This window comes from Polypterus senegalus, chromosome 5 (genome assembly GCF_016835505.1).
Source record: "Polypterus senegalus isolate Bchr_013 chromosome 5, ASM1683550v1, whole genome shotgun sequence".
NCBI lineage: Eukaryota > Metazoa > Chordata > Cladistia > Polypteriformes > Polypteridae > Polypterus > Polypterus senegalus.
In genome coordinates, this window is record NC_053158.1 from 106374221 (window position 1) to 106654146 (window position 279926).

General features: G+C 37.7%; 4 protein-coding genes and 3 non-coding genes across 9 annotated transcripts; 6 read left to right on the top strand and 1 right to left on the bottom strand.

Moving 5' to 3' along the window:
• The first annotated feature begins 628 nt into the window (after positions 1 to 628).
• Positions 629 to 23346, top strand: uba5 (ubiquitin-like modifier activating enzyme 5). 2 transcript variants are annotated; one of them, XM_039753193.1, is made up of 12 exons: positions 629 to 888; positions 2199 to 2244; positions 2349 to 2438; positions 3002 to 3111; positions 4497 to 4583; positions 5949 to 6033; positions 9892 to 9996; positions 11080 to 11207; positions 11321 to 11456; positions 12530 to 12611; positions 14612 to 14718; positions 22929 to 23346. In XM_039753193.1, exons 1-12 carry the CDS (start codon positions 731 to 733, stop codon positions 23010 to 23012), a joined length of 1218 nt encoding a protein of 405 aa, XP_039609127.1. In that variant the 5' UTR covers positions 629 to 730; the 3' UTR covers positions 23013 to 23346. The 2 variants fall into 2 exon arrangements, with proteins under 2 accessions (XP_039609127.1, XP_039609129.1); XM_039753195.1 differs by lacking the exons at positions 629 to 888; positions 2199 to 2244 and having other exon boundaries at positions 2349 to 2433.
• An 8624-nt stretch (positions 23347 to 31970) lies between these two features.
• On the bottom strand, positions 31971 to 125652 carry nphp3 (nephronophthisis 3). Of its 2 annotated transcripts, none has more exons than XM_039753191.1 (28): positions 125441 to 125652; positions 117720 to 118104; positions 100901 to 101026; positions 93060 to 93210; positions 86936 to 87088; positions 83616 to 83749; positions 83326 to 83486; positions 79227 to 79383; positions 69446 to 69520; positions 62428 to 62598; positions 59547 to 59650; positions 59289 to 59403; positions 59025 to 59168; positions 58816 to 58913; positions 57703 to 57805; positions 57277 to 57359; positions 57038 to 57176; positions 56337 to 56501; positions 55481 to 55578; positions 54746 to 54868; positions 54120 to 54309; positions 51566 to 51807; positions 50933 to 51008; positions 48331 to 48458; positions 44347 to 44587; positions 42521 to 42646; positions 42203 to 42318; positions 31971 to 32750 (listed from the first exon to the last, which is right to left on the bottom strand). In XM_039753191.1, exons 2-28 carry the CDS (start codon positions 118041 to 118043, stop codon positions 32570 to 32572), a joined length of 3924 nt encoding a protein of 1307 aa, XP_039609125.1. In that variant the 5' UTR covers positions 118044 to 118104; positions 125441 to 125652; the 3' UTR covers positions 31971 to 32569. The 2 variants fall into 2 exon arrangements, with proteins under 2 accessions (XP_039609125.1, XP_039609126.1); XM_039753192.1 differs by lacking the exon at positions 125441 to 125652 and adding an exon at positions 118282 to 118430.
• Positions 125653 to 125837: 185 nt separating this feature from the next.
• trnaf-gaa lies at positions 125838 to 125910 on the top strand. Its single transcript has one exon. It is a non-coding gene; the product is annotated as a tRNA-Phe (tRNA).
• Positions 125911 to 128148: 2238 nt separating this feature from the next.
• trnaf-gaa lies at positions 128149 to 128221 on the top strand. The gene has a single exon. It is a non-coding gene; the product is annotated as a tRNA-Phe (tRNA).
• Positions 128222 to 131748: 3527 nt separating this feature from the next.
• Positions 131749 to 131821, top strand: trnaf-gaa. Its single transcript has one exon. It is a non-coding gene; the product is annotated as a tRNA-Phe (tRNA).
• Positions 131822 to 137598: 5777 nt separating this feature from the next.
• On the top strand, positions 137599 to 168825 carry vps4b (vacuolar protein sorting 4 homolog B). The gene is made up of 11 exons (XM_039753197.1): positions 137599 to 137821; positions 151357 to 151468; positions 151663 to 151819; positions 155026 to 155084; positions 155310 to 155429; positions 155982 to 156138; positions 156581 to 156729; positions 161636 to 161717; positions 162101 to 162320; positions 162437 to 162577; positions 167544 to 168825. The coding sequence occupies exons 1-11, from the start codon at positions 137798 to 137800 to the stop codon at positions 167643 to 167645; spliced, it is 1323 nt and encodes a 440-aa protein (XP_039609131.1). The 5' UTR covers positions 137599 to 137797; the 3' UTR covers positions 167646 to 168825.
• Positions 168826 to 180715: 11890 nt separating this feature from the next.
• On the top strand, positions 180716 to 243031 carry kdsr (3-ketodihydrosphingosine reductase). The gene is made up of 10 exons (XM_039753198.1): positions 180716 to 181071; positions 200318 to 200407; positions 206267 to 206323; positions 210031 to 210096; positions 219990 to 220085; positions 220249 to 220440; positions 226116 to 226199; positions 226695 to 226778; positions 235656 to 235757; positions 241711 to 243031. Exons 1-10 carry the CDS (start codon positions 180847 to 180849, stop codon positions 241828 to 241830), a joined length of 1116 nt encoding a protein of 371 aa, XP_039609132.1. The 5' UTR covers positions 180716 to 180846; the 3' UTR covers positions 241831 to 243031.
• The last annotated feature ends 36895 nt before the right edge of the window (positions 243032 to 279926 follow it).

Here is a 279926-nt window from a genome sequence, read left to right on the forward strand (position 1 = left end):
GCCGCAACAGACTGAGAGATGAAAATTTTAACAACCCCAAACTTTTATGTAGTATTAAAGCTACATTATCAAAGAAGAGTACTGATCTTGTCACTCGATATTCCTGGAAATTACTATTTATTTTTAGTATTAAATAAGAATTCGAAGACTTCAGTCTGAGAAGACGGCTTCTGGATCTAGCAGCACTGGATTATATCATTGTTGTTGTGACAGTCGTTTTAGTGAACTGGCATTAATGACTGAACAGAATTTTTTAGCATTGATTTATAAACTTAGTTACCACCCCAAATTCTGGAATATTCTCCCTGCAATTTTGATAAAGAATTCGGATCAAGCCTATTTTGGCCTTTTCTGCACTCATTGGATCTTCTGCTGCTTGGGCACTTCATGTTGCTTTTTAATATTAGAGGCAATCTATAAGATTTGTCAAGTATGTTTGTAGTTATATTAAGTTTTATTTTTAAATGGAATGTAACTTTTAAGTACATTAGGCCCAAATATTATGTATCAAATGTCACAAGAATGTCATCCCTCACGCTAACTTCTGTCAATCCATTCGTTTTCCATTTCTGCGCCCGGAAGGATTTTTCAATCTAGGAACTGTAGTGCGTTTGTTTATGATTTCCGGGGGAATTATATTGCTGCTGGTAGAGCTACGCCTAGCCGGTAACACGACCGAAGACGACGTGTCTTTAGGTTTGGTTGTTTAATTGCCGTGTATCGGAACAGCATGTCTACCATCGAGGAGCTGAAAGACAGAATCAAAGAGCTGGAAAATGAGCTCTTGCGGTGTAAAGAGAGCCATCACACCTGTGGCGGTGGGGAGTTACTTCACAGACCACGAATTGAAAAGATGAGTGCAGAGGTGGTGGATTCAAATCCTTATAGGTAAGCAAATGACAGCTGCTTTTTTCCCTCCTTTTGATTTACTTATGTTGTAATGTTACCTTTTCCGATGTTTAAGTTATGATTATATAGTGTTTTATAATTGAGAAACCGACTTTAGTTCAACGAATTATATCACTTTATTAAACTAGTTTGTTTGGAAGTTCCTGTTCCAAACATTAGTTCTATTTTTGTAGGCATCTGTAATATTAATATGATACAGTGTAATCCAAATTGTATTTTTATGTAGCTTGTCATTGGTTAGACTCTTTCTCCAGAATCGAATACATGTTCCCAGTTCTATTCCGACTATTAAATTACATAATTTCATCCAAACAAGAAAAAAAAAAAGAGTGAAAGTTGAAACGTATGATTCAAACTGTGTTCCCAGTGGCTCACTGTGTAGAGCTGGTGTTTCAAGAATCCAGCATCCTGAGTTCGATAACTCGTACTTGAGCATTATCCGTTTGGAGTTTGCATTGCCTCATTGAGTGTGAATTAGCTTTTCTCCCGAGAGTTCTGTTTTTCTTATGCATTCTCAAAAACGTGCTGGTAGGTTTAATTGTCGATTCCAAGCTGGTATAGTGGGCTAGTGTGCCTTACGATCGACTAGTACCTGGCGCTCCATATTGTGGGCTTTTGTCACTCAATCCATGCATCTGTTTATCCAACTAGTCTATCCAAAGTAGTGTCCAAACTGGAGCCTATCATAGGAGTCATAGTGCGCAAGGCAGGAACAACTCCCGGACAGGGCGCCAAGCTCTCGGTGACCTTTAATTGTATTAAGCAGGCCTGAGAATGTTATACAAGTTGTACTTTCCTTTAATTGTATTAAGCAGGCCTGAGAATGTTATACAAGTTATACTTTATTCAGATATAAAATTGTCGGAGGATTACTGAAGGCGCAGATTCACTGATTCGTAAATTACGTCAAGGAATATAATTAAATCACAAGTCCGTGCCAATAACTACGTATAATAGCTAATATGTTGATGGTGAAGTCATGTTAAATTATGACTTCTTCAGTTGATACTACTGTACGTATGATTAAATTATTGTGCTTATAGTCGTAATTTGTTTAGAAGCAAGACTATTTCTTCCATTAATCAGACCAGTCTGTCAGACAGCTGGAGTAAGCAGTTCATACCCCTTTAAATCACTGTGATAATATAATTATTTTGTTTACTGATTGTTTTCTTTGAAGAGGAATTTTTACAGAGATTTTTTTTATTCTCACCAGATCTTGTGTAGAAAGCCTTATAAAACCTTTTTTTATCATTTTTTACAATAATAAATGAAACTTTTTTTTTCAGTCGTCTAATGGCTTTGAAAAGAATGGGAATTGTTGAAGATTATGAGGTAAATTCAAGACTGTTCTGCATGCGTTTGAAGCATTTTTAGTTAATTTGTATCTTCCATAATAATGTATTTTAAATTACCTGTGAATTATGGTGTTTTAACAGAAAATACGCACATTTTCTGTGGCTGTCGTTGGTGTTGGAGGAGTTGGTAGTGTCACCGCAGAAATGTTGACAAGGTGTGGCATTGGTAAGGTAATATCCTATTTTCATATTAATACTTTTACACTGATTTAAATTTTTACATATGCCATGCATGATAAAAACTATTGGTTATAGTAGACTTTTAAGCAAATACTGTAGCTGAAGACGGATTAAATTTTTAAGTTAGAATTTTGTTCAAATGTGTTGCATGTCACCATTTCCCTTGTTACCCCTCTGCCTTTGTAATAAGATGTTCTCTGCAAATCGTAATTTTTATAATACATTATAGTTGAATTAAGTCTTTGATTTTCTTTTTCTACTAAATGAATATTAACCATTGCAAAAAATTACATTTAAGAACCCCTGTAACCTGAGGTTAGAATAAGTTCACTGGTGTACTGTATTGTGAAAAGGCGCCTAAAAAAGGTTGGGCATCTAGCTGTTAAACGTTTACTTCCAATGTCCACAAAATTTTGGTGGGGTGGGGAAACTGGCCAACTTAGTTGGGCTGACCAAATGGCTGTTAAAGTAGCCAACAGAGAAAAGAAAATTGAATTTAAAATTGAGCAGTGATATGATTAGTTATAGACTATTTATCAATTTATTTGTTTCAGTTATTACTTTTTGACTATGATAAGGTTGAGCTGGCAAATATGAACCGGTTATTTTTCCAGCCACACCAAGCTGGACTGAGTAAAGTTGAAGCTGCAGAACATACTCTCAGGTAAACCTTCAGGTTTTTTTTTTTTTTTAAATATTGCACATAATCTTGCTTTGCTTTGAATTTTTTTTAATTGACATATGAGTGAAAGGCCTTGTGTAAAATAACATTAATTCATTTACTTAAGTTACATATTATAATGGAGTGAGTCTACTGCTACTGGTTTTTATGTTAAGTTAATTTTACCTGGTTAACTAAACCATATTTTACAAAATTTGTTGCCATATTTAAATGTTACATTAAATTATAAAACTCAGTCCATAATCATTCTAATGGGATATTTTCATACACCTTCTTTTATCGATATCTGTCCAGCATGAACAACTTTTTTTCGTGATGTTCACTGACTCTTATTCCAAAAACCAGTAGTAATCCATATGTTTTCTAGATTCCGACCATAATAATATTTCAGATGCTGTTGTGTGAAGTGTTAAAAAGGAAAGCAATCAGTGATTGTGTCTAGTCTGTAATCAAGAAGATTATTTCCACTTTAATGAACTCATGTTTTGTAAAAAATCAGAGGACCTTTTAACAGAGTCTTACAGAAAAAAGAATCCTTAGTATGGTAATGTTTGTAATACATTTTGTTCACAGGCTGTTGAGATTTAGAAAATTTGTAAATGGAGGAAGTAAAGAGGCATATGTCAAATGACTGAAGTATATTTAACTGAAGTTATATATATATATATAACAGCCCAGGGCTCTAAAGTGTGCATTGTCTAGTTGTATAAATTACATAATATTTCAAGCAGAAAGTCAAATTATTTTTACAATGTATAGTAAAAAAAAATCTTTAGGCTGTCCAGAGTTCTTTGGCCTTACAAAAGTATGCTAAATTTAAATACTAATTTAAATGGTAATTCCAACGTACTTTGTTTAAAATTGTCAGTTAGATCATTCTAGAGTTAATGCTCTGTCTTAAAATGTACTTTGTATTTTGAATTTGATTCAAACCTAGTATCTCATGTGCTGTACAAAAATGTTCAAACTTCCATATTGGGCTTTGTCAGTTTTTTGTAATAATGTTTGAACTTTATTTTTACCATAAGTTCATGAAATTAAAGAGCTTAGAAGGTTTCAATATTAGACAGTGACATGTCAGTGAAGTACATGGAAAAAGCAAAGGGAAATATGGATAAAAGTCCTAAATCTAAGAAATTACCGAAGTGGGAATATCAATCCTTTTTTAATATAGGTTTTAAGTATTTAACTATAAAGAGGAACTGTCCAGGTAGAGCCAAAATTCCAAAACTTCCTGAAAACACCAAGGCATCTAGATGACTTTACATGTTGCAAATTACTGTGTTTGATGTGTAAGGATGCAGGAAAAGGCCTAAAAATATCTACAAGAAGTTTAATTTATACTAATCTGTATTTTCTTTCAACAGGAATATTAATCCTGATGTTCAGTTTGAGACACACAATTATAACATCACAACAGTGGATAATTTTTCACATTTCATGGATCGGATAAGGTGAAATCAATTTCCTTTTTCTAGCACCTTTATTACAAAAAATTTACAGTGCTGCTTGAAAACATGGGGATATTTCATTTTTAACATTTTTAAATAGATACATTAATTTTATCTAAAATTCTATTTTTTATTGAAAATGAAGCACATATACAAATCTAAATTGATTGATTAGTTATTAAATGAATTTAACCACCTGTATCAGCTGACTGTCCTTATTTATCCCAGCATTCCTCCATCTTATGCAACAAACGCTGAATAAATTGTGCAGGTGTGTTAAAATATGTTGCTTCGGTGCTGTAACAGTAGTCGTCTTATTTGAGATAAGGTATTTAACAGGAGAGTGGTTGTTTAGCTTATGCATGTAAGAATTTCATTGTACTCTGTACACATGACAGTAACAAGACATGTTTTTTGCTAAAATATTAAAATGAAAATCGGAGTATAATGCACAAAAGTGAAACATATTCAAACAATATTGATTTTTTATTTTTTTATTTTTACAAGATTCTTCACAAATGAATGAGAAGAGAGACAGGGTTTTCAATGCAAAATCTCAATCCAGTTTGAAAGCCTTTCACCTTTTATGATTCTCTGATTGAACTGGAATCATGTACCTTTCAACCATCCCTTTAATAAAAGAAAAAGAAAACATAAATATTTTACAGCTTTCTGCAGTGGTACATTACTTACATTTTATAACTCCAAAAACTAGATTTTATTACATACTTGGTGTGATTTTAATTAAAAAAAACCTAATGATCTTCAAAGCTTGTTTCAATAATACCTTGAGAGTGTGACTCCCATGAACTGTTAGACATTTAACTTACACACTCTCGGAGAGAAGTAATATTAAATAACTAAATTTGCAGCCACATAATCCAGTTATTACATTAATAATAGCAGTGTGGTGCAATGTTGTAGCATTGCCTCCAAATAGGTTTAGGAATGCTATTTTCATGTTCTTGGGTGTTTCCTTCCTGAGCTTTGGCCTGACGTCAGTATGAGTTGAGTGTTTAGCTGTGTCCTGTTTATATGTTTATGTTGCTTTCCGGTCTTATTCATTTTAGCAGCTTGACACTCTGTGTAACCAGGTAATGAAAAATACTAGAGATAAATTAAAGTTCAACTGAAGAGAGCTTTAAATGTTCTTGGCAGTATACCAGAAACCTGGCAGGTCTTTTGTGGTGGCATATAAATTAAGTTTTGAAGAAAAACATTTTGTGAAAATGTTTTTTTTTTTTTTTTTTAAAAAAGTTTGAACAAAAATATGTAAGGCAAATTCATGTTCTGTATTTAATATAAAATAATTTAAAGGAATCTCTTCAGATGATCCTAAAATTAATATTGCACATTTTATTTCCTCAGTAATGGGGCACTGGAAGAGGGGAAGCCAGTTGATCTTGTTTTGAGCTGTGTTGACAACTTTGAAGCTCGTATGGCAATCAACACTGTAAGCATTACATTGTAAATCCAGTCTAATACTTTCTTGTTTAGATAACTTTATGTATTTAGAACTTAAAAGGCAGCACATAAATTACACATTATTACTTAATATGGTTATTAAAGTTATGAAACTGAATTTTATAATCACTGGTGATTGCAGTTTAGAAAGCTGAGAAAAAGATGAATTTTGAAATGGTACCTTTAGTATACGTATTTTAATGCTTAGAACTATGCTTTAACATACAATAGAGTTTAAAATAAAATGTTTTCAAACAATTCTAACATACCAGACAATTGCATGCAATTGAATGCTATGTTGAGTTTTAAAATTTGTCTGACTCTTAGATCCAATATAAGAGTACATAGAATATTAAAGTTAGATTATTTTCATGCATATTTTCACGAAAATACAAACAGAAAATGACAAAACAGAATAGATTAGTTTTTTTTAATACTATACTATACATACATACTACAGCTGGTTAGAATTTTACATACACTTAAGGTGAATTCTTTAAAACTCACTTTATACCCCTTCCACATATTTTATACGTACAAACTATTCATTAGCATATCGTTTAAGACCTCTACTTTGTGCCGGGCAAAAGTAATTTTTTCAACAATGTTCACAGACTGATTATTTCACTTTTAATTGACTTTATCACAGTTTCAGTGGGTCACAAGTTTAACATACCCACAAATTTTGGGAAGCCTTCCACTGCCTTACAATAAATTGCTAGCGTTATGTATAATTCCTCCAGACAGAACTGGTGTAACTGGGACCGGTTCATAGGCCTCCTTGCTCACACACCCTTTTTCAGTTCTGCCCACATATTTTTAATCGGATCGAGGTCAGGGCTTTGCGATGGCCACTCTTATACTTTGACCTTGTTCTGCCACAAATTTGGAGGTATGCTTGGGGTGATTGTCCATTTGGAAGACCCATTTGCGACTGAGTTTGAACTTACTTGCTGCGCTCTTGAGATGTTGCTGCATTATTTTCCTTCCTCATGATGCTATCCATTTTGTGAAGTGTGCCTGTGACCCACCCCCATGCTTGATGGTTAGGATGGTGTTCTTTGACTTGCAAGCCTCACTCTTTTTCCTCCAAACAGAATGATGATCATTATGGCCAAACAGTTTGATCTTGGATTCATCAGACCAGATGAGATTTCTTCAGAATGCAAGATCTTTGTTCCCATGTACCATTGCAAACTGCAGTCTGGCTTTTTTATGGTAGCTTTGGAACAGTGGCTTCCTCCTTGCTGAGTAGCCCTTCAGGTTATGTCGATTATAAGACTTGTTTTACTGTGGATATAGGTACTTGTCTACCTGTTTCCCCCAGCATCTTCACAAGGTACTTTGGTGGTGTTCTGGGATTAATTTGCACTTTGCATGCAAAAATTTGTCCTTTCTTTAAGAGACAGAATGAGTCTCTTTCCTGAGTGGTATGACTGCTGTGTGGTCCCATGGTATTTATACTTGTGCATTATTGTTTGTACAGATGAACATGGAACCTTCAGACATTTAGACATTGTTCCCAAGGATGAACCAGATTTGTGGAGGGTCCACAATTATTTTGTGAGATTTTGGCTAATTTCTTTTGAATTTCTCATTATCTCAAGCAAAGAAACAGTGAGTTTGATGATAGGCCTTAACATACATTCACATGTTGACTTCAGTTAGGCTAATTGGCAATCAGAAGCTAATTGTCTAAAGACTTGACATTTTCTGGAATTTTCCAAGCTGTTTAAAGACGCAGTTAACACAATGTTTGTAAACTTGTGACCCAGGGGAATTGCAATATAGTCAATAAAAAGTGAACATTGTGGGGAAAAAGTTACTTTTGTCCTGAACAAAGCAGATGTTTCAAACAATGTGCTAAATTTATAATATGTTTAGTATAAAATCTGTGGAGGGGTTATAAAGTGAGTTTAAAGTATTCACACTAAGGCTTTGTTCACACGGGCATTAAAATCGAGCGGTTTTTTTGCGTTCGTAGCGTCCGGTGAGCGCGGATCAAGCGCCGAGTGTTTTCTACACGTAGGAGTCAATGAGAGTGTTCACACGGGCTTTGGCGACGTGCGTTTGTCCGGCAGCGCGTTTATACAGCATCAAAAAAACGTTGCATGCAGCTTTTTCTTGGCGTTTAAAACCCAACAAACGCAAGGAAACCGCTTCTAGTTCGTTTTCTGCGCGTTTATTTTACGCTTCGGAGGACCGGATATATCCCATGATATTAATATTTTTATGTTTTCATATACAACATATATATTTTCATATCGCTTATTTTTTTATTGTCTCATGTAATTTGTAAACCATGAACCTATTAATTTATGTTCTAATATAATATTTGATAACGATTATGTAGGGGGTCAATCCATGGCGGGGGGGCATTTCAGTGCATAACACCGGTGTAAGCGCACACTCGACTACTGTTTCCTTACCTCAAAGTGACAAGTAGTCTCTCTTCGGGCTAACACCAAGTCGCATATTGGTTGATCGGCGTGCAATGTGGCATTGCACCAGCTGCAGCAGACAATCAAAAGTGGAAACTGACATCCGACAGTAATTAAAAAACTTGCGCGGAAATTTTCGCATTTCTTCATAAAGCACAAAAAACTTCCTTTAACCCAGTGTTTCTCAAATAGTGGGCGCCCCGTGGCTCCGTCAAGGAGGTCGCGTTTGACCTCGGGAACATGCTTTTTATTTTTCTTTTAAATTTTTTTTGAATTTAGAATGCACTTTAAATCTTTTCTGTTACATTTAATAAAGCTATTCTTTGTTGTAAATTGGTCCATATTTCTTTCTTTTTTATTCTCTTATACGTTAATAAGGATACAGTGTTATGCAGAGGTGTACTTATAACAATTTTATAGACAAATGATACTATTTATAGTCGCGGGGGGCGCAAGATGTTTTCTTCTTCCTAGGGGGGGCATGACAGAAAATAATTGAGAAGCACTGCTTTAACCCGACGTTGTGCAGTCAGAGGATGAACCCAGTAGCGGCGGCGATGTTTTCTCTCCCTACGTCGCCGTATTACGAGTATTTTTAAAACAAGAAGATTAATATCTAACATAGCAAAATGGTCCATATTGAAAGGAGGCACCTCAAATAAAACGACAAGGGCTTTCATATCCAGTTCCCGACACTGCCTCCACAGGTTAACACACAAACTACAATTTGGGCTGCAGGCTGGCGTTAGACAGAGACAAACGAACGCCGGTGTAGAAGTCAATCGATCGCCACCACAAAATGCAACATAAACGTCTAGGACGTTCAGAGTAAGTTCGTTTATCCAAAAACTTAACGCCCGTGTGAACAAGGCCTAAGTGTATGTAAATGTCTGACTTCAAATGTACACTACAAGTCAAAAGTCTGCACTCACCATGACATTTGCACGTTTTGATAGAAACTGTTACCTTTTTTTTTTTTATTTTATTTTATTTTAATAATGATACCATTATATTGATTTAAAAATAAAGCCAAGCCAAAGATTACAATATGCAAGCTTTCGAGACAACTCGGGCCCCTTCTTCAGGCAAGATGTAATTGGGTCAATCCATGTGACACATTGCCAAGAAACTGAAGATTTCATACAACGATATCTATTACTGTCTTCAGAGAACAGGGCAAACTAAATAATAAATTAAAAATTATTTCAAGTAGTAACAGTCATTAGCAACAGTAATGTCTTGGTTATATTTTTAAATCAATTTAATGATACCTTGATTTAAAAAAAAAAAAAAAACAGTGTCAGTTTCTAGCAAAATATGAATGTCCTGGTGTGTTCAGACTTTTGACTTGTAGTGTACATGAATTTATGCAGCAATTTTTATTTATTTATTTATTTTAAATAAAGGCATGCAATGAACTTGGACAAATATGGATAGAGTCTGGCGTCAGTGAAAATGCTGTTTCTGGACATATTCAGCTCATCATTCCCGGAGAAACAGCTTGCTTTGCTGTAAGTGTTAATCTTGTATTTTTTGCTTTAAATATTAATTGGCAATTTTGTAATGAGTCTCATAAGTGGCTTAATATTTGCCTTGTGTGTGAGAACATTTTTCCCGTATTTTGCTGTAGTTTGTGTTCTGTGTTGGTAATGTAATTTCTTTCATGTACAATTCTTTGTGAAAGTGTTGAAACTCTTGGTACATTTTTCATATTACAGTATCTAAAATACAATTCACAATGCATTAAGTTAGAAATTTGGGCCACTATTATATGCTCTATACACATTTCTTTAACAATCTCAATGTTAAAAAAATCGTTCAGCCAGGTACACAATGATTGGATGTTATAAATGTGGTTCCATTTTTTTTGGCAAAGTATTTGTTGTTTAAAGCTGTCTGGAACTTAATTTTGGACTGCAGCTTTCAAACAAACTTTCTTTCAAATTTAAGTCTGCACTGCTCAGGGTCTTTCACATTCATTTGCTTAGCCACTTCATTCTTGCAGTTTATCTTAGGCTTACATAATATCTTGCAGGTAAATGTATTTTATTCACCCAGATTTATGGGGTATGGGGAAAAAATTCTTGCATTTGATGGGGCTTGACACCATATTAGCACAAAAGCTTCACGAAATAAAATGGTTCCAACAATAGACTTCATTGTAGAGATGTTTTTTAGCCGGATCATATACTTAGTTGATTTACAATACACATACCTCTTTGTTTTGGCACCAGTAATTTGCTGTTTGGTTCAATCTAACAGCATAACTTCACACATCCATGCTTTGTTGTTGTCCGTATATTTCTGTAAATTTTAACTAAACAGTGTTTTACATCAGAGAGCTATTAAGCAAGAAAATAGGATTGTATTCATATTTCTCTTATTTTCAGAAACACTTTCAAAATCAAAGGAGCAAACTCATTTGAATGCATTTGAACTGTGTTTTCAGGTAGCAGAATATTAAAAATTTACATACAAAGACTGCATTGTATTACGGTATATTAACTGACTGCAATTTATTATTTTGACATTTTATTACTAATTTTAGTGTTTTAGAACTTTGAAAATTAATTATGATGATATGGTTCCCACAGTGCGCACCCCCCCTCGTAGTAGCTGCCAACATAGATGAAAAGACACTCAAGCGAGAAGGGGTGTGTGCAGCAAGCTTGCCCACAACAATGGGGGTCGTTGCAGGACTTTTAGTGCAGAATGTGCTCAAGTAAGTAATACTGAATTAAACCTTTGTTTTTTCCCCCAACATAATTACATTTGTATGTGAAAGAATATAAATCTCTTTTTATAATTAATTAAAATTTTTTTTTTTTTTTAAAGATATCTGTTGGGATTTGGGTCAGTCAGTTATTATTTGGGGTACAATGCAATGCAAGATTTCTTTCCCACAATGACTATGAAACCAAACACACAGTGTAATGATGTGCACTGCAGAAAGCAACAAGAAGAGTACAAAGTAAGTAATATTCCTATTCCTAGTCCTATTAGTTACTTTCCTCAAATGTCCTACTGAGAATACCCGTTTAAATTCATGACTATTTTAAAACCTATAAATCTTTGTAGATAAAACTCTAGGTACTGGACTAGATACATATTGGAAACACTCTTGTATTTGCCATGGAGATTGATGAGATTTTTTGATAAGTTACTTGAATCAATTTATTTAAACAATGTAGCCCAAAATAAAAGGTTTGTACTTTAGTCTTGATTCAGCCCTTTCTGTTGAATCCTATACTTGGTTCTTCTTCTCAGTGTTTAAGTCCCTCTGACCAGAATCAAATACAAACATTTTTGGTACTGTAATACAATTGTTGTATTAGAAATGACAAATTCTTCATTCAGTTAGTTTAACTTGCACTTCAGTGCTCTTTCACAGCATATTCAGACACCAATAAAGATACTGATACTTGTTCTTCAAATTCTCACCCATCATCATGTAGACATTTGGGATCATTAGTATAGAGACAATTGGTGATAAGTTGCCTGCTTAGTACATCCTGGCCTTGAATTTCCCATGCAGTCCTGACTTGTGTGCCATTGCTAACCAAGCCTCCATCTCATAGGTGGTTGCCAGAATGGCTTTAGCATGACTCAATATGAATTGAAACCTTGGTAATGTTCTTGATTAGCTTCTTGACAATGAGAAGCATTGGATGACTGTCCATGGTAAAGCTGAGTTGTCAACTGTGCTGTGCTTTGGGCTAGTATTGGCAATCGGAAGGTTGCCGGTTCAAATCCCGTAAATGCCAATAGGGACTCTGCTCTGTTGGGCCCTTGAGCAAGGCCCTTAACCTGCAATTGCTGAGCGCTTTGAGTAGTGAGAAAAGAGCTATATAAATGCAAAGAATTATTATTATGTACTGCATGAATGTAGGAGTAAGTAAGATCATATTCAGTGTATTTTAAGGTGACTGTTGGTGTTAACTACAGCAATTCTCAAATGCATAAAGAACACATCCTAAAACAAATATATTTTTGTATATATGTGTGTATATGTATGTGAAACTATTTACTGTTCCTTGCATGAAGAAAAAAGAGGCTGCTAAACCAAAACAGGAACAATTGACAGAAGAAGAAGAAGAAAAAGTGATTCATGAGGATAATGAATGGGGTAAGAACTCAAGACAGATTTGTATGTACTAAGAGACATTAATAAATATTGTGGGCTTTTATTGCCAGTGTGACCACTTGTGTTCTATATGTGTCATGAACACAAACAGCCACTAGTGAATTTACTAATATTTGTGCAATTTTAAAAGCTAGTACCTAAATTATTTAAGTGTTCCATCTTGTGTACTTGTTAAAGTGCTATGAAACAGGAATGCATTAAACAATAATGTCATAAAAACATTTTTAAACCAGTAAACCTCCTAGAAAGTACAGTACATTGGGGTTGGGCTGGGGGACACTAATGAAATCAATATTTTCTGTGACCACTTTTTGCCTTCTCTTAGATCCCTTTGGATGTGTAATAAGTTGTTCTAAGCCCCTTGCAGAACTTGCTACATTTCCACTACAGACTTTGGCAGTCTTACTTGCTTCGGCCTCTGCAAGTAATTCCAGAGTAGCTCAATGATGTTGAGATGGTATGCCCCCCTTAGTGATGCCTCACTACCACCTTGCTCCCTTTTGTCATGGTGTAAAATTTATAGGTTAAACTCAAATCTACTGCAGTGTCACCTTTTATTTTGGCTGTACCTTGCACAGTTTCATTCCCACCACAGTGCTGTTAACTTTTCAACTAATCACTTTGGTTTCTTTCGTCACATTATACCATTGATTATTTGCACCTGTTTGTTATATATTGTTATAAAGACCACATGATTTTAACTGGAAAGTGGTCTATTACTATATTCGCTTCTACAGCAAAAGACAACTGAAAAGGAGGCACCAGTGCAACACATATTGTAAGCAGTGCAACATGGCAATGAATGCGTTTGGCTGCTTTGAGCGATATCATACTTTGCAGGACTTTGCTGTGTAATTTGTATGTGAAATCATATAGTATGCAGGCTCCTACAACATGCAAGACAGTAACATTTGTCAAAAATAAATATTTTTGTTGATTTGATATGTTAAACCATTGCTTTGTGTTCTTTTTTTTAAAAAAAGTTAGTTTTTGGAAAAATATTCAGCCCTGGGAGAAAAGAAACAAATAAAATTAGTCCTAAAAGAGACATTCAGATATCTTACTGTGCTGCAAAAAGAATGTTTAGAGCTCTACCCTCTTTTCTATTGACATATTCATTCAGTGTCTTAAGATTTTTGCACAATACTTTTATATATAAAATTCTTAATTACAAATTGAAAAATGATTAATTTGTTTATACAGTCTTCCAAAAAATGTTCTCATTTTTGTAGATACTAGCTACAATATTTTGTTGGCAGTACTGCTCCCCTGCTACAACATCTGGATCTTATAACAGACGACAGCGTTATGTTCAGTGTTAGTGATTAAGCAAAGGTTGGGCTGATTCCAAGAAACAGTGGAACCTTTGTGCAATACAACCATTATTTTTACAGATTTTAATTAAGGGTTGGAGGGTCATACACAAGGCAGTATTAAGGAGTGTTTACAGTCTGTACTATTCACATTTCACTATGCTTAACACCTTTCACTGACTCGGGGCTATGTCTGGTATCTAACATGGAGATTGTGTTTACACAGATTAAACTTATATTTCAGTTAATTTTATGTTCATTAACACAGGCTAAATATATTCAGGTTCCTGTAGCAATGGTATCTAGGTTGCCAGTTTATTATCTGGTGAGAGTATGTCTCTCCCTTCTGAATACAGATTTTTTTTCTGTGATTTTTCCAGTTACATTATCTTTACATACTACACAAATTAAGTATTAAAAATTCAAACGCCTGGTTCTCTGTGTATACTTTTTCCAAATGGAGATGCTTACATCTACATGCCATTCTTCTTGATACTTTACATTTGCACTAAACAGACAAAAAGTCTATGACTGGATTGATGACTATATACATAGACATCTTGAGACACAAAGTGCAAAACAAAAGGTCTGCAGTTTCACTTTTCTTCTAAAACAATCTTGGAAGATGGATGGACTTTACAATTTTACATGTGTTTATTTATTCATTAGGCATAGAACTTGTTTCAGAAATTACTGAAGAAGAACTGAAGGCAGCTTCCGGCCCTGTTCCCAACTTACCTGAAGGAATCACTGTGGCTTATACTATACCAAACAAGGTTTGTTACATGCTATACTGCTTTAAATTAGTATTTTTTTCATTGCCTTATTGGCTTTATAGTGTGCATCAACATGCATAAAAATAGTTTATACGCTTTTATACCAGAACACACTGTAAATATTTCTTAACATATACATTTTATTGAGAACCAGTTCCAACATGCTTTATTCAGCCTTCTCTGCTTCTCCCAGACTAGAAAGTATTATTTTTCGTGCTCACCAGCCTTTTATGGCTTGTGTGTAATGCTGCTCTGATAGATTCTGCTTACTTATAATTCTCTTAATTTTTTTTTTTTTTTTTATTTTTTTTTATAAAGATTTTCCAGAAGGATAATTATACAGCACTGTATATTCTTAACACACAATGGATACCAACTACATTGCAGTTTCTCATAACACTGCACAACCGAGTTTTTTCTTGTTAAACACTATTGGGTGTTTCTTATAGATTTTTGGGTGCTGATCACGAATATCACAATCTTCAGTTTTGTCGTAATTTTTTCTTATACAGTATTTGTATCCAAACATTTTCGCTCCCGTAAGTGACTTAACAACAGTTTGTACAGCCTGGGCATGTCCAGGCATGGAATCGGGCCAGGTTGGAAGCTGTTCTGTGGGAGTTGACATCCTGGGCATGGCTGGGCAGGTCTAAATGAGCTTGACGCTGTCTCGGCATGCTGTACAGGTGGCTTGCATGCGCCGATCCTGCTCGTTTGGTGTATATAGATAGTCAGTGTGTATACTGTATATAGTCTCAGTATGGTATCTGTAGCAATAGAACAGTAAGTAAGCTTGATGCTATAGACGTTTTGGTGTTGGGCGATATGTCTCGTCAATGTTATAACAGCCATTATACATTCTGCTATATTTATGGCGAATATCCACTTGCGCCACAGAGACGTTAGGTGACTGATCTTGTGAAGAAAGCTTATCACCTGTATTTCGGCTGCAAAATTGGTGATCAAGACAAGGAATTGGCGCCTCACATTTGCTGTGCGACATGTGCTGTCAGTCTGAGAGTCTGGCTCAGAGGCACTCGAAAGACGATGCCGTTTGTTGTTCCAATGATATGGCAAGAACAGAAAGACCATGTGACGGACTGTTACTTCTGTTTGACTAATGTGTCTGGTTTCTCTGCCAAAAACAAGAACTCAATTGAATATCCTAATCTGGCTTCAGCAATGAGACCCGTGCCACAGTCTTCCAGTTCCGAAACCACCAGAGGATTGGACCTTAAATGAACTAGATGAAAATACTGCAATGTGGGGTACTAACAGTGACATTGACCCGGATTTTGAACCGCGCTCATCAGGTGATCCACATCTCATAACACAGTCTGTACTGAATGATTTGGTAAGATCTGTCAAAAGCAAAAACCTTGGCTTGTGATCACAACCCGGAAGAGTGGCGCTTCTTCATTGATTCGTCAATATTAAGCCTGAAAGCTGTTCTGCTACACAATGGCAACGTTTATCCTTCAGTACCTGTTGGCTGTGTAGCACACATGAAAGAAACATATGAGAATGTGGAACTGTTGCTGAAGTTCGTCTAATATAGCAGGTACAACTGGAATATCTGTGAAGATCTTAAAGTCGTTGTTCTGTTACTAGGACTGCAGCTCGGCTATACAAAGTACTGTTGTTTCATCTGTGAATGGGACAGCAATGCCAAAGAGTCGCACTATTCTCGACAGAACTAGCCACTCCGTAAAAAGTTAGTTCCAGGACAGAATATGACACATGAATCGCTTGTCGACCCGGCAAAGATATTTTTGCCTCCTCTTCACATAAAACTGAAACTCATGAAGAATTTCTTGAAAGCACTGAACAAGGAAGGCAAAGGTTTTTCTTTCTTTAAGACAGATGTTCCCAAGAATAACTGACACCAAGATCAAAGAGGGCATTGTTGGCAATTACAGAGCCCCAAACTACATTCAGCTGGCAGACAAACTTCTCAAAGCATACAAGACAATGAAGCGCAACATGTCACTCAAGATTCATTTCCTCCACTCACACTTGGACATCTTCCCCACAAATCTCGGTGCTGTAAGTGATGAAACAATACCAGGGCAACTGGAATCCATCAATGCTTGCTGACTACTGTTGGACACTGCAACGTGATGCACCAGACATTGAATACAAAAGAGAATCGGGAGTAAAACACTTTTAATTTTGTTGAATTTAATAGCTTATGCGAAACATAAACATGACTAAATACGTTATTGTCAGTAAACATATAAATGTCCATTTCTCAGAGTTCCTACGTGATGCACACATGACGACTAATGTCTACTATTCATATTTAAGTAATTTTTAACTTGGGGATTTCTAGCACAATCCATTTGTTAAAGCATGCTCTGTATACAGTATGCTTTCCAGTGATACATGCAATTGACATTTAATTTTGTTCCACTACATTCATCCAAGTTGAACTCCCAATTGTCCTTTTTCTATTAAAAGAGGTTTGTAGTACATTACAAAAGAAAATAAGACAAGACAGGTTATGCAATCCTGGCAACAGCAGATTTTTTTTGCTAGATATACAGTGGATTTAGGTTAGTGCAACTTTCATTGTTTCCTATTTAACTTGAGTTTTCGGTTGACCATTGTGCATAGCTCAATAAACTTTACTTCTCTATAGAATTTCTATATTTTCTTTTACTACTGTCAAAGTGAGGTACTCCTCTTTGTCAGAATGTGGGGAATTAATGAGGCTATGCAGAAAAAAAGGTGTGGAGGATCACATTATTTGGTTTTTGCCAGGGATGGGAGCCGGTAGGGGACACAATGTGCCACACAAGCCTACATTGGCAGTTCTCTCTTTAACAACTGTGAAAGTATAGAGGGAAGTTTTATTTGGGTTCCCGTTGTGCACTAATGACCGCATATTAACTCTGGCATAACGGTTACAAGCCCAGGAATTATGCAGCTGGAACACAGTGTTGGAGATGGCTGGGGTGGTGACCCGGCCGGGACACCCAGTAGGACCGGAGGAGGGCTTGCACCTTCCCCAGACCATGTGGGGGCGACTGCCCAGGTACCTTTGGGGGCCACGGGTACAGAGCTTTGAAGCTCAACTCTGTGGGGGCCCGTGGTCATCGCCGGGGGCACCCCTATGCCTTTGGAGCCCTGGACCTCGGCACTTCCGCCATAACCGGAAGTGCTGGAGGGAAGACGAGCAGGGACACCCGGAGTGCTTCCGGGGATGCAGCCGGCACTTCTGCCACACTAGGGGTGTCGGTGGGAGATTGGCGGGACACACCTGGAACACATCCGGGTGCTTATAAAAGGGGCCGCCTCCCTTCGTGTGATGGCTAGAGTCGGGAGGGGAGAGAGCTTGGTGGAGAGGAGTGAAGGCGGCCTGAAGAAGTGAGGCATCTTGTTGTGACCAGAACTTTGGGGGCATGTGCACTTTATTATTGACGGTAAATATGTATAATAAACATGTGTTGGGTGACATGAACGTGTCCGCCTGTCTGTGTCCAGGCTGGCTACCTCAACAGGTATGTAGTAAACAATAAGCCAGCCTGCAGTCTGCAATTTTAAGGTAGTCAATCATTGTATTGGCTGATGGGACATCAACTTTAGGCTTAAAATAAACAGTTGCTTAAATTATTGAATGATGTGATGTTTTTTTTTTTTTTTTGGAGCTCTGTTCACAATCTACTAATGGGTTTTTGACATGTGTGATTACCATATAAATCCGTTAAATTGCCATGTTGCTGTTAATATGGATTATCAAAAAATCTTGTAATGTTCTGTCATTGAGAACAGAAAGGAGCATTTACAATAAAAAAAAATCTAATTTATTAGTATCTATACTACTGTGTATTTACCTGACAACAGATGATGTCCTTTCACATAGGAGTGTATGTTATGTATTGTCTACAATAATATCTTAATTGTTGTTTTAATGATGTGTGGGCTGAAATTATAGAGTATGTTACTCACTTTGCAAAAAACAATCCAAAACTCACCTCTCTGAGTTATGTTACATCATCAGTATGAGCCTCTCCCAATGTTCATTGTGTTAACAAGGAGTTGAGGACTCTGTTTTCTGTTTTAAAATTTCAGTGTGTTAATAATAAGCACTAACATATGAAGGAGTTCGAGGTGGTTTCATTACCCCTTCGTGGCAGTTCGCATAAGCAACACATCTTGAGTCACAACACTAGAAGCTTCAGAGGTTAACCTGATTCAAAGCCAGAGTGCAGCAGTACAAATAAATTGAGATTGAGATGAATGAGTCATGGAATATGGAGTTGGTGTGGTGAAAATTTGTCATTTCTCTATAAAATGCAATTTAAGTGAAATTGGTCCAGTACGGATCCCTGTAAGTGTCAGGCAAAAAAAAAAAAAAAATCTATGAATTATTAATCTGTTCAAACTGATCATTTTTATTTCTGTAAGAAGCATATGCCTAACGGGTGCGTTTTACTTCTCAAGCCATATTGGGTGGGGGGTCCTAAGATTCCAAAGCGCATTTCTGTCATTATTTAAAACACTCACACAGATGTCCGCCTCCTTACCTCGCTCCATCCCACGCCTATGGCTGCAGAAATTGGAGCAGGCTCTCTCTGTCACGGGTGGGGATCGATTTGTCCTTAACTCGATTTTTCTTTTTGTAAAAACTTGATTTGTATGGATTGCAATAAAATGAATAAAAAAAAGGAATTGGAGCAGGTGATGACACCAGGGAGGGAGCAAAAAAAGGCAGCATGTATTTAAAAAGAACACAGGAATTCAGAGAAGGTGAATCTCTGCATGGCACGGTGGCACAGTGGGTAGCACTGCTGTCTCGCAGTTAGGAGATCCGGGTTTGCTTCCTGGGCCCTCCCTAAGTGGAGTTTGCATGTTCTCACCATGTCTGTGTGGGTTTGTGTGTGTGTGTGCGCCCTGCATGGGGTTTGTTTCCTGCCTTGTGCCCTGTGTTGGCTGGGATTGGCTCCAACACACCCCCGTGGCCCTGTAGTTAGGATATAGCAGGTTGGATAATGGATGGATGGATGAATGTCTGCACACTGCCATTTAGAGGTGGACAGTGATGTAAATCCACTGAAGTGATTTTTTTCCTATGCAGTTTTTGGCAGAATTTTGGATTTTTACACAATAGTACAATACAGTATATGTTAAATTTTTGTCCTTGCTTGTATGCTGCAAAATTCACCTTACAGCAGAGCAGTTTAAGTTCATGCTTTACAGTTCAATTATAATTAGTATTTTATTCCTTTTTGAGTTGTATCTTGCATATTAAGGGTTAAGTGTCATGTAACAATGCTGTCATTGTAATAGTTTTGTTGGTCTTTTGTGTAAATCCTGTAGGCTTTACTCATATTTGCACTGTTTGATCTCAGCAAAACTTTAAATGGTGATTTTAACGTTTTTGTGTTATTTTACTTCAGTATTAAGTAAATAAGACCTGTTTTCCTTAAGTGTTGCTTCCTTTAATCTCCTTAGTAGGTTACAGTTAATACCCTATTGACAAGACCAAGCTAGATCAATTAGACTTTTACAGAAATGTTACTAAACGATACACAATATTATAAATATATGTATATATAATAATTTTTTTTTTTTTTTTTTTGCCAATATCGCACACCCCTACTTTCACATATGTTCTATAGATAACTTTGTTGTAATTGATTGTGAAATACCCAGTTAGTGATTTTATTTTATTTTTTTTAAATCATTGAAATTTATTTTCAGGCACAGTCATTGCTGATAGCAAAATTTCACACGTAACAGATTTTAATGAAAATAAAAGTATTTTAAAATGTGAGCTTTCTAAAGTCGCAGTTCTAAAGAGAATACTTGCTTCAAGCGCCTACGTTGTTTTCTAGTGCTGTCTTATTATACTCTAACTTGGGTGCCCGGTGATCCCCTTTGTATGTTTTCCGTGTTGTAGACCACTGGTAATGGTTACTGAAGATTTAAATATTTTATATTGAAGAAAATCGCATCTGAAAAGGACCACAAAGGAGATTTTATTTTATTTTGGATTTTTTTTTGCCTTCCATATTCTTGGCCAATTAAAAACATTTAATAACTAATATACAAATTTCAAAGTCTTGGGGGTTTTTTGTCTGTATTTTTTCCCCAGGAGCTATCAAACACATTTTTACATTGGTTTACAAAAGTATTCAAACCCTTTGAAAGTAATCATAACTTTCTGCATAACAAAATATTTCTATACATTCTGTATTTTTAATGTGAACTCTTATGCTGTAATGATATGTTTCCAACGTCAAAATAAACTGTTTTCAGTAGATATTTAACTGAAGAAGAACAACTCAAAAGTTAGTGTTTGCTTAAGTATTGAAGCCCTACACATTAATATTTTATCAAGGACCCTTATATTGCAATAACAGCCTTAATTCTTTTCGGGTAAGTATGTACAAGTTTTTCACATTGTTCAGGAGTGATTCCTCTCTGTTCTTCTTGGCAGAATTTATAGAGATCCTCTAGGTTGGTGAGATGGCACCTCTGTACAGCAGTTTTCAAATTGTGCCACACATTCACGTTGGGGTTAAGATCAGGGCTTTAACATGGCCATTCCAAAACATTCACCTTTCTGTTTTTGAGCCCTTTCAATGTCTCTCTGGCCTTTTGCTTAGGGTAATTGTCATGTTGAAAAATGAATCTTCTCCTGAGCTGTAGGTTCATAGCAGACTGAAACAATTTCTCCTGCAATATTGTGCAGTATTCATATGCATCCATTTACCCTTCCACTCTGACCAGTCCCAGCGCATGAAAAGCATCCCAAGAGTATGACGCTGCCACTACCATATTTCACTGTAGGTGTGGTGTTTCTTGAGGCACTGGCAGTGTTAGTTTTATGCCGCACTTACCTCTTTGACATCTGGACAGAATGTTTTATTTTGGTCACATCTGACCATAAAACTTTCTCCCATATCTTAACTAGGTTTTTCTCCTACTTTGTAGCAAAGGCCATACATGCTTTTTTTTGTGGACCTTCTTTGGAAATAGCGTCTTTCTTACTACCTTCCTGTAGTGGACTGTTTTATGCAGAGCTCTTGACATTGTGGACATCTGAGAGTGACGGTTGGATTTTTATTAGCCTCTCTCACCAGTCAACATCTTGCTGTGATGGCCTGTTCTAGTAAGAGTCTGGGTGCTGTGATGAACCTTCCACCACTTTCTGGTGATGGATCCAATGCTGCTTAACAGGGCATTCAAACTCTTCAATATTTTTTGTAGCCATTTCCTGCCTTGGGCATTTCAATGACTTTGGTTCTCGCAGCAGAATGTTCCTTTGTCTTTATTTTTGCAGTCCAACAAAGACTATCACCCTTACAAAGGATGCTCTTTTTATATCCAGAGAGATGTAAAGGACTCACAAGTAGTACCTAAGTATGTTTAATTATGGCCAGATGACTGTCACCTTTATGTTGTTTGTGATTAATTTGTAATTTGTCTAAACTTGGAGGTTCCAGAACACAGAGGTTTAAATACTTGAGCAGACACTTAACTTTTGAGTTTTTCTTCTTCTGTTAAATATCTACAAAAAATGGTTGATTTTTGTCTTTGGAAATATATTGTTGCAGCACAAGAGTTCACATTAAAAATACTGATTAGATAATTTTCTGTATGACAAAAGATTTGTACACATATTTATGATGACTTTCAAGGGGATTGAATACTTTTTCATGCCACTGTATGAACTGTGAAATATAACCTTAAGAAAGGGAAACATTGATTTTGATGATTCCTACTAAATAAAATTATTTTTCTGAATAAAATGAAGTGCAAACTAAATATTCTGTCAGTTACATGTACGTTCCTGCTGAGATACTTGAAACACTACTAATTAGACAGCCTCTAATGTGTGGTTCACAATGAGCCATTGATGTTAAGCGAGCAACAAACTCGATGTCGCAGGTGGGCAAATCTTGCATCCTACAAAAAGACATTGTCAAAAACATGTATAGTGATGATATAATAAAATTAATTACCACGGTAATGCTGGACAAAGTCAGTAGAACATGATGGTTTTTGTAAAAGAACTTTTTTGTTTTGTCTCAAGCTGATTTAACTATTAGTTTGCCAAACATTTTTTTCTATTAAATTCTATTTTTATTTTTGACATGCTAACTTCTGAATGGACTTAAAGGTACTTTGTGTGTGTGTGTGTGCATTCATATGGCATGTAATCATAAACATACACATTTGTTTTTGTTCTTTCCTTCCAGGAGGATGCATCAGCCAATGGAGAATCTGTTCAAGAATCTGACGAAAGTCTAGAAGAACTTATGGCACAGATGAGGAGAATGTAGAGTTATTGTTTCCTTTTATTAATCATGTTGCTAGTTGTCACTGAAAATATTGCTTGTGCTCTGCTTTTTGTTAATGTATTTACAAAAGAAAATATTTAATTTATTAGTTTGAAATGCAGCATCTGAGAACCAGTGACCACCACTGCATTAAAAAGAAACAAACTGCCCAGTTTAGTGACCTGTTCTACTGACTGACTAAAACATTTCATGTTAATGGCTTAAAAATGAATGCTTAGGAGGACTTCAGGCTCATTAGGTTACTAATATTGCTTCCAATGTAAGATAATCGTGAGGCATTGATTTAAATAAAAATTCAGCTATGCATTTCATTTTCTTTCTTTGCTCTCAGTATACTGTGTAATTTGCTTAAATGCAAGGTTTGTTTTTTTTCCATGCTTAAAGGTAACGGCATTGATCTTGCAGTATGCATTCATGAAAGTTCTGTGCATGGCACATACAGATTTGTCACACTGGCCTTTCAAAGCTTCATGGGGCACTTTTAAAAACAATGTTCGCTTAAGACAGCCACAAGGCGAATTTCTAGGAAAATTATTCAATGAACAAGGTTAATGGCGAATACAGATTTGCTTTGAAAAACACTTTATCGAATTTCACCAATTAACACTACTCCAAGAAGGCAAAGTAATACACGAGAAAAATATGAATAAGAATTACACATAAAATGGCTAATGGTGGCAGTGATGTAGCACTGTAGCTCCACATTGTTTAGAAAAACCGAGGTCTTGTCTGGGCATACTTTTATCTCCAAGACAGGAATTTCAGCACGTTAAAGTAGAAATCGTGCTTATTAATTTAAAAAAAAAAAGACAAAACACATACAGGCTATTGTTACTACCACTTTTTCCCCATTTTAGAATAGCTTCATGCTGCTTTATGTGCATAATGATGTGACTAATCAGATGTGAGTTTTATCGTACAGCTAGCACTTTGTAAAAGGAGAAAAAATGATGTGATGAATCGCCATTTAAAGCCGTGTCCTAAAAGAATAGGGGCTTTATATTCATTCTATGATCCACAGGTGTGCTTTTATGCACCCATCCATTTTCTAACTGGTTTTGTACAGTTTGCGGTCACAAGGAAAACTTTGCTTCTACCAACAGCTGCAGCAAGTAATAGTCGTGGCAAGTTTAAAAAGAAGTGGCTGTTTGGTTTGGCTAGGCTACACTGATGATGAAATGACCTGTTCCGATTGTTAATACAACATTAAAAATATTTACTGCTTCGAAGCCCAAAGCATTGCCAATTATGCCAGTTAGTAGGATGGGCAAAACAACATATTTCATTGCTAAAATACTGATATTCATATACTAAATTCGGCATTCGTTTGGTTTTTGAAGCCAATAAACCAAGTGTTCATTCATATAATCTGTAAAATGTGATAAACGTACTCGGAGCACATTTATCACAGTGTAAGGGCTTGTTGATACTTTACACTCAGAATGCGCACGTGCACGCATCATAGCTGTCAGGCGTTCCCAGCATTCATTTGACATGTTCTTTGTGCAGGTCCTCAGAAATCAACGCATTGCGTGCGCAAGTTGCAGTACCAGCAAAACGTCGGGGCACTGTGATCAAATTGGAATGTGACGTCAGAGTCTCTGTTTACTATCTACACGTGACAGAAAGCCGCAGTGCGGACCATTCAGGATCGAGGTGCCGGCTTCAATGTTTGATAAATGGTTCGATGTGGTGAAACAAAATGCCAACATACAAATGCATTTGTATTTATTCCCGATCGTAATGACACAATATATTTTAAAATTCTCACATACCATCTTTTGTGCTGTTTTTTTTTTTTTTTTGCACCTTCACAATAGCAACATAATGTACAGCGCTGTATTTTGAGCGGAGTGGTAGTGCTGCTGGTTCACTTCCCGGGTCCTCCCTGCGTGGAGTTTGCGTAGATTTCTTCCGGGTACTCCGGTTTCCTTCCACAGTCCAAACACATCCAGGTTAGGTGCGACAGTATGTCCTGCGGTGGGTTGGCGCACTGCCCGGGATTTCTTCCTGCCTTGCGCCCTGTGTTGGCTGGGATTGGCTCCAGCGGACCCCCGTGACCCTGTGTTAGGATACAGCAGGTTGGAAAATGACTGACTGTATTTGAGCCACAGAGAAAAAAATTACGGACACAGCGAAAAGATTAATTTTGCAGTTACCGTGGAAATTTCTTCTTCAATCTCGAGTTGTCCACTTTAACTCCATAGTTTACTTTATCATTAAAGTAAACCGTTGTAAACATTATCTTAAAACCGACCCAGTTGTTAATCGCTACATTTTTCTGGGGCTTCCTCTTGACCTGACAGTAGCGGTAAGCAGCAATAGATCACCACACAGAACACATTAAATGTATGATATTCCAACTCTCTACACGTTTAGAATCCTAAGATTTATACTTGATATCACTTTCATAATGAAATGCAATAAAGTATGTATGTTACATTTTACAGATAAATCGTTAATTTCGTTTAAATAATGAATACTGTTAATAATTACACACATGGGGGTGACACGGTGGCAGAGTGGTAGCACTGCTGTCTCTCAGGGAGTCACGTCGCTGATATTCCCTTCCTGGAGTTTACATATTTTCCTGCTGAGTTTCCTTCCAAAGATATGCCGATTTGGTGACACTAAAATGACGCTAGTGTATGCGAGTGCTTGTATTCATTCACCTTGCGATGAGCTGATGCCCTGTCTTGGGATTGTTTCTGACTCGTGCCCAATGCAAGCTGGAATGGACACATCCCTGGATTGATGGATCTTTTTCAAAGATATTGTGGTAAGGTGTTATCGGAATTTAATTGGTGTTCCAGGCAATTCACAGCGAAGCCGAATCTGTTCTCACCTTGATAATATCTCGCACTGCCACCTGACGGATTCTTCCAGATTAACGTAAAGTACACGCGTAAGTATAAACAGTAAAATGCTTGCGTAGCAGGAGCGCCCGCTGCAGCATGTGTCGCGTCGCGTGAAGTATAAACCTGGCCTAACGGTGAATGGGCTGCCCCACCCCATGCGTTCACAGCAGGAGCAGAAAAGAAGCATTTGAACTGCAGACTGACGGAGACACGCAGGACAAAATAAGCAGCAGAAGCAGTGGAGGAGGAGCCCGGGGGAACAAGAAGAACGAGTAGCTGAGGAACACGCTTGGGCGATTAAGGATAGCGGAGACAGAATAGTGAGACGAGTGAAAAACTGTGCTAGCTCGCTAGAGCAGTGAGTGCCGCCAGTGATTTTCTTGTTTTGGTGGTGTGCCTGGGACCTTAAAATCAGGCTGATGAGAGGGAAACCGCCGTCAGGACTACATAGTATAATTAAAGCAAAGTGCTCAAGCATCCACGAAAGCTTACCTGGTGTCCTGTGTGGTTCCGTCAAAGGGTCGCTACGATATTCTTGAAATGTACGTTGGCAAGTGTAATGCAGTCTTCCCACTTGAAATTTTACTTCTGGAAAAGTATACCGGCTAACCAATAACAACATCTGATCAGTCATATAAGATTCTTTGAAAACAGCACAACCAAGGGTGTTTTACAGGAGTTCCGAATTATGTAAGGCTTGCAAAGCTTGGACAAATGTAAAAAAAATGTAAATTGTTTAAATTAAAATATCCTAAATATATTGGATTTCACAAATTCAGTGGGACAGATATAATAATGTTTAGTAAGTGGTATTTTGCAGTTAATGGATAGAAAATGTCAGATTAAATTTGTGATGTGCACATGCTAAGATAAATTGGGTACTTCCTGTTTATAAAACCCTAATCCCCTCAAGATTAGCTGTTACACAGAGGGGATGCCCATTTCCACCACACATTAAAATTCAAGCCTTGCATTGCATTTTGATATTTATGAATACCAACACTGGTTTACTTCAATGACAGCTGGCTAACGTCTTGATGAGTATTGCCAGTTTTTTTTAACTGCTGCTACTGTAGCAGTGTGGCATACTTTTTGGCAGGCAGGGTGGTGTGATGGTTAAGGCTTTAGATATCAATCCCTGAAGTTGTGGGTTCAAGTCCTGTCACTGACACTGTGACCACAAGCAGGTCATTTCACCCGTCTGTCCTCCAATTTGAATAAGAAATGGAAGCTGTTGTCAGTCACCTTGGATAAAGGTGTCGGCAAAATAAGTATTTCTATTTATGTATTTTATATTCTATTACAGAAAAATGTACAATATTGTTCACTTCAATAGTGAAGGTATTTTTAATGAAAAGCGGTTGAATGGGATTTCTGATTATGCTACGATATTGAAATTTCACTGGTATTTCTATTGAGTTCTGAAACTCTGATATCATGACTTTCGTATTTGGAGCTAAGTGGCTTCCAGTCAGTGATGTTTCTTTCCATACCTTAATACATTTATTTTCACTAACTAGGTTGCTGGGAGGCGAGATAGATAGATAGATAGATAGATACTTTATTATTCCCCAAGGGGAAATTCACATACTCCAGCAGCAGCATACTGATAAAACCAATATGAATTAAAGAGTGATAAAAGCACAGTGCAAGTTAAAAAATGCAAGGTGGAGCGTGTGAGGCAGGTGTAACAGTCTATATAATCTTATGGCTACACCCTCATGATCCTATCCTGATAACTCACCCCCTTTCTTTTGACTATTTTTCAGAGGGCTGGAGACAGTTATGTTATTGGTGTGGAAGAGCGTTGGTGTAGACTTTGTGTTTTATCTTCTTTAGACAGTCATGCTCACAAGTTTACATACCCTGGCAAAATTTGTCAAATACTGGCCAGTGTTTGGAAAATAGCAACCATCATGCAGTAAGGTTTCACCTTTGGGTGATTTCAGTGTTGGTGTTACTGGTATTCCCAGAAGGAGGTGTTTCATCTCACAGAGCACCCTGAATATCATTGAGAGGTGTTGTAGCTCACGGCTTGATGGCAACTCCAGTCTGTACTGGGAAATGAGAAAGACAGCTGCGAGGACTCTGAGGGCAGATAAGGAGGTGTTTGTAAGATGGAATCTGTGAGCAAGTGAAACACCATCTATGGTCTAGCGACCCACATCCTGCTGACAGAGGAATCGGTGCATTATGCACATCCAAATCTTTTCTTCGGAGAGTCGCAGTCAGGGCAGCTGATGGAACGGTCTTTACAGATGACACTGCAGCTGTGAACCGCTAGACTGACTACTTTGAGCAGCTGTTCAAAGCTGATCCTCCGGCTAGGACGTTGGATATCTCTGGGTCTATGGTTCTTGAGGCTGATCCTCCGATTAGCTGTGAACCTCCCTGTCTCACTGAGATTGCACAGATTGTGAACCAGCTGAGGGTAGGGAAGGCTTCAGGGATCTGTGGTATCTGGGGTGAACTTCTCCAGGCTGGTGGTAAGTCTGTCCTCCTGGCATTGCAAGGAATCTTTGCTTCTATTTCGGAGATGAGCATCTTCAAAACTAACTAGAAAAGGGGACTTGCCATTCCTATCTGGAAAGGGAAGGGTGATTGCCTGGATTGCAGCAACTACAGGGAGATAACACTGCTCTTTGTGTGGGGTAAAGTCTTTCCTAGGGTCATCCTCAATAGGATCCATGATCAGTTGCTCACCTACTAGCAACCGTAATAGTCTGGCTTTACGCCCAAGTAGTCTACTATCCACTACATCGTGGCACTGACGATTCTCAAGGAGGGCAAATGAGAATATCAGTAGAGATTCTTTGCAGCCTTTCTCGATTTTCTTAATGCGTTCGACTCAGTTGATTGAGCTGTCCTGTGGAACATCCAGGACATCCTCTGCAGGATCCCTTCAAGGTTACTGGATATCATGGCCAGCCTGTACAATGGTAATGTGAGTGTTGTGATCTTGAGTCAATGGAGCCTCTGATTGGGGCACTCGTGAGACTGAGCGAGGAGTCCGAGTGTCTGGGCTTGCGAGTGTCCTGGATAAAAACCAAGATCCAGGCCTTCAATGACCTCTTGGGCACAGCCATCAGCAGTGTGTCTGTTTGCAGAGAGAGTGTTGACCTTGTTGAGAGGTTTACTTACCTTGGCAGTGACATTCATGTCTCTGGTGACACTTCCTATGAAGTCAGTAGACGGATTGGGAGAGCATGGGGGGTCATGGGGTCGCTGGAAAGGGGTGTGTGGCGCTCCCGATATCTATGCAAAAGGACGAAGGTCCAAGTTTTTACAGTCCTGGTGCTTCCTGTCTTGCTATATAGTTGTGAGACATGGACGCTATCCAGTGACCTGAGACGAAGACTGGACTCCTTTGGTACTGTGTCTCTCTGGAAAATCCTTGGGTACCGTTGGTTTGACTTTATATCGAATGAGCGGTTGTTCATGGAGGCACATTACCTGCATTGTGAGGGAGCGTCAGTTACGTCACTACGGCCATGTGGTGCGTTTCCCTGAGCGTGATCCAGCTCATAAGATCCTCATTTTTGGGAACCCAAGTGGCTGGACTGGGCCAAGGGGCCCAGGTAACACCTGGCTGCGGCAGATAGAGGGTCATTTCCGGAGGGTGGGACTGGGCCACGTGTCTGCCTGGGGGGTTGCAAACCGGGATCCCGAGTTATTTCGTCATGTAGTGGGTGCGGCAACACTCTTTACCAGTGCACGCTCCCCAATCTGACCTGATTTCCATTATCATTATGATTTAAAAAGGGCGCACCAAATTATGTGATAATTGCTTCACCTGAGCACACTCCCTAATTAAAAGGAAAGCTTTCTGCACGATTACTTATTTTCCAAAAAATGGCCAATATTTCACAAATTCTGACAGGGTATGCAAATATATGAGCAGAACTGTATTTACCAATAATAATATTCAATTGTGAGTTGTTTGTGGTGGTGCTACGCAGTACAGTGGGGACTGAGAGAGACTCTGAGAGAGAGCTCCGCTAGTGTCACCTGACAGCTCTCCACGGTCGTATGGCTTACAACCCATCCCGGTGTGAACTTTTAATGGCATTCTTCATCAGCTAAGGTTTTAGAAAGCTGCTTTTATAGACCCCTGTAATGAAGACATTGCAGGTTCGTAGCTGATAACCAGCAATTACCGCAGATCACCCTGGAGTAAATTGTGCTGCGATTCCACAACAATACAAAATTTCATTTAGTGTATTTTTTTTAATTAAATATAAACATGATGTCAAAAAGCTATTCCCACTCTTTCTTTTAGTCTATAAAGCCTAATATCACACTGATTTTTTCCAAATTACTTTACATTTTGATTTCTGAAGCATTTTGTTTTTCCTTTTATGTTTTGTATCATTCTTTGTGCAAAGAATGGCCATATACTACTGTAAGATAAGTGATGTTATGTACTGTATCTGTTTCAGTTAATATAATATTTATTCTCAGACAACATTTACAACAGCTCCAAGGGATGCCTCCTTGGACATGAATAGAGAAAATCAAATATGCAGTTATAATGTAAAAAAAAGAAATAAAATCATTAAGTTACATCATACTGTACAACTTTGAGTACAGCTACGAAGAGCTGCAAAAATGGCAGCGTGTCTATCTGAATACTCTCATCAGAATTAAACAAACTACAAAGAATGTCAAGTTAGTGGACTTTATTTCACAGATTTTCAAGTGTAACAGAACAGCACAATCTTACATTTGAGCAGTAAAAAGAGAACTGCTAACCTCCATATCACTAAAAGTCTGTTTACAATACATATTCAGTTTGTACAGGGTACATCTGATGGAGTGGCTAACAACTAAAGCATTACTTGGCACACACAATAAAGCAGAATACATCTAAAACTACAAGTTAAAGAACAATTAACATAATTTAAAAAGTATGCATTTTCATTTCATGGAAATTTTTAATAAATCTTGCATTAGAACGCCTGCATTAGCCTCTTCTCACCAACTGCTGTCTGCTATAAACAGCCTGTCAACGTAGTTTGTTGGTTGTGAAAAGGCATCGAGCACCACAATTCCTGTATCTGTGGCACACATACATCATCATCATCATCCATCCATTTCTCTTTATTCCACTTGTTGGATGCAGGGGCCTGTCCTAGTTGGTAGTGGGCCAAGATAGGTTCCACCACACAATAGAATTTCCAGTTTGTCATGTAGCTCTGCTAAACCCCCACCAGCTCTAAGGTACTGGGCTCAAATCCTGGTGCAGGTACTTTGTAAGAGTTTACGTGTTTTTCCCTTCTCTGCATATTTTTTCCCCCCTCAATGAATGCCTTTTTTCCTCCTACATACCAAAGAGGTGCATGCTGGACTATTTCTAAATCTCTAAACTGGACTGGTGTATGTGAACATAGGCTTGTACTTAAGTGGGTGTTGCAAAGGACTGGCAGCCTGGGCAGGGCTGGTTTTGGTTTTGATTCTGCCCACACACTGGCTTTGACGCCTATGCTCCTAAAATAGCTTTAACACGTTTGATAATGGATGGATATTTTCCAGTTTGTTGCATTCCCAAAAAAGTAGAAGGGAAGATGATCAGAAAATTCATTACATCAAAAATATTTCTGAAACTGTGCCATATATGTTCAAAAATACTTTGGTAAAATGAGATTTTGAAATTGCCTACTAAGGAGCTTAACTCAACTATTCCAACTATTCAGTTGCGAGTCAAAATTATGTTAACACTAATGGATTATTTTCATCTCGACCACACCTTTCCAGGTCGATGTATAGGTCGTGGTGGACCATTGCCATGGTCTCCAACAGTCCGCTGATTTGACACCCTGTGATTTCTGGTTATGGGGTATGGTGAAGGAGCACGTGTATAGCTGGAAAATTCATGATAGCAATGACCTGAAGGACAGAATACGGACTGTGGTATCTATTCCCCACAAAATGTGTGTGCAGGCTTTAAATCATACTGTTGCTCGTTGGTTTTTGTATGTTGAGACATTCCTGTAACTCATCTTGCACATATGAAGTATGTTTTATGAATAAATTGTTCCTGCTATTCGAATGTTAACATAATTTTGACTCACCCTGTAATATACACTCAGTGGCCACTTTATTAGGTACACTGGGTTGGACCCCCTTTTGCCTTCAGAACTACCATAATTCTTTGTGGCACAGAGCAAGGTGCAGGAAACATCCCTTAGAGATTTTGGTCCATACTGACATGATAGCATCACAAAGTTGCTGCAGATTTGTTGGCTGCACATACATGATGCCAATCTCCCATTTCACCAAATCCATGTGATTGGCCGATTATGTATTTGCATTAATGAGCAGTTGAACAGGTGTACCTAATGAAGTGGATGGTGAATGTAAACCTCAAGTAAATAAATCAATAAACACTTGATTATACTTTATCAAACTAAAATAACGCTCTCAGTTCAGTTACCTGAACCATCTTCATATTTGAGCTGAATATTTATTCAATAAATGTAACAAGTCAACTAAATTCAAGTAAAAGCAGAATGTTTGCGTCCTCCTTCTGTGATCATCCAGACTTAAAGCTTATTTAAATTTTTGCCTTAGACATTATTTGTTTACATTAAAAACGTAGATATTAACACTGGACATACTTCTTTTACACTGAGCAGCCATGTCTTCATATTGAGATGTTTGAGATCTTTAGTTGTTGTGTTGTCACCTCTGTCCAAGTTCCGGGCAGGCACTGGGGTGCAGAGCATTTCTTAAGCTGAATGTGTCACCACTTGAAGAATTTCTCGAAGGTGCTTTTCCACATAAGAGCGAGGGTTCGGCTTCTTTAATTTCCATTGCCCTCTTGTACAGCGCTGCAGCTCTTTCAAAATCACCCTTTTCATAACTACAGAGTCCAGCAAAAATAATTCAGTTAATTCACTTAGTATTTCTTAACAGTATTGAAATAACAGAGAGAGGTTTTTTATATCTTAAAGGTAAAAAGGCAAGTGTTACCACAGTGAATACACTTCTCAAAATGTGCAAAAAATAAAGGAGATTCACGCATAAAATTAATTCTGTTATCAACTTGTAAACTTTTGACACTTTTATGTAAATAAAATTAATGGGCCATAAACAAATATTGTATTCTGTAATGACCGTAAAAAGTTACCATATCACATCATTATATAAAATGTTTACATATATAATTTTATCAGGAACAAATAAGTTTTACTCTTTTGACAGAAAATGGCTAACTACTGTCATGTGAAAAAAAGGACACTTCATGAAATTTTTTTTTTCTTTTTTTAATGCATGCGAACATATCAAGATTTGGTATTCATTTAAATGGCATTTTAGAAGATGTCACTGAAAAAACAAGGAACATTTGTCTTTGCAATATTTAATTCAATGAAAAAGGAATAGATGTATTATTTCCAACAGTGGTTAAAAAATAAGTCCACCCTTGGCTCTAATAGCTGGCATCATCCCATTTGTCACAAACAACCACAAGTGGGCATTTCTTGTAACTGTCTACGAGTTTCTGACATTGACCAGAAGAACGTTTTTCCCCACTCCTCCATGCAGAATTCTTTCAGGAGTGTTCTGCATACTCAGCCCATTTCAAATTTCCCTACAACATCTTGATGAGATTCAGATCCAGGCCTTGACTTGGCCATTCCAGAACCAACCATTTCTTTCCATTCAACCATTCCTTGGTAGAATTCCTGGTAGGTTTAGGGTCACTGCATGGTCCGCTTTCAGTTGAGCTTCAATCTTCAGATAAGACAGTCTTGCATTATCTTTAAGCATCCTCTAGGACAGTGCTCTCCAATCTCAGTCCTGGGGACCCACTGTGGCTGCTGGTTTTTGTTCCAATCAGTTTCAGTTTTTAATTGGAATCCTGGGCTAATTAAAGGAACTGTTATTTCAGTTCAGTTATTAAGTTCTGTGTTTTGGGAACAATATAGAAATTAGAACACCACTTCTTCTTCTTTCTGCTGATCCCGTTAGGGGTTGCCAGAGTGGATCATCTTATTCCATATCTTTCTGTCCTCTGCATCTTGTTCTGTTATACCCATCATCTGCATGTCCTCTCTCACCACATCCATAAACCTTCTCTTAGGCCTTCCTCTTTTCCTCTTCCCTGGCAGCTCTATCCTTAACATCCTTCTCCCAATATACCCAGCATCTCTCCTCTGCACATGTCTAAACCAATGCAATCTCACCTCTCTGACTTTGTCTCCTAACCGTCCAACTTGAGCTGACCCTCTAATGTACTCATTTCTAATCCTGTCCATCCTTGTCACACCCAGTGCAAATCTTAACATTTTTAACGCATATAACTTAAAAAGCTAAGTTTGGTAAAAATAAATAAATAAATGTACCAAGCAGTTACATGGGAATAATGTATTTTTTCTTTTTAACAATATTTTCCAGGTGTTCTAATTGTTTGAGTAATCTATTATTTACTAACTAGAGGGTCTGATGCTAGAGTAATTGCAGCCTTAGTGTCGTTTGCCTGGGTTTCTGCTCTGCTCAATTTTGTGATTAATAAGATGCAACGCAGGGGGAAAACTGCACTGAGAAAGGATAAAATATAATGAAATCAACAAGAGAGAGTAAAGAATTTAAATCTATAGCAAAAGCAGAAATATTTCTAAATGTCTTATAAATGTAAAAACCATGCTGCTGTGCTTTTATGAATGTGGAATAAGAGAGAAAAATACCAGCTTCTTAAATGAGATCAATTGGTATCAGGTGTTGCAGCCACAGTGGGTCCCCCCAGGACCGAGTTTGAGAAGCCCTGCTCTAGTACAATGAAAAATTCAAAGTGGATTCTGCTATGACAAGGTGCCCTGTTCTTCTGGTCAAGTGCTGTCTTTGGTTTTAGCCCAGCATGTCTTCTAGTACTATGGCCAAATAACACTATATCTGTATCTTTTCTGCAAAGCACATTGTGCCACGTGGAAGAATAATTTTAAGGTAACATAGCATTCATCTGAAAGAAATAGCATAAAGGGTTAATAAATGTGGGAAACCAAATACAGGTCAAGTGAAAAACAAAATCCATCCATCCATTATCCAACCTGCTATATCCTAACTACAGTGTCACGGGAGTCTGATGGAGCCAATCCCAGCCAACACAGGGCGCAAGGCAGGAAACAAACCCTGGGCAGTGCGCCAGCCCACCGCAGGGCACACACACCCCCACACACTAGGGACAATTTAGGATCGCCAATGCACCTAACCTGCATGTCTTTGGACTGTGGGAGTAAACCGGAGCACACGGAGAAAAACCACGCAGACACGGAGAGAACACGCAAACTCCACGCAGGGGAGAACCCGGGTCTCCTTACTGCGAGGCAGCAGCGCAACCCACTGTGCCACCGAACAACAAAATGTACACTGAAATATAAGAATTGGTTTAGGAAAAATACTGAGATGGTCAAGTAAATAAAGAATGTAGCAGAAGAAAGGTTGATGTAATATACAAAATGTACTGAAGGATGACTAAAAGATGACTAAGAAATCAGCAGATGTCCTATAAACAAAAATGGACAATTGTTATATGCACAAAAATCTTAAGAGTGGTGTCTCATCTCAAAAGGTATAAGAACCAGAATATAATATAATAGACTTTTATTTTATATAAATCATTTAGGTGTAAACCAATGAACCAACCAGAGTAAAATGTATGTATTGATTGACACTGTATATAGACGTGCTGGTCATAAAATTAGAATATCATGACAAAGTTGATTTATTTCAGTAATTCCATTCAAAAAGTGAAACTTGTATATTAGATTCATTCATTACACACAGACTGATGTATTTCAAATGTTTATTTCTTTTAATTGTGATGATTATAACTGACAACTAATGAAAGTCCCAAATTCAGTATCTCAGAAAATGAGAATATCAATTAAGACCAATGCTAAAAAGATTTTTAGAAATGTTGGGCAACTGAAAGGTATGAACATGAAAAGTATGAGCATGTACAGCACTCAATATTTAGTTGGGGCTCCTTTGGCCTGGATTACTGCAGCAATGCGGCGTGGCATGGAGTCGATCAGTCTGTGGCACTGCTCAGGTGTTATGAGAGCCCATGTTGCTCTGATAGTGGCCTTCAGCTCTTCTGAATTGTTGGGTCTGGTGTATTGCATCTTCCTCTTCACAATACCCCATAGATTTTCTATGAGGTTAAGGTCAGGCGAGTTTGCTGGCCAATCAAGAACAGGGATACCATGGTCCTTAAACCAGGTACTGGTAGCTTTGGCACTGTGTGCAGGTGCCAGGTCCTGTTGGAAAATTAAATCTGCATCTCCATAAAGTTCGTCAGCAGCAGGAAGCATGAAGTGCTCTAAAACTTCCTGGTAGACGGCTGCGTTGACCTTGGACCTCAGAAAACACAATGGACAAACACCAGCAGATGACATGGCACCCCAAACCATCACTGACTGTGGAAACTTTACACTGGACCTCAAGCAACGTGGATTCTGTGCCTCTCTTCTCTTTCTCCAGACTCTGGGACCTTGATTTCCAAAGGAAATGCAAAATTTACTTTCATCAGAGAACATAACTCAGCAGCAGTCCAGTCCTTTTTGTCTTTAGCCCAGGCGAGACACTTCTTGACACTGTCTCTTGTTCAAGAGTGGCTTGATACAAGGAATGTGACAGCTGAAACCCATGTCTTGCATACGTCTGTGCGTGGTGGTTCTTGAAGCACTGACTCCAGCTGCAGTCCACTCTTTGTGAATCTCCCCCACAGTTTTGAATGGGTTTTGTTTCACAATCCTCTCCAGGGTGCGGTTATCCCTATTGCTTGTACACTTTTTTCTACCACATCTTGTCCTTCCCTTCACCTCTCTATTAATGTGGACACAGAGCTCTGTAAACAGCCAGCCTCTTTAGCAATGACCTTTTGCGTCTTGCCCTCCTTGTGCAAGGTGTCAATGGTCGTCTTTTGGACAACTGTCAAGTCAGCAGTCTTCCAATATATATCATGATTGTGTAGCCTACAGAACTAGACTGAGAGACCATTTAAAGGCTTTTGCAGGTGTTTTGAGTTAATTAGCTGATTAGAGTGTGACACCAGGTGTCTTCAATATTGAACCTTTTCACAATATTCTAATTTTCCGAGATACTGAATTTGGGACTTTCATTAGTAGTCAGTTATAATCATCAAAATTAAAAGAAATAAACATTTAAAATACATCAGTCTGTGTGTAATGAATGAATCTAATATACACGATTCACGTTTTGAATGGAATTACTGAAATAAATCAACTTTGTCATGATATTCTAATTGTATGACCAGCACCTGTACATTTAGTAGTTTATAAAATTAACTTCTATTCTTTGTTTTCTCTGACCATTCTGACCGTGCTGTAACAGACTGCTTTTGAAGAATGCTCCCTCTAAGGCATAATTAAGAGATACAATGAACAGCTTTTCTCCAGCCTGATTACTGAATTGTCCTGTTAGAGGATGTTTCTTTCTTTAATAAGATGTTAAATTTTGACCACAGTTTTGGCACCCAACATTATGGCAGTTCATCTCCCCCTGTAAGGAAACTCAGCAGACTGGGAATCTCCAAAGAAGTGAGGCCAATGAGAATAGCTACAATTGGCAGGACCGCACCCGGCAAGCTTTAGGACCAACCCGTTGTTATCTGCAAGGGACCCAAAACTCATGAGGACACAACTGTTTAAATGAACCCATAAAAGTAGGAGAAAAAATGTTCTTAGGGATAAATTAAGGGTTCAAGTCCCATTGCTACGAATAAGCACGGTTCTTCTCCTGCCTGGTATCTATAGTAAGAGGTTATAATTTAAGATAAGATTCTATTAATATATATCTAAATGTAATTTCTTCCACAGCCAGTAGTCCTCATCTTTGCCTAAATATTAATGGGCAAACTTTAATCTTGTCTTGATGTTCTTTCTGGAAGGCAAAGGCTAACTACCGGTTTATACCTCCCATGCAGATCTGATCTGGGCAGCCTCTTTTCTAATGGTGCAGGCTCATGCACTTTGACAGTGGCAGGAGGTCCTGTAGTGAAATTTGGAGGTTCTTGGAGACTTCTTTCAGCATCTGGAGTTCTGCTCTTGGGCTGGACTTGCTGGACTGGCCTGGACAGATTCATAGTTGTTTGAATTCTTCTCCAATTGTGATTGTTTTTCTGGACTGTGTAATAGCTGGTTTCCAATAAGATCTTTTTAAATTACTTCCCAGATTCATAGGTATCAACTATCTAACCCTTTTTCTGAAGACATGATGATAACACACACTTCAACAACAAACTGCAAACCAAACTAAGTGCTAGAGGTTTAAATAAGACAGATTCAGAAAAGATCCACTCTCATGGTGTTCTAACCATTCACAGCTGATCTGGTGTACCCGATTTTAATTTTAAGTATTTCATGTAGTGACAATGCAGGGGTGAAATTTGCATTCACTTTTATTTAAATTATTCTGTGGACTACAAAATACAAAAGTCACCTTTATCTGTAGATACTGTTTAATTGAAGATGAAATCTTCCTAGGTCCACATATGTACAAAAAGAAAAAATATTTAATGGGGTGTACTCGCTTTTTCCCATGGCCATATAATGGTCACTATACTTCCCATACTGTTTTTTCCCACCACAGTTTATTATACTACAACAATTTGTCTTATGTGCTTTTTTAGTTAATAAAGACAACATACTGTGTAAAACCACAGTGAAAACAAATCCTTGTTTAATTAGGTATTAGAGATTAATAATTACGTACAAGTGAAGAGAACTCAATTCACCTTCCTTAGAGTGAATACTTTACTGAGGCACATTTTCATCAAATATTAGGATATGCTTCTAGCATGCAGGCCCACAAGTTTACTCTTAGAGGGCTGATATTTTTTTTATTTCAACCCAGCCAACTATTTCTGCTGACACAATTATTGTTCAAGAAGCATGTTTGTGGTTCATTTTAGTTAACTCACTTGTTAAGATTTAGAATTAGGGCCGGGCAATATGAAAGACAAAACTCTGATTTTTTATTAGTTTTGGACAACAAGAAATAAGAAAACAACTTTCTATGCACTTTTCTGTACATTCTTTGTAGTTTGTTTTTATATTTGCTGTCCGGAAATTCTTCCCTGTTGCCTCCACATTCCTTTCACACCACTCACAGTGACCTTTCCTTAAACTCTGCAGGGTTTTTTTTTGGTGTTTTTTTGCAGCCCTCCCTGCTCTTCCCTATACCTAAGAAGCAACTTCTGCTATACCACAGGTTAACTTTTTGTTTTCTCTTTAAATAAACAGTTTAACTCGCAGAGCTCACCAGTCAGCTTCTTCCCTCTATTATAACTACAGGTCTGCGGAGAGTTGTCTGTAGAGGAGCCCCTTTCCTTCACGCACACTCTGACAGCCCATCGACAGCTCGCTCATTATTCTGCCCCACCTTGGCCTAGCCGACTTAGAAGGGTAAAAAGCCATAATGGATAGCTCCAGTATATTCTTCCCCTGGCCCCAAACAAGGCACATTCTTCACATTAAGGGGCTTGTTTAACTGTAAAGCGCTGTCATTTGGTTAAAAAAAAAAACAACTAATTTTCATGTTTAAATATCTCTTCAAAAACATTAGTTCAGACTGTAAACCATTTCTTGCTTTCTTAACAGTGGCGTAGCTATGGGCAGGTGGAGGGGGCGGTCTGCCCCGGGTGGTACTATTGGCAAAAACGCTCAGTACAATTCGTGTGTAAGCAGCAGGGTTCGGAAAAATATCACTCTAGAATGAAAAAAGTAAAATTCTGATTTTTATCCACAAATGCTTCAAAAATAATTTTCAGACTGTCCTGTGACGGCATCAGACAGAGCAGTTGAAATGTATGAGGCAATAACAACAATAAACATAAACATTACACCGATAATAATTTCTAGGAAGATAAACAACTCATTTACAATTCAAAATTTGGTTTCATTATCAATCTGAATGCGTTCTTGCTCTGCGCAGAAAACATCTCCACCTATCACTTGTACACTACATTGGTTCTGGTTTTCGCATTGCAATTATATTACTATACTATATTCTTGTCTAGTTGATGCTTATAAATAATTATATGTGAAAAATTATTGCTGTTTCTCTATATATGAATAAATCTATGCAAAATGTATCTTAATTTTTCTCTATACGTCATTTTAATTTTCTATTTAAATAGGTTAACATATTTAGGTATTTTGGGAGGGTGGCAGATTGAAGCACCACACCACCCCGCCCAGAGCGGTACGAACTCTAGCTACGCCACTGTTTCCTAACCAGCTGCCAACTAACTAGGGGTCAGCACTTCACTGTCTAACTTGGTCCTACTGATACTTTCGTGTGTTTCTCATGAATTTTTGTTTCAATTAAGAATTTTTTTAAAAATTGAAAGACTGAGGATCATTAACTTACTCTGGGTCACAAATCATTTGGATGAGATCCTTGTAAAGGAAAAAAATCATGGATTTTGGATAGATAGATAAGTGGCTTCCAGTCAGTGATGTTTCTTTCCATACCTTAATACATTTATTTTCTATTACTCTCCATTTTTACTGACTAGGTTGCTGTGGGGCTATATAGAGAGATACTTTATTAATCCCAAGGGGAAATTCACATACTCCAGCAGCAGCATACTGATAAAAAACAATATTAAAGAGTGATAAAAATGAAGGTTTAACAGACAGACAATAACACTGTATAATGTTAACGTTTACCCAACACTACCCCCGGGTACAATTGAAGAGTTGCATAGTGTGGGGGAGGGGTGTAAGAATGACCTGTCAGAACACCAAAAAGCGATAAAAATGAAATAAATTGTGTCATCAGAAATCCAGTGTGGCCCAGGACTGACCTTGCTAGACATATATGGAAACAAATTTTTGTCATTTTTTCACTGAAAAAAAATTCTCAGGTTATTTTAAGATGAATGCAGACAACTAGTGGTTTTCAGTTCTTGCCACCCTTCTTCCTTTGACCAATGTTCAGGCTTTGATTGTGTCACTTTAAAAAATCCAATCCAACAGAGCTCTGGCAGCATGTTTTGGGTCATTCCTATGCCAGGAAATGACATGTGGTGTTACATTTGTGGAGGACCTGAAGCCTAATACTGAGATCAAATGGTCAATGTTGATATCTTCAAACTAAAGAATTGTATTTCACTGTATCTCCCATTTCTCTCCTGACAAACTGAACTCCATGTCTGATGAGAGCTCTTCTGAGCACTGACTTTCATTCTGTGGCATGATGTACAGTTTTGTGAAGTCTCTCACAGCTGTTGTATGTACAGATTATCCTATTTCAACAGTGACATTTTCTTTAGAGTTGCAATAAGCCTCTTGGTAATCTCCATAACTGGTGTCCTCCTTGCCCAGATATTCATTTTTGTTTACCACTTTGTTTAACAGACTTTCTTAGATTGTTAAAGGATATTTAGGAATTGTCTTCATACAGATGTTTTTAAGACTACTGTCACATACTTTTCTAGTAAACATCTGATCACAAAAAAGTATTTTGTGAAAAGGTGTGAAACCTGAAAGTACCACTTTATGAGAAGGACCTAGGAGTCGGAGTGGACTGTTCATCATCTACATCTAAACAGTATTCAGAGCTCATTAAGACATTTGACATACTATTAGGTTATATAGCACAATGTATAGAGTACAAGTTAAAGGAGGTTATGCTTAAGTTATATAATACATTACTAAGGCCTCACCTGGAGTTACTGCATACAAGCTAAAAAAAAAGGCATAGCAGCTCTGGACAAAGTCCAGAGAAGACTGACTAAGTTGATTTCAGGATGGTCAGGTATTAATTATGAGGAAAGTCTGAAGGAGCTGAACCCTTTTGGTTTAGGAGGTATGCAAAATTATGAACAAACTCAGTACAGTGGATCCAGGCCGTTACTTTAAAATGAGTTATTTGAAAAGAACACAGATAGGACACAGATGGAAACTTAAGGGTAAATTTTGCACAAATATTAGGAAGTTTTCCATCACACAGAGAGCCATAGACACATGGAATACATTGCCAAGTACTGTAGCAGACAGCAGGACTTTTGGCACCCTCAAAACTGGAATGACTGTTATTTTGGAGGAATTGTGTTGGTGAGATTTGCAGGCACAGTTAGGGTGAATGGGCTGTTCTTGTCAAAATCCTTATAATATTCTAATGTTCTAACAGTACCAGGTACAAGACAAGAACTCACGCTGGACTGAAAAATGAGGGTGATCAGTCTAATTCAGTCTACTATTGTATTTCTACAATACACTCTCACTGTTAATTTATCAGTGCCAAAATAACAATATATATTTAAAAAAAAAACAATTTCCATACCTCAAAACAGCAAAGTTCTTGAGTGTCTCTCCTACACGTGGATGGCTGTGACCCAAACTGTCCTCGTAGATCTTTAGTGCCCGCTCATACAATGGGAGCGCTTCGCCGTACTTCTTCTGCGTACAGAAAATGAGAGGTTTTTGTTTTTATTATTAGTGGTCATTTTCTAGTAGATCTTAAATTGAACAACATTTTTAAACACATTTTACCACAGTAAAACTAATAAGATAAGAAATTTCCTTAAGTCACAAAACATTGAACATGGGTATGATTTCATTTTTTATTATCTTTAAAGTTATATAAAAACCATCATCTTACCAAGTGACAATACAAAACGGCAAGGTTCACTAAAGCCGTTGCTACACTCGGGTGTTTAGGTCCAAATGATTTCTGACGAATTTCAACTGCAAGTTCATAGAGTGGAACAGCTTTATCAAGCTTCCCCTGTAGGATTACAATTTAAAGTTAATAGATAAAAAAATATGCACATACAAATAACTTATTAAAAATAACACTTTTAATGCTGAAACTGAGCTGCTGAAACAGTAAATCGTTTTTAAGTAGAAGTGTCACTAAAACAAAACAAACAAAAAAGTCTGTAGCTTTCTTTGACAAACACAACCCTGTGTAATCCAATGAAGGGTTGCAGGAGTCATGTGGTCAATTTGGAATCACCAATTAATAAAATGTTGTGTTACACGTACGAATGGGAGACAGCTTGGAGACAGTAAAAACGCACCAAAACAGGGATTACTGCTATAATCTAATGTTCTCTTCCCTTTGCAGAATGGAAGACTGATGGCCACTCCATCACTGATGTTAGTGTCCATCCACCTGGACCCACCCCTTCCTGCTGTGCAGCAGTGGCTGGACGGAGGCTAGAGGGGGGGCGATTTTGCCAATTTTTCACCGGAGCCACAGCTATCGCTCGTGTGCAGGACGGAAGCTTGATGGAGCGGTTCACTGCCTGCCCACTACATCACTGCAGCTACTGCTCCTGACTGGACGCAGGCTGGATGGAGCAGAGGGGGACGTTTCACTGCCCACCCAACACAGGCTGCCCCATTCATTCTCGGTGGGCAGCTGGTAATGCTGGTGACCCGGCTGTGGGTGAACGGAGGCCATTGAGGGTGAACGGGGCAGCAGGGGGGTAGCTTTGTAGTGTGCCTCGGGTGGCTGCCTGTTGAATGGGGTCGGTGGTGGGCGATTCATTATCCACCTTTGGCCGCACCGTGTTCATTCTCGGTGGGCGGACGCTGCAGGCAGCATACTGTAGTGGAGGTGACTGTGTTGGTGGGCAGGTGGTGAACCACTCCTCGCTGCCCCCATTCATTCTCAATAGCAAGTCTGCTTGTACTGTTACGCACATAGCAGGAAGTTGTCTCTTGTCAGTATATCAGACATGCTGACAACAGGTGCCTTCCTGCTGTGATAGGGTGGATAGTGCTGTGCAGAAGAGCTCATCTTAACCTTTTGTCTTCCCCCTTCAAGAATGTCTCTGAAACATAAATTTGATGCAAGTGGTGATACAGTAAAGAAGAGAAAAACCATCATCATTGAAAATAAAGCAGAAATAATAAAAAGGTCAGAGAGAGGTGAAACTCCATCATTCATTGGCAGAGCACTTGGTTACAGTCGGTCAACAATAGTATTTATTAAAATAACATACCTGTTCCAACTTACATACAAATTCAATTTAAGTACAAACCTACAGTCCTTATCTCGTACATAACCTGGGGACTGCCCGTACTGAGTTTCACAAGTGTGAAAAATGAATATAGAAATCAAATGCAAGAACAACGTATAACCCATGACTCTACAGATTTGAAGTAGTACCGTACCACCATGCTACCCTCAAAATGGTGATGGTTAGAAATTAACTGTTTACTTCACTTCACAAAAACATATTCTGGTCAGACTGATCCTTTTATTTTAATGAACTGGTTTCTTATTATTATATGAGACACAATTTAAAAATTCTTCAGCATATACCTAATACTTTCCTAAAGCAAGTGAAACTATACTAAAGGCCTCAGAGATCAGTACTTTTTCCTTGTTTCCAAAGGAAAAGAAATTAAAATAAATGAATTAGAAACTGTAGTTTCTGAGCTAGCCTGGTCAGGAAAAAAATGCAACAGACTCACCTGCTTCTTGTACAGAACTGCCAGGTGTTTGACAGTATACGCCAGAGAAGGGTGGTCAGGTGACAGGGCTTTCCTCCTAATGTCCAGAGCACTCTCATACAGCTCTTCAGCTTTCTCATATTCCTTTTTCTCATTGTAAATGGCAGCCAAGTTATTAAGAGACTGAGCACAATCTGGGTGATCAGTGCCAAGCACACGCTGCCTCATTTCAAGAGAACGGGTCAGAAAAATTTTGGCAGTCCTATAGGAATTAATTAAATGTTTAATTATATATTATATATTATTTTATCATAACAGCACCAACATTAATGTGCATTTCAAGAATTGTTTCTTCAGTAGTGAGGCATAATATGTAAGTGTATTGTTAATTACTTTGTCTGGTGCCATGCAGAGACCCTGTTCAAAACTAAGTTTTGGCTTTCAACCACAGTACAATCATCATGTAATCAGACACTTACAACATACTTCATCTCAGACTGCTACTTGCAGATATGCCATTTTACAAGAAAGCAGTGGGGTTAACTCTATTACTATGGCATTAGAAATAGATAGATAGATAGATAGATAGATAGATAGATAGATAGATAGATAGATAGATAGATAGATAGATAGATAGATAGATAGATAGATAGACAGACAGACAGATAGATAGATAGATAGATAGATAGATAGATAGATAGATAGATAGATAGATAGATAGATAGATAGATAGATAGATAGATAGATAGATAGATAGATAGATAGATAGATAGATACTTTATTAATCCCAAGGGGAAATTCATTACTTTGACTTCAGCATGGACACTTTGGGGCACTATCAAGCTGTCCTTAAATCCAAAATAGGCCAAGAAGATCAGAATGAACAAAACGGATGAGCTTTACTTTACAAAAAATAAAAATAATGGAAGGGTGTATGGAAATTTGAGAACAAAAAACACAAACACAGAATAAACAAACCCCCAGAGACTTTGGGCCAAAATATATAGTGTGTTGGCATCTGTCTTTCTGGATCGGGTGGTTGGTCTATTTTAGTACCTCAGTATGTTATGTTAGGTCCCCACCTACTGTGAATTTCCAGGTCTTCTCATAAATGTAACCTCTCCTTCATTTACTGTGCTTTTTTTTTTTTTAACTTGGCTGCTGACTTTGATCTCAACTACTGATTTCCTAGAAGGAGCTTTTATGCTGCTAAAGCAGTAACGGTCAGGAATGGTTTTGAGGAGTCCTGGTAACGGCTCTTGGCGCTCCTGCCATCCTGGGCTCCAGTGCTGTAATAGGGGCCAGACACTCTGCAGGTCACCTACCCATTACAATGGGGGGCAGAGAACCATGCTTGACATAAAGGGTCACTTATTGCCAACTACTAAATTGTTAGACACTATTAACTTTGATCCCCCCATTGTGCTTGTATTATTTTGCCATTCCAAGACTGTCTACTTACAGCAGTGTCTACATATCTAAAAGGCATAGTTCTCTCAATGAATGGCACAAACATTGCCAATACTGGTGTATTATGTGCCTAACGGTCCAGCTCCTACCCTAACTAGAGTGCAATGACTTGGTTCTATTCCAAAACATACATAAATGTTTTCCAGATGTACTGTAATTATACAATACATATATTTTAAAAATATACATGGAACTGACAATCTTTTTGTCTCCTACAGATATTCATTTAGGTCATCACTCAAATTTTCTAACAGAAAAAAAAAATCACACTTCAGCAGTGAACATAAAAATAAGACTATACTAGACTTTACATTATAAACTGAACATTCAGACAAAACTGATAAAGACACTACCGTTGAAACACCATGCTTCTAAATTTTTATTTTGGTATTAAATCGTACCTTTTAATTTTTTGCAGAGTCATAATTACTCAATTAATATTTTTCTTAAATTTTCTCATCATATTAATTGTAAATGAAACCAATTACAATTGAGCTTTCTCTTATGTGAGGGACACGCTGCAAAACATTGCATGTAGTGTAAATTCACATATAGTGAAATGTCTTTATATTAACCTAAAATAACAGCAAACCTGGCTAGCCAAGTACTCATCCATACGTACAGTATCTACTGTATATACACTAGTAATCAATAGCATTAAATACAATCCACCCCTGTATAGTGATGTTATTTTGCAGGCAGGCACAGTGCATTATTTTACTTCAATACAGCCTGAGTTAGAGCACAGCATGGTTTTCACAAAAATTACACTTTTCATTTTGCATCAATGTTAAGAAGATAAACGAATATGAAAAGGACTGTCTTCCTTTATCTTGTCCCACTGTGGATTAGGCTGAATGAGCACTAAGCATGCATGCCTTTAGCTCTTCTCTCATCTTCAGTAAGTGAAGTAGTGAGTGAGAGTGACGGAAGCAGAAGAGGGGCAGGCATCTAGTCGTTCTTGTGCTACTGCATGCTAAAGTGAGCTGAACATAGTAAGAGTATATTGTAGTCTTCTTGCACTGGTGCAGAATAGAAGAAATTAGAAACTTGACTTTGCATAATCTGGGGCTACACTGTTTTCTGTATACAGTATAAAAGAACCATATACAACTAACTAGAATCTGCTGCTTCTATGAACACTGTTACTGAACTTCTCCTGTTGCATCTATCAACCTATTCATTTTTTTAACTCACTTATGCCTTGTAAGTGGTTTCTCACGAGATATCCGGTAAGGCCCTATAATTGGATCATTTTTGTTCAGTGACAATAAATAAAATGGGTAACAAAGGACAACCCTTTCTGGTTCCACGATGAAATACTCATAATTTATATTAAGGCAAACAGGCCTCTGAATTGGTATAAAATAGTTTAAGCCATGCCACAAGCATTGGGGCCAAATTCAAGTTTATGTAATGTGGTAAATAGGAGGCATTCCTAATCAATATCTGTGTTTCAAAAGAATACACCACAAATAATAACTGTTGAAAAAATACTATTCAAAATATTTTCAGACAATAAGTGAATGTCATCTCTTGCTAAAATAAATTCTTGGTTAAACTGTGTTAAATAATGTTTGATCTAATGTTATCTCATCTCATTCTCAAACTTTCTTAATCCAACTCAGGGTTGTGGTGGCCCAAAACCAATCCCAGCAGCCCTAAACAAAGTGTCAATTCATTGCAGAGCCGCTCACACCCACACTCAAATGGACTGGAATACCCACAGTAAAGCCAACAAAATCATTAGGTAAACATGCATACTCCACATGGGCATTGTTCAGGCATGACATTCAAACCCAGAATACAGGATCAATGGTGTCACCCACCACATCAGTGCAGCCCAAATATGGTTGAATCCAACACAATGTTGTACATCATAGACATCTGCATCGATTATCCAAAACTTATTAACCTTCATTTCTTATAATCAAAATATACTGGGACACATTTCTAAGTGATGTCATCAGGAATGTGCTTCACTGGGTCACATGCTAACTGCTCAGACCTCACAGGAATAAAATCTTTGTTTTTTTAATCAGACTTGGCCTTGGAAGCACAATAATCCCTAATTCACTGACAACACTGCTCAATGAATGATCTATTAGGATAGCTTACACCTCTACTACAGGTGTCCTAACCCACCTACCAGAACACAATGGGAAAAAGATGTCTGTTTTCTTAAAATGTGTAAGGCTTTTAAGAAACATGCTGAGCAAATTTTATCTTCTGTTTTAATTTTGTTTATCTTTCTTTTAATATACCAATAAATATTTACTAAGTTATTATAAGATTTAAGTTATCTATGTTCTGCAAAGTACTGATGACCAGCTGAGTGCCCACTGCTGATGACAGACAGACTTTTTTATTTAAAAATAAAAGATTAATGGATGACGTTGTTCTATATTTCACACACTTATTCATTGCTTCATGTATAGTCTAAGTAACACTTAAATGATTTAATTTACTAAAATAATTAACATCTTTCTTCAGCATTAAAATACTTCATTTTAACTCTTCTGCTCCAATACTTACTCAAGATTGTTCTGTAGGTAGTACAGAACTCCAAGCTCATTCAGTGTCTTTGCATTATCTGCTGTATCACTGCCCAGGGTAAGCTCTTCCAGCTGTAATGCACGGCGCCGTAGAACAGAAAAACCATGCTGTGGGGAAGAACACAAGTTGAGCTTGTTAAAAGTGAACCTAAATTTTTAATTAACATATTGGTTTGATTATATCACATCTTCAGAATGCAAAAGGCACAAGACAAACTAGGATGTCAGGGCAAGAGTATGTCTATCAAGTGCTATGACTCATACTGAGTACTTCTTGTCATGGTATGACCTAATCAGAGGATAAGGCCAGAACTTTGACTGGAAACAGACTGCAGCAGCCATATACTGTAAATTAGTTATCCTAGGTCAGAAACCCACATACAGTCTGAGCAGCAGGTGTGAGTCAGAGTTAGAGGAGCCACCAGACGTCACACTTTTATCTTCAGAATTGTAGCATTACACCCTAGTCAATGCTTTAAAAAACTACAAAACTATAAGAAAGTCACGCTTACATTATGGATCCTCGTACAGAAAGCAAACAATCAAGGATGCCTGCTCTTTCAAAAGAAACCCATTAAGCAAGCAGAGAAACAGTTTGCACTGGGAGAACCACAGCATGATGCCCTTGGGATTTTAAAAGGAGTACAGAAATTATTCCAGTTTTAACCTGGATGTTATTTACTGGAATGTGTTTTAAATCCCTACTTCCTTCGAGGACTCTGAGTTTAGAGATACAAAGTTTTCTGGAAAAAGGTAGGAAAACGACACTCCAAGGATTTTGTAGACTGAGTTGGTAGATGCATGGAGTCAGGCACCTGAAAGTCAAGTACTTTTAAGACCATACAAAATTATTAACAGGTAAGTGCCTTTTATTGTTCTGTTAGTACCCCCACTGTTCACTCTCAATTGTTTTTGGGGGTCTCTGACTGATTCACTGATTTAACAAAAAAAAAAGTATACTTCTTGACTAGCATAAATCTTTGAGCTGTGAAAGTGTTTAGAGGGAAATAGCAGCAATCAAAACAGTCTCAGCCTGTACCAACCAGACATTTTGTCAGTAGAGGAGAATGAATCTTGTGACCATGTGGGGTGACTGTATAATTACTAGGCTACATGATATAATCTCTCTATTATAAAAAAAAAAAAATCCTGGGAGGGAGACGAGACGTGATCTTTTCGGAAGACAATTTGACGTCCCGCGAGAGACACTTCTAACATCATGTGAGACAAGCAGTGAGACAACATTTAAAACAAGTTCACGGCCATCTAACCAAGCAGTTGTTGGAATGCTTTTTGGAGACAGAGATCATGTGCTCCCAGCTCTTAAAACAATGACAAGCAGAATGTGCAGCTTGCCAGCAGCAGCACCAGGAAACTGGCAGATGATCCGACCGCTTCTCTCCCCCCACTTTCACAACGTGAGCGGCAGAGACGCAAAGTGGCAAAAAGGATAGCTGCTGTACAGGCTTTGAAATGATCGATGCAAAGCAAACTGTTGATAATTTTTTAAAATAAGAAATGGTATCTGAATGTAATCACTGCTTAATTTGTACATTTTTCTGTTACTGATGAAACTAAACTTTCAATATTCTGGTACTGAAAGTACACCTGTATTTTAGTCAATAGGGGCAACAATTGTCCCCTAAAAAAAAATTCTCAACCTGATAATGTTCATATCAGCAATAAAAATAATCTGTAAAAGGTTCTCTCTGTCATCTCTGCTGAATTACAAAACTGATAAAAAATTAAAATTAGTTAGTGAATATATGAAGAAAAATAAGTGCAGCATCAGTGCATCAGATTAAGAAGACTAAACTTTGTGACTCGTTCTTTCTCCAGCAACCTTCATTCCCTTTGAAAAACAAATGCTGGATTTTGTGTAAGTAGATGATTTTGTAATTTTCATACTTTCATTGTGCAACTTTTATTAATGAAATATAGTTGTAAGAGCCATTTTCCTAGTTCTATAAAATGTATGAATATTTACTAGATGATAATGCATAAAATATGGGAGGTTCCTAAAACCCCCGTGAATAGAATTGAGTTGGTATTTTCCTGTCATTTTCTAACAGTTTTGAGCAAACAATGTTCTCCAGTTAGTGTCTAGCCTTGCCTTGTGTAAGGTACAGAGGCATACGGACTTTTTAACTGTGTTCTTGTCTGTGCTCGCGTTCGTGCCTGAGCGCATGTCTATGTGCCAACGGCCTACGGGCCTTTTGAGTGTGAAGTAACTCGTAAAATAAAAGAGTGTTGAACCGTATGTTTAAAGCATACAGAAGAAGAAATAAATAACCTTTAAGTATAGAAATAACCAAAGCTTCTTAAGAAAAGCTAAGTTTATAGAAGATACATTTTTTCTTTTTTTTGCCTTTATTCTATGTGTGTAACTATTTTTCTTTTTATTCTTGTATGGATTATTTGCTTTTAAATTTCACTAAATATTTTAAAATGAAATTTTGGACTGTGAGATTTTTTTGACACGTGTCTTACCCATGCCTGACTTCGCCTTATACATCAGCGGCTACAATAGTTAAATTTACACCATACTGTATATTTAAGTGATTAGTTAAAAAGGTCATTACCATGCTTCCCTTTTGTCGAGCAGAACATTGTCTTATCTTGACTGACTTTTTTCTCAACTTTTCAGCTTGTTCATACCTAGCAAGAAAGATATAGCTGTTAGGATTCTTACAGAAATATACATTAATTAATACATTTACCTGAAACAGGGTCATTAAATGCAAAGTGAATGAAACCTTCATTTTTTTAATCAGTTTTTTCTCATTAAATGCAAAGTGAATGAAACCTTCATTTTTTTAATCAGTTTTTTCTATCCATTTCATGGCTTACACAGAACCAATTACCTAAGATGCATGTGTCTGGAGTAAGGAATCACATTCAGACTCTGCGTGAGCATGTAGACTCCACCTGGACAGCAACCAGGCAAGGGACTTGAAGGAAGGACACTGAATTCATGAGATAGCAGGAATAAACACACTGCCACTATACTGCTAATTCTAATCAGGAAGGCATAAACTTTAAACTATTGGGGATTTTAATACATTATCTGATTTTTGACTTTGATTTTGTACTCTGATCATTGTACTATATTCATTTTAAATATAATGTCTAAAACTATAATTATAATAACCCATTACTACCTTATACATATACAAACGTTGGTCCACAGGTTAATTAAACTAAAATAATCTTACTTGTTTTGCTTTTGATATAGCACAGCTAATGAATCTAATTCATGTGCCACTCTGGAATGATCAGCACCATATGCATTTTCACTAATTTCCAAGGCTTCTTTGTACAGCTGTTCTGCATTTCCAAATTTCTTCCACTGGACATAAACACCAGCCAACTGATGCAGTGACTGAGCCACACTGGGGTGATCTGGATCCAAAGCTGTTTCACGAATTTCTAGAGATCGCTGCAAGGGAGCTACTGCCTTAAGAAAAAAGTAAAATAATACTATCCATTATCATATGCATAGTATGAGAGCAATTGGGAAACTCAAAATATTTATATTTAGGTAATTTAGACATGGTATTAACATACAATAAGTTAAAGAACAGATAACAAAATTAACTCCTCTGTGTTTAACATAGAGTAAATAAGTAACATCACAAGGAAAATTAGGCCATCTGCAGGATGCATTTATTGATTTTGAGCAGAGTATTATAATCATATTTTGTAAATAGGTTTTAAACTGTATGCTGAAATTTGTGCTTCAAAAAAATGCTTACAGAGACACAATAAACAAAACATTTCATATACAGAAGTCAAATAAAGTATTCAGTATCCTCATGTGATGGATTTTTGAAGTTTTGTACTGCAAAAGAGTCTTCATCAGCTTCCTGACAATGCAGAGTGAAAATTAATTGGGAAACTGTTTTAATAATAATTTTTTATTTGTCTGGAAATCATTAAACATTTTTCTTGACAAGAATATTGATCAGATTTTATATTATCTATGCTAAACTAATTGCACAGATACACTGGAAATGTATGACACTTGTGTTTCTCCTTTTGTCTCAGCCTTTGTTTTTTTGTACTTTTTTTCCTGTCTATATTTGGTACAGTAATCTACATTGTTTTGGTTTATTTTGCCCAACAATTTTGTGTTTAAGAACACATTGTGGAATGGCTCACTAAATACAAACCTATATATGATATACTAACATGAGATACTGGGACAAGATAGCTATTAGCTAACCAAACAAATTGATGGACTGCACATATTTTTTTTATGTAAAACAAAGTACATCAAAGATTCCAATGAAAATTTCCTTGTTGGTTTCAAAATGTGTGCTTTCTATCAGTAATAAGATGGTACATGGATGTAGCAGCTACCGGGGATCAATACAAATCCCTCTCCATAGTGTTTCCTGTTTGTTGACAAGGATTTTATTTTTTTAGGGCTCAAGGAAGGTTCAGAGTAAGCAGTCAGCTTGAAACTCTTCTTAAAGACCCATAATTCAAATAAAATGAAGTTTGTGTACATAGAAAAATCACTCAAGGAAAAACATTCAATATTTGTGAAGACTGTCAAGAAATTGGCTGTGTTAGGTAATGAGAGGGGCAAGAGGAACAGACTCTGTAGCACACAAGCCCCATACAACATATTGCACTATATTAAAAATATGTCCACCTATCTGTTCATTTTCTAATCTTCTTATTCAATTCAGGGTCAAGGGAAGCCAAAACCTATCATGGCAACACGTTTGTACAAGGTGTTGGTCCATCATAAGACACATTCACACACATGCCCACACTCACTCATACAGGGCATATTTAGACTCACCAGTAACCAAAAATATTTGCCTCTCAATAGATTATCTTTAAGTGTTCTCCAATAAAAAAAAGTGGAAACAGTTTATATTTTTAAAAAATATATTATAGGATACTGCAATATTTTATAAAATTCATTGTAAATAATATTTTCAGGTTTTTTTTCCTATGAATGAATTTAAAACATAAATATTTAACTTCCACACAGGTCAACATGTCAGGCAGTAACTTCCTACAAACAGTCTTAAAAAAGTGTGAAAAAGTCTCCAGTGTGGGAGAGATCACTTTCAGTATCTCCCTTCCAAATGTGTTCCTGAAAAGAGGTATTATCAAACAAATGTTATTTACATTTTTGGGCTTCCAAAATTATTTGTTAACTATTGTTTTGATAGCTGCCAGTTAGTATTTCTATTCTACTCAAATGTTTGTGATAAATTCTTTTAAAGACTGGTCATATATAGTATCCATTATTTCATTTTTTTTTTTTAGATTGATAAACTACATAAAATAGTAATGTATTTTTAATAAATGTAAAACCTCTTTTGAGTGTGAACCCTGTAACCCAAGTAATTTATTTCCAAGTCATTTCATAATTTGACAATTTACATTAGATCCAATTAAAAGTATAATTATAACTTGATATAAGGCTGGAATTAATACTGACCTACATGGTTGTGGTCACTTTAAGGATTTAACTATGTTTAAACAAGAATACTTTTTCAAAACTACTACTTGTCTAAATAACAATGTTTTATATACAATACGCACTGGAATCTCAGGCTGATTTCTCTATATGTGGTTAATTCTGAAAATGCGAGCAGGTCTTTTTAACTATATTACTGACCATATTATTCATAATATTTCATTAAACGTTTTATGAAACACAGCATATACTTTTAACTTTCGTGTCTTACAGTCAATTTATTATGCAAGTATATTATTAAAACCAAATAAAGCAAAATAAATCACCTGGCCAAGAAGACCCAGGTCCTTGAGGAATCGTCCCAGAGTTTCATAAAGATCTGCCAGTTTTTTCATGCTCTCTTCTCCTTCACAGTTCTTTTCATAATGTTTCAGAGTTTCAAAATATTCAGCTGCCATTGAACATTTATCTTTTCCAACAAACTGCCAGTAATTCAGTAGTTCTGAAAAATGTCCTCTATAAAGAAATCATTAATTAAGCAGTATTCCAAAATTAAGAGTTTAGATTTAGAGTGATAATTTACTTTGTCTTTTCATAATGCATACAATATATAGAAATGTTATATAACTATAAAAATACTCATCTTGGTCAGGGTCACTCATTTCCAAATAAATACTGTAGCTAGAAAGCATAACTATTGTCTTTTAACAACAAGCATAATTGTAAAATTATTTTGACGGTCAAACTGACTATTTAAAGCAATATAAATGGTACTAACGCAAATTAAGTGTTGGAGTATAACTTCGGTTTATTAACAGATTACAGTACATTTTAAACTATTAACAAAATACACCATTAACCACAGTGACATATTCCTATACTTCTCCAAGAAAAATGTTTGACTAAAACGCTAACTTTTAATACTTCAGTAATAAGTTAAATATTAGCATACCTTTTGTAAAGATTCTGTGAAACAAATAGATTCAGAAGACACCTGTGCAGTTTCTGTTTCTCACCCTGTTGCTGTAACAGCCATGGGAGCTCATCGGCCCCCCTCCATGTGACCCTGTTTTGACTGTAAATGATACAAGTGTTTAGAAGATTTACATATAAAGGCATAAAAAGAAGAAAATGTATCACATGTACATCACAAAACATTTATGAAAATCCAGTAGAAGCTCAAGTAATAAATTGCAAACATTGAATATTTTTGATAATATAATTAGCTTTAGAAGAGCAGGTATACTGAAGTAAACTGATATACTACCGCACAAAACTCTGAAGAAAAAAAAACATATTAAAGATTAACCTTTCTACAATATCTATTGCTGTTGCATTTTGTTAAGGAGAAATACAAGATACCTATACATTTATACTTTGCAAGTAAAGCAGTTTTGCCGTATTAAAAGATAAATGTGTCATTTTTCAAGTCAAATCATGGTATATACTAATTTGCCACATGAAACTGCAATTTAAAGTGCAGTATATTTTCTAAATTATTAAAAATAACTAGCCCACTCTTCCATTTCCATGGGTACCATGATTGTGAAGAAAATTATTTCAACTTGAAAAACAATGACTATATCATTTAACATCAATTAAAAGTTCAACTTTAAGCATCCTGTTTGGTAGCATTCATGATGCTATACAGTGTATACTAAAAGTAAAGTATTATCGGATACAGTACCTCAAATGTTGATCAAAATAATTGATAAGCTTCTCCCTATACACAAAGGGAGAATTCTGCTCACCATCCATGTATTCAAGTCTAACTGCTTCCCAAGCCTACAGACATAAAACAATATAAGACATTACATTCCTTAATATTCACTTAAAAAGACACTTCTGCCCTGTAGCAGGGGTACAGTGAATTATATTTTAGTATCATAACTCATTATTTTGATAGAACATCAAGACTAACGATCTGCATATTTACAAAATTTCAAGCTTAAAATTTGGTATGTACATACAGTTTTTGTGTTGATAACACTTCCCCTATAATTTTCCTTCCGATTCCTTATTCTTATTCTTTTCAACTAGTTTACATTTACTCCTGTGACTTTATTCCATTTCCAATACCGATATTGAATTTTTTTAATGATGCTCTCAGCTGTTTAATTATCAACGATCTACATTAGCAAATTTGGACATACACAATAAATTCAGCAGTTAAGTAATTAATGGTTGCTAATGCATGTTCAGCATTTAAAGTCATCACCTCCTTACTTAGAATGAAATGGTCATCTGTAAATGTTAATAAACAAGAAAATTTCCAGATCACCATAGTTTAATGTGAACAGGAGAATAATAGAAAACAGGTGTTTTTATATAGGTGATTTCAAAATATTAGTTTATAATGAAAACAATACAGCACCTATAAAAGGATAAAATGACACCACTCACTTATCTTTTAACAAAACATCTTTAAATCTTGTTGGACATACAGGTCACAACCACTGCACATTTCAGGCAAGCTTATTTTTATTTTTATACATACACAGTACATTATGTCAAAAACCAACAACACAGTACATTTGATTTACCTGCATATGCTGAAACATAAGAAGCCCACAGACATATTTTATAATGCACATATTCTGAAGCTTATGCAGAAGGAAAGAAAGTCGTGGCCACGTCAAATCAGAAAACATCTCCATTAGTTCAGATTCACTGATACCATTGTGACTGACATACATAAGACAAACTATCTGGAAAAAAAAATTATAAATATGCTGTTTATGTCAGTGAACAATGAATTTTCTTTTATTTCTAAAACAATGTCCAACAATCACACATATTCAGAACATTATCCAAATTATTTTAGTTGTTAATGCAATGTTAAATGATTCACTATTTAATTAAACATATTACAAAAGACGGGTGGCTGTCTCGCAGTTAGGAGACCCGGGTTCACTTCCTGGGTCCTCCCTGCATGGAGGTTGCATGTTCTCCCTGTGTCTGCGTGGGTTTCCTCTGGGTACTCTGGTTTCCTCCCACAGTCCAAAGACATGCAGATTGGGTGCACTGGCGATTCAAAATTATCCCCAGTGTGTGCTTAGTGTGTGTGTGTGTGCCCTGCAGTGTGCTGGTGCCCTGCCCAGGGTTTGTTTCCTGCCTTGCACCCTGTGTTGGCTGGGATTGGCTCCAGCAGACCCCGGTGACCCTGTAGTTAGGATAAAGCCGGTTGGATGGATATTACAATAGTAAATAAAAATGAATTTACTTCTAGCACTTTTAATCTTACCTCTCTCATCAGCTGCTTATCCCTGTCTGTTGACATGATGTCCTGAAGGGATCTCATGGCCATTCTGTAAAGGGACACTGTATCCTGACACTGGAAACATCGCTGTAGTATTGCATCAGTATCCCCGGAATTTTTAAAACTATTTCAGATAAAATTTATAGATAATTTGACATAAATTGAATTTTTATTTTTAACCTTTGTTTAGAAAAGTAAATGTTAATTATTATTTCATACTGCACCTTCCAATTATTTTGGCCATCAAAGTCACATACAGGGCATTGCATGTAGCTGCAGAACGACAATGTTTTTCCAATTTCTTTTCCTAAAAATGTAAACAGCACATTTAGGAATATTGTGTAAATATCTAGAAAGTGGTTCTGATATGAAATATACATTCTTATCTGCTATAAGAAAGACACTATTTTAAATATCAGAATGTTTCAAAAAATGTAACCTTTAACTGATTAGGAATAATGGACTATATAAAAAATGCAAAAAAAAATTTAGAAGTCAAATTAACATTATGGCTTCAAAAAATCTTAAATTAACATACAATAAATGAAAAATAAAATTCAAAGAAGGGAGGATTAACTAACAGGAAAAATATCAGATATTGGTACCAAATTAAACTAGATCATGTTAAGTATTAAAAAAATAATAAATACCTGCTCTTTGGTAAGGATTACATCCATTCTTTGGCATTCAGCATAAATAATTGATTTTACATCTTTTGGGCTAAGTGGATCAAGATGAAGCGTGGGCCATAACCTTGATTTTTAAACAAAGAATGTTTACTGAATAAGCAAACAGTAAGAAATAACAAAGCAACAACTGAGCTCACTGACAATTAAAAATTCAACAGTTGAGATGCTCATTCAGTTATTTAGGAAACACATGATTAAAAGAAAATAATAATGCGCTGACTTTTTTTTTATTACATTTTAATTACAAATTCGTCCAGAATAACTAATTTTAACATACTTGTGTAATAAAAAAAAGAAAGGCTGTTTCTTTATTTGCTTGTTTCGCTCTTTAAATTTAAGACCTTTACTAAAATGTGGGAAATACTACTATGTCTAACTTTTTCCAAAAAAACAAACGCAAGGTTATATTTATGTATTTTTAAAAAGTCTAGAAACTGTGCATGTGGTATACCAAATTGTGCAGTGAATTCTAATTTCATAAATTTTAAATGCAAATATGTGTAAATAAAATTACATGAACTGTGCATTTATATGCATTATAAATCATCATCCTCTTATTCCAATCAATTTATAATATTTCTTGTAATATTATGAGTTATTTCAGCTCATACAAGCACCAAAATGTTATACAGGTGTTTAATTAGTTAATTGATATTACCAGCTAAGCTAACTCATAGATTTCACTGCAATGAAGGACAGAAGATACTGAAATGTTAAGGGACTGAATATCTGCACTCTTCCATATAATTATAAATTACATATTTACTATATAAAATATGTAACTTTATTGGTCAACATTGCAAAAGTATACAACACACAAGGAAATTCAGCATTTATTTGAATATATGCATAAAAGGTTGTGCTGAGTTAATTGTGCACCTTGGATGTATTAATCACGAAAAATCCTTAACATACAAAAAAACACACTATGAACACTGACTAATATACATGCACCATAAAATAAACCAAATACAGTATGAAAGAAAATGGCTTATGTCTGAGTAAAATGCAAAATCCCATCATGGACAGTTGTGCACTCAGACAACTATATGCTCTGTAAAGAATTAAACTTACCTCCAAGCTTGTGGACATGTCTCAACATTTACAGACACAATTACTCTGACATTGACTGGCAGTGGATCAATAAGCCACTTCATGTGTCTTTGAGCTTGCTGAAATAGTAATTATGTGGTATATTAAAAAAATGTACTAAAATATAAAAATGTAGTTACAGCAGTTTTAACTCTTTATAAATATATACACAATGGATTACGACCACCTACTTCAATTTGATCAATAGAATCGATAATAATGATTATGTTGCCTTGGTGGCGAGTGGATAGCTTCTCCAGCCATCGAGGAAACTCCTCAAGAATCTTGCAAGGATCCATGGACAATGTGGAAACTGACCAAGAATGCTGAAGAAGCTGCATTGATAGTTATTATGGAACAAAAAAAAGTTAATAATGGATAAAATATTCTGCAACATACTAAACATTGAAATATATTTTAAATGAACTTTGCATAATTTACATGTCACATTTTACCTTTACTGTAAAGCGTTTAATTATAAGCACTGGCTCTGAACTTGTGGAGAGAGGTCTTCCCACAAAATGATAAAGAATTAATGTGCTTGGAGATCGTTTTTGTTGTAGCTCAATCCTGTAAAGAGATTAATACAAAGGGTTCAAAGCAAAATATTCTTCCACATTTTTAATATTCTGAAGCCTTGTTTTTTTTAAATTACAATCTTTAGGATTTAGGTTCTTATTTAAAACCTGAAGAATTATTGTAAAATATCTCACCATTTAGACAAAAGGAGAGATTTTCCAGAGCCAGGTCCTCCTGATACAAGAAGTGGTGGAATGGGTGAAGGGGCAACCACCATGTCATTCAGCCGCTCAATATACTTAATAAACATAAAAGGGTATAATGTAATTCTAGTTTTGCCTATATAACGCTTTTCAACTTTGATAACTGAATATCCTTTTTTTTTTTTTTTAATAATTCTCTCTATTCACCTTCTAACTCGTACATAGAGGTTAAAGTTACAGGAAGCCAGTCATTATCTGGCAGCACAAGGAAAAAGTACCATAGACAAGGTGTCAGTTCATCACAGGGCATAATCACAAATAGCACAAAAGTAACTTGTGCCAAGACATCCTAATTTTTAGAACAGGGGAGTCAAAACAAGATACCCAGAGAAAAACTTATAATACAAGGGGGTATCTCTTTAATATTTTTAAAATATACAGAATTGCAGGTTTGTATTCATGCAAAATACTAAATGTCATTAAATACCTGTCATAATAAATAAAATCTACAACTCTGGATAGCTTGAGTCAGATCAGCTTAAGTGATTTAATCACCTCCACTATGAGATGTTATGGTTTATCCAAGGCTCTGTCCCTGGCCCTGTTTTCATTTGTTATATCTGTTTATTCTGTGTTAATAATTTTGTTATTTGCTGTTTTTAGATTTTACAGTTAAGTTTGTAAATTCTGATGCCTTTGTAATTAAGTTAGTGCTACTAGTTGTCCACCTTGTTCTCTGTCCTCTGATCCTGTAGCTGTGGAACTACCCTTGAACTATGCAAGATTTAAAATGCCCTTTGCATAGGCTTTACCTCCTACTGGTGTTGTTCAGCTTATATTATTGGATTCTTTATTCTTGTATCTTTCTAAGTTTTATGATTTTCAGGTTTTTGGACTTCTGCTAGTTTAAAGTTTTTATAGTATTGGACTCCTTATGTGTGTTTTAAAATAAAGCATCCATGTGTTAGGTGTTTTATGGGATTGTAAAAAAAAAAAAAAAAGAAAGAAAATCTCATACTAGGAAACACCTTAGTCCATTGTTTTTTTCCTTAATGGTGGGTAAGTTAGTTGTGATTCAGTTCCAGTGCCTTTATAATTATTTTACTACAGTTTAATTTAGCCTGTCGGTTTTCTTTTGCATTGTGCTTTACCACAAAATAAATGTAACTGAATTCAGAATCACTTCCCGTTTTGCAGCTATTTTTGTGAGTATAGCTTTGCATAGATTTTCTTGTTATTTTGTGTCTGTTTTATCCAGAGACAAAACAGTTTTGTTCTCTGCTTTCTGAACATGTCTGTGAAGATTCTCAGTCATCCAGGTGAAATTATCTGGTAGTTGAGTCATGGCAAATGGACTTCTTTCTTGTTAGGCAGATACTGAGCAGTTTCACTACTCATCCAAGCAGCTTCTTCAGTCTGACCACTCTTAATGATCCACTCTATGAGGATATGAGGGGGCTGTTAAAAGGTGTGAATGTTTCATATACCCACACCTCCCCTTGCTTTGTTTTACTCATTGAGCCTATTCAGGGCAGGTGTGAAGTGGAACTAACTGGAGGATAAAATTGTGGTCTCTAACAACATTCCTCAGACTGAAGAAGCTGCTTGGATGAGTAGTAAAACGTATCTACCTAACAAGACAGAAGTCCAGTTGCCATGACTCAACTACCAGACACTTTCTGAACATGTTTTTTGGTCTTTCTTGTTGTCGCATTTTGAGGCAACTTTCTGCAGTTTAATACTTATTAAATTCTTTGTCAATAAACTATATGATTTTAAGAAACTCTTATTCTGTTCCATTGTGTGAGAAGTTATCATTGTTCTGCTCTCTTATTTTGGGATCTATGGGCTTTGGTCCCATTCAGCAGTGCAAGGCAGAAGCCTGCTTCTTGAGTCTGAAAGCCAAACTTACTTTCTAACAATGAGGATTTCAGGTCTGTTTTTGGAAATGTATGCCTTTTTTGGGTTTTGTGTGTGCTTGGAAATGACAACACACAGTAGGAAAAAAAAATAAAAGTTGCTCAATTACATTACCAGAATTATGACCATTTCAAGGAATTTCCTTAGAATTCAAGTTTGGTTTGTCCTGAATACAATTTTTCTTGCTCTTCTTTACAGAAACTTAACTTTTGTTTGATAAGTAAGGATACCAAACATTACACCACAGATTTTGTATACAGTGGCTTGCTTCCCTGAACAATATCCAAACTCTTCCTAACAGATAGAATATACCCATCAAATTTAAAATAATTATTTTATAATATACACTAACATAATATGAAATTGAAATTCTCTTCATGGGTACATTTTTACGTTTAAATATATTTGAATGTGCTATGGTCATATACTTTTTAATACTAAATTATTTTTTTAGATATTAGTAAATACTATTAGCCTGTAATCAGAACATACTATATACATGAATACATAAGAAGATTGTGACTTGAACTGAACTTCAGTCATTTGATCAGCAAATACCATTAAAATTGACCTTAAATTCTATTTTGTGTCATTATGCCTTATAGTACAATGAAAACAATTTTTTATTAGTCCAGTGGGTGCCTTACCCTTCCATGTTCTCTGCCATCTTGCTGTACTTACTGTATCAACAAAAGATACGATAACTTCACATTCACTCCAGATCCCAAAATACTCTTTAAGAGCAGAGCTAATCCCATATGTCACCCTTACTATCCAAAGGAGAACTCCACTGACTCATTATTATATTGATCTCTAAGAATCACAGTCTTGTCTTCTAACAACACAAATTATCTTATAAAGCACTACAGTTTAGTCTACTGAAACTATTAATTGAAATTCATCTCATTCTCTGGATATTTAATCTGCAAAAACATAAAAAAGGTTTACCTACTTTATCAAAACCGAGTGGACAAGAAGGTTTTGATGCTTGCTTAAAAGCTTCTATTTGTTCTTGCTCATCACGCATATCCCACAAGACATCCCCATAGTTTTCCTCTTGGCAGTCATCTTCAATTCCAGAATCTTTATTTTCAGCTTCTGGACACTCATATCCCAGTATTTCCTAATTATTTTTAAAACAAATATATCTCAACATTTTAAAAGGTCATAAAAAGCTAATTTTATTACAGAAACTCAAGCAAGATTCTCCAAAAAAAGCTGATGATAAAATACTTACTTTTTAAATAAAAAAATAATTAGTCTACTGAAAAAAAAAAATGTTCTTTTCAGTTTGGATGTCTCGGGTGTATACTATGGATAGGGGAGTCGCAACTCCCTCACACCTGGAGCTACATTATACTGTTATAAGTGACCAGCATGAGTACAGGGATATTATTATTTTTTTTAACACACAGAGTTTGACATACAGCAAGAGAAACCAGTATTATGAGTAAGACTGATCCTGATCTCTAACTCATTCAGATTCTGTCAGCTTCATGTTTTACATTCACTGAATAGTTTATCAATCAATGTTCGAATTATATTACAAGTAAACTTTCTTTACTCGAAAAGCATAGGCCCATTCTAGCCAAATGTGAACTGCCAGTACACAAGATGCTGACAACTGAAATGATATTAACACAGCCAAAAGAAACAATGCGAATAATGTTTACCTTTCTGTATATACTACATGTAACACAGATATTATAAGCAGGACAGGGAGTGGATAAAAAAAAGCTGCTCATGAGCACTTTGAATGTATTTTCCAGCTGCTTTGCCTACTCATACAGGTGGTCCTCTCTCTGCCTCACTCCACTGACCCAAGGTCAAAAGGCAACTCACATGCCCACTGTCCCTCAACTCTCCAAGAGTCACAGATGGACATGTCTACTGGCTGTTAAAGCGCTCTCCAAGTGCTCCGTCTGCAAAATGGCAATAACAGAGCTGCTCTTATGTCGGCTTCTCCTTGGACAGGCCTCAACCAACTTTGAAGCATGCCTACCTCAGGTCTGCACCCAGGGGCACTACACTGCACACCAGTTGAAAAACACTTATGTAGATAATAATTATCAAGTCATTGATGGTGATGAACAATTGGAGATAGTAAAAGTTTTAATATACTTAATGTACGTAGAGTATGCAGGCAGTTCCTGGAGGATGAAGGAACTGATACCATTGACTGGCCCCCACGCTCGCCTGACCTAAATCCAATAGAACACCTCTGGGACATTATGTTTCGGTCCATCCGATGACGCCAGGTTGCACCTCAGACTGTCCTGGAGCTCAGTGATGCCCTGGTCCAAATCTAGGAGGAGATCCACTAGGACACAATCCGTCATCTCATTAGAAACATGCCCCGATGTTGTCAGACATGCATACAAGTATGTGGGGGGCCATACAAACTACCAAGTACAATTTTGAGCTGCTGCAATGAAATTTCTGCAAAATGGACTAGCCTGCCACATCATTTTTTCACTTTGATTTTCAGGGAGTCTTTGAATCCAGCCCTCTGTAGGTTGATAATTTTAATTTCCATCAAACTCTGTGGCATCCTTTTGTTCATAACACATTACCCAGTCCCCATCAGCATATATATCAGGCATGATTTTTTCTCCATTGAGATCTGTTGTGTTTTAAAAATGTTCCTTTAATTTTTTTTTGAGCAGTTTATATACTGTATATACTTGCGTTTAAGTTTTTCCGCGGATAAGTCGGGGCTTGATTTTACCGTATAATTTCCGGTATTTTATAATGTCAGCCGTATAAGTCGAATGCGGGAAACTCGTGCTATTGGTCCAAGAGATTATGATATGTTAACGCCTACCTGAGAGAGGAACCACAGAGCACACTGCCTTTTATTTCTATGTACAGTGGTGTGAAAAAGTATTTGCCCCCTTCCTGATTCCTTATTCTTTTGCATGTTTGTCACACAAAATGTTTCTGATCATCAAACACATTTAACCATTAGTCAAATATAACACAAGTAAACACAAAATGCAGTTTTTAAATGATGGTTTTTATTATTTAGGGAGAAAAAATGCAAACCTACATGGCCCTGTGCGAAAAAGTAATTGCCCCTTGTTAAAAATAACCTAACTGTGGTGTATCACACCTGAGTTCAATTTCCGTAGCCACCCCCAGGCCTGATTACTGCCACACCTGTTTCAATCAAGAAATCACTTAAATAGGAGCTGCCTGACACAGAGAAGTAGACCAAAAGCACCTCAAAAGCTAGACATCATGCCAAGATCCAAAGAAATTCAGAAACAAATGAGAACAGAAGTAATTGAGATCTATCAGTCTGGTAAAGGTTACAAAGCCATTTCTAAAGCTTTGGGACTCCAGCGAACCACAGTGAGAGCCATTATCCACAAATGGCAAAAACATGGAACAGTGGTGAACCTTCCCAGGAGTGGCCGGCTGACCAAAATTACCCCAAGAGCGCAGAGACGACTCATCCGAGAGGTCACAAAGACCCCAGGACAACGTCTAAAGAACTGCAGGCCTCACTTGCCTCAATTAAGGTCAGTGTTCATGACTCCACCATAAGAAAGTGACTGGGCAAAAACGGCCTGCATGGCAGATTTCCAAGACGCAAACCACTGTTAAGCAAAAAGAACATTAGGGCTCGTCTCAATTTTGCTAAGAAACATCTCAATGATTGCCAAGACTTTTGGGAAAATACCTTGTGGACTGATGAGACAAAAGTTGAACTTTTGGAAGGCAAATATCCCGTTACATCTGGCGTAAAAGGAACACAGCATTTCAGAAAAGAACATCATACCAACAGTAAAATATGGTGGTGGTAGTGTGATGGTCTGGGGTTGTTTTGCTGCTTCAGGACCTGGAAGGCTTGCTGTGATAGATGGAACCATGAATTCTACTGTCTACCAAAAAATCCTGAAGGAGAATGTCCGGCCATCTGTTTGTCAACTCAAGCTGAAGCGATCTCGGGTTCTGCAACAGGACAATGACCCAAAACACATCAGCAAATCCACCTCTGAATGGCTGAAGAAAAACAAAATGAAGACTTTGGAGTGGCCTAGTCAAAATCCTGACCTGAATCCAATTGAGATGCTATGGCATGACCTTAAAAAGGCGGTTCATGCTAGAAAACCCTCAAATAAAGCTGAATTACAACAATTCTGCAAAGATGAGTGGGCCAAAATTCTTCCAGAGCGCTGTAAAAGACTCATTGCAAGTTATCGCAAACGCTTGATTGCAGTTATTGCTGCTAAGGGTGGCCCAACTAGTTATTAGGTTCAGGGGCAATTACTTTTTCACACAGGGCCATGTAGGTTTGGATTGTTTTTTCTCCCTAAATAATAAAAACCATCATTTAAAAACTGCATTTTGTGTTTACTTGTGTTATATTTGACTAATGGTTAAATGTGTTTGATGATCAGAAACATTTTGTGTGACAAACATGCAAAAGAATAAGAAATCAGGAAGGGGGCAAATAGTTTTTCATACCACTGTATTGTGCCTATGTGACCACACTGTAATATCTGAACTCTTCTGAAGCGACGTTTGCACTGTTTTGTGTTTTTTGTGTCTCACACCCTCATAAACCTTTATCGTAAGAGCATCCCTTATCCACGATGAAGCATTTCATCAGAAGAAAATATGAAGCTGGTTTTAAATTAAAAGTTGAGGTGGCGAAAGAAATTGGTAACTGTGCTGCTGCAACAAAGTTCAGTGTTTATGAGAAACTGGTGCGAGATTGGAGGAAGTAAAATGTAAAAAAAAAAAAAAGTAACTGTAGTATTTTTGAATGGTCGTACAAGTTGGGGTCTGATTTTATGATTGATTTTTCAGATTTCAAGACTCAACTTATACGCGAGTATATAAGGTTCCCCCAAATGTCCAGGCCTCACAGTCCTTGTGCCTTTCTCCTGGCCGCCTCCAATCCTCTCTCCAGCTCTGTCCACTTCCACCCGACTTCTGCTTTCGACTGAAGGGAGGCGGCCCCTTAAATAGGAACCCGGATGGGCTCCAGCTGCTTCCCGGCACTCCTCCGTAGACACGCCCCAGTGTGGCGAAGTGCCGGCTGCGCACCCGGAAGCCGTCCGGGTGTACCCTGTCGTCTTCCCCCCAGCACTTCCTGGTGTGGTGGAAGTGCTGGGCTCCAGGGATATTCAGGCACCGGGGCGCCGCCTGGTGGTGGCCACGTGTCCCTACAGGGCTGGGCTTCCAAGCCCTTTACCCGAGGCCCCCAACAATACCAGGGCGGCCGTCCCCTCGCGGTCTGGAGGAGGCACAAGCCCTCCTCCGGTCTTCCTGGGGGTCCCGGCCGATGCCACTATATATATATATATATATATATATATATATATATAAATTAAATGTATATAATATATACATATATTGTGACCGCTATCTCTGCCTATTCACCATCTCAGACAGTAGCTGCTGCACGCTGACACTACCTTAAATAGTAAACCAATGGCAAACTAACACAACTGCTCTTAGAAAACTCGTTCTTATACAGTATTTTAATAGGAAATCTTTGGGGCTACCAGCTTCATCCTCTGACTAATCCTTTCCTTCCCTCAGAGTAACCTGCCATACCAACTCCCATTGCCCTTTATCAAGTTTAAGCTCAGGCTGACATCATTGCAGATGGCCCTCAGACTGTCGCCCTGAGCAGAAGATGCCAACTGGGAAATTCTGCACCTGGAACTAAACACAGATGCTTTCACTATAACTAACCTAGACGTCTGGCTAAATAGTGTTGCCTCTCTCTAGCTCAGTCCATGGAGAACAGATTGGTTGAAGTGTGTGGCTGTCAATTTCCCTCTAAATCCTTCAATGACAATTACTTTAAGGTTTCTATCAGCTTGGCTGCCCTGTTTCTGCGGGTCATGGCCGACTGCAAAGTACCTCTTTCTTTAGTAGAAAGGGAGGGGCTTGTCACTGACAGATTGGGACCCAATTTATCCAGTGTGGATGAGGAAACGGTTCCTCGCTCAATTTCCTAGAACAGCTACTGGGTTCTTCACAACAGATGCTGGCACCTTCAGCCTCCTCGGCTGGTGCTGCTGCTGGTTTGATCTCTGAGGAGGTACTGGCTGGCACATAGACGGTGTCTCACACTTGCAACAAGCCAACAATTTTTACATTTAGACCAGCACATGTTATGGATGATTACTACTATAGAGAGTGGGAGGCACCTAGTTTCAAAACTCCACACTTGTTAGTTAAGAATGACTTCTTGTATCTTGTCACTTTGGATGGGGACAGCCTTACTGAGCAGTTGGAGATCACCAACTCATCATAGAAAGACAGTATTCAGAATTAATCATGCACATGTCTTGGACAGTTATCTTGGTGTGGAGAAGACAAGGGATTGAATTTCAAAATTGTTTTACTAGCTCAGTATGTGCAGAGATGTGGAGCAGTTCTGTAAATCTTGCAATAAAAAAAAAGAGTCTCAAGGCTTTATTCAAAATAGGAGTTTTTCCCTTCAGCACTAAAGTACACAAGGTACTGTATGAGCAGTGATGCAGGTAATCACCCTGCTTTAGCTCCCTTCTTCAAATTAAAAGAACACAAACCCTTCCTCCTCAAGCAGACTTAGTGGCTAGGAAGCAATAGCTGGCGCAGACACAGTCTAAAGAAGAGAGGGAAGGAGAAAGAGCAACACGGCAGGTAAGAGCTCGGCTTTAAATATTATGAGCATAGTGCGACAAGCACATTATGCGGTAAGTGTGCAGCTAATCCTGCAAAGGGCAAGTAAAGAGTGTGTTTGTTTCCCATTGAAATACTGTTTAAGAAGAAGCCTACAAAGAGCAGCTGTATTACTTTGCCATTGGTTTATTGTTGAAGAGAGTGTCAGCACACAGCTGCCACCGTCAGAGATCTCTAAACATGTCACTATTATTACAGATGAAATATATGCAGTTAATCTGAAAGATACAGAGGGAATTCTGAATATATAAAAGTCACTTTGAATATACTGGATTTGGTCAAACTATATATTAAAAATTATTTCATACATAACAATTTGAATTTAACACAGTAATAGTTCAGTTAAAGAAGTAGATGTGTTAAAGGCTTTTAGTTCATTATTACAAAAAGTAAATCTAACATAGGAGGAATAGGAGTATCTATTTCAATGAGCCCCAGGTTTGGCAAGTGTTGTGTGGCTCATGCCACCTGAAGTCTCCTTTCTTGGCTGCCCTACAATGCTCTGGTTTTAAAAGACTCCTTTCATGCAGCTCCACACATTCTCATCTGCCTCATTCACAGCCTAGATGTATACACCACTAACTCCACCTCACCACCTACTACATGCAATATTCAATTTGACTTACTTTCTACATTCATTTAAATTCTAGTTTTAGTGCTGTAAATTCAGAAATAATTTAAAATATATCACATTGATTTAATTATTTTCAAATCTTGACTCCATATACATCAAATTGAGTTTATGTAATTAAATCTGAATGTAAATACATTTTAAATGTATTTAAATGTATATTTTAGAACTTCATAAAACATTCCCAAATCTAATATTCCATATATATCAGATCTGACTTCATTAGAAAGATTACTATTTTTCACAATTCTTTAGTTTTAAATGTATTAATCTTCCATTTACAAACTAAGGAAAATTAGTATTAGGAACAATAAACATTCAGGACTCTCTTGAACTATAAGGGTTTGCAAACCTTGCTAAAATTTTTACTCTTAAATGTCTATTTTGAAATCATGTATTTCCAATGTTCAGATAAATGTAATATTTCACACCTTTTTGTATTGATTTTACTTGATTTGCAATTGAAGCAGAGTGGGCTGTTTCTATAATACACATCCATAAAATACTTCTGTCTGTCTGTAAAGTTTTGCAAACAGGTATACCTTGATTATTTTTATTGTGATTTCAGATTCATTTCAGATATACTAGGTAGGAAAGGTTACAAAACATACTGTCTCTGTCATGCACTCTAAACCCATGTTTATCATACCTGTTTGATGATTTTCTCCATCTGGACAAATGTTCTATAAAGTCCTTCTTGTATATCTCCATCATGAGCTATTATCTGTAATGTTCAATAAATGAATTCCTGTCAGTTGTTTCAATTATTTAAATCCATGTTGAAAACATACATATGTCCACAAAAATGTACATAATTTAAGAAACACTGCAACAGAAAAAAAACTATGATAATAACCTGAAATTTGAGATAACTGTTTTCAGATTGCCAAATGCTGCTAAGAAATATATTTATCTACTATAAATATTATTTTATCTTATTTTATATCTTGAAATTTTCAAGAGTCTTTCACCAACCTGCACCCTAACCATGCTTAATCAATTAATGTGTTGTTGTGGTTTACCTGGAGTTCTATCCCTGGGGTAATTCTGTTATCTGTTAATGTAACTTATTGTTGTCTTTTAAATACTATTGTGTAAATATTATTGATTTATTCTTTATTCATTTATGTTTCATAATATGATCAATATTTTATTTACTGATAATTCTGTGTTTATGAGGAATGTTATTTTAGTGGTACATAGTTCTTTATGTTATATTACTTATAGTCTGTATGTGTAATCTAAGGGGACAGGGACCACCTGATGCAGCAGCCAGGGTATTGAAATCTATCTAAAATGCACGTGGTGCAAGGTAGAACTAAGCCATTAATTGAATGCCATTCCAATACAGAAATACACTCACCTGCCCATGATCACTCATACAGGGTCAATTTAAAACTGCTACCCAAGTTAAAATGCAGATCTGTGGCATGGGGCCCACTACAAAAAGAGCAACTAGGTTAACTTTAAATCCAGGTCCCTGTGAAGCATTAGCATGGAAATGCCCAGCCATGACATCAAATTGTTCAATATATCAAAATTATCATAATTATTAATATCATTAATTATTAATATAACCAAGGGAACATTAGAACGTTAGAACAATCTAGACAAGAACAGGCCATTCAGCCCAACAAAGCATGCCAGTCCTATCCACATATTTCATCCAAAAAAACATCAAGTTGAGTTTTGAAAGTCCCTAACGTCTTACTGTCTACCACACTACTTGGTAGCTTATTCCAAGTGTCTATCATTCTTTGTGTAAAGAAAAACTTCCTAACTTTTAATCTTTCCTATAATTCAACCCCTGCAGCCCCGTAATCTGCCTAGATGCTCTTCTCTGGACCTTTTCTAGTGCTGCTACAGTATGTCCAGGCTTTTTGTAGCCTGGAGACCAAAACTATACACAGTACTCCAGATGAGGCCTCACCAGTGCATTATAAAGGCTGAGCATAACCTCCTTGGACTTGTACTCCACACACCATGCTATATAACCTAACATTCTGTTTGTCTTCTTAATGGCTTCTGAACACTGTCTGGAAGTCGATAGCCTAGGGGACACTATGACTCCAAAATCCTTCTCATAAGGTGTACTCTTATTACTACTTGAATACACCAACCCTAACATTTTTACTTCCTATGTGTAATACTTTACATTTACTGACATTAAATTTCATCTGCTAATCCACCTATCTTGGTATCATCTGCAAACTTAACCAGTTTGTGACATATATTATCATCTAAATCATTATATATATATATATATATATATATATATATATATATATATATATATATATATATATATATATATATATATATATATATATATATATATATATATATATATAAATTGAAGCAACCCTAGCACTGACTGTGGAATACCACTCTTAACATCAGCCAATTCTGAAAAGATTCTTCACACCATCACACTCTGCTTCCTGTGTATGAGCCATTTTTGCAACCATCTAAAAACATTACCCTGAACTCCCATTTCTTTTATTTTGATGCCCAACCTCTCATGTGGCACCTTATTAATTGCTCTCTGAAAGTCAAGATAAAGAATATCATATGCTCCACTTTGATCATATCCTTTTGTTGCCTTCTCATAGAATTCCAGCATGTTAGTAAAACACGACCTCCCTCTTCTGAACCCATGCTGACTGTTCAGAAGAACTCCTATCCTTGCCAGGTGTTCCTCAATCTTTTCCTTAATATTAATTTCCTTGTGATGCATGTTAAGCTTACTGGCCTATAGTTGCTTGGATCTGCCCTGTCACCGTTTTTTATATAATTGGATGAAATTGGTCATTTTCCAGTCCTTTGGAATCTCCCCAGTGCGCAGTGACTTCCTAAAAATATATGTTAAGGGTTTATATATGTACTCACTAGCCTCCTTAAGAACTCGAGGGTAAATATTATCTGGTCCTGGTGATTTGTTTGATTACAGCTTATTTAATCTGAGCAGTACTTCTCCCTCTACAATTTCCAAATCCCTCAGTACCTCCTCAGTAGTCCCGTTTACCTGTACGTTTAAGGCATTCGCTGTTTCATTGACTGTATCTTTTAATTCCCATTTACTATTTCTGATGCACTTCACCTCCTCCTTGGATTTTCTTTTACTACTAAAATACCGAAAGAATCTCTTATGGTCTTCTTTTGCATTATCTGCTATATTCCTCTCCAACTGTCTTTTAGCCTCCTTGATATCCTTCTTAATGGTTCCCCTCATGCTCTCATATGCTCTACGATTCACTTTGCAGTCACTAGTCTTACTGAGAATTGTATTATATTATGGTCACTTGACCCTAGTGGTTCAATCACTTCTACATCCTCAAATCTATCCAGATTATTACAAAACACTAATTCCAGACAAGCTTCACCCCGTGTTGGCGGTTTAACATACTGTGTTTAAAAACAGTCACTGATAACTTCTAAAAAGTAAGTTGTGCTCCTCCAATTGCAAGGTTATTGCTATTAATATTTGGATAATTAAAGTCCCTAATTACTATAATATCTACCTGTAAACCTCCCTTTTTGATATTGCTAAAAAGATGTGTGTTGAAATTACTGTCTGAATTGGGTGGTCTATAATGGGGTCGCCAACTCCGGTCCTGGTGGACCACCATGGCTGCAGGTTTTCATTCTAACACTTTTCTTAATGAGTGATCTGTTTTTGCTGCCAATTAACTTCTTTTGAACTAATTGTGCCTTGCTCTCAAAGACTCAGACCCCTTAATTGTTTCTTTTTCCTTAATTAACAGCCAAACAATAATGAGATACAAAATGAGCCAAAACAACTGGTGTCCATCATACAATATCTGAAAATACAGAAAGATGAAGGAATGTTGATCTGCTCAGGTCCCCAAAACATTTTACCTGTGCAGTGAAAGAGAAAATTAACAATTTCGTAAATCTGTTCTAATGCACCATGAGAGCAGCAACAAGCCATGCAATTAAAGAACGAGTTTAACAACAAGACTCATCACCTAATTAAGCAGCTGGTTGGAGTGAAATTGATTGGTTTGAGGCCCTGACTTAGTTGGTCTTCTGTTGGCTCACTCACTTCAAATTTCATTTCTGTTTGGGTGTCATTTAAGGAAAGAAATGAAGCAATTCAGAGGAACGATGAAGAAATTCAGGGGAACAAATCTTGGAAAAGCAATTCAATTAAAATGAATTCACAAGAAGTTAATTAGCAGCACAAACAGGGTACTAAATAAAAAAAGGATTAGAATGAAAACCTGCAGCCACAGTGGTTCGTCAGGACTGGACTTGGTGACCCCTGGTCTATATAACACACTCCTAAAATAAGACCTCTTTCCCCAACATGTTCTCACTACGATGGGGCTCATCATCCAACTGAAGAGGGCTTACATTTAAATTCTGTTTGGCATAAACTGCAACCCCACCTCCTTTTCTGTTCTGTCTATCCTTCCTAAAAAATGTGTATCCCTCTATGTTACGCTCATCCCCATCTTTGTTATTTAGCCAGGTTTCCGTTATTATAATATCATAATTATGCTCTGCTACATACAGATCTAACTCACTTACCTTATTTTTGATACTTCTACCATTAAGGAAAGCTATTTTTAAATGTGTTACACATTCTACGTTTACATGTTTGCTTAGAATTTACATTACTACGCATTTTTATTTGTACACCATTGTTTGTTCCTCCATATATAGATCTAAACCTGGCCTGTTCTAAACTCCCTGCTCCCCCATTCCCTAGTTTAAACAATCTCCGACTACTCTACTCATACGCCTCCCCAATACATTGGTGCCAGTTCAGATGTAACCCACTGCGGCGGAACAGGTCCCATCTGTTCCAAAAGGAGTCCCAATGCCCCATAAACCTATACCCTTCTACCCTGAACCTTCTAATCTCCTCAATCTTACCTGGACTGGCACATGGCACAGGCAGAACTTCAGAGAAGACTACCTTGTCAGTTCTGCTCCTCAGCTTGACACCTAACTCTTTGAATTTGAATGGCAGAACAGACAGACTACCTTATGGAAACACACATTATACCAAATTATATGAAGAAACATGAATCCAAACATTCTAATCAACATTCTTTTCTTCTCAAAGAAGCTATTACCATAAATTGTTTTGCAGACACTTTTACCCAAGCTGACATTCGAGATAAGAATGTATTATAATTTTATTTTAATAATTGTATGCATTTGTAGCACCATCAGATTACATGACTTGATCAAGTCCCATAATGAGACAGAATCAGTAACTAAATTACCAATTTTGATCTTTAAAAATCCAGTTCTCGGAGAACTTGTTAGAGTTGGAAACTTTCGTATTAACCTCTGATTTTACAAAGCACCAACCGCAGCACTGGTAGGGCTATGCAGTTTATAAAAACATCAATTTTGGTCATTTCAGTTCTGAATGGGATGATCATAAAAAAAACCAATCAACCTTAAATAACTGTTTGCAGTATTGCAAAGTGAAAATCTTAGACTCAGATGGATAAAGAAGTCTTATGCTTCATTTATCAGTTTTTTCCATTGTCGTTCACACAGCTGACTACTGTCACTTCTTAAAATAAACTTAATAAATCAAAGCACTGCTAGGTACAGTGTTCAGATTTGTTGTTTACGAATCATTCCCAGTTGTCATAACAGCTGAGAAATTCACAAAATAGTCAGGAGGTTAGGGAGAATCCTTATTTTAACAAAACAGTATACATGACTAAACAAACTGAATGGTCAATTTTGTTTGGTGTCATTGTTTTCAATCTTGGTGCTCATTATACTGTAATATTATACAATGACTAAAGCAGAGTGCAATACACGCAGACATAAAACAAGAAGAAACTGCAATGTCTTTGAAAGCATGATGAATCAGGTAGTTTGATGATGTGCTGTTCACACAGGTTTATGTTACCAAACAGTAGGCATGATTTAAAATCCATGTAAGCAGATAATACACTAATGTATCTGAGTGATATAAGCATCCCTTTACTTTGATATGATGAGTGTTAGTATACCTGTGTCATATTCATATGGGCAACAATTCTTTTGCACTATGCTTCCATAAAACGTGTGATTTCAACTTAGGTCCTGCCCTGCATGCAAAGAATATTTACAAAAAAATACAATATGAATATTAGAAAATGGATGAAGTCCCCCAGCTACTTTAATTACAGACAAGATTGGAAGGGCTCTGCTAATTATTGCAGTGAAAAAACCTGCATCAATGCGGATAGGAATGCAGTTAGTAAGTGGTGGGCACACTCTTAGCACCTGCATTAGCTCTGAATAAGGCACTGGGGAAAGTCAGTCTGAACAACACACGCAAAGTCCTTTCACTGTGGAAGACTAGGGCACAAATAATCCAAACCAAGTTGTACTAAGCAAATGTATGGCAACATGAAGCAGACCATTCTAGCACCTGGTACAGAAACAAGATTAGGCCGGAGTACTCCTTTGTAATGCTCCAAACCATCTTCCTAAAGTACAGGCATAGTATGTCGTTCAAAGCAAAAAGTAAGTGATGGATCTGGAATAAACTATCTTAACATGTCCACCTTAAACTTTAAGTTCTGACCTACACACTTACATTTACTTGCCATTTTAACACATGACCATTAATTCCCTACATTGCCAATGCTGTGTTGATAACTATTATATAAATGGCAAATCACAGAACAGAATCTGTGACATAAAATAGTTAAGTGTGTGTGTGTGTATATACAGTGATCCCTCGCTATATCGCACTTCGACTTTTGCGGCTTCACTCCATCGCGGATTTTAAATGTAAGCATATCTAAATATATATCACGGATATTTTGCTGGTTCGCAGATTTCTGTGGACAATGGGTCTTTTAATTTATGCTACATGCTTCCTCAGTTGGTTTGCCCAGTTGATTTCACACAAGGGACGCTATTGGCAGATGGCTGAGAAGCTACCCAATCAGAGCACGTATTACATATTAAATAAAACTCCTCAATGATATACGATGTGCTTCCCGCGCGTTGCTTGATTGTTTGCTTTTATCTGTCTCTCTCACTCTCTCTGCCTGACGGAGAGGGTGTGAGCAGAGGGGCTTTTTGCACAGGGGCTGTTTGCCTAGGGGATACGGACGCTCCTCTAAAAAATGCAGCTTTATCGCGGTGCTTCGGCATACTTAAAAGCACGTATTGATTTTTTGATTGTTTGCTTTTCTCTCGCTCTCTCTCTCTGACATTCTCTGCTCCTGACACACATTCTTTGAAAAGGAGGATATGTTTGCATTCTTTTAATTGTGAGAAAGAACTGTCATCTCTGTCTTGTCATGGAGCACAGTTTAAACTTTTGACTAAAGGGTGTTATTTCATGTCTAGAGGGCTCTAATAATGTTAACAGTGTGGGAGAGTTTATAAGGGCTTAAAATATATAAAACTAACCATACAAACATATGGTTTCTACTTCGCGGATTTTCATCTATCGCGGGGGGTTCTGGAATGCAACCCCCGCGATCGAGGAGGGATTACTGTATATATAGTGGTGCCAATGAACACCATTGCCATTGTGCATTAAGTTTATAGTGTACTTGCAAAACAACTTTTTGATCTTCAAACTGTTCTCTTTCCACTTCACTTCTGCAAACAGCCTTTATTTGCATAAAGTGGCATGCCCCATTTCTATGTGTAATCACTACCTGTGCTGTGGCAAAAAGGGGATGCAATACATTAGAATGTCACACTCACTACAGTATTATTATCGAAGAGACAATTTTCTTTTTTCTACAACAATATTACATTTCAATCAAATAAGTCAAAGTATTTTTGAGATTCTGGGGAATTCAGTTTTTCTGTTGTGGGGGTGGAGTTAGGCCTGGGGAAGTTAACATATTCATTTTTGTGATTAATGTGGCCTGTTTAACATGTTAAAAAGATTGTTGCCAGCTGCCAAGATCTTTTTTTTTTTTCAGCATGCCATGAGCAAAAGTGTAGGCAGATCAGTGTTTTCCAACCATATTGCTGTGGTTGCACACTTTTTGTATCCCAAAAAAAATCCTAATGCACACCACGATTCTACCAACCACAAAATCATTACATTTACACATGTGCTAAAACAATGATTCTTAACCTTTTTTGAGTCACAGACCCCTTAAGAAACTGATGAAATCTATGGACGCCTTCCCCAGAAATATTCACATAAACACAACTTTGCATGCAATGAATATAATGTACTTTATCTATCAAGATTTGATTGTCTCATACATATATGACATACACAAAGTATTATTAAACTTTAAAGTAAGCAATTTAAAAAGAACACTCCTTTTTATGGAAAACGTATTGGCCACTCAGAATTATGAAATACAAATTGTGCAAATTAAAACAGATCTACTACTGCGTTTTCTACTACCATTACTACATCTACTCTGAATCAATAGTACTAGGCTATATAGTGAACATAAATGTTAATTTTTATCTGACCCTCACAGACCCCTGAAACCCATCCATGGACCCCCTAACCTGAGGTCCACAGACCTCACATTAAGAACCCCTATGGCTAAGCTGTCCGAAGGTGCGGGACAATGAAATGTGTCTTCAGCAGTGCATTAAAAGTCAACAGTCGTTTTGATTGTTCATTTTTACTTTGACATTTCTGTGTTTCATATACTATGCCAATTTGAGAATTAATACATTGATTTCGCATCTTTATTGTCTTCTTTTCAACTTGCCTTTTAAGAAGGCATTCAAATTCAGGTTGTACTTGCTCAAGTAGAATTTTGTTAAAAGTTCAGGTTTAACGTCATTGTTTAAGTTTAAACTATGCTATTAATTTTTTTAAATTCCTTTGTGTTAATTCCATGTTAAATTTATGATTCAATGTGTATTTACGTCATGATTTATATATTTTATAATTATGTTTTAATGTTAAATCTGATTAATCATGATTAATTTCATACTTTCATGCGATGAGTTAATTTTTTTAATCAATTTGTAGCTCTAATACATATTTGCTATTTTGAATTTGTGTTGCTTATCAGTTTGTTTATTTAATATAATTTTGTTGGCTCTATAAATCACATTGTGATGATGTATGATGTACACATCAATAAAATGATCAAGGGTTAATCTTAAAGCAGTCTTCTACATTCCTTCTGATCTTATGGGAAACAAACAATTATATCATAAGAATAAGCAATCTTTAGGGTAAAGAATTTTACTAAAAAACAGAATTGTTGTTGTGGAAGAATAATTTTAGGGTAACACAACATTCATCTTAAAGAAATAACATAAGGTTAATAAATGTGGGAAACCTAATAAAGGTCAAGTGAACAACAAAATGTACACTGAAATATAAGATGAACCAACCTGAGTAAAATGTATGCATTGATTGACACTGTATGCAAATTCAACAGTTTATAAAATGAACCTACCTACCTAAAAGATACAATGAACAGCTTTTCTCCTGCCTTATTACTGAATTGTCCTTTAAGAGGATGTTTCTTTCTTTAATAAGATGTTAAATTTCAACCACAATGTATACTGTTGCAAGGTACAGATTTTGTTTCAAATCTCCTTTGATTTTTGATTTGATACTTTCTGTTTCTTTCATTTACTGCTTAGACATCAAGAATCATGTTGTTACATCAAATTTTAGCTCCTTATCCGCTAAATTTTTTATTGCTGACATAACCAACATCAATTCTGTTCTTTCTAGGCAGTTCATAGAAAGGTGATGCCTTACATTTAAACACAACTGGATGGTTGGAATTCAGGAAACACCTGAATAAATAAGCTTTTGTGTTTATCTATGTACAGGACATCCTCAAAAACAGGATCTGGTTTGCCTAGAAGTTAAAAAGAGTAAAAGAACTAAAAAGCAGATAGGACAATTGAACTCTATTTAAGATAAAAAGATGAGTATCACTCATACTAGTAAAAAAGGCAGCAAAAAATCTGTAACTAGTATGTAACTAATACAATAAATGAAAATATTACTTTGTAAAAAGGGTTATACACTGCAGTTCTACCCCTATTCTCAAACGTACTTGGCTGCTCAGTAGCATAAACAAAGTGGTTGGTGACCAACATAGACATAGAGATTGCGTACAAGTAAATATGCAGCCAAAGAAAGAGTAGAGGGTGCATGGCACCCATAGGTGCAGGAGAGAGAGAAGGAAGCATAGTGGGAGAAAGCAAGCAATTATTTTCAACGACTCTAGAGGCGAGGTGATCTAGCATGCCAGGTGTTCCTGGCTATCTTTCAACAGACACAGCATGTGCTGGGTAGAACTCCAAATCTAAAACATTGTGCATTCTTTAAACAGCCAGACTTCCCAAATCTCTAATAACAATTTTAATGTACAGAATAAAATTACAGAATAAATCAATGATTAATTTTAGCTTTGAAATAATATTGATAAAAATCAATGCATTGTCTTTAGGTAAAAAAAACCAATAAAATATACCTTTACTTTGCCAGATTTATCAGTCTCAGAAATTTTTTCAATAAACTCTGTCAACTCCGTTGATAAGGGAATGTTCTCTGTTGTCCTATGATATATAAGAAATGGTCTTGCTTCTGGATTTTTGAAGAAAGCATCCTCGCAGTCTTCCAAAACTGAGCTGTACCAAATATAACAAGATTAATGTCAAAACTAGGCAAATGTATATACTTTGGTTTAAAAAAAATTATAGTTAAGTACAGAAATGTGTACGCCCATCGTCAAACGTGATGTTTTGTTGAACTACTAAGAGAAAAGAAGCAAACACAGTCTTTGCTGGACACAAACCCATGCAAGGTATTTTTTCTACAAATTGTAATACACAATAACAACTATTAGTGTTGCTTAATTTAACAAATTGGAATAAACTAAAACATAAAGTGGTATGTGCAAAAATGTGGGTATCATTCCATTTGATCCACTAGTGGTATTTTTATTAGGTCTCACAGCTCAATTGATTCCTAGGCCAAGTGAAGCATATGACGACATGTTCATTTGTCTGTTTTCCAAACCTGCTTATTTTAGAGTAGGATTAAGGTGAAGCTGAAGCCTATCCCAAGAATCATCATGTGTAAAGCATTAACAAACCCTGAACAGGACACTAGCAAACAAATGGTGAACATACACACATACATCAAGGCCATTCTAGCATCATCATTCCACCTAAACTGCATAAATTGGAGTTTGGGAAGAAACTGGTATACCTGGCAGAAATCCATGTGGACACTGTGAGAACATGCAAACTCCACCTTAATTTTCTTGTCATTGTTCCATGTCATCCAAGACAAATCCAGATCTTACAACAAAAAAAATTCTCTGATCTTCAAAACTCTCAGTTACTGTGGTCTAAATAGGGCCCCATTACTGGCCACTGTTTTGCTTTGTTTAGTTAAGTTTGTTACTTTCCCTGGATTAGTTCAGGTTGGTTTGTTTATTCCTGTAATTGATTACTTTCACTAAATGTATATTGGGTTTTTAATTATGGTGTTATTGCTACTCATGTTTAATCAAGTATCTTTTGCATACTCTGCATATTTAGGCTAAAAGGGTTAGACTTTCCTAACCAAGTACAGCAGCTCTGTGGGCCACCCACAACCATATTTAACACTAGAATTACCAGAGCCTACAAAAAAAACTCATAGACCCTTCCAACCTTAAAATGCTTCGCACCTCTCCATCAGCGTCTTTTGTCCTTTAAATGTGTTGATAAGCAGCAAACAGCAAGCAGCCTGCTATCACATAGAAAAACAAAAACAAAGCTAACCTTTACAGGTATTGTACATTTACACCGGCTGTTACAGATTGAAATCAAATGTATGTTGGGGATCGAACCCATGAAGTTTTGATTACAACAGTTGATACCATTTTGTCACCAAAGCGGTCGTAGTAAATATGTGTCAATGTCGCACCCTAACGCGGGTTCTTTTTCTGCAGTTATATTTTTGAATAAAAGCGCACTTGTTCTGTTATATTTGTACCTTTTGTGAAAGTGTTTCTCTGATATTTGGACTTCAGGCTTCACACATTATAAACTTCATGTCTACATTTTGTCAATTATTACTAAAACATGAAAAACATTTCTCTTTTAACAATGTGTTTACATAGATCGTTGTAGACATGCAACACGCATGAAATGCGTGTGTTCCAAATAACAATATAGTATTTATAAAAGGTCCGATTTTGCTTGACGTCTCACTCTATACAACTCCAAGCAACTGACACGCAGGTAAACAGACGATCTGAGAAAACTGTGCGTCGGTGGGGAAAGTGATAGCAGACTGCTTGCTGCTTATCAACACATTTAAAGGACAAAAGATGCTGACGGAGAGGTTTGAAGTGATTTATGGTAAGATGGATCTACAAGTTTTTTCATAGGCTCTGGTAATTCTAGTGTTAAGGACTGTGCTGCCTCAGAACCACTGCTCAGGCATTTGTTACTTTTTCTTATTTTAGTTCAGCTTAGTCTTAGATTCCTGATTTTTGGACCACAGACTTTGTTCATTTTTTGTCTGCCTCGTTACCTTTTCATTTTTTTATCTCATGCTTTGCTTACTGAATTTGCTTTTAAATACACTCTTTGTTTGTTTGAATAATTTTTAGATTAAACTGACTGAACAGTTTCACTGTTCCCCTCTCTCTTTTCAAAGTGATAGTAATATTGTCACATATGCAGATTACAAAGAAACTTGTTCTTTTATGTATGTCCAACCAACATACAACATCTTACCACATTCTGATAACAAAGAATGAATTAAAATACACAACTTTATCATAGTTGATAGAACACACACATCAGTTTAACTTGTGTTCTTTAAAGTGTTCTCCCTGTGACCTTATCACAAAAGTCAGTATCTTAAGTATGCCAGAGGTGTTTTAAAGTCAACTGCTGCTATTTGATCAAACAAAGTTTCAACCCTTTCACTATATCAGATACATTTTGTGTAAAAAATGTAGAAGTACATGAAGAAAAGAACAAAATATACACTGTTAAATATGATGGTGGACATGTTCTGAGGATGTGTGGCAATCAGCAGCATATGAAATGTGCAGTTAATGGGAAGAAGTAATTCTATTAAGTGTCAACAAATCCTGGAAGTTAAAGTCCATTAGTCAGTGAAAAAGAAGCTGGAAAAAAGGTTGGATATTACAGTGAACGAAAATATACTTCAAAAATTAACCATGAACTACTTCAAGACTGGTGTTCTTAATTCTCAGTCTAGTCTATAGGAAACCCTCAAACATGCAGTGCATGCAAGAAAATTTAAGAATCTTTCATTATTTATTTTTTTTTTTTTTTACATTTTATTGAATTTATTACAGGCAAATAATACTCCATATAAGCAAATCAGATTTGACAAAATTAAGTTCAAATCAAATCAACCCACACCCATGAAAAACAGAGATAGGCCAATACAGTAAGAATCTTTAAAAACTAGAAGCTTTCGACAAGGAAGAGTGGGAAAAAAATCTAAAGCAAGAAAGACTGTTGGCTGTAAAAATGTTTCAAGGCTGTTATTTACCCATAGGGTATTCAAAACTTTGCATATGCCACATTTTATTTTTTCCAATATTTTAATTTCAACCAATAAATAAATTATAAGTGATTGATATCTGCATCAATAGCTGGCCTGTACACTGGTACTGTGAATGCTGAGCAGAGTGGAGGCAGAACCTCTGTGTTTTTCGAATTTGATTCTGGGGTTCATCAGGGGTATGTTCTTGCTCCTACTGTGTTCAATGCCTGTGTGCACTGGGTGTTGGCCAGGGTCATGGGGTCCAGTGGCTGTGGGGCACCTGTTGGTGAAAAAAGAATCACTGATCTTGACTTTGCTGACTATGCTGTGATCTTTGCAAAGTCAATGGAGGCTCTCCATTGCTATATGGTTGAGAGACATGAATGCTATCCAGTGACCTGAAACAAAGACTAGACTCCTTTGGTACTGTGTCTCTTCGGAGAAATCTTGGATACCACTGGTTTGACTTTCTGTCGAATGAGCAGTTACTCATGGAGTCCTGCTTATGAGGCACATTACCTGCATTGTGAGGGAGCATCAGTTACAGCACTACAGCCACATGGTGCAATTCATCAAGAGTGATCCGGGTCGCAGGATCCTCACTGTTGAGGACCCAAGAAGCTGGACCAGGCCAAGGGGACCCACCCCGTAATACCTGGCTGCAGGAGAGATGGTAATTTCTGGAGGGTGGGACTGGACTACGTATCAGCCTGGGGGTTGCCAACCAGGATCCCAAGCTGTTTTGTTGTGTGGGGGGTGCGGCAACGCATTGTACTAGTGCAAGCTCCCCAACTTAACCTGTGATATCTGCAAAAATATGGCACATTTAAAGTCCGTTCCTTACAGAGGCTGTGTTACACCCTTTTTACTTACAAAGTCAACAAAACATGTTACTCGTTTGTGTGCCAAAATCATGCACATGACCATATATTAGAAGAAAAACAACATATATATATATTTATTTATTATATATCTATATATAATATATATTTATACATACACACACAATATATGCATGCAACTACACAATTATGTAGCATCTAACTTACCGTGATAAAGCTGACTTTAGAAACAAAATAAACAAAGAACTGTTTTCAATTTCTTGCTTTCGCTCTGCAGAGAAACAACCAGCACTATCTTCTGGAAAAGACACGGTTATATAGAAATGGCCGATGCTTTCACATATCCTTTGAAGTTTTGGAGAATATTCCTTTTATAAAAAGAATACAAAAAATACTAATGCCTTTATGAGTACAATAATCTTTCACAAGCTGATGCATTTACCAGCAATATAATTTTACAAGTGCACATTACAACACTTCTACTGTTGCAGTCTCACCTTAAGAAAGAAATCTGCTTCACTTTGCATGTCAGATGTATACACAAGATACGATCGAACACTATTACTGCACAAAGACTGGGAAACCAATGGAGACAAATGAAGTAGACTTGCAACAGCTGCATCCCAGTCATCTGAAACATATTCACAGAAAAACAAAACACCTGTATCAGTACAGCTGCAATACAATAACATCATAATATTAACAATTTATTTTAAATCAGCAGCATTTTATAATAGAGATGTGAAATCTTCAGCTGTCACTTGTACCATACTACTACATGATTTCTATATCTGCAAGTCTTGGAAACTCCCCTTTTATCATTCAACTGAGTATTAGGGGCTACATGAGCACAAAGAATTACACTGAACATGAGGGGGGAAAAGCCAAGGAAGAAAGTTTAAATGTGGACTATAAGCAGCACATTTACTGTAAATAATGCCAAAAATGGCCAAATGAGTAAAAAGTCAGTACATCAATTGGACCAGAACAGAAAGGATGTAATCAGGAAAAAGGTCAGCAGTAGGGAGGCTATTTCAAAAACAATATCAAATGTACACTCAAAAAATTATCTTTATTAGAATTTATTATTATAGAGGGAAAGTACATTGTTACACTGAGAGAAATAAAAATTAGTCAGCAACCAACAAGTGGAAACTAGTGTTTGTTCATTAACAGTGCTAACCAATCTGTAACCTCTAAAGCAGAAAGACAACATAAGAAAAAAAAAATAGCTATAAACTCTGCAAGCAGCTCTGAATGGGCGAAATGCAGTATGAAAAATGTCACAAATTTGTTAAACAGTAAACAACAAAGCACTCACAAAATCACATGACATAATAATAATTGTCTTTATTTTATCTTGTGTTAATAACACTGTACAAAATAAGGATCAATAGTGTGAATGATTGACTAATGGCTTTGGAGAAGTCAGGTCTACATAACAAAGTAGCATATACAATTGCTCATTAATATAAAAGTCATATTTTGTCTGCAGTACAGTACTTAATGACTTTCATCAAAGCACTATAAAACCATAAAAAGATTGTGACACATCAAAAATATCTTTACATTTACATAAAAATACAAAATTCTACCATTGGTTTAGTTAACACTGAAAGATGAAAAACTGAATTGATTAAGGGATGAAAACTTTAGCTCTGGATGTTGAACCCTATTTTTCATATCAACTCTTTCAACATAGTAAATGGTAAGCGGTTTTCTCTTTCATGATTAAGTATAAAAGATGCTTGCAATTAAATTCGTAGAATATATAAGAAAAAACAAAGGAAAAAAGTACACCCTCTCCATTAGCCACCACCCCCAACAGGGCAGTGAGAGGGCAGTGTCAGTTAAGCGGCAAAGGCAACCAAAAGGAAAATGGACAAAGAGTGGTAAAAGACGGAGAAAAAAAGGTTATGGAGGTGGAATTTATGAGTGTTATTAACTAGAATTAAAAGTGTAAGGCAGAGTTGGAAAAAAAACCACATAGGGACCACTCAAAAACATATAAAGAAATGTACTTTGGACATTTGATGGAAAGTACTGGTGGTGATCAAGAGAAAATCCTGTTGCTGCCATACCGATCATAAAAGTATAGGCCTAAAGGATGATTTGTGAAGTTCAGCTTATAAAGTGGCAAATGTATTTTTTTGATTGATTGTTTATTTCAATGTCTCTTGAGATTCTTAAGAGAGAGGTAAGTGAGGGACCTAATTTTTATGTGTTTTACAAAGTGACATGATGAAAAAAAGTGGAATGGGGTGCAATTCACATGGCCTCCCATTAAATGGGAGTGAAAAACTGAGATAAAATTACTGGTGATTGCTCAAACATGTTCAGTTATTGTCCTCTTTTGTTACAGTTATACAAAAAAAAAACGCATGAGCACATCTGATAACTGGCAGTTTAGATTGCAAAGTAAGTGCTAGAACAGTCAATCAGTAATATACAAGTTGTGATAGACGGCCGGCAGCTCAATCCAGCCTGGACGTCCCAGAACGGGAAGAGTGGAGAAGGGCAGCCTTTCCAGGACACTGCCTCCCCTAGGACGCTAGGTGGCAGCTCCCCTGGATGGTAACTGTACCCCGGATTCCCTCAGGGCATCATGGGACATGGAGTCCATTTTCTCAGCCCTGTGGGGTGCCGTGGGTGCCACCAGGGGAGCTCAAAGGACCTGGGGACTCCTATTTTTCCTATAACCTGGAAGTACTTCGGAGTCATGAGGACAGAAGCTCACAGTACTTCTGGGGTACTTGAGGACTAATGATGTGGCGTTTGACCCGGAAGAAGAGAAGGAGCACTTCCGGGTCAAGGAATATAAAAGGACTGATCAAGACCCAGCAAGCTAAACTGGAGTTGGGAGGCTGTGTGACGGAGCTGCTGGGAGTGGAGGTTTGTTGTATCATTATTATTGATTATTGTTATCGGTGAATTGTTGTGGCATGTGTGGTGCTTTGTGCACTTTATTTAAGAAAATAATAAAAAATTATACTTAGTGCTTTTATACGTGTGTCCTAAATGTCTGTCTATTGGGATTCATGGGGCAACAGCGACCCCTAACGTCCACAATTGGCGTAGTCGGCAGGATTCTGGTTGTCACTTTAGGTCAGAAAACCTTTTAACATTAATGTCCCCAAGGTATAAACTAAACTTATTCCCTCTCTGCCATCTTAAAGCTACAGCAAAATGTAACATAGATGGGCATAATATGTCTTTTGCATTACACCTTATTGTTTTAGGTGTCAGTCAGCTCAGTAGCTACATAAGTAATAGCCAAATCTATCTGCTGGCTGAGCTTGAGGCAACTAAAACAAAAAATCAGAAATACAACATTTAGGTTAGGTTAATTTAACTTCTGCTTTTAGATCACAATGCTTTCTTGTTAAATACTACATATCTTATTTTTAAGACTGCATTTTCAATTTCTACTTCCCTGAATTAAAGTCAAAGTCAGATAAAGGGCTTTAAGAAAATCAGAATTAAGTTTCATGTAAAGTTTTTTTTTTAAAGACCATCTGATCTTTAAGACACTCAGGTTCCAGATTATCAGTAAGACAGATAAAATAATTACTGCATTTCAAATAGGGATATTTTGTGGTGTTCCCACACTTTCAAAACATACCATACATAATTCTGATAATCCTTAATAATATTTACCTTTTCTTTGTCAAACAAAACTTTCATCTACTTTAATCTACTGTACATGTCTTAGTCCTAGAAAAGAAAACCTGTAACTGAAATTTTACATACGATCTTCTAGATAGATTTAACTTAACTTTAACGTAAATTTAAAAAAGTGGCAATTAAAAGATCTTACCTCTGCTTACATTAGCAAAAGGTCCTTCAATATCTATTAAGCTATGAGCAAATTCTGGGCCTCTGAAGCTCCGCTGTAGTTGCATCATGCTACCCATTGATGGCTCACTGCTCAGCAAGCCTCCACTCCAGTATTCACACTGGGTACCTGCAGCTGAATCAAAAGTGAAATTAATATTTCCTGCTTCCATTGTCTAAGCCCAGTTTTCAAATAAAGGGATGTGGCAAGCAGAAATGTATTTATAATGGCAATAGGCTCAAGACAAAAAACAGAACTGGATTAGACAACAAAGGGAGGAGATGTGTAAAAGAAGCTAATTATTTTAACTTTGCCTGTTCGGCCCAGTTCAGGGCAACAGAAACAGGAGTAAACCATAAACAGATTGTCTGTTCACCACAGGACACACATACACAAAACCATACTAATGTTAGCCACTCTCTGTCCCATTAAGGTCCACAGTCACCCTAATCTACACATCCTGAGGTGCAAGAGGAAAGCTTGAGTAACCACAGGAAAGCACTCACAGAGCCAGGAAGAATGTATAAGCCCTACACAATAACTGTGCCATAATTCATACTACATGCCCTTAAGCTGTGAGCCAGAATTGCTGACCAATGCTCTACCAAGTCACACTATTTAATAAGAGCTTAATCTTAGTCATAAGGCATGGATGAAGACATAGTGTGGACATGAAAATAGCTTTATCTGGAACTAGAAAGCCTTTCAGTGGAAAAAAGGTCTCTTGTTGACAAGGACCAACTACATCTTCAAGAGAGAGGGCCATATTTGATCTTAAGGGAAGTGTACAAATATTTAAACTAACTTATCTGGTTGGATCACAAAAAGTAAGGATATAGGGCCAACAAACCCAGCTAAATGAATATTTAACCAAAACATAACATTTCCCTTTTAAAACATTAATTCTTAGTGAGGAGCATTACAAACAAAATCCATGGTCTAGAGGCAACCACTATGGGTTAAATAATAAAGCTATGTTGTGATTGGAGTTTCCTACAGACCACCAAATTGAGATATTTTGAAGAAATAATAAAATCTATATATATAATTCACTAAGGCAAGACACCCATGGAAAGCACGCCGGAAGGGGCGAGGATTCACTAAGCCGCCGACAAGTAAGACACCTATGGCGCGCAGGAGGAGCCATGCCCACCAACTCCAAGACCATTGGATACGACGACAACTCGCAGAGCCACGCCCACCAACTCGTACGCGACGACACAGAATGAACGACGTCATTTATATTCGTCTGTCATAGAGGCCTCATGTACCTCCGAGCCACCTTGACTGTTCATAGAGGCATGTTTCTAGCGGAGGTGAGTCACCATATGCAGCGTGTAAAACGGTTTGCAAGGGGCATCCCATGGGATCCTTAAAACAATCCTTTAAAACTGAGGTTAAAACACAATGAAGTAAGCAGTCTTTAAAAACCGAGTTTTCGGTTACGACGCACGACCGCGTGCACCATAGCAAACTGTTTTACACGCTACATACAGCATGCGTCTTCTTCACTCACGGACAATTATATGTTGCTCTCTCCAGAGTTCCATCTTTTCATTCACTTTCTGTTGTATCCTCAAACCCTCCCTTTTTAGACAACTGTGTCTTTCCAGAAGTGTTCAACCATCAATAAATAATTATGTGGCGTTTGTTGTGCCGTGGGTTCACTATTGTGTTGTATTTTGCTCTCTCCAGAGTTCCATCTTTTCATTCACTTACTGTTGTATTCTCACACCAACCCGTTTTAGACAACAGTGTCTTTCCAGAAGTGTTTAGCATTCAATAAATAATTATGCATGAGATTGAGCGTGTGTCTACCCGGTGCAGAGAGGCATGGGTAGGCCGTTGAACCCCATTCGGGCTGCAAACAGTGGAATTCCCATTAAGTGCGACTCATACGCTCCCACTGGTTACGTCCCTACCCTTTGTACACACCCCCCTCCCACCTCGCTACTACCGTGGTCGGGTGTCTTGGTGGATTATATATAGAAAAGCAGCCAAAACCGCACAGAGAAATGAAATGTCTACGTGAGTCAAAGGTGCATCTGGACTGTGTAAAGACGACAACGACTCAAGTGACAAGTTGGAGGTGAGCACGTGAGCGGTCAGTGCATACTGAACGAGAAATCAGCAGACTAGCATGACGGAGGGAGCTGAATTGACGTCCTTCTCCTCTCCTCCCGTTCCACACTCCACGCCTGATCGCTGTGCACCCCCATCCCTCCGTCTGGCAGGAGAAGGCGTGATGGCGGTCTGCCAGTTTTCAGTCACGGACGACTGTGTGTTGGCTCGTTTCGTGCATTGTTACAATGTTGCTTTTCTTGCTGATTTATTACATTACTGATTTTTCAAATGTTAATTTTCTCCCTGTGCTTAAAAATCATAAAAAAAACAGCCTGATTATGCGGTGTATGGTACACCGTGGGTTGGCTAGTACTATATAATCAAGTAAGAATAAGTAATTGTGACAAAGAAAATATGATGACCAAACATATACAGAAGAAAGAACTAGAATGATGCTCATAGCTTTCTCTCCCAGTTCATTTCAAGCCCAACATGGGCTAACACCTACCTGGATCTCTTTTTACTTTCAAACAGTAAAGTAGAAATAAAGCAAATAGATGTTTATTAATCCCTATTGCAATAATGATCACAACATGGTAAAATTTTAAATCCCCCTTGAAAACATACAAATCCACACCAAAACAAACATTCATAATTTGTATAAAGCAGACTGTATGGGTATGAGGAAACATCTAGAAAAGGCAAAGAGAGTAAAACATTGCAACTATAAATAGAGGGTGTTACTTTAGAGATATCCAGGCATTCCTTTGTTTATGGAATGTAAAGACAAAAAAGAAATGCCAGAAATGGTTCGATATAGGCCTTATTAAAAATGCAAGACTGAAAATTGCTGCATGAAAAATAAAATATGACCTAAAGGAATACTGGAAACTAAAACAAGGAATCAAAAAAAGGATTTGAAAGCAGAAATTTGAAAAAGATTCACTACTGAAACAAAACCACACAACAAACCATTAGTGCTGTTACATGCTCTTTAATGACCCGGTTATTCACAGAAACCTGGTTTCAAAAAAGCCATGGATACCCTTATTCTAGTTAGAGATACTGGATTATTGGTCTCTGAGAAACAGGTTTAACACACAAAGATTTCTCCACAAGAACTCCAGTTAATCTTTTTTTTATGGCATGGGAGTGTTTTGCCAAAGAACTGCATAAGTAGACTGGCACATGTAACTGGGTTTTTTTTTTGAAGAAATTACTAGGTTACACAGCTTATCATGGTTTGTGTTTGCATGTAAACACACTTATGTCCAGTACAACTCCAGTAAATAAACAGCAAAAGAAAATTTGAGTCCTCAGAGTCACACAAGAAAAATTAAATAGCAAATTAACTTAATCAATTTTGTTTTCATGTATTCAGAAATAAACGATTGCTTCATAATCAGTTCTGAGCATTAAGACAATCACCGTGGTTCACGAGGCTTGGAAGTGTATAGGCAGATTACAGCACAAAGCCAGCAGTAGAATCCAGACAAGAGAGCTTGGGAAAGAGAAGAGTATGGTAAAGTTTAATCTAACCAAAATTAAAGTACATCTAAACAGTAAAACTATGCAGGCAGGATCGGGCAATATCAACACAAATGATAAAAGCCAGTAGTGGCACACCATTCTCTTAGCCAGAAGGTAGGACTTGTGTGTTTCACCTGCAAGAAACAGGTAAGACAAAGTGTCACAAGAATCATTATGTATTTTTGACAGCCATTTGTAAGTTATGAATATTATATAGCCTTTTCAGTGTACTTCCTTCACACAACATCATAATAATATTGATCTTCTGACAAAGACTTTTTCTCCTGTTGCAGAATATCCTCAGTTTAAGTTTTATTTAGAGCTTAAAGATTAGTACAAAAAATATATTAGGTATTATAGGGTTAATAAACAATCAATTATATTAGAAAGGAAAATACTTGCTCTGGTTCAAAGCTACATTTCCTATTGACAGGAATATAGTCTTTTGCAGGTCATACTACTAAACGGTAGAGCTAGGCGCTAAAATGGTATATTGTATAGAAGTTCTATCAGGAGTATCACAGTATTCCCATTGTCTTTTACATAAAATGTGGCTTGATTAAATCAATCAATCAGTCAATCAATAAAATGGTGGCAGATGTGTGCTACCTAATCACAGTTATCATGAAACAATATGCTGCTCAGAAACAAAGCTGATGCATTGGTTATACAATACTGATCAATTTAAATGTGTGGGCTTTACTGTATTTATTATTTAAATATTATTTATTTATTTTATTTATAATTTTATTATTTTAATTAATTTATTTATTTTATTTATGTGGGTTTGAATAAATTTGCAATAAGAAATATCTGTAAATTAAAGGCATTCTTGGCTGTTGTGATAACAGCTTATAGCTAGGGGCTGGGTGATACACAATAAATTTACCAACACCAACAATAAGAAGCTCTCACAGAACAAATTTTGCTTATGTCAGTATGTTTGGTAAAAGCAGATGTCCCCATAAAAAAAACTACAGAACCTAGCCCCAGTCATAATACGCTGTCATGTGCTTTCACAATGTCCAGCCACCATTCTTCTTTCAAAGCAAAAGCAGTGTGTTGGGAATGAGATAGGACAAGCTGTGTACCCAATTCACACAAAGAGGAGCCGATTTGAAAAAAATGATCCTATTTTAGCTTCAGCAAACAGAATACTGAATAAACAGCAGTAAAATGTAAACCACTACTGCCAAACAGAACACAAGCATTTTTTCTGACTTGAAATCACTATTACAGTGCTGTGGAATATGAAGGGAGTATGGTCAAAAAAAGAAAAAGAAAAACTCAGAAAAAATGGAATAAATGAATACAGAATAACTTGAGTTTAATAGGCATAACAACGTTTTACAAAATATATAATAAAAAGCAGTGTCTGGGAATGTTTAGAGGAAAGTAAAATTCTTTTTAAACTAAAGTCTTAAACTTTATAAAAAAAAAAAAAAAGGAAGAATTTCAATGTACTTAATAAATGTGACAGTAATGACCCTATAAACCTACTATGTACAAACAGATTTAGTTTGCACTTCATAAATAGTGTCTGCTAAAAATTTAAGTATGCATTGTTCAGTATTGTAAAAATGTTTCATAAGTATTAAAAATTATTGTTGTATATCTATAATATACAACAATGAGCTGAGAGCTGTGTGAAGCTCAAACAGTTTTGTCTTTTAAAACATAGCAATTCAGTAATATAATGTAATACACAAGTTTAAATATCTGTACCATGACAAATAAACACTGTTCAAAAATGTGATATTTTTGAGATAGTTTTTAAAATTCTTTAAATTTATCATTATCGATTTAAATGTGTATAAATTACTGTGATATACATTTAAGGTCATATCGCCCAGCCCTACTTGTAGCTATCATTTGCCTCTAAACTAGAGCCATGCAATCTACAGTCAGAGTGTAAAGCATGGCATTTGCATGTGTAATGCTAAGTAATATTATTGGTCATGAGGAGTCCTATTCTGCTTAAAAGTGAAAAGTGTCCAATGATTGAATAGTCAAGTATGTTTTAAAGAGCAGGTGTAACCAAACAAATGGACACTCACAATTGAAAACATCAACTCATATAAAATGTCCCAAAGCTGTTGTAATCTATATCCAAAAGACCACTACAAGGGTACATAATAATAATAATACATTTTCTTTATGCTCAAAGTGCATTATCAAAATACTTTGGCCTAACACCAGAATGAAATTAGACAGAGTTTTACCTAATAATAAAATATATCGAGACAAATTTTATCATTATATCACTCTGGATTATGCAAAATATGATAAACAGTGAAGTAATAGATAATTAATAAGCCTCACAAATAAACCAATGCTCTTACAATTCATTTGTGCATTTCCATCTCAGCCACCACCTAATATCAAAATTTAAAAAAAAAAAAATAGAACTAAAGACACCCAAAGCACTTAAAATGTATGCCACACTTAAGCAGCAGTGAAACATTAAAAATTAAAAACTTAAATACAGATTTTTAAATACAACATTTCTTACTTGTAACATCAGTGCGGTTGTCATCAGAATCAGAATCAGCAGGATCACATATATAGATTCCTTGTGCCTGCAACCTTTGTAATTTGGCCTCTAAATCTCGTCTTGCTCTTAGTAGGTCTTGAATTTCCTTCTCTTTTGTTTCTCTAAAAATCTGAAACAAAAATCAGATCATTACATTTATAGAACAAACACATCTTAACTTTGCGTTTCTGATTTAATTGTACCACTGTATTTTTTTAAATCTGTCTGGAAATGTCATGTCTGATATGTCAGCTACCAGTGATCTTTTGCATGTGACTGGAGTCACTACTTAAAGAAACATATAAACTGATGCTGCTAAGAGTTCAAGTTATCGAGGACAATTTCCCCTTCTTCAAGATTACAAGTTTTAATGACCTTCCCACAAGTAACTTTACTAACAGCCTTAGATGAGATATGGTGTAAACAGAGGACTGAAGTTATTGAAGTTGTAATGAAGAGTCAAGCACTACCGAATAAAAGCTGAAAATGCATTACAAAAACCAAAATACACTGAGATACAGTATGCATACAGAATCAACAGTTCTGTATAAAAACTTCAATCAATCACTTAAATACAGTATCATAGAAAAAATGTTTCACAATTCTTAAATTTAAGCTAAGAGCACAACACAACATTATAACTTAAACTGATCCATGCTAATGTTTACTGAAAAAAGAAATATGTAATTCTCTTTACAATTATGTAAGGTGGAATGCTCCGGACTAAATACGGTTAATGTAGTGGACAGTATTATAAATATTGGGGGAAAAGACTCCTTTCTCTCTATACTACTCTTAACAGTTTTGCTCTGGTTGTTGGCCTTCCTGTCTTTCTTATTGGTGGGGGTTAATTTGATTTTACTTTTGTTAAGTTTGACTTGATTGTATAGAATGTTATATGCTTTTAATAAATTCAATAAAAAATATCATTGACTAAAACTGTGGATATGATATACTGTATATTTTCAGGTTGGTCCTAGCCTATATTTCATGCAAAATACAGAGGAATAAACTTGGCTAAACTTACTGCACAATGGGCTATAACTAAGACCCTGACAAAAATTCTAAAAATAAATTTGCAGTTGCTGAATCCAATTATTTACTCAAACATCCTGGAAACATGAGTCACAATTTCCAGAATGAGTGTTACTTTAGGTTTCACTTGGTCAATCTAGCATCACCCGTTTTCAAGGATCAAACAGTTGCAGGTAGTCATTCAAGATGCCCCAGAGAAGGGTATTTTTCATGCAGAAATATGTCACACGTCTCTGCTTATTAACTGTTTTAGTAAAACACATTACATTAAAAGGGTGGGATATATTCATGATACAGAAGAGAAAAAAAAAAGTTGACCATTGAACGTTTTTCAATGTAGCATTGAGTCTTCAGGAATTAGTAGGATCTGTAATAAAGATGAAGAAAACAAATTGCATAAAATTAAGAGCATAGATAATAAGCTATATTTTGTGCTCAATAATGTGTACTACACAGGCTTTTATACCAACAACTAGCTGTGCTACCCATCTAAGACAGGTTGAAATGTAGACCTTAGTGTTAGTGATTGTAGTGCAATATCTATTGAAAGTATTTTGTAAATATTTTTAAAGAATTAAATTATGAGCAACTGTATAAGAATATATTAATACCAACATTTCAACAAAAGGAACAGCTAGCTGACAGTACATTTCAAACATGATAACCTGATTATACGTTTTCTGTGCTTGTGGCCTCTTCTGTTATTTACAATTGTGAAAGGTTTTAAATTGCCTATAACAAGTGTTTACCTCCTTGGAATTGTTCACATTTTACTGTTATACAACATTATATATCACATTGAATCACAAAAGGGTGAATTTAATGTGGCTTTTGATATCAATCAACAGAAAAAGACTCTTTAATGTCAAAGTAAAAATAGAACTCTGAAAAGTGGACTAAGTTAATTACAAATATAAAACTCAGACTTGCATAAGTATTCAATATAACACACTTAAATCATCACTGATACAGCTAGATGGTTTTAGACATTACATACGTAGTTAAATGGTGATCACCCATCCGTACTAAAGAGGCTACAGCTGATTGTATTATGTATACACCTGTATCTGGAAACGTCTGGGGAGTCAGCATCATGACTAAACCTTCACAATGAAAACAAAAGAACACTCCAAGCAACTTTGTAAAAAGAGAATTTAAAAACACAAGTCAGTGACTGGATATAAGAATATATTCAAGTCACTGAATATCTCTTGAAAATTGAAATTCTGTTAAATCGCTCATCAAGAAATGGGAACAGTATAGCTCAGCTGTAAATCTGCCTTGATTCCACAAAAACTAAATTATTATAAGATCTACCACAGTGCTTCCCAAACTCGGTCCTGGGAGTCCACTATGGCTGTAGGTTTTTGTTCCAACCAGATTCATAATCAGTGACAACACCTGATAGCACTGATCTCATTTAATTAGCTGGTATTTTTTTTTCTTATTCTTCATTCAGAAAAGCACAGCAGCATGATTTTTACATGTATAAGACATTTAGAAAGATTTCTGCTTTTGCTATAGATTTAAATGCTTAATTCTCTTTTGTTGATTTCATTATATTTTGCCCTTTCTCTGTGCTGTTTTCCCCTTTGTTGTATCTTATTAATGACAATTAAAAATGAGCAGAGCAGATACCCAGGCAAACAACACTGAATAATCAAAGGCTGCAACTACTTTAGCATCAGACCTACTAATTAGTACAAACCGGATTCCAAAAAAGTTGGGACACTCGTGAATAAAAACTGAATGCAATGATGTGGAGGTGCCAACTTCTAATATTTTATTCAGAATAGAACATAAATCACGGAACAAAAGTTTAAACTGAGAAAATGTATCATTTTAAGGGAAAAATATGTTGATTCAGAATTTCAACAAATCCCAAAAAAATTTGGACAAGGCCATTTTCACCACTGTGTGGCATCTCCCCTTCTTCTTACAACACTCAACAGACGTCTGGGGACCGAGGAGACCAATTTCCCAAGTTTAGAAATAGGAATGCTCTCCCATTCTTGTCTAATACAGGCCTCTAACTGTTCAATCGTCTTGGGCCTTCTTTGTCGCACCTTCCTCTTTATGATGCGCCAAATGTTCTCTATAGGTGAAAGATCTGGACTGCAGACTGGCCATTTCAGTACCCGGATCCTTCTCCAACGCAGCCATGATGTTGTGATTGATGCAGAATGTGGTCTGGCATTATCTTGTTGAAAAATGCAGGGTCTTCCCTGAAAGAGATGACGTCTGGATGGGAGCATATGTTGTTTTAGAACCTGAATATATTTTTCTGCATTGATGGTGCCTTTCCAGACATGCAAGCTACCCATGCCACACGCACTCATGCAACCCCATACTATCAGAGATGCAGGCTTCTGAACTGAGCGTTGATAACAACTTGGGTTGTCCTTGTCCTCTTTGGTCCGGATGACATGGCGTCCCAGATTTCCAAAAAGAACTTTGAATCGTAACTCGTCTGAGCACAGAACAGTCTTCCATTTTGCCACACTCCATTTTAAATGATCCCTGGCCCAGTGACAACGCCTGAGCTTGTGGATCTTGCTTAGAAATGGCTTCTTCTTTGCACTGTAGAGTTTCAGCTGGCAACGGCGGATGGCAAGGTGGATTGTGTTCACTGACAATGGTTTCTGGAAGTATTCCTGAGCCCATTCTGTGATTTCCTTTACAGTAGCATTCCTGTTTGTGGTGCAGTGTCGTTTAAGGGCCCGGAGATCACGGGCATCCAGTATGGTTTTACGGCCTTGACCCTTACGCACAGAGATTGTTCCAGATTCTCTGAATCTTCGGATGATGTTATGCACAGTTGATGATGATAGATGCAAAGTCTTTGCAATTTTTCGTTGGGTAACACCTTTCTGATATTGCTCCACTATCTTTCTGCGCAACATTGTGGGAATTGGTGATCCTCTATCCATCTTGGCTTCTGAGAGACACTGCCACTCTGAGAAGCTCTTTTTATACCCAATCATGTTGCCAATTGACCTAATTAGTGTTTATTGGTCTTCCAGCTCTTCGTTATGCTCAAATTTACTTTTTCCAGCCTCTTATTGCTACTTGTCCCAACTTTTTTGGGATTTGTTGACACCGTGAAATTTTGAATCAACATATTTTTCCTTTAAAATGATACATTTACTCGGATTAAACGTTTGATCTGTAATCTGCGTTCTATTACAAATAAAATATTGACATTTGCCATCTCCACATCATTGCATTCAGTTTTTATTCACAATTTGTTTAGTGTCCCAACTTTTTTGGAATCCGGTTTGTAAATAATAGATTAATAAAACAATTGTAACACCTGGAAAAGTAGAATGAAAATCAAGATGAAAATATTGTTAAAAAGAAAAAATACATTATTGCCGTATAACTGCTTGGTACATTTTAATTTTTTTTTTTTTTTACCAAACTTAGTTTTCTAATTTCTATATGGTTCTCAAAACACAGAAGTTGGAAAATAAAAGTTCACTTAATTAGCCAAGGAGTCCAATTAAAACAGAAGGTGGCTGGAACAAAAACCAGCAGCCACAGTGGGTCCCCAGGACCAAGGTTGGGAAGCACTGATCTATCATAACTCTGAAGGAGTTACAAACCACAGTGGAGTTACAAACCACAACTTTTGACCAGGTGATTCACCAGTCACAGCTTTATGTGAGATTATCAAAGAGAAATCCTTTGTTTGATAAATAAATAAAACACATGACATTTTGGCTGGAGGGAAGGCCACGTGTATGACTTTGATATCAGCAAAGTTCTATGGTTTGATGAGACAAAAATTGAGATTTTTGGCCATCAGACTAAACACCAAGTACTGCATACACAAAACACAACATCCTAACCATGAAGCAAGGTGATGATAGCAATATAATGTGGATATGCTTCTCTGCACCAGTGTTTAGAAAGCTTGTGGGGGTACAAGGTAAAACGAATGCTGCAAAATTCATGAAAATCTTAGAGGAAAACCTAATGCAGTCAACAAGAAACCTGGGCCTTCAGAGAAGATTTACTTTCCAGAATTTACTTTAGATTTACTTTTTCATTATGTGAATTTCCCCTTGGGATTAATAAAGTATCTATCTATCTACTACAACTCCAAGCATAATGCCAAAGCTGCACAAGAGTGGCTTAAAACCAATGATGTTATTTTCCTGGAGTTGCCAACTTATACACTGGTCCAATTGAGAATTTGTAGCTGGACTCGAAAAAGGCCTTTCACTCATGATCCTCATACACCCTGACACATCTTGAGCAGTTTTGCAAAGAAGAATGTGGAAAATTGCAGTGTCTAGATGTGCAAAGCAAATAATAACCTATCACACAAACTCAAGGCTGTTATGGCTGCTAAAGGTGCATCAATTAAATACTTATATAATACTGAGACAAATACTTTTGTGATCAATAACTTTGTAGCTTATCCTTGCTGAGGTCTGTTTTACTTTGACATTAAAGAGACCAAATTAACTCAACTTTGATTCAATGTTGTGTAACAATAAAATGTGAAAACCTTCTTTACATGGGCATCGTAAATCTAAATCAAAACAAGGGTAAAAATCTTTCAGTTAGGGACAGCTGTAAAAAAAAAATTGATAACAGAAATTATACTTACTGTATATACAAAAGGCAATTAGTAATGTTAAATATTGCAGATAGAATAATAATGACAATGCTGTGCTTAGTATGATTTATTAATCCTAACTTCTAAGAATTTAAAATATGTTACAACTTTCAAGAAGATAATACCACTCTTATGCCAAAAGTGTTTTAGCAATAGAAGGTAATATCAAATCAAAATGTAATTATCTAAATCTTTCATGGTAAATACTTAAGTAAATTAGATGCTGTATTGTTTAAACTTAAATGTTATGTTTACTTAAATGATTTATTTCAGTTATGCTGAAAGTCACTTTTACTGTTTCTTAAACCAGTGTACATGGTTAAACTAAAGAGATAAAGACTACTCATTTTGAAATACCTTGCAATTTACAACAAATCCAAAAAATATAACTACAATGCATGCCACTGGCACTATTGTAATTAACTCAGCAAAAGCACAAATGAAACATAATAATGAAATTACATCTCTCTATTATAAAAAAAAAAATCCTGGAAGAGAAACTCTAGGGAGATGAGACGTGATCTTCACGTGAAGATCACGAAAGACACTTAAAAGAACCGCAAGACGAAAGAGATTGGCCACGGAGCGTCTTGCAGGGACCTTAAACATGAGACTTTGTGACAAGAGATTGACCCAGGACTGTCCTGCGAGACGTAGGACATGAGATTCTTGCAAGACACGCCCTACTTGCAACCAATATCAAATAATACCATGGGCAGCAAAACACTCAGTCATGTAAAGGCTTGAAGCACACATAGATCCAGGGCTCTCAGCACATATAATGTGTATAAGGACAATATGTTAGAGATGAAACATTGACGACTAAGTGAAGAAGAAAGAGCAGCGTGAAGAAAAGAGACTCAAAGGTGATGGAGAGAAAAAAAATGCAAAAAAAAAAAAAAATCAAGGTGCAAATTCAGAAAATAAGGAAAGTAATTATCAGCCCGGAACTGAAAAAAAAAAAGCAAGTCCAATTGGGCTCAAAATTAAAAGACAAAGAGTAAAAGACAAAGTAGAACTTCATTAAGACGTTCAAAAACGTTGGCACTATACACGTGCAGAGCAGGTTAGAGATTAAGAAAGCACTGGAGTTCGAAAGGCTCAAAAAAAAGTTGGCGCGATACAAATGCAGAGAAAGTTAAAGAATATAAAAGCAGGGAAATTAGAAAGTAAAGATCGCAGTAGCGCAAACAAATGGAAATTATTACTCGAAAAAAGGGAAAATAATCACCACGGACGAGGTGTCATTGAAAAAAAGCAGGACAAACAAGGTCAGAAATAAAAGAAAAAGAGTACAAAACAAAGTAAAACGTCATAAAGAGGTTAAAAAACAAGGGGGCCAAACACATGCAGAGCAGGTTAGAGGTAATGAAAACAGTGGAATTCAAAAATTCAAACATAGGTGCAATACACCTGCAGAGCAAGATACAGAATATGAAAGTAGAAAAAAATGACAGTGCCAAAAAAAAGAAAGTAAAATCACATTAGCACAAACAAAGAGAAATTATTACTCGGACAAATAACGAAAAGGCGAATAGAGATCGAATATATGGACAAAATTTACTGCTGACAATGTAGATAATTTTGTCTGTGCCATACTGAATTATAGTACAAAGTCATTAAACACATGTCTCACGAACCTCATTTAAAAGATTCAGCATGTTGGGACTCAAAAGATTACAAATATTGTTTTTAACGAAGTTCTGAAATAAAAGTGAAACTAATGAAATAGCAACAATTCAAAGAAAAATAAATCTTAAAAGTATGTATCCAGAAAATCAAACATGGGGGTTGGCGAGCGAAGCGAGCAGGGGGCGAGACATTTATTTGTCGATTTTCCTGTGTACCTATCCAGTTCAAAGTTCTGAGAAACTAAAGTTAGAAATAAAACCAAAATGCACTAAATCATCTGTACAGAAGAATCTCATACACAATCTAACACTCTCATTCAGGATCATAGGAATGATTTAGTATCCATGACAGTATGTTTTTAGATTCTGGCAGGAAAACCATGTACAACGCACATAAAAAAAAACCTCATCTCGAAATTAAACTTGGAGACCATATGGGACTACGGCAGCCTTCACTACCATCATAATACCCTGGGCCAGAGATGTTCAATATTTAAAAAAAAAAAACACACTTGAAATACACTTACTTTAAACTGTCTCTTTACTTTGTCTCGATCATGCTCAAAAGTTGAAGCTCTTTCCATGGCCTGATATTTAGCTTCTAAGGCACTTTCTTTCTCACGTAGTATCTTTTGATATGTCTTCTGTAAAGCCTGCAATTTAAATAAAATCAATTTGGAAAAAAGTTATTTTTTTCAATGCTAAATTATTAAATGTACAAGTCACTGAAAACACACATTAAATTACTGTATCAGCAAGGTAAAAATGATCTACTGCAGAGGTGTCAAACTCCAGGCCTGGAGGGCCACAGTGGGTGCAGGTTTTCTTTCTAACCCTTTTCCTAATCAGTGCCCAGTTTTCACTGCTAATTAACTTCTTTTCCCTCTATTTTAATAGCCCTGTTTTTAAGGATTAAGTCTTAAGTATTAAATGACAGCCAAACAGAAATGAGACGTGAAAAGAGCTAACAGATGACCAGCTAAATTGGGGCTTCAAAATCCAACAGGTTCCTTAATGAGAAGCTGATTCTTGCTGTTAATTAAACCCGTTATTCAATTCTATGCCTTGTTGCTGCTCTCTTTTTGCCACAGCAGACATTTCCAAAACTGTTGATATTCTGTTTTTTTCTAAGAACTCCTAAAATGTTTTCGTAACCTGAGGGATCAACCTTACTGAGACCTTCATCTTTATTTTCATATTTTGTTTGATGGGTACAGGTGAGCTGGTCGTGTCGTGCTTGTTTTATGTCTCATTACTGTCCGGCTGCTAATTAAGGAAAAAACAACTAAGGGGCCTGAGTCAATGTAATTAAAGCTGAGGCTAAAGAAGTTAATTAGCATCAAAAACTGGTCACTAATTAAGAAGATGGTTAGAATGAAAACCTGCAGCCACTGTGGCCCTCCAGGACTGGAGTTCGACACCCTTGATCTACTGTATCCACCGAACAACAACAACTTTAAAACCACTGACAGGAGAGGTGAATAACATTGATCATGTTATTACAATGGCATCTGTCAAGGGGTGAGATTTGCCAGGAAGCAAGTGAAGGAAACAGGAAAACTGGTCAAGACAAAACAGCAGGTCTTGTTAAGTGTTCCCAGTATGCAGTAGTTAATACCTACCAAAAATGGTCCAAAAAGGACAACCAGTAAACCAGCAACAGAATCAAGGGCTACCAAGATTCACTGGTGCATGTGGAGAGCAAAGGCTAACCTATTTTGTTTGATCCCACAGAAGAGTTACTGTAGCACAAATCGTTAGACATGACAGAAAGGTGATAGAGTACACAGTGTATTTGCAGCTTGCGGCATAAAAGGCTGCAGACCAATCAGAGAATCTATGCTGCTCTCCGTCCACTGCCAAAAAAGCCTACAATGTGCATGTGACTGTCAGAAGTGGACCCATGGTACATGATGATGGCCAGGTCTGATAACTCACGTTTTATTTTAGATCATGTGCATGGCCGGGTGCATGTGTGTAGTTTTACCTGGGGAAGAAATGGTAGCAGGATGCACTATGGGAATTGAAGATGAATCCATTAATATGGTTCAGATGACATAAAAACTGACAAAAGGAGGCGATCTGTAAATGTTAATTTAATTAAAATTTTGTGTGTTTGTTGTAAATATGAGAAAGAATAAAACTAGCTTTATGGAGAAAATGAATTTGTTAGGTTTTCTTTTTTTTGACCTCTCTAGACATATATAAATTAAAAGACTTCTGTGTGTATGGAGCAGTCCGCTCTGTTCACTCTCAGAAACAGCCTCTAGATGGCGCATGCATACACTTTTACATTTTTTCAGCACTTGCATGCACCTCACTTCTCACTACAAAAGACCTGTGTGCTGCAAACGCCACCATGTAACAGCAACATCATTCAAGTGAAACACCACAGCAATGGAGGGCAAGGCTTGAAGTTCTCACTAAAAACATTGTCTATCTGGAGATAGTTTCTCAAGACAAAGATTAATAGGACTCATATGGCAGTGATATGGCTAAGATATGGTATTGCCAGTGTCTTCTTATGAAAGCCAGTGGGTCTGCAAGCACAGGTGGGTCCACGTACTCTGCACTGTGTAATTCTTAATGGTTAGCCAATGCCTCTCCAAGTTCATGAATATAGTAAAACTGCTAGGGAGTTTTCAGGTTTTTTTGTCCCAAAGACCACACGCAGCTAGTACATACAGTGGGTACGGAAAGTATTCAGACCCCCTTCAGTTTTTCACTTTTTGTTATATTGTAGCCATTTGCTAAAATCATTTAAATTAATTTTTTCCTCATTAATGTACACACAGAACCCCATATTGACAGACAAAAAAAAGAATTTTTGAAATTGTTCCAAATTTATTAAAAGAAAACTGAAATATCACATGGTCCTAAGTATTCAGACCCTTTGCTCAGTATTTAGTAGAAGCACCCTTTTGAGCTAATACAGCCATGAGTCTTCTTGTGAAAGATGCAACAAGTTTTTCACACCTGGATTTGGGGATCCTCTGCCATTCCACCTTGCAGATCCTCTCCAGGGGGGTATTCCAGAAAGCTTGGTTAACTTACCATTTGGTAAATCATAACCTCTGGGTTGATTTACCCCAAACCCGCATACCATGAGTATGTCGGTTCCAAAGCACCTGATAAGAGTAAGTTCAATCAACCTCCTACTGGTTACCCAGAGTTAATGCGCGTGCACCGTGCATACATAAAGACGTTTTCAATGGATCGCCCGATTTCACGAGTCAAAGCGGAAGATCAAGGAGAGAAAAAGCGGCGGCATATTTCACAGAGGTGGAGTTGGAGGTGTTAATGCAGGCGTTTGAAGAATTCAAGCCTATCATAATGAAAAAAAGTAATACGGCTGCATCGGCTAAAGAAAGAGAGTTGGCTTGGCAAAAAATAACGGACAGAGTAAATGCGTGAGTGTATTAAATTGCAAAATTGACATCGCCTCCCTTTTATTACACTGTAAAATAATGAAACACCCCTTCCGCACCCTTTTCACTGTTAAATCACTTTGAATGCATTCACATTTCCTGCCATTCATTTCTTTAGGTTAAAATAACAATGTGTATTGACTAGGAATATATGGTTTCTTATTTAATAAGGTGTAATCCGTCTGGATGCAGAAGAACTTTGAGCCAAGTCAAAATGAAACATAAAAACATACTGCAAAAAGGTAATAGTTGATTACACGATCACTGAACTATTGATTAAACACGATTTAGTATATTCTGTCTGTCATGTAGCTAATAGAAAGCAAGCTGAAGCCCGTCTAACTGGCGGGGCCCACCACCACCTCCCTCACCCCATCTGAGGAGCTGGCTCTGTCCCTTAATAAAGGGCGACCAGTGGTTGCTGGCATTCAGGGGCACTGTCACACACACCATGCACCACAAGTAGCATGGTGAAATGTAAGTTTACCACTATGATTTGTTTTCATTATATGACTTAATAAATTACTATCTCTGTCACTTAAAGGCTTCTTCAACATGCTTAATGTTTTTATGCAGGCTGACTTTGTTGAACACAAAATCCAGTTCTTACCTGCACATTGATACTATGAATAGATTTCCTATTAACATAGTCTCCCTCATTCATTGAAGGAGCTTTAATAGGAATGTGGGTGCCGTCAATGCACCCAATTACATTTGGAAACCCTGAAATAGAAAGTCATATAGGGAAGTATCAAGTGTGTGTGCAGGATGAATACATCTATAGATATAAATAGTATGACTACATATTAAATATGCGTCATGAATTTTACTACAAAGGACAAACCTGCCACTCTGTGGAATTCCTCTTTAATTACAGGTTAGAGGTTAATTAGAGGTTTATGGCCAGGGAACTGTACAAACGGGTGTAAGAAGTGTTTCAGTGCCAGACATACTGTGCGAACGGCTCTACACACAGTTGCCTTTCCCACATGCTCTGCATCGCCCACATTATACAAAAAATGCCCTGAGGCAAAAACCGAAGTGCTATGCACAGAATATTTTCTGTGCTAAGTGCAGACCCGCGGTTTGTGACATGTGCAATATGCGGTGCCAAGAGATGGGTCAAGTAAATTAACGATTCTTTTGAAAACCGATAACGCTCTTTTAAAAAATCATTTGGAAATGAAAAGACATCAATACGCGGTCTTATTACTCTCTCCCGGCGGAAAAACCTCGGATAATTTGTGCTTCCACGTCCACAGGATCGTCATCAAAAGGGCACGCCATGCTCAGTAACCTTCTGAAACAAACTTACCCTGGAACATAACCTGCTCGGTGGCAGGTTATCTTCAGAGAGTAAGCTGCTATGGTTACATACATACCCAGAAAGTTACCTCCGTTTTTGGAACCGAAAGTTGAGGTTATCCACTAACTTACCCTTAAACTTACCCGGGTATGTCACATAACCTGCTTTCTGGAATACCCCCCAGTTCTGTCAGGTTGGATGGTAAACGTTGGTGGACAGCCATTTTTAGGTCTCTCCAGAGATGCCCAATTGGGTTTAAGTCAGGGCTCTGGCTGGGCCATTCAAGAACAGTCACAGAGGTGTTGTGAAGCCACTCCTTCATTATTTTAGCTGTGTGCTTAGGGTCATTGTCTTGTTGGAAGGTAAACCTTCGGCCCAGTCTGAAGTCCTTAGCACTCTGGAGAAAGTTTTTGTCCAGGATATCCCTGTACTTGGCCGCATTCATCTTTCCCTCGATTGCAACCAGTCGTCCTGTACCTGCAGCTGAAAAACACCTCCACAGCATGATGCTGCCACCGCCATGCTTCACTGTGGGGACTGTATTGGACAAGTGATAAGCAGTGCCTGGTTGTCTCCACACATACCGCTTAGAATTAAGGCCAAAAAGTTCTATCTTGGTCTCATCAGACCAGAGAATCTTCAGGTGTCTTTTAGCAAACTCCATGCGGGCTGTCATGTGTCTTGCACTGAGGAGAGGCTTCCGACAGGCCACTCTGCCATAAAGCCCTGACTGGTGGAGGGCTGCAGTGATGGTTGACGTTCTACAACTTTCTCCCATCTCCTGACTGCATCTCTGGAGCTCAGCCAAAGTGATCTTTGGGTTCTTCTTTACCACTCTCACCAAGGTTCTTCTCCCCTGGTAGCTCAGCTTGGCTGGACGGCCAGCTCTAGGAAGGGTTCTGGTCGTCCCAAACGTCTTCCATTTAAGGATTATGGAGGCCACTGTGATCTTGGGAACCTTAAGAGCAGCAGAAATTGTTTTGTAACCTTGGCCAGATCTGTGCCTTGCCACAATTCTGTCTCTGAGCTCTTCAGGCAGTTCCTTTGACCTCATGATTCTCATTTGTTCTGACATGCATTGTGAGCTGTAAGGTCTTATATAGACAGGTGTGTGGCTTTCCTAATCAAGTACAATCAGTATAATCAAACACAGCTGGACTCAAATGAAGGTGATCTCAAGAATGATCAGAAGAAATGGAAGCACCAAAGTTAAATATATGAGTGTCACAGCAAAGGGTCTGAATACTTAGGACCATGTGATATTTCAGTTTTTCTTTTTTAATAAATCTGCAACAATTTCAAAAATTATTTTTTTTTTGTCTGTCAATATGGGGTGCTGTGTGTACATTAATGAGGAAAAAAAATAATGTAAATGATTTTAGCAAATGGCTGCAATATAACAAAGAGTGAAAAATTGAAGGGGTCTGAATACTTTCCATACCCACTGTATATTGTGTGTGTTATATATCTTGTCAGGCTTGGGTCACACAGTTGCACAGACTCATTAAAGGGTTTTCAAGCAACATAAACTTTATTCGTAAACAGCATGATAAAGCATAAAGAATAAAGCAGAGGATGTCTGGGGGAGAAGAGAGACAAGGCAATAAGACAGAAGGACAACTGCAGTATAGGCTTTCAAATGTTCGAAGCGCCGTGCGAGATGCACATCACGTGGCACAGCAGCAGCAAGCCAGCAGCTAATAGAGCAAAGAGGAGGTTAAAAAAAAACAAACAAAAAAAAAACTATTTGTTTCCCATTGTATCACTGTTTAAGTGGGGGTTTCAGGGGAAAAACTGCGTCTTCTAAGGGTGCGTTCAGTCCCCCTCTTCACTATAGAGGACAAAGTTGAAAAGAGGAAAAGGAGGAGGAATATGCTTTAAGAAATAATGGTCTGGATGTCAAATGATACCATGAAATTATGATTTTTTTTATTTTTTTTTTTTTTTATTAATTTTATTACAATCCATACAAAGCAATCAAGATTTTACAAAAAGAAATTAGTTAAGAACAGATCGATCCCCACCCTGAGAGAGAGAGCAAGCCAAATAACGTTAAATTTAAGGCTTGTAAACATACCTAAATAAATAAAAATTCTCTGTGCTTTATAAACTTATTTTAAAATATTACTGATTAGATCCTGCCATGTTTTGAAAAAGTCTGTACGGATCCTCTAACTGAGTATTTGATTTTTCCAATTTCAAATAATATAACACATCAGTTTCCCATTGACTTAAAAGAGGAGAGTTTGGGTTCTTCCAGTTTATCAGAATAAGTCTGCGTGCCAACAGTGTAGTGAATGCAATCACAATTTGTTTGTCTTTCTCTACTTTAAGCCCCTCTGGAAGAACCCCAAACACAGCTGTTAATGGGTTAGGAGGGATTGTGAGTCCAAGGCTGTCTGACAGGTAATTAAAATTTTTGTCCAGAATAATGTTAATTTGGTGCAGGCCCAGAACATGTGACCTAGTGAGGCTGGGACTTGGTTGCAACGTTCACAGGTTGGATCATGCCCTGGAAACATTTTGGAGAGTTTTAGTCGAGACAGATGTGCTCGATATATAATTTTGAGTTGTATAATTGTATGCTTTGCGCATATGGAGCTTGAGTGAATTCTCTGCATTGCTACTTTCCACTCCTTTTCTGATATATTAATTGAGAGATCTTTTCCCAGTGTCCTCTTGGATCTTTGAAAGGAAGGGATTGTAAAAGGATTTTATATATTGTAGAGATGGAGTCTAACTCCTTGAAATTGAGCAATAATTTTTCCAGCATGGATGAGGGTGCAAGATGAGGAAAATCTGGAAGGTTCTGTTTAACAAAGTTCCTGATTTGAAGATAGTGAAAGAAATGTGTAGCTGGAATGTTAAATTTGGAATGTAATTGTTCATAGGATGCAAAGGCGTTGTCTATATAAAGATCTCTAAGCAAGTTAATTCCAAATTTTTCCAGATATTAAAACTGCATATGTTTGTGAAGGTTGAAAGAGGTGGTTCTCTTGCAGGGTGCCACAGATAGAAGCTTCTCCGTCTTAAAATGCTTTCTACATTGGTTCCAGATTCTAAGTGAGTGGAGCACAATTGGGTTATTAGTGTATTGCCGATAGCGTGTGTTTATTGGAGCACAGAGCAAGGAATACAAAGAAGTACTGCAGGATTTTACTTCTATTGCGGTCCAAGCCTGTGTATGTTCTTCTATTTGTGTCCAGGTTCTTATAGCCTGTATATTTGCTGCCCAGTAATAAAACTGGCAGTTAGGTAGAGCCATGCCACCTTCTGCCTTTTGTCTTTGTAGGGTCGCTCTTTTGATGCGTGGATGTTTTGAATTCCAAATAAATGAGGTTATTGTTGAATCTAATTGCTTAAAGAATGATTTATTAATGTATATTGGTATGTTTTGAAATAAAAAGGAGCTTAGGAAGAATATTCATCTTAACAGTGTTAATTCTTCCAGCTAGTGTGAGATGAAGGGTTGACCATCTATGCAAGTCTTGTTTAATTTTTTCCATGCAGACGCGAAATTTTGTTGATAAAGAGCTTTATGTTTACTTGTGATGTTTACCCGAGGTATTTAAACTGTTCTGCAATGATGAAAGGTAGGGTGTCTAATCTAATATTATATGCTTGAGAATTCACTGGAAAGAGTACACTTTTATTCAGATTAATTCTGAGACCAGAGATCTTTTGAAATTCTGTGAGTGCTGCTAAGACTGCAGGCACAGAATTTTCTGGGTCGATATATACAGTACCATGTCATCTGCATATAATGAGATTTTCTGTTCCAGTCCTTCTCTGCTAATCCCCTTTATCTGATCAGTATTTCGACAATGTATTGCCAGTGGTTCAATGGCAATTGCAAACAGCAGTGGTGACAAGGGCATCCTTGTCTAGTGCCACGTTCTAGTTTAAAGTAGTCTGAGCAAATGTTGTTGATGCAAACTGAAGCTTCTGGGTTAGTATACAGTAATTAATCCATGCACAAATGTTGGGCCAAACCCAAACTTCTCCAATGTAGTAAAAGGTATTTCCATTCAATCATGTCGAATGCTTTTCTGCATCCAATGATAATAATATTTCTGGGGTGTTTGATTTAGTTGGTGAGTATATTACATTAAACAGGCGTCGAAGATTTGAAGATAAGTGTCGGCCCCTAATAAATCCAGTTTGGTCTTGTGATATTACGAGGGAGCACTTTCTCCATCCTTCTAGCTATGATTTTAGAGAGTATTTTAACGTCGTTATTCAGAAGTGAAATTGGTCTGTATGATGCACATTGTAATAAGTCCTTATTTTGTTTTGGAAAGACAGTGATTAGTGCTTGGCGAAAGGTTTGTGGAAGAGATTGGTTATCTCTGGCTTCTGTAAATGTTGCTAATAGGAGGGAGCTAGCTGAGCGGAGAATTTCTTGTAAAACTCTGCAGGGTAGCCATCAGGGCCTGCTGCTTTTCCACCTTGGGTGACTTTATAGCATCTAGTAATTCTGATAATGACAGAGGTTTATCAAGTTCCTCCACACTAAAAGCGTCTATTTGTGGTATCTGTAATGTATCCAGAAATGCATTAGATTGTATATTGTCTTCTTTAAACTCAGTAGTATATAGGGATTTATAGTAGTCTCTGAAAGTGTGCATTATATTTTTGTGTTCGATGATTTTATCTCCGTTGTTAGTAATTACGAGATTGCGTTGCACTTCTTGCTTGTGAATTTGTTGAGCTAAAAGCTTATTAGCTTTCTCTCCATGTTCATAATAATGATGTCTGGATTTGTAAATTAGTTGTTCAGTTTCTTTAGTTGTCAAGAGGTTTAATTCTGAATGTAGAGCCTGCCTCCTCTATGTAGAGTCTCGCTTGGTAGTCTGGCATGTTCTTCATCTATTTTAGTAATTTACTTTTTATCTCTGCTACTTTCTTGGCGGATTTATTTCTGTGGGAAAGATATGAGATAATCTGTCCTCTTAAGAAGGCCTTAAGAGTTTCCCAGAGTATTCCTGCAGAGATCTCAGGGGATGTATTTGTCTCTAGAAAGAATTTGATTTGTTTGGATATAAATTCAGTACAATTCTCGTCAGCTAATAGAAGCGGTTGAGCGCCATCTGCGGGTGAGTGTATGGGGCTTAGTAATTTCAGCTCCAAGATCATAGGTGCATGGTCAGAAATAACAATAGCATCGTATTTGCAAGATTTAATCTTAGGCAAGAAGTTATTGTCTATAAAGAAGTAATCAATCCTTGAGTAGCAATGATGTACTGGTGAGTAGAAAGAATATGTTCTTGAATTTGGGTTTAAAAACCTCCAGGGGTCTGATAAGTTGTGATCAGTTATAAACTTTGTAATTGTCTTTGCGGTGTTAGATTGTTCCCCTGTGGAGGAAGTCTATCTAAAAGTGGATTTAGAACACAATTAAAGTCCCCAGCCATTATAACTTTATGAGTGTTCAGATTGGGAATGGATGCAAATAAATTTTGTGTAAATTCCTTATCATCAACATTAGGTGCATAAACATTTATCAAAATCATTTTACAGTTAGATAAGTCTCCCATGACCATTACATATCTCCCTTCAGGATCCAATACTACATCTGATGCTACAAATGGTACTGTTCTATGTATGAGAATTCCCACCTCTAGTTTTCTTTGTAAAACTAGAATGGAACATTGGCCAGTCCAGTCTTTTGCAGCGGAACTGATCCTTGCTTAGTAAGTGGGTTTCCTGTAAAAATACTATTTTAGCATTTAGACCTGTTAGGTGAGACAGTACTTTCTTTCTCTTTAATTCGTGATTCAGGCCTTTAACATTCCAGCTTACGAAGTTAACTGTCCCATCATGGACCCACTGATTCTGAGTTTTTGATGTCATTTTATAGTCTTAACACTAGAATTACCAGAGCCTACGAAAAAACTCGTAATTCCATCCCACCTTAAACGGCTTCTTAAATCCCTTCACACCTCTCCGGCAGCGCCCTTTGTCTTCTAAATGTGCTGATAAAGAGAAGCCGGCTATTCCATCCCCCCACCAATTTAGAGCGTGCCGAACTTCTCTCAGCTCAGGCCTTGATTGAGTATCTGGGGTGAAGTGGAGTTTTAGAGTGGAAATAATAGATTGTTGTTTGGAACACACGCATTTCATGTCTGTTCCGTTTCTACAGTAATCTGTGTCAACACATTTTTAAAACAGAAACTTTTTTATATTCTAGTAGTAGATGACAAAATGTAGGCATAAACTATATAATGTATGAAGCCTGAAGTCCAAATAGCAAAGAAACATTTTCACAAGAATAACACAATTGCACTTTTATTCAAACATATAACTGCAGAAACAAAAAGCGCCTTAACATGCGACATTGACGCAGTTTATTCTAACTGACTCCATTGGCTCAATAGACTCAGCCCCGCTTGGAATCAAAGGGTCAGGGTTCGATCCTCGCCCCTCCGTTTTAAAGTAAACTGCTCTTGTCTTACTGTTTTAGAATAAAAGCATACATTTGATTTCAGTCTGTAACAGCGGTGCAGTTTATGATCCTTGTAAAGGTTAGCTTTTTTTTATTCACTTTTCACTCTCTCAGTGGCGTTCAGGAATCAATCCATACAACCCCATCTGACACGGCTGTTTTCACTAAAGACGCGCTATAGCTCTGCAGTGTACCACGATACCACTGTATTAGTGAAAATAGCCGTGTCAGATGGGGTTGTATGGATTGATTCTGAACGCGACTGAGAGTGAAAAGTGAATAAAAAAAAAAAAAAGCTAACCTTTACAAGGATCATAAACTGCACCGGCTGTTACAGACTGAAATCAAATGTATGCTTTTATTCTAAAACAGTAAGACAAGAGCAGTTTACTTCTCAAAACGGAGCGAGGATCGAACCCACCCTTTGATTCCAAGCGGGCTGAGTCTATTGAGCCACGGAGTCAGTTAGAATAAACTGGTGTCAATGTCGCATGTTAAGGCTGCTTTTTGTTTCTGCAGTTATATGTTTGAATAAAAGTGCAATTGTGTTATTCTTGTGAAAATGTTTCTTTGCTATTTGGACTTCAGGCTTCATACATTATATAGTTTATGCCTACATTTTGTCATCTACTACTAGAATATAAAAAAGTTTCTGTTTTAAAAATGTGTTGACACAGATTACTGTAGAAACGGAACAGACATGAAATGCGTGTGTTCCAAACAACAATCTATTATTTCCACTCTAAAACTCCACTTCACTCCCAGATACTCAATCAAGGCCTGAGCTGAGAGAAGTTCGTGCACGTTCTAAATTGGTGGGGGGATGGAATAGCCGGCTTCTCTTTATCAGCACATTTAGAAGACAAAGGGCTGGCGAGAGGTGTGAAGGGATTTAAGAAGCAGTTTAAGGTGGGACGGAATTACGAGTTTTTTCGTAGGCTCTGGTAATTCTAGTGTTAACTGGGAGTGAGACATCTTTTGGTCTTAATTTCCTATTTCCCCTAGAGTTGTTGCCATATAGCTTATTATTATGTTGGTAGTAATAATTATAAAGATTGTGAGGATAGATTAGGTATAGATCAGGCCTGCTGTCTTTCTCTCCTCCCCTTAACCCCCCACCCTCCCTCTTTGCCTCCCCAAGTGAGGCTAAAACCCACTTTACATAGTCCCAGTCCTCTGACATACCCAGAGATAAGAGTACGTCCAAAGCAAAACAAGCCCCAATGCAGCGGCGCTTTAGGGTTAAAAGATAGAGATATCTGTTACCAATATAGTCTTTAAAAGAGAAAAAAAAAAAAGAATTTTGCACTTAATATATATATATATATATATATATATATATATATATATATATATATGTATATATATATATAGTCTTCAGCAATTTTAGTGCATTAAGATAATACACCCAGATAATAAACCCGGGGGATGGTGTTAAAAATGTGTCCAGAATAAGCATAACATGTCTTAATGCAGTAATAGCAATAACAATAAACCAAGGGTATGATATTGAACAGTCTCGTTTAGGGTAAAGATAAAATAATTAGAAAAGAAAAAAGAAAAAAAAAAAAGGATTAATTAAGCACAATAAAACAAACAGATAGCGCCCTAGTAATACTAAGTAATAATGAGAATATATTCTGATAAAAACCCGTATTTTAAAACAAACAGATCAGACAGTAGATTGTTAATCATTGCTATATCATTAACGGCCATGACTCACTATTATGTATCAGAATAGTCCAGGGATCAGCTTTCTTAATTCTTTCTCTGCTTCTTCCTTGCTAGCGAAGACATAGAATTGACCCTGCCATTCCACTTTCAGTTTTGCCGGATACAAGAGGTTGTATTTGACGCTGGCTTGCCGTAACCGCTGTTTAATGTTATAGAAGGCTGCGCGTTTAGTAGCTGTTGCTGGAGAGAAGTCAGGGAAGATACGAATGTGGTTATTTTCATATATAATATCTTCCTTTTTTCTGAGGAGTGCCATCACCTCTAGCTTAAATGCTAATCGTTCAAAACGAACTATAAAAGATCTTGGTCGGGGTCTGATGGTGTTTGATCCGCGTACGCGGTAAGCCGCTGCTATCTCAGATTCTGCTTTAAAGTCCTCCCCGATTATTTTGGAAAAAAAGTTCAGCTACGAATTTCACAGGGTTTGAACTTTCGATTCTCAGGCAGACCTTCAATTCTGACATTATTCCTTCTACTCCCATCTTCCAAAGCAGCCAGTCTGTCTCCGAGTTTTTTGCATTCGGAGCTGACATTAACTGCTTTTTCCTCGGCACTGGCAGCTGCCTTTTCGGCCATTTCAATCCGATACGTGAATGTCTCCTTGAGATCCTCCAATTGATCAGTAAGCGTGCTCAGTCTAACCGAGTTTTCCTGAATTCGCTCTTCAATTTTACCCAGCACCTGTCGCTCAAGTTGCACCTCTTCACGCAGCCTTTCCATCTCCTGTTTTAAATCCTGTTTCAGTCTCTCAAGTGCCTTTGCCGTTGCTTTCTCATTAGCCTTCTCGCTTTTCTTTATATCTTGCGTGAGCTCAGCGAGCAGCACCTTCAGTTCAGATAGTTCAATTGTGCTTTTTTGTACCGAAGATGAAGCAGCAGGGTCTGCTGAAGCCGGTGTCCCTGCTGCTCCCGGCTTGCGTAGTTGCATAATTGAAGCCGCGGACTTCAAGGCCCCTTCCAGCTTCAGGTGATCTTCTCCGATCGGGCGAGCTATCCAGATCTGCACTCACGATTGTACCCTCGCTCCCCTTTTCGCTCTCAGCCGGCGACGATGTAGCGGACCGTGGTCCCGAGGAGTCTGTACTTTCGCCCATCTGATCCAGGTCTGTCTCTGAGAGGCCGTATCTCGAGCTAGGGCTTGCTGATCGTAGCTTGATGTAGCTTTAGTCTTGATTCTTTCGACCCCCTTCTTGTTGGCCATGTTTATATGTGCTTACATATACTGTAGCAGTCCCTCTCAGGTTGAATAAATACAAGATATCTCAGGATAATAAGCAAATAATATGAAAAATAACACCGCTGCTAGCGGAGCTCCACTTCAGATGTCCATCTCTCGCATCGGACGAGACGAAATTATGATTTTGACATGGATAAATAATTGGAGGACTGTACGGGCACAAGATGTTCTTTTTCCCCCCCAAACCAATGTACAAAGAATGCAGGAAAGCTGCTTGTGTTATTCAAGGGCTTGCATGGCAGTCTGGACATTTTACATTAGTCAGTAGGGCTTCAGGTACACATGAGAGCCAGTAGAAGCAGATCTGGGAAGATAGCCTCAGGTGTTTTACATGACCATTATAAGCTCTAGAAGTGATTCCGAAGTATTTTAACGCTGGTTTTTAACCTCCTTGGCTTTAACTCCATGCGTTACGCAAGCTCAGAAATCATTGCAATTATGGCTATTTCTGAGACAGACTTGAGGCGGCCGTAATGATCAAGTGTTATAGTACTAAGCCTGAATAACTCTTGGGATAGTAGTTTTTTGCCATCTACTGAATAAAATGCAGCCTTGGAACAAACTGAAACCAAACCTTTAGTTGAATTATCCGGTAGTAATTGTCAGTAATCAGAGAATGACACGGATAGTGAAACTGATGTATACATCATCCAAACCAAAGCAATATGCCTGGTGAATTCATTTGCTCAAAAGGTGCAGCATTAAGCAAGCAGCTACATGACATAAAGGCAAAATCATTGTGGTCAAGGTGAAAGACAAGAAAAACATTAGCCCCCTAGGCACTGTTCATAATGCAGCAACTGCAGTTTAAGTCAGAGGAAATGTCACTAAGCTTTGCACTGTGGTGGCCTTCAATAACTCAAGGGCCGTATTGCTTGTGCAGATCAGGCACCAACATTCTATCCTCTCTTGTGCAAGCAACAGAAAAAATATTATAAGTAAAGAGCACAAAGTAAAATGCTTCTACTGCTCTGACTGCAATGTTGGGCTGTGCGTTGGTTGCTGTTTGAAAACATATCAGACAAAAGACGTATACTAAATCTGTACTAATACAGCAGTTGACAATCAAAATACCTTTCCTCCTGTATTTTTGTTGACACTTTGGTATTTACATGTTTCTGCTACGTATAATAACATTATTTCTTTTAATGCACCATTTAAGTTTGGTGTAAGCTGATGGGTATTGGTACGGGCTCATTTGGCAAAAAAGGAAAGGAAGGTTAAGTAATAGTGCTGTGGCCAGGGTATATAAAGAGAAAAGTGAATCGGCCACCTCAGGGATTAACTGGAGAATATTTGAGAACATACAACTACTTAAACAGGCCTACAAAACACTAGCTTTTATCATTTTGTAGTGTTGTGTAATTGCTTTACTTCTTCTATATTAGCTATCCCTGAATTTTCTGTTTCTTAAAGTAAACACTCCATTTTCATTTTACCTAGTCCTCTGTGATTTATTTTGCAAGAACATCACAAGAAAGCCCAATTCAGGTCACATAATTTTTATATGTTGTCTTCTTCTAGTTATTTCTGGGTATTGTAGACTGCCACATGGCCCTTTTCCAGTCCCTATGTATAAGAATGTATTAAATTCACAATAGATTCAATCTTAAAAAGGTGTTTTTTACCTTGAACTCTGATCATATCAACTCAGATTAAAACTAACAACAGTGGCTGCAAGTTTTCATTCCAGCCAATTTCTTAAGTAAAAACTAATTAGTTCTAATTGCTGGATCTGTCTCTTGTTAAGATTGATAATACTTGTTTCTTTTCCTGTTAAAAAGGAATTCAGAGCTTTTATTTTTAACCAGCTGTCAAATAACAATGAAATGCAAGTCACAATGAAACCAATCAACTATGTGTACACCAGTCATCATTAAAGATCTCTTTTTTAGTTAAACTGGAAACTTTACTGCATGAATACTTTATTAAAGTAACAACTAAAGTAACCACAAATGTTGTTCATATTTTCAAAATCTATCTGCATTCAGTAATTCACATTTATTTTGCATATACTGTATATGTAAAGTCTTATCCAAAGGTTCTAAGATGCTGTCATTTACAAAGGCAGTGATAGAGGTAGTGAACTGTGCTAAGGTGATTAAAAACAAAAAATTAACCCTCGTTTCTCCATACCTTATACCGTGTTGAGAAGATAGATGTCTCTTTTTTCCTTCATAATATAAATGAACAGAAAACCATGGACAGAAATGAGGAGTAATGTGCATACGTTAAGCTTTATGCTCTAAAGTCTTGCCTGAAGAAGGGGCCTGAGTTGCCTCGAAAGCTTGCATATTGTAATCTTTTTAGTTAGTCAATAAAAGGTGTCATTTTGCTTGGCTTTTCTGTACATGCTCTAAAGTCTAAATAGTAAATGTCAAACAGAAATCTTCCAAAGGTTTAGGACTGCCTTTGGTAAGTACTGCTTGAGTAATACTGTTATTTACCAGTGAAAAATACATTTCCAAACATGCCCAGTTAAATATGATCCAAATTCAGGATGACCCGTCACTATGCAAAATGAACAAAAAAATCAAAATGATCAATGACCATCCATTCAGAAAACTGCTGACGAAAAGACATTTATCTTTAGATGATGTCATGTTATTATAACAAAAAACTGTGGTTCCAAGATGATCAAAGTTTCACCATTGGGAAGTTTATGAGATTGGAAGAGAAACACAGAAACCTTACACTAGAGGTTCACTGAATCTATAGTTGGGATAGGTTATGTGAAAGCTCATTAACAGGAGGAAGAAAGAGTAAAAGAAAGAGAGACACAAAGAATAGATATAAGTGGGAGATTTCTTCATTGTGGTACATGATAAGTTGGTAGCCCACTCAAAATGACACATAGGAGTTTAAAGCAGGTACAGGAAGGTACAATGTATAAGCCAACTTTCTAGTTTTCTCTGTACTAAAGTTGTGCCTTGTGTGCTTTACTTAACTATGAACAAAGAAACTGCATTAAATGCACATTAAAAAGGCATGAAGAAGAAGTAAACCTTTTATATATAATTTTAAATAGACTCTATGCTGTTACTTTGGTAATAGAAAAATGTGTGCCTGTCTTCATTCATATCAAAATGTGACTCTACATGGGTGATGTGCTGAAGAATCTCATCTTAGAATATTTCATATGTGAAACTATGAATATTTCATATATGAAGTTAAAATGTTTTCAATGAGCAAATTACCTGAAGCTCTGCACGTAGTCTTTTATTCTCCTTGTCCAGCTTGGCTTCTTTCTTCTGCATTGAAGCAATTTCATTGTTTTTACTAACTTTGAAGATCTCATACTCTTTCTTTAACTTTTCATACTCAACAGCATACTCTAGATCAACAGAGGCAGTTGATTTGAAGCTGGCTCCAATGACCCGTGGGCCACGGCGAAAAGAGCTGTGCAAAAGACGGGCTTTTGGCTTCACCTCCACGGGAATTTCGCAGGCTTCACCACCACCACCACCATAAGCATCTTCAATTACCTCCCCAGGGTTTACCAGGGAAGAAGCAGTACCCATTTTGAGAGTTTTACTCTAACATCATTTTCATTGGCAATCTCATGATCCACAGCTGAAGCATCTATTATAAAAATAAATAAACCACAATGTAATTTTTGATCGGCAATTTTTGTTTGGTTAAAACAGCTGTACACACAGATGATTGCACAGGAGCCTCTTAATCAAGATTACTCACTACTGAATTGTATCAGGGGCTAAAAAGCTGATTCTGTAATGTTTATAAAACCTCGCAGTTTACCTGTTCTATTAATGATCAAGTGAATTTTCATCTCTTGGTTCTTCAATCGCCCAAAGACAGGCAATCAGGCTGATTGTTGCTTAAACATTCCAATTCCACATAAGTCTATAGTTGTACAGGCAAGTACAAAAGTAGACTGATGCATGATCCAAGGTGGGTTCCATCCCTTTTTTTTATCGGTACAGGATTAGGTTGCTACTCCCTAACGAAAAGAACTGGAATGAGCTGATAAAGGGAATAAATTAAGCTATTACAATCATTGCATAAGTTATTCTTAAATGCTCTCCAAAACAATAGGCTACACTTTATTGAAAGAAACACAGTACAATAAATAGCACACCATAAATAACAATTTAAAGAGGAAGAAACTTAACAGTTAATTTGCAATAACAGAAAATTAGCTAAAGAGCTGGGTTAAAAAAGAAAAAATAATAAAAGGATAACTATAATAAACATGAAAAATGCTTGAAAATAATGCTAAGAAATGTGTCAAAATGTTGCCAGAATCAGATTATACAGGTTGGCTTTTCAGTTGGTGTGGTAAGAATAATCTGTTTGCTTGCTTTGTACAACATGCTCAGTAACAGTTATCTTTCTTTTAATTTTATACTGCATCGTCAGTGAAAAAGTACTATTTGCTCTCAGAAACGTGAGCCTGCAATCCTTACAATGTAGTAATTTTTAGAGTAAATACAAAGTGCATTTTTTAACTCTATGCAACAAATCTATACTTAAAAATCTGAACGAGTCTTGATGAAAAACAAAATGTCGACACTGCAAATAATTCACACTGAAGTCAAATAAAGAGTTCAACCCTGGACTATCCAGTTCTGTCCTCAATAGGTACAGCAGCAATGGAGATGTATTTGTACTAAGCTGTCGCTCACTTTTAAAATCGCTTCTGTAACCCCAATGTTAACAAAAGTCTAGTCTTGATGCTGACAATCTTAACAACTTTCGGCCTATTTCCCACTTACCTTTCCTGTCAAAAGCTCTTGAGCATGTTGTAGCCTCCCAACTGACCAATTACTTAACCTCTAATAATTTGATGGAACCCTTTCAGTCTGGTTTCAGGGCGCGGCACAGCTGTGAAACTGCTCTGCTACAGGTAACCAATGATTTGCTTATGGCAGCAGACTCTGGACAACCCAGCATATTAATTCTATTAGACCTCAGTGCAGCATTTGACACTGTCAGACATGACATTCTAATGTCCAGAATGGAGAACATGCTGGATATCTCTGGCACTGCCCTTTAGTGATTCAAGTCCTATCTGACTGATAGGCAAGGGTTTGTTAGTCTTGGCAACAGCAGATCCAGCTCGCCGCCAGTCACACAAGGAATTCCTTAGGGCTCTGTCCTCGGCCCTCTTCTCTTCTGTATCTATATGCTTCCCCTTGGCCATATTATTCATAGCTATGGACTGGGTTATCATCTTTATGCAGATGATACTCAACTCTACTTCAATGTTAAAAGTGGAAATTCATCAGAGCTTTCTCAGCTCACAACCTGCCTTAGTGAAATTAAAACCTGGATGGAGCAGAACTCTTTAAAATTAAATTGCAACAAAACTGAACTTCTGCAAATTGGGACTAAAATGCAACTCAATAAAATGAGCTCTTTCCCAGTTCATCTTGGCAGTGATCTCATCAGACCTGCCTCTACTGTAAAGAATCTTGGTGTCATTTTTGATTCCTCCCTCTCTTATTCCACACACATAAATCACATTAACGGGATGGACTGCATCCGAATAGATTTGGCGCCCGGGTCCTCTCCGAAAACATCGCTAAGGTAATTCGTCTATCTTGACTGTCTACTTCTACTGCTAACCCCTTACGTAATGCTACTGGTTTGATAGGACATAATGGCTTAACAGAGTCTTCCGTTAAAGTGCACATCATTAATAATCTAATAACAAATCTTAAAGTACGTAAAAAATCTAGGCAGTGCGGCATAAACACCAATAATTTAATTGAAATTACTACTTCAGATCAACACTGCATTAAGACTATAAAAACGGATTGTAGATTACATAAAAAGTACACACAGAGCGGCGTTAACAAAAATAACTTAATTTTTGTTCCGATTACCAATAACACGCATAAAATTCAGCTCTGCCCTTCAGAAACATTAAATATGGCACTATTAAATGTTAGAGCTTTAACTAACAAGACATTTTTTATAAACGATCTTATTAGTGATAAAAGATTGATTTTATTGCTAAATGAAACATGGCTTAATTCCAATGGGGCGGCAGTTTTAATCGAATCTGCCCTCCGGATTACAGTTTTACTCGTGCGACCGCCAGGGAAAAGGGCGGTTTGGCAAACATTTACTCGAGCCGATTAAAATGTAAAGATGTTAGTTTTGGTAAATTTAAGTCCTTTGAGTATCTCGCCGTTGTTATTCATGGAGATTCTCACGTTCTCGTATTATCCGTGTATAGACCTCCTAAATATAACGCGTCTTTCCTTGAGGAATTCTCTGACTTAATGTCAATTTTAGTTACAAACTATGACACTCTTAATAGTCGGCGACTTTAACTTTCATGTCGACAATCAGTGTGACCAAAAGGTAAAGGAATTCATGAACCTCCTGGACTCTTTTGATTTGAGGCAGCTCGTAAATCAGCCTACACATAAAGCAGGTCATACGTTAGACTTAGTGATTACTAAAGGACTTAAAGTTGATATAAAGCAGGTCACTGATATCGGTCTATCAGACCATTTCCTTCTACTATTTAATATAGAAATAAAGATAGAAAACGCTCATGAGAAGCATTTTGTTAAAAACGCTTCTTTGACTCATCAGCAGCTTTAAAGCTTACAACTATTCTAAGCAATCAGTCCGTTTATAATGCCAGCTATAATAGCGAGGATAATGTAAATAGTAAAGTGGAAAACTTTAATTCTAAAGTAAGAACTGCTGTTGACATAGTTGCACCTGAAAAGACAGTTAAAAATCCTCTAGTACTGTTATTCCATGGAAGACCCAAAGAGTGTCTGATTTAAAAAGAACATGTCGTAGAGCTGAGCGTAAATGGAGGAAAACTAAACTAACTATCCATTATGAGATATTGAAGGTTAAAATAACAGAATACAATAACACTGTCTGTCTTGAGAGGCTGCTATTTCTCTAATATTATAAATAACAATGCTAGTAATCCCAGAGTCTTATTTTCAACAATTGACCGTCTGTTAAACCCAGGTAACACAAAGGAATGCCCCAGAATACTTCCAGTGAAACCTGTGAGAACATTGCTGTATTTTTCACTCAAAAAATTAATGATATTAGAGATAACATAGTATATCTCCCCAACACTGCAGAACCTCCAAAGCCCCGGTACTCCGTTATAAACAAATTAAATGCTTTCACCAGGATAGATTTACCTGAATTACATAGTATAATCTCTCAACTGAAACCCTCCACCTGCGTCCTTGACCCAATACCAACCAGGTTTTTCAAAGAAATATCAGGCGTCTAATTGACAATATTCTGGACATAGTAAATTCGTCATTAGATACGGGGTCTTTCCAGACTGTCTTAAGACTGCTGTAGTTAAACCCCTTCTTAAGAAACATAATCTTGACCCCTCTGCCTTTGAAAATTTTAGACCCATTTCTAACCTGCCCTTCTTAAGTAAAATTCTAGAGAAGGCAGTCATTATGCAGTTAAATGACCACCTAAATAAACATGCTATTCTTGATACTTTCAGTCAGGCTTCAGAACAAATCACAGTACAGAAACTGCACTTGTTAAAGTAGTAAATGACTTGGGGTAAATGCAGACAGAGGCCATTTATCTGTTCTCATCCTCTTAGATCTGAGTGCTGCATTTGACACCATTGATCATAATATTCTTAGAAATCGCCTTAGTCAATGGGTGGGCCTCTCTGGCAGTGTCTTAAATTGGTTTGAATCCTACCTGGCAGGGAGAAAATTCTTTGTGAGTTGTGGTAATCAAATCTCAAAGACACATGATATCCGATATGGTGTTCCACAAGGCTCTATCCTGGGTCCGCTGTTATTCTCAATCTACATGCTTCCGTTAGGTCAGATTATCTCAGGTTACAACGTGAGCTACCACAGCTATGCTGATGACACACAGCTGTACTTATCTATAGCACCTGATGACTCCGACTCTTTCGATACACTAACACAATGTCTTACTGGTATTTCTGAATGGATGAATAGTAATTTTCTCAAACTAAATAAAGAGAAAACTGAAATTTTGGTAATTGGCAATAATGGATTCAGCGAGGTTATCAGAAATAAACTTAATGCACTAGGATTAAAAGTTAAGACGGAAGTAAAAATTTAGGGGTAACCGTTGACTGTAATCTGAATTTTAAATCGCATATTCATCAGACCACTAGGACAGCATTTTTCACTTAAGAAACATAGCAAAAGTTAGACCTCTTATATCATTGAAAGATGCTGAGAAATTAATTCACGCTTTTGTTTTCAGTAGACTAGATTACTGTAACGCACTCCTCTCAGGACTACCCAAAAAAGACATAAATCATTTGCAACGAGTGCAGAATGCAGCTGCTAGAATCCTAACTGGGAAAAGAAAATCCAACACATTTCTCCAGTTTTGATGTCACTACACTGGTTGCCTGTGTCATTCAGGATTGACTTTAAAATACTGCTTATGGTTTATAAAGCCTTAAATAATCTCGCTCCATCTTATATATCGGAATGCCTGACGTTATATTCCAAATCGTAACCTTAGATCTTCAAATGAGTGTCTCCTTATAATTCCAAAAGCTAAACTTAAAAGAAGTGGTGAGGCGGCCTTCTGCTGTTATGCACCTAAAATCTGGAATAGCCTGCCAATAGGAATTCGCCAGGCAAATACAGTAGAGCACTTTAAAACACTGCTGAAAACACATTACTTTAACATGGCCTTTTATAACTTCACTTTAACTTAATACTGATACTCTGTATGTTCAATTCTTCATAATAACTATTCATGGTGGCTCTAAAATCCATACTGACCCCTACTCTCTCTTCTGTTTCTTTTTCCGGTTTCTTTGTGGTGGCGGCCTGCGCCACCACCACCTACTCAAAGCATCATGATGCACCAACATTGATGGACTGAAAGCCAGAAGTCTACGTGACCATCATCATCAGGTCCTTCCATGAAAACCCTAAATACAAAGAGGACTGTTTGATTTATGTTAGGTAGATTGCCCAGAGGGGACTGGGCGGTCTCTTGGTCTGGAACCCTACAGATTTTATTTTTTTCTCCAGCCTTTGGAGTGTTTTTTTTTTGTTTTTTCTGTCCACCCTGGCCATCAGACCTAACTCTTATTCTATGTTAATTAATGTTGACTTATGTTTATCTTTTATTGTGTCTTCTATTTCTCTATTCATTTTGTAAAGCACTTTGAGCTACATTTTTTTGTATGAATATGTGCTATATAAATAAATGTTGATTGATTGACTGATTAAGAAACTTTCTTACGTTCACCTCCGTAACATATCCCGTGTTTGCTCCTTCCTCTCCTTTTCTAACGCTGAGAAACTTGTCCATGCTTTTGTCACATCCTGCATCGATTATTATAACTCGCTGCTGGCAGGTGCCCCATCTGATCTTATATCACTGCTCCAGCTTATTCAAAACTCAGCTGCAAGAGTCCTTACTCGAACCAGCAGCAACGAGCACATAACACACATCCTGCTCCGTCTCCACTGGCTCCATGTGTCTTACAGAATCGAATATAAAATCCTACTAATAACCTACAAAGCCTTAAATAACCTCGCGCCAAACTACATCAGTGACCTCCTCCATCACTATGTGCCTACCCACCCACTGAGGTCCCCTGATTCTGGCAATCTTGTTGTGCCCCACACTAATCTACACTCCATGGGTGACAGGGCCTTCAGCTGTATAGCACCCAGACTCTGGAATGACCTACCGAAATTAATTAGATCAGCTAACTCCATGAATTCTTTTAAAAAACAACTCAAAACTCATCTGTTCAGGAAGGCTTTTAGCTCTGCTTGACTTCATTCCCCTTCTCTCAGTTTACCTCTCTGTCATGACTCATGTAACCTGTATGTGTGTGCTAGACCATCAATTATGTTGTCTGTTAGGCTTTTCTCTGAATTTACTGTCTTAATCTTCTTTATTTATTTGGTTTGTACAATGCTATATACTGTATACCCTGCCGTTCTTTCTTATATTCTGCAAGTGCCTTGAGCATGGGAAAGGCGCTATATAAATAAAATGTATTATTATTATTATTATTAAGCTCTTCTTCACGGCCTCATGCTGCCCTTCAAATGAAACTGGAATATGTATTTTGTGTTTTCTCTAATAATTTCAAAAGCTGTTGATAAAAGTATTACATTCAATGCCATAAATCTGTACAATATTTTAGCTTATAAATATATCATTAAAGTATTTTAAATATACTAAAACATGGTAAAAGTCCTCCTCAAGGTGTTATTATTGTTAAAGGTGCCTTAAAGGGACCATTTACACACAAGTACCTACAAAATGCATTCTTTTAAATTACCGTAATATTACGTCTGGTTTCTATGAACTAGTTGCATAATGTGCACTGAAGCTGAATAATGTGTAAAAAATGAAATTTTACCAATGAAGGGACGTACTTCAAATACTTTTGGTTAAGTACGTCATAAATAGAGCAGCCAGGTATTTTTTAAAAGCTTTTACGGTCTCTAAAACAGCTACATTGTCCTCGCCTCTGATTAGTACTACGTGCCAGAATAAAATAAGTGGTAAAGACAAGAGCCTTTTATTGCTGTTGCTTTTCAGTTTGAATATCATGGACCTTTCGCAACATCTTACCAGTCTCCTCTTTCCTTATAGATTCTGACATTATGAGCATTTTGAATTCCTATGCAATGCCTCCTAAATCGAATTTAGACAAGACGTTCTTCTAAAGTGTTAATAAAAGCCATTGTACGAAGAGATTAAAAACGGCGGCCTTCTAGTAATGGAATTGGCCACCTACAAGAAATTTTCCGCTATACAGTACTTCCTTCTCCCGATACAAATAAATACAACGTTGACTAAACAATAAACACCTACACTGAACAAAAGGCGTGTGTCTTTACGCTGTAGCACAGACTAGTTTAAAATAAATGAAGTTAAAAAAAGAAAAAACAAAGAAGTGAAAACTTACATCCAAGTGATAAAGTTTCAAGACTGGTTTCGTCGATTAACAGGAAGAAATGTTTCTAGTTATTTCCTTTTATATTTTTCTACTATCGATGAGTTGGACACAGTTTGCTCCTGATACATTATAAGTGTTATTACGAACGCCAAAACAAACTTCAGAAGTAGCGTAAAAACAACATGAACTCCACCAGCACTCTTTAGCGAAGCTTACTGCTACCTCGGTAACAGAGATGTCTCGTCATTACGGCATCCGAAGTGGGACATTCACAGTTCGTAAGCCGCACGTAAACTTGTAAAGCACACGCTTTTAAATATACAGTGTCTGAATCACTTAAATCTAATATAAAAATTATTTGTTTCATTATTCTGTGAATTTAAGCTATGGACATATTATGTCTAATGCCGAAATAGCTCAGTTGGGAGAGCGTTAGACTGAAGATCTAAAGGTCCCTGGTTCGATCCCGGGTTTCGGCAAGTATTCTTATGCAAATAATGTGTTGATATTTTTATATTTGTGTATTAGTACTAGGTTGTTGTACCGTGTTAGCCATTATGAATGTAGAGAAAAGCCAAGCAAAATGACACCTTTTATTGGCTAACTAAAAAGATTACAGTATCCAAGGACATTTCCTTTTGATTAAATTAGTTGTCTAGACGTGATTTTCTATTTCTTTGTTCACAGAGGATGCATCAACTTTTTAAGCCCAATCTTCAAATCAGGTGGAAGTAGGTGCGTGCTATCCGCTACCACACAACAATAAAGTCAACAAAAGAAACTGTAGACAGCATACAGTGAAGACTACACAAAAAAACAGATAAATAATAAAGTAAATCATTTATCTGATATTGTACTTTAATTAAATAAGAATACATTATCTTGCCACGTGTTCCTGGTACTTCTTTTTAAGGCTTGATTGCCCAGCTCTAATCGACAGTCCAAAGTTTAATAACAATAATAAGTGTTGTTTCCAATTGAGTGATACCATGCAGCTATTAATATATTAATATAGCTTTAGTCAATGCCTACTGTCTTGCAATTTCCATATTAAAACGATACTACACTGATGATAAAGTCGTATGGCTCTAGTTTCTGTGAAACGGCATGGTTTTCAAATGCACCAGCTCCTGAAGAACACAGTTTTCCATTGTTGAACTTTACATTAGATCTACACAGGTAGATAATAATCAAGGTCCTTTTAGCACATTTTATTTTAAAACGCATAACTACAATATTATACTTTTCCATCATTATAGTTTGCTAACTTCTCCAACTTTACTCTGCGGGTGTAAGGCAATCCTTTTAACCCTCGGCCTCCCGCATTCGTGCAAAAACCCATTAAAATTCATTTGAGCTGATAAGTAGAAAATGCTATGCGTTGTGCAAAACAGTTACTTCATAAATCTCTAATACTGTGGAGTGGCAAAAACTGTAATAAACAAACTAAAAAAAGCTGACATTATATATGATGTGTATATGCAGACATTACAACTACTTCCAAGTCATTACATCATACAAAACAACGGGTATTTATTCTATGTTTTGTGGAATTACTAACAGTAATTATCATATATTTTATGTTTATAAAAGTAAAGTAAATAGTAACCTATCCAGCTGTTTTTTGTGTCGCTGCTTTTTCTGTTTCCTAAAAGTAGGCGCACGTTTGTACATAGGTCCTTATAGTTGAAAAGGGCGCTTAGTCTAATGAGGTTAAAGGGACGGAGACTTCAGTCACAGAGGTTTATTCACGTCCCAGATTTTCTCTTACACTGATTGCCAAAACCTGGAGTTGGACCAGGGGTCTCTCACAAAAGAAATATTTGGGCAATTCAGCAGTGCACGCACAATCTTTGCGTTGAAAAATCTGATTAAACTGATTAAATATAAACTTGGGTTTGGAAAATGAATGATTAAGTAAAAAAACGTCAGCAGAACTCCGGGCCACTTGAGCACATTTGCTGAGAAGGGTATCGCAGGGGAGCCGAATGTCGAGTAGGAAGGGCAATTTAGAATGGGCAGGACTACATTGTCGAGTAGAAGAGGTTTATGGGCTTTTACCTATTACCCTCTGACTCTCCCATAACTCTAATCTTAACCATTGTCTATTTGGGTAATTGGGCATGTACTACCCCGCCTACTCAACATTGCCCCTCCTACTCGACATTCGGCTCCGGGCTGCAGAGATACATGCCCTGTAGTTGCATTTGGCAGTGCTGCTGCCTTACGACTCCAGCGTCAGCGCATAGTGTTGTCAGTGTGGAGGCTGTGTGAAGGCTGTGTGGGTTCCCGTCCCACATCATTCAAAACATGAAAGTTCGGCCAATCAACGATCATCCTGTATGAATGGGCATTCGTGAGTAGGCTCCGCAATAGAGTTTATGAACTTTAACGTTTACAGAAGGGTGTCTATTAAATATACTTTTATGTATACAGTATATTATATACATAAGAACACCTGCCGACGCATCGCCTCCCAACACAGACATATATATAATATAAAAGTCATCAGTGACACGCCGTGATCTTTATTTTCTTTTTCACTTAATATATTAACTTCAATCAAGCAAACCTCCGGAAAATGAATACAATCACTATTTTCAATCAGGAAGCAACACATTTCAAATCAGACATGAAAATAATATATTTAACTAATAAATACGTCGTAATACTGTTTTCCTTTTCGGAGGGGGAGGGGGGATTACAAATGTGTCGTCGCCGAAATAGCTCAGTTGGGAGAGCGTTAGACTGAAGATCTAAAGGTCCCTGGTTCGATCCCGGGTTTCGGCAGTGTTTTGAACACAAATGACAGTTAAGTGAACATTGTTAAAAGTCAGTTTTATGTTGAATACATATAACAAATCAAGTGAGAAAGTTGCAATTCACCACCAATTCCTTCCTCATCCCTTATCATAGTAAACAAAAACTAATATAGCTCTCAAGTATAGAGTAATATTTCGCACAAAATAAATACATTAAAATAAATACAATACAGTGAAATGTGAGAATACTACATGAAATGTGGGCATAAAGCTAATTTTTCAGCAAACATTCCTGCTCTGATCAGTGGGAAACATGATATTATCTTGTCATGTTTTATCAAGTTGTTTGAAAAATTAGCTGCGAATATACACCTGACTTTAGACTCAGAATCAAATATTCAGAAAAATAAATAAATATATTTGTCATTTGCAAAAATGGAAATAATGAAGGAATTAGAAATAAACTTGATCCCTTAGCATTAACAGTCAGGAAAGATGTAAATTTTAAATCTCATATTACCCAGATTACTAGGACTTTATTTCTCAATCTAAGGAACATCACAAAAGGTTAGAACTCTTATAACATTGTAAAATGCCGAGGAATTAATTCACAGTTTTATTTTTACATAGGCTAGATTTCTGTAATGTACTTTTAAATGGACTACATAAGAAAGACACAAATTGATTGCAGTTGGTTCAGAAAACAGTAGTAAGCGGAAAAAAAAATCTCTGCACATTTTATCAGTTTTAATGCAATTACATTTTTCACTTTAAAATTCTACTAATGGCATGTAAAGCCTTAAATAATCTGGCTCCTTCCTGCATTTTAGAGTGCCCGTCCCCCTATTCCAAGTGTAACCTTACATTTTCTAGTACAAGAAGTACTGCTTATTATTCCAAGAGCCAGGCTTAAAAGAAGAAGTGAGGCAGCCTTTTGCTGTTATACACCAAAAATCTGGAATAATATACTGAGAGATATTTGACAGGTTAACATTGTGAATAATTCTGAAGAACTCTTAAAAAGCCACTTTTTACATTTTGCTTTGTCATAGTTATATTTTAGTTCAACTCTTAAAGTAGATATGAACAGATTGATATACTCTTCAATGAATTTGCAATCATTAATAATCTTTAAATTCTCTGTTTTCAATTTTATCTAATCATAAACTGCTCAAAAAAATCAGATCTCAATGGGAAAAAGAAATCCTCCTGGATATCTATACTGATATAGACTGGGTAATGTGTTAGGAACGAAAGGATGCCACGTCGTTTGATGGAAATGAAAATGATCAACCTACAGAGCCCTGAATTCAAAGACGCCCCAAAAATCAGAGTGAAAAAATTATGTGGCAGGCTAGTCCATTTTGCCAAAATTTAATTGCAGCAACTCAAAATTGTACGCAGCACTTTGTATAGCCCCTGTGTTCTTGTATACATACCTGACAACATCGGTGCATGCTTCTAATGAGATGACAGATGGTGTTGTGGGGGATCTCCTCCCAGATCTGGACCAGGGCATCACTGAGCTCCTGGACAGTCTGAGGTGCAACCTGGTGGCATTGGATGGACCAAAACACAATGTCCCAGAGGTGTTCTATTGGATTTAGGTCAGAAAAGTGTGGTGGCCAGTCAATGGTATCAATTCCTTCGTCCTCCAGGAACTGCCTGCATACTCTCACCACATGAGGCCAGGAATTGTCGTGCACCAGGAGCCACTGTACCAGCATAGGGTCTGACAATGGGTCCAAGGATTTCATCCTGATACCTAATGGCAGCCAAGGTGCCTTTGTCAAGCCTGTAGCGGTCTGTGTGACCCTCCATGGATATGCCTCCCCAGACAATCATTAACCTACCACCAAACTGCTCATGCTGAATGATGTTACAGGCAGCATAATGTTCTCCATGGCTTCTCCAGACCCTTTCACTTCTGTCACGTGCTCAGGGTGAACCAGCTCTCATCTGTAAAAAGCACAGGGCACCAGTGGTGCATCTGCCAATTCTGGTATTCTATGGCGAATGCCAATCGAGCTGCATGCTGCTGGGCAGTGAGCTCAGAGGCCATTAGAGGACATGGGGCCCTTGGGTCACCCTCATGAAGTCTTTCTGGTTGTTTGGTCAGAGACATTCACACCAGTGGCCTGCTGGAGGTCATTTTGTAGGGCTCTGGCAGTGCTCATCCTGTTCCTCCTTGCCCAAAGGAGCAGATACTGGTCCTGCTGATGGGTTATGGACCTTCTATGGCCTTCTCCAGCTCTCCTAGAGTAACTGCTTGTCTCCTAGAATCTCCTCCATGCCCTTGAGACTGTGCAGGGAGACACAGCAAACGTTCTGGCAATGACACGCATTGATGTGCCATCCTGGAGAAGTTGGACTACCTGTGCAACCTCTGTAGGGTCCAGGTATCGCCTCATGCTACCAGTAGTGACACTGACTGTAGCCAAATGCAAAACTAGTGAAGAAACAGGCAGAAAAGATGAGGAGGGAAAAATGTCAGTGGCCTCCACCTGTTAAACCATTCCTGTTTTGGGGTCATCTCATTGTTGCCCCTCTAGTGCATCTGTTGTTAATTTAATTAACACCACAGCAGCTGAAACTGATTAACAACCCCCTCTGCTACTAAACTGACCAGATTAATATCCCATAAGTTTCATTGACTTTATGCTATACTCTGATTAAAAAGTGTTCCTTTAATTCTTTTGAGCAGTATATTTAATTGTCCTGCGGTGGGCTGTCGCCCTGCCCAGGGTTTGTTTCCTGCATTGCACCCTGGGTTGGCTGGGATTGGCTCCCGCAGATCCCGTGACCCTGTAGTTGGGATATAGCGGGTTGGATAATGGATGGATGGATATTTAATTGTCCATTATTTACTTTTGCATACTATTTTTTCCTTTTTATGTATTTTTTTTCTTTACTTGCACTATTATTTAACATGATGTTAAACACTTTGAGCTATAATTATAAGTGAAAATGTGCTGTAGAAATAAATGTTGTTACTGGCTCCAACAGTAATGCCGCTGTCAAAATCAGTGAGATCACACGTTTTTTCTCATTCATTTGTTTGATGTGAACATTAACTGTAGCTCCTGACCTGTATCTGCATGATTTTATGTATTGCTGACACGTGGCTGATTAGATAATTACATGGATATATTGGTATACTGTGTTTATATACTGTAGTCCTATGCTGCATATACTGTAATGAAAAATGCTTAGTTAGAAGTGTTTATATGAAACTTCTGTAACTAGTCAATTACAGACATAAAACATTTCTCTAATATATGTTTGCATTAGTCTGGACATTCACAACAATACTCTTTAGAATGCTGTGCCGAAACTCGCGACCTTTCGATCTTTAATCTAACATACTTTCCAACTGAGTCTTTCCGATTCTGTGTCAGTAAAGTGAAGACCAGGGAAGGGGCTATACCTTTTAAATATTGTAGTAATGCTTTTGTATCTATTTTGTTCTGTATGTGAAGCTAAGAAAAAATACGACATTGTACAATTACACCAGTGTCACCGTTAAAGACGCTCATTAGACATTTTGCGTATCACGCCGAAATAGCTCAGTTGGGAGAGCGTTAGACTGAAGATCTAAAGGTCCCTGGTTCAATCCCGGGTTTCGGCAGAGTGTTTTAGACATAAATGCCACAAGATTAAAATGTATATTTGCATATGCCACAAGATTAAAATGCATATATGCATTGTTAGGCATTATAACTGGGAAATCAAGTGTTCCGGTAAAGGGCGAATTCCATATTGTACCACCTGCTGGACAAATTTAAGATGCTAAACGTTCGGCCTTAATAGAGAATAAGGACGCAGTCTTTAAAAAAACACACCGTATGCCGATAGAGGGGTTCACAGAGCAACACTGTATTCAATAATATTTAGGTTGCATTCAATTTCGTCGGGGAGCTTCCGGGGCTTTAGCCCCTGATTTTAGGCTTGTTACACCCGATCTTTCAGAGCCCTTCCCTTATCTCTTCAATGCACGTCGGTGTATCCAAAGATTTTCAAATGCTAGCTCTGTTTTTTCACGGAAGCTCCAAGGTGGGTATCCCTCAACCCCACCCAGTCATCAGCAGAGCGGAAACTCCAAGGGAGACCCCGATCGTGACAGAGGTAGGGATAAGCCCTCTATTAGATGCAGAAACCGACAACGCCCCTGGTTGAATTCGTTGGAAGAAAAATCATGATGGAAATAGGTTGCAGACCTCTTTGTATCAAAGTCGAGGAAAGCGAAACCTCAACAACTGGCATCTCATGAGAGAATATTTAATGCGCTCTGGAAAATGGGAAGGAAAAACAAGCTGAAATAAGAAGAATGTTACCTTTAGGGCTTTTATGTGCCACAGTGAACCGTATTGTGCTTAACTATGAAAACAGATGGCTTCTGCTAAAAAAGAAGGAGAAGAACCTAATAACTGTCAGAAAGCCGTCATTATAGAACGGATGTTTCAGGTGTGCTTACATGGCCTCTAATTCGTCGATTGGTAGTTGAAATGTGAAACATGCCACTAAGATCCAGTTGACAGTGGCGAGAGACTTATTTCGATGTCACATTAGGTATCTTCCAGTCGTGGGCTATATGTCATACTGCCAAACAATGTCAATGTATACGATTGCAAATCGCAGGCTATGTCAAATTTAGTGAGCGTATGTATACTTTCAAGTGCAGTCTTGCTTGTCCCCTTTTTCTTGCAGCTAACAGCGTGCTGCCTGAGGGAGCCAGTGTTGTACGAATGCTTAAACAGGTATGGGGAGTTCAGCCGTAGTCTTTGCCCTCTTTTCTTTTTCCCCATTCTATCATGAGACATCAGAAAATTGTTAGAAAAGTCGGCTAATATGATATGACCTTTCAGTGTTGATAGTGCTTTTTGCCACATCAGTCAGCCACGGTGATTTTGCCTGTGAGGCTCTATGTGTGCACCGCAGCAGTTAGATTCTCAGCAAGGCCATCAACTGTTTGTCAGCCTTGAAAATTTTGTGTTTTTTAGTACCACTTATTTCGCTTGTCAGGTTTTATCTATGTAGTGAGGTTGCCATGTTATTGTGACATAATTTTCATTTGTTACCACAATCCAAAAGCCAGTTGTGAGTACAGAATTAGTTGTTTTGGATAATTTCATATTCAGCTCTTGTATTTCCTGTTAATTTTTATTTTAGGCAGCCAGTGGCTGTTACTCTAGACAGAAAATGGCAGACTGATAGTTGATTAGATGTCCAAAGTCTTTGAATCAGCTATGATTATTAACATGTCTTGTTTTATCATTGTATACATTCTTTGTTTGTTTTCATCTGACTACTGGTCTTCATGTATTTTTCTTCTTTGTCCTACCAAAATGGTAAGTGCTACATTCTCACTTTGGAAGTAACAATAGATAGATAGATAGATAGATAGATAGATAGATAGATAGATAGATAGATAGATAGATAGATAGATAGATAGATAGATAGATAGATAGATAGATAGATAGATAGATAGATAGATAGATAGATAGATAGATAGATAGATAGATAGATAGATACTTTTATTAATCCCAAAGGGAAATTCACATAATAAAGCAGGAGTATACTGATACAAAAAACAATATTAAATTAAATAGTAATAAAAATGCATGTAAAAGCAGACAATAACTTTGAGTAATGTTAGCATTTATTCCCCTGGGTGGAATTGAAGAGTCGCATAGTGTGGGGGAGGAACGATCTCCTCAGTCTGTCAGTGGAGCAAGACAGTGACAAAGTCTGTCACTGAAGCTACTCCTCTGCCTGGAAATGACACTGTTCAGTGGATGCAGTGGATTCTTCATGATTGACAGGAGTTTGCTTAATACCCGTCGCTCTGCCACAGATGTTAAACTGCCCAACTTTACTCCTACAATAGAGCCTGCCTTCTTAACAAGTTTGTCCAGGTGTGAGGCGTCTTTCATCTTTATGCTACCTCCGCAGCACACCACCGCATAGAAGAGGGCACTCACCACAACTGTCTGGTAGAACATCTGCAGCATCTTATTGCAGGTGTCGAAGGACGTCAACCTTCTAAGAAAGTATAGTCAGCTCTGACCTTTCTTACACAGAGCATCAGTATTGGCAGTCCAGTCCAATTTGTCATCTAGCTGCACTCCCAGATATTTATAGGTCTGCACCCTCTGCACACAGTCACCTCTGATGATCACAGGGTCCATGAGGGGCCTGGCCCTCCTAAAATCCACCAATAGCTCCTTCGTCTTGCTGTTGTTAAGGTGTAAGTGGTTTGAGTCGCACCATTTAACCAAAGTTTTTGATTAGCTTCCTGTACTCCTCCTCCTGCCCACTCCTGATGCAGCCCACAATAGTAGTGTCATCAGCGAACTTTTGCACGTGGCAGGACTCCGAGTCGTATTGAAAGTCTGATGTATATAGATTGAACAGGATCAGAGAAAGTACAGTCCCCTGCGGTGCTCCTGTGTTGCTGACCACAATGTCAGACCTGCAGTTCCCAAGACGTACATACTGATGTCTGTCTGTAAGATAGTTCATGATCCATACCTCCAGGTGTGAGTCTACTCCGATCTCTGTCAGCTTGTCCCTAAGGAGCAGAGGTTGGATGGTGTTGAAGGCGCTAGAGAAGTCCAAAAACATAATTCTTACAGCACCACTGCCTCTGTCTAAGTGGGAGAGGGATTGGTGTAGCATATAAATGATGGCATCCTCCGCTCCCACCTTCTCCTGGTATGCGAACTGCAGAGGGTCGAGGGTGTGGCGGACTTGTGGCCTCAGGTGGAGAAGCAGCAGCCGCTCCACGGTCTTCATCAGATGTGACGTCAGAGCAACAGGCCGGAAGTCATTCAGCTCACTAGGACATGATACCTTTGGGACTGGGGTGATACAAGATGTTTTCCAAAGCCTTGGGACTCTCCCCTGTTCCAAGCTCAGGTTGATGCACTGTAGAGGACTCCCCAGTTCCAACGCACAAGCCTTCAAAAGTCGTGGCGATACACCATCTGGACCCGCTGCTTTGCTGGCACAAAGTCTTCTATTATGTAGATGTGTTGTTTTAGCTTTTCAGCACAGTATAACAAAGTGTACAGCAAACTTCCTGACCATTTTGTACTTAAAATGCTCACAAAAGAGTTACATTTAACATGATTAACTTTCTGTAAATGTCTTTTATTCTGCTTCTGGATGTAGAAAGATCTTAAGTATTGCCTTTATACATCTATTAAAATAAACAATGTCTCAAATATTATTAGGTTTTACTATGTAGCATATAAATTAAATTTGCATACATAACACATTCTCACACGTGACTCACACAATCCAACTCAAAGTAACTGGGGGATTGAGAATATCTTGCTGGCACTTTCCCAATAAATATTTGGATCATGTGTATATTTATTAAGGTTAGTTAATTTAAACTTTTACCGTCTATCTGTTTTCATAACCATCTTATCCTGATTGCTGGGTTGGGCTCCAGCTACCTAGTGAAAGTTTAACATATAGCAATCAAATAACAGTTACTCTATAACATGCCTACTTTGTTACATAAATCAAGATACATTTAAGACACATTTTTTATTGGTATTTTTGGCTTTTTTGCTTTAGTGTTTTGGTGACAGCTGTGCTTGGAAAAAGACTACAGATTTTGTTTAGTTTTCAAGACACATCATGGCCACTCAAATCAAAAAGATCTAAGTCTAACAGTATGTCATTCTGAATGAACAGTTCTGTCAGACTTAACTAACATTGTTATTGCCCAGGACTGGAAAAAACTCCGCCAGGCCAGCCTAGACTATATTAAAACAAAGTGCATTTTAGCACAAGGATAAAAGAAAACCTTATGATAAATCAGTACGTTATTTAACCACTAAAGCAGTGTGTCTGTTTTCATCCATTTCCTTTGATTCAATTTTCTCTTTCTTTCTTCTCTTCTCTATTCTTACCATAACACAGAATTATTTTCTTCTGTTCCATGAGCCCAAGCTTACTTTAAACAGGTAGACTCCAAAGATCATTATTTTATGGTATTGCTACTCTTCTTATTTTTAAGAGTTTCATTGTCATTGTAATGTGTAAAACAGGGAACTCAGATTTAATGTTTTCTCTTCATTTTGTAAGGTGTGTTTCAAGAACAGTGCTGCTGAGTAGTGGTTAGTGCTGCTAACACATAAGAGCATAAAACAGGGTCCAACCTCTTAATTTACCAATTTATTTGTACATACATCCTGTGCAGGTTTTACTAGGTATGTTAAATTTGTCTGGCATGAATGTAAGTGGATATGTCAATGAGTGTACTCTGTAATGTACTGGCATTACATCCACTGGCTCAAATCCTACTTTGAATCACATGTTCAGTAAAAATGGAAGCAGTTGATAGATAGTCGAGTGAAGTGACCCATTGGTGACAAATCTTTAGCTTCAAGCATTTTGTTTTATACCAAGCAAAGTACAGCCTGAGAATTTTCCATGGCATTACATCAGAACTGAATATTAAAAAGTGCTTAATTATATGGACACTACATTATAATTTTGTTTCCCACATGTTTACTCTATATTTATTTGATTGTTTTTTAGATGCTAAGGTTTAACTTGACAACAATGTGTGACAGTGGTAGCATTACTCCCTTGCACCATGGAGACCAGGATTTCAACTCAAGGATGCCCTCAATATGAAGTTTGCATATTCTCCCTGTGTACTAATGGGTTTCTTCCAGGAACTGCAGTTTCCTCCCATAGTCTAAAGACATGTGGTTAGGTGAACTGGTACTGTGAAATAGACCATTGGGTGTATGTGTGGGAGTTCACCATGCAATAGGCTGGCACTCTTTACAGAGAATGTCCCTGCCTTGTGTCTTATGCTTACTGGGATAGGAAAAATAAAAAAAAAAGTATAAAAATGCCATTACACCGTCGACTGGCATGCCGATTTAGTTAAAATTCAACGACTGATGGTAATTGAATGGGCGGTGTTATGCAAATTACATCTAAAAAGACGATGCCGTGCAAATTTAAAGGATTGATCTATTTAAGCGGCGAAAAATTATCTTAGCAGATTTTTAAATGGATTTGTTCTTATATAGTGATTTTTCTGTGTTGTTTAAAATCATCAGATTCCTCTTTACGATTATATTGGTGAAAAATAGTATAAATCCTGTTTGATGGAACGTGAATTTTTATATCAAGATGCCATCCGTGAATGTAAATATAACAACAAAAACAATTTTCTAAAAAAAATCAGTGTGCTAATTTAAAAACGACCTTCACTCATCATAAAGCTTGAAAAACTGACACTTTGTATTCATTCTACAACATCTGCGACATGTATATCTCTGTCACTATATGGTAGCTCCATCAGAAGGCCAGCTGGATTTTGAAGGGCTGGATGGCTGCGTTATGACGTCACTAAATATCACGTGAAGAAAGTGACGGAAGTGACATCCGACATCTTAATGCGGAAGAGTTTGTATATATAATTTGCGGTTGTTCCCGAGTTGTAATGGGGAAAATATAGAGATATATTGTTTTATATATCCTAAATTTTGCCTGGGAGCATTTTCGACAAATTAGAAAGCTGTTGTTTGTTAATTGTTTGGTTCCTGATTCGTAAGTCTTTGCAGTCCTCATGGCCGCCAATATCAATTTACAGGTAAGTGACACCGAAACCAGAGTCTGAACGCCGCCCGGTTTAATAATGACTGTCCATTTTCTGTTTTTAAACGCTGCCTGTATTTTCACCTCTTTGTTTCTTGTGGAGGTACGAGACCGTTAACATCACTTCCATTTTTTTTCGTCAGTCATTGCGTACACACCTTTATTTCTTACATGAGTTGTATACAATATTAAGGTATTTAAGGTTACAGTGAAGAGGCCGTGTGTACACATTGGATATTCAAAATGTTAAGTGGAAGTCTGGCATGCCTTAAGAATTTGGATCGTAGGTGATACTACGAAAAGACCAACGTAGATGGAAACTTCCTCATGGAACAAATCGCGATCACTAAAAACTTGTTCTAAACGGATTTACAAAGTGTTAACTTTTCTGTCGGGATCGGTTGTGAAGTCAGCTGTACTACAATAGTACTTTAACTATTACTTCTGATTTTGGTCATATTACTGGCCAGAAGAAGAAAATTATGGCTTCTTAGAGGAGAGAAAAAACGTCCCGTCACTTGCCATTTGTGTTCCCACTTGAAAGGATCACCCCTTTTAACAACTGATAGCCCGTATTCTAGTCGGTTAATTTTAAATCGAGATTTACCTGATTCAGACTGGGACCAATCCTGACAGTACTTGCCTCAAGTCAAGAAACGTCCTACGCGCACACACCCGACATATTTAGGATTATGGGAGCAGGTCTCCCAGAAATACGAGCAAGACGTTGTAATGTCTGCACTAACCATGACCAGGAGTGGGATTCGGGTGACTAGTCTACTATGCCATCTGCATGCTTATTAGCCATTAAACAGATGTTAGTTAATTTTCAGAAGAACGGCACAAAGCTTACATTAGTTGTTTTTGTCTTTTCACATTGCATTTTTAACTTTCTCAAAAACATTTTAAATTCTTATCTGCAGGGGCACTGCTAGAGGTTTTAGACCCCGTGAAAGGGTATGGATATTGGTCCTCCACCCTGACCAAGCTGACCCTGTACAATGGCAGTGTGTCAACACAGCAACCTCCAAGGTTTTGATAACTTTACTTATGCAGGCTGGTATAGCACTAGTTGAATCATATTTGTAACTAGGGCTGTCAAATCAGCCAAAAAATATGGTTTGAATATTTACATTTAAAAATAAGTATTTGTATATATTAGAACTTAGGTTAAAAAGTCTGTGTTACCTGCTGATACATGCCTCTTAACATGTTCTGCTGTTCGCAGTGACAACTTCAACAGGAAATGCTAGCAAAAAAATAATAGTGATACTCGTACCTGTGTCTTTATTGTAAAAGGAAATCCTGAGACGAGACTTTCTCTGAGATAATTTCAGGTCATGTGAGACAAGACTTTTTGCCAAGAGATATTGACAAGTCCTGCCCCTCCTCCCAAACATTTACAACCATGCCCATGGTCCAATCACTTGTCATTCCGTGATTGCTATTGTCAGACACAGTTCCTATGCTCTCCGTTCCAAGCAGGGTTGGAAAGAAAAGACAAAGTAGAACGTCGTAAAGAGGTTCAAAACGTTGGTGTGATACACATGCAGAGCAGGTTAGAGATTATGAAAGTATTAAAATTTGAAAGTCTCAAAAAACTGATAGTAACGATCACATTAGCGCTAACAAATGGAAATTATTACTTGGTGAAAAAACGGAACAACGAAAAGAGAATGAATATATGGACATAGGTGATATGACAGAAGTATTTAGTTATTGTTTGGCTTTAAACTCTAAGTCGGAGACTTAAGATCATCTAATTTGTGTTGCCATCATGGGAAAAAAGTGTGTTTACCCCCCAATGAAGAGGCCTGTTCGCGAGAACGTGCTCAATATCCTTTGCAGATGCACTGTATAAATGAGAAGAATCTTCACAGCTGTCTTGTCCTTAATCTACAATTGATGGCTGGGTGAGCAAGAAGTTCATAGGTTAGGCCATTGGAAGGAGCTCAAATTATTTTTTTTTTTCATCAATTTTTGTTGATGTCAAAAACAAATATTAATGTAATATGAAATTGTCAAAAAAGAAAATATAAATTTTCATATATAAAATTTTGTGGAAAAGCCACCCAAATGTGCCCATCTAAAAACCACCCCAACGTGGAGTTATTTAAGAAAGTGGATTAAATTAAAATTGATAAAATACACTGGTTCCAGAGGCACACACATGCTGCTGAGCAAAGAAATGTAATTCAAAAGTGTCCTTGAAATCCGTGGTAGGCTGTAAGCCATGACTTGTTCAGCTAGGTAGTTTTTGCCCATTTACTAATATTATGCACAGGTACCCCATTAATCTACTCGGCTGATAATTGTAAAAAAGCAAGATTGTAAAAAGAGCGCTGTCGGACCAAGGAAGTGACAGATTTGGGATTCTTCCATTGAGAAGCTATGAGACTTTTGTCTGTTATTGTGCCCAATGAGATGGTACACTGGTAGAGAAGAGAGAGATAAGAAGAATCTTAACAGAAGTAGAGCAGTAGGAGAGCATTCCCAAATGCATGGCAAAAGGTGCCCTACACATTAAGGTTGCACTAATGACAGAGTGGATTGGTGGCTAAGCTCAATGCGAAAGCACTTTCTCAGGTGGTAAACACTGTGAATAATTTTATATTGGATGTGTTAGTGGTTAGAATTCCTAGAGTTATTTTTAATGTTTTTTAAACTATAATATATTTTGGTAAAGATACAAAGAAACAATTTTTGATATATTTGTGGTGACCTAAAATACTAATATCAGTGTCAAATAAGTTCAACTTAAAAATACAATCGTTATTAACATAAACATTTAACAATAGTAGTTTTTGTGCAAAATATATCTATGTAAAATAGCTTATTTGGTGAAAAATTGTGAAAAATACAGTTTTCCTGCCCTTAGTGCTTAATCATAAAAATCTGAGAAAGTACCTCAGAAGACTCTTGGAATATGGGTCCAAATCGACTCATGCAACAAAATCCTCTTGAGCTGCTCAATCTAAAATGCACTCACTAAACTATAACTTACAGCTTAAATTCTGTAAAAGGAGTTTGAGTGTTTACATAGAAAATGCTAAGTTAACAAAACATGTCTAGCTTTGAAACCGTTGGCAACAGAAATGTCATTTTATATTTACTGTAATACAGCATATTCCCTGTGGATGACTTAATAATAAGCATATGCCAGTATGGCCAAATCGAACTGACCTTTTAATTAGATGTTTTTTTAACATTTTGGCTGTTGGGTTAGATTGACTGTTCTTGTAAACTAGATTGTTTGCACCATGTATGGAGAATTGACTAATGGTATGTGACATACAGCAGGACTGGGCTGACGTGCCAATTAGCATAAACTCCATACACCTGGCAGGGAGGACAGTTTAGTGAATGGATGGACGGTGTTGAACTGCCTCCCAGGAGCACATGGTCCCCCAACAGACTGGATGCCCATTCCTGTACCTGGAGGGCTGTTCCTACTTTCAGGGGCTTCCACCTGACCTGGGAGTACTACCTCCTTCAACAGAAGTATTCCAGTGACTAGCATAAAAGGGGGTGCCTCTGTCCACTGGGTGAGAGTCGGGAGGAGGTGGATGAGTTTACATGGGAGGTGCAGTGGGAGAAATGTACTGCTTATTGTGCATTCTGGAGGGAAGGAAACTAAAATCTTGTTGTCGTATTTTCTGAAATAATAAATTTATTACATTTTATATAGCGCTTTTCTCACTACTCAAAGCCCTAACACACAGAGAGAACCAGGGGTGCAAACCCATGTTCTCCTTACTGTGAGGCAGTAGCACTACCACAATGAAATAAACACATTTTTATTTAAACCCAGAACTGTGTTGTAAAGTTGTTTGAGGTGTTCCAACACCCCTTACAGGTAACCGTTAAAAACTGACCTTTCTTTAAAAAAATTGCCTTTTCTCATTCAAGCTTTCCTTGCCATTCTTTTCTGGAATCTGGAATTTATCTTCTACATTTCATTTCAAACAAAAAACATCTGAGATTGGCTATGAAGTCTGTGGATTTTGCCAATCTACAATTCAAGTGCATTAGGACTGCTGTGAACCATTCTGGCAATGGGGGGTTGAGGGGGAGGGTACAATGTAGAAATTTCCTTGATTCCTACATTTTGGCAAACGAAATCATTTTTAAATTGCATATAAATTATTCTTAAATAAAATTTCTTTTGAGATTGATAAAATTATGATTACTCTAATCCAATCCATCACCCACCTTCTTTAAGGAGCCTCTGCTTATCCATATTTTAATGTCTTACAAAGAACTTTGTTGGTGTACAGTTTTGTTTTATGGCAATTAATGCACCTATAGAATAGGATGGGTTGAAGGTAGACAAACAAAAGGCTGACCAACAGGTCATCTCATTTATGTATATTTTATATGCCATATTTTAAATCATAGTCATGATTAATTTTTCTTCTCAGTTTTTTTTTCTTTTTTTCAAAAATACCATTTTAAAATATTGTGATTAAAATTGCTAGATGGCAGATTTTAACTCCAAGTTATGGAAAAACTAATGTGCTGTTGTTGGATGTAGAGGGTCTATGGATAATTTTGTAGTTTAAATTTCATAACCACAAAATGTTTAAAAAAAAATACCAGATGGAAATTTAAAATCTGTACTACAGCTAAAATTGTCAGCTACCATCTGTACATGGCTGATAGCCAATAAATTAGTGATAGAGAACTACTGATTGATAATGCAGTTGTGAGGTTATGTTTAGTGTAATGGAAGTACCATGTACATGTTTAGTCACTGTAGCATAAAGTGTCACTAAGACATCTTTCATACATTATAACAAAAGTAAATTGCTTTAATTTTTTTACTTTATGGACATGAACTTTTCACTTACCCATTCACTTTTTCAAACAGCAGAAAGAGTGAGCTGCTCTGACTAAGTCAGGCACTTCAATGGTGTGGAGTCTGAAGCAAGACTTTTAGCATAAGACAACATTTAGCCCTGCATTCTGGTCCAGCATGGAAAGGTACTTACCTTGTGTGGTGGTGTATGATTAATACATCTGCTGTATTGAATAAATAGAGTACAGTATCATTATTAGTGAACTGAATAAATATATACCTTCCTTATTTGGTAATATTCAGTCCTGCTTACATCCCTATCTGTATCCTACAACAAACAAGGTACTTACTTCAGTATACATGACTGCAGATATTTTAATGTGTTTTTATTATTATTGTGACCAGCTGTTGAGGGAGTTAAAAAAAAAAAAAAATTACAACCTGAAGTGACTGTTCTCAATGTTAAGTTGAAAAAATAAACTAATTCACACAGTGTTTCTGTGTTTTCAGGCAGGCAGATTTGCCAATGAATATCAATGGGAGAGTTTGGAATTTCAAAAATGTATACAGCATGCTAAGAGATCTCAATGAAAACTGAAGTGTCCCAGCAAATACTCCATGAAGAATAAATGTGCTAGGTTTCAACAAAGTGGTTCACATTCACATTTTTTGTCTTATAAATAAGTGTTTCCAAGTTGCAAAAGTCAACAGTTCGAACAATTCGGACAGAAATATCAACAAAACAAGTTTTTCATCTTTTTTTTTCTGTTAAATTTAATTTGGTTCATTATCTTTAAGAAAAACACGAGAACAATTTGATGAGGGCAATCAATTTATTCTAAGAGTGGCTTATCAAGTTATATTGTTGGCATTCTCAAACTCACTTATTCCAGTTCCAGTTTCCAGGTTGCTGGAGCCTATCCTGAGAGCATGAAGTGGACAAGGAATTAGTACATCACTATGTTCATTCTTGCATGCTCCGACACTCATACAGAGCCAGCCTGAAATTGTTAGTCACCTTACTCAGTATATCATGTGGGATGTGGAACAAAAATTTTCTTTGTGTGTGTGAAGTGACCCTTTGATGCACATTGTATATTACAGTTCGAATAAAATGCATTTCGATTTACCTTGAAGTGAATCACTATAACTATCTTTGAATTAACATCTACTTATTTTATATAAACTATTTAATTTTGAGTCTCCGTTTAAGACATCTGTTTTCAGGTTTTTATTGGACTGGAAATCCTTATGCAGTTTATCTCAAGATGTAATTTCCTGTTTATTTTAAGATCTTCACATTCATATGTAAAGTATGTCAAATGCATTTTCACAAATCTTTTGAAAGCATTTTCTGAAAATGATTGTCCCTTCTAACACTGTTAAACTGGGTGTACTTTCTATAAGGTGTCCAAGACAATGTGGTATAGTGAACTATATGGACTCTATATGACACAGCCATCCTATGCCAATATACAGTACATAAAGCTAGTCAGGACACAGTCAACTATCTCAGACCATTTTTGAGCACAATGGAAAGTATATCATAGTAGCATGCAGTGCATTTATCATTTGCCCAAATATGTCTTGGATATTATGTTTGTGATAATTGAAGGCATGATTGTGGAATGTGTTCTTTAACAGCAGGCAAGAACATTCTGGCATTTGAGTCCACTTTTCTATTAGGGTTTGTCTTCTGAGACAGAAATATTGGGACATTGAAGAAGTGTTCACCACTAGTGTGTAGTGGCTTAAAAGTCCTGAAGTCCTGCTGTTCCACCAGTTTTTTTTTTTCTTTCGAAGCACATCCCTAACATTATGTGATTTGAAGATGGCATTTCTATAGTTGTTTACAGTTTTAAGGATAAGTATGTTAACCCTTCAGAATTGTTCTCTTTTCCGCATTAATTGGTCACAGATTGTAATAAGACTTTCTAAGTCACAGGTTATAGAAAAACTATGTTTATGCCAATAACATTCATATAAGTGTAATCTCTCATGTCGTTATTGAATACACTCATCAGGCATTCATTGTTTCTTTTTTTTTTTTAAATCTCTTGGTTTAATAGCTGGTCAAACTTCCTTTAGCAATAACCTCTAGAAAGCACTTCTGGTTGCAGTGGGATAGACCTGCATAATGTTCAGGAGGAATTTTGGACCATTCCTCATTACAGAAGTATTTCAGCTAAGTCATATTCTTAAGATGTCTGATGTGAAAGGCTCTCTTGAGGATATTTCACAGAATCTCTGAGTTAAGGTCCAGGTTGTTACTGAGCCACTCCAAAAGGCAGATTTATTTTTTTATTTTTATTTTTTTAAATCCTCCTATAGTGGATTTACTTCAATGTTTATGGTCATTGGCTGATTTCTTTTGTACGTCAAGCAAAGAGACAGTGAATTTGATGGTGGGCCTTAACTTGCATCCACATGTTGACTCCAGTTAGGTTAATTGGCTATTGGAAGCTAAATGTATAATTACCTAAAGGCTTGACTGCAATCTCTGCAATTTTTACATTGTTTAAAGGCTCAGTAAAAAATTGTATGCAAACTTGTGACCCTCTGGTGTTGATATAGTCAATAAAAAGTGAAACAAGCTGTCTGTGAACGTTTTTGGAAAAAATTAATTCTACTCTGCCCAAAGTAGTAGCTTAAACGATATGACAAATTTATAGTTTGTTAGTATAAAATCTGTGGAGGGGTTGCAAAGAGTTTTAAAGAATTCACCCTTAGTGTATGTAAACCTCTGACTCTGTAAGCATGTAGCCATGAATATGCAGCCAGACACTGTCAGGTGAAATAAGTGTTAAGTTGTATTTATTAATCTATTAATATACAGTGCACCCAGAAAGTATTCACAGCGTCATCATGGGGTGTTGTGTGTAGAATTCTGATGAAAAAAATGAATTTAATCAATTTTGGAATAAGGCTGTAACATAACAAAATGTGGGAAAAAGTGATGTGCTGTGAATACTTTCCAGATGCACTGTATGTTGATTTTGTTTTGGAATTACCTGTATTTTTATTTATGAATGCTTCATCTGCATCACATTCTGATATTGTGTTTTTTTTTTTTTTAATTTTTAAAATTTTTTTTTTTTTTTCCTGTTTCATTTTTCACTACTGCTATTCTGAATCACTAGACAGAAGTTCAGTTTCCATCTTCTGCATTGCATAGTATTTTCACAAAAACTTTTTTCTAAATTGTGAAATTTTTGTTTTTGTCAGGACAGCTGGTAAATATACACAACTTCATGATTGGGATCACTTACAGTTTGGCTTATTTTGCACTTCACATTTTCATGGTTTGTGTCATTACTGATTTTGTTAGAGTGTGTAGCCCTAGGTCTTGGGTCTTGAGCAATTGTTGTTGGAGTGTTTTATAAACCTATAGCTCTCATAATGAAAACCTATGTAAACAACATTCCTATTTAGCTTTTCCTCAAATATATATTTCAGTAATTTGAAATGATGTCATAGAGAACAAAATATTGTACGATTTGTTGCTCAGTAAAGTTAGAACTTTGGTGAATGCCTTATGTACTTTTGAAAGGCACTGTATACATACTCAACTAGTGTATTTTAGTTACTCAGGTAATCCGAACATTGGTTTAATGTAATATGAATAGATAAAGTGGGCAAAATAAACCAATTAATGTCGAACATGTAATTATTTGAAAAATCCTAACCCTGGTCAGGGCATAGTGTGTTTTTTTTTTTTAAATTAAAATAAAAAATTAATAATCCTGCTTATCAGCCTGGAACCCTAAATATTTGCAGAATCTGGGCTGTTTGAACTAAGTCTCCCATTTATTAGAGCAGGTGAAATGGCAGCCTTTTTTACTTTAAAATGTACAAATTATTTTTTTGTTTGTTCTTCCTATTCTTTCAGAAAACAATTTCATTATCCAAACTCCTGTTCCTGGCATTTGTCCAGCAAGGCGTATATGTGCCTTTGCTCTTATGGTTTTTTTTTATTGTCTGATGTCCCTTTGTTTATGTACCTTTTTTAGTCCATTGCAGTTGCACCTTTTTTTCCATTGCAATGAGTGGAGCTCTTTGGATTCACTAGAAACCTTACTCTTTGTGGCAAGTGTGACAGATACTCCATTTTTTTGTGAGTTTTCTTATATATTTTCTGTTTGAATGACTCTAGTATATTTTTTTACTCAACACATCAGTGGCCTGTTTGCAACTGTGCTGCCATTGGCTGGCCTGCTTTTGATATAACCATGAATTTGTCTTCAACGAAGAGCCCCGGTATACTACTAAGAGTGTATAAGAAGCAGTAGTTAATCTGACACTTGATACTGTGTTGCATTCAACACCACCTAAGCCTATAATCTTATTCATTTTCCCTCAGAAATTCAGATGCAGCATTTGTTAGGATCTGCATTAAATATCATTGCCTGCACAACTGATTCTTTTACTTAAGCAGTCTGTTATGCTTGGAAAGGCAAGTTTCACTTGTGCTGTAATCAAACCATGTTAATTGGTTGATTGAAGAAAAGCCAGAAGTGCAATAGTATTTATTAGTATTTGCAGAGTCTGAAAGAGAAGAAACACATGGTACCAGAAGTGTGACTCTCTCTTTAAAATGGATGTCATAATGTAAATTTGTTGTGGGGTATGTGAGATTTCCTGACCACAGTTGTTGATCTTGTAGCTGAACAAATTTCATGACTGAAAATTGCATTCATGCTCGCCCCTTTTTCTGACAGCCAATAATGTGTTGCCTGATGGAGCCGAGACCTTTCAACGGGTTAATGGCTACAGGGAGTTCAGCTGTAATCTTGGCCCTTCATTTTTTTTTTTTTTTTTCCTTTTCTCGTCATTCTGTTATGGTATGTAAAATACGAGACATCAGATGGATAAGCTTCTCTTTTGTTTTGTGAGGTCCACAGCCTCTGTGCTACCTGATGGAGCCGACACTGTACAAAGGATTAATAGCTACAGTGAGCTCAGATGCAGTCACTGCATTTTTATTTATTTTTTTTTTTTACTAAAATAGAGACATTAGGCAGACAAGCGCTTCTTCTGTTTTGAGTGTTTCTTATTACTTGTCACTAAATTCTATTTCTGCTACTAGATGAGAATTCGTTGGTTGTCCGCTCTCCTGTACTAAAGACAAAATTAAACCTGTTTGATTTTATTGGAGCATGTCAAGGAGTAGCTGGCCTTAGTCTCTGGCTATGTCATATTGGGTGATTGGCTTCACAGGAGCCTGCCACTGACTGCCTCCAATTCCATAAGATTATTTAATAGGATATGAGTTTAAAAGTTATGAGTGAAAAATGCTGGAAAAGTTGCATAATGTGTCATAGGCTGTACTCCGAACTGCAGATTTCATTCATTTCATATGAATTGTTGGTTACTGCAGCTGGTGCACATGTCATTGAAATGTACACAACCTGTACTGAAAGCAGAGAACAGAACTTAGTTTAAAGAAACAATGCAGTTTGACATTGCTACCATATTGCTCTAGCTGTTTAAAGTTCTGATTTATCTTTGCACATAAAAAGCAGTTTATTGATGCCAGCCTTTAACAAAGGAGATGTTTGGTACTTTGTGGACCGTTTTTATTCTTCTGGATTCATGTGAGAAACTTTTTACTTGCAGTGGAATGTACCTCTTTGCTTTGTCACATGGCCATTTGTCTGTGGTATGGAGGCGTCTTCTTCAGCTCTTATTTATAGTCGGGTTTTGCTGTTTTTCATAGGGAAAAACCTTAACTCTTTATAGCACGAGTTAATTAATTAATGCTTCTTAACCTGATTGGGTTCAGTCACAGAATTGATTTTTCAGTAAATGATCACTGTCCCCAGGATATTCACAGGGATTACAGAGAGTTTAGCCCCAAGAACCTCAAAGGAGACAATGCTTTCAGTAACCCAAAAAAGTGCATTCAGCCTGCAGCCTCGGCAAGGAAATGTACGCACCTAATTCTTAAGGGAAAGTGTAGTTCCTGCTGACGATGCAAGAGTCCACTTCTAGCCACAAGTCAGTACCTAGTCATAAGGGGCACAAGTGCAAGAGAAGAATGTTATCACCAATCACCAACTTCACCCCCCTTCTCTTACTTTTACAAGGCTCTTCTGTGCTTTGTTGTACTCTTTGTGCACTAGAAGGGGTGGGGGAGGACAAACTGATTGTAATCTTTTGTTAAATTTAGAAAAGATGACTTTTTTTTTTAAATAAAATTGTTGCTTTCTCTTGTCTTTGCTGCAGCCACTAAGACTGTACTCTTTGGAACCATATATTCCTAAAGTATGGATGCAATGTTTGGGGGTAGTGGGGGAGGGAGACTGATCTATGCTAGAATGGCTATTGGCTAGTGAAGTTTTTGAGTGAAAGTGCTCATCTTAAAATAAATTTAACTTTGTTCCAGCTGTGCTACACCAGGAAATGTGCCACATCTGTTAATTCAAATTCCCAAGATGACTGAATATTTTAGCAATGCAACTCTTCATCTTACACTTGATAGATATTTGTAGCAGACAGTTTATAGCTGTTGAAAACCATTTGGAGATATGTATTATACGGAGAATTCACAGTACTGTGTCTTTAGATTACATCCCATATGATTATGTAGGTTTTGCAATTGTACTTAAAGCTGTGTATACTTCTAGTCTACAAATATGTTTATTTTTATTGTTAGTGTCCAATAGATGCCAACCTTCTCAGAAAGTATAGTCTGCTCTGACCTTTCTTACATAGAGCATCAGTATTGGCAGTCCAGTCCAATTTGTCATCCAGCTGCACTCCCAGATATTTAAAGGTCTGCACCCTCTGCACACAGTCACCTCTGATGATCACAGGGTCCATGAGGGGCCTAGGCCTCCTAAAATCCACCACCAGCTCCTTGGTCTTGTTGGTGTAAGTGGTTTGAGTCGCACCATTTAACAAAGGTCTTTGATTAACTTTCTGCACTCCTCCTCCTGCCCACACCTGATGCAGCTCACAATAGCAGTGTCATCAGCGAACTTTTGCACGTGGCAGGACTCCGAGTCATATTGGAAGTCTGATGTATATAGATTGAACAGGACCAGAGAAAGTACAGTCCCCTGCGGCACCCCTGTATTGCTGAACACAATGTCAGACCTGCAGTTCCCAAGACGCACATATTGAGGTCTGTCTGTAAGATAGTCCACGATCCATGCCACCAGGTGTGAGTCTACTCCCATCTCAGTCAGCTTGTCTCTAAGGAGCAGAGGTTGGATGGTGTTGAAGGCGCTAGAGAAGTCCAAAAACATAATTCTTACAGCACCACTGCCTCTGTCCAGTTGGGAGAGGGATCGGTGTAGCATATAGATGATGGCATCCTCCGCTCCCACCTTCTCCTGGTATGCGAACTGCAGAGGGTCGAGGGCATGACGGACCTGTGGCCTCAGGTGGTGAAGCAGCAGCCGCTCCATGGTCTTCAGAAGATGTGACGTCAGAGCAACAGGCCGGAAGTCATTCAGCTCACTAGGATGTGATACCTTTGGGACAGGGGTGATACAAGATGTTTTCCAAAGCCTTGGGACTCTCCCCTGTTCCAGGCTCAGGTTGAAGATGCGCTGTAGAGGACTCCCCAGTGTCCACGCACATGCCTTCAGCAGTCGTGGCGATACACCATCTGGACCTGCTGCTTTGCTGGCACGAAGTCTTTTCAGCTCTCTGCTCACATGGGCTGCTGTAATTGTGGGTGGGGATGTCTCACCTATGCTGATATCAGCAGAAGGATGGTTGGAGGATGCAGTACTCCGAGGTGAGAGTGGGTTACTGTGATTATACTGGAGTATTGTGCAAAATGACATGAAGTCACAAACAAGTACAGTCACAGTCCTGTATTAACAGAGTTCAATGCATCTTGGATACTCTAACCAGCAAGAAGGAAAAAAAAAAAACATGTCTTGGCAAACATTAAAGCAGTTATCCAAAATGTGCTTCTTGTGCTATGTTAAGACTGTGTCTAAAGAGCCCAACAGGTTCTGCTATAACATATGGTGTCCCACTTGCATGCTTGCAAGTGCTTTTGGATTTTAATCACTTCATTTTAAGCTCCGCAAAAGTAATTAGTCGTGACCTGTTGCAGCATTTTCCACAAATGAAAATTAAAATTGCTCATTTTGACCAACAAATACCTCAATTTTAATATCCAGAAGTCCTCCTCCCAACATAATTTCCACTAGAATTAAAATGAAACTCTAATCTGCAAGACAAACCCTTTTCAATTTTGTGTCACATCTTCTTGTAACTACCAATACTACTGATGACATGAGCTGTATCTATTTAGGCTTCATGTTCCCAACATTCAGAGTAGCTGTACAAGGTCCTTGAGTCATGCAGGCTCCTCAAGGACATACTGTATGTAGATCTCCCAACTAGCCCCAGAGAGCATCAAACTGAGATTGGTTAACATTGTAGCATCACCGCATTTTAAATGAGTATTTACGTGCCTAATTACTACTTAGCATTAAAGATAGTGTGTTGTATTTGCTTTTTACTTACTTACTGTATAACTGTGCGGAGAATATTTATAAACAGTGTGGGAGAGTTTATAAGGGCTTAAAATTATATAAAAATAACCATACAAACATATGGTTTCTACTTCGCGGATTTTCACCTATTATGGGGGGTTCTGGAACGAGGGATTACTGTATTTACAAGGGAGGCTGTACACCTGTTCAGCTTTATTAAAAACAAAGTACTTAAGTCTTTCCTCCTAATTATATTGTGGTTTTTTGTTTTAGAAAGCTATAGATCTTGCAAGCAAAGCTGCTCAAGAAGATAAAGCAGGAAATTATGAAGAAGCACTGAGATTGTACCAGCATGCTGTACAGTATTTTCTCCATGTAGTTAAATGTAAGTTAATTGTTATATTTTCAAACTGATTTCTGCTGTGACTGTAATGTAATTTTAATGGCAAAGCCTTTAAGTACTTTTCTATAAATTATGTAAGCGTGTGTGTGTATATATAGTGTGTGTTTATATATATATTTAAAAAAAAATCTATACACACAATATATATCTGTGTATACACATTGTTCTCTTTTCAGATGAAGCACAAGGAGATAAAGCTAAACAAAGCATTAGGTCAAAATGCACAGAATATCTGGACAGAGCAGAAAAGCTGAAAGAATACCTAAAAAAGAAGGAAAAAGCTCCTCCTTCAAAGCCTGTGAAAGAGTCCTCATCCCATCCAGATGACAAAGGGTTGGTCCTTTATTTCTCCTTCTCATCTCAAACTTATACTTTTCTGGTTTGCAACCTAAATATGGGTTTCACAAATTACTTTTCTTTACATTAGCATTCAACCCACTTTCATGAGTTCATGATACTGTACATATTTTAACTGAATTTCTTATTTACATGTCTGACTGTTCCCCTCTTGTTTTTCACTCTGAAATGCAGTGATTTACTTCTATACAGAAAATAGTAATGTTGGCCATTTCAGTTTTTTCAGTGGTGTTGTGTTTTTTTGTTTTTTTTTTTGCTAATAAATGTAGAATTAAATCACAGTAGAATACATATAGGTTACAATTGCAGTGAATGTTAGATGTACACCAAGTAAATTTGGCATCAACTGTTTTAGGTTACACCCAACCAGATTTAACTACATACGAATATTTTAACAAGCAATTTTAAACTTGTCATATGTCAAGGTGACCATTCACAAAACCATGCAAAATTAAACAATAAAATAACTGTACAGTACAAGTGCAGTAAAAGTTCAACAACCCCCTGCTGTTATGGCAGCCATCCCAACCGATATCTATAAAACATTGGTCTAAATATAGCATCCCTACGAAGAAAAGAAAACGACTTGTGGGGATAAGACGGATTAAAGGGAGCTAAAAAAACTACAAAAAATTTGCCTGGCATTAAGAATTTTAAGTTAAGTAATTTATGGCATCAGTTGATACTTTGACAAGATATTTAGATCCAGACAGTTGTAACCATTTTTTACCAGAGTTTTACCTGGGTGGATGGACTGAATAATTACACTTGTATAACAAGGATTTTTTCAGTGTTCCTTAAAAGTGTGAAACACTCAGTGTTCTATGTTTATAACTAGATTTATTATCCAAAGACTTTGATAGTGCAGTGATTATGTGGAGGAAGAAAACCACAGACTGGAAACTGGGGTTGGTACATGTTGATATGGCTGTTATACATGTTTAATTATTCCATCACTCCATCCGTGGTTGCGTCCACCCCAAGAAACATCAGACACAAGGCAGGAACAATCCCTGGATGGGGCACCAGCTTATCTCAAGGTGAATATACATTAGCGTCAATTTAGCATCACCAAATCCTCTAACCTAGATGCCTTTGGAATTAACACAGAGCACGCCGAGGAAACTCCATTCAGGAATACTCCAGAGATGTGGCCTCCTATAGCGAGGAACGAGTGCACCATCATCCACTTCACATGTTTAATTTTTAACAGTGTAAATTATTTAAATGAAGTTAACAATTTTTCTGTGTAATGTAATATACATATTTTAATCAATTTCTTCATATAAATGGTATTGGGTATAAATCTTAGGATTCTAAATGTTCAGAGAGCTATAACATTATGAATTTAGTGTATTCTATGCAGAGCCTCTTTGTACAAGAGGAAGAATGTTTAAAAAGCACATAGCGATTAACAACCAGGTCGGTGAGCACTTGGAATATGAAGCATTTAACGTGCAACTTTAGTTGCAATGGGGTGTGAGAAACTAGTAAAATTAAACCTAGATTTTAAAATGAAGTTTCCAATTTTCTGTGTTAATGAAGACATAAACTAAGAGATTAAAGTCGAAATTTTGTCTTAAATGAAGAAATAAACGATGAGATTAAAGTGAATTTTTTTTTTCCTCTGTGGCCCAAATATGCTTCTGTAAAGATTGGCACAGTGTGGGGGGAGTCCTAAAATGCATTGTAAAGTGGCATATTTTAAAAAGTAGAAGGTTTTTAATTTTACTAATGACGATACTGGCTAATCACTTAAAATTTGCATAAAGAATGATTGAGGAAGTTGTGTTCAAAAACAGATCTTTAAAATACAGCAATATTAAATATTCTTTTCTAGAATAACGCAATGCTAAAATAGTGTGAGGCAGTGCAATTCACTTTTTTATTACGTTTGAATGCGAGGTTCTTATCATTGAATAGCACATTTTTCTAATGCATTGAAATTCTATTTGAATAGTGACATTGTATCTAAAAGCCCTACTGGGTAAAAAGTTACTCTTTTAGCAGGGCAACAATTTCAAATCCAAGTCTGGAGAAACCATGGAGTGACTCAAGGACTGAAAGATGAATATCCTACTATGGCCCAGTCAAAGCCCTAATCTCAATCGGTTATATAATCTGTGGCACTATTGGAAAGTTGTGCAAAAGCTTTATCTGACTAACCTGAGCAATTTGGATCAAATCTACCTGGAAGAATGGGCCAAAATTGTGCAGTGCGCATAGCTGCAGAAGGCTGCACAATAAGATACTAGGTCTAATGCTTTAGGCAAACTGCTGATTTACTTTTGTTTTTAAGATTTTGTCCAACATATAATAATGTTGCATTAAACTAATATTGAGTGCTTTAAAGTAAAAAATATCATTGAAGTCCATATTTCATTTTAGGATTTGTTACTCTAAATTTAGAATGCTGGTCAAAGGACTAAATTTTGCAAAATCATATATTTGGGCTTTGTTTTAGTTTTAAAAAATCTTTATTAGTAATTTTCTTAGAGCTGTGCTTTTCCAAATATATGTTTAGGAAGTGTATTGGTATTAGCCACTGATCTGAAAAAAGAAAATTTAACATCAAAAATTAAAGGCAGATAACGGAGAAATGTTTATAATTTTGGACACTTTTTTTTTTTTTTTTTTTTTCCTAAATACCTATTTAACTTTCATATTTTTTATAATCATTCAAAAGCTAAATGTCACATACTGTTTGTCAAAAAATGTTGTATGAATACAAGTGTGGTGGAGTGTGTGTGTTGAGGTTGATTATCACTTTGCTGCTGAGAGAAGACCTAGCTACCTGTGACCCAGAATTATGGGCTGGTAAATTTATTGATGGCTAGTTCCCTTTTTTGTTTTAAAAAAAAAAAAGGGAGAAAATGTTAAAAGGAGTTACAAGTTGTACTTGATTTAAGCCGACAACTTTTAAAAGGTTACATATGAGTGTGTGTGTGCGTGTTTAATTGGTTGTAAAGTGCTTCCCATGTTTTACTTTGTCCATAGCTTTTTTAAATGTTTTATCTAGTATGAAAAGCCTTGCATGTATTGTTTAATTTTCCTTACCACTGACTTTCTAGTTTTTGTTTTTTTAAATTCTCAACACACTATTATATTATAAAATACCTGTTTAGAGTTATGATTGCTTTTAGGTGCAAGCCAGTTTTAATCTTAAGAATTTTTCTCTTTAGGACTGATAGTGATGAAGAAATTGACCCTGAGAAAAAGAAATTCCAAAATCAACTTCAAGGTAAATTCAGTGTTTTGTTGTCTTGGGGTAACTAAAACTTTTGCTTTCTTTCTCCTTAAATTTTAATGTCTAATTTGTTTTGTGCTGGCTAAAAAAAGCATTTCCACGTTCTTGACCTATAATTACAGAAATTATATTTAAACTCTGAAATCAATTTAATTCAATACATATTTGTAGTCATTTCAAGTGTGATAGTGCTCATTACTAACAGAATTTGTATTTTAGGGGCAATTGTTATGGAGAAACCAAATGTGAAATGGAATGATGTTGCTGGACTAGAAGGAGCCAAAGAAGCATTAAAGGAAGCTGTAATTCTTCCAATTAAATTTCCTCATCTTTTTACAGGTATCAATATTGCACAAAATTATTCTGAAATAAAGCCTGTATTCACATCCACTTTCCAACAGCAAGACAGTACAGACATCATGCAAAATATTCTCATTTAAATGTTTGCTTAGTCTAAGTATATTAGTAGCTCATGAACAAGATGTTTAATTTAGAAATGTTTCTGTATTGTGTTTGTGCCTCCTTTCTATTAGAACTTATTTAGTTTGCTTATAAATGATGCATTTATTGTATACAGTGTGTTAGATGCAGGAATGTGTAATTATTTGGAAATAACCTTCTTAAATATTTATGGTCGTAGTCACCCTGAGCAAATAACTTGTCATTCATTTTTAAATTGGGGAGCAAGCATAATTAAGTGATGCCTCTCAGTGTGAAATGCTTAATGGGTTTAACAAATTGATGTATATAAGGATAAAACACTGCAAACTACTTCCAGTGAATAGTAAAGTAAATTGACTTATTATATTACAGTATAATATAAATGTTTTTTTTTTTTCATATATATTACAGTATATATATTTTTATTTATTTATTTATTTATTTTTTTAGGTAAAAGAACACCATGGAGGGGAATTCTTCTGTTTGGTCCACCTGGAACTGGAAAGTCCTATCTAGCCAAAGCAGTAGCAACAGAAGCCAACAACTCCACGTTTTTCTCAATATCTTCTTCAGATTTAGTATCTAAATGGCTTGGAGAAAGTGAAAAGTAAGTAATAGTGCCTTTTTCCATTTATATAAAGATGCTTTCTAGATTGCTGTTATAAACATTTTTAGTAGTTTTGTTATTGCAGTTCAGTACAAAATCTGATCTAAACTTCATAGAAATGGGGTAATCTCCCAAATAAAATAATTGGGCCATGAACTGACGAATGTAAGAGTGCCATTTGAAAATGAGGTCTGGAAAAGCTGTGCAAAGTATGGTGAAGTAAATCGTTGAGGTTTAAATGTCAGGATAAGGATTTTAAAATTGATTTGCTGTTTGATTTAAAGCCAGTGCTAAAGTGGAACAGAAGTGATATTCATGAACTTGCTCACTGATGAATAACTTGAACTGTTTTAGGATTGGGAGAATATTTAGTTAAACATCATAGTACTAAAATATAGAAATAAAGTAAAGCTATTTAAATGTTGTTTTCACTTTTGTGAAGGCTTGTAAAGAATCTGTTCCAACTAGCCAGAGAACATAAACCATCGATTATCTTCATTGATGAGATTGATTCTTTGTGTGGGTCAAGAAGTGAAAATGAAAGTGAAGCTGCTAGGCGAATCAAAACGGAATTTCTTGTACAAATGCAAGGTAAAACTCCATATTTTATCCATTTCAGTCATGTTTTTTGTTTTTGTTTGGTAGTGAAGCTTGTGGCTTCAATGCCTGTTAATGCCTTCCATGGAACATAGCATCTCAGTGGTAATATCACAGTCATTTTTGGCACCCCTAACATTCTTCATGAATGGAGTACTTTCTCTCTCTAAAAATCAGAGTTCTATATACATACATACATACATACATACATACATACATACAGCTGTGCTGTTTAAAAGTATTTGCTCCCTTCCTGGTTTTTTTTTTTTTTTTCTTATTCATTGTTTCTGGCAGCTTGTGACTTGCTTGTAGATTATTGGCAGTTTGTCTCTAAGTCTTTCAGACTCATCTGAACTTGTTAAAGGGAATAAAATAAAAGGGAATTTGAACAGTAGCCGGTGTAAACTTTATTGAGGTTTATAGTTTACACACATGTGCTAGTCTTCCATTACAGCAAATGCTAATAAGTTACCTCTAAGTGTGAGCTTTATTTACAAAGATGTATCACTCCCAAGGTTAATATGTGGTCCACAAATTTAAGAGTTTATTTTAATATGGGAATGAAAACCTCAAAATGCATAGTAACTCCATCTGCAAAAGTTCAAGAGACCGTAAGTAAGGAAAAGAGCCTTTGTAGTATAATACTGAAGGTCTGCCTTTATGCACGTTCTCCGCGGATACATCGGGCCAACTGGATGTCCTTGGGCATGATAGTCACTATCATTACCAGTGACTATCAAAACCATTTGCCAAAAAGGAAAATGCTAAAGCAAACCTATGAGACGTAAAGTAGCCGTTAAATATCATTAAATGAAACGCAGCACCATTGCCTTCTTATTAAGAAAAGTGAAGAGGTTTGGTGTGAAGTTTGACATTATACAAGAAAACTTAAAATATTTAACATGAAAAGCACACATGGCTCCTGGATGTCTAAACAGTAAGAAAAGTGCAGTCCTTTCAGAACTCTGCTAGGAACAAAGAGAAAGCTGTAAGAGTACATGCACTTTCACACACAGTTTTAAATTCTCTTAATTTTATTTTAAAAGCTGTGACACGTGGGGTGGGTGGGGGTATGTGTATGTAAAAAATGATAGTGATGTCATTACACCAGAATATTTGTATTTGATACCAGTGAAAGTTCGATTTTATGATACTCTCTTCTATGACAAAAACAAATCGCTTCCAATGGCTTTTTATTAAAGTTTACTAGTCAAGTGACGAATATGGTGCCTTTGTCTGTAATACCTGATATAATGTATAAATACTAATAAAACCTTTAAAATACTGGTATATCTGTCAAGTGATTACCTGTCATTTAAGTAAACTAGTATTGGCATTCATAAATTCAAACTACAACACAGGGCTTAAATGTTAATATGTGTCAGAGATGGGGAATCCACCAGTGTAACAGCAAATGAGGAGTTGATAATCTTGGAGGGGATTTCAGCATAGTGTTTATAAAGAGTGATCCATCATGAACTACCTGATGTATTTTAGTATGGGTATATTTTACATTTATTCTGTGACATTTCTCTCCAGCAACTGAAAAATACTACTTAAAATAAATATTAAAAATTCAAACATCCATCCATCCGTTTTCCAACCCGCTGAATCCAAACACAGGGTCACGGGGTGGGTCTGCTGGAGCCAATCCCAGCCAACACCGGGCACAAGGCAGGAACCAATCCCAGGCAGGGTGCCAACCCACCGCAGGACGCTCTCAAACCCACGCACACACTAGGGCCAATTTTGAATCGCCAATCCACCTAACCTGCATGTCTTTGGACCGTGGGAGGAAACCCACGCATACACTGGGAGAACATGCAAACTCTACGCAGGGAGGACCCGGGAAGCGAACCCAGGTGCCCTTGCTGCGAGGTAGCAGTGCTACCACTGCGCCACTGTGCCGCCCCTCAAACATCTCTTTACTGTTGAATTTGTGAATTCCAGGACAATTCCAGATATTTGCATTTTAACAAACTGTTTTTTTGTAACAACATGCTTTTAAAGTCTGATTTGTCAGAGAACCACACTGTTAATTTTTGAATCATTAGTTGGTTAAAATAAAAAAAATAAAAAAGCCTTGGAGTATTTTTATTTTTTTTTAATTCCTCCTAACTTTAAAACTTCCTGTGTAAAGTCAGTTTTACATGAATCTTATTTCAGAACTCTTGTTAAACATACTTTGTTTTACTGTTTTGAAGGTTTCTTACATGACTGATCAGACTTTGTTACTGTGCATGCTTGTGTACAAATCCAGAGTTTGAAAATTACTTGGGCTGTTGTTCCCTGTACTCAATGTGTAACTGTGAGACAGCATTCTATTCTATACGACTTCCTACAACTGTTAGCGTTGCCAGACCTCCCACATCCTACAGTCCTATGTATTTAAGTATGGATGCGTTTGAGATCCCTTGGATGAATGTGCTCTTTTCAATCTTATAATGAATGCAAAGCCTTCCTCCTTTTATCTTCATCTCTCTTATAAATGCGTGACAGTGCAAGTTAAAAGATTACACCTCATTTGATCAGTAATATTTCCCTCCCAAAGCACATCTCGTTTTTAAACGTTTTAAACCTTGCGGAAATTGAGATTCATCAGCACAGGCTACATTTTTTTTTCCAGTCTTTAGTTGTCCAGGTTATGGTGAGGATGTGCTCACTACAGCTTCAGCTTTCTGCTTTTGGCTGACTGGAGTGGAACCCCACATGGTCTTGTGGTGTTCTACCTCATCTTCCACAAAGTTCAAAGTGTTGTGTATTGTTAGATGCTTTTCTGCACATCACAGTTGTACAGTGTGGTTATCTGCATTATTGTAGCTTTTCAGTGGGCTTGAACCACTCTGCCCATTCTCCTTTGACCCCTTCCATCAAGTAGACATTAACTGAAGCTCCTGATGTGTATCTACATGATTTTATTTATTATACCTTTATCATTTAAAGATATACTTAGATGGCACATTGGTCTAGTCACAAACCATTTGGCATGTTTCTGTCAAAATACTATTTTTTCTAGTTTCACACTTTCATGTCAAAATACAATTCATTTTTCATTAATGCCATTAAAATAGGCACAGTTTTATACGTTATACCAATGCACCAGAATAATAGTCAAAAATATCTGACAATTAGAAGTTAAACATTAATGTGGGTAAACTTCAAATTAAATTCAAAATACAAATTAGTCATTTACTTTTTTCAATTGTATAATTTCTTTTGTTTGTTTATTTTGTGAAGTGTACTTTATTTTGTTAACTGTTGAAAGCATGCATTATGTATGTAATGTATGTCATTTTTTTTTTTAATATGTATGTATACACAAATATATACAGTGGGATGCAAAAGTTTGGGCAACCTTGTTAATAGTCATTTTCCTGTATAAATTGTTGGTTGTTACGATAAAAAATGGCAGTTAAATATATCGTATAGGAGACACACACAGTGATATTTGAGAAGTGAAATGAAGTTTATTGGATTTACAGAAAGTGTGCAATAATTGTTCAAACAAAATCAGGCAGGTGCATACATTTGGGCACCGTTGTCATTTTATTGATTCCAAAACTTTTAGAACTAATTATTGGAACTCAAATTGGCTTGGTAAGCTCAGTGACCCCTGACCTACATACACAGGTGAATCCTATAATGAGAGTATTTAAGGGGGCCAATTGTAAGTTTCCCTCCTCCCTTTTAATTTTCTCTGAGGAGTAGCAACATGGGGGTCTCAAAACAACTCTCAAATAACCTGAAGACAAAGATTGTTCATCATCATGGTTTAGGGGAAGCTGTCCCAGAGATTTAAGCTGTCTGTTTCCACAGTTAGGAACATATTGAGGAAATGGAAGACCACAGGCTCAGTTCAAGTTAAGGCTCGAAGTGGCAGACCAAGAAAGATTTCGAATAGACAGAAGCGACGAATGGTGAGAACAGTCCGTCAACCCACAGACCAGCACCAAAGACCTACAACATCATCATCTTGCAGTAGATGGAGTCACTGTGCATTATTCAACCGTTCGGTGCACTTTACACAAGGAGATGCTGTATGCGAGTGTGATGCAGAGGAAGCCTTTTCTCCGCCCACAGCACAAACAGAGCCGCTTGAGGTATGCTCAAGCACATTTGGACAAGCCAGCTTCATTTTGAAATAAGGTGCTGTGGACTGATGAAACTAAAATTGAGTTATTTGGGCATAACAAGGGGCGTTATGCATGGAGGAAAAGAACACAGCATTCCAAGAAAAACACCTGCTACCTACAGTAAAATATGGTGGTGGTTCCATCATGCTGTGGGGCTGTGTGGCCAGTGCAGGGACTGGGAATCTTGTCAAAGTTGAGGGACGCATGGATTCAACTCAGTATCAGCAGATTCTGGAGACCAATGTCCAGGAATCGGTGACAAAGCTGAAGCTGCGTCGGGGCTGGATCTTTCAACAAGACAACGACCCGAAACACTGCTCAAAATCTACGAAGGCATTCATGCAGAGGAACAAGTACAACATTCTGGAATGGCCATCTCAGTCCCCAGACCTGAATATAAATGAAAATCTGTGGTGTGAGTTAAAGAGAGTTGTCCATGCTCAGAAGCCATCAAACCTGAATGAACTAGAGATTTTTTGTAAAGAGGAATGGTCCAAAATGCCTTCAACCACAATCCAGACTCTCAGTGGAACCTACAGGAAGCGTTTAGAGGCTGTAATTTCTGTAAAAGGCGGATCTACTAAATATTGATTTCATTTCTTTTTTGTGGTGCCCAAATTTATGCACCTGCCTGATTTTGTTTGTTAATTTTGTGTGTGTAAAATAAATATATATATATATATAAATTTTTATTTATTGAATTTAGCTGTGTAGATTAATTTATTTGGAATCCCCTCTATTTACAATGCATTTTGTGCACTCTTTAGGTGTTGGTGTAGACAATGAAGGCATATTGGTGCTTGGAGCTACAAATATCCCATGGACACTTGACTCTGCCATTAGAAGGAGGTGATGCATTTATTTCTGTTCGGTAATTGCGTAAAAGGAAGAAAAAAAACTTCTACACTATAAAATCTAAAAGCTGCAAGCAGGACATTTTATTGGCTTAGATGTTCGAAAATGCTGGTTGCTTGTTTAGGCTAGGTTCTTTAGGCTCTCTTGCTACTCCCTGTTTAGGACAGTGTTTATCTTGCATAGAATAAAATGTTTCCTTACAGCTGTTTGTTACAAATCTAGTTATCAAAGTGACCATTTGAAATTAGAACTTTATGATCTTTCTATCTTTAAACCGCCAATAACAATTACAATCTCCTCTTAGTGCGAAAATGTGCAGACTGGTCACTAAGAACAGCTTTTAGATGTAATTACACTATTTTAAATGTATTATTTAGGTTTGAGAAGAGAATCTATATTCCACTACCTGAAGAACATGCTCGTTCCTTCATGTTCAAACTCCACCTGGGCACTACTCCCACTAGCTTGAATGAGTCAGACTTCCACACCCTGGGGAAGAAAACCGAAGGCTACTCTGGAGCCGATATCAGCATCATTGTGAGAGATGCCCTTATGCAACCAGTCAGAAAAGTACAATCTGCAACACACTTTAAAAAGGTCAGTCTAATTCGTATTATCTAATATGTCACACTGTACCCTAGAGTTAATGCAGAAGAAATGTGTTCAATTTTTGTTTATAAATTTATTGTAGACATTTTACTTTGAATATCTAGGTACGGGGTTCATCAAGGGATGATGCAAACCAAGTGGTAGACGATCTCTTGACTCCATGTTCTCCAGGGGATCCCAATGCAATAGAGATGACATGGATGGACGTTCCAGGGGACAAACTCCTAGAACCAGTGGTCTCAATGGTGAGAGAAAGCCATACCTTGGCAGATAAGTTGCTAGAACCAAACTGATGAAAATGATATAATAATCTACAGTGGTGTGGAAAAACTGTTTGCCCCCTTCCTGATTTCTTACTCTTTTGCATGTTTGTCACACAAAATGTTTCTGATCATCAAACACATTTAACAATTAGTCAAATATAACACAAGTAAACACAAAATGCAGTTTTTAAATGATGGTTTTTATTATTTAGGGAGAAAAAATCCAAACCTACATGGCCCTGTGTGAAAAAGTAATTGCCCCCTTGTTAAAAAATAACTTAACTGTGGTGTATCACACCTGAGTTCAATTTCCGTAGCCACCCCCAGGCCTGATTACTGCCACACCTGTTTCAATCAAGAAATCACTTAAATAGGAGCTGCCTGACACAGAGAAGTAGACCAAAAGCACCTCAAAAGCTAGACATCACGCCAAGATCCAAAGAAATTCAGGAACAAATGAGAACAGAAGTAATTGAGATCTATCAGTCTGGTAAAGGTTATAAAGCCATTTCTAAAACTTTGGGACTCCAGCGAACCACATTGAGAGCCATTATCCACAAATGGCAAAAACATGGAACAGTGGTGAACCTTCCCAGGAGTGGCCGGCCAACCAAAATTACCCCAAGAGCGCAGAGACGACTCATCAAAGGGGTCACAAAAGACCCCAGGACAACGTCTAAAGAACTGCAGGCCACACTTGCCTCAATTAAGGTCAGTGTTCACGACTCCACCATAAGAAAGAGACTGGGCAAAAACGGCCTGCATGGCAGATTTCCAAGGCGCAAACCACTGTTAAGCAAAAGAACATTAGGGCTCGTCTCAGTTTTGCTAAGAAACATCTCAATGATTGCCAAGACTTTTGGGAAAATACCTTGTGGACTGATGAGACAAAAGTTGAACTTTTTGGAAGGCAAATGTCCCGTTATATCTGGCGTAAAAGGAACACAGCATTTCAGAAAAAGAACATCATACCAACAGTAAAATATGGTGGTGGTAGTGTGATGGTCTGGGGTTGTTTTGCTGCTTCAGGACCTGGAAGGCTTGCTGTGATAGATGGAACCATGAATTCTACTGTCTACCAAAAAATCCTGAAGGAGAATGTCCGGCCATCTGTTCATCAACTCAAGCTGAAGCGATCTTGGGTGCTGCAACAGGACAATGACCCAAAACACACCAGAAAATCCACCTCTGAATGGCTGAAGAAAAACAAAATGAAGACTTTGGAGTGGCCTAGTCAAAGTCCTGACCTGAATGCAATTGAGATGCTATGGCATGACCTTAAAAAGGCGGTTCATGCTAGAAAACCCTCAAATAAAGCTGAATTACAACAATTCTGCAAAGATGAATGGGCCAAAATTCCTCCAGAGTGCTGTAAAAAACTCACTGCAAGTTATCGCAAACGCTTGATTGCAGTTATTGCTTCTAAGGGTGGCCCAACCAGTTATTAGGTTCAGGGGGCAATTACATTTTCACACAGGGCCATGTAGGTTTGGATTTTTTTCTCCCTAAATAATAAAAACCATCATTTAAAAACTGCATTTTGTGTTTACTTGTGTTATATTTGACTAATGGTTAAATATGTTTGATGATCAGAAACATTTTGTGTGACAAACATGCAAAAGAATAAGAAATCAGGAAGGGGGCAAATAGTTTTTCACACCACTGTAAATATGTGCATGTTAGCAAATGTAGGTTGCTCATACTGTGAGTTGCTGCTAAGTCACTAGTAAGTGGAGAATTCTTTTTAGGAATGTCTAATGCCCCATACACCCAATGCAAGCTTCACTCACACTAAGGCATTCATGACTTCGAAACAAAATATATGATTTACATCATTTAGAGGCTGAAGTAGTGCACAGCCAGCCCTGAGGCTCCATTGAAAGTTAGTGTGAGCAGTATGTTGTGCCTGCAATGAGCAGAGTTTCACTAACCAGTATTCAAATCATTATTGAAGTTACAAAAGACCTGGGTTATATTAATGTATTGGGGAGTTGAAGACTGTGAGGTGGTGTGTATGATGGGGAGAGCATGCCCCACCGATGGTTTAGTTAACTCTAAATGAAAATCATTTTTATCAGGGTTATAGCTATTAAAATGCAAAAATCTACTTGCATAGCTTCAAATTTTAAATGAGATCATATTTTTGATATGTTGTAGAGTTCCAATATGTTTGGTATCTAAAGTTAATCGAAACATTTTGTCCCTAAAGGGAAATATAAAATCTCCTGTAAAATTTTTAATAATGCAAAATTCCTTTCCCAAATGCATAGAACAATGTCAGGCTTAGATAATGGAGAGCTGCTGATGTCAATAACAGGGTTGCAGATGGCAGAAAAATAATTTCAGACCTGCTCAGGTTGTAGGTTTATATTTAAAGTCATTAATATTTGAATAGAGCAAGTTTAGCTTGTAGAGTCCATACAGTCATATGAAAAAGTTTGGGAACCCCTTTTCAGTCTGCATAATTTACTTTCAACAAAAAAGATAACCGTGGTATGTCTTTCATTTCCTAGGAACATCTGAGTACTGGGGTGTTTTCTGAACAAAGATTTTTAGTGAAGCAGTATTTAGTTGTATAAAATTTAAATCAAATGTGAAAAACTGGCTGTGCAAAAATTTGGGTACCCTTGCAATTTTGCTGATTTAAATGCATGTAACTGCTCTGTACTGATTACTTGCAACACCAGATTGGTTGGATTAGCTCGTTAAGCGTTGAACTTCATAGACCGGTGTGTCCAATCATGACAAAAGGTATTTAAGGTGGTCAATTGCAAGTTGTGCTTCCTTTTGACAGTCCTCTGAAGAGTGACACCATGGGATCCTCAAAGCATCTCTCAAAAGATCTGAAAACAAAGATTGTTCAGTATCATGGTTTAGGGAAAGGCTACAAAAAGCTATCTCAGAGGTTTAAACTGTCAGTTTCAACTGTAAGAAATGTAATCAGGAAATGGAATGCCACAGGCACAGTTGCTATTAAACCCAGGTCTGGCAGGCCAAGAAAAATACAGGAGCGGCATATGCGCAGGATTATGAGAATGGTTACAGACAACCCACAGATCAGTTCCAAAGACCTGCAAGAACATCTTGCTGCAGATATGGTGTATCTGTACATCGTTCTACAATTTGGTGCAATTTGCACAAAGAACATCTGTATGGCAGGGTGATGAGAAAGAAGCCCTTTGTGCACTCACACCACAAACAGAGTTGCTTGTTGTATGCAAATGCTCATTTAGACAAGCTAGATTCATTTTTGGAACACAGTGCTTTGGACTAATGAGACAATAATTGAGTTATTTGGTCATAACAAAAAGCACTTTGCATGGCGGAAGAAGAACACTGCATTCCAAGAAAAACACCTGCTACCTACTGTCAAATTTGGTGGAGATTCCATCTTGCTGTGTTGCTGGGGCCCTTGTTAAAGTTGAGGGTCGGATGAATTCAACCCATTATCAACAAATTCTTCAGGATAATGTTCAGGCACAAAGTTGAAGTTACACAGGGGTTGGATATTCCAACGAGACAATGACCCAAAACACAGTTCGAAATCTACAAAGGCATTCATGCAGAGTGAGAAGTACAATGTTCTGGAATGGCCGTCAGTCTCCTGACTTGAATATCATCAAATCTATGGGATGATTTGAAGCAGGCTGTCCATGCTCAGCAGCCATCAAATTTAACTAAACTGGAGATATTTGTATGGAAGAATGGTCAAAAATACCTCCATCCAGAGTCCAGATACTCATCAAAGGCTATAGGAGGCGTCTAGAGGCTGTTATATTTGCAAAAGGAGGCTCAACTAAGTATTAATGTAATATCTCTGTTGGGTGCCCAAATTTATGCACCTGTCTAATTTTGTTATGATGCATATTGCATATTTTATGTTAATCCAATAAACCTAATGTCACTGCTGAAGTACATCTGTTTCCATAAGGCATGTCATATATTAAAAGGAAGTTGCTACTTTGAAAGCTCAGCCAATGCTAAACAAAAATCCAAAGAATTACTAGGGGTTCCCAAACTTTTTCATACAATTGTAAATTCCTTGCCTTTTTTTCTCTTTTCTCCTCACATGTCTAAAACCCATCCAGCAGTAAAACCGTGTCTGAAATTAGAGCTTTAAGCCAAAACTCTGCAGTATCCAAAATGTCACAGTACCTGGGCTCTCCCTAACTTGTTATGAGATGCAACACTTTGGGCAATTTTATAAAAAGCAATCAAACGTATCTCATTATATGGAGTTGGGACACTTCTAAATCCTTTCAACATTACTTTTATCCTTCAGATCTTCACAACTTCCACCCTCGGACATGCTTGTAACTTTTATCTTTGTTCAGGATCTTTGCAGTTTGGTCTTTTCCATCTTTAGATGAGCAGCTCCTCTGATAGGGTGTAACAGAGCTCTTTAGGTGGTGGTAAACGTGGTGCTAACAGGTGAACATCCATCCATTATCCAACCCGCTATATCCTAACTACAGGGTCACGGTTGTGCTGGAGCCAATCCAAGCCAACACAGGGCGCAAGGCAGGAAACAAACCCCAGGCAGGGTGCCAGCCCACCGCAGCAGGTGAACATGGGATTGTTTAAAATATCCCTCAGAGTCTCTTACATTCCCAGATGTTCTAAATGTAGGCGTCCATTAGGTTGTTTACTTTCACCCTTGACATCAAGTCCGTAGCTTATCCAAAAAGCAGTTGAGATGGTGTGTTATGTCTTCAGTTTAATTTACAATTTTTTTTTTCTGAAAATACAGTAGCAAGCCAGAGGCTAAAATCTTACAATTTTTAATATTAATAAAGTTAATACAAATAACTATACAAAAGAGTGAGCTTCTGCAAAGGCTGCTGCTTGGTGCAAGTCCCAGAGGAATTATCTATAATAATCTTGCATTCTTAAGGTGGTTGTATCTGTTGACATTTTTTTTCTTACTTCCTTTCCTTTTTTTTAACAGTCTGATATGCTGAGATCTCTTGCAAATACCAAACCAACTGTTAATGAGCAGGACCTGGAGAAACTGAGGAAGTTTACAGAAGACTTTGGTCAAGAGGGATAAATTCTAATTCTCACTGACAGTGCTATATGCATATTGCTTTTGTTTCTGTCTCCCTTTTTATTGGATGCATTCCGCCATTTACTACCTGGTTCTCTGTCTGTACTACGGTTATACAGTATAATGAAACACCTTCATGTTGGATCAACAGGTATCAACTGCATAATAATGGCTATATGACTCTTGCCAATACAAGCAGCCTGTACATCTTTTTGTTTTGTTTGATTTTTTTTTGTTTGTAAGTCTAAAAATGTTTCTATATATAATTTTTATTGAATACATTTCTTCACTGTGGTTTAAGAATCTTATTTAACCAAAATTGATTTATTGAAGAAAACTTTCCTTGTTATAGGTGAAGTAATACAGTACATATTTGACAAAGTCCTTAATGACTTATGCATTTATAAAGCTTTAGAAAGTATAGATGAAGCAATATCACAACTTTGGGAAATCGTTAAGCTCATGAAAATGAGGTTTTAATTTTCATTTTATGTGTTTCTCTTTTTTAAGTGTATCATATTTTGCTTTGGTTCTTTTTGGGGGTGGTGTTATCGGTGGTCGCAGAGAATACATTACACAGTCAGTAAAGTTTTTATGTACAAAATCTTCCACAAACATGCGCCAGTCAGTGCAGAAGCTAAACCTGGTAAATAATGAATAAGTCTGAGGATTTTTTTATTGTATTTTATCCTTTCTGGTGCAGTGCCTGCAGTTGGAAACATTCAAAGTGGCGCCTTAAAACATGTGCCTTTTTATTACAGTTACCATTTCTCCTACTTTCATTTTAAGACAAATACATGTCAAACTATTGGATGATTTTAAAAGCAGTGTCAAATGTTTAGCATCATTGTGTCATGCTGATTGTGACTGTTGCTCATGCTGCAGAACATCTGTTAAAGAATTGCACATTTCACTTAACAGCTGTACTCTTTATAATTATATAAAGCTGTACTGCTATGCACTTCTGGTGGTGGATTTTCTTCAAACACAAACTGGTTTCTTTATACAAAAGTGTAGATTTGTAGTATAAATTATATTCTTTTTATGATTTTTGTTCTAAACATTAAACCATGGGTACTGTGGTATGTTTAGACCAGGAGGCTGTGCTAATGATGATTTCACAGTCTGAAATAAGGATCTCTTTCCATGCCTTTTGTAAATAAAGCTATTACTTGCTGAAATATTTTGAGTTGTGTGTGTGTGTATAGTCTATTCCATTTTCTGAGCCCATATTTTACCTTACCTTAAACTTTGGGCCATGTATTGGTGACAGTTTTAAAACCTGTCACACAAAGGACGTGTACTAAATCTGCATCACTACAGCAGAGGTTATTGTGAACAGACTTTTACTACTCTTATTTATTTATGGTGATATTTTGATATTTACATGTAATGATCCCTCCCCCAACCCAAAACAATAACAAATATTAACATTTTAGACTCCTTTTTCTGAGGGTAAACAATGCTAAGGAAGTTAATTAAGTTCAGGTATGTGAAGACTTCTTTCGGCTGTTCCCGTTAGGGGTTGCCACAATGTATCATCTTCTTCCATATCTTTCTGTCCTCTGCATCTTATTCTGCCTCACCCATCACCTGCATGTCCTCTCTCATCATATCTGTAAACCTTCTCTTGGGCCTTCCTCTTTTTCTCTTTCCTGGCAGCTCTATCCTTCGCATCCTTCTCCCAATATACAATGCAATCTCTCCTCCCAACCATCCAACTTGAGCTGACTCTTCAATGTACTCATTTCTAATCCTCTCTATCCTCATCACACCCAGTGCAAATCTTAGCATCCTTAATTCTGCTACCTCCAGCTCTGTCTCCTGCTTTCTGGTCAGTGCCACCATCTCCAACCTATATAACAGCTGGTCTCGCTATCGCCCTGTAGACCCTCCTTTTCACTCTTGCTATCAAAAATCACTCCTAACACTCTTCTCCAACCATTAGACCCTGCCTGCGCTCTCTTTTTCACCTCTCTTCCACAATCCCCATTACTCTGTACTGTTGATCCCAAGTATTTAAACTCATCCACCTTCGCCAACTCCCTGCATCCTCACCATTCCAATGACCTCCCTCTCATTTACACACATGTATTCTGTCTTGTTCCTACTGACCTTCATTCTTCTCTCTAGAGCATATCTCCACCTCTCCAGGATCTCCTGAAACCTGCTTCCTATCGCTACAGATCAGTGTCATCAGCAAACATAGCCCAGCCCACGGGGACTCCTGTCTAATCTCATCTATCAACCTGACCATCACCATTGCAAATAAGAAAGGGCTCAGAGCCGATCCCTGATGCAATCCCACCTCCACCTTGAATGCATCCATCACTTCTATGACAGACCTCACCATGGTCACACTTCCTTTGTACATATCCTGTACAACTCTTCAGTACTTCTCTACCACTCCCGACTTCTTGATACAATACCACAGCTCATCTCAAGGCACCCTGTCATATGCTTTCTCCAGGTCCACAAAGATGCAATGCAACTCCTTCTGGCCTTCTCTATACTTCTCCATTAACACCCTCAGAGCAGACATCACATCTGTGGTGCTCTTTCTTGGCATGAAGCCATACTGCTGCTAACTAATCATCACCTCACTTCTCAACCTAGCCTCCACTACTCTTTCCCATAACTTCATGCTGTGGCTCATCAATTTTATCCCCCTGTAGTTACTACAGTCCTGCATATCCTCCTTATTCTTAAATATCGGCACCAGTACACTTCTTCCCCACTCCTAAGGCATCCTCTCACTTTCCAAGATTCCATTAAACAATCTGGTTAAAAACTTCACTGTCATCTCTCCTAAACACTGCCATGCTTCCATAGGTATGTCATGTGGTCCAATGGCCTTTCCATTTTACATCCTCTTCTTAGCTGTCCTTCCTTCCTCCTTGCTAATCCATTGCACTTCCTGATTCACTGTCTCCACGTCATCCAACCTTCTCTCTCTCTTGTTCTCTTCATCAGATTCTCAAAGTACTCTTTTCATCTGCTCAACACACTCTCTCTCCTTGCTTGTGAGTACGTTTCCATCTTTCTCCTTTATCACCCTAACCTGCTGCACATCTTTCCCAGCTCAGTCCCTCTGTCTAGCCAATCGGTACAGGTCCTTTTGTCCCTCCTTAGTGTCCAACCTCTCATACAACTCATATGCTTTTTCTTAAGTCTTCACCACCTCTCTCTTCACCTTGCGCATTATCTCCTTGTACTTTCCGCATCTCTCCGACTATCCTACTTCTTCTTCACCATCCTCTTCCTCTGTATACTCTCCTGTACTTCCCCATTCCACCACCAGGTTTCCTTTTCCTCCTTCCTCTGGCCAGATGTCATACCAAGCACTCTTGTTGTCACCCTTACTACAGCTGCTGTAGTTGCTCAACTGTCTGGTAACTCTTTACTGCCACCCAGTATGTTTCACCATCTCCCAAAACTCAACCTTGCAGTCTTCCTTTTTCAACTTCCACCATTTGATCCTTGGCTGTGGCCTCACTCTCTTCCTCTTCTTGATCTCCAGTGTCATCCTACAGACCACCATCCTATGCTGCTGAACTACACTTTACCCTGTCACCACTTTGCAGTCTTCAATCTCCTTCAGATTGACTCTTCTGCATAGGATGTAATCTACCTGTGTGCATCTTCTTCCACTCTTGTATGTCAACCTATGTTCCTCCCTTTTCTTTAAATGCATATTCACCACAGCCATGTCCATCCTTTTGGCAAAATCCACTATCATCTGACCTTTATTCCTCTCCTTGACACCATAACTACCATCACCTCCTCGTCTCCTCTGTTCCCTTTACCAACATGCCCATTGAAATCCGCTCCAATCACCACTTTCTGTCCCTTGGGTACACTGTTCATCGCTTCATCCAACTCACTCCAACAATCCTCTTTCTCCTCCATCACACACCCAACTGGCGGGGCATATGCACTAACAACATTCATCATGACACCTACAGTTTCCACTTTCATAATCATTACTCTGACACTCTTTTCACCTCCAAAACATTCTTGACATACTGTTCCTTCAGAATAACCTCTACCCCGTTTCTCCTCCCATTCACACCATGATAGAACAATTTGAATCCACCTCCGATCCACCTGGCCTTACTCGCCTTACATTTAGTCTCTTGCATGCACCATATATCGACCTTCTTTCTCTCCATCATATCTGCTAACTCTCTCCCCTTGCCAGTCATACTGCCAACATTCAAAGTTCCTACCCTCAGTTCCACTCTCTTTACCTTCCTCCTCTCCTTCTGCTTCCGGACATGTCTCCCTCCTCCTCCTCCTCCTCCTCCTCCTCCTCCTCTTCTTCTTCTTCTTCGTCCAACAGTAGCCCAATTTCCGCCACCACCCTGTTGGCTAACAGTACTGGTGGCAGTCATTGTTAACCCGGGGCTCAACGATTGCTATCAAGACTGTTGCTCCCTTTTGTGCTTACCTTCAGACCGTCTGGGCAGCTTCTTTCTTTTCTTCTTCATTTGTGCATTATTCCACAGCTAAAAACTGCAATTTATTTGGTTTCTTTATACTATTTTGACGCAAGGGTGACACACCAAACTGGGATTTTTCAAAGCACTGTTTCCTTTGACATAACATCATTTACCACCCCAAGATTGCGTATTGACTTGAACAGGTGATTGCAACAGAGATGGGGAGATGAACAGAGTGGCTGGTTGGGATGACAAGAAGCTCTGTCATTGCCAGGTTGAGCTGTAGATGGTCATTCTTCATCCAGGCTGAAGTATCAGAAAGACATGCAGAGGCTCTAGCTGGTACCGAATTGTCCTCGGGAGGGAGTAACGGGTATAGCTACGTATCGTCAGTATAGTACTGATATCCGTGATATGAGAACCCATGGGATTCGATTATAAATGTTGTTTGTTAAATTATTGAAAACACTTAACGTCAAAATGTTAGATTGGTGCATCTCAAGCAAGGCCATTTCTGGGTTTAGGCGGTAGCGACAAGTACCTATGGCACCCTCTACTGGTCAAGGCGCATTACTGCAGCACCATGTAGCGATTCCTGACTTTATTTTATTAATAAAAATTTGTTCGGACAGAACACTGGCTTCGCTATGCACAGCACAATCTGTTACCCAGAAACGGCTCTCGGCGACGTGACAGTTTTTAAACAATGTAGACCTACGAACACTCGGACACAAAGCGAATGTCCAAATTATATTGTTTTATATTATTTTCGCATACAAAGTGATATATGGTCTTAACGTCTGCCGATCTACGCAGTCCAGCAATAACACGAACAACAACAATGATGATGATGATGCCAATAATAATGACAGTCCTCAAACGGTTGCATAGAAGAGACAGACCTGGCGAAATAAAATTAAACGATCAAAACGGCAACAGGACTGCAGTTTTTGAATAAATTGCTAAACGCTGATTTAACCAAAATTATGATCATCTCCCAAATGCATATACATTAAAATTTGTGTTAGAACTTACCAAATATTGTCCTTTGTTGTTGTTACTTATTACAATTATTGAGATTCGCTCTGGGCAAGCTAAAGCAGTTGTGCATTTTTTTGGATAGGTCGATTGCATTATTTGCACACACGAGCATATGGTACATAGGAATTGGGGGTAAAGATTTCTATTTAAGAGATAATCATTATATTCTCAGTTTCACTGAATGTTGTCATTATGCTACGTTTTCAGTTTATTTTACTAATTTAAACGTATATATGATACGGTAATCATATAAAATCTTAGTTAAAAAAATATATGTGTAGAATATATAGTAGTACAGTAGTAGTTTCAGTAATAACTGAATGTGTTTCTTCATTAATTTTCATTAGAGAAACGTTGAAAGCAATCAATATAGACTAGTAATGCAACTTGATTCCACTTATTTTCTGAAAAAGCGCTTTAACTTCATATTCTCAAACTGTGAATTTGAAGTCCTAAATACTTGCCTGTTCCCACTCCTGTCTCCTGGTCTCAGTGTTATAGGTCTGGCAGTGATGACTCCTCTCAAAGCAAAGGAGGTGGCAGGGCACCATTTACAACTTTGCCCACGGTAGCAAAAATCGTATAACTGGCTCTGTAGACAAGTAAACTTGTGGTTGTGATCTTGATAAGCTTAAGCGGTTTACCAGATGAAAGTAGAGTGCACAGAAAATTGAGATTTTAAAGTACAGTATATCTCATACACGACACGCAAGACCACTCATTACTCTTGAGAAAAAACTGGAAAAACTTGTGATAAGGCATATGTTGAACATACTTTACTTCATTACCCAAAATATTCACTTCCAAGTTATGTATTATTTGAGAAAACCTAAATTAAGGGAATAGCACATTTAGGCATTATTTCAGACGAAATGAATATGCAGTATTGTATAATAGCAGCTGGTCTTGAATTTGAAAGTTCTTTTAGATTTATCCTCAAAGCATCCAGTAGATGGCAGTAATATGCTTGTCAATGTCAATCTGGCAAAAAAGAATCTGAAAATGGTGATTAGGTACACTGAACCTGCCAAATGTACTTTCACGGCCAATTTTAAAATCAGGGTTTTTTTGAGTGATTGTTGGTGGAGAGTATAGAGCACGGGTGTCGAACTCCAGTCCTGGTGGGCCGCAGTGGCTGCAAGTTTTCATTCTAACCATCTTCATCATTAGTGAGCCATTTTTGCTGCTAATTAACTTATTTTGTCTTAGTTTTAGATTGACTTGACTCAGGCCCCTTAGTTTCTCTTTCTCCTTAATTAGCAGCCAAACAATAATGAGACAGAAAACAAGCCACCACATGACCAACTCACCTATGCCCATCACAAAATATCTCAAAATAAAGAAAGGCAATGGTATCGATAAGGTTGATCTCTCAGATCACCAAAACATTTTGACTGTGTCCTTAGAAATTGGAAATGTCTGCTATGGCAGAATGAGAGCAGCAACAAGCCACGGAATTAAATGACAGGTTTAATTAACAGCAAGTGCGGAGTGGTGGCTCTGAGGCTAAGGATCTGTGCTGGTATCCAGAATGTTGCAGGTTCGAGTCATGCCAAAAGATCTCCTGGGGCCTCACGTATAAACGGTGTGTACGCACAGAAATGTTGTGTAAGAATGTTTCCATGTTCAAATCGCGATGTATAAAACCTAAACTTGGCGTAAAGCCACGTACATTTCCATGGTACCTCATACCCTGTCGTACGCAAATTCTCTGCTCGGTTCTGCAGACTGGCGGCACCCAGCGTCAAAGCAGTGCTACTGTTCCTGTGTGGTTATCCTTTCTTTTGCTGATGCGGCTTTATAAATACTGTACAGTACACTGAAATTAACCGCATATTGTTTATTAGTTTAATGCATGTGATTGTAATTAACCTGTAACAATATAATGGTCCACAGAATGGTCAAACTATTCTAAATACCATAGCTGCTTTAGCATAGTTAATCTCACCGCACCCTCTTCTTCCTTCAGCCGCTCCCGTTAGGGGTTGCCACAGCGGGTCATCTTTTCCATATTACTCTCACTGCACCACTCGGAGAAGCTGATCAGAAAGAGAATTATCGGTATACAGTGTCAAGCATACGCTGCCTCATCCATGCTTCCTATTTGAACTGCTCTCATACGACAACCGCTTTCCTGTACGAACCTTGCGGTTAAGAAAGAGTTTCATCCCAAGAGCTCTAAACACAATCAATCACTCCATCACCTGCTCCTTGTAGAACTGTTAGTACTTATGAATACAATCACCTCACTGTAAACTTGAGACAGTTATAATATTGCACAGCCTGAGCCACTTTATAAAGCACGTATTTATATATGATGACGAAATCATTTTTAAGATGAAATGCAGCAAAATATGTTTATTATATTATACAGATAAAACTTTAACTTCATTTAAATAATTTATATTGTTAATAATTAAAGGACACGGTGTTGCTACACTAGCAAGGATCTGGCGCTCTGCTCATGGATTGTTTCTGCCTTGCACTGTATGTTTCACTGGGACTAGCGTGAAGGATAGAATAATTAAACATGTACAGTACTACGAAGATATTTCAATGTTCCTTAAAAGTTTTGAAGAATCGGCAACATAAGCTTACAGATGGCTTAACGTCCATTACAGAGCTGATTGTGTGGTGATCGGTTATTTGGAGAAAGAAAAGGAAGGACAGGAATTGGAGGTTAGTACATTTGAACGAGACAGTACTGCAGGGGCGGCCTTAGGCATGTGCAAACTGTGCACCTGCACAGGGCCGCCAAATTCCAGGGGCCACCACGCCAATATATATTGAATATAAAACAGAAAGAGAAAATAACGACACAGCTAAAAACGCAGTGGCAAATTTCGGCAAAAGTTAAACGCTTGTGTCATGAGCACGAGGCAGCTATGCAGTGTCCGCAATAGACGTGGCCATCTGCCGTGCATAAGATACCATATTGACATTGTTGGGCGAAGGAGCCACCGATTCTTTCTCTGCCCAGGGCCGCCACGAGCCCCTAGAGTACTGCTGCAATAAATTATTTCATCAAAGGTCGTGCACCATTACTGCGCCACCATGTTCACGTGTTTAATAACGTGCTTTAACTCCTATCATCATGAAAATTATATCACGTATAGATCTCAGTATTTTAGTTATTCAGAGAGCAGTAATATCACGAATGTAATGGAGTCTAAGCTGGTTTAAGAAGCACGTAGTGATTCACACACATAGAGCACATAGAAGAACAATCACTGCGTCACCATGTTCCCATGTTTAATAACATGATATCTGACAACTTCTTTTTTATTTGGGGCACTTTGTGAACTTGAGCTTTCGAGTTTTATATCTGAGAATCATGTCACTGCTATGTCACTCAATCAGCTTCCTTTTGTTGTTTATACCACTGTTTAAACCAACAAATAGTACATTTTTCTTTGCCTCCACTTGGTATTCACTGAAATTCTTCTATTTTCCCTCTTGCTTTTCCCATTGTCTTTTCACAGAATGCTAAGCTTAAGGGCTATTTATATAGATTTGCATATTCAAAGAAGCGTAATTCTGGGAGGAGACGGGCAGGACAGCAGGTGCATGCGCAAGCATTACTTTTCTTGCTGACTGGGATTTATGTAGCGGAAGAACACGGAAGTTCGCGAATGCACAGATTCCTGCATCTGGATTTTTCCGTGTGTAAGCACATTTCGGCTTTTGTGCTTATGTCATGTTATAGTGCGAATTCTACGCACGGCGTTATGCATGAAGCTCCTGTTCTGTTGGGCCTCTGAGCAAGACCCTAAACCTGTAATTGCTCCAGGGGTGCTGTACAATGGCTGACCCTGTGCTCTGACCCCAAGGAGTATGCAAAAACTAACAAATTCCTAATACAAGAAATTGTATAAGGCAAAATAAAGAACAAAAAAAAAAAGAATCAGCTTCTCATTAAGAGATTGGTTGGCGTGAAATTGGTTGGAGTTTGAAATCCTGGTTTAGCTGGTCATCTATTGGCTCATTTTACATCAGGCTATTAAAATTCAATTCTATTAAAAGAAGTTAATTAGCAGTGAAAACTGGTCACCGATTAGGAAAAGAGTTAGAATGAAAACCTGCAGCTACTGTGGCCATCCAGGCCCAGAGTTTGACACCCCTGGTATAGATGACTGGTGAGCAGGACAAACAGCACTAACCATATTTCACCACCAATACAGGGTGCCTTTCTATATTACTTGAGACATATTTTTTTTCTATAATTTTGAACCTGTATAATTTCAATTCTGTACATATTTCATTCCAAAAATATTTGTTTGTCTAAATATGTACATTTCACTTTATACAGTGAATATTCAAAAATTTATGGAAGTACTACACCTGAATGTTGACTCTGAGAGATAAACCGGAGGGCTAAATGAATACTTTAAATTATAGCCTCATAGCAATGCATCTTACTTTGTAACTTATATTTGAAATATATTGTTTCACTAGTTTTTTTTACTTTTTTATTCCATTATCAGGTCATGGTCATTGGAGAGTTTCTCAACAGAACCTGACACAAAGAAGGAGCCAACACCTACTGCCCCTCTACTTCAGGGCAGAGCACATCAACCACACTTATATGTATAGTGCTAATTTAGAGCTGTCAGTTAATCTAAACACATCTTTTTGCACATGGGGGTGAAACTAGAGTGCCTGAAAAGGGCGTAGGCATGGAGAAACTCCACAAAGAAAGTGTTTGGCCTGGAATTTGCATCCAAGGCTTAAGAGCTATGAGGCAGCAGTTACATGTTGTCTGTGGATGCTTGTGTATATGTACTGTATATACATCACTATGGTCTAACAACTAATAATAAAGTATATTAGTTTAAAAAGTAAATTTCAGTGGCAACCTCAGAAGAGAAAATATACTGCTGGGGCCTTTGATCTTTAGTGAAATGTAAGTCAAAGTCAACCTGATTAAGGCAAATTGGCTGTCCACCTCTTCCGAGTTTATTTCCACTTAAGGTACTATGAAGCTGGCTAGTACCCAAGGAATATAATTAAGAACTTAAAATAGGTCTGTCTCTTGTGACATTAATGTCAAGGTCAAGAGGAATACCTTGTTCAAAGTGGCAAAGACACCTACAGGAACAACACCAACACATGACAAAGACAATGACGATGGATAAGACTTAAGATATGGTCAAAGTGATTATCAAATGACCTAAAAGTCATATATGTGAACTGTATATGTCAACTGTAGCTACATTAACTACGGTAAAATAATGAGTTTTAAAAGCATGATTTAAATTCGAAGACTCAGAATCCATTTCTAATAGACAGTTAATTAGATCGGAGTTAGGGTGTGCTATATCTAAATGCTGTGCCTCCGTCGCTAGTGTTTTTAATGTACATATTTTGTATACAGTGGAGCATAGCCATTAATATGTTCTGTAAAGGGAATACAGAACCGTTCACGTCTGTGTCAAAAGGAGGATTTTCAAATTTTCTTTAAAATGAATGGAAATGTACATATATTTCAGTTATGATCCCTGCTCCTTGTTTTTAAGTAACAGTACAGAATTAATGCAGTAATTTGGAACAGTCTGGCAAAAACGCACAGAAGTAAGCAATTATGTAGTAATTCTAAATTATTTCACAGGTCAGAAGCCTCATTCATAATGCCGTGCGTAGAATTCACACTAAAACATAGTGTACGGACAAAAGTGGAAATGTGTGTATGCACAAAAAAATTCAGATGCACAAAACTGTCTGTACACCAACTTCCATGCACTTCTGCTACATAAATCCCGGTTAACGTGAAAAGTAACACTCATGTACGCACCTGCTGCCCCACCCCAACTCCTCCCAGAATTTTGCATATCTTAATATCCATCCATCCATCCATTCATTTTCTAACCCGCTGAATCCGAACACAGGGTCACGGGGGTCTGCTGGAGCCAATCCCAGCCAACATAGGGCACAAGGCAGGAACCAATCCTGGGCAGGGTGCCAACCCACCGCAGGACAATATCTTAATATGCAAATCAATATAAATAGCCCCTTAAGTTTAGCGTTCTGTGCAAAGACAATGGCAGTTGCAGTCAGGACAGTTTTAGACCTCAGACAGATCCGAGCCCTTCAGACGCTATGAGGTCCACAAATTGAAGCCCCCTTCTGGAGTCATTCCCCTGTTTCGCTGGTCAACTGACGCCTATATTACACACCCCTCATGACGATTTCAATTCAAGTTCCTGCACTTAAATGTGGATTCAGTATTTGTTAAACTTCTAAACTATTGAGGTCTGCATCTGAAGCAGATGGATTCACTGCTCTTTACATGGCTTTTTGAGATGGCTGGTTATCCTTAAAAGGACTGCTTTCCTTTTGCTGCACTAGTTGGAAAATGCATGTGCGACTGTGCAGAGCTGCCGTTTTTTATAGGTGCTCCTCTGTTGGGCTCATGAGGAAGGTCCTTCACTTGTATTTGCTTTGTCCTAGGTATGACGGTAACCTGCATCCAGCCGTGCAAGCAGGTCCTCCAACTTAAGAGGAAGATTAGGGGGTTTGTTGCAGTATTGGCACTCCAGCCACCGTTCTCAGGTCCCAATCCAGATAGTTTGTCATGTGGTAGGTGCAGGAACGCTCACAGTTCCAACCTCTATATCTCTGCTATAAATGATGTTATGCCAGATCATTCTTTTAGTGATTCATCTCACGTGATAAGCTTTCGCTTTGTATGTAGTCTACGCTCCTCTAGCCCCATGTCCCCGGACTGGCCCAAAACATTCTGGTCACCTTAAATTAGGCGAACCTCCTTGTGTGGAGATGCAGCCATTCGGATCTCTTTGCTGTTTTACTTAACCGAACCGGAGCTGCAAACCGCGTTCTACGTCTGTATCTCAGCTTTGAGACTCTCCCTCTAACACCCTTCACAACGCCTGCCTCGTCCTTTGCCTGCGTATTTTTACTACCGGCCATGCTTCTCACAGCTCACTTGGGGTCAGTGGCACCTCGATCTGCCACATTTTTCCAAAGCTCCATGTCCCGCTTCTGACACCAATGTAGCGTCGGGGCCTAGCACCACAACGGATGTATTCTGCCCCCTTTATTTACACGGCTCTTTGAAGTGCGCACTGCTTGCCTTTTGACACATTAGTTGGAAAATGCACATGCGACTATACGGAGTTGCTAGGTGCTCCTGTAATACATGATGTAATACCAGCTCGTTCTTTTGGTTATTCGTCCCTGGCTGATGTGACTTGTCCAGCACTAGTGGAATATTTTAATTTAACGTACTTCTCTTTTTCTACCTAGCATTGTAGCATAAAGCGCATATATTAGCTAATTATTGATGCTGAAATAAATAGATAGATATATTTTTGTTATGATTAGGAAAATTATAAACAAAGATAGCAAAGCGTCTATTAACACTAATAGTAAGCAATTTAGTTTGCCCGGGATTTCTACGCGAACCGGATCTAGTAACATGAATCGCTTTGCAGTCCGGTTGGCCAAAGCGTATTTCCTTTCCTTGCGGAATTCTGGGAAACGTAGTTGAACCATGGAGTCGCTCCAAAAGTCAATGGACCTCTAGAACAACAATTCCCATGCGCCATTGCGCATTGCCGTTTGTTGCTCGTCAATGACTTTTTGTATTTTGCTTCCTGGGGCCTCGCTCGAACGCTATTGACATCTTGCGAAACTGTAGATTGCACTTGGAAACTCCCACCCGAGTTCACAGATATTGCTGCTGTAGTGTGCTTAGCTTCTTCATGTCCACCTCTTGGCTTTGGCCTTTGCAGCTACTGCAGGACGAAGTTCTCAGTTTTACAGTGTCTGGTTGGCTCTCGCATTTATTGCACTCCTGGTGGCTGTTGGTGCCTTTAGCAATGCTGCTCGTCGTGGCCGCCTTCATTGTGGCTTTCGTGCTGCTCTTATACATGGTATCTCCACTCATTAGCCCCAAGCCGCTCAAGTTAAACGGAGCCCATGTGGTGGTAAGTACGAAGTAGGGACCGGCAGTCGGGGTATCTTTTTGACGCTGAGTTTGCAATGACTTTTACCTGCTGTTTGTGTTGTTAGTATGCAGTATTTTGGATCAGCATGTTGTCTTTAATTGCTTTCGGATGAGACTGACGATACAAAGCATTAAAACTCTCAACTGTGGACGTCATATTTATCTCTTACCGCTCCTTAAGTCACTTACCTCACTGTGGTTATTTTTCAAAGACCTTTTTTTGCCCGTAACATCTGGACAAATAAAGAGATACATCTGATCAATACGTGTGTGGCGTAAAGGATCCGAGGGTTTGGGGATGTTAGCTCTCATGCTGTGAAATTGTCACGTTTCTATGTTTTATACAATGCAAAGATCACTGTGCTTCTCAGAGTATTGCTATTGGGGGTGACTGAGGCGAATAGAAGTGAAGCCAACAGTGTAAAACTCAGAGCTTCTACTGTTGTGCATTCAGTGTCCAGGATGAAAAGTAACTAATCCAGCTGAACTAGAAAAATGACTTTGACCTAAGTATATACTAATTCTTCTTGCATTTCTTCCTGAGCAAATTGAATGTGTTTGCGTGTGCGTATTTATTTATTTTTTTTGTCGAGATCACCTTCCCCTTGACCCTGTGTTAGGATATAGCGGGTTGGAAAGTGACTGACTGAATTTTTAAAGGGTGGGGAAGTCAGGGGACCAAAGCCAGTGAATGCTATGTTATATATTATAATTTTAAAGATAGGTATTGTCAGTTCGTCCTGGAGCATTAGTTTCTTCTCAGTTGCCACCAACATTTTTGTATTTGGAATTGTAATACTTTTATGTACTGTAAGTTTAGTGAACTCTGTAGCACTTTCAGCCAGACGTCCATGTAGAGTGCCCTATAAAGACAAACATGTTGATGTGGAACATGAACTGCCCTAAAGTAAGTAATAATCTTTTTAAAAAACATTGTTATTTATTACATTTGGGGCACTGACTGAAGTCCACAGCATAGCACACAAATAAGGTAATGACAAGGGAGAAAATAAAATTTCCTGCAGTATGTTTTAGAATGGAGTAGACTAGGACTGTATTAATGCTGAGGGTTTTGGGGATCCCCAGGTAGTGAAGCTTTTGTAATAGTTATGATTTTTTTTCACTAAGATCAGATGGGACTAATCATTCTGAAATAGAAAACAGCAAGTGTAGTCCATTTTTGAAACCTTCTTATCCAGAGTAGGGTCGAAAGGAAGACAGAGAGAGAGTGAAACATGAATAACTTTTCTTAATAGCTTAGTTCATAGTGCCTTATAAAGCCTCCAGTGTGATTTTAGGATGGCAAGCACTGTGACCTGGCAAACTAAGGAAACTCAGGACACAAAACCACAGCGTCAGATACTATCATTGACTCAGTGTTTGACTTTAATTCATTAGATGTTTTAATTTTTTTTAAAGCATATAAAGTTGGCACTGTTATGATGTTTAAAGATAAGTTGCCTGGAAGGAATGAGATCACAGAAGACTAGAGCTTTGTTAGTTCAAAAATGCCTGCAGTGGTAAACTGGAGAGTCTTTTAATTTTTACTGCATATTACTGTAAAATCGCTTGGTGAGTAATCACCGTATTATTCATTGAGTGCTCATTTTTTATCTGTTGTTCCCATTAAACTTCCCTGCTACAGCCTTTCATCCAGCAAGTCTCACCAGTTGCAATCTTATGCTGCTCTGGAGACACACTGTGCCAATTTTACTTTATTTCACTCCAGATTAAACTTAATATAGTCTAAAGATTTCTTTCATAATTGATATAGCGGGTTGAATGATGGATGGATGGATGAATTCATTGCTCCTTTTAAAAGGGCAAATATTGTTCGTCTTGATTTAAGGAGTTTATAATGTTCTCTGCAAGACTGAAATTGCGACAAAATGTCTAACCAGCCAGTGTCACTTGTAAGCACAAACTAAGGAACAGATAAATTAAACCAATGCAAAAAGTTTCATTTTTAGAAGACATTATCCCACATGCAATTTAATACTTTCACACACTATATTGCATCAGTGTTTAGAGATTTATTTATTTATTTTTAATTATTCTGTCTTTTTTGTCTTTACAGTCCAGTACAGTTTTATATCAGTGCAGTCCCTTACAAGCAAGTACATTTTGGTGAAGATAGCATCTTAGGAAAAGTACTTCTTAAGGATAGAAATGAGACCACAGTCTTGTATAGCACTATCCATCACTGAATATATTTACATTTGAGATCTTCAAAGTGAGCATTATTGCAAAGTAATTTTTATTTATCATCTATTTGCAAAAGGCAATAAATGAGAATACATGGTGTATAAAATACTCGGGAGGAGACATATTGAAAAGAATGTTGACATAAAGGGGATATCAAAAGAGTAGATAAGATGCAGAAGTTTGATAAATTAAAATAGACATTTTTTGATAATGAATTAAAATAGACATTATTTTAACATGCATATAGAAATATGCAGGTTAAAAAATATAGAAAAATATAATAAATAAATAAAATAAAAAATATAGAAATAATGAACCTTCTGCTTATTTGAATGTTATGCCTAAAAGACACTTTATAGAAGTCCTTTCTGTAAAGCTAAAATGAATGCCAAGCAGGTTTAATAACTGATGCATCATTGCACACAGAATTTGTTTGTGGTTAAACCCGTGATTAATTGGCTTTGAATTCAGTTTTTTAATCACTCCGTCATGTTTCTGAATTAAGCAGGAGAAATACAGTATCACATGAACTTTGCATATAAATTAGAAATCTCTTGCAAAGTGCACTCTATGTAGGTCATGAGGTTTCGCAATGTGTGCTTTAGAGTCAAGCATGATAAAGCAAATTTAACAAATAATCCGAAGACCATTTAGTAAGTTAAATTTTTATTATTCTTAGAAGACATGTATGTGTTTTGATTACCGGTAGTTTATATCTTTCACTGTTCAGTAAACAGCACAGTGACATGATTAGCACATGAAATTTTTTGAGTGTCTCTTGAATTTTTCTTGGTAACAATCATTCATGTAGTTTATTTTTCTATTTGACTACCTGTGGGTATTTTTAAGTAGGTTTATGTATATATTTATGTACAGTCATGTGAAAAAGTAAGTACACACTATGGAAATTGTTGATTTGGTTTTCAACATATTTGAACAAGCAAATATTCGATTTTTGTGCAGACAGTGCCTACTGATAAAGGTAATATACTGGAACAAATGACACTTAACATTGACATAGTGTATTCTTTCTCATAATCTAAATTAAAAAAGATGAAGATTTTTGATGGGAAAAAGTAAGCACACCCATGCATTCTTTACCACTTCATGTCCATAAAATCAGAATCAGGGGTTCCAGATTAGGTTCTAATGATGAGAACCTCCTTAAGTAGTATGCTGTCCTATTTAAACCACAGATATCTAGGGTCTGGTGCAGGGTTCCATGGTTGTCCCTTACTGGAACAATGGTAGTTTTAAAGCATTTTGTGCTCAGTCATTTTTGAGTGTGATTGGAAATCCAAGGGGAACTGTCTGCTGCTTGATTTTAATATACATATTAAATCTAGTTTGAATCAATAAAAGACTCATACATATATATATAAAATGAAAGGACCACTTTGAAAACACATCAGATGTTAATGGGGGAAAAGCAATCATGCTGGATATCTATACTGTTATGGACTGGGTAATGTGTTAGGAACTAAAGGATGCCACATTGTTTGATGAAAATGAAAATTATCAACCTACAGAGGGCTGAATTCAAAGACACCCTGAAAATCAAAGTGAAAAAATGACATGGCAGGCTAGTCCATTTTGCCGAAGTTTCATTGCAGCCACTCAAAATCGTACTTGGTAGTTTGTATGGCCCCCACGTGCTTGTATGCATGCTTGACAACGTTGGGGCATGCTCCTTATGAGATGATGGATGGTGTCCTGGGGAATCTCATTACAGGTCTGAACGAGGGCATCACTGAGCTCCTGGACAGTCTGAGGTGCAACCTGGCAGCATTGGATGGACCGAAACATAATGTCCCAGTGGTGTTCTATTAGATTTAGGTCAGGCAAGTGTGGCGGCCAGTCAATGGTATCAATTTCTTCATCCCCCAGGTAGTGCCTGCAGACTCTTTCCACATGAGGCCGGGCATTGTTGTGCACTAGGAAGAACCCAGGACCCACTGCACCAGCATAGGGTCTGACAGTGGGTCCAAGGATTTCTTCCCGATACATAGTGGCAGTCAATGTTGCCATTGTCTAGCCTGTAGAGATTTGTGCATCCCTCCATGGATATGCCTCCGCAGATCATCACTGTCCGACCACCAAACCGGTCATGCTGAACAATGTTACAAGCAGCATAACGTTCTCCACAGCTTCTCTAGACCCTTTCACGTCTGTCATATGTGCTCAGGGTGAACCTTCTCTCTTCTGTGAAAAGCACAGGGGACCAGTGTTGGACCTGCCAGTTCTGGTACCAATCAAGCTCCACAGTGCTGGGGAGTGAGTACAGGCCCTCGGGCCACCCTTCTGAAGTCTGTTTCTGATTGTTTGGTCAGAGCCATTCACACCAGTGCCCTGCTGGAGGTCATTTTGTAGGGCTCTGGCAGTGCTCATTCTGTTCCTGCTAATGGGTTAAGGACCTTCTATGGCCCTGTCCAGCTCTCCTAGAGTAACTGCCTGTCTCCTGGAATCTCCTCTATGCCCTTGAGACTGTGGTGGGAGATACAGCAAGCCTTCTGGCAATGGCATGTACTGATGTGCCATCCTGGAGAAGTTGGACTACCTGTGCAACCTCTATAGGGTCCAGGTATCGCCTCATGCTACCAGTAGTGACACTGACCGTAGCCAAATATAAAACTAGTGAAAAAACAATCAGAAAAGACAAGGAGAGGAAAATGTTAGTGGGCTCCACCTGTTAAACCATTCCTGTTTTAGGGGTGGTCTCATTGTTGCCCTCTAGTGCACCTGTTGTTAATTTCATTAACACTAAAGCAGCTGAAACTGATTAACATATATACACACACACACACACACACACACAGAGTGTAGCATACAAGGAAGTTGCATGATGTAGGCTTGGGGAACAAAGCAGATAAGAGATGGATGTGGAGCGGTTAAACAATATTTGCTTCTGATCAGTTTTGGTACAGGTATCAATACTAAAGTCAAAATTTTAGCACAGATCCAGCAATAGTCTGGTGTTCTTTTTACTATTGACATATGGGGTACCATCATGCCTGGATTAAAAGAGTTCTCTAGGGCCTTCAGAGAAATGACTGTGGACGCCTTTGAGTCTGTCAAGAGATTTAAAAACATCACCAGATTATTTGAAATTAATCATTCCACTGTAAGGAAATTCCTCTACATGTGGCATAGATTTCAAACGGATATCCAAGACTGGCCCGCTCAGCAAATTAAGACTCAACAGCTGACTTTATGATACCAAAAGAAGTCTCCAAAATGTAGTCTTATGGGATTTACAGGTAGCTCTTGCAAAAGTTTGTGTTAAAGTGCATGCATCTACAATCAGAAAACTATTGCACAAATTTAAACTGCATGTAAAGAGTTCCAGGAAAAAGCCTTTGTTGTCCAAAAGAACATTGCCGAAACAGATGATTCTAGTGGCATTATAGTATTTGTGTATATGGTGCCTGAAATGCATTTCCTTTGGTAAGAGAACTGAGAGGTATTATCGAGAGTATTTAGGCTACTGTGTGATTTTAGAACAATTGTGATGATACAATTCCATTCTATCTGACAAGTTTGTCCATCCTATTAACCTAGATTGTCCAAAATAACATCAGGTTGAGATTTGTAGGTCCCTAAAGTTTTACTCTTCCTCCACATCACTAAGTATTTTATTATATATATTTGTGGATCTTTGTGTTAAGGGGAACTTAACATTTGGGTGAAATCTATCTTTAATATGTTTCCAACTGTGTCCTGGTGTTCTTATTAAATAATGGGTTTTAAAATAACAGCTGGGATCCAGTAATTTTCACTATTTTAAACACTTCGATCGTGTCTTCTCTTAATCACTGTATGCTTAACTAGAAAGGTTCAACTCTTTCAGTCTGTTCTATTAGCTCATGCTTCTTAGTCCTAGAATCAGCTTAGTTGTTCTTCTTTGAACTTTATTTAGCACTGCTGCATCTTTTTAGTAATATGGAGAACAAACCTTTACACAGTACTGTACTTCAGCTGTGGCCTCACAAGTGTATTATATGACTTAAGCATAGCCTTCCTTGACTTCATCATGATACATAACCTAATTTTTTCCCCCACAGTATGGAGCAATTTTCTAAAAAATATATGCTAAGGGTTTATACTGACTTCTTTAAGTACTCAAGAATAAATGTTATCTGATCATGATGTAGTTAAATTTAAGCCTATTCTCCCACAACATGTTCCAAATTAATAAGTACTCAATTAGAAGTTCATGTTTCTTTTAGGAGGGTGTTGAACTCTTCAAATGTATAAACTTCAGTCAGATGAAAGTTTGAAGCATTTGCCATTTCACTGTCTGTATAATTTTAGTTTGACTTTACTGCTTACAATACTCTCCAACTCTTTCTTGACCACTAAAAATACTGAAAGAATCTCTTTGTGACATCTTTTGCCTTTTCTGCAATATTTCACTCTCAACTGTCGTCCACATATACTTTTTCATATGTACCATGTACAGCTGTTTTTTCCTTTGTAGCCTCATTTTTTAGCTCCTTATTTATTCACTACAGATATCTTTTTCTTACTGCTTCCAAACAAACCTGCCCCACATCTCCTAATTTATTTTACTTCGGCTTTTCCATATCTGCTTAAAATCCATCCATCCATCCATTTTCCTGCCCGTTGAATCCGAACACAGGGTCACGGGGGTCTGCTGGAACCAATCCCAGCCAACACAAGGCAGGAACCAATCCTGGGCAGGGTGCCAACCCACCGCAGGACACACACAAACACACCCACACACCAAGCACACACTAGGGCCAATTTAGAATCGCCAATCCACCTAACCTGCATGTCTTTGGACTATGGGAGGAAACCGGAGGAAACCCACGCAGACACGGGGAGAACATGCAAACTCCACGCAGGGAGGACCCGGGAAGTGAACCCGGGTCTCCTAACTGCGAGGCAGCAGCGCTACTACTGCGCCACCATTCCGCCCGGCTTAAAATCTGCTCTGCTAAAATTAATTTTAATAGTTTAACAATTACATTAAACAGTTTTAAATTGTTGTAGGTTTTGAGTATGCACTCTGCCAAAACACTGTAAAATATATTATATTATGGTCAATGATTCAATCACATCTCGCCCCTAAATCCTATTTCTGAGGGCCTATATGAGAAGGTGAGCCAAGTAAGAGATGGTTGAGATCTCGCTGATAACAACAGAGAGGTGAAAACCGTCTACAGTTATTAAGTATAAGATATTCTTGAGGAGTGAATGGAGGTCCAGGACTACATAGAACAGAGAATAAAGATTTCAGGGTGAACCTGAGTAAGCCTGGATAATGGTACAAAACTGGTAATGATGGTTGTGTTTAAAGAATTGACAAAACAAAAATCAAAGTGCTAAGATAGCCTAACCAATTTATAGAGACTTTTATGACCAGCATGTGATTTTGAGGATACATTTACATATAACCCAAGTAAGGAGTTTTAGTGACGCTTCCTTAACCACTTATGCATGAGGTGTCCCGCCATCGGGACACACCCATATTTAAAAATTGTTTACGATGCAATAAACCCATAAGTCAATTAAAAGCAATAATGGTATTTTTAAATACCCAAAGGTATCTTCGTTCAAATCGTAAGTTTCCATGTTGTCAGCTACCTTTTATTATTAAAATTTGTGATTTGCACACGTATACAATGAGGTAAGCAGCACATCATCGCTGAGTTAGTCTGCTTTTATCAAATATCCCTCTTGTGTCGGGCCACATACAGTGAAAGATTCTTTGTCATCATATATCTGAGGTTCAGAGAAATATAATGATATATGGATGTCTATGATTTGTCATTTGTATTACATGTCACAGCTCTGCGTAAATGTCAACAAATATAATACCTATGTAACAGCTCATCTTAACACATCATTAGACACAAAGCTTGAGTTAGGTTCTGAGCAATGTTCTGACTTTATTGAGAACAACACTTTTGTTGAAGGACTTGAGGTTATGTTTGATTTGTAAGTACTGCTTAGTATGACTTTGAAACATCATGGCGTGCAGTTTTACAGTTCAGGTGTCATGGATTCAATTACCATACCCGGAGGTTGTCTGCTGAATGTTCTCCTTATGTTAGTTTTCTGAGCATTGCTCTTTAATTTTCATCTTGGAGTACACCGGCAATGTTTCTTAGCATACCAAGGAGTCTTTGTTATGGTGTACTTGTTCCTCTCATATGAGGACTCCCAAATGTTTGAGTGTCACTGTATCAGACTGCTTGCGTAGATGTTATGTGAACATATGATAAAGAAAGGAGGTATATTCATGGTATAATCCCCCCGTTCACCCAGCACAATTAGAAACGGGATAAAAAGTATGATCCTTTTGGTGGTGTCGCGGTAAATGGCGGTGCAGATTATACCATGAGCAAGTTTCATATGCTCTTGGACCACCGACAGCCTCCTTATGTGTTTGTATGACTAGTGCTGTGCTCAAGGCTGCCTGTTTCCTGCCCTGTACCGAGGGCTTCTAGTTAAGGCTTTGTCCTCACTCCCAAAGCCCAGAACTGGAAGAGTCTAGTACAAAAATGTACGTATGTACTTAGTTTATTTCAGATATGAAATGCAAGAAAAGGCAACAACAAGAAAAATAAATTGGTAAACCTTTGGGGAACAATTGCAACAGAAGGCAGGAAAAGATCTATAGTAAACAAAATTGTTGCAAGGGGTACATAGTTTTTTATTTATATATATATATATATATATATATATATATATATATATATATATATATATATATATATATATATATATATATATATATATATATATATATATATATATATATAACACAACAACAACATTTATTTATATAGCACATTTTCATACAAACAGTAGCTCAAAGTGCTTTACATATTAAAGAATAGAAAAATGAAAGACATAATTATAAAAAATAAATCAACATTAACATCGAATAAGAGTAAGGTTCAATGGCCAGGGGACAGAAAAACAAAAACTCCAGACGGCTGGAGAAAAATAAAATCTGTAGGGATTCCAGACCATGATACCGCCCAGTCCCTCTGGGCATTCTACCTAACATAAATGAAACAGTCCTCTTTGGATTTAGGGTTCTCACGGAAGGGCTTGATGATGATGATGGTCACGTAGACTTCTTCCTTTTAATCCGTCCATCATTGTTGGAGCATCATGAAGCTTTGAGTAGGTGGAGGTGGCGCAGGCCACCACCACAAAGAAACCGGAAAAAGAAACAGAAAAGAGAGTAGGGGTCAGTACCGATTTTAGAGCCACCATGAATAGTTGTTATGATGAATTGAACATACAGAGTATCAGGATTAAGTTAAATTACGATTAAAATGAAGTTATAAAAGGCCATGTTAAAGTAATGTGTTTTCAGCAGTGTTTTAAAGTGCTCTACTGTATCAGCCTGGCGAATTCCTATTGGCAGGCTATTCCAGATTTTAGGTGCATAACAGCAGAAGGCCGCCTCACCACTTCTTTTAAGTTTTGTTCTTGGAATTCTAAGGAGACACTCATTTGAGGATCTGAGGTTACGATTTGGAATATAAGGTGTCAGACATTCCGATATATAAGATGGGGCGAGATTATTTAAGGCTTTATAAACCATAAGCAGAATTTTAAAGTCAATTCTGAATGACACAGGTAACCAGTGTAGTGACATCAAAACTGGAGAAATGTGTTCTGATTTTCTTTTCCTAGTTAGGATTCTAGCAGCTGCATTCTGCACTAGTTGCAAACGATTTATATCTTTTTGGGTAGTCCTGAGAGGAGTGCGTTACAGTAATCTAGTCGACTGAAAACAAACGCGTGAACTAATTTCTCAGCATCTTTCAGTGATATAAGAGGTCTAACTTTACTTATGTTTCTTAAGTGAAAAATGCTGTCCTAATGATCTGATTAATATGTGATTTAAAATTCAGATTACAGTCAACAATCACCCCTAAGCTTTTTACCTCCGTCTTGACTTTTAATCCTAATGTATCCAGTTTATTTCTAATAGCCTCATTGTATCCATTATTGCTGATCACTAAAATTTCAGTTTTCTTTATTTAACTTGAGAAAATTACTATTCATCCATTCTGAGATACTAGTCAGACATTGTGTTAGTGAATCAATAGAATCGGGTCATCAGGTGCTATTGATAAGTACAGCTGTGTGTCATCAGCATAGCTGTGGTAGCTCACGTTGTGCCCTGAGATAATCTGACCTAACGGAAGCATGTAGATTGAGAATAACAGCGGACCCAGGATAGAGCCTTGTGGAACACCATATTGGATATCATGTGTCTTGAGTTGTAATTCCCACAACTAACAAAATATTTTCTCCCTGTCAGGTAGGATTCAAACCAATTTAAGACACTGCCAGAGAGGCCCACCCATTGACTAAGGCGATTTCTAAGAATGTTGTGATCAATGGTGTCAAATGCAGCACTCAGATCTAAGAGGATGAGAACAGATAAATGGCCTCTGTCTGCATTTACCCGCAAGTCATTTACTACTTTAACGAGTGCAGTTTCTGTGCTGTGATTTGTTCTAAAACCTGACTGAAATTTATCAAGAATAGCATGTTTATTTAGGTGGTCATTTAACTGCATAATGACTGCCTTCTCTAGAACTTTACTTAAGAAGGGCAAGTTAGAGATGGGTCTAAAATTTTCAAGAGCCGAGGGGTCAAGATTATGTTTCTTAAGTAGGGGTTTAACTACAGCAATCTTAAGACAGTCTGGGAAGACCCCAGTATCTAGTGACGAATTTACTATGTCAAGAACATTATCAATTAGCACGCCTGATACTTCTTTGAAAAACCTTGTTGGTATCGGGTCAAGGACGCAGGTGGAGGGTTTTAATTGAGATATTATTTTTTGTAAATCAGGTAAATCTATCCTAGTGAAAGAGTTTAATTTGTTTATAACAGGGTGTTGGGGTTTAGGGGGATCCTTACTGTTGTGGAGATATACTATGTTATTTCTAATATCATTAATTTTTTGATTGAAGAATACAGCGACAGCCTCACAGGTTTCACTGGAAGCACTTAGGAGGCATTCCTTTGAGCTACCTGGGTTTAGTAGGTGATCAATTGTTGAAAATAAGACTCTAGGATTACTAGCATTGTTATTTATAATATTAGAGAAATAGCAGCGTCTCTCAAGACGGACAGTGTTATTGTATTCTGTTATTTTGACTTTTAATATTTCGTGGTGGATAGTAAGTTTACTCTTCCTCCATTGACGCTCAGCTCTACGGCATGTTCTCTTTAAATCAGACACTCTTTGGGTCTTCCATGGTATACTAATGCTAGAAGATTTTTTCACTGTCTTTTCAGGTGCAACTATGTCAACAGCAGCTCTCACTTTAGAATTAAATCTTTCCACCTGTATATATATACAGGTACTCGTCGACATACGACCTGTGCGAATTACGACTGGTCGACTTTATGACATGTTCGACAGTTTCCCCCACCAGCTGTTGGCAGTGCACTTTTCCCACAGTCCCAAGTCTCGCTACACAGCAGTAATAATATACGCAGCAGTGTTGCCTCATGTGTGTTTGTGTCTTGTTGTTTTGGCAGTTTTCGATAATAATATACCCCTAACATGTCTACCAAGAGGAAATTGTCTCTGTCCACTCCTCAGTCTGCCAAAAAAGGAAAGAAAGGGCATTGAGCTAGACACCAAAATGATGATGATAAAACAGTATGAAGGAGGAAAGAAAGTGAATGCGATCGCATGTGATATGAAGTTATCACACTCTACTATGTCGACTATTTTAAAGGACAAAAATAGAATTCGTGAAGCTGTGAAAGGTTCTGCACCTTTGCGATCAACAGTGATTACAAAGCAACGTACTGGGCCCATCCATGAAATGGAGAAATTGTTAAACATTTGGATGGAAGATCAGATTCAAAAGCGGATGCTGCTAAGCCTGTTTACAATACAGTCGAAGGCTAGAAGTCTGTTTGAGGCTTTAAAGCAGCGGTTCCTGATTCATTTTACCCTTGCACCCCCTGTGACGGACGAGGCCGATTTCGCACCCCCCTAGTTTGAGAAGAAGTATGAAAAAATATGAGTTCATATGATAGTTCATAATACCCACGCCGCACTAAGTGTGTGCAAGAGCTGAAGTCATCCGTTTTAACAAGCAGCGTATTGCACTGATACGAAATAGCCTGCCCATTTAATTATTTAGGAATGGTTAGATATATATATATATAATAATACAGTGGAACCTCGGTACATGTACAACTCGGTTTACGACCAAAAAGTTTGCCAAACTTTTGCCTTGGTTCACAACTACACACTCGGTATACGAACAAGCCAGTTTTCCTTTCGGTTTGTACATGTTCAGTCTCTCCCTGTGCATTTCCTGTGCAGCGAGCGAGAGAGCGCGACACACACACACACACGCAGGCAACGCGAGAGAGCGCGACACACACACACACATGCAGGCAGCGCGAGAGAGCGCGACACACACACACACGCAGGCCGCGAGAGCGCGACACACACACACACGCAGGCAGCGCGAGAGCGCGACACACACACACACACAGGCAGCGCGAGAGAGCGCGACACACACACACACACAGGCAGCGCGAGAGAGCGCGACACACACAGGCAGCGCGAGAGAGCGCGACACACACACAGGTAGCGCGAGAGCGCGACGCCGCATACACAGGCAGCGCGAGAGCGCGACGCCGCACACACAGGCAGCGAGAGAGCGCGACGCTCGCACACACAGGCAGCGCGAGAGAGCGCGACGCTCGCGCACACAGGCAGCGCGAGAGAGCGCGACGTTCGCACACACAGGCAGCGCGAGAGAGCGCGACGTTCGCACACAGGCAGCGCGAGAGAGCGCGACGTTCGCACACAGGCAGCACGAGAGAGCGCGACGCGCACGCACGCACGCACACACACACACACATTTAAATGTTCATTTTTTTCCCTGTGCTTAAAACTCATTAAAAAAAGTGCTTTTAGCCAGCGGTTGGTAGCGCTATAGCACGAACTATTGAAGTGTTAGTTTTCTCTGTTGTTCAAGGTTTTCCTCAGTGCTATTCAATGTTTTTACATTTAGTTTACTATTACACTGTGCTTTCTATGGTTTAATTAACTATATTTGTGCTTAAAAACTTAAAAATATATATATTTACATACAGTTTGTATTGTCTGGAACGGATTAATTGTATTTACATACAATCCTATGGGGGAAATTGCTTTGGTTCATGACCAAATCGGTTTACGACCAGAGTTTTGGAACGAATTATGGTCGTGAACCGAGGTTCTACTGTATATATAAATTATTAATATAGTAATCCCTCCTCGATCGCGGGGGTTGCGTTCCAGACCCCCACACGATAGGTGAAAATTTGCGAAGTAGAAGCCAAATGTTTGTATGGTTATTTTTATATATTTTAAGCCCTTATAAACTCTCCCACACTGTTAACATTATTAGAGCCCTCTAGACATGCAATAACACTCTATAGTCAAAAGTTTAAACTGTGCTGCATGACAAGACTGAGATGGCAGTTCTTTCTCACAATTAAAAGAATGCAAACATATCTTCTCTTTAAAGGAGTGCCGTCAGGAGCAGAGAATGTCAGAGAGAGCACTCGCCAAGAAAAGCAAACAATCAAAAAATCAATACGTGCTTTTAAGTATGCAGAAGCACCACTATAGAGGAGCGTCTGTGTCCTTTGTGCAAACAGTCCCTCTGCTCACACCCCCTCCGTCAGGCAGAGAGAGTGAGAGAGATAGAGAGAAGCAATCAAGCACCGCTCGGGAAGCATATTTTATATCATTGAGGAGTTTTAGTTAATATGTAATACATGCTCTGATTGCGTAGCTTCTAAGCCATCCACCAATAGTGTCCCTTGTATGAAATCAACTGGGCAAACAAACTGAGGAAGCATGTACCATAAATTAAAAGACCCATTGACCACAGAAAGCAGCGAAACAGCGAAAAATCCATGATATATATTTAGATGTGCTTACATTTAAAATCCGTGATAGAGTGAAGCCGCGAAAGTCGAAGCGCGATATAGCGAGGGATTACTGTACATAATAAATATAAATATATATTGTGGCTAAGCCCCCAAACCCACCAACACAAGTCCCAGGTCAAAAAGTAATTTATTTTAATAGTTACCTTCACAGGTAATGCACAGACACAGCCTTTTTTTTTCGTTTTTTTCTTTTCTTTCTCCTTTCTTTCTTTCTTTCTTTCTTTCTTTCTTTCTTTCTTTCTTTCTTTCTTTCTTTCTTTCATACAGGCGAGTGTTGTCCAGCTTCTCTACGACTCGCCTGAATGAGGTCAAGTGGCTTCCTGCAATCTGTCCGTGCAGCTCACCCTTGTGGAACCCATGGAACAGACAATTCCTAGCCTGCCCTGCGGTTACCCCTGCAGGCACCGTAGTTCAGAAAGACTGCCTTCCACCTGTTTTATCAGGGGTGCAAGTAGTCTGTACTATTGGTGTCCTCCTGTTCTTCCGTTAAACTGGCCTCCAGGCCGAGTAAGGTACCTAGAACCATCCTGGCAAAAATGCAAGCCCATGCCTGGTGTGCTTCACAGTATCTATATGTATATATATAATTCACTAAGGCAAGACAACCATGAAAAGCACGCCGGAAGGGGCGTGGATTCACTAAGCCACCGACAAGTGAGACACCTATGGCGCACACAGGAAGGAGCCACGCCCACCGACTCCAAGACCCTTGGATACGACGACAACTCGCAGGACCATGCCCACCAACTCGGACGCGATGAACAGAAAAAATGGCGTCATTTATGTTCATCTGTCATAGAGGCCACATGCAGTGCAGGTCAGGTTAATGTCATGTACCTCCGAGCTACGTTGACTGTTCATAGAGGCATGTTTCTCGCGGAGGTGAATCGCCATATGCACTGTGTGAAACGGTTTGCGAGGGGTATCCCATGGGATCCTTAAAACAGTCCTTTAAAACTGAGGTTAAAGCACAATGAAGGAATCAGTCTTTAAAAACCAATATGCCCTGTGCCTCTGTTTCATTACTGTATCACCTGCTTCACCAATGCAGGCCCTTGAGACGCTCTGTCAGCAGCTGACCTTCTCTGTACCTGACCCGTTTACACAGAGGCAGCGCAAGAGAAAGCCGTGCCAGAGACAGACAGAGGCACACACACAGGCAGCTGGTGGGCGGCTCTCCGTGAGTTTCTCTTGCGAGCGGACACATGACCAGGTGGTGTGTATGCTTCGAGAACGAGGCTGGACGCGGCTTGCGACCGGGTACATGAGCAGGCAGTGTGTATGCTTTGAGTGCGAGGGTGGACGCGACAGGAACATCTAGGAAAAATCATGTCACGGATGTGATGCAGTGTGTAAAACAGTTTGTTTGTCGCAGATGTGAATCGCTGTATGCGGCGTGTAGAACAGTTTGATAGGGGTGTCCCTGTGTCTTTCCAGAAGTGTTCAACCATCAATAAATAATTATGCGGCGTTTGTTATGCCGCGGGTTCACTATTGTGTTGTATTTTGCTCTCTCCAGAGTTCCATCTTTTCATTCACTTACTGTTGTATTCTCACACTAACCTGTTTAAGACAACCGTGTCTTTCCAGAAGTGTTTACCATTCAATAAATAATTATGCATGAGATTGAGCGTGTGTCTAAGCGTGGGTAAGCCGTTGAACTCCATTCGGGCTGCAAACCGTGGAATTCCCACTAAGTGCGACTCGTACGCTCCCACTGTTTTTGTCCCTACCCTTTGTACACACCCCCCTCCCACACGTTGACTGTTAATAGAGGCATGTTTCTCGCGGAGGTGAATCGCCATATACAGCGTGTAAAACTGTTTGCGAGGGGTATCCCATGGGATCATTAAAACATTCCTTTACAACTAAGGTTAAAACACAATGAAGTGAGCAGTCTTTAAAAAACGAGTTTTCGGTTTTGACGCACGACCGCGTGCAGCATAGAAAAGTGTTGTACACGCTACATACAGCAATTCGCATCCGCGACAAACATGCGTCGTCTTAGATGCTCCTGCACTTTGTACACACCCACCTCGCTACGCCGCATGGACGATTGTGTGTTGGTTCGTTCCGTGCATTGTTACAATGTTGCTTTTCTTGCTGATTTATTACATTACCGATTTTGCAAATGTTAAATTTTCTCCCTGTGCTTAAAAATTATTAAAAAACCGGCCTGATTATGCGGCGTATAGTACGCCGCGGGTTGGCTAGTATAATAATAAAGTGTTTACTTGTTGCTTCAGCATGATCTACTGTTTTGTGTTTATATGTTTATTTTTTTCTAAAAAATTAAAAAATGTAACTGCAATTGCAATACTTGTTTTGAGAGATTGTTTAGGTGCAAGAGACTAAATGTTTACAAACATTATACAGTGATCCCTTGCTATATCGTGCTTCGACTTTCGCGGCTACACTCCATTGCGGATTTTAAATGTAAGCATATCTAAATATATATCACGGATTTTTAGCTGGTTCGCGGATTTCTGCGGATAATGGGTCTTTTAATTTAAAGTACATGCTTCCTCAGTTTCTTTGCCCAGTTGATTTCAGGGACTCTAGGGACGCTATTGGCGGATGGCTTAGAAGCTACCCAATCAGAGCATGTATTACGTATTAAATAAAACTCCTTAATGATATACGATGTGCTTCCCGAGCGGAGCTTGATTGTTTGCTTTTCTTGTTCTCTCTCTGACTTTCTCTGCGCCTGACGGAGGGGGTGTGAGCAGAGGGGCTGTTTGCACAGAGGCTGTTTGCCTAGGAGATACGGACGCTACTCTAAAAAATGCTGAAAGACTACCTTCACATTGCTACCTTCTTTGCAGCTGCTTTATCGCGGTGCACATACTTAAAAGCCCAACAAGACGCATTGATTGTTTGACTGTTTGCTTTTCTGTCATGCTCTCTTTCTCTCTCTCTCTCTCTCACTGGCATTCTCTGCTCCTGATGGCGCTCTTTTGAAGAGAAGATATGTTTGCATTCTTTTAATTGTGAAAAAGAACGGTCATCTCTGTCTTGTCATGGAGCACAGTTTAAACTTTTGACTAAAGGGTGTTATTTCATGTCAAGAGGGCTATAATAATGTTAACAATGTGGGAGAGTTTATAAGGGCTTAAAATATATAAAAATAACCATACAAACATATGGTTTCTACTTTGCGGATTTTTCACCTATCGCGGGGGGTTCTGGAACGCAACCCCCGCGATCGAGAAGGGATTACTGTATACAGATATACTGTTTCTTTGTAATGCAATGTGATAAGACAACTGAACTTAGCTGACATATTGAAGCACCAAAGAAACTTGACTGCAGGTTGTGCATTATAAAGTGCCTTGGTTATTTACTGTAAAATCCAGTTTTTTAGAGAGAACTACCTAAACCACCAGATTCTTTTTGTGTTTGATTTAGTTGATATTGGTGTCACCAATACTAAATAACTTTCTTTTAAAAAATCGGAATTGTTGTACTTGCTACTTTTCAGCTCCTTTATTACAATAACCAAGTAATAGCTGTTTATATTTAGGTATGCAATTTAGGTACAGAGATATGGGAAGTTTGTTGACAAGAAAATATTGTGTGGCCAAAGTATTGTAAAGGCCTTAAAAGGTTTCTTGTGTTGTTTGATTACTACTGTAGACTTCTATTATTAATACAGTGGACCCTTGACTTACAAACTCAATTCGTTCGCAAGGGCTGGTTGTAACTCAAGTTGGTTGTAAGTCAAGACTATTTTTCCCATAAGAAATAATGGAAATACCCATAATGCACTCCGAACCTCCCACAGCAACACTTATTTAACCTTTTCATAATAAAAAAGGGTTGTATAATGCGCATAATTTACCAAAACACCAATCATTTTTCTAATGTATTAACCAAAAAGTTATAAAAGGTGCCTAGCCTACCAGAAACAGCAATTTCATACTGTACTCGCCATTTAATTTGACATCTTTGGGCTGCAGGAAGAGAGGAGGAGGAGAATGAAATGGAAGGTGGTTATTGTTTAGAAGGAGCCTCCTAATGCAAATCTTTTATTTGTAAAATTGTCGAGATGGCGGATTTCGACATGCTGTACATATTAGCGAGATCGGTCACGAACGCCACTCTCATATTTCCGCACAATTTCCTTCTTCGTTTCGATTGTGATCGCTGTTTCTCAAGTTAATAATGACAGTAGTCGAGCACTCGGTTCAAAGCTGGCCTTGTTGTGAACTGCTGTAATAATACACTCCAAAGCAAGCCGGTGCTGACTCAGCCTGATGACATCATCATGTGCTGCGCCAGCCCGCTAGCTAACATCCCTAAACAATCGCTTACTTTACCTTCGTTACCTTCTCCTACTTCCTTAGCAATTATGCATCTTGCTTGCCATGGTCTTAGTGAATTATATATATATAGATAAATCACCGCACTGACCCAAATTACGTCTACAAACACATGTATCTGGGCTCCGAGTGACGCTTTTACTTAACGCCTCGGCTGTTTGTTTACAATCGCACAAGCGGATACACGTGACCGCATTCGGGTCGTAAATCAAAACAAACATTTTGGTCGTAAATCAAGTTGTTCGCATGTCAGGCCAGTCGTATGTCAAAGGTCGACTGTACTTTTATTTATTTGTTTTATTTTAATAAAGCCATTGTTTCCTTATAATATTAGATTTTCATTCAGGTTTTAAAATATTGTATGAGGTCATCTGTTAATATGTTGTCTGTTTTTTGGAATCTGCTTTTGCCATTAAAAATCGGCAAGGAGCAGGGTACAAGGTAAAAACCAGTTTTGCAAGGAATGGAAGTTCACAGCTTGGCACATTTACATATACCAGGAGAAGTCACCAATTAATCCAAAATTTATATCTTTAAAATTTGGAGTGAAATTGAAGTCTTAAACACACTAGGTGAAGGGAGAAAACCTGAAAACGCATCATACTCTGTAACTGGCCAAGAAAACAGACTCCTGTCTCTGGAGTTGAAACAGCAGTACTAAGAAATGTGCTTCTTGGGCATACAATATTTAACACAGTTTTCTTTCTTTCCCTTTAACTCTAGGTAACAGGAGGCTCCAGTGGGATTGGCAAATGTATTGCTATAGAATGTTACAAGCAAGGAGCTTTTATAACTCTTGTGGCAAGAGATGAGGTGAGTCATATGCTCATTGGTTGGTTTGTTTTATTATTTACTTGACGTGAAATAGCAAAATCAATCCAAATTTTATGTTTGGTATTTTGATAATTCAGCTGCCAATCTAAATCGGGTGATTTTTTTCATTATAAAAGATGTTATTAGCGATCAGTAAATTTTCTGATCTCAAAGAAATTTTTTTTGTTCAGTTCTACTTTTTTAAGCTTTAGGATAATTTTATTATCGTTCTCCTTTATGCAAAGTATTATGGTAGTTCAGTTGCCACAGATTATTAATAAAGTTAAGATACACACACTTTTCACACAAACACATTCATCGTCCAAACTTATTTTCATTATCTTGAGTATAATAATGACTTAAAATTTTATGAAAGTGGACAAATTGTGAATGTACAGTATATGGTAGTCTGTTGGGATACCAGCTTTGCAAACCTTGTAGCCTATCTTTATACAGTGGAAATTCGGTTCATGAACATCTCGGAACACGTATAAATCGGTTTACAACCAAAAGGTTTGCCAAACTTTTGTATGTGTTCATGACCACACACTCGGTATACAAACAAGCCAGTTTCCCTTTCGGTTTGTGCGCGCCAATGATTTCCGCACGTGTTCAGTCTCTTCCTGTGCATTCCCTGTGCAGTGAGAGAGACAGAGCGCACACAACACACACACACACACACTCAAGAGAGAGCTGGACGCATAAGGCCGAGAAGGCAGTTAAAGAATGCACTGGGCTTGTTTTTAAAGAGACGGTTTCGAGCATTGTTTTAACCTCGTATTTAATGAAGACTTTTTTCTATTGGATTTTAACCTCCACTTCACTTCTGTTTACAGCGATCGGTACGTAGCGTGCATTGTTTCAATGTTACTTTTCTTGGTGGTTTATTAAATTTAAGGATTTTTCAAATGTTCATTTTTTTCCCTCTGCTTAAAACCTCATTAAAAAAGTGTTTTTAGCAAGCGGCTCGTAGTGCTATAGCGCAGACTCTTGCAGTGTTAGTTTTCTGTGTTGTTCAAGGTTTTCTCAGTGTTATTCAATGTATCTACATTTAGTTTACTATTACACTGTGCATTCGATGGTATAATTAACTATATTTGTGCTTAAAAATATTTTAAAAAATATATTTACATACAGTTTGTACGGTCTGAAACGGATTAATTGTATTTACATACAGTCCTATGGGGGAAATTACTTCGGTTCACGACCAAATCGGGTTATGACCAGAGTTTTATAACGAATTATGGTCGTGAACTGAGGTTCCACTGTATGGTTATCTGCAACTTTTACAGCAGTTTTTTTGTAAAGTTTTGTTGTGCATAAAGCGCATAACATTCTTCTACTTTAATATAAACACAATCAGCAGGAATCATCTTGAACGAGAATATTAAAAAAAAAAAAAAAAAAAAAAAAAGATTTTTAAAGGATTGTTTCATGCTGATGCGTGGCCTTTTTCCAATGTACTCAAAAATATCAAAAATAAATTCTGCATTAATATTGCATTCTCAAAGTTTGTTTTCAGTCTTAATTTAGACCCCACCAATTGGTTTCTCTGTCAAAAATGTCAGTTTGAGGGTTATTCTGAAGCGCAGTATGTATATCCTTTACAGTATTATACAACTATAGTTAACCACAGCCAGTGAGCTATGTATACAGTTGCAATAAACTTTGTCATGTTTGGACTATTAGGTGGGTCCTCATTTTAGTAAAGATGAGGATTCAGGCCTTCGCTGCTGTATATTTCACATCATTTTCTTAGCAGTAGCAAGCCCTGTCAGTTGATAAGAGTTATCTGCTGCATCAGTGTAAATTTTTATTTCCAAGTTGTATGGTTCATGAATTGACTCAGCAGCACTACCATAATATATTCTAGATTTTATAGGCGGACTAATTTAGTAAACAGCCTAATATGACTGTGCCTTCTCACCTTTTCAATCCTAAAATTAGTGTTGCCTGAAAACAAAGGATCACTTTAATATGTGGATTCTTGATGTTCTCTTCATACCGCAAGGTTGTTATCGCTACTTTACGGAACATCTTCTGTATTTAATCAGCTGAAAAAGTTCTAGTTAGGCCTGGGAAATATATCGAGTGCCACGAAAGGAACAGTATTTTTTAATACTTCGTTTGAAAATAAAACTGTCGTGATATATTAATAGGCTATACGTGCACAGCAGTGTTAATGTACTACCAGTGAAATCTCAGCCAGCTCAGTCATTTCCGTTGTCATTTGTTTTAGTGGCAAGAATGTTAGAGACAAAAATTTTAAGTTTCATCGTACAGATAACTCTGCAGCTGAACATTGTTGTGTATCTTTATGTTGAGCTTCCAGTAAGTATGACAAGTTACTTACTTTTCATACATTTCCCTCAGATGTGAAAACCCATTCTAAATGGATTGTTGCTACCTAAAGAAAGAGCCTTATGGTTAGTCCTCATACCCAAGTTTGTAGATGGCATTTTAAAAATGAGGATTTTTGCAAGCCAGTGTCTGAGACAGAGCAGTGACTATTGAAGAGGGGAGCAGTTCCTGTGTTTGATTTGAGTTGAACAATTTCTCCATTCCACATTCAAGACTAGGGGTTTAGTAAAGGAGAAAGCGACTGACGAAGGATAACACAATGAGCAAGGAGGAGGATGATAAAAAAAAAATCCTTGAGGACCACAGCTGTGCTTCAGCTCTGGATCTAGCAGTTGTTGAAGTAGCACTTGATGAAAACATGTCTGTTAGAGAGGAGATTCTCGAGCTGAGGCAACAAATTAAAACCCTTACAATGAAGCAGTGGTTTGGCATTCACCGTTTTTCTGGCTTAGACAGAGACATTTGCTTATTTACATTGTAAGATGTCCAGCAAACTTATGTTATTATGTATTAAGCTTGACTACATATTCACCTGGCTCTGGATAAAGTTTAATGACTAATAAAAACCTGGTGTGATGCCATGCCGATTTTGCCAGGCTGATCTGATCTGGCAACAGGAACCGTGACATCAGCAGCCATGGGCAGAGTTAGTGAGGCAACTTCAGACAGAGAAATGTGACTGAACATACCGCTGTAGATCTGTGGTGTGTAAGGAAACTAGTTTTGACTTTACTTGGTGTTGACATGTCATTTTATATAGTGCTTTAAACAAGCATTGTCATAAAGCAGCTTTAAAAATATAACATTACATAAAAAAGAATAAACGCTATATCTAGCATACAGTGCGCTGCATTCATAAGCACCATGAGCTGCAACTGTTTAAACAGCATGCTTTATAACCAAGCAGAAGAAAGAGTGTTATAACTAGCTGCTTGTGCACTTTGTGAAGTGTTTGGGCAACATGTTTGAGCAGTTTGATTCTCTAGTTGACATGTATATCTGTATAATCTCCCACTTGTTGTTTTGTTTCCCAGTTTCCCCAGATAAACTCCAGTGTTTCTGCTCCATTGTTTACCTTATCTGCCTGTTCTCTGACAGACTATCTTTGAATCTCTACTTAAATCAATGTTTTTCAACAGTTTATGTGACAGAAATTTCCTGCCGGTCTGTGAAAGAGGTATTGGCGCTTATATGCCTGGATCATGTACTGTGGCGCGGGGCAGCGCTACCTTGGACGACGAGTGTAGGGATACATACTGTCCACCTAGGAGCTATGAAGGGGGCGGGTTCATTCTTTTGATGATAGGACACTGTTTTGCTAGCATTGCATCAACTTGCCAGTCGACAGCACGTACATATTGTTTGCAAATATTTTGTTGTAGTATTTTGGAAAGCAAATTATTTCTTGTGTTATTGTGATATAAAATGTTAAACCCTACACAATGGAAATAAAAACAACAACAAAACATTTGTTAAAACAAAAAATAGTGATGATGCCGAAAGTATGGCAAGTACAAGCACTTCAAGTATAAAAGAAATGATGAAAAAAATGTGTTGATACTTTGGAATTTGTGACAGAAATCATTAATGAAAAGGAAACTTTGTTAGGAGTTAAGAGTACTTAAAGATTGGTTTCTATGTAGCCACTGACAGTAAACTGTTTCCACAGCTATTAAATTGTTAGTCATATTGTCTACTAGCTATTTGTGTGAGAAGACATTTTCAGCTCTATCACTGATGAAAATGAAACAGAGAAACTGAATGGATGTTAGTGCAGGGCTTCATCTCTCGGAGGCAACACTGAAATCACGGTTATCATGTATTCCTTGCAAAGAAGCAACAGCAGATTTTGCACTAGATTTATTTGAATTAAATAGTGTTCTCTAAAAATTTCAGACCTAGATTATGGCTTTTATAATGTATTTTTTTTTCTTTCAGTGCAGAATAAATTGGCTTTGTATACTAAGTTGTATTGTCAGTGCCTGGAGTAGCACACATAACAGATTTAGTACACAGGGCAACATGGTGAACTGCCACAGGGCATCTTTAAGGCCAAAAGCCTTAAAACTTGATAGACTTGTATTTCTTGCATAAAATTTGTGAAGTCACTTAAATGCTTGTTCTAGCCATGATTTATTTGTTTATAAACAAAGCTTAAAAATAAAAATGTTTCAATATGCTCTTTTTAAGTTTTTATTATTTATTTAATGGCAAATCTAATAAAGTAAGTTAAAGCACCTAGTCCTACACTCCCAAAGTACAGTCAGAAAATTTACTTTCTTGCATTAATGTTTATAGGCATTGGCAAGTTGTGTATTTTGTTTATGCATATGCTATTATAAAGTAAATCATATAAAGTTATTACTGTGCAATTAGATCCATATAATTAAATATGAGAACAGTGTAACTGTGTGACTTCTTTTTGTGTAAAATTGGATAGGAAAAAATATCGATGCATAGGGTATTTGCTCCAAAATCGTATTGTATTTGCTCCAAAAATATTGTGATATGAATTTTGAGCCATATCACCCAGCAGTAGTTGTAGTATTAAAAAAAAACATTTATTGAGGTCAATTGACTTCTTCTTTAAATAAATGGCACAAACCAGTGCCATCTGCAAAACAGGCAGAGTTTCAAAGAAAAGGCCATATGTGAAACTGGCAAATGAAAAGAAAAGGTTAAAATGGGCAAAAACACACAAAGATTGGGCAGAAGATGACTGGAAAAGTGTATTATGCTCAGCATCCTGGAATCGACTTTTCTCTGTTGCAAATGAAAGTGGTATTTGTTGTGTATTTAGTGAAGGACACAAATGAGGACCTATGATGTATTTGTTTCCCAAATGACAGACTCTGATGTCCTTATCCTCTTATGCAGTTACCGGTCTGGACTTTCTCCCTCTTTTCTATCTTTGTCAGATCCAATTTGCCCTCTTCTCCCAAGACAGTACTAGACATCTTTTGTGGAAATATTCAGCTTCTTGGCAGTCTGTTACATGAAACAGCCTTCATTCAAAAAAATAGACTAACACTGTTTCATTTTAGCCATTTTTTAACCCAGAACTGAACTTTAGAAATGCCAGTACCTTGTAGCACAGGTGAACAAAGTAACAGGTTTCAGTGTTGCCAGTACAATTATGAAGGTGTCTCTAATGACCAATTAGCATGTAAACATGACTAATTAAGGACAGGCTGAAAGAATTTACCATTAGGACACTGAAGGAACTGATGCTGAAAATGTGGCTCTGCAGCCATATATAAATAATAAATTAAAAGTCAGTTATTTCAATCACCAATAGCCACTATAAACTTGGCCTTGGCTATATTTTTAAATCAATTGTTTGGTAACTTAATAATAAAAGGTATTAATTTTTATCAGAAATATACAAATTTCTGGGTAACTCCAAACTTTTGAATAATGTTGTATAAAAATAATTTAAATATTGTGTGTATGATATGAAACTTTCTTGTCTATAATACAGTTTTGTTTTTTTCACAGAGTAAACTACTTCAGGCTAAGAAGGAGGTTGAAACATATGCAATTAATGATAAACAAGTAAGAACTGTTAATCGAGTTTTAATCTTTATATTCTTGTGTGAGCACATAATTTGTTGTATAGTCATCTTAACATATTGTAAAAACATGCATTTTCTTTCCGGAAGTACAAGTTGAATGTAAATAGATTACCCAAACTCTGAAGTACTCTTTTTGTTTTTAACGTTAAAGATAATTTAGAGTTTTTTGGTCAGTAGCCAGTTGAACTCTCATCTTGCTGCACATAAAAAGGGTATCAGACATGGGGTGAACATGTGAACACCACACAGACAGTGACAAGGCTAGTAATTAAAGTTGGGTCTCTGGAGTAGTTTTGGATAATTGCTTGGTTGCATTTAGGATATATTAAAAAGTTAATATATTTTTTGAATGTTTAAAATGTATTGGAATTTTATATAGTATGTATTTTGGACTGGAGTTTAGAGGAAGTATATACAGTGCTCACCATAATATTTGGGACAAAGGCACATTTTTCATTGATTTACCCCTCTGCTCCACAGTTTAAAATTACAAATCAAACAATTCAGATATGATTAATGTGCTCATTACAGGCTTCAATTTAAGGGTACTTGCATACATTTCAGTCACACCTTATAGAAATGATGATAGCTTTTATGCATTAGACTTCATGTACAGCGAAAGCCCAAGAAGTCATTATGAGGATGAAAAACAAAATAAAACCATTCAAGATATTTTCTCCTAGGGTTTTTGAAAGGAGGGTCTGGCTGTAGGTTGAGCCCTGGATTCAGTAGGAACAATATGGATTTCATCCCCACCGTGGAACATTAGGCCAACTTTATGCCTTCACAAGGATTCTGGAGGGTTCATGGAAGTATGGCCAACTAGCCTACTTGTGTTTTGTGGACTTGGAAAAGGTATAGGACTGAGTCCTTCAGGGTGTCCTGTTGGGGGTACTTCAGCAGTGTGGGGTATCAGGCCTGCTGCTGCAGTCTTTTTGTTATCTGTACCACCAGAACAAAAGCTTGGTTTGCATTTCTGGCAGTAAGTTAGAGTCATTCCTGGTGGATGTGTAACTCTGTCAGGGCTGCCATTTGTCATGGATTCATAATTTTTACAGAAAGAATTTCTAGGCACAGCCAAGGACTGGAGGATGTCTAGATCATTGACCTCCGGATCTCATGTTTTCTTTTTTATGAATGATGTGACCCTGTTGGCTTCATTGGGCTGTGGCCTTAGACACACATTGGGCTTGTTTGCAGCCAAATGTAAAGCGTCCAGAATGAGGATCAGCACCTCCAAGGTCATGGTTCTGAGCCAGAAAAAGGTAGAGTGTCCTCTTCAGTGAAAAAGAGTTTAAGTATCTCACGATCTTGTTCACAAAGACAGGGAAGAAGGGATTGGGAGATTGACAGTCATGTGGACATTGTAACCAGTCAGTTGTGGTGAGGAGAGAACTGAACCAAAAGGCAAAGCTCTTGAATTTACCGGTCATTCTACATTCCTACCCTCACCTATTGTTGAGAGGTGTGGTTAGTGACTGAAAAAACTAGATTGTGGATACAAGCAGAAGAAATTAATTTCCTTCACAGGGTGTCTGGGCTCAGCCTTAGAGATAGGGTGAGGAACGCAGACATTCAGGAGCTCAAAGTTACAAAATGAATGGATGAATGGACTGACAGACATCTGTAAAAGTGCTCATTACAATTCGAATGAATGCTAGGCATCTTGTTCATTTATCAGGACTGTGTAGAACACTGTATTAACAAGCAAATAATTTAGTCATTTAGTTCATATGACAATGAAAGTTAAACAAGTGGTTCTTTTTTGTGTTTTTGAGACCCAGAATCACCACTTACTCTCATTAAGGGTGAGGGAGCTCTCCTTGAAGAATTGCTGCCGATAGTCATCTCTTCCCCCTTGGAGCATTGCCTACACAAATCATAGTGGATCTATGGTGTTAGCTTAAACTGCCTACACCAACATATTGGAAGATGATCGGCAACCCTTTACAACTATTGCAAATCACAAACCTCCGCAACCCAAATTCTCCAGCGTTGAACTCAAAGCCTTTTCAGCCTTTTCAGACATGACTTCTGCTGTTTTTCTTTTCAACATGTGGTAATGTGGTGCTTTGTCATCACCACTGTGAGCTATTTTATTTACAATCTTCTCACATGCTATTGTGCCTTTCAAAGTCTTTTGTCTACTTGTAGTCACACAAGTGCGGTACTGACTTTGTTGGTACTACTGATACTATAAAAGTCTTTATATTATGTTTTTGTGAAGTCCCAACATTCCATGGTCACTTCGCTGTAGCCTGCAGAAAGAGCATGGCATGACTTGGTTTGGGGTGGGGCTTATTGTTGTGTGAAATACAATCCTTGTCTCCATCATTCTTGTAGCTAATGCTGCATTCTGAGACTTCCTTCACAGTAGCCAGCCAGTCTGCATTCTTTGTATGCTGTGGATCACTCAACAATCATGCATGTTGCTTACATGTGTTCTTGCATTATCCGACACATTGTGGCTCCCAGACTATCATGAAACAGTTAGAAAAGAGGCCATTTCTTTAAATGTGAAAGTTAAAGTGATAAAAAAGGTACAGTGCTTAATTAAATGATATTTAATGAAGAGAGATGACTTGGTTGGTTTTGATAATGTTATTTTACCAAAAATGAAGAGTATTATTGGAAGCAGTGAATGATTAACAGTAATTAGTTGTTTGCTTGAATAAATTCACCTTAAAATGTTTTTTTCAGAAACACAGAGTGAGGGAAACTGACTGCTCTTATACTGTATGGCATGAGCTGTAGTGTGTGTGTATGAATATTTAGTGTACGTATGTTATCCATTTGTTTGAGCATATATAATCATTTATACTTATACAGGTGGCCATCATGTTGCTAACAAGCTCTGGTTCTGCCAAAATTCATAACATGAATTTGTATTAAGTTGGTTCTTTCACTGAAAATGTTTGTTAATGGAAATACTGCCATAATTAAAATTACTTTTTTTTTTTACAGGAAAAAACATTTGAAACTCATTACTAAAATGACAGTTCTAGAATATTACTATACTTTAAATCACAAATAATGTAAACTAAACTGAACCATGGATATGTACAGTATTTTGACCTTATGCTTAACTATTTTGATAATGATAGTGCAGTGTTGGAAAAATCATAACCATGGCTGCACCAGCTAACAGTTATGTTCTGTCTTTGCTGAAAGATTGTGGAGTATCACCTCCTGCTCCCAGGAGCTATACTGACAGACTTAACAAAACTATGATGTGTACTTATTACAAGCAGTGGTTTCTACTGCTCAGTAAAGCAGCCAGGTGGTGATTGAGCTGCCTATATGTAACAGAGTTTGCAGAGACTTGAGTGCTGCTGGTTACATACAGTGACATGTACATAAAAACACAAAATGTTTGTAAATGGTGACAAAGGAGGTGGAGAAGGCTTGCCTGGGAGGTGTGAAAGGAGATGATAAAGGTAGTAGTGTATTCTGTTCACATTATGCTGTGCTTGGCAAAATAAGGAATAGTCTGTTAAAGTTACTTTTGTGAAATAAAATCTCATTATTTGAACCCATGACTATGGTGCTATTGTTGTTATTTTTGGGCTTTGGGACTCAGTTATGCTCCTAGCGATCACAAGGTATATAATGTTTTGTGAAAGTATTCATGCACACACCCAGACAGAAGTGCAAATTATTTTTTTTCTGTATCTTTGTCCTTTCCAGGTAGTGTTGTGTATATCAGTTGATGTATCAAAGGATTATGAACAAGTTGAAAGTGTTATAAAGCAAGTAAGTCTCTTTAATTCCTTTGCTTTTACCTTGATTAGAAAATATAAACAAAAAAATTAGTTAATTTTGAAGGAAGACCAAAATTAAATTGTTAAGGTTATGGGTATTTTATGTTATAATAATAAAGTTGATAATAAAGTATCTATCTATCTATCTATCTATCTATCTATCTATCTATCTATCTATCTATCTATCTATCTATCTATCTATCTATCTATCTATCTATCTATCTATCTATCTATCTATCTATCTATCTATCTATCTAATACAATCAGTTTTTGTGTTGTTATTGAATAGTAGTCATTGTGTATTAAGTGTGAGGTTTAATGCTGCTTCAGAGAGATCAAAATCATTCATAGCAAAACTGAGGTATGTTTTAACTATATATATCTGAATAATAAATTTCCTTTTTTCGAGAAGGGAGGTAGACATTGCCAAAGAAGGCAAACATAAAGCACTTTTGAAAAGAACAGGGATGAGAGAGATTAGATGGAAATACAGTGTCGTGAATTGAGAGGAAGATGAGTGCTGAGTTAGATAGACAGAACTTTGTCTCCATGGGGAAAGTTGGCTTTTTTACAGTTATTTAAATACATAGATAAATACACACAACAGAATGACTACAAAGAAAGAAAAATTTCTGACTTTGCAGTCACAGTTAAAGTGAGGCATTATACAGGTGTACTGCAGTTGGTATAAAGAAGCCCCAGTACCGTTTCTAGACACACTTCTACTGAACAATTCATTGGCAAAAAGTACTTGGTGTTCGCGTGTCAGGCAGAGATGTGCAGTGTTGTTTATAATGGCACACAGTTTTGTTTTAATTCTTTCATTTGCTAATACTTTCAGGGGTTCCATAATGCGTCCCATTACTGATCCTGCCATTTTTATAGCTTGTTGATTAAATGAGCCACTCTTGAAGTGATGTTACCAGCCCAGTACACCACGGAGTAGAAAATTGCACTGCCCTTCCCAGAGTTACAGAATATTTGAAGGAAATTACTACACACATTAAAAGAACACAATCCTCCTAAGAAAAAGTAGCCTACTCTGCCCTTTCTTATATATAACCCCAATTCCAAAAATGTTGGGACACTGTGTAAAATGTAAATAACAGAATGCAATGATTTGTAAATCTAATAAAGCCATATTTTATTCACAGTAGAACACAGAAAATATATCAAATGTTGAAAGTGAGACATTTTACTATTTCATGAAAAATATTGCCTTATTTTGAATTTGGTAGCAGAAACATGTCTCAGAAAAGTTGGGATGGGGCAACGAAAGGCTGGAAAAGTAAGTTGGAGAAACATTTTGCAACTAATTAGGTTAATTGGCAACAGGTCCGTAACATGATTTGGTATATAAAGAGCATCTTAAAAAGGACTTGGGCAAAGTGGAAACCTGTTCTGTTGTCAGACAAATCAATATTTGGGATTCTTTTTGGAAAACGGATGACGTGTCCTCTGAATTAAAGAGGAGAGGAACCATCCAGCTTGTTATTAAAGCTCAGTTCAAAAGCCTGCATCTCTGATGGTATGGGGATATATTAGTGCCTATAGTGGCAGCTTTCACATCTGGAAAGACACTATTAATCCTGAAAGGTGTATATACAGGTTTTAGAGCAACATATACTCCCATTTTCAGGGAAGGCCTTGCATATTTCAGCAAGACAACGCTAAACTGCATACTGCATCTATTACAATAACATGGCTTTGTAAAGGAAAAGTCAGGGTGCTGAACTGGCCTGCCTGCAGTCCAGAACTTTCACCAATTGAAGGCATTTGACGCATCATGAAATGATAAAAAAAAATGTCAAAATATGCACTTTTCTTAAAATTGTACATTTTTTTCAGTTTAAACATTTGATCTATTTTCTGTGTTCTATTGTCAGTAAAATATTTATTTTATTCATGAGATTTGCAAATCATTGCATTGTTTTTTTTTTTTAGAATTGTGGTTGTAGTTCCTGTTTGTTGTGAGATCTGTTTAACCTGTCATTGTTGTGGACTCCCCAATACTTATTGGAGTGCACCACCTCTACATCCACTTCCTGAATAATGACTAGACATAGAGTCTCTTTGATGCAGTCAAAGTAATAACCAGGGGCATAACGCCGTGCGTAGAATTCACACTATAACATGGCGTACGGACAAAAGTGGAAATGTTCGTACGCACAAAAAAAATCCAGATGCATAAATCTGTGCGAACGCCAACTTCCACATTCTTCTGCTACATAAATCCCAGTCAGTGTGAAAAGTAACGCACGTGCACGCGCCTGCTGTCCCACCCCAACTCCTCCCAGAATTACGCCTCTTTGAATATGCAAATCAATATAAATAGCCCTTAAGCTCAGCCTTCTGTGAAAAGACAATGGCAAAAACACAGGGGGAAATAGAAGAATTTCAGCAAATACCAAGCGGAAGCAAGGAAAAACATACTATTTGTTGGTTTAACACTAGAATTACCAGAGCCTACGAAAAAACTCGTAATTCCGTCCCACCTTAAATCGCTTCTTAAAATCGTTCACAGCTCTCCACCAGCGTCTTTTGTCATCTAAATGTGCTGATAAAAACCAGGCTGCAAGTAGCCAGCTATTCCATCCCCCACCGACTTAGAACGTGCACAAACTTCTCCCAGCTCATGCCTTGATTGATTATCTGGGAGGGAAGTGGAGTTTTAGAGTTGAAATAATAGATCATTATTTGGAACACACGCATTTCACGTGTGTTCCGTTTCTACAGTAATCCGTGTAAACACATTTTTCAAACAGAAACGTTTTTCATATTGTAGTAGCAAATGACAAAATGTAAGCATAAACTATATAATGTATGAAGCCTGAAGTCCAAATATCAAACACTTTCACAAAAGGTACACATATAACAGAACAAGTATGCTTTTATTCAAAAATATAACTGCAGAAAAAAGCCACCTTAGCATGCCATATTGATACACATATACTACAGCTGCCTCGGTAGCGTAATGGTATCAGCCGCTGACTAGTATCCAAAAGGTCATGACTTCGATCCCACGTGGTTCAGTTTTGAGAAGTAAACTGCTCTTATTCTTACTATTTTAGAATAAAAACATGCATTTGATTTCAGTGTGTAACAGCCAGTAATTTATGATACTTGTAAAGGTTAGTTTTTTTAATTCACTTTTCATTCTCAGTCTCACAGTTGTGTTCAGGATCCTTCCCTACCCCCCATCTGAGAATGCTGTTTTCACATAAAGATGCGCTGTAGCTCTGCAGCGTACTTATGACTGCATTCTCGTACCAATGCTTGCGAACTGAAGTGCCTGCGTGCACTTTTCGTGGCATTACACGTCTATTTTTTTGAGCATGCCCGTCGCTCAAACACAGGAACATATGTTGGTGTACAAGAATAAAAAAACAAGTGCACTTTTATTCTAGACTATAAGTGAAGAAAAAATAAAGCAAGTTACAGTAGGCGGTTGATACGACAGCTTGCGTGGTGCAATGCTAAGAACTGCTGATTTCCGATCCGTGCTATATAAAATCATCACATTCAAATATTAACAATTTCCACACACCCTTCCTACATTCACGACATGTGTACTTGTTGCAGTGTACACATCTCTCTGTGCTATGGTTCCTATTACACTGAATGAGCACCTGACATTGTACTTTCTTCCCTATATAAATCACATTCGAGTATAGCGTCTCCAAATAAATCACATTTGAGTTATAGCGTCTTTATGTGAAAACAGCATTGTCAGATTTGGGGGATCGTGAACGCGACTGAGAGAATGGAACTGAATAAAAAAAAGACTGAAATCAAATGTATGTTTTATTCTAAAATAGTTAAGTACATGCAATATTATTTGAAAGCGAACAGCGTCAGATCGGGTTTGAATACACGCTGACGCTGAACTCCTGTCTATCTACATAGTAATAACAGTAATTTTATTATTATATAGGAGCTTCCCTGTCTGCCTATCATATAGTGCCTTTCCTTCCTACCTATCTATATATCTATCCCCTTAGCTGTTTTTTATATATCTATTATACAGTGCCTTCCCTGTTTATTTATATATCTAGTGCCTTCTCTGCCTGTTTGTCTGTCTGATTGCATATAGCGCTGAACTTACTGCTCTGTACTATTCTGTCCTATGCGTGTCCTGGAGTACAAAAAAAAAAACACCATACAGCAACATGTGCGAACTGGCAAGATCGGGGAAAAAACACGCGGTCACTGATTACAAACCGCAAGATTGAATGAAAGAGACAATATATGTAAAACATCATCGCACTAATGCAATATTATTTGAAAACGAACAGCGTCAGATCGGGTTTGAATATGCGCCCGATCTGACGCTGTTCGTTTTCAAATAATATTGCATGTACTTAACTATTTTAGAATAAAAACATACATTTGATTTCAGTCTTTTTTTTTATTCAGTTCCATTCTCTCAGTCGCGTTCACGAAACCAAAATTCTGACAATGCTGTTTTCACATAAAGACGCGCTATAACTCAAATGTGATTTATTTGGAGACGCGCTATACTCAAATGTGATTTATATAGGGAAGAAAGTACAATGTCAGGTGCTCATTCAGTGTAATAGGAACCATAGCCCAGAGAGATGTGTACACTGCAACAAGTACACATGTCGTGAATGTAGGAAGGGTGTGTGGAAATTGTTAATATTTGAATGTGATGATTTTATATAGCACGGATCGAAATCAGCAGTTCTTAGCATTGCACCACGCAAGCTGTCGTATCAACCGCCTACTGTAACTTGCTTTATTTTTTCTTCACTTATAGTCTAGAATAAAAGTGCACTTGTTTTTTATTCTTGTACACCAACATATGTTCCTGTGTTTGAGCGACACGAGCATGCTCAAAAAAATAGACGTGTAATGCCACGAAAAGTGCACGCAGGCACTTCAGTTCGCAAGCATTGGTACGAGAATGCAGTCACAAGTACGCTGCAGAGCTACAGCGCATCTTTATGTGAAAACAGCATTCTCAGATGGTGGGTAGGGAAGGATCCTGAACACAACTGAGACTGAGAATGAAAAGTGAATAAAAAAAACTAACCTTTACAAGTATCATAAATTACTGGTTGTTACACACTGAAATCAAATGCGTGTTTTTATTCTAAAATAGTAAGAATAAGAGCAGTTTACTTCTCAAAACTGAACCATGTGGGATCGAACTCATGACCTTTTGGATACTAGTCAGCGGCTGATACCATTACACTATCGTGGCAGCTGTAGTACGTATGTGTCAATATGGCATGCTAAGGTGGCTTTTTTCTGCAGTTATATTTTTGAATAAAAGCATACTTGTTCTATTATATTTGTACCTTTTGTGGAAGTGTTTGATATTTGGACTTCAGGCTTCATACATTATATAGTTTATGCTTACATTTTGTCATTTACTACTACAATATGAAAAACGTTTCTGTTTTAAAAATGTGTTTACACGGATTACTGTAGAAACGGAACACACATGAAATGCGTGTGTTCCAAATAATGATCTATTATTTCCACTCTAAAACTCCACTTCACTCCCAGATAATCAATCAAGGCATGAGCTGGGAGAAGTTTGTGCACGTTCTAAGTCGATGGGGGGATGGAATAGCCGGCTGCTTGCAGCCTGATTTTTATCAGCACATTTAGATGACAAAAGACGCTGGTGGAGAGCTGTGAACGATTTTAAGAAGCGATTTAAGGTGGGACGGAATTACGAGTTTTTTCGTAGGCTCTGGTAATTCTAGTGTTAAACAGTGGTATAAACAACAAAAGGAAGTTGATCGAGTGAAATAGAGTGTCGGAGAACTCGAAAGCTCAAGTTCACAAAGTCTTACAGTGCCCAAAATAAAAAAGAAGTTGTCAGATATCATGTTATTAAACATGGGAACATGGTGGCGCAGTGATTGTTCATGTCTCATGCAAGAGGCTTGCTGTGCCATGTGTGTCCTTCAATGAAATGCTTTATTGTAGCAGTACTGTCTCTCTCAAACATACAAACCTTCAATTCTTGTCCTTACTTTTCTTTCTCCAAATACCCAATCGCCACACAATCAGCTCTGTAATAGACGTTAAGCCATCTGTAAGCTTAGAACGCCAATTCTTCAGAACTTTTAAAGAACATGAAATATCTTCGTAGTACGTGTTTAATTATTCTATCCATCTATCCTTCCAGTGGCACACCAGCAAGAATACAGCGCAAGGCAGGAACAATCCGTGAACAGAGCGCCAGCTCCTCGCTACCGCTGCAGCACCATGTCCTCACATGTATAATTATTAATAATACAGATTATTTAAATGAAGTTTGTTTTATCTGTATAATATAATAAACACATTTTGCTGCATTTCATCTTAAAAATGATATCGTCATCATAAATACGCGCTTTATAAAGTGGCTCAGGTTGTGCAATATTTTAACTGTAGTGCAAGTTTACAGTGAGGTAATTGTAGTTGTAAGTACAAACAGTTCTACAAGGAGCACTTGATGGACTGATTGAGTGCGTTTATAGTTCTTGAAATGAAACATATTCTGAATCACGAGGTCCGTACAGGAAAGGCTTTGAAGCGTTTGCCATGTGAGAGCAGTTCAATGGACAGCATGGCTGAGGCAGCGTGTGCTTGATGCTGTATGCCGATAATTCTGTTTCCGATCAGCTGCTGTAGATCTGTGATTCCCCACTCGAGATATAGTGATATAAATACTCCGAGTGGCGCAGTGAGAGTAATATGGAAAAAGATGATCTGCTGTGGCAGCCCCTAATGGGAGCAGCTGAAAGAAGAAAAAGAAGATGCAGTGAGAGTAACAACGCTAAAGCAGCTATGGTATTTGGAATACTTTGGTTATTCCCTGGACCATTATATTGTTACAGGTTAATTACAATCAGATGCCTTAAACTAATAAACAATATGCAGTTAGTTTCAGTGTATATGATAATGCCACGTCAGGGATGAGAATCTAAAAAAGAAAGGGTAACCACACAGGAACAGTAGCACTGCTTTGATGCTGGGTGCCGCCAGTTTGCAAAACCGAGCGGAGAACTTGCGTATGCCAGGGTTGGAGCTGTCATGAAAATGTGAGTGGCTTTACACCAAGTTTAGGTTTTATACATCTCGATTTGAGCGTGGAAACGTTCGTACGCAACATTTTTGTGCTTACACACTGTTTATACATGAGGCCCCTGGTGATTATAGATTACTTCATTAGGAAAAGGGGGAATCATTTAATGGGGAACCATGCTTCAGGAAGTATTTGTGAAGTCAGGGCTTATTTACCTAAGAATAATTATGTGCTTATTTAAGGCTCTGGAATAATGCAATGCAAAGGTTACATACAGTGCACCCGGAAAGTATTCACAGCACATCACTTTTTCCACATTTTGTTGTGTTACAGCCTTATTCCAAAATGGATTAAATTAATTTTTTCCCTCCGAATTCCACACACAACGCTCCATAATGACAATGTGAAAAACTTTTACTTGAGGTTTTTGCAAATTTATTAAAAATAAAAAAACTGAGAAATCACATGCACATAAGTATTCACAGCCTTTGCTCAATACTTTGTCGATGCACCTTTGGCAGCAATTACAGCATCAAGCCTTTTTGAATATGATGCCACAAGCTTGGCACACCTATCCTTGGCCAGTTTCGCCCATTCCTCTTTGCAGCACCTCTCAAGCTCCATCAGGTTGGATGGGAAGTGTCGGTGCACAGCCATTTTACGATCTCTCCAGAGATGTTCAATCGGATTCAAGTCTGGGCTTTGGCTGGGCCACTCCAGGACATTCACAGAGTTGATGAAGCCACTCCTTTGATATCTTGGCTGTGTGCTTAGGGTCGTTGTCCTGCTGAAAGATGAACCGTCGCCCGAGTCTGAGGTCAAGAGCACTCTAGTGCCTCGAGATAATCCTGTCTCTGAGGTCTACAGACAATTCCTTTGACTTCATGCTTGGTTTGTGCTCTGACATGAACTGTCAACTGTGGGACCTTATATAGACAGGTGTGTGCCTTTCCAAATCATGTCCAATCAACTGAACTTACCACAGGTGGAATCCAATTAAGCTGCAGAAACATCTCAACGATATTCATTGCATTGTTAAAGCCTGAACCTCTGGTTAGATCTGTGTTCTTTTCATAGAGAAAGGATGGATATTTAAGAATATTGTCTACATGCCATTAAATAATCAAGATTAACATATTTGTCCACTTCCTTCAATAATAGTTCTATTAAAATCAATAAGAAATACTTTACATAATTTGATCTAAAAAATATGTTGTCACATGAATCTGTGAAGCAGACAAGTTTGAAATATTTCTTATGAATCAATTCTTAATATTCATATACTACCATTTAACCAGTGCATATGTAATGTTTTAGGCATTCACCAGTGATATTGCTATTTTTGAATTAAATGTTATTTATATTAACTAACATAACTTTCTCCAAACCATTTAATCCAGTTCACATTCACAGTGGTTATCTGAGAAGAGTATGTAACAGGCGACCAACTTGGGAAAGGGTGTCAGTACTTCCCAAGGGTCACACAAAGGCACTTCCAAAGAGAAAAATTTTTTAAGATGCATGATGATTCTTTTCATTTTAATATAACAATGCTTGTTCTTTTTTTGTAACATGAGGTTTATATGTTTAGGTTTCATTTAAGTTTTTTTCGTATTTGTAATCACTGTTTAGCATGCTGGACTCATAAGCTGAAGTACGATTGATAACTATAAACTAACATTTGGTTGAATAAAATATTGTTCATAATTTTTATCAATGCAAAAACTTGCTTTGTGTACTAAATTCTATAAATAGTAGATTTTGAATTACCTCATTGAATTACTAAAGTTTATCTAATCTAAATATAATTGAATTTGTCAGTTAAGAATGTTTGCAAATATATTTGAGTGAAGAAGTGGCAGTAACCTACCTAGCAAATGTCCAGTCCCAGAAATGGGTGTAAAGATTAATTGCTTTTGGTAACTGTTGGGGGGAAAAAAATTACTAACTACTTTACAAACTAGTTGACCCAAAAACAAAAACTCGCCAAGAAAACAGAACACCTTTAGATTTAAAAACTGATGCCATTCCTCTGTGCATTGAAGCTAGAGCTTGGCAGAATCATGTAGCAGACAGATAAGACACACACAAGAAAAAACCCACTTCAGACTGTCTGAAGTTTAAAAAAAAAAACAAGTCTAAAATTCAGACCTAGCTCTATTGAGACGTTGTAAAAGGTCCTTAACATGACGTTGAAATCACACAAATTTTACTAAACTGAACCAAGTTTGTAAAAGGAATACAACCAAAAATTCCCCAAAAGAATGATGAAACTGTTTGATATCAATATGTGTGTTGATTTTGATTCTGAGGAGGCAATTACTTTTTCATATGCAAAACTGCCATTTATTTATTAAGGATTATATCATGGTTTTGTGTTCACTGTGGTTTCCTTTATTCTTACATTAAATTGGACCAAATTCACTGTGAAAAATGAATAATGAGGCAGTGAATCAAAATGGGGGTGTGGAATTTTATTTTCATGACACTATAGTGATACTAAAGCTACAAAGTTCTATACAGATAGTACAGTCTAGTCCGTGGAAGAGATTGCACGTGCTACTTTATTTTCAGATATTGAAATTTAAAAAAATGAAATATGTAGTTATTGAAAATTTTAGAATTTTGCCATGTTTCACAGGTAGGGATAAAGAAAACACTTGGTCAGCACTATAATAGGGATTTGGAAATGCAGCAGTAGACTGTTACTTATGTGTTTGTAGTAGCAGCATGCTTATTTCATTAGCTTGTTTTTTTTCCCTTCTGCTTCAGGGTGATTTACATAAATAAGCAACTACAAATTAGTTATTTTTTTAACTGGTTATGTTTGTTGTTAGGCACAAGAGAAACTTGGACCAGTTGACATGCTAGTGAATTGTGCTGGGACCTCGCTAGCATCGAGATTTGAAGAAGTGGAAGTAAGCAACTTCAAAGTAAGTATACAGCAGATTTTTGGCATTCAAATTTAAGTATATAATAAACAAGGGCAGCAAAATTAAAGGTACCTTTTCTCATTTAATTAAAGCAATGTAATTCAGGTAACCTACATGTGCTTTGTATTATTCTAGAAGTAATGTAACTTGTGATTGTTAACAGAGATTAATGGAGATCAATTATCTGGGCAGCGTGTATCCTACACGAGCTGTTATCACAACAATGAAGGAGAGAAGGGTTGGAAGAATTATGTTTGTATCATCACAGGCTGGTCAAATAGGCCTGTTTGGCTACACTGCCTATTCACCGTCCAAATTTGCCCTTCGTGGACTGGCTGAATCTCTGCAGATGGAGGTAGGTTTTCAGTTAATTTGTTTTGGGCTTGTTTAGTTTTTAAGCAAGGTTATATTTTTACTCAGGTAAATTTCATTGCAATTTTTGTGATGTATTTGGAGTTGTATTCAATGCATGAAATGTCCTATAGGAATACTACATTTTGTAGCAATGTCAACTGACTGTGTCAATAAGGTAAACATTTATTTTAGACATCTAGAAATATTTTAGCTAAGTGTTCATTTTGAATATCTACCTTATAAAATATGTTATACATAGAACAGAATTTTAGTAATCCCTGAATTTCTCATCTGTGTATCCTACATAATATAATAGGATTGCATTGTTTATAAGACATTTGGGCATACTGTATTTAATTTTTACTTTATAAAGTAATATTGACAGTCAAAAATACAAGTGTTAAGGATGCTCCAATCAGGTTTTTTAAGACTGATACCGATCACCATTTTCATGTTACTTGATTGGCCGATTCTGATTACAGATTCTGATACAGATTCTAGGTTTTTTTGTCCTCTATTCCCTTAAAATACTTTTTATACTAAGCTCCTGCCTGCATAACCAAACCCATAGAAGCCTTCTGTTCTATATTAAAGTGTTACCTTCGGTATTCCTATAACTAAACTGTAGACCACAAGTGTTAACTGTTTACAAAATTAAATTAGGTAGGCTTATTTTTCAGTGAAAATAAAAATACTAAAATAAATAACATTTCCTTAAAATATCTACAAAAATATGTATTAAATACCTATGGCATAAAATTAAATCCTTTTTATAATTCGTCATATTGTTTTTTTCTGTAATGTACCAATCTGAAACAAGGCTTATTGTAATAAAAAAAGTAGTTTTCATCATTTCTCTAACAAAAAAACCCAAAATTATATATATATTATTTTAAAACTATACAGTTGAGGTTCACTGCATCACAAGAAAACTGATCAGTAAGAATTTGGTAATGAAAATGCATAGCATGGTCATGCTTCCTACACATTTTACTTTCTTAACATGGAGCATGTCTTTGTCAAACTTCTTTTGTCAAAGTTAAATTTTTCCCAGATCTGTAAATGAAAAATTATAAGTAATTACTGATAACCCTTTCCTTGATGTATGTTAAACAGAGCTACAGCATATCTCTTTTCTCATATATAACTTGTTACTTTTTAGGGAAAGGAAGTTTGTTTGTACCAGTGTCTACTTAACTTGTTTTTTGGGTGCTTTGCCATTCTGATCTTATTTGTAATTTTCTGTAGCAGCTAGGCAAACAGAGTAAAACACCTACTAATTAATTCAGTTTAGATAATTCGTATTCTATTTTTAACAGTACTTGTATAAACTACCACACCTTGCAGGCAAAACATATTTTTTTTGGTGAGAAAGGTCAATTTCTCTTGCAATCATATGAAAAAGATTGGGAACCCCTCTTAATTCTTTGGATTTTTGTTTATCATTGGCTGAGCTTTCAAAGTAGCAACTTCCTTTTAATATATGGCATGCCTTATGGAAACAGTAGTATTTCAGCAGTGGCATTAAGTTTATTGGATTAACAGAAAATATGCAATATGCATCATAAAAAAAATTAGACAGGTGCATATATTTGGGCACCCCAACAGAGATATTACATCAATATTTAGTTGAGACTCCTTTTGCAAATATAATAGCCTCTAGATGCTTCCTGTAGCCTTTGATGGGATTCTGGATGAAGATATTTTTGACCATTCTTCCATACAAAATCTCTCCAGTTCAGTTAAATTTGATGGCTGCCGAGCATGGACAGCCTGCTTCAAATCATCCCATAGATTTTTGATGATATTCAGGGGACTGGGACAGCCATTCCAGAACATTGTACTTCTCCCTCTGCATGAATGCCTTTGTAGATTTTGAAGTGTGTTTTGTGTCATTGTCTTTTTGGAATCTCCAACCCCTGCGTAACTTCAACTTTGTGACTAATGCTTGAACATTATCTTGAAGAATTTGTTGATATTGGGTTGAATTCATCCAACCCTCGAATTTAACAAACGCCCCAGTCCCTTAACTAGCCCCATAGCATGATAGAACCTCCATCAAATTTGACAGTAGGTAGCAGGTGTTTTTCTTGGAATGCAGTGTTCGTCAACTGCCATGCAAAGTGCTTTTTGTTATGACCAAATAACTCAATTTTTGTCTCATCAGTCCAAAGCACATTGTTCCAAAATGAATGTGGCTTGTCTAAATGAGCATTTGCTTACAACAAGCGACTCTATTTGTGGCGTAAGTGCAGAAAGGGCTTCTTTCTCATCACTCTGCCATACAGATGTTCTTTGTGCAAACTGTGCTGAATTGTAGAAAGATGTACAGGTACACCATCTGCAGCAAGTTGTTTTTGCAGGTCTTTGGAGGTGATCTGTGGGTTGTCTATAACCATTCTCACAATCCTTCACATATGCCGCTCCTGTATTTTTCTTGGCCTGCCAGATCTGGGTTTAACAGCAACTGTGCCTGTGGCCTTCCATTTCCTGATTACATTCCTTACAGTTGAAATTGACAGTATAAACCTTTGAGATAGCTTTTTGTAGCCTTCCCCTAAACCATGATACTGAACAATCTTTGTTTTCGGATCTTTTGAGAGTTTCTTTGAGGATCTCATGCTATGAAGCACAACTTGCAATTGACCACCTTAAATACCTTTTCTTATGATTAGACACACCTGTCTATGAAGTTCAAGGCTTAACAAGCTAATTCAACCAATTTGGTGTTGCATGTAATCAGTATTGAGCAGTCAAATCAGCAAATTTTTGCACAGCCAGTTTTTCACATTTGATTTCATTTCATACAACTAAATACTGCTTCACTAAAAATCTTTGTTCAGAAAACACCCCAGTACTCAGATGTTCCTAGGAAGTGAAAGACATACCACTGTTATCTTTTTTGTTGAAATTAGAGTAAATAATTATGCAGTTCCCAAACTTTTTCATATTTTTATCTTTTTTTATGTTATCAGTACTGAATTTTGTGTAGTTTTTGTTTTTTTCCTGTATAGTCAAATATGACATTTTTATATTAGAATTAGACAAAAAGAGATATTTCAGTTCCGCAGAGTTCTTTCTGAGGGACCCTCAGATTCTTGTCTTGTTCAGACTATACAATTACAGAAACAGGAAAGTCTTTGTTTTTATCTGAATATTGAGACAAAACTGAGGATTCTCACATAATAATAGTAAAGCTGGTACTAACATTTAGTTACGAAATAACTAAGCAAGGCTGGTTACTTTAGGCAATACTTTAATGTTTGTAAAAGTCACAAACTGAAAATAATGTCTTTTTCTCATGCATGCAGTGTTTTTCCAGAGTAGCTTACCACTTAAATCTTTCTTTAAGCATGTCTACCAAAATATAATTTTAAACAAATAAATTTGCCATGTAAGTCTATGTGTGGATTGTGTCTATCGCAAGCTGTAATAGTACCAGATGCACATGTATCATTTCTTTTGACAAATAAATGTCGTCATACAGTATTATGGTATTGCAGTAGTTGAAAATTATTGTTTTGACAAGACAGCTTTAAAATTCATTGTGGTTATTTTTAAAGTGATAAGGAAAGGAGTTAAGGACCTTCATCAGATACTATCTAAGACTGTAAATGAAAAAGAATTCTTTGTGAAGTATTTTTCAAAAACTGTTGTTAATTCTAAAATTAAGAAATAGCATTACAGGCAGTCCCCGGGTTACGTACGGGACTGTAGGTTTGTATGTAAGTCGAAACATATTTTAATACATTATTTTAATAAATGCTATTGTTGACCGACTGTAACCAAGTGCTCTGCTGATAAATGATGGAGTTTCACCTCTTTCTGACCTTTTTATTATTTTTACTTCATTTCCAATGGTGATGGTTTTTCTCTTCTTTACTGTATCACCAGCACTTGCGTCAGATTTGTGTTTCAGAGACATTCTTGAAGGGTGAAGACAAAAGGTTGAGATGAGCTGTTCTGCACAGCACTGTACACATTATCACAGCAAGAAGGCACCAGACGTCAACACGTCTGATGTATAGGGTTGTCCAGATCTAATCATGCAATTTTAATTACGCTATAACTTGTTCAGTTTATTACATAGAAAATCACCAGAAAAATCCCGGACTATCGAGAAGTGTGCAAACTGACGACATGAAGAATCGTCTTTGTGCTGAACTGGAATCGTCCCTGCATAAATCAAAGTCATTCAGATGATCTGGATCTGCATAATTAGATCTGGACCACCTTGTACTGACATGAGACAACTTCCTGCTATGTGCATAACAGTACAAGCAGGCTTGCTATTGAGAATGAATGGGGGTAGTGAGGGGCGGTTCATCACCAGCCCACCTCACAGTCACCTCCACTACAGTAAGCCGCCTGCAGTGTCCGCCGCACCACCTCCCCCATTCAACACGCAGCCATCCAAGGCACACTACAATGCTACCCCCCACCGCCCCGTTCACCCTCAATGGCCTCCGTTCAGCCACAACCAGGTCACCACTTGCAGCATTACCAGCCGCCCACCGAGAATGAACGGGCAGCCGTGTGTGGTGGGCGGACAGTGAAACCGCTTGCTGCTGGGAGCCATCCGAGGGATGCTATACTGCTCGAACAGCGAAATTGCCCCCCTCCAGCCTCTGTCCAGCCACCGCTTGCAACATCTCCAGGCTGAAGATGACAGAGCGGCAGTTACTGAGGCGCATGCATCGTTGCTGCGGCCCTGTTCGTATGTCGTAGGTCGGATGTTCTTAACCTGGGGACTACCTATATTTGGTTTACCAGAATACAAAGTTTGGGCATCTTTGCCTAATTGGGATAGGTTTCCTACTTTTTCCACTTCCAAAAACATCAGCATTATACTTTCCTCACACATCATATTCTTTTTCTTGAAACACACTTCTTCTGTATATAGTCTTTGTCCAGTCTCCCATCCCATCTTTACGAATAATTTGCAAAAACATGGAAATGACTGTTTATTTCACATCCTGTATTTTTCTTAATTTATGAGTGATTACCAGCTTCACTAGCTTTCCTGTAAAGTTCTGGAGCCTCTTGGGGATAGTGCACTCTGACTTTCCTATATTATCAATAGCCCTGTTCACTAGCATGTTTTTAAAGGTCCAGACATCCATTTCTATACCTAGCTGTGTGCAAACATCGGATGCAGTCTATGTAAGGAGTCCTACATGAGTCAAAAATGCCACCTTCAGGCAATGGGAATTTAATAGTTGATGATGGATTTGTCACAATATCACCCCACCATATTTAAATTAACCATATTGTAATTAAGTGTTACCAGAGGATTCCTTTTCAAGACAAAAGTCATATAGTATGAGCTTAATGTGCAGTAGCTGGGAAGCAGATATTGGATACTGGATAAGTTAATCTTTGATAGCTATGGGTCATTTTCTTATCCCTTACATCCTAAACTTCAGTTCGGTCTCACTGCTGGGTAATTCAGTAAGTATATTAAAATGTCTATGTGCTTTCCCTAAAATTGTATTGTCAGATTTATACTGAAGTGATCTGGAGAAATATTGAGGTTTTCCAGAAGAAATGTGTTTGTGCTTTCATTAAAATTATGTTTGCTGGTACTTTTTTGCAAACAGTTATATATTTATACAAAGAAAATTGAAGGTTTCCAGAATAATTTAATCATTTATTTTTTATAATTGTGCTACTCAGATGAAGCCTTACAATATCTACATTACTGTAGCTTACCCACCTGATACAGACACCCCTGGGTTTGCAGAGGAGAATAAAACAAAGGTAATTTTTGTTTAAAACTTCTTACTGATATTTGAAGTAACTTCTGAGATTAAAAATATCCATCCATTCATCCATTTTCTAACCTGCTGAATCCGAACACAGGGTCACGGGGGTCTGCTGGAGCCAATCCCAGCCTACGCAGGGCACAAGGCAGGAACCAATCCTGGGCAGGGTGCCAACCCACTGCAGAGATTAAAAATAATGATGACTTTTTTGTAACAATTCAGATAATGTTTTCTTTGCTTATCAGGTCCATACATTAACTTTATTACAACAAGCAAAACCACTTGTTTGTATGATACTTTGTCAAAAATTGTAAGGAGTGTTATGTCTCTCTAATTCTGGCCAGGTAGACCTCTGTTAATATAAATGTGCTACTCTTATTTGTGGTGAGGATTTTAAAGATCAATTAACCTTAAGACATAATACTCATTATGTGAGAACTTCCCTTTATTCAAATTGTTAAATTCTTTTCATATTATGTCTGATTTTCAGCCACTGGAAACTAAACTGATTTCAGAGACATCTGGAGTTTGCCAACCAGAACAAGTTGCTAAAGTAGTTGTGAAAGATGCTGTGGTAAGGTGTCATGAATTTACTTTTTTAACCCTATATTCATTGTCAAAAGTGCACTAAAATTGTCAAGCAAAGATACATCTCCACAAAGTTCAAGTATAATTATGAAAACATTAATCCTGTATACTGTACATTCCTATTTATTCATCTGTTAGTTGTTCCAAGTGCTGACCAGTATATTCCTATTTGGGATTTTATGTGATAAATATTATGCAATGAAAATAAAACTAAAATAAGTGCCAGAATAGTGCGGTTTGTGAACCATTACTGTAGTTCTTTAAATGATTCATCTTATTATAAAATTCTTAAACAAAGGTAGCCCATTTTCTACATGATTTTATATCACATATGCATACTGTACACAGTAAATGATGTACAATAAAAAGAAATAGGTAATTAGATTAACCTTTTAATTCTTCTTGCCTTTTAATAGGCATTAAAGTAGGGTGGAATGGAATATATCAACAAACCTGACCCTGGCACCCCCCAACCGTGCGATGAAACTGTTAAAACGGGCACTGTCTGAAATATTTAAAACCAGCCGTTGACCTGACTGTGTGTTCTCTTTCTGTTATCTCTCCTCTAGGATGAGGGAGATTATCTGTTCCTTTAATCTGAAGAAGGGATATATATATATATATATATATATATATATATATATATATATATATACATACACTAGCAAAATACCAGCTTCAGCGGAGAAGTAGTGTGTTAAAGAAGCAATGAAAAGAAAAGGAAACATTTTGAAAATAACGTAACATGATTGTCAATGTAATTGTTTTGTCACTGTTGTGAGTGATGAGTGTTGTTGTCATATATATATATATATATATATATATATATATATATATATTTACACACACACACATAAACATATATATATACATATCTATACATATACACATATATATACATACACACAAACATATATAAACATATATATACATATACATACATATCTACATATATACACACACAGCTATTTCAGATCAGTGCAATACGCTGCTTGTTAAAACGGATAACTCCGCTCTTACGTGCAAGTCTGCGTGGATATTATGAACTATCGTGTTTGTTCAAGTTCTATTTAAATTTTAAATAGAAGGAATTTTTATTTAGTCGACAGAAATATCTTTGGTAGGAATGGTAAAAACAGACAGGAATATTATTCGTGAATAAATCAACTCAAACCTTAAACAACTTATAATATTTTGCTCTCCATAAAAATATATCCTGTCTAAATTATACAAGTTAGAAATAAAGTAAACGTTAAAAGAACAAACATTCAAATTTCTTTACTCTTATGTAATTTTATATAAAAAATAAACTTAGATTTTAAATATCCCAAAAGATTTTGCTCTCCATAAAAATATATCCTGTCAAAATTATACAAATTCAAATATGAACATGCTGCATAACAAAACCTGGAAATATAAATAAAATGTGTTCCTTTCAGCAATAACAAATCAAATCATTCAGTTGTCTTTGCTCATATGTCATTTTAGAGCTGGACGCCTGGCATCTTTTTTTGGCCACAAGTTCGTTTGTTTGGTGTGAGGTTCTGTGTTGTGGAGATTCTCAGGATGGATTGCAGGTGCTCATCAGTGAGGCGACTCCTGTGTGCTGTTTTGTTAGTCTTTATCACTGAGAAGAGCTTCTCACACAGATATGTGCTACCAAACATGCACAAGGTTCGAGCCGCATGTAGACGGACTTTTTGTTCTTCAAAGTCACCAAAGCGCCGTGCAAACTCAGTGCGCTCAGTTTATCAGCAAAGTGCGATTTGGGAACACCGTAGTGACGACTTGGTTTAACATTACTTGGCAACAGGGAAAGTGGGGCAAATTGCACTGGTGCATTTGTGTCTCCCATAAAAGCAGCTTCACTTGAAATCACTTTGTGATTGTGCACGGTAAAACGTCCGCTGAAGTGTCAGATTCTTATTTAATTCTTCTGCTTTCTGTATCTTCTGCATTGCATTCAGGTTACCCTGATGTTTTGTCTCATAGTGCCGTCTTAGATTAAATTCTGTAATTACAGCCACATTAGCTCCACAAATGAGACACACGGGTTCAGTAAACATATACTCAGCCTCCCATCGGTTTTAAAGGCTCTATTTTCAGAATCAACTTTTCTCTTCAGCATCGTGTGAGCTAGCTTCGCAATAACTTGCAGCATCATAAGCTAGACTTGATTAACGCGTAAGTGTTGGCAAGGCAGCTGAAGCGCTGCATTATGGGATCTGTAGTTTATTGTGTTACCAGCGCTTCATATACCGGGCCATTAATAACAATAATACAGTATATAAAATGATCTGGGCGGATATAATTACACGCTGGGCGGATGTGGCCCGTGGCCCTTGAGTTTGACACATATGGACTAAATAGAACTTGAAAAGATATATTTTTTCAAATGTGATCGCAATTCAGATAGAGTTGACGCACTACAGCCTGCATGCCTCAATAAGTCATCCTCCCTCGCTCTTACTTTTTACCGCTCATCTAATGAATACACTGAGTATGGCTTTACCAAAACAATCATTGATGGCGAATAAAGTATCCATTATTCGAGTATGTAGATCGGGATATATATATATATATATATATATACCCGCGTATCGCAGCGAGAAGTAGTGTGTTAAAAAGCTAGAAAAGAAAAGGGAACATTTTAAAAATAACGTAACATGACTGTCAATATACAGTATTTGTTTTGTGAGTGTTACTGAGTGTTGCTGTCATCAAGGATTTGATTATCATTATTTCTTTCAATCAGGTTCGTATTTGTAGGATGTGTTGTGTTCAAGTTACATTCCGTGTTTGTCAATCGTTGTAAAGATGACAGGTTTCATTCATCGATTCGTTTCTTTCTGCATCAATAAACAGCTCGCCTTCTTCTTTATCTGAGACCTGACACACTGCATGCACGGTTTTTTACACTGTCTTCCTTTAGCGGGACATTGACTTTTTCCACCGTGTGCTTTGTTTCCGCAGTAGCTGGATTTATGAATATGCTTGTATGTATCAGACGCTTCATATTTTTTGCTGCCTTTTCAATTGTGTAATTCGGTTTTGTTCAGCTCTTTGGAACTGTTGCTTTTATCTGTGCACTCGCGCCAGTTCCGTGAGCCGCTCGGTGTACATGCATCGAAGGTTCCCAGCTGTGCTGGTGCCATCTCGTGCTATGTCCATGGCTGTATTTAATGTTACCTTAGTCCTGGCACTTAAAACTTTCTCTCGCAGTTTCGCTGAGTTTGTACCAAACACCACCCTGACCATCTCATCTTCCTCTGCATAAGCACAGTCCTTCACCCGTGAATATTTAGTGGAGTTTGCTATTGGATTGCCGCTGACGGACGGCCTTATATGGGCAGGCACTAAATTACAAACGCCAGCGGCAGCCTGTCTATGAACTTAATTTAAAGTGTAGGTTTACATCGTGCTTTGTTTCCGAAGTAGCAGAACTCATGAATATGGTTGTATATGTCACTTTCGCCGCTTCTTATTGTTTCGCTGCCTTCTCAATTATATAATGCATGTTTTCTTCAGCGCTTTTTGGAGGTCTTCCTGGTTTTCTATGTACTGCGTGATTACGTGGGAGGCGTGATGATGTCACACGAAACTCCGCCCCCATGGCGTTCAAGCTCATCTCCATTACAGTAAATGGAGAAAGACATCTTCCAGTTATGACCATTACGCGTAGAATTTCGAATAAAACCTGCCCAACTTTTGTAAGGAAGCTGTAAGGAATGAACCTGCCAAATTTCAGCCTTCCACCCACACGGGAAGTTGGAGAATTAGTGATGAGTGAGGGAGTGAGGGAGGGCTTTGCCTTTTATTAGTATAGATATATATATATATATATATACACACACACACACACACGACAGACACACAGGCAAGAGACAGACAGACAGACAGACAGACACAGACACAGAGATGCGCGTTTAAGAGACACACACGCAAGAGACACACACACGCAGGCCCGCAAGAGAGAGAGAGACACACACACACACGTGTGTGCATTGTTGCAATGTTACTTTTCTTGGTTGTTTATTAAATTACAGATTTTTCAAATGTTCATTTTTTTCCCCTGTTCTTAAAACTCATTAAAAAAAGAGTTTTTAGCGAGCGGGTCATAAGGCTATAGCGCAAATTCTTGCAGTGTTAGTTTTCTCTGTTGTTCAAGGTTTTCTTAGTGTTATTCAATGTTTTTACATTTAGTTTACTATTACGCTGTGCTTTCTATGGTATAGTTAATTATATTTGTGCTTTAAAACTTAAAAAAATATATATTTACATACAGTTCATACGGTCTGGAACGGATGAATTGTATTTACATAAAATCCTATGGGGGAAATTACTTCGGTACAGGTTCCACTGTATTACTGTCAGACAAAATTACAGGTATTTTACGGAAATACAAACCAGTATTACTGAGAGAGAAAATTAAAGGCACACAATACAGTGACACATATTACAGCCACATACAAGGTCCCTTGCCATTTAATATAGACTGTTCATGCACTACTGTTCTAGCGCCCGTTATTTTAACGGGCTTAATGTCTAGTGTGTGTGTGTATATATATATATATATATATATATATATATATATAAAATATAAGAGAGAGAGAGAGAGAGACCTTTTAATTACTGAATTCAGGTGTTTCAGTCAGACTCATTACCACAGGTGTATAATATCAAACATCTAGTCATGCCGTCTCCATTTATAAACATTTGTGAAACAAATGGGTTGTTCTGTAGAGCTCATTGTCTTCAAGTGTGGTGGTCAACTATAAGTGATATTATTAGAAAGTTGAAGTGTTTAGGAACAACTGCAAGTCAGCTGTGAAGGTACACCACGTAAAGTTAGTGAGCAGGGTCAACAACAGCTAAGGTGCATGGTGAGTAAAAGTTGCCAATGCTCTGCCAATTCCTTAGCTAAAGAGTTCAAAACCTCCACTGGCATTAACTGTGCAGTGGGAGCTTCATGTAATGGATGTCCATGGCCGAGCAGCTGAATATAAGTTTCACATAACCAAGTCCAAGCTCTGGATGGAGTGGTGTAAAGAACACCACTAATGGACTGTGGAGCAGTGGAAACTAGTTCTAAGGAGTAACGAATCATGCTTCTCTGTTTGGCAGTCAGATGGGCGTGTCTGGCTTTGGTGGATGCCAGGAGAACGTTACTTGCTGGACTGCATTGTGCCAACTTTGAAGTTTGATGGAGGAGTGATAATGGTGTGTGGCTGTTTTTCAGGGTTTAGGCTAGGCCCCTTACTTCCAGTGAATGGCACTGTTACTGCTTCAGCATACCAATACATTTTAGACAATGCTATGCTTCCAACTTTGTGAACACAGTTTGGGGATGGCCCTTTTCTATTCTGGCCATGCCTTAGTTCACAAAGCAAGGTCCTTAAAGAGATGATTGGATGAGTTTAGTGTAGATAAACCTAACTGGCCTGCACAGAGCCCTGACCTCAACCCCATCAAACACCTTTGGGGTGAACTGGAAGAGAGACTGTGAGCCAGGTCTTCTCATCCAACATCAGTGCCTCGCCTCATAAATGCACTACAGAATGAATCTGCACAAATTCCCACAGAAGTGCCTCAAACTCTTGTGAAAAGCCTTCCAAGATGAGTGGAAGACTGTGTGTTTGAATGCAGTGTCATTACAATTTCTGTTGGTACAATGGTCAGGCATCCCACTACTTGTGTCCATATAGTCTATATATACAGTATATGTTTGTGTGTGTATGTATATATATATATATATATATATATATATATATATTTATTTATGCGTGTGTGTGTGTTTATGTATGTCACACTAAAAAAATCACACTATTCTTTCTCCTGTACTCGTCCCAGGCTGCTTTGTCCTCCTTCTCCTCCCGACTCTGGCGCCTAGAGTAATGGCTGCAGGTTCCTCTTATAGCACCCCCGGAAGTGCTCCAGGTGCTCGTAGACCTACTTCAGGCTGCACTTCCGGGTGTGGCTTCATCACAGCCCACTCTGGCTCAGGAAGCCGTGCAGCTCCCCCTGGTGGTGGCTACAGAGCCCAACAGGACTGAGCTCCGGTGCTCCAAGATTGTGGCCCCAATGCAAATCGGGGAGGGCTACCACCATGCGTTCCGGGGGAAGTAGTATGCAACCCATGGCTGTCCCCACCGACTCAGTGCCAAAGCGGTGTCCCGGACGTCCATCACTGTAAATATATAGAGTATATCAACAACTCAATGAAACTCAATTGATCTGGTCAGTTCAGTAGCAGAGGGGGTTGTTAATCAATTTCAGCTGCTTTGGTGTCAATGAAATTAACAATAGGTGCACTAGAGGGGCAACAATGAGACAACCCCCAAAACAGGAATGGTTTAACAGGTGGAGGCCACTGACATTTTTCCCTCCTCATCTTTTCTGACTGTTTTTTCACTAGTTTTGCATTTGGATATGGTCAGTGTCACGACTGGTAGCATGAGGTGATACCTGGACCCTACAGAGGTTGCACAGGTAGTCCAACTTCTCCAGGGTGGCACATCAATATGTGCCATCGCCAGAAGATTTGCTGTGTCTCCCAGAACACACTCAAAGGCATGGAGGAGATTCCAGGAGACAGGCAGTTACTCTAAGAGAGCTGGGTAGGGCCGTAGAAGGACCTTAACCCATCAACAGGACCGGTATCTGCTCCTTTGGGCAAGGAGGAATATGATGAGCACTGCCAGAGCGATACAAAATGACCTCCAGCGGGCCACTGGTGTGAATGTCTCTGACCAAACAATCAGAAACAGACTTCATGAGGGTGACCTGATGTCCTGTAGTGGGCCCTGTGCTCACTGCCCAGCACCGTGGAGCTCGATTGGCATTTGCCATAGAAGACCAGAATTGGCAGGTCCACCACTGGCACTCTGTGCTTTTCACAGATGAGAGCAGGTTCACCCTGAGCACATGTAACAGACGTGAAAGGGTCTGGAGACACTGTGGAGAATGCTATGCTGCCTGTATCATCATTCAGCATGACCGGTTTGGTGGTGGGTCAGTGATGGTCTGGGGAGGCATATCCATGGAAGGACGCACATACCTCTACAGGCTAGACAATGGCACCTTGACTGCCATTAGGTATCGGGATGAAATCCTTGGGCCCATTGTCAGACCCAATGCTGGTGCAGTGGGTCCTAGGTTCTTCCTGGTGCACAGCAATGCCCGGCCTCATGTGGTGAGAGTATGCAGGCAATTCCTGGAGGATGAAGGAATTGATGCCATTGACTGGCCCCCACGCTCGCCTGACCTAAATCCAATAGAACAACTCTGGGACATTATGTTTCACTCCATCTGACGCTGCCAGATTGCACTTCAAACTGTCCAGGAGCTCAGTGATACCCTGGTCCAGATCTGGGAGGAGATCCCCCAGGACACCATCCATCGTCTCATTAGGAGCATGTCCTGATGTTGTCAGTTATGCATAAAAGCATGTGGGGACCATACAAACTACTGAGTACGATTTTGAGTTGCTGCAATGAAATTTCGGCAAAATGAACTAGCCTGCCACATCATTTTTTCACTTTGATTTTCAGGGTGTCTTTGAATTCAGTCCTCTGTAATTTGATAATTTTCATTTCCATCAAGCAATTTGGCATCCTTTCGTTCCTAACACATTACCTAGTCCATATCAATATAGATATCCAGCAGGATTTTTTTTTCCCCATTGAGATCTGATGCATTTTCAAAGTGTTCCTTTGAAATTTCTTTGAGCATATATATATATATATATATATATATATATATATATATATATATATATATTTATTTGTAATTTCACAAATTATTCATGTTAATGCTAGTATAGAATAATAATCTTTATAGTAACATAAAACGGGAGTAATATACATAATATAAATATGCAATTAATGAAGCACCAGTTATAAAGTGTGTGCTGATCAGTTCAGTGATTAGGCAGAAAATCAGCCTTTAAGTATCATTGTTTCCTTTTCTGGGTGGTTAAGTTTTTTTAGTATTCGTAATGGGCACATAAACTGTCCTTCTAAAACTGTTCATAAAGGCTATTCATTTTGCTTGCAAAATAAAGAAACACACTGAAAGAGGTGTAAATGTAATCCAGGTAACTTACATACAGATAAAATCTATATTTCTACATGAAATTTATGATAATGCATTTCTTTGTGAAAATTAATGGTCATCATGGGCTGTAATATTACAAACAGTATGTGCAAACAGCATGTATTTTATGCAAATTAAAAGCTTTGGAATTCGTGGGAGGAATCCCCGTGGAGTTGTCAAGGCCTCTGCAGTTGCCTAGGTGTCCTATATACTTTGGGTGAACTATGGTTTTATGCCATAAAGTTATGATTCTTTCTGCAGTATTTTGAATTAACTGCAGGGTAGTAATAGAATACTACTACTCTTTCAGTATTTGTTTCTCAAATACATAGGATTTCTTTAGAATTCTGATTTCTGCATATTAAGAAACATTTTTTTCATATTTCTAAAACATCGTTTTTTTATATTTCTAATCTAAACGAGTATATTTTGGATGTGGAAATGTGATGACTAACAGATCATGAGGAGGGAGCACTGTGGGTACTTAAATCTTAAGCATAATCACAGTATATGTTACTACAATTAAATCTGTTACCATTAACCACATGATTAAGGCTTTTTAAGCTAGTAATTGGATATAAAGGACTTTCAGAGATCATGATTAATAAGAATGATATAGTTTTTGCCAAGGCTTTAGAGTGGAAAAGTGAAGTTTAAATCAGTAAATAATTCTTAAGATTTTTGTGTGGCTATCTAGTAGTAGCTACTTTAAATGGCAAACTAACTTTTTATACATATAAATAATTGTTGGCTTATTTTACCTCAACAGCAGGGAAATTTCAATAGTTCAGTGGGCCCAGATGGTTATATGCTGTCTTCACTAACCTGTGGCATGTCACCTGTTACTTCCATCACAGAGGGGCTTCAACAGGTAATGATGTATTTATTGATGATGTCAAAAATCTCTGTAATGTGTGTTAGTAATAATTTAATGGAATAATAAGAGTGTGTTCTGTTCACATTAAACGTTTAGTTGAGTTAGAACCCTTCTGACTTTGTTCATGTGTTTATTTTTGGCTTTAAATTGTTTTTTTGGTTTCATTGTTCAACATTATTGTCTCTTTAGCTGAATTTTTATATTGCACTGTTTTTTCTTTCTTGGTTTTTGCTCCATATTATATTTCCAATCTTTATTTTTTGTTTGTTTGTGAATAACTGCACTTTGTGGGCCCATAGTTTTTCTCCCACTTTATGGACATCACTTAGGCAGATGAGGTCCGTGTACATATTTATCAAACATTTCAGAGTAGGAATACGTTCATACAGCAACTGGCTCAAAAATCTCTGAGTGACATAAATTTACTCCTACTATTAGGAGTATGAGTAAAAACATGTTATCAATTTTCCTAATTTAGGAAACTATTCCTAGTTTCACCAGGATTTAGGGGAGCTTGTGAGCTCACCTAACTCGCTAGGATCAGCCAGAGAATGAAGTTTCGGCACACACATCCCAGTAAAGACGTAATGGTTTGGAAACCCTTGTCAACAATGAACTTGTAAAAAGATAATTTAGTTGAGAGAGATGGAATAATATTTGTAACAAATCTTGTGTATGTTATGTGATTGCTCCTTTAGCACTGTTTGCTGCAATGAAAGCGTTGGTATTGTTACATGTAAAATACAACTTTACAGTAGCAATAATCTGGTGATGTCACAACCAGATATTTCTCAATTTTGCACCAAACTTTGAGCACCCTTACAATGCAAGAGGTGAGACACAGCCATACGTTATCCCACCACTTCACGTGAGGTAATGTTAAAGCAAGATGCATTCCTACAAAATGACATGCACATAATGATTAAAGTGAAGATGGGAACACATATATGAGTCACAAATGATATCGTAATTTCTACACACAGGTGGTCATGGGTACAAACTGTATTGTATATAGGGCTGTGTATTGGCAAGAATTTTGCAATACTATATGTATCATAATACAGGGGTTACGATTCAGTATATTGTGATATATTACAATACTGTAAGTAGGGTGATATATTGCAGTTTTTTTAAATCTAATTTTAGGAAAACTACCGTAGTATAAAGAACACACCATTATATGCATAAAATCTGAGTTTAAAAAAAAAAGTTTACTTTTTTATGCAATCGGAACAGTTGGATCTGCAACTGCATTTATCACAGTCCCTATATATAACCAGACATCATAGCAATACCTTTTGTAAAATTTGAGGAAAAGAATTAACATGTTCCTATATCACTAAAAAATCACTGTACTTTTTGATGCTGCTTTAATGGTTCACAGTATGCCAAACTACAGTTAGGTCCATAAATATTTGGACAGAGACAACTTTTTTCTAATTTTGGTTCTGTACATTACCACAATGAATTTTAAATGAAACAACTCAGATGCAGTTGAAGTGCAGACTTTCAGCTTTAATTCTGTGGGGTGAACAAAACGATTGCATAAAAATGTAAGGCAACTAAAGCATTTTTTTAACACAATCCCTTCATTTCAGGGGCTCAAACGTAATTGGACAATTGACTCAAAGGCTATTTCATGGGCAGGTGTGGGCAAGTCCGTTGTTATGTCATTATCAATTAAGCAGATAAAAGGCCTGGAGTTGATTTGAGGTGTGGTGCTTGCATGTGGAAGAATTTGCTGTGAACAGACAACATGAGGTCAAAGGAGCTCTCCATGCAGGTGAAAGAAGCCATCCTTAAGCTGCGAAAACAGAAAAAACCCATCTGAGAAATTGCTACAATATTACGAGTGGCAAAATCTACAGTTTGGTACATCCTGAGAAAGAAAGCAAGCACTGGTGAACTCAAGCAACGCAAAAAGACCTGGACATCCACGGAAGACAACAGTGGTGGATGACCGCAGAATCATTTCCATGTTGAAGAGAAACCTCTTCACAACAGCCAGCCAAGTGAACAACACTCTCCAGGGGGTAGGCGTATCGATATCCAAGTCTACCATAAAGAGAAGACTGCATGAAAGTAAATAGAGATGGTGCACTGCAAGGTGCAAGCCACTCATAAGCCTCAAGAATAGAAAGGTTAGATTGGACTTTGCTGAAGAACATCTGAATAAGCCAGCACAGCTCTGGAAAAACATTCTTTGTACAGATGAAACCAAGATCAACCTCTACCAGAATGATGGCAAGAAAAAAGTATGGAGAAGGCGTGGAACAACTCATTATCCAAAGCATACCACATCATCTGTAAAACACGGTGGAGGCAGTGTGATGGCTTGGGCGTGCATGTGTGCCAGTGGCACTGGGACACTAGTGTTTATTGATGATGTGACACAGGACAGAAACAGCTGAATGAATTCTGAGGTATTCAGAGACATACTGTCTGCTCAAATCCAGCTAAATGCAGTCAAATTGATTGGGCGGCGTTTCATGATACAGATGGACAATGACCCAAAACACACAGCAAAAGAAGCAAAGAAATGGAAAATTCTTGAATGGCCAAGTCAGTCACCTGATCTTGACCCAATTGAGCATGCATTTCACTTGTTGAAGACTAAACTTCGGACAGAAAGACCCACAAACAAACAGCAACTGAAAGCCACTGCAGTAAAGGCCTGGCAGAGCATTAAAAAGGAGGAAACCCAGCGTCTGGTTATGTCCATGAGTTCAAGACTCCAGGCTGCAATTGCCAGCAAAAGGTTTTCAACCAAGTATTAGAAATGAACATTTTATTTCCAGTTATTTAATTTGTCCAGTTACTTTTGAGCCCCTGAAATAAAGAGATTGTGTTAAAAGAAATACTTTAGTTCCCGCAATGTTTTTGTTCACCCTACTGAATTTAAGCTGAAAGTCTGCACTTCAACTGCATCTGAATTGTTTCATTTAAAATTCATTATGGTAATGTACAGAACCAAAATTAGAAAAAAGTTGTCTTTGTCCAAATATTTATGGACCTAACTGTATGTTTCAAGCAGTTTATAAGAAAATGCATAACATCATAGTTCTGTAATTGTTTACAGTATATCAGTAAAAAATAAAAGTGCTTGCAGGATTCTTTAGGTACACAAATTGAGAAGATTAAAAGAAAAATCAGGCAGGTGTATATATATTAAATTCTGCTTTAAAGGTTCGCATTCTGTTGTATGTAGGCCATTTTAAATTTTTTCAATAGTGGTCAAGTGGTTAATAAAAGAAAATGCATTGTCCTTGTAACATCCAGCATCATAACACTATATTTTCTGCAATCTGAAAAAAGGAACTACATCTACCTATATCAGTGAAAATTAAAAGTGCTTGCAGGATTCCTAAAGAAAATATTAAGCAAATGTAAGAATATTGTTATATTGATAGTGACCATTCTCAGATCTTAAACTTGGATTGCACATGTTATTACAGTTTGTATATATGTCAGTGCTTGTTTTTTTAATGTCAAGGTTTTTGTGGAGGAAGATGAGCTGGTCAACATGCCCAGCTTTCAGAACACTTCTCTGTGGTAACAATGTCTCCTGCAGTGGAGCTGAGAGATTCCAGTACCTTCATTTTTACCTCCTTGTGCAACTTGGGCACAGCAATGTCAGTGATGTGTGGTTGGGAGGGTATGATGCAACGAGTCTCCATTATATTCACCATATTTCGGAAGCCTTCATTCTCTACAACACTCAGAGGGCGCATATCTTTGCAAATGAAATAGAGTATTTAGCAAGTTATTTTGTATGCATGAGTTGTGGTCTGTTTGCTAACTTCGATGTGTGAAATTGTTCCATAGTGAGTTGAGAGTGACCCATTTTTTAACGCTTGCCGTTTGCTGCTCCTTTATCTGTACCTCAGAACGGTGTCTTGGTAAGTGTGCTCTCTGATTTGTTGTGTTCCCCGAATATTTGATTTTGGCATGGTACAATTTGCAGACGGCATGGCTCTTGTCAATCTCCTCAGTGCCTTCTTTATTGTGAAAGCCAAAATGAGCCCATACTTCCACTCTGTACGCCGCGGGAACCGGTCTAACTCATCTGGATTCAGCCATCGGTTGTTGTGTTACTAGTCAGCTCAACTTGTCACTGCACGATCCACGTTGTCTGCCAGATCCAGACGCCTGAGTATTGAAAGCCTACATATGTTAACCCTTATGCTATTTCCTGTCTCAATTTATGTTGTTACATTAGCCTGCTATCTTGCGATCTAGGGGTTTAAACACAATGCAAAATGAATGGTGTGCCTTAAACCTTTGAATGTAAACCACAAATTAAAAATAGATACTATGTTTTTGAGAATCAAAAAACATAATATTGCAGTACTCAAGTGTTTCAATATTTATTTACACTGCTAATTGTATAGCCAGCATATTATCATGAAAATAAACTTGGCAGCATGGGTGATCGACAGTGAAATATCATACAGGTACAGGTTCCATGAACCCATGGAATATTCACATTACAGTTTACTAGCCTGGCAAGGTTCAAGAAGGCAGGCGCAAACACCCGGGGCTTTTGGATAAATAGAACCTCACAGAGCATAAGAGGGGATCACATAGGAGGTATGGCACATCACAGTATACTAGAAGAGTGAACACAAATTATAGCTATGGCTAGTTTTAGTATAACACTTACTTTACAAGTGGTTTCCTGCAGCCACAACAGAAGGTGCGTGATTCTTCTGGAAGTATGGCTGTGAATCATTTATCGTTAAATAAAAATGCCTGTTATTGGGCTTTACTCTTGTTCAATATGTGTCGGTCTTTCCATCTCAGTACCTGTTACAGTATTTATTCATGATTTAGTTGTGAAGGGGCAACAATTATGTGCAGATTAGTGCTATTTTATAACCTTTTTATGTTTTTGTTCTTTTTTTAATATTATTTTTATTACTATTTTTGTGGTGAAGCTGTAGTGTTAGTATCAGAAATCTATAGAGTCATCATGATTTCCAAAGAAATTACAAACTCTCATCATGAATACCACTTTTTGGCTCTGGCTTCTATGAAACTGTGATGTTGTTCATTCTAAAATGCAAACTTTCACTCCTATCTGGGAACTGGTGTAGGACTCTTTATAAATGCTTGTCATGTCCTACTCTGAAGAAGGACACATACTTATCCCAGTTCAACATTTAGTTGAATAACTAGGAGTAATCAAGAGATGCTTGATAAATACAAGCCCTGGTCCATTGTCAGATTTAATCCAGAAATTTTCAAATTGTGTTTAAGAGGATTATTGAAGCTGCAGTATGAAATATGGTATACCTTTCTGAAACAGAATTTAAAAATTATCAGCCAGTGTGTTCAAGCAGTTAATCTTTTTGCTTGTAGTGCCTCAAAGCTCTTAATGTAATAACGCTTCAAAAATAGAAATTTTTAACAATTGCACTCTAATTTTTTCCTTCATCCTAAGAATGTGTGTGCATTAAGTTTAAGGTTGGCTCTAAATTGGCCTCATGTGAATGTGTGTATATGAGTGTGCCCTGTGCTGTACTTATGTCCTATTCCAGAGTCGGTTTCTGCATGTCGCCCATTGCCACCAGTTCCCGCATGCATGACCTTTAACTCTGGGAGTATGGTATTGTGTATTTTGTAATTATTTTAGAATTATGGTGTTTCATAAATTCATTTATCTATAATATATCAACAGATTATTTTTTTGTGTAACATCTTTCTATAGTAAACATCATCCCTAGGTTCTTTACGATTACACTCTGAGAGTTTTCTTGTTCAAATATACAGTATAACTAAAGGGCAAACATGTTAAATGACTTGCTCAGATATACATAATAAATAAAAATCAGGAACTGTACTACTAGATTCTTGTTTTAAAGCGGTACAGTTTACTTACAAGAAGCCTGTCAGTTGTTTCTCTTTATCCTCTGAAAATTCTAATTTTCTCTTCCCTTCCCTTTAGATAGTCACCATGGGCCTGTTTCGGACTATTGCTCTGTTTTACTTGGGTAGCTTTGACAGCATTGTCCGTCGATGTATGATGAAGAGAGAACAACTGAAAACAGCAGACAAGTCTGAATAATGACATGTGGATTCTTTTTAGTCAATTTTTTCTTCCCTTCCCCCTCCCAACAAGTCTTAGAAAGTGACTACCTTGTAATATTACTTTTCACAGTAGTACTTGAACTTCTAAAAGATGATGTGATGTTTACAAAAGAAAACTAAAATGCAAGCAACATGAGAGCATTCATACAGAATTATGCCAGATTGCTAATTTTCTACACTTACCTTTTTTATTGAATTAAGTAGACTTTTATTTATACCCTTCCAATTGAAGTACACCGTAATGTCATATTCATTGCAAACAGTATGTTTACTAGACATATGTTTTTTTCTGTTTGTAAGATGGACCATATTTCATGTTTTAAAACAATAATCTGTAATGAATAATTTGTCTGCTATACATAAATTCGCATCCACTTAAATGCCTAGTTAAGTTTTAAATGAGCCTAAGCTGTTTTCTGAACTGACTACTCACTTATTCTTTGACATTGTTGCCTTGCCTTGTTGAAAGGCTAACAGATGATGTCATTGTCAGCTATTCTTTGGGAATAAAGCCACAACACTGGAAGTTATTCTTTTTATACAGGTAATGGTGAACGATGCATATGGTTCATAAAATTCGCCAGGTCAGTGAAACAGAATATTTGCTGTTCAAGGTAACCTCATTGTTGGAGTTAACATTTGAGGATAAATGAACACGTCAGTGTAGTCAACACTAGTAATTAGTCCTGAAAGTGATTTTACAGATTTAGATAATAGCATGTCACATGCAGAAGGCAGCAGTATAAAAATTATGTGTAGGCATGCCAATTATATTTATTTTTGCTCGCTAACTGTTCAGCTTATCTATGCACTGAAGCTCATAAACACAAATTGGGGTGATCTGGATCTTTTAAATATAGTGCATCAGTTTGCATTATTTTAGTTAATGCTAACTAATTTCATTAGGAAAATTTATTAAATAGGCACCAATATCTTAAAGCTAATTTAATAGTATAGCATTAAGTGTCATGCTTTGTTAAGAGATGTGTACTTAATTTTTTTTCCCTAGATCACAAGAGCCCCATATTGACTTAATAGGACCACTAGATGAATGAACCTTTCAGACAATATGTGTGCCTGAAATGCATGTTGGACCAATTTGTTTTTGCCAATAGTAATGAGACACTATTTCATACTTTCAACATTTTGATAACTTTTTTGGCAATTATTTCAATTTTTTTAAGATGGAAACCTAAAACCAATGCCTTATGCTTATTATCAATTGAAGAAGTGTCACTTTCTTTTTCTTTTTTCTTTTCCTCCAATCTGTGGTTTCTTAAGTTCAGAGAATGAAAGTGAGAGCTGATAATTAATCCCAGTTCTTTTAAAATGATGTTCTCATTTGACTCTGATTTGTTGTGCTCAGGAGCAAAGCGCAGGATGTGGAGCTAATTTATTTGTTTGTTGTTAGTAGCTTTTTATTTTTATTTTTCCAACTAAAAGACTCTGTTTTTAGCATAATTCACAGTGGATTTGAGATGTAGCAGTTCATTTTGATAAAACAGGTGAAGCTATGCAAATTAAGTAATTATGCGTAATAAACTGTTTTAAGTTTAGTTCCCTGCATTCTTTAAATGTTGATTATGCGTAACAACTCACAAGCCATACATTTTTGTTCTTTTGTTTTATATTTATCTTTTTTTGATGTTTGTTTTCAGGGTGAGAGTTGGGGGTGTTAACCTTTTATCAGAGGAAAATGTTGAGGATTAAACTTATAAAAATGTTTTCTGTGCCATAATTTTAAATGTATATATTGTTACAAAAATAAAATAAAATTAAAATGGATTGTTGTTCTTTATTTTAAAATAGGTGAATTTGTCTGATGGATTATGTTTGGATCTTAGAGAACTATTACTTCTTTAACTTGTGCCATATCAAAAAGTTGACTTTGCATTATAAACCTCCAAGTGTTTTGTTCTCACTGTTAGGATTTATTTCTTCCAACTCCTCTCTGGCATTTGTACCATGGTAACCTTATGGCAGATGAGAGCAGACAATAAGAGGTATCCATTTTCTATTTTATTAAATTGATGTGTGTTGTGTTCTGGTAGTGACAGTGTTACATGATTAGGCACTATTTGTTTTAACCTATGCACTAATTATCTGTTCCTTCTTCCAAGGTAGTACAGATTTGGAAGGTCAGAGTGCTTATGTGGTATAAAGTCGTACTTGGATTCATCGTTCAAACACAAACAGCTTACTAATGAGATCTTCAAGAAATACAGATAGTTATCATGGTCAATATACATGCATGTGCCCCACTTTGTTTTTGAAACAGCTTGTCAAAGTGTTGCTTGTAGTTGTCAGGAATATGTCTGTAGAAGAGTACATTTTACCATGAAATATCTGAAGTATCTAAATTTCAGAAATAATAATTCAAGGGTAGACTTAGTATAGGTTAACTGCTTTCAGTAAAGATGTCCACAGGCAATTTTGAGGTGGTATCCACTAAGACAACAACCAAGCGTGTTATCTCAGTGTGCTGAATTTGAATGGAAGCTTAAAGGATCTGAATCAGCAGGGATCAACCCCAAGAGCCAGAGTTAGAGCTTCAGTAAACAAGACCTAAACCATGCATCTTAATTCTCCATCTAAAATTTAATGATTAGTTTATTGAAGAAAGCTCAATTATTTGCAATAACCAAGTCTTCTGTTCATTGCCACTTGAGGTCTATGCATCGTGCCATTGTAAAGGTTGATAACAAACCCACTGTGAGTGGATCAGGCTAAGTTCACTCTGCTGGACCCAAATTTTAAAGTTGGCAATTAGGAGTACGCCCAAGAGGCTAAGATGCATAGCATGATTAGTAGTCATCGGCACACCATATCACACATAAAACACTCCAAGATGAGCACTGTTAGTACTCAGTGATCTACCCTCTATGCACTGTAAATTTAAAGTGTGATGTGAATAAAAGCATGTTCTCCATAACTAATTACAAGTATTCAACAAGAAACCGTGCCATGGACAGCAGCTGCAGCAAACTCCTCTGCGGTGAGAAAGAATTTCGCAACTTCCTAAGGAGGTCTGAATGAAAGTCCACTCCAGGGATGCAGCAACAAAGTCATGACATTTTCTAACCTGCTTAATCCAGACCAGGGTCTCGGGTTGAGTCTATCCCAGCCAGCAAAGGGCACAAGGAAAAAATCTTGGACAACAAACGCCAGTCCATTGAAACGGTGAACGGATACACACTAGCGCCATTTTAGTGTCTGTAAACCGTGGAAGGAAACCGGTGCACTCAGTGGAAACCCACACAGACATGGAGAGAACATGCACACTCCATGCAGGGAGGACCCCAGATGCAAACCCTGGTCTCCTTATTGCAAGGCAGCAATGCTACCACTGTGCCACAATCTGTAGCAGGATAAACACATCTGCACCAGCTTTCAAAAGAAAACAGCATCATCTCTCCCTTGTGAACACATTTTTAAGGCTACAACACAGCATAATAAGCCATTTTGTTATATAAAAATGAGTGATTCCAGTCACTAGCACATATACCGTGTCCCATCTTGCCCAAAATAAGCTTAAATTCCATCTGATTTTTTTCATATTGAATCATCCAAACCTCAGTATCTGCAATTTACCTATAAATATGTTAGCCATAAAAGCAGTTGAACTCGCCCGTCAAATGTTCAGTTATTTTATGCACATTTACTTTTGATATGATGTTATTAATAATAATAATATAATAGTGATAATGAGAGGCAGAAGAGGGAGGTTTATGAGAAGAGACTGAGTATCATGGGCAGCAAGGTGCTCTGATTGGTATTACTACAGCTCTTTTTTTGCTGCATTATGCATTTTGAATTCCTACTATGTATAACTTTGTTTTATTTCTCAATACTAATTAATCTCTGGCACAGTCATTTAAAATGTATTAATAGTTCTCAAAGATTCATCTGGCCAAACAATTCTGTCCAGTTTTTGAAACCTGGTTATGCCATGTGTAGTTCCAATGACTCATGAGATTAGAGTGTGAGAGTGCTGAGTTGACGGGCTCAGTTCAAATGAAAGCCCTGAGTGAGTTTCGAAGCACTAAGCTGGCATACACAATTCACAGGAAGCATGCAGCACATAGCACATTTCAAATCTTGGAGGAGACATGCGCAGTACAAACAAAGCTCTCTCAATGAGATTTCGAAACACTGAGGTGACACGTACAGAGGTAATACAACAGGAAATGTTTCAAAATTTGATTTTCGGTGTGATGTGCCTGTTTTGTAATTCCAGTGTGTATTTGAGAGGGGTTTGTGGTTTGTCATAATATTTATTTTTTGAGCATCTATAAAAAGACAGTGCTGTCTATGTATACAGTAGAATGAAACAGAGGCAGCGATTCATTACATCTGCTCTTCAAAACGTCGACTGAGTATTGAGAGGCAGAACATATCTTTGTGAAGCATCGACACCTTCGAACCCTGTGCTGTAAATTGTTGAGAGAATACCAGACATTTGACATCCATCCCTTTAGTAATATTTTTGTAATTTGTATTTCGCAGTCGATCAATATAGTTCAGTGACAGATTGAATCTACAGTCTAGATAGTCGCTGCTTATTTGTGGTCACTATTGTGGCTGTGATGTAAATTCCATTGTCTGATACATATTGCCAAAAAATAAAACTGCAAAAACATATATTCAGAGTTTTACTATAAAACTTATTAAACTTAACATTTGAGTTTTAGAGGCACTGTACAAAGCTCACTGATTGAATATCTAATGTCATACTAATTCTGTATTTTACAAAAATATAACATAAACTACTGCCCAGCAGGCTGAAATGTATGAACCGTTTCCTTTCCCTTTTAGAGAGATACAGGGAATTTTATTATTTATCCAGTTGGAATTTTGGACACATTTTCCCACAAATTGCTATAACAGATTCAGTCAATTGGTGCCTTCCAAATATTCAGCTTGGCAGTGTAAACCTTCAATGTTACCAGCTTTAGACGAGCGCATTATTTTCTTTTAATGAGTTGTTGGATTATTTACCATTAAGTATTGTTTGAGTTACTGTTTACTGTGTTTACCATTAACATGATATGGAAATGCACACACGTAAATTATTTATTTTGTCCATTTTAGGAAGTCATCATTTTAAATACGTCCCAGTAATAATTCATCAGTGTCGTGTATTATTCTTTATTCCTCACAGGTCCTGCCTCATTCTGTCTCTTATGCTGTATATGCAGACATTTTAAAAAACATGTTTATTGAACTGGCTGTAGCAGACTTGTCATTTTCTTAAATGCCATATTTTCTCTGATATTAACAATTAAATATAAATCTTTTTTCTCCCTTACTTCACCTTGCGCTCCAATGTGGTGTGTATCTATCTGCCAGTTTACCCCTTGACTCTTTTTCGTTTTTCTTTTCCTCTCTTATGGTGTTTCTGCTCAAATAGCCATCTCAGGTTTGCCGGTGGGGTGGTGTTTTGATTTTGTTCTTATAGCCCAAAAATCACTGATTTTCTTTTACTCTCTTCCTTTTTCACTTTATCAATAAAAATTGATCACAGAAAGCAATTACACATAAATCATAATTCAAGTTTGTGAATTTGTGTGGAGTGTGCTAAAAAATCTTTAATGATATTATCTCAAAGTGTGTACCATTAAATGACCGCTCATGAGCTTTTTGGGACATTTCTTAAAAGGCCAGTGCTTCTCAGTTTGTGTATTAGTATATTTTGACACTGTTTAATTTTAATTTAATTTGAATTATTTTTAAACATATTACTCGTATTCATTGCTCTTGTTGGTATATAACATTTGCTGAAAGTCTACCTTAATGCTTATGCTTCCTTAATAGAAGGATGAAGTGTCTGTGTGTCTGTCCGGTTACTAGGTCTCTCTGTCATGCCCAACGAACTACCAACATTTATAGTAATAAAATGTAAATGGCCTGTATTTGATATAGCACCTAACTAGAGTTCAAGAACCCCCCTAGGCACTTTACAACACAACAGTCATTCACCCATTCACACGCTGGTGATGATAAGCTGCCCTGGGGCACACTGACAGAAGTGAGGCTGCCGAACACTGGCGCCACCAATCCTTCCGACCACCACCAGCAGGCAAGGTAGGTTAAGTGTCTTGCCCAAGGACACAACAGCTGCATTCTCATGCCGGGAGCCAGGATCGAACCTGCGACCCTCCGATTGCTGGACAACCCGCTCTACCGACTGAGCTACTGCTGCCCTAATGTATTGCATTTGTTGTTCCAACAGATGGATTATCACAACCATTAACATTGCTTTTGTGAATCCCATACTAAATGGTATAAAACAGAGATCTATGCATTGTTTTTGTCATTCCACAAACACATCACAAAAAAATTGTAGTAATACATTTTATTATTATTGTGATGGGTTTATCGGTTGGAATGATAAAATACTTTGCAATAGACAGTGCACTGTTAATGTTAACACTGAGGCCTACGCTGAATACTTAGATTTTAACTCATCTTAGACAGTTACCACAGCTAGTAAATAATTAAAATAACAAAACACATAATTATGGTCCATTTTGTTGAATCAACAAAGACCATTGTTTGTCTGAAATGTTATGCTTTGTAGAATTATGTTTGACAATGGCATGTTTCAATGTACAGTCCATTTATTACACTTCCAAAGATGTACACTGCATTCTCCATTGCATCTGGTCACAGTGTTCAGTGTATCATTGACTGAGGCTGTGCTTGTGTAACTGGGAGATGTGTTAAGAATGCCAAAAGGAAAACCATTCCATGTTTTATTCATTCTATGTAAATAAATGATTTATTCTACAGTCTTGGGGTTCGGAAAACTTCTGATTTACTGCTCCCTCCAAAGGCTTTGACAAGATGCATCGGGAAGAACAGATGATGCTGGCAAAGTCAGGTGCCTAAAAGCTGGGTCCAGATGTGCTTATCCAGCTGCTTCTTACCTGTGTCTGCTCTTAATGTCCACCTCTAAATGAATCCAAAAAGTATCTTTTCACCTTTTTTTGTCTCACTGAAGGCTCCTGAGGCTGCAAGTGCAGAAAACGCTGTTGATCAGGGACGTGTGGTCAGGGGACCTCACCTATCATCATGAAAAGTAAAAAAAAAAAAAAACAATAATGTCAACATAAAATAAATGTGTCCACTGGTCTGTGCTAGAAATTTGTTTTCTGAATGGTTACAATAATTGTGATATTTTTTTTTGTCAAAATTGCTGAATTTGTGCATTACCCATTCAAATACAATGGAGAAACACAAGGTGTGGTATCAATGAGCCAAGCCTCACCTCGGACTGCAATCTCCGATATACACAAGGCTGATGCATGCAATTGGCGCATACTTGTCACTGTCTCTCAGTATGTCGCCAATATAATGTTTGCAGACACGTTTATAATACACCCTGACTTTCTAATAATGTGTGTGACATATCTAGTCTTGCTGATCAGACATAAAATTGCAGTTAAAAGGCACAAGGTGAGGCAGACAGTACCGTGCCGCACTGAAGGGGACGCATGTTAGCCCATCAGTGCTTGTTGTTGCTGTTCTTCTACGCAGAGGCTCGGCACCAATAAGTTAGCGATATCAGAAAGTCAAGTGCACTGCAGCAGTCTGTTTATTTTTATCTTTTGTTCTGACTGACTGCCAAAATGGAAGATTAAGACTTTTAAAACTAAAGGAAAATGAGGAGGACTTTTACAACAAAGAGATTTTTGTGGATAAGGATAGGCTCATGGACTTACAAATAAAGGTAAGACAAACGGTTTTCATTTTAATGAAAAATTAGATGAGACTAAGAAAAAAATATTGTATTTAGAAGCTACATTTTGACCTTTCATAAAATATTCTTTTGTTTTTCTTGTTATCCTTTTGTTGAACACTCTGGGATCGGCACGGTGGCGCAGTGGTAGCGCTGCTGCCTCGCAGTTAAGAGAACGGGTTCGCTTCACGGGTCCTCCCTGTGTGGAGTTTGCATGTTCTCCCCATGTCTGCGTGGGTTTCCTCGGGGTGCTCTGGTTTCCTCCCACACTCCAAAGACATTGAGGTTAGGTGCATTGCTGATCCTCAATTGTCTCTAGTGTGTGTTTGGTGTGTGTGTGCCCTGTGGTGGGTTGGCACCCTGCCCGGGATTTGTTCCTGCCTTGCGCCCTGTGCTGGCTAGGATTGGCTCCAGCAGACCCCCGTGACCCTGTGTTAGGATACAGCGCTCTCTCCCCCTGCTATAAACATAATGTTCTTTCTTAGCCAAATATGTGCGTGCCTATCTTTGTGTAAAGAATGATGATGAGCTATGAAACATAACCAGTAGTGAATGTGTATGGTGGCTGCCAAGTGAAGAGGGAATAAGTTACTCTTTTGGGTTTATACTGTATATTTGTAACACTGACTCTGAAGGAGTCCGTGGCTCTCTAGCCATGAACATCACCGCACGTCACTGCTGTCGATGGCACTGGTTCTATTTGAAAGACAGTTGTATTTATCTATAAAGCACACGCTTTGATTCACAGTACATTTGGAAACTGACGTTAAATATCAGCTATGGGTTAGTAAACCATTGAATACTAACTGCTTTCTGAGGAGTGTCTTGTGCATATACGGCAAATCCCCTACATACAAAGTTCCGAACTTTCAAAGATGTGAATGTGCATGTCCAACAAATTAAAAATTATTTACATACGTGAAATATTAAAAATTGTAGTATAACTTCAAATTTCAAGACTTCTGCTGCTAGGTGGAGCGCAAACCCCATGCTATTATTTCTTACATTCTCAGTCACATGCATACAGTATATCCTCTACAAATGGTTATGTATTGGGTTGTATCACTGTTTATGTTAACTTAACGTGCTTTATTTCATGCCCAAGATGTTCGGAATTTAGCGTGTTCAACAAGAACATGGGGACAGACTTGGAAACTCATTAAGGGCAAGTTCTTCTTCAAATCAGAGAACCACCTTTAACATGCCATACAAAACCAAGTAGTTTGATGGAGCACATGCAGGCGCAATAGAGACCTTCAGTCAGATCTCTTGAACAGCGTGTCCGAATCGACTCTAATGTATGATCTTCAGATATGAGCATCCCATCAGGAGTACTGCAGGCTTAGCGAGGACTATTATTTTGATACAAGCAAACTGGAGTTAAAGCCAGAAATACTTTTTTTGTGATTCTTTTTTTTTTTTCTTTTCTTTTTTTTTGTCATCGCCCTAAAACCTTCCATGAATCTTCACTGCAAACACTTACCAGGCATCAATACGTGACTGGCAGTAGGTGTCCTGTGATGACGCCATCCGATTTCTCACTTTGTGTGTGGATTTGAAAACAATCACGTAAGCTCGTTCGCTTCCTTTAAGTGAGTTAACTGTACGCGATGAGCTGATGGAAAACAATTGGAATAATAAAATAACTTTCAGTTTATTGTTAAAATGCACTGGAAATCTATTATAAAAAATACAACTTTTAAAAGCACTTTCTTGTGTACTGTACAGTACTAATATGATTTCGATAAGTTGAGGAGAAGTGGGTTAGATCTGCATGAGTGGGGTACCTGATAGTGTAAACTGTGATATCAGCTAACGGAAAAACAATGGAAACAAAAATGAACTTTCTGTTGTTTATTGTTAAAATACACAAAAAAATATGTAACAAAATACAAATAATACCTTTTAAATGTAATTTCATATGTATAAATTGGTGCATGTTTGCTATAGGAGTGGGAGGTTGCATTGTGTTCGTTGAGTGCCTAGGCTTAATTTGCTGGACATAACGTGACGCGTCTGTCAGTCTCTCTGACATGATCGAGATGGGGTAGAGTAGAAGCGGGATTATAATGATATGTATTCTGCCTTCTACAAAGTATGCTCATCAATTTGATTGGGGACAATGTGGACATGACTCCACAACAAGAAACGGGGTGTCTCACGTGAATCTTTCATGATATCTCATGATATGTTAACCTTTAAATGCGTATTATAAAACATTTTTTTATATAACAATTTTTACTTGGACAGCAATCCATAAACAAATCCAAGTTACAGGACCCGCTGGATTCAAACAGGTGTTAGTGCCCTTCACAGACTGGGAAGGGCTGTCACTTGAGCCAAGAAAGATCCATGACCGAGCTCTACTTGTCTGACTGTGGGGATAGCAGTGACGTGGTGGAGCTGCCACGCCCCAAGGTCATGTGACGGGCGCATTTGAAACACGCCTTGCATCTGTGCTTTGGAACATCAGCTTCCAAAGCTTGACACATCAGTATTGAGCAGCACATCCCTAGGTTTGTAGAAAAGAAAAGAAAACAAGAAATCAGAAGGTAAAACTGAGGAAAAGGAAAGACCAGAATCAAACGTTTAATCAAGTGCTGAGGAGAGGAGGTGAGGCGGTCGAAAAGCCCCACGATGGAGTGAAAGGAGATGGCACTCTGGGGAACGGATCGTCCACATTGAGCTAAGGAGCAGCAGTGATCAGGGGTTCATGAAGACTTGTGTTTACCATTCAAAGATCCTAGAGAATAGTGGAAAGGAAGTTTTCAATTGGCATCATAGAATATACTTTAGTTCTGTAGGCAACAAGCATCCCATAACTCAACTAGAAGTTTTTTTTATCAATCACATTTATTGTTTAAATATCTCCAAATTGTAGCCTGGTAAGAACTAACCTATGAGCTTTGTCATCTAGCTCTAGCTGATCAGAAGGCCATGTGTTTTGGGACTGGACTAAATGAACATCATTGTGGAGAATCATCTTAACTTACTTCTCTGAGAGCCTCTGTGATTTCACAATCAGTCCTAATGTATTAACAGAGGTTATTTGGTGTCCATGCAAGTGTATTGGAACACATTGTTCAAAATATCCTACACCACACTACATGCACACAGATTTATCTCATTCAACTGGAAGAATCCCAACCCACCTTGTATGACTCTGTGGGTGGGAGACCTTCTGTATTATCTCAAATTAGAAAACAAAAACCCACACACATTCCTTCTTAGAGGATACGTACAATACTTTTTTAAGACCTGGCAAGAGATCATTAATATTATTTTAGAACAAACATGTTGAGCCAGCAATTGACTCTCATGTTATTACATTTTTTTAATCTTTTTTAAAAGTTACCTATTTTTTGCCTCTTTTTGCTTATATCCCTTTTCTTTTTCTCTTTCTCTTGGATGGGGATTGAATTTTACTTTACTTTGTTTGTTCTTCATTTATGTTGTTTTTCTCCGTAGTATTTGGCATATACTATATAAATATTTTATATTATTAGTCAGTCAGTCATTTTTTAACCTACTATATCCTAACACAGGGTTACGGGGGTCTGCTGGAGCCAATCCCAGCCAACACAGGGCACAAGGCAGGAACCAATCCTGGGCAGGGTGCCAACCCACCACAGGACATACACCAGGGCCAATTTAGAATCACCTATCCTGCATGTCTTTGGACTGTGGGAGGAAACCAGAGCGCCCAGAGGAAACCAACGCAAACACGGGAAGAACATGCAAATTCCATGCAGAGTGAACCTGGGTCTCCTAACTGCGAGGCAGCATCGCTACCCACTGCACCACCATGCTGCCTATATGTGTGTCTTTTTAAAATAATACAAGTTTCAGCGTACACGTCCTTTGAGTATAAAACAAGCAAACCTCTCATTCACAATAGTGTCATGTGATCTCTTGCAACTATTAGACTCATTCAGTGAAGATTGTTGTGGAAAAACTTTCTTTATCTTCAAAGAAGGCAGTCACAGAGCGTAGATGATAATGCAGAACACATTTGCACGGAATTATGCACAAATGTCTCAGCCCATGGAGTGAGCAATCAATTAAACAATTCATCTCTTTTTATACTTTTTTTTCTGATTACATCACCTTATCCAATATATCATGTCACCTGACTCTTAATATGCAGAATTTATAATCTCCTCCAATAAACTAAAGCCACCAGTAATTTCTGACTCATGTTGATTCTCCTATTATTCTGAACACCGCTTTGTTAAGAGGGGTGTTCAGCGTAATCTCCCATTCATCTCAGCACCTCTTCATTGGAGGGGTGTAATGGATTTCCCATCAGTTTATCCTGGCTTTCTGAAGGGATGTGTGTTACTCATTTACCTCATTCTAACCTTGGAAATGCATATTGGTAGCTTCTCTAGGATAAGGCAGAGACTTCATGTTCTTAAGCAGAGCCATAGTGCGAAAAGGAAAATAAGCGTCCTTCTTCAATCAAAATGAATTAAACAAATTTATTGTATTCAAAAAGAAAACAAGAAATTATTATTTTTGAATTTTATTTATTTACATAAACAAATTGAAATACTTTTGATTAAATTAACACAATATATAAAAAAAATTAAGATTCAGGACAGAACAAAATTTGGGCATGTGTAACAGTTGAACGCTTTGCGCCTTAACAGGCTTAATCAAAATCTAATTAGCTTCAAAGGAACTCAGATATCAAATTTCATCAAAATCCGTCAATAAATACAGATCGTACGCATCAATCTTCCCCACACATAGGAATATGTGTTGTGGTAGGGGAAGGGGCGCAAGGCAAAATTGTTTATTAATATAAAAAAATTACACCAGTAAAAAAAAATGGCAGAAACACACTGAGAGCGTAGAGATACGAGTACATGGAGGATCACAATGATCCCTATAGACAATAAAGGCGCTCAGTTGTGCGTTTACATATTAGTGGCGCGGCAAACCTTCACTTAAATTATTTACCTCTGGTTGAAATCCATTGTTTTTAAGTATTTGAGTACTCATGTTGTCTTTCGGTATGTTTTTTTATTTTGTTTCAGATTTTTTGCTCCTGACTTATTTTTTAGGACCCATTTTCTGTCGAGAATTGAATAGGAATAAGTAGGATAGTTCCAAAATAAAAATAATTTGATATTCTATTTTATCAAACATCAGTTCAACATTCATTATTTGAATAAATAAAAACATTTGATCATATTTCCTTTTTTTCAATTTTTTAGCCAAATCTATAAAACGATAAAAACTAATATGCTACACAAAATTAACTTACTTTAAATAACTACAGAAACACACCAAGAGCATAGAGATACGAGTAGATAGAGGATCACTATCAGAGCGTAACGGCTGGTTGTGCATCGTGGTTCAGACAATAAAGGCGCGCACCGCTCAGTTGTGTGTTTACATATTAGTGGTGTGGTGGTTTACAAGCGGTGTGTCATTATCATTGTTATTTTACTTAGAACTGCACTTTTATTTCCAATTATTCAGCTGTGATTGAAAAAGACAATATGAACACATTTCAATGTGGCAGTGGTTTTCAAAATCATAAAAAGTACAGGGAAATATCTATAAAGGTTTTACTAATTTTCAGTGATACTAATGTTTTTATTATTTTTATTTTGTCTTCTTTTTAACCCGAAAAAAACCACGTCATTGATCGGCACCCTTTGAAGATTGTTAACCCTTGAGTTGCATTCTCTTCTCCTCTTCCTTGTTTAATAATTCATTCTGCTATGGCGACACACTCAGATATACAGTGATATGAAAATGTTTGGGAACCCCTCTCAGCCTGCATAATAATTGACTCTACTTTAAGCAAAAAGGATAACAGCAGTATGTCTTTCATTTCCTAGGAACATCCGACTACTGGGGTGTTTTCCGAACAAAGATTTTTAGTGAAGCAGTATTTAGTTTTATGAAATTAAATCAAATGTGAAAAACTGGCTGTGCAAAAATGTGGGTCCCCTTGTAATTTTGCTGATTTGAATGCATGTAACTGCTCAATACTGATTACTTGCAACACTAAATTGGTTGGATTAGCTCGTTATACCTTGAACTTCATAGACAGGTATGTCCAATCATGAGAAAAGGTATTTAAGGTGCTCAATTACAAGTTGTGCTTCCCTTTGACTCTCCTCTGAAGAGTGACAGCATGGGATCCTCAAAGCAACTCTCCAAAGATTGTTCAGTATCATGGTTTAGGGGAAGGCTACAAAAAACTATCTCAGAGGTTTAAACTGTTAGTTTCAACTGTAAAGAATGTAAGCTGGAAATGGAAGGCCACAGGCACAGTTGCTGTTAAACCCTGTAGGTCTGGCAGGCTAAGAAAAATACAGGAACGACATATGTGCAGGATTGTGAGAATTGTTACAGACAACCCACAGATCACCTCCAAGGACCTGCAAGAACATCTTGCTGCAGATGGTGTATCTGTACATCGTTCTACAATTTGGTGCAATTTGCACAAAGAACATCTGTATGGCAGGGTGATGAGAAAGAAGCCCTTTCTACACTCACGCCACAAACAGAGTCGCTTGTTGTATGCAAATGCTCATTTAGACAAGCCAGATTCATTTTGGAACAAAGTGCTTTGGACTGATGAGACAAAATTTGAGTTATTTGGTCATAACAAAAAGCTCTTTGCATGGTGGAAGAAGAACACTGCATTCCAAGAAAAACATCTGCTATCTATTATCAAATTTGGTGGAGGTTCCATCATGCTGTGGGGCTATTTGGGTTCACAAACTTTTTCATATGACTGTATATACAGTAGTCCCCTACATATGAGCGGGTTCTGTTCCGAGAACGTGTTAGCAAGTCCAATTTGTTCGCAAGTCAAGTCAAGTCAGCCTAGGCACCCAACGAACAAAATGCAACTCTCAACTCCTGTAGAAAACATGTACATATACAGCTATTTGTACATAATAAAGTGTTTTTAAAGGTTAATATTTGTATTTTTGTTATAGATTTCTAGTGCATTTTAACAACAAACAACTTAAAGTTATTTCTTATTCCCATTGTCTTCTATCAGCTGATCTTGGTACAGTAGACTCACTTACTGCTAGCGAACGACCCTAAATATGCAGAACTAGCATATCTCTCTCTACTCAACTCTTATTGAAAAACACGCTACTTGTACTGTACACATAGCTTTTAAAAGTTAATATTTTTACTGTGAGAGTTTTGAGACCCTGACAACCTCCCAACTGCACTGTGTTCTGAAACTCTTAATGCAGGAGGGGATTGCTTGTCCGCCACCGTTGCAACTGCAAGTTCAGAGATTCACCGCGTAAAGCGTCTGTCACCCATTGGTTGTTGCGGGGATCATTTTAAGACTGACCGCTGACTTGGCTGTGTGTCCACTTACTGTTTTCTTACCACTGCGTGACATTTGTCTACTCTTAATCTGAGAAAGAAAAGACTGCAAGATGCTGACAGCGTCACTGCGTGCATGTTAAGAGTGCTGAAGAGACAACTCTTATTTAGATAACTTGACATGACAATAAAACTGGTCCTTTTTTTTAGAAATCTTGACATCACCTTCTCTCATGTGCAAGTCCGTGACAAACATATTATTTAAGTACAGTATTTTTGTATCGATTTTGTGTGCATTTTAACAACAAACTACCAAGTTATTTTTTATTTATGCTTTCAGTTAACAAATCTCGATAGACTTGTTTACGGCTAGCGAACTGGCATACCTAGCAAAAATATGTGATCCATGTTCCATGATCTTGTCCTCGTTCTTTAGAATCGTGCTGATGATTGAATGGTTCATGTTATACAAATGAGGGATGTCGACCATCTTTTTGCCTCGCTCTGTTTTCTCAATTATTTTCAATTTTATTTTCCATTGTTATTGCCTGGCACTTCTTGACAGTACATTAATGCTGCTTTTTTATGCTTAATTCCGGACATCTTGGGCGTGAAATAAAGCGTGTGAACTCAACGTAAACAGAGATGCAACCAAAAACAACCACTTAGAGGAGGCATGCACGTGACTGAGAATGTAAGCAATAATCGTGTGGGTTTTGTGATCCGCCAAACGGCAGAGACGCAAACTAACATAGCTGCTGCTGTGAAATTTGAAGTTACGTGACAATCTTTAATTTTTTACTTATACAGCTGCTGGTCATAAAATTAGAATATCATGACAAAGTTGATTTATTTCAGTAGTTCCATTCAAAAAGTGAAACTTGTATATTAGATTAATTCATTACACACAGACTGATGTATTTCAAATGTTTATTTCTTTTAATTTTGATGATTATAACTGACAACTAATGAAATTCCCAAATTCAGTATCTCGGAAAATTAGAATATCAATTAAGACCAATGCAAAAAAAGGATTTTTAGAAATGTTGGCCAACTGAAAGGTATGAACATGAAAAGTATGAGCATGTACAGCACTCAATATTTAGTTGGGGCTCCTTTGGCCTGGATTACTGCAGCAATGCGGCGTGGCATGGAGTTGATCAGTCTGTGGCACTGCTCAGGTGTTATGAGAGCCCATGTTGCTCTGATAGTGGCCTTCAGCTCTTCTGAATTGTTGGGTCTGGTGTATTGCATTTTCCTCTTCACAATACCCCATAGATTTTCTATGGTGTTAAGGTCAGGCGAGTTTGCTGGCCAATCAAGAACAGGGATACCATGATCCTTAAAACAGGTACTGGTAGTTTTGGCACTGTGTGCAGGTGCCAGGTCCTGTTGGAAAATTAAATCTGCATCTCCATAAAGTTCGTCAGCAGCAGGAAGCATGAAGTGCTCTAAAACGTCCTGGTAGACGGCTGCATTGACCTTGGACCTCAGAAAACACAATGGACCAACACCAGCAGATGACATGGCACCCCAAACCATCACTGACTGGAAACTTTACACTGGACCTCAAGGAACATGGATTCTGTGCCTCTCCTCTCTTCCTCCAGACTCTGGGACCTTGATTTCCAAAGGAAATGCAAAATTTACTTTCATCAGAGAACATAACTTTGGACCACTCAGCAGCAGTCCAGTCCTTTTTGTCTTTAGCCCAGGCGAGACGCTTCTGATGCTGTCTCTTGTTCAAGAGTGGCTTGACACAAGGAATGCGACAGCTGAAATGCATGTCTTGCATACGTCTGTGCGTGGTGGTTCTTGAAGCACTGACTCCAGCTGCAGTCCACTCTTTGTGAATCTCCCCCACAGTTTTGAATGGGTTTTGTTTCACAATCCTCTCCAGGGTGCGGTTATCCCTATTGCTTGTACACTTTTTTTCTACCACATCTCGTCCTTCCCTTCGCCTCTCTATTAATGTGCTTGGACACAGAGCTCTGTGAACAGCCAGCCTCTTTAGCAATGACATTTTGTGTCTTGCCCTCCTTGTGCAAGGTGCCAATGGTCATCTTTTGGACAACTGTCAAGTCAGCAGTCTTCCAATATATATCATGATTGTGTAGCCTACAGAACTAGACTGAGAGACCATTTAAAGGCTTTTGCAGGTGTTTTGAGTTAATTAGCCGATTAGAGTGTGGCACCAGGTGTCTTCAATATTGAACCTTTTCACAATATTCTAATTTTCCGAGATACTGAATTTGGGACTTTCATTAGTTGTCAGTTATAATCATCAAAATTAAAAGAAATAAACATTTGAAATACATCAGTCTGTGTGTAATGAATGAATCTAATATACACGATTCACGTTTTGAATGGAATTACTGAAATAAATCAACTTTGTCATGATATTCTAATTTTATGACCAGCACCTGTATAAATCATTTTTAATTTATTGGACATACACATTCACATCTTTGACAGAATCTAACTTGAAGGTTTGTATGTAGGGGACTTACTGCATATGTATATATTGTCACACACGTGTGATTAGGAGGCAGTCAAAAATCCTAAAGGTGAGTAAAACACAGTGAGATTAACGGTTGTCATGTGGTATTTACCGGAATCTCTTCTCTCCATAGAAAAGCCGAGTAAAATTAGTTACCAACATTTTGAGGTTCCAAAATTCCCGCCACAACATCACTTCCGGTCACATGAGCTGACATCACTTCCGACGCTCCAAAAAGGCATCACTTCCGGTTTCATCAAACAATGTTGTTTCCGCTTCCTGTTGCCACATCACCTCCTGCCAACCATTTCTTGTACCCATAATTGATCTTTGTTTATAAACGCCATTTTGTCTGATAAACATTGTCAATTATTACCTCTTTGGTTTCTTTTTGATCATTTATTTGCTACTTTGTCCGCAGGACAGTATATGGGAACGGTCCCCAACACTTTGTTTCTTGTGAAATGTCTTTCTTTATTGGGAAATTCTCCACAATATATATAAATATATGTATGTATGTATACACTACCATTCAAAAGATTTAGAACACTTCAGTTTTTTCATTTTGTATGGAAATGCACACAGTTTAATGTCGTAATCTTTCATGAAATCAAGGTATGGAACAAATAAACAATGTCTCACATCTCTTGATCTAATAAAATAAATAATTAAAGAAAATGTCAAGGAATCATTAAGTGTACAAATTTTATTCACATTTTTTGATTCATCAAAGTAACCACCTTTTGTTGATATAACAGCCAAAGTGTGGTAACCCTTTTCATTCAGAATGCCAGCCATTCTGTGCAAGACACCAACTCTGAACCCCAGACCATCACACTTCTTCTCCATGTTTGACAGCTGGTGTCACATACTGAGGAACCATCCTTTCACCAACTCGACTGTGTACGAACACCCTGTGTGATGGACCAAATATTTCAAATTTTGATTCATCAGTCCATAAGACTTTCTTCCAGTCTCAGTAGTCTACAGCCGGTACTTCAAGACCCTATTTGTCCTTCAAGGAACGGCTTTGTTACTGCCACTTGTCCTGTTAAACCAGCAGCACAAAGTCTCCTCTTCACAGTAGAAACTGAGACTTACTTTTTTCGACCGCTGTTATGCTGTTCCTGAAGCTGTTGTGCTGTAAGGTGTCTATCATACAAGCTGGCGACCCTCAGATACTTGCCTTCTTATTGGGTTGTGACTTTGGGTCTGCCAGATCTCTTCCTATCGGAGTTTCATCCAGTTTAAAATTCCCTTCGGATTGCATGAGACACCACTGCACTCACTGACACTTTGATTTTCCTTGCAGTTTCTCTAAATGAAAGGCCTAAATGTCTAAGGGGCATAATGCTCTGTCTCGTTTCATTTGTTAATTGCTGTTTTCTTGCCATTATCACAGGAATGTACAACTTTTTACCGTGTAATATTGTTCAAGCAGTACTTCAGAGTGTGTAGTAACACAATCTGTTCCAGCTCTACTTTAAGACAAACAGAGGGTTTTTAGGTAATCAACAGAAGTTGGGACACCTGTACAAATTGTTTGCTTCAACTTGCAAGGCTTAATTTACTTTAACTGCTTCAGAACTGCTGTAGGTTGTAACCTATTAGTTGTTCCCTGAAGAAGGCCCATTTGTAATATTCTGAAATATAATTTTTCAGTTTTTGCTAACCTAAACTTTTAATTTAAATCTCTTTACTGTAATGCTTACCTTTCCACCATTTTAAGTCATTCATTGCATTTAGGCTGAATAAATCTGAAGAAAAACTGTAAAAACTGAATTTCAATTCAAATGTCCTAAATGTTCAGCTCAAAAAGTTTCATAATAAATAAATAATCTGTAAAACAAGTGAATGTGGAGGATAACATAAAAAAAAATCCATTAAAACGAGCCTAAAACACTGCAGGAAGCTGTCCCATAAACTCAGTCCCTGGTGCAACCTCATAAAATGGAGGTCTCCCTATCTTAACCCCAAATGTGTCCTTGCAGCCAAGGAGGTGCCTATTCAGCAGTTTAGCCAACCTTCTGCACTGCTTCTTAGGCTTGGGCCCATGCTGCCATTTGTTGCCCTGGCATTGCACCACGCCAAACCTCCATCTCCCGCTGCCAGACTCGCGACACTGTGGTCCAAGGCTCCACCCACAGAATGCCTCACTGAGCTTTCCAATACCCCAGCAGCTCCCATTACCTATCTTCTATTGTTACATGGAGAAGCTCCACCCGAGAGGAGAATCAGTCACTCCAGGTCCCAAATTGTTCCACTGAAGTGGCCTCCTTCAGCCCCGAGTGTCAGCCGCACGCACTTCCGAGGAACTTCCTCCCGGCTTCTCTCTCTCTTTCTCTCTCTCATTCACCTGCACTGGTTCACTCTGCCTCCTGCCTTATTTCTCCTTCCTTCAACCTTCTTTTGGTTTTTGTTCTCGACTTCTGACCCATGCAGGCACATTTATCTTTTGCTACCTAATTGGGTACCGGTGCGAGGAGCGTGGTCAGCCAGTTCCCCAATTAAGTATGGAGCACGCACACCTGATTGGAGCCAGCACCTTCCCAGACCGTGATTATTTATTTAATATTGGCCCACCGATTTCCTAGCCATGGACCCATTATACCATACCAATGCCAAGCTCTATTCTGCTCTTAATGCTACTTTTGATTCTGCAATTCTAATTTTTCAACAGTTATGTTCTGCCACTGCTTATAATAAAAGACAGATATGCACTCACATCATATGATTGTTTTCCCCTAAATGTCTTTTACTTTTCAACCATCACATTCGGTGTTGTTGTTTGACAAAACCTGCAGAGCGAAGTTCATGCTGAATGTCAGCATAGTGAAAACAGAATTAATAAGAGCTTCATTGTATCTTGTGGAAATAACAATCATTCCATAAATACATAAGGAGAACATGCAAAACTAATGCAGACCCTGGCACTGTGAGTCAGGAATGACAGCTCTGTGTTACCTACAGAAAGTGGAATAAAAGAAACTCCATGAGCATTAGTGCCAGGGGCTGGGGGTTGAAGGTATACACCACAGGCACAGCACTTACTGTGCGTATAAATGATCACCTTGTCTGGAGGCTCCATTAACCATACCTCACATGACAGATTACAAGTACAGATTACATGTTTGATAGAAAACTGTAGACAATTGTGATTAAAAAAAACTAGCTGCAAAAATGTGTTTTGTGAAAACATGTTGCATGATGGAGAAAAATATTTTTCATTTTTGAATTCAGCACCCAAAAATATATAATATTCACAAGAAATACAATGTTTTCCATGTGTAGGCTTACCTGTGCGATTGAACAAACTAATATGTAAATGCACAATTGAGCTGTGCACACCTTTATTGTCTATGGGGGTCATAGTGATCCTCCATGTACTTGTATCTTTATGCTCTCTGTGTGTTTCTGCCATTTTTTTTTTGAGTGACATAGCGTTTTGGAGAAACTCGAAAGCTCAAGTTCACAAAGCCGCACATGCCCGAAATAAAAAAGAAGTTGTCAGATATCAAAGTCGCCGTGAAAAGGCAAGTCGTAGCCCATTGTCTGAGTGTCATATGAAAGCTTATTAGGGTACAGAAAAAAAAACTTTAATCTCGAAATTTCCACTTTAATCATGTAGTTTATTTTGTCATTAAAGTAGAACATCATAAACTTCATCTTAAAATTGTTTAATTTATTAGTTTCTCAAATCCCATTGTAACTAAAGTAGCATGTTAAATGCTTTGTTTTGTATTTGATCTTCTATGTGCTCTATGTGTGTGAATCACTACGTGCTTCCGGGCTTTCTCTTCCTCTAACAGGACACAGAATCTCCATTACATTCGTAATATTACAGCTCTCTGAATAATTAAAATACTGAGATGTATACGTGATATTATTTTCATGATGATAGGTTTTAAAGCATGTTATTAAACATGGGAACACGGTGGTGCAGTGATTGTTCATGTCTCACGCAAGATGCTTGCTGTGCCATGCGCGACTTTCGATGAAATACTTTATTGTAGCAGTACTGTCTCTTTCAAACATACTAACCTTCAATTCCTGTCCTTACTTTTCTTTCTCCAAATACCCAATCGCCACATAATCAGCTCTATAATAGACGTTAAGCCATCTGTAAGCTTAGAACGTTGATTCTTCAAAACTTTTAAGGAACATTGAAATATCTTCGTAGTACATGTTTAATTATTCTATCCATCTATCCTTCCAGTGTTGCGCCAGCCCCAGTAAATATACAGTTCGAGGCAGGAACAATCGGGGCGCCAGCTCCTTGCTAGTGCTGCGACGTGTCCTCACGTTTAATTATTAACAATATAGATTATTTAAATGAAGTTATAGTTTTATCTGTATAATATAATAAACATATTTTGCTGCATTTCATCTTAAAAATGATATAGTTGTCATATGTCAATACGCGCTTTATAAAGTGGTTCAGGTTGTGCAATATTATAACGTATTGGAAGTTTACAGTGAGGTGATTGTACTTATAAGTACAAACAGTTCTACAAGGAGCACTTGATGTACTGATTGAGTGTGTTTAGAGTCCTTGGGGTGAAACTGTTTCTGAACCGCAAGGAAAGGCTCTGAAGTGTTTGTCATATGACAGCAGTTCAATAGACAGCATGGCTGAGGCAGCGTGTGCTTGATGCTGTATACTAATAATTCTCTTTCCGATCAACTGTTGTACAGTTGTGATATAAATACTCCAAGTGGTGCAGTGAGAGTAATATGGAAAAAGATGATCCGATGTGGGATCCGAGGTGCAGTGAGAGTAACAACACTAAAGCAGCTATGCTATTTGGAATAGTTTGACCATTCTGTGGACCATTATATTGTTACAGGTTAATTACAATCAGATGCGTTACACTAATAAATAGTATGAGCTTAATTTCAGTGTATTTATAAAGCTACGTCAGGGATGAGGATCTAAAAAAGAAAGGGTAACCACACAGGAACAGTAGTACTGCTTTGACGCTGGGTGCCGCCAGTCTGCAAAACCGAGCGTAGAACTTGCATACGACAAGGTATGAGGTACCATGGAAATGTGCATGGCTTTACGCCAAGTTTAAGTTTTATACATCGCGATTTGAACGTGAAAAACGTTGTTACGCAACATTTTGTGCTTACGAACCATTTATACATAAGGCCCCAGGAACGGAACTTTGTAACACTAGAGCTTATTGAAAAAGCTGTGATAAACATTCAGTGAGCAGCCCTGTTTTCCGAGATGGGTCAGATGAGGATGGTTCAAGCTAACAGAAAGGACAAAAATACTCATAACAGCCCTGGTTGTGTTTGGAAGGGCATCTCTGACAGGACAGCACATTGGACTTTGATGTTCTTGGGCTTATAACACTGCTAGATCCCACTTTTGCCAGCTAATAATAAGAAGGTGAGACTTCAGTGGGCACACAATTGCTAAAACAGTTTGAATGAAGATTAGAAAACTGTTACCTAAGTTAACAAAACTCAGTCTTGGCTGTAACAAATGGTAAGTTTAGAATTTTGTGTAAATAGCACTAACACATGGATTTGTCCTGCATTATGTCAATGGTACATTCTGGTCATGATAGTGTAATAGTGTGGGGAATGTTTTCCAGGTACAAATTAATAAGCCTCTTTATACTAAATAAGCATATTTTAACATTGTTATTCTCCACACTCCTCCCTTAATGGGCACAGTCTACACTTTATCAAATAGAAATTTCCATCAGAGTAGTGTACCTTGTCACCACTCAAGCATTATGTTCATCAATGAACATTTCTGTGACTTAAGTTTACACCAATGGCCTGCAGAGTTCTCAGTCCTCAATCCTTTAGAGCGCTTTTGGAATGAGATGGAGCAGCAGTTTTGCATCATGGAGATATTTGCAGGTACTGTGATCCTCTTGAGTCAGTGTTGTGACCAAAACTGCATTTTGAATCCATCCCTCAAACATCCACCTGTTCTAAAGGCAAAAGAGGGTCTTACGTACCAAACCAGACCATGGAAGATCCATCTCTATATTTTAATAAAGGCATTTTTAAGAAAAAAAGTTATTTTATGAGAAAAAAAAACTATTTTAGTTGCATTAAGTTTGCATATCCCTGAGGTAATGTTTTGTGGAAGCACCTTTAGAATTGATTTCCGTGTTGTCTTTTTGGATAGTCCTCTGTCATCTTAGCATTAAAATTATCACTGCAATTTTATGTTGCTCTTTTGTCAGGAGAGATCGCAACTTTTTTATATAAAGATAACCATTGTTTTGTGGAAAAATGAAATTGATTTTTAACCTTTTTTTAGCTTTCTGACAGAGGTGAGCAGGTGTTCTGTCCAAATATTTTGATATCTGAAGCTACCGTTTCCCAAACTATCCTGACCAGAGCCCCTCTTCATGCTGAAGTGAAGCAGCCACAAAATCTGCTGCTGCACAATTGATGCTGAACAGCAGGTATTGTCCTGAGATATGTTAGTTTTGTCCCAAAAATATGTTTTAGAAGGAAGGACAAAAACTTCTAAGTTGGTCTGATCAGAGAATAATATATTTTGCCACATGTTGGTCTCTTGATAGCCTCCCTGACTCTGGCAAAACCATGAAAAATGGTTCTTTTATTTTTGTCGTCTTTATCCATGAAGGCTAAATTCAACTTAGATATGATATGTTGGAGATGTTTCTTCTACACATACCCAATAATATAATCTCCAATATTTATTCATATTTGTGCTCATTCTATATTTATTTAGAACTGTTATATATCTCTAAAGGAGTTTTGAGGTACAGAGAATCTGATGTCTGCTTTAGTGTTTTTTGCCTCCTTACAAATTTGAATTTTTGCTCACATACTACCGTAACACCATTTTGTTTTTGCTACGTGTGCCACTAGTATAAGAACATTGTGTCAGAATTCCCCAGGATGTGCTCATTAGTGACATCAAACAAACGATGATATCAAGTTCACTCTCATTAATTCTGGGGAATCGAAGCTTGATGTATAGCAACCCTTTACTTAGTGACAAAAACTATTCTTCTGAACTCCTGGACTCGATCCTCTGCTTCTTTTTATATATTTTGATTGCGTTTTGGGATCCGATGAAAGGCTGTTTCTGATTTTCAGTCTTGACCTTGGCCTGTATTTTGGTGTTCGCATCTTCTTGACATTTTCATTTTTTAACATCTGTCTCTCTTTAGACAGAACACTCATTCAGTGTCTTCTCTCACAACATAAACTAATAGTAGGCTGTCTCCGGTTCCTTCCCCGTAGAAATGGAGCAGGTTTCTTTGATTCATTAGTCTGTAATGGCTTATGGCTTATTTTTGCCGTACAATAATGGTTTAAATAGACTTGTCAGATAAAAGTAAAAAGGTAAATTCCATTTTTAATTTCTTCCAGTACTGAAAATCTAACTAACCTTGCCATTTACTTCTCCCAGTGGCTAAAATTTGCACCATCTCTGCCTTTCTACCCTTTTCACCTCTGTTGACTTCTTCTCTATACCCACCCACAACCATTCATATCTTCTTTGATGATTCCATTTCTGGCACACAACTGATGAAGGATAAACTGGCAAGAAATAGGTTAGAACTTTCAGTTTTAAAAAGTGTGCAACTGTGCCATACTTTTCACTGTATTTATAATTTTATATTTTCCAGTATTCTGGCCAAACTTCCAATATGGAGATCTGGTTGTGCAGCATTAGTTTGAAGTTCTGGAAAGCATATGACTCCCAACAAGGACTCTGCTATTTGTGCTTTTATTTATTGTAGCCAATCCACAGGAGGTTTAAATGGCAGCCACAAATAGTTACTATGGGTTTAAACTCTTGTTTGCAGGTTCAAAATAGATCTTATAATGACAGAGCAATTAAAAGTAAATAACCTTAGTCATTTTCCCAAGTGAAGGGAAAAAAAACAATGTAGTCTTAGTAAATTGCATTTTCTCACAGAATCCTTTTTTTAATATATAATTGTCAAAGCCCATCATCTGCTATTGTATAGTAAATGCTGTTTTAAGCACACAAGAATAGAAACACAAAATGCAGTTTGTTAAAGCCAAATATCTCTCAGGGCTCAATGTGACTGCTTTTTGAGCAACACTCAACAACATGTGAATATTTAATTTCTGATGGTTTTATTTGATTTCAGAAAAGGCAAAAATTGCATTTATCATCTTTCTAATGGTGGGCAGATGCTCAAGTGGGTGACTTCTGTTAAAGATGCCCACCATCCTAGCTGTAGTCTCATCCAGGTGTTTAAATTCTTTGTTTGATGTCCTGCAGAAAGAGAGAGAGAGTAGCTGAGAATCTGTCACAAGTAGCAGATTATTGAATCTACTTTGTGACTTTCATGGCACTGGCAGAAGTCTTGAGGTGGAACAGTGCAGCCTCCAGTCTCTGCATTTTGGGAATGGTTCCTCTGAGAAACTCAAGGATGGTATAGCATGCCCTAACCTTAGAGACTCCTTTGCTGAAGCTATGAGTCTGGCCCTTAAATTAGGTACTTGGCCTGAAAAGAGCACAGAAGGTAATTGTGGTATAGCGGGTCCACAGCTCTCTCAGCAAAGCTCAGTTTTTAAATAAATAATCACAGCGCTCGCGGTGGCTAAGTGAAGGGGCATGGTGGCCGTAGCAAGCCGCAGGGCGATCTGCAGTGTGGGCGTTTCTCACCTAGTGCACAGGTGAGGGACTGCCCATATCCATGATTGTTCCTGTGGCTAATGTGCTGCAGCTGCTATGGCCCCCCTCAATATATAGAAGCGCGAGTCGGTTACAGAATTGAGAGAAAGAAAAAAGAACGATAAAGAACGAAAGACGGAGGTAGCTGGAGAAAGCAGGACGAGAGAGAGAGAGAGAGAGATAGAGACGGTGTGCGGATGGAGAACGAGCGAGCAAGAGATTGCTTGCAGGCAGCTAGCTGTGTGGGAGCCTGGGTGTTAGGCCGACACCCAGGAGTCGTAGTAGAAGTTGCTCCCGCTGAGTGATCAAGACAAGAGTACGGCCATTACACAAATGAGAGGGCAAAGTATCCAGCACATCTAGTACATATGGCAAGTTTGCCCTAAAGGATATTTCTGTATTTGGGCTTTAGGTGGTTCCCTACACATCACACATGTCAAGGCCAACAGAGGCATTGCTGACTTAGAATTGAGAACACATTGGTCACACATGCGTGAAGCAGGATTTCACTATGAGAAAATTGAACCTGCTAGTTGGTTCCTAGTATGTGTCTAAGGCACTGCTGTTGAGCTATCCCTTTTAGCATATATAAGTTTTCTCTGTTTCTCTGACATAGAGAAGTAAGCAGATGCAAGCCTGGTAGACATGCATAATGGTGTTCACTTGAACCAAACTGTTGCTCCAGACCCTTAAGTTAAGCTTGACAATGGCTGATGCTGCTTCCTAGTACACTTGCTGGTGCTGGTGTCTAGAGAAAAATGGGTAGAAATTTTTGATCCAAATTAATGTTAAGTCTTCTATGACCTTGAAAAATTGCAGTCATGTATCCTGATAGAATAAGCATGACTGATATCCTTTCCATGTCAGTAAGTCTTCAGGCTGCTCGTAAGTCCAAACTATCTGCAGGCTAACTCAAAGTGATCAATCAGTCTCAGAAGGGTATCCTCAGTGTGACATTCTGAAAAGCTTATCTCTGATAAAATCTGAAACCCTGCATTTGAGCCTCGACTGGAAAAAGTGTTACTGATGCAGAGGTTGTGATAGGAACACATCTGTAACAGTTGTCATCCATTCTTGTTCATTCTCTTGAATCTGTGATGCCTAATTTACAGTAAGATGGCCAAGAAGTGTGATGTCAATGTCAGTGTCAATGTCAATTTATTTATATAGCACATTTAAAACAACATAGGAATGCTGTGGCCAAAGTGCTTTACAATAAAAGAAGAAAAAAAAACATATAATTAACATAAATAACATAAATAGAAATAAAATAAATGAACATGAATAAAATAAATAATAAAAAGATGTCAGATTACATAATCACAATGAGGAAACAATCAGTATTACTGAAGATCACGGAAAGCAAGTGAATAGAAATAAGTCTTTAATCTTATTTTTGAAGAGTTCAATTGTAGACGACTCCTTTATGTAGTGCGGTAAAGAGTTCCACAGGCGAGAAGCAGCAGCTGCAAAAGCCCTGTCCCCCTTAGTTTTACACTTGGTACGAGGGACAACAAGAGACAACTGACTAGAAGATCTAAGCACTCTAGATGGCTGGTGTAAAGCACACAATTCAGATAAATAGGCAAGAGTAAGCCCATGTAAAGATTTAAAAGCAAGCAATAAGATTTTAAAATCAATTCGAAAACTGACAGGCAGCCAGTGTAAAGAAGTTAATATTGGAGAAACAGAATCAGACTTTCTTGACCCAACCAGAAAGCGAGTGTCAGCATTCTGGACCAACTGTAACCTGTGTATCAGGGATTTACTAATCCCAGAATACAGCGAGTTGCAGTAATCAAGGCGATCATCCCTCTTATTCTTAAATATCAGCACCAGTACACTTCTTCTCCACTCCTCTGGCATCCTCTCACTTTCCAAGATTCCATTAAACAATCTGGTTTAAAAATCCACTGTCTTCTCTCCTAAACATCTCCATGCTTCCATAAGTATGTCATCTAGTCCAACGGCCTTTCCATTTTTTATCCACTTCATAGCTGTCCTTACTTCCTCCTTGCTAATCTGTTGCACTTTCTGATTCACTGTCTCCACATCATCCAACCTCTTCTCTCTCTTGTTCTCTCTCCTTTATCACCCTAACCTGCTGCACATTTTCCCAGCTCGGTCCCTCTGTCCAGCCAATTGGTACAGGTCCTTTTCTCCCTTCTTAGTGTCCAACCTCTCATACAACTCATCATACGCCTTTTCTTTAACCGTTGCCACATCTCTCTTCACTTTGCGCCTTATCTCCTTGTACTCTTGTCTTCTTTCTGCATCTCTCTGACTATCCCACTTCTTCTTTGCCATCCTCTTCCTCTGTATACTCTCCTGTATTTCCTCATCCCGCCATCAGGTTTCCTTTTCCTCCTTCCTCTTTCCAGATGTCACGCCAAGCACCCTTCTTACTGTCACCCTTATTATATCTGCTGTAGTTTCCCAGCTGTCTGGTAACTCTTCACTGCCACCCAGTGATTGTCTCACCTTCTCCCTAAACTCATCCTTGCAGTCTTCCTTTAACAACTTCCACCATTTGATCCTTGGCTCTGCCCTTGCTTTCTTCCACTTCTTGATCTCCATTGTCATCCTACAGACCACTATCCTGTGCTGCTTAACTACACTTTCCCCTGCCACCACTTTGCAGTCTTCAATCTCCTTCAGATCAACTCTTCTGCATAAGATGTTATCTACCTGTGTGCATCTTCCTCCACTCTTGTACGTAACCCTATGTTCCTACCTCTTCTTAAAATATGTATTCGCCACAGCCATGTCCATCCTTTTGGCTGTCATTATCCTCTGACCTTCTTCATTCCTCTCCTTGACACCTACCTACCCATCATCCCCTCATCTCCACTGTTCCCTTCACCAACATGTCCATTGAAATCCGCTCCAATCACAACTTTCTGTCCCTTGGGTACACTGTTCATCACTTCACCCAACTCACTCCAAAAATCTTCTTTCTCACCCATTGCACACTCATCTTGCGGTGATTATGCACTAACAACATTCATCATCACATCTCCGATTTCCAGCTTTATAGTCATTACTCTGCCTACCCCTCTTTTCACCTTCAAAACACTCTTGACATACTGTTCCTTCAGAATAACGCCTACTCAATTTCTCCTCCCATCCACACCATGATAGAACAATTTGAATCCACCTCCAATCCACCTGGCCTTACTCCCTTTCCATTTAGTCTCTTGCACACACAATATATCAACCTTCCTTCTCTCCATCATATCTGCTAACTCTCTCCCCTTACCAGTCATACTGCCAACATTCAAAGTTCATACCCTCAGTTCCACTCTCTTTACTTTCCTCCCCTCCTCCTGCCTTCAGACATGTCTCCCCCCTCTTCTTCTCCTTCTTCTTCTTCAGCCAACAGTAGCCCAATTTCCGCCAACACCCTGTAGGCTAACTGGTGGCAGTTGTTGTTAACCCGGGGCTCGACCGATCTGGTATGGAAATTTGTATTGTTGTCTGCATATTGATTTGGCAAAATTTTACACCGGATGCTCTTCCTGACGTAACCCTCCCCATTTATCCAGGCTTGGGATTGGCACAAAGAAACACACTGGTTTGTGCATCTCCTGTGGCTGGGTTATTAATAGAACCATTGATAATGGCTAGTAAAGATGGACACAAAACATCAAAGGCTTCCACTAAGAAGTGTACAATATCAAGAGGACTGAGAGTAGGTTTAAGGGTATCAATAGTACTTTTTAACTGTGAAAGTGAGACAAGATCAAAAGATTCCAAGACAATGCCATGATTAACAGTAGGAAGTTCACGGCCAGTTGGAACAATACCACAGCGGATTGTATCAATTTTACTGACAAAGAATGAAATAAACTGCTCACATGAAAGAACAGTACTATTTAATCCTGTCACAAAATGAGGGTGAATGGCCGCATTAACTGATTTAAATAAGACCCTAGGATTCTTAGAATGACGGAATACTAGATCAGTGTTGAAATCATGTTTAGCTGTCTTAACTGCAACCTGGAAGTTAAATTGAGAAGTCCTAAAAATCTGTTTAGAAACAATCAGTCCATCTTTTTTCCAATACCGTTCCGCAGTTCGACAGGCACAGTGTAGCGGTTGCATAGTTTCATTTAGCCGGGGAGCAGGTCTTCCCTTATTACAGCGTATCTTGAGCGGAGCAATTGAGTCTAATACCGTTCTACAAGATTAATTAAATTCTAAAACAGAATCATCGATACAATCAAATTGGACACGTACATCAAGACTAGAGAATATGGTTTAAAATCGGATATAATAGAAGAATTTAAAAAGTGAGAACAGCATGGAGCACAACTAGTAGTAGGAACATCATTAGCAATATTCAAATCGAACATTATAGAAAAGTGATCAGTAAAAGAAACATCACATAAATCAATATTTTGAACTGAAATATCACGTGTAAGAACGAGATCAAGGGTGTGACTGAGAGAATGAGTTGGCATATTAATATGCTGGATAAAATCAAATGAGTCCAATAGTGATAAAAAGTCATTAACCATTTTGATTGACAACAAACGTTTATACTTTGTCATGGAAGAGGGTAATATCAGCCAGGAGATCAGAGAATTCAGCAGTGAAGGTATCATTAATTACAGGAGGTCTATAAACCACAGCAAACAACAAAGAAGGGGAGCTGCAAACTTCGAAAAGTTGCAGTTCGAAGAACATACTTTTAAAAACATTGGCAATGCCCCCACCACGACGAGTCAGCCGAGAAGAGTTTAAAAATGAATAACCTTATGGTACCAAGTCACTAAAACACGAAGAGTCACCATTTTTTAAAGTTTTATTAGACACTGATCTCATGTTCAAGAGAGTGGTCTTGATAGAAGTAGAAGAGCTTGCTGTGGGATGAGCATGGGTGAGCGTGCGAATATCAGCAGCGTTTACTCCCTGAGAGCACACCGAGGAAGAGTGGTGGAGCCTTGAAATGTGGAAATTAAATCCGTTATCCAACGCCCATGGACCAGGGATGGAGCCCTGTGCAGGAGCAGATGGGTCATAGACAACTCGCAGGCATCGGGAATCCAAGCTCTGGGATTTGAGTCGGCGTCGTTTAACAGCAATACTAGCTCTTCTTCCATGGCGGCGGTGGGTACGCTTGCGTCTCGGAGAGGCATTCACCTCACTGATACAGGTGAACATTGGCATCCAGGTGAAGAAGTCAGGAGTTGAATAAAACAAAAGTGAATGTTCACATAATATCCCATCAGGAGATGAAAATTGAGATGAAAGCAAGCAAGAAAATATGTTAAGTAAAGAATCACAATCATAGGACAGTGGCCGCTGAGATAAACTAATACATAAAACAAAGTTAAAACATAGATTAGTGAGACGAGCAGATGGCCAGCCACACCAGTCGGCACCATCTGCAATGATAGTGATAGGCTCCAAATAAGGCTCTGCAGTAACTGAAAAGCAATAGGAGTTTATTCTTAGCAATATTGTATTGCTAATCAACCTATTAAGTGCTTCAAAGAAACAATCCTTGACATCCTCAGAAGAAGACAAGGTAGGAACATAGCTACTGAATATATTAATGGGACCTGCAGTAGCAGTGTGTTCTGAGCACAACTGCTGGAGCAGCCAGTGAAACCAAAAGCCAAATTCATGGTATTAAGCTTCTTTGGGCTCTTTTGCTGTCCAGAAGAATGCTGTATATAGTTATGTCCTTTGAAAGATCCACTCAATGCTTGACCAGTTTTCTGGAAGGCAGCTGCAATTTTATCTAGTCTGGCAAGCCTCCAGTCAACAATGGTGGTTTTCCCATCTCTTTCAAGACTTCTGAACGTAATGTTTTATTGTTCCATCTTGCAAATCAAAGTGCTACTAACATGTTTTTTTTTTTTTATTTAGATCTGTGCGGCATGCTAGTTCAGTCTGGATGTTGTGCCTAATTACTAAGCTCCAAGAACGTATTGGTGGGTCAACATCTTACTGACTTGGAACTGCCTGGCTTTAGGCATGAAGCAGTTAACCAGTGAGATGCAATATATTCCACCATTGTAAGCATCCTATAGTGTTTTTACTCTTTTACACATTTCAGCTGGAGTTATACTTCATAACCCATTTATTAATTTTTGGATTTGTTGTCCATTGTTATAACAATAATTAGTTTTAACAATTTGATCTGTGTGTTGCGATTACACACACATTGTAAAATTGTTTATAGAAGTTATTTTTGAACAAAAAATATCATAGCCATTTGAAAAGAAGTCCAGCCATGCATGATAGCTCAACACTTATTCTTCCAGCGCAACAACCTTTCACCCCCTCAGGTGGTGGTTTCCTCTGAAAAGATCGAATCACAGTGAAGTTTTTGTGCCATGTGATTGGTTTTGTTTTGATTTACTTCTATATTTACATGAGAATTCCCACAAGTGACTATAAAAACGTATCCATACCATGGGAAAAACTGTATGAGGAATATGTGATAAAATGATTATTTCCAGATCCTTTTTGTTGTCACAAATATGTGTTAAAAGCACAGAAAATGCTGATCAATACTCGACTGTCTTGGCTTGAAAAATGGACGATTTGTTAAGTTAAGTTTTTCTTCTCTGCCCCATACCCTCCATTGAAAAGCACCAGTGTGGGCAAGATACTTTTCTAAATTTATAGAATGTGCCTACATTTTGAAGACAGTTTCACATGGCAAATGCATATAATACCAGGTTTGTGAAGAAATAACTTCAACTTGAAACATATAGTGAACTTATCCTTTAACAAACATAATATCTTACTTCAATCCGAGAGACAGTCCCATTTTTACAACATTTTAAACAACAGTGCAGTAAAACCCAAGAATCCAATTTACAATCATCAATTGTCTTTTGCACCCGGCTCAGTCTATTGAACAGATGTTTTGAGCTGTCAATGGATAAATATGAGGCTTTCACAGCATTCATTTCAAATAAAGTTTATAATATGAGTTGTAGTATACCTCACACTTCAAGGACAAATGTAGCTGAACCGCAATGTAAGGAATACGGTCACTCAAACCTCTTTATTAAAATAAGCCTAAATGAGCTTCATAGAGTAATTACTCAGATAACACCAACCACAAGTCTCATTGATCCAGTCCTTACCTTGTTTTTTAAAGACTTCTCTGGTTCAGTGATCAACAGTGTATTTCATATACTTAATCATTCATGGAGAGTTCATTCCTGACTCTCTAAAAACTGCTGTAGTTATGCCACTACTTAAGAAAATGAATTTTGACATTTCTGTGTTGGACAATTTTAGACAAATCTCTAACCTGGCTTTTTATGCAAAATTCCAGAAACAGTAGTTTTTCAACCATCAATTAATTACTTGAATAAAAGTTATATTCTGGATAAATATAAGGAAGGTTTCAGACCAAATCATAGTACAGAAACTGCATTGGTTAACATATTCAATGACTTGCGTCTTAATACTGATTCAGACAATCCATCTATTCTTGTTCTAGTAGACCTGAGTGCAGCATTTGACACCACCGATCCCAGCATTCTTATTGACCGCCTTAGTCAATGAGTTGGCTTAAGTCATATCATGAGAAGTGACATTTATGTCAATGACCCAGGAAGTTATGTATGGTGTGCCACAGGGATCTATTTTAGGCCCCTAATTATTCTCTAACTACACACTTCCAATTAGGTCTGATTATTTCAAAGCATAAAGTGAATTATCAGTTAGGCAGACGATGAATAGATTTATTTGTTGATAGCACAAGAGATCCCGAGGCTCTAAATCTTCTGATTCAGTGTCTTACTAATATCATTGAACGGAGGAGTAATAATTCCCTTACAATTAACAAGGAAAAAACAGAAATTTTAATTATTGGCAGCAAACAAACATTTTGCAGTTTAGAAATAAACTAGACAATAAGGCCAGAAGTTAAGAATCTCTGCATCATTTTAGATTCAAAGCTAAAATTTCAACCACATATTAAGCAGATTACTAAGAATGAATTTTTTCACTTAAGAAAATTTGAGGGAGTTACATCTTTTCCACTCGCCTAAAGGATTATTAGGAACACCTGTTCAATTTCTCATTAATGCAATTATCTAATCAACCAATCACATGGCAGTTTATGCATTTAGGGGTGTGGTCCTGGTCAAGACAATCTCCTGAACTCCAAACTGAATGTCAGAATGGGAAAGAAAGGTGATTTAAGCAATTTTGAGCGTGGCATGGTTGTTGGTGCCAGACGGGCCGGTCTGAGTATTTCACAATCTGCTCAGTTACTGGGATTTTCACGCACAACCATTTCTAGGGTTTACAAAGAATGGTGTGAAAAGGGAAAAACATCCAGTATGCGGCAGTCCTGTGAGCGAAAATGCCTTGTTAATGCTAGAGGTCAGAGGAGAATGGGCCGACTGATTCAAGCTGATAGAAGAGCAACTTTGACTGAAATAACTACTCGTTACAACCGAGGTATGCAGCAAAGCATTTGTGAAGCCACAACACGCACAACCTTGAGGCGGATGGGCTACAACAGCAGAAGACCCCACCGGGTACCACTCATCTCCACTACAAATAGGAATAAGAGGCTACAATTTGCACGAGCTCACCAAAATTGGACAGTTGAAGACTGGAAAAATGTTGCCTGGTCTGATGAGTCTCTATTTCTGTTGAGACATTCAAATGGTAGAGTCAGAATTTGGCGTAAACAGAATGAGAACATGGATCCATCATGCCTTGTTACCAGTGTGCAGGCTGGAGGTGGTGGTGTAATGGTGTGGGGGATATTTTCTTGGCACACTTTAGGCCCCTTAGTGCCAATTGGGCATTGTTTAAATGCCACGGGCTACCTGAGCATTGTTTCTGACCATGTCCATCCCTTCATGACCACTATGTACCCATCCTCTGATGGCTACCTCCAGCAGGATAATGCACCATGTCACAAAGCTCGAATCATTTCAAATTGGTTTCTTGAACATGACAATGAGTTCACTGTACTAAAATGGCCCCCACAGTCACTTGATCTCAACCCAATAGAGCATCTTTGGGATGTGGTGGAATGAGAGCTTCGTGCCCTGGATGTGCATCCCACAAATCTCCATCAACTGCAAGATGCTATCCTATCAATATGGGCCAACATTTCTAAAGAATGCTTTCAGCACCTTGTTGAATCAATGCCACGTAGAATTAAGGCAGTTCTGAAGGCGAAAGGGGGTCAAACACCGTATTAGTATGGTGTTCCTAATAATCCTTTAGGTGAGTGTATATCACTGAAAGATACCTAAAAAGTTGATACATGCTTTAGCCTTTAGCCTTACTAATTACTGCAATGAATTCCTACCAGGATTACCAAAAAATATCTAAATCAGCTGCAATTAGTCCAAGATGCAATTACAGCAATTTTAACTAAAAAGGGGAAAATATGAGCACATCTCACCAGCAGTGAGATCATTAGCATCATTGCAATGGCTGTCTGTGTCTTTTATAATTGATTTTAAATTATATTAAATTGTTTTCTAAAGCTCTTCACAATCTAGCAGATACTTATATTTTAGAGTGCTTATCCTCCTATACTCTTAATTGTAATCATAGACTCTCTAACACTGTTCACCACTTTTTATTTTGAGACTGAGCCACAAAAGAACTAAAGAGGTGGCTTTGTGTATCTATGCACCAAAAATCTGGAATACTTTATCATTAGAGATTCACCAGGCCAGTACAGTTGAACACTTCAAAAAACTACTAATAACCCACCTCTTTAAACTCCTTTCTTGATCACTTAAGAAATCATTAGCATCACTCACATGACTGAGGGGATGAGGATACTGATTCCTTTCATCATATGCAATCCTATTTGCTGTTTTATAGGCCAGACATTAATCACTGCTGTTGTGTCTTTTCTTCTTTTGCAGTACTCTGTGTAGGTGCCACTCTCCTGACCTAAGTTTCCTGTAGCCACCTGGGATGCTGAGAAGATAAAAAGAGCTCAACAAGAGTATCCTGTTAATGGTGACGCATTCATTGACTGTAGAATGCCTGGGTGACTGGACTGTCTTTTGGCCTTGGAACATCGCAAGTTTGTTTTCTCCAGCATCCCATCAACTGGAGTTTTTTTTTATTTTTGTGTCCTCCCTGGCCATAGATTTGCTATTAAGCTGAGCATTATGATTATCTACTGTTGTAAATAACTGTTTTTTCATTTTTAAATTCTTTTGTGACTGTGTTTCATCATTATTATTATAAGCACTTTGAGCTATTGATATGTTTGAAAATGTGAAACATAAATAAAGGTTGTTATTGCAACAGGCCTTTAAAAATCCATTTCCTAAACTGTCCTTTGCATTTTTTTTCCTGATGGACATTAGGAGAGGTTCTACCAAGAGATCACACAAATGGAGAGGTACATTAGTAGAAAGTGTGGTGAGTCTCTGTTAACAGACATCTGTTGGTCATTCCACTGTGAAACACCTTCAGGGGATTATAAGAGGGAAAAACCTGCCATGTTACTACCTTTTGTAAGTGATAATTATACTTAAAATGATTATGATTACATTTTAAAGTCTAAAAAATTAGTTATAAAATATTTTATGTCTTTTCTCTAGTGTTTGTTTTTTGCATTGTAAACCTTCGTCACTCAAAAATTGGATGTGATACAATTCTGTTGCTAGATTTGGATTTAGCATCCTCAGATCTATTACAAAAACACCTACAAATTTTGACTAGCTCTAAATTAACTAGCTCTACTCAGACCTTTCAAAATACAGCAAACTTTTCATGTTTTTCTTTCAAAATGGATTAGATAGATAGATAAATAGATAGATAGATAGATAGATAGATATTGATCCCAAGGGAAATTAAAAGAGACAAGAGAGGATAAATCTTTGGGGCACCTGAAGGCCAACCCTGTATATCTATACTAATAAAAGGCAAAGCCCTCACTCACTCACTCACTCACTCATCACTAATTCTCCAACTTCCCGTGTGGGTGGAAGGCTGAAATTTGGCAGGTTGATTCCTTACAGCTTCCTTACAAAAGTTGGGCAGGTTTTATATCGAAATTCTACGCGTAATGGTCATAACTGGAAGCAGTTTTTCTCCATTTACTGTAATGGAGATGAGCTTCAACGCCGTGGGGGTGGAGTTTCGTGTGACATCATCACACCTCCACGTAATCACGCAGTACATAGAAAACCAGGAAGACCTCAAAAAGCGCTGAAGAAAACATGCATTATATAATTGAGAAGGCAGCGAAACAATAAGAAGCGAGCGAGTGACATATACAACCATATTCATGAGTTCTGCTACTTCGGAAACAAAGCACGATGTAAACCTACACTTTAAATTAAGTTCATAGACAGGCTGCGCTGGCGTTTGTAATTTAGTGCCTGCCCATATAAGGCCGTCCGTCAGCGGCAATCCAATAGCAAACTGCCACGGGTAAATATTCACGGGTGAAGGACTGTGCTTATGGAGAGGAAGATGAGATGGTCAGGGTGGTGTTTGACACAAACTCAGCGAAACTGCGAGAAAGTTTTAAGTGCCAGGACTAAGGTAACATTAAATACAGCCATGGACATAGCACGAGATGGCACCAGCACAGCTGGGAACCTTCGATGCATGTACACGGCGGCTCACGTGAACTGGCGCAGTGCACAGATAAAAGCAACAGTTCCAAAGAGCTGAACAAAACCAATTACACAATTGAAAAGGCAGCAAAAATATGAAGCGTCTGATACATACAAGCATATTCATAAATCCAACTACTGCGGAAACAAAGCACACGTTGGAAAAGTCAATGTCCCGCTAAAGGAAGACAGTGTAAAAACCCGTGCATGCAGTGTGTCAGGTCTCAGATAAAGAAGAAGACGAGCTGTTTATTGATGCAGTAAG

What these genes read in the sequence shown, in the direction of transcription:
- uba5 (XM_039753193.1), top strand. Translation starts at nt 731, where the DNA reads ATGTCTACCATCGAGGAGCTGAAAGACAGAATCAAAGAGCTGGAAAAT. An exon ending in GAGAAACAGCTTGCTTTGCT is followed by an intron (nt 9,997 to 11,079) that starts GTAAGTGTTAAT and finishes TGGTTCCCACAG; the next exon opens with TGCGCACCCCCCCTCGTAGT. An exon ending in TCATGAGGATAATGAATGGG is followed by an intron (nt 12,612 to 14,611) that starts GTAAGAACTCAA and finishes TTTATTCATTAG; the next exon opens with GCATAGAACTTGTTTCAGAA.
- kdsr (XM_039753198.1), top strand. Translation starts at nt 180,847, where the DNA reads ATGTCCACCTCTTGGCTTTGGCCTTTGCAGCTACTGCAGGACGAAGTT. An exon ending in CTGAATCTCTGCAGATGGAG is followed by an intron (nt 220,441 to 226,115) that starts GTAGGTTTTCAG and finishes TGTGCTACTCAG; the next exon opens with ATGAAGCCTTACAATATCTA. An exon ending in CAGAGGAGAATAAAACAAAG is followed by an intron (nt 226,200 to 226,694) that starts GTAATTTTTGTT and finishes TCTGATTTTCAG; the next exon opens with CCACTGGAAACTAAACTGAT.
- nphp3 (XM_039753191.1), bottom strand. Translation starts at nt 118,043, where the DNA reads ATGGGTACTGCTTCTTCCCTGGTAAACCCTGGGGAGGTAATTGAAGAT. An exon ending in GTCCACTCGGTTTTGATAAA is followed by an intron (nt 59,651 to 62,427) that starts GTAGGTAAACCT and finishes ATGTTTATTAAG; the next exon opens with TATATTGAGCGGCTGAATGA. An exon ending in ATGGCCAAAATAATTGGAAG is followed by an intron (nt 57,177 to 57,276) that starts GTGCAGTATGAA and finishes TATCTGAAATAG; the next exon opens with TTTTAAAAATTCCGGGGATA.
- vps4b (XM_039753197.1), top strand. Translation starts at nt 137,798, where the DNA reads ATGGCCGCCAATATCAATTTACAG. An exon ending in CCGCCAATATCAATTTACAG is followed by an intron (nt 137,822 to 151,356) that starts GTAAGTGACACC and finishes TTTTTGTTTTAG; the next exon opens with AAAGCTATAGATCTTGCAAG. An exon ending in TTTTCTCCATGTAGTTAAAT is followed by an intron (nt 151,469 to 151,662) that starts GTAAGTTAATTG and finishes TTCTCTTTTCAG; the next exon opens with ATGAAGCACAAGGAGATAAA.